The sequence below is a fragment of the Eubalaena glacialis genome, chromosome 2 (genome assembly GCF_028564815.1).
Source record: "Eubalaena glacialis isolate mEubGla1 chromosome 2, mEubGla1.1.hap2.+ XY, whole genome shotgun sequence".
Classification (NCBI taxonomy): Eukaryota; Metazoa; Chordata; class Mammalia; order Artiodactyla; family Balaenidae; genus Eubalaena; species Eubalaena glacialis.
In genome coordinates this window covers 63,976,227-64,232,917 of record NC_083717.1, presented here as the reverse complement: position 1 = coordinate 64,232,917, position 256,691 = coordinate 63,976,227, and the positions used below count along the sequence as shown (strand labels likewise).

The 256,691-nt window shown below is 39.0% G+C and overlaps 4 protein-coding genes and 1 pseudogene across 10 annotated transcripts; 3 read left to right on the top strand and 2 right to left on the bottom strand.

Moving 5' to 3' along the window:
- Positions 1-702: 702 nt before the first annotated feature.
- Positions 703-9,795, top strand: TMEM202 (transmembrane protein 202). The gene is made up of 5 exons (XM_061181946.1): positions 703-783; positions 1,034-1,289; positions 8,188-8,337; positions 8,684-8,815; positions 9,443-9,795. The coding sequence occupies exons 1-5, from the start codon at positions 703-705 to the stop codon at positions 9,637-9,639; spliced, it is 816 nt and encodes a 271-aa protein (XP_061037929.1). The 3' UTR covers positions 9,640-9,795.
- A 38,323-nt stretch (positions 9,796-48,118) lies between these two features.
- ARIH1 (ariadne RBR E3 ubiquitin protein ligase 1) lies at positions 48,119-162,508 on the top strand. 2 transcript variants are annotated; one of them, XM_061180102.1, is made up of 14 exons: positions 48,119-48,698; positions 91,227-91,294; positions 113,049-113,193; positions 123,115-123,207; positions 123,707-123,762; positions 141,544-141,610; positions 142,931-143,037; positions 145,214-145,256; positions 145,795-145,866; positions 148,608-148,738; positions 152,129-152,186; positions 156,178-156,438; positions 157,881-157,993; positions 159,154-162,508. In XM_061180102.1, exons 1-14 carry the CDS (start codon positions 48,330-48,332, stop codon positions 159,236-159,238), a joined length of 1,668 nt encoding a protein of 555 aa, XP_061036085.1. In that variant the 5' UTR covers positions 48,119-48,329; the 3' UTR covers positions 159,239-162,508. The 2 variants fall into 2 exon arrangements, with proteins under 2 accessions (XP_061036085.1, XP_061036084.1); XM_061180101.1 differs by lacking the exon at positions 156,178-156,438 and having other exon boundaries at positions 48,247-48,698.
- Positions 81,435-86,016, bottom strand: LOC133085754 (large ribosomal subunit protein uL1-like; annotated as a pseudogene).
- Positions 162,509-175,203: 12,695 nt separating the features above from the next.
- BBS4 (Bardet-Biedl syndrome 4) lies at positions 175,204-220,866 on the top strand. Of its 4 annotated transcripts, none has more exons than XR_009699359.1 (17): positions 175,204-175,371; positions 186,928-186,979; positions 199,049-199,122; positions 201,110-201,173; positions 202,761-202,872; positions 203,853-203,925; positions 209,071-209,124; positions 210,880-211,007; positions 213,331-213,385; positions 214,372-214,440; positions 215,420-215,572; positions 215,665-215,836; positions 217,469-217,538; positions 218,160-218,301; positions 218,585-218,824; positions 218,919-219,058; positions 219,204-219,278. XR_009699359.1 is itself a non-coding variant. In XM_061180095.1 (17 exons), exons 1-17 carry the CDS (start codon positions 175,348-175,350, stop codon positions 220,057-220,059), a joined length of 1,782 nt encoding a protein of 593 aa, XP_061036078.1. In that variant the 5' UTR covers positions 175,216-175,347; the 3' UTR covers positions 220,060-220,866. The 4 variants fall into 4 exon arrangements, 3 of the variants coding, with proteins under 3 accessions (XP_061036078.1, XP_061036077.1, XP_061036079.1); XM_061180095.1 differs by lacking the exon at positions 218,919-219,058 and adding an exon at positions 219,950-220,866 and having other exon boundaries at positions 175,216-175,371; positions 218,597-218,824; positions 219,204-219,405; XM_061180094.1 differs by lacking the exon at positions 218,919-219,058 and adding an exon at positions 219,950-220,866 and having other exon boundaries at positions 175,216-175,371; positions 219,204-219,405.
- An 8,008-nt stretch (positions 220,867-228,874) lies between these two features.
- Positions 228,875-256,420, bottom strand: ADPGK (ADP dependent glucokinase). Of its 3 annotated transcripts, none has more exons than XM_061180098.1 (7): positions 256,130-256,420; positions 249,083-249,308; positions 245,137-245,199; positions 238,451-238,571; positions 233,840-234,036; positions 233,123-233,221; positions 228,875-230,475 (listed from the first exon to the last, which is right to left on the bottom strand). In XM_061180098.1, the coding sequence occupies exons 1-7, from the start codon at positions 256,366-256,368 to the stop codon at positions 229,924-229,926; spliced, it is 1,497 nt and encodes a 498-aa protein (XP_061036081.1). In that variant the 5' UTR covers positions 256,369-256,420; the 3' UTR covers positions 228,875-229,923. The 3 variants fall into 3 exon arrangements, with proteins under 3 accessions (XP_061036081.1, XP_061036082.1, XP_061036083.1); XM_061180099.1 differs by having other exon boundaries at positions 228,875-230,472; XM_061180100.1 differs by lacking the exon at positions 256,130-256,420 and adding an exon at positions 255,854-256,015.
- Between the last annotated feature and the right edge of the window lie 271 nt (positions 256,421-256,691).

Genomic DNA, 256,691 nt, shown 5'->3' with positions numbered 1-256,691 from the left:
GGCTGGTAGCCCCCTGGGGTAGGGATACTGGCATCTTTACAGGCCCTGTGTCAGCAGTGGCCTTGGCAGAGGCTGTACCCTTGAATGGCTTCATGGGTAGAGGGCATTGAAGAAGGGGAGCCAGAGCAAAAAAGGAAAACAAAGGTGGATGCTGAATGAAGGCCTATGGCTCACAGACTGGTTCTTCCATCTATGAGACACACCTGGGGTCTTCCACTTAAAATTGGGGCAAGAACATGAATTCTGGGCTGCTGAGATATATCTATGTACATAAACATATTTATATTTATATATCTTGGTAGATTAAGATCATATAATCTTAAATTATAACCACAAACTATTGAGTCCTGGAGACATCAGAGTTATCCTTTTTTATTTGATTTTAGGGAACTATGTCTTATTTATCTTTATGTCCCAGGACCTATCACAAAGCCTGACTGACACACAGCAACTGGTGACAAAATATTTGTGGATTTATTTAATAAAGGAGTTAGGAGGAGTCAGAGAAGGAGGTTGAAGAGCATCACACATTCGTGCACATGCTTAGAACGTGATGATTACTTCCTGATCTGACCAGACCCAGAGTATGAAGCAGAAATGGGATCTATGCCACGGTTTCCAACCCCTTTGGATTCTGTCCGTGTGTATGAGGACATGCTGAGACAAGTTCCGTGGCAGTTAGAACGTGACCTGGCTGCCAAGATGGAGGGGAAGGAACAATTAATCTTTACCTTCTACTATCCCAAGGTTGCCAAAGTCAAGGGGTATCGGAAATACCAAAGGGTGAGGAGGTACCGAATTGTAGTTCAGATGGGAAGAAGAGGACTTGTTTAAAGGCGGGTCTAGACAGAGTGTCCTAAAGATAGGGAAAAGATGACCCAGAAATGTTTGTTTTTTATAGAAGGGGTAGGGAAAGCTATCCACCAATCAAACCCACATGGGGGTACTTGAGGCAGAGAAGAGCAGGAGACCCTGGGGGTCAAGGGTTATCTTTTTGGGTAGGCAATATCTCCCTCATCCCTCATCCTTGTAGCCTACCCTCCCCACCAACCAACATCCGAGTGCCTCGATGCCACCCCAGAGGCTGCAGCAACATGTGGATCAGACACACACCTACATCCGAATGTTCTGTGGCAGCCTCTGTGGTTTTAGCCTCCTAATGCTGATCTGCGTGTCCCCACTGAACTGGGTGCAGTTCCTGGTGATGAACAATGGCCTTGAGCTCTACGCAGGACTCTGGATCTCATGCAACCATGAGCTGTGCTGGAGCCACACACCCAAGCCACCCTGTGAGTGCCACTAAATTGAATGCCACAGGCCCCACGGTTCCAGAGTTTTCTGCCACAATGACCCTTCATCTTTCTTCCTCCAAGATCTTTTGCCCCTCACCTCTCCAAGTCTAGGAGGGATCTCAGCCAGATTGTGAACATGGCCGTTCTTCTCTTTGGTGTCCTTGGTGTACCCTTTCTCCCTCCTACCCCAGGTTGTTTCCTCTCCCAAATTATGAGTTGATAGTCTCTTTACCCTCTGGGAAGAACTCGTTTGTCATTTATGAGCTGTTCCTGTGATGCAAAGAGATTGTTATTCTAATGTGGTTCCCAGAAACAGAAGTGATATTGATCATATCTGGGAGATAGAGCAAAGTGTCTCAACCTCCATCAGATTTAACTTTCAAGGTCAGTTTGTTCTTATGCTAGCAATAGAAGAGAAGTTAAATGCATGTCAGATATGTAGTATAACAAATGCCAGCTATTTAGAGAATAAATTGTCAAATTTTATGTGAATTTAAGTAAATCTGAAGATGCAACACATAATATTTAAAAATAAATGTCTAGGGCTAGAAGATACCATATGCATGAGGTTTTTCAACCAGAACTAAGACTTAGAGGAAAGCTAAAACTACACTAAAGAGTTTCCCAACATCTGCAAGAGAAACATTTACACAAAGAACAGGTATGGTGAAAGAAAACATAAATGAGTAAAGTGTTTATTTCACTGCTTAGATAAACAGGAGTCCCAGATTTGTGGGGAGGGGGGACCTAGGCCCAACCCTGAAGTGAAGCATCACTTATTTGGCATGGGCTCATGCTTCATGCTTTGTATTTGAAACTAAGGAGCAGGATCCGTAAAGCGAGATCTTCGGAAGAAACTAAAATCAAAGGCAGTTAAAATTTGTATGGAGACACAAAAGACCCCGAATAGCCAAAGCAGTCTTGAGGGAAAAAAACGGAGCTGGAGGAATCAGACTCCCTGACTTCAGACTATACTACAAAGCTACAGTAATCAAGACAATATGGTACTGGCACAAAAACAGAAACATAGATCAATGGAACAAGATAGAAAGCCCAGAGATAAACCCATGCACCTATGGTCAACTAATCTATGACAAAGGAGGCAAAGATATACGATGGAGAAAAGACAGTCTCTTCAATAAGTCGTGCTGGGAAAACTGGACAGCTACATGTAAAAGAATGAAATTAGAATACTCCCTAACACCATTCACAAAAATAAACTCAAAATGGATTAGAGACCTAAATGTCAGACTGGACACTATAAAACTCTTAGAGGAAAACATAGGAAGAACACTCTTTGACATAAATCACAGCAAGATCTTTTTTGATCCACCTCCTAGAGTAATGGAAATAAAAACAAAAATAAACAAATGGGACCTAATGAAACTTCAAAGCTTTTGCACAGCAAAGGAAACCATAAACAAGACGAAAAGACAACCCTCAGAATGGGAGAAAATATTTGCAAACGAATCAACGGACAAAGGATTAATCTCCAAAATATATAAACAGCTCATTCAGCTCAATATTAAAGAAACAAACACCCCAATCCAAAAATGGGCAGAAGACCTAAATAGACATTTCTCCAAAGAAGACACACAGACAGCCACAAAGCACATGAAAAGATGCTCAACATCACTAATTATTAGAGAAATGCAAATCAAAACTACAATGAGGTATCACCTCACACCAATTAGAATGGGCACCATCAGAAAATCTACAAACAACAAATGCTGGAGAGGGTGTGGAGAAAAGGGAACCCTCTTGCACTGTTGGTGGGAATGTAAATTGATACAGCCACTATGGAGAACAATATGGAGGTTCCTTAAAAAACTAAAAATAGAATTACCATATGACCCAGCAATCCCACTACTGGGCATATACCCAGAGAAAACCGTAATTCAAAAAGACACATGCACCCGAATGTTCATTGCAGCACTATTTACAATAGCCAGGTCATGGAAGCAACCTAAATGCCCATCAACAGACGAATGGATAAAGAAGTTGTGGTACATATATACAATGGAATATTACTCAGCCATAAAAAGGAATGAAATTGAGTCATTTGTTGAGACGTGGATGGATCTAGAGACTGTCATACAGAGTGAAGTAAGTCAGAAAGAGAAAAACAAATATTGTATATTAACGCATGTATGTGGAACCTAGAAAAATGGTACAGATGAGCCGGTTTGCAGGGCAGAAGTTGAGACACAGATGTAGAGAACAGACATATGGACACCAAGGGGGGAAAACTGCGGTGGGGTGGGGATAGTGGTGTGCTGAATTGGGCGATTGGGATTGACATGTATACACTGATGTGTATAAAATTGATGACTAATAAAAAAAAAAAAAAAAATCAAAGGCAGGCAGAGAATTCAACTGCATCTTCAACTGAAAATAAAAACTAGAGAAAATAATTGCAACAAATATGAAAGATAAAAGGTTAATGGCCTTTATATATATATATATATATATATATATAAGGTATACAAATTATTATTACAAAAAAGACAAATCCCCCAATAAATAAATTTTTTGTAAACAATTCACAAAACAGAAACTACAGATGTCTAATAAACATGGGAAAAATGACTTTAACCTCAATCAGCCATTAAAGAATGGCAAATCAAATGAACGATGAGATAGGATTTTTCAGCCATGACATTAAAAGAGATTTGTAAATGGTAATACACAATGCTGCACACTCCCATACACACTGAGGACACATAAATAGGAACATCCAAAGCAATATGATTATGTGCATCCAGAGATTTACACTCACTAATTCCATTTCTAGAGAAATGGAGTGAGAGATATAGGCATAAAAATTAAGCTGCAATTATATTTATGTAACCCAGGCTAAACCTCAGGCCTTGAGATTATTATTTAAATCTTTAATGAGTCAGAATCTTGAAATGTTGTCACTTAAAGCAGTTTATTTCTTGGAGCCTTGAATTCACCTATGAGGCCAACTGTTAATCGTTTGGAGAATGTCAACTAAGTGAGTCCTTAAGTACACAATTGTAAGTCAAGTATCCACCCTATTTCCAGTGTTAACTAGTCCTAATTCTAGGGTCAGTAATCAGTCTGCAATACAGATCTCATAAGGAATTCCCCAAATATAATCAGTATGTCCAGGCCTCATCAGCCTGTAACAGTAATATGTTATTGTTGCCCAAATAGATTATTGCCCAAGTTCAAGAACTTCAAACTTTTACCTACTGGATTGCAAGAATTTAGCCCCCTCTCCCATGGTGTCCCCAGTCATTTCTTTTCTTTTCTTTTTTTTTAATAAATTTATTTATTGGCTGCATTGGGTCTTCATTCTTGCGTGGGGGCTTTCTCTATTTTCAGAGCGCGGGGGCTACTGTTTGTTGTGGTGCGCGGGCTTCTCATTGTGGTGGCTTCTCTTGTTGTGGAGCATGGGCTCTAGGCACGCAGGCTTCAGTAGTTGTGGCACGTGGGCTCAGTAACTGTGGCTCACGGGCTCTAGAGCGCAGGCTCAGTAATTGTGGCACAAGGGCTTAGTTGCTCCGTGGCATGTGGGATCTTCCCGGACCAGGGCTTGAACCCGTGTCCCCTGCATTGGCAGGTGGATCCTTAACCACTGCGCCGCCAGGGAAGCCCCCCAGTCATTTCTGAGACTTTCACTGGGGCTATCTCAAGTGGGCTCAAGTACATGTGTGCTCATGTTCCTCTGTCCTGGACTTACGTCAGGCCATTGTTCCTCTGCCTCTGTCTTCCCCTGGTTCTAGATAACTGATAGCCTCTGTGCCGTAGCTATTGGTAATGGGATGAAGAAAGGATGGGAGTAAAGGACACCATCCTTCACTTTTACTACTAGGTCTCAGCGTGGAACAGACCTTTCTGCTAATTTCCCCCATAGCATAGGTGAGATCAGACCATAATGTAAAAGAATGTGTTGCCACAGAGAGTAACTTGAACTGTCTTTTTTGCAGAGGGTGGGGAAGAAAGCATAGGTCTTTGGTCCAGAGCCAGGACCCCAGGAACCATCACACAATAAACACCCACAAGCTGTGTAGGGATGATTTATTCTGGTATACCAACTGGTTACAAGGGAATCTAAATACTAAGAAGATTTCAAAGCTTCCTCTCCAGGGTTCTGGGTATCCATCCAGGATCTTTTCTATTCTTACTAAGACATACAAGTAGGGCCTTTTATTGATGGGTAAGCTGCTATAAAAACTGCTGTTTAAAAGCTGAAATAGGATTTGCTCTTACAGGAGGTAGAGGCTTGAATTCACCTTTCAGACCTTTGTTTTGTTTTGTTACATGAATTTTAAAGGACTATGAAGTTAGCCAAATGCAGCTGTTTTAGGCTCTGAAGGTAAGTGTTTAGTTAGTTTGGTTAGATAATTTTTTGTGTATCATTATGACTGGTAGACTTGGTTCCTTTGAGGCGTTAGACTGTACTATGCTGCAGATATTTAGTTGTTCCTGTGGACTTGTGAGTGATCTTGTTTATGGAGTTTTCAGGAGGTGAGCAGCTAAGACTGAGAAGATTGTAAGAAGAACGTGAAGGTACATTCTTCCCCTCATGGTAGAAAAAAGACTGGACTGTAACATATCTTAGACAGGAGTTGGACTGGATATCTTAGTAGTCTTTTGTTTTTTAAATATCAGAACCCATTTGAAATAGCATAAGCTAAAGAGTGAACTTCTTTATAATGATTCAGAAGCATCTCATAGACTCCCAAAGGCAGGAAGTTCTCTGGACCTCAGGGAATTCCAGAAGAGGCTGTGATCTCAGGCAAAGAAAATCAAGCCAGCCAGTCACTCAGTCTCTCCAGAGCTCCTTTGTCACTCAACTTTGTTTATGCTTTATTTTATCTCTACAGCTCAGCTTTTCCTGTTTATTAGTATGTAAGTGCCTGAAAAAGGCGATATACCAGGCTAGCTTTATATCTTCTTGGTTCAAGCAAGCAAAAGAGGAAATTAGCATCAATCAGTCTCCAATCCAGATATCCAAGGATCAGAGTTAAATTGGTACCCTTCCTTGGTCCTACTACCTATAGTCAAGGGAGCTATAGGCAAGGATCCAGGGCTCTAGACAGGGACTTCTAAGGCCCATGGGGGACTGGGAGCTCAATACTGCAAAAGATGCCTATCACACTGGGCTTCATGCAGCTCAGTCTAGGCTGATGGTTCTGACTGGCTAATTCTGAATGACCCAGTTTTCAGAAAACGTGCTGCCCTTGGGTTATCATGTTTTAATGTGGCTAACTTGTTGGGGCCACATAGCACCTGACCTCTGTGGGTAGGAGTGTGGTTTCTCTTAATGGAAATTACTGTTATTGATCGTGTCAGCCAGTGATGTGTTCTAGAAAACAAAATAAAACTTAAGAGGCAGTTTGTCAACTGGGATAAGCTTGGTACTCCTCTCTCTGGGTTACTTGGAACTTGGATTCTTAGACATAGAAGTGCTTAGAGAACTTTCAGTGGTAGGGATGACCTGGCCCTTGTTACACTGAGACAGAAAATAAGCTAGACCAGGAGGCACCCTATAAAGCAGCGGTCCCCAACCTTTTTGACACCAGGGACCGGTTTCGTGGAAGACAGTTTTTCGAGGCGGGGATGGTTCAGGCGGTAATGTGAGCGATGGGGAGCAGCTATAAATACAGATGAAGCTTCGCTTGCTCGCCTACTGCTCACCTCCTGCTGTGCAGCCCGGTTCCTAACAGGTGCCCAGGGGTTGGGGACCCCTGCTATAAAGGATATTGAAGATATTGGCGGATCCGTGGTATCTCAGAAAGATACATCTACGTGTAATTGTAAGTTACTCTATTTCTTGAATCTTCTGTGAAACATTGCTGCGGAAGTCAAGGGAAGGATCTATTCCATGTTAGGGATGTGGTAGCCAAAAGTATGGGTTGGCATGCTCCCTCTTGTCTCTTACCAACATCCAATCTGAAGGGGCAGAGCCAAAGAGAGCAGAGCTCTGGAGCCAAGAGATAAGAGAGAGAAGGAGTGTTGTGGCACTAGGGTAAGGGCATTGGAGCAAAAGAACTTTAGCAGACCTGTCCTCAAACACATGTGAGATGGGACCTTGAGAGACTCTCAGGAAAAAAAGGAGATATTTGTGGGGTGTTAAATTCCTGCAGTCCAGTAAATTGGGGCTTGAAATCATTACAGTATGGGAGTTCAGGTAAATGTGGCTTCGTTTTATAGTCACAGGCTGACAGGGACGGTACATGCCAGATACGTTTGAAAGAGAAAAAACAAATAGAAACAAACCCCAACAACGATAAAATCATTAAGCAAAGTACGTTGATATGATAGACTATCTTGTAGCCATTAAATATGATGTTTACAGCAGGTGATCTGGGAAAAATCTTACCATATAATCCTCTTAAAAATCACAAAATTCAGTATCATATCCACTGTGTACAGAGGATAGAAAAATACCAGAAAGAAACCAAATAAAATGCTAACAATGGTTGTCTCTGGGTAGTGGGACTGTGGCTGATATTCTTGCTGCTTCTTGGTACTTTGCTAGTCTCTCCAATGCTTATATTGAACATGTATTACTTTTAGAATTAGAATTAGGAACAAGAAAAAGTTTAAATTTGTGTTGTGATGTCAGAGTCACACCTCTTATAAGCTAGTTTACATCTAAGTTAATGTGTTAATGTACCCAGAACTATTTGTATATTACCTTTAGTTCTACAGTGAAGGTTTTGCCTTCATAGTGAAAAATTCCAAGTATCAATGAAGAGCTGGGAAAGAAGATCCTTATTTGTGCCCTGGATGCCACATAGAAAGCTCAGATTCATCCTCTTTAGTCTTCACTCCCTTCTCTAAGACTCTGTCTGGTTTTCTTAAGGAGAGGTCCCCCATTGGACTAACCAGGCCTTTCCTTTCTCCATCTCCTTGGCAGATTACCTCCAATATTCCAGGGCCTTCTTTCTCATCTCTGTCCTCACCGTACTTGTTGGTCTTGGCTGGCTCTTCAGATCTTGCCTCCCTAGAAGAGGAAGAATGACTCCTAACTTGGATCTGAAGGTATCCATGCTCAGCTTCATCTCAGGTACAGACCTAGATGGCAGGGTAATACTATGGTAAAATTGTTGAGGGAACATAGTTCCTCTGTGTGGGCTTTCATCCTCTTTTTCTTGTCCCTTTTCTCTTCTTCATTATTACATCAAGTTGCCAACTACCTGCCTTGTCTTATTGTATAAAACATCCATTAGTTAACTTATGCCAGGGGAGAGGTAGAAGCCCCTTCTCTCTCCCACCTTGGTCAGTCCTTGGATTCTTATCTTCTTGATCCTTTCTATACAATATGGTGTCTGGAAGTAGAAGAAGAGTTGGGGGTGGCTGTCAAGGCAGATTGAAGACACTGAGGGATATGACGTATTTTCTTCTGGTCCTAGCCTCCTGCTTGCTCCTCTGCCTCATCCTATTTCTGGCACAGGTTCACTGGCATTCTAGGGATGCCATGGAGTCAGCTCTCCTATGGACCTATCGTATTAATTGGGGGAGTGACTTCTTATACATGTTTGCTGGTGAGTCAGTCCCCTCCCTGCTTTATGCTAGAAGGATGGAAGGGGAAATCACTTCTTGGAAGGGAGGTGGAATCTAAGAGAAATAGAAACACTAACTGTTCCTAATAAGAACACTTATACATCTAGAAGCAGAGTGGTATGGTAAAGAAAGCACGGATTGGGAATTCCCTGGCGGTCCAGTGGTTAAGACTCTGTGCTTCCACTGCAGGGGGCGCGGGTTGGATCACAGGTTGGGGAACTAAGATCCCGCATGCTGCGTGACGTGGCCAAAAAGCAAAAAAAAAAAAAAAAAAAAGCACGGATTTTGGAGTCTGAAAAGCTAGAATTAGTAAACTGTTCTACCACTAACTGAGGCACAGACCGGTTGAGTAACTTGCTTAAGACAACACAGAAAGTAGTGAAACTATGATTTGCATCCAGGAGGTTCTAGCTTTGTTCCAACTATGTAAGAAGTACCATAATGAAATGGAAGCACAGAAGGATAAAGGAAGCCTGCTGGGGGAAGGAGGGTTGGCTTCACTGAAAAGAGGCATTTTGAGCTGAGTATTTAAAGAATGAGTTAGAATTTTAAAAGCCAAAAGACCATCTGTCTCTTGAAACTCACCTCGAATTCTTCTCTTCCCCTAGGGATTATCTCCTTCCTCAACCACATAACTTCCAGATCTCCTCCCCTTGATCAAAATGTCACTGCAGTTCCCATAGACAAGTCAAGGCTGGGGATTGGTCCAGTGACTACAGTATTGCCTGCTGAAGATGCTGGGTCAGGGTCTCAGACAGAATCTACAAGTGAGAAAGAGAAAAAACTATCAAGCACAGAACTGTGATGGTGATAGGATAACCCAACTACTTCCTGTCTTAAAACAGGGGAGAAGCTAACTGAGTAGGGAATGATTGTGCAGATTCGAGGAAACTCTCCTAATACCATGGCCATATTACTGAAGGAGAGAGCATTAAAGCTGATGAAATGTCCTTTGTGTATGTTGCATCCAAAATATGTATGATAGTCATAAAGAAAATAATGAAAACTCACCCGAGAAAAAGTTTCTAAAAGAAAATATCAGTGTTTAGAGTCATGAATGAAAGAAACTAGCAATAGATGCAGTGCGTGAATCAGAGCTCTCTTTGGGCATCAGGGATTTCATAGACCAGGATGGTCAATGTAGAAAAATGTCACCAAATTTTGTTTGAAATTTTCTTTATCGTGTGTGGCTTTGGGAATACCCAGGATGGAAGGCATTTGAACAATATTGTTGAATCTAATTGGAGATCATTACCAGAAATGGAATGAACAACAATGGAGATAATACCTACCACCCAAAAGAGGTGAGAGGTGCTGGGTAGATTCTGGGGAATCCATGACATCCCACTTCTTACGAAGACTGGTAATTTGAAAACCTTACAGTCTATTAGGTAAACCAACTGCTTCTCCCTAAGCTAGAGGTTATGTTAACCAGGCATCCATAAACTCTCTGAAATTCTATGCAAAACTTGTGTATGCTCTTTTCTGTGAAGAGGGCCATACATTCAATCAGATTCTTGATAGGCCTATGACTCTTTTGATTCCTTAGATTATGTTTTACTGAGCCAAATGAGGCTAAAGGACTTTCTTCAGCCTAAGTATATACATGGACAAAGTTAAAATTTTTTCCATGTTTTATACAGTGTTTAAGACTGAGTAAGGGTGGGGGAATTCAGGCAATCACATGGATCTTTTGATGGCTAAAGATCCCTTTTAAACTTAGACCAGATTCCATGCAGAAGGTCCCTGACCTTCATCTTGTCCTTTATTCCTTTAGTAGCTGCCACTACTCTTTGTTTGTTGAGGTCCATTCTTCTTCTTCTCAAGCCTGGCAATGAAATGGACTATAGTGTCCAGTTCCACCCCTTGCTGCTCTTAAAGATAAGCCCAGGACTTCCCTGGTGGCGCAGTGGTTAAGAATCCGCCTGCCAATGCAGGGGACATGGTTTTGAGCCCTGGTCCAGGAAGATCCCACATGCCGCGGAGCAACTAAGCCCGTGTGCTACAACTACTGAGCCTGTGCTCTAGAACCCGCGAGCCACAACTACTGAGCCCACGCACCACACCTACTGAAGTCCACCTGCCTAGAGCCCGTGCTCCACAACAAGAGAAGCCACCGCAACGAGAAGGACGTGCACTGCAACGAAGAGTAGCCCCCGCTCACCGCAACTAGAGAAAGCCCGTGTGCAGCAACTAAGACCCAACACAGCCAAAAAATAAATAAAATTTAAAAAAAAAATAAAAGAAAAGAAGCTGAACAAAAGCTACTGCCAAGCACTGACTGGGGCTGTAGCTTATTTGGAAACACAGACCGAAAGAGGTAAAAGGACACAAGTACAACCTTGCTCAACCAACCAGTGCATTGGTTCATTAACTGGGTCAGAACAGAACAGGAAATCTGAAATACCATCTTATGAGATCTGACTCTGGACTGGGTCCTTTGGCCAAAGTAAGGAAACCCCAAAACTACCAGATGGGATGAGCATAGAAGGAGTGAAAGAAACAAAAAAGCCAGCAAAATTATTTTGGTACCTGCGAATAGGAATTCCAAACATGTAAAGAAATGTTCATTTCATTTCACTGATTATCTGCTCTAATTTTTATTAATTTTTTTCATTGATATCTACTCTAATTTTTTCCTTCGGCTTCCTTTGCATTTAATTTGCCCTTCTTTTTCTAGTTTCCTAAGGTGGGAGCATAGGTTATTGATTTTAGATATTTTTTCTTTACTAATACATGCATTCAATACTATAAATTTCCCTCTAAGCACTGCTTTCACTGCACCCCACAAATTTTGGCCAGTTGTATTTTCATTTAGTTCAAACTATTTTAAAATTTCTCTTGACGTTCCTTCTTTGATCCATGTGTTATTTAGAAGTGTGTTATTTAATCTCCAAGTGTTTGGGGATTTTCCAGCTATCTTTCTAATGTTGAATTTTAGTTTAATTCCATCATGATCTGAGAGCATACATAATATAATTTTAATATTTAAAATTTTTTAAGGTGTGTTTTATGGCCCAGAGTGTGGTCCATCTTAGTGAATGTTCCACATGAGCTTAAGAAAAATTCTCCTGCTGTTGGATGAAGTAGTCTAGGGTTGGCAGTTATATCCAGTTGATTGATGGTGTCCTCACTCATGTTCTGCCTGCTAGATCTGTCCATTTCTGAAGAGTGTTGTAGTCTCCAACTATGAAAATGGATTAATCTGTTTCTTCTTGCAGTTTTATCAGTATCTGCCTCATGTTCTTTTGTTAGGCACATACACATTAAGATTGGTGTCTTAAAATATTGACTCTTTTATCATTATGTAACACCCTTCTTTATCCCTTATAACTTTACTTTCTCTAAAGCCTGCTCTTTCTGAACTTAATAAAACGACTCCTGCTTTCATTTGATTAGTGTTAGCATGGTATATTTCTTCATCCCTTTACCTTTTATCTATGTGTATCTTTTTAGTTAAAGTGGGCTTCTTTTAGATAATATAGAGTTGGGTGCTGCTTTTTTATTCACTCTGAAAATCTCTGTTTTCTAATTGGTATATTTAGACCATTGATGTTTAAATTGATTTTTGATATGATTGGATTAATATCTACAATGTTTGTTACTATTTTCTATTTGTCACCCTTGTTTATTGTTCCTATCTTTGTCTTCCACTCTATTTTTGTCTTTTTTGGTTCTAATTGAGCATATTATATGATTCCATTTTCTGTCTTTTCATAGCATATTAGTTATACTTCTTGTTTTTATTGCTTTTTTTAGTGGCTATCCTTGAGTTTGCAAAATCCATTTACAACTAATCCAACTTCCACTTGCAAATAACACTCTACTGCTCACAGGTAATGCAGGTACCTAATAATAACAAAATAATCCTAACTCCTCTCTACTGTTACTTATATCATTGCTGTCATTAATTTCACTCAAACATAAGCATATGTGTGTATATACACATAAGCATATATAAGTGATACATTGTTGATGTTATTTTGAACAAACTGTTATCTGCTAGATCAATTAAGAATAAGAAAAATGAAAGTGTTTATTTTACCTTCACTTATTCCTTTTCTTATGCTCTTCCTTTCTTTATATAAAGTTTCTGACCTGTATCATTTTCCTTGTCTCTGAAGAACTTCATTTAAAATTTCTTGCAAGGCAGGTTTATTGGCAACAAATTCTGTCAATTTTAGTTTGGGAAAGCCCTTATTTCTCCTTCACTTTTTTTTTTTTAATTTATTTTTGGCTGCGTTGGGTCTTCGTTGCTGCACGAGGGCTTCCTCTAGTTGTGACGAGCGGGGGCTGTTCTTTGTTGCGGTGCGTGGGCTTCTCATTCCGGTGGCTTGTCTTTGTTGTGGAGCACGGGCTCTAGGCACGCGGGCTTCAGTAGTTGCAGCACGTGGGCTCAGTAGTTGTGGCTTGTGGGCTCTAGAGCACAGGCTCAGTAGTTGTGGCGCATGGGCTTATTTGCTCCATGGCATGTGGGATCTTCCCGGACCAGGGCTTGAACCCGTGTCCCCCACATTGGCAGACGGATTCTTAACCACTGCACCACCAGGGAAGTCCCTCTCCTTCGCTTTTGAAGGTAATTTCATAGGCTACAGAATTCTAGGTTAGGGTCTTTTCTCTCTTAACACTTTAAATATGTTACTCCACTCTCTTCTTGCTTGTATGGTTTCTGAGGAGAAGTCAGATGTAATTCTTTTCTTTGCTCCTTTATTGGTAAGGTGTCCCCCCCATCCCAGCTTCTTTCAGGATTCTTTATCTTTTTTTAAAAAATATTTAATTTAATTTATTTTATTTTTTGGCCGTGCTGCGCCGCATGTGGGATCTTAGTTCCCCGACCAGGGATCAAACCCATGCCCCTTGCATCGGAAGCGTGGAGTCTTAACCACTTGACAAGCAGGGAAGTCCAAGATTCTTTATCTTTGATTTTTTTCAGTTTAAATATCATATGCCTGTAGAGATGTGGATGGACCTAGAGTCTGTCATACAGAGTGAAGTAAGCCAGAAAGAGAAAAACAAATATCGTATATTAACGCATATATGTGGAATCTAGAAAAATGGTACAGATGAACCTATTTGCAGGGCAGGAATAGAGATGTAAACATAGAGAACAGACACGTGGATGGAGGGCGGGGAGGGGAGGGAGGGACAAACTGGGAGATTAGGATTGACATATATACACTACCATGCGTAAAATAGATAGCTAGCAGGAACATGCTATAAAGTACAGGAAGCTCAGCTTGGTGCTCTGTGACAACCTAGATGAGTGTGATGGGGGGTGGGGGGAGGTGGGAGGGAGGTCCAAGAGGGAGGGGATATAGGTATACATATAGCTGATTCACTTCATTGTACAAAAGAAACTAACACAACATTGTAAAGAAACTATACTCCAATAAAAAATAAATTTAAAAAAGAAAGAAAAAAAAACCCAAAAATATCATATGCCTAGGGACTTCCCTGGTGGTCCAGTGGTTAAGAATCTGCCTTCCAATGCAGGGAACGCGGGTTTGATCCCTGGTCGGAGAACTAAAATCCCACATGCCACAGGGCAAATAAGCCCACACGCCACAAGGAAAAGATCCCGAGAGCTGCAATTAAGACCCGAGGAAGCCAAAAATAAATAAATAAATAAACAAATATGATATGCCTAGGTGTAGTGTTTTTTGTTTGTTTTTTGCTTGTTTGTTTTGTTTTTTGGCATTTATCCTGCTTTTGATATTCTCTGAGATTCCTGGATCTGTGGTTTGGTGTCTGACATCAATTTGGGGGAAATTCTCAGTCTTATTACTTCAAATATTTCTTCTGTTCCTTTCTCTTTCTTCTCCTTCTGGCATCCTGACTTCATGTATGGTACAGCTTTGTAGGTGTCCCATAGTTCTTGGATATTCTGTTCCATATTTTCAGCCTTTTTTCTCTTTGCATTTCTTTTTGGAGGTGTCTATTGATATATTCTCATGTTCAGAGATTATTTCCTCAGCCATGTCCTGTCTACTAATAAGCCCATCAAAGATATTCTCTATTTCTATTACTGTATTTTTAATCTCTAGCATTTCTTTTTACATTTTTTCTTAGAATTTCCATCTCTCTGCTTATATTGCCCATCTATTCTTGCGTGCTGTCTACTTTACTCCTTAGAGCCCTTAGCATATTAATCATCATTGTTTTAATATCATCGTGTGATAATTCTAACATCCCTGTCATATCTGAGTCTAGTTCTGGTGCTTGCTCTGTCTCTTCAAACTGTGTTTTTTGCCTTTTAGTACAACTTGTGATATTTTCTTGATAGCTGGTCAGGATGCACTGGGTAAAAGGAACTGTGGTAAATTGCCTTTAGAAATGTAGTGATAACATGTTGGGGGAGGGGAAGCATTCTATAGTCCTGTGATTAGGTCTCAGCCCTGGGATTGAACCCATACCTTTGGCAGTGAAAGCACAGAGTCCTGACTGCTGGGCCGCCAGGGAAGTCCCAGGTCTCAGGCTTTGAGTGAACCTCTGCCTCTGGACTCTGAGCTTCACAAGTGCTTCTCAGTTCCCCCTTAGGTGCTATAGGACGGCTTGAATGGGCTGGAGTTGGGAATTTCCCTTCCCTCACAGGTTAGAGCAGGCTGGAGTTCGACATTTCCTTTCCTCGAGGTTGGTTAAGCTCTGATAAAACCTCAACAGTTTAGGCTCTGGTCAGATAGCTTCTCCTCAGAGAAGGCCTTGTTAAGAAGAACAGAATGCTCTGGTATACTTTTGAATGGTTCTTTTTCCCCTCCCCCGGGCCAGAAGTATGGGATTTTTCACTAATATTCACTGCAAGAACCTGGTCAAGCTGCTGGAGGTAAAATTCACTAAAGTGTGGGTACCTCTCTATGACTGGGTCCCACTGTCCTTTTTTTTTCTTTCTTTCTTTACTCACGGTTAACAATTTATTACAAAGGATATTAAAGGGTAGGAATGAACAGCTAGATGGAAAGATACCCTAAGACGAGGTCGCGAGCACAGGAGCTTCTGTCCCTGGGGAGTTCAGGGTGCACCACCCTCCCACTATGTTCTTTTTTTTAAATTGACATATAGCTGACTTAAAATATTATATAAATTTCAGATGTACAACATGGTGATTCACAATTTTTAAAGTTTGTAGCTATTATAAAATATTGGCTGTATTCCTTGTGCTGTACAATATATCCTTGTAGCTTACATAATAGTTTGTAAGGGACCTATAGTTTTTAATCTCTCAGTCTTGTTCACACTGAACCTTACGGTACAGATTTTCCTACTCTGGTACTAATTCCTGCAGAGGATTCTGCTCTAGTAAGTGTTTGTTTTTTTTTTTTTTTTTGGCTGCGTTGGGTCTTCGTTGCTGCGCGTGGGCTTTCTCTAGTTGCGGTGAGCGGGGGCTACTCTTCGTTGCGGTGCTCGGGCTTCTCATTGCCGTGGCTTCTCTTTTTGCGGACCACGGGCTCTAGGCGCACAGGCTTCTGTAGTTGTGGCTCGTGGGCTCTAGAGCGCAGGCTCAGTAGTTGTGGTGCACGGGCTTAGTTGCTCCCCGGCATGTGGGATCTTCCCGGACCAGGGCTTGAACCCGTGTTCCCTGAAATGGCAGGTGGATTCTTAACCACTGCGCCACCAGGGAAGTCCTCTAGAAAGTTTTGATTCTCTGTATTCGCCTTTCTGCCTCTCCAGTTCTATGGGGTCACAGTTTGCCTTGTGATCTAGAAGAGCTGTTGATTTTCAGTTTGTTTAGCTTTTTACTTGTTGTTACAATGGAGTGACAACTTCCAAGCTCCTTGCATGCCAGACTGGAAACCAGAAGTACAGTCTTCCTCTTTTTATATTTTTAATTTTCAGTCAATCAAGAAACATCACCTAGGGACTTCCCTGGTGGTCCAGTGGTTAAGACTCCATGCTTCCACTGCAGGGGCCACGGGTTCAGTCCCTGGTAGGGGAACAAAGACCCTGCATGCCCTGCAGTGCGGCCAAAAAATAATAAAAATTTTAAAAAAAGAAAAAAAGAAACATCACCTAATCGTTATGATATTCCAAGCACTGTGGTAGATGTTGAGGCTGTGTCCTTGCTGCTGAAGGAGGTTGCAGACCAGAAGGAGATACAGACAGACAAATTGCAAAACTATGTGATAAAGGTCATGAAAGGGCAAGTACTGTAGTGCTGTAGGAGCACAAATTCTGGGATCGAGGGTTGGTTTCAGAGAAAGCTCCTCCCAAAAGGTAAGACTAGAATGACTCTTGACTAAAGTTAACAAAGATGGGGTGGGAGGTGTGATAGGTACCATATGCAAGGTAGATAACATTTGTGCCATGTGCAAAAAGGACCATGCTGGGTTAGGAAACTGTATGAAGAATAAAATTGTTTGGAGCACAAGGTGAGAAGGAGGGAGAGAATGAGCCTAGATGTCACTAGGCTTTTTGCTTCATGACATTAAGGACCATGTCCAGCAGCAAACAGATGGCTTGGCTCAAACTGGTGAGTGTGGAAGACTTAAGGGACTATTTACAAGGTCCCCATAGAATCAAAAAAGATTTGGGGAAACCATCAGTGGGAAGAGTCATTATCACTCCTAAGCCTGATCACTTAAATGAAAGGAACAGTGACCAGAATAGAAAAGGGTGGCTCTACGGAGAGGGCTGCCTATAAGGAGCTCTATCTTAGGTAAAGGGACATGGACGAGGGTAAAGTACTTACCCTCAGTACTCTGGTAAGGAGAGAACCAGTGAATAAACACACTGATCTCTACACCTCTGATCTTCTGCCCATGCCTGCCATTGGTCAAACCTAATCAGAGTTTGGATAGCAAGAAAACCCATTGAATCGTCCAAATCTGTCAGCCTCCTTGAGCAAGGATGGAAAGTGGATCTGGAGGAGCACGTGGAAGATCTCCAACAAGTCACTGCACCCTCAGTACCTAACACAATACCTGGCACAGAGGAGGGACTGAATGACTGAATGAGGTTGGGTAGGGAGCAGAAACCCCATCTTGCTGGTTTTTACTGACTCATGCTAACATGATTTTACTTCATAGTAGTGGGGAACAATCAGAGTATTTTAAGCAAAGGAGAGACAATCAGATTTGCATTTTAGAGACATCAATCTTGGTAACTGTGGAGAATAAACTGAAGGAGAGCAAACCTGGTAGCAGAGAGACCAGGTACAAGGCTGTTGCAGCAATCCAGGACAGAGATGACAGATGTTCTAAAGAACTGGAAACAAAAATACAAGGTGGGCTTAAGAACATTAAAGAGGTGGAATTGGCAAGAACACATTGTGATTGACTGGTAGGAGATAAGAAAATAGTATGGGATGGGGGTGCAGGATGGAAAGAGGATGACTACATTTCTTTTTTCTTTCTTTTTTTTCCAATCTAACACAGTTTTAATTTTATTCACAGTGTATATACTTTTTACATCTTTATTGGAGTATAATTGCTTTACAGTGTTGTATTAGTTTCTGCTGTGTAACAAAGTGAATCAGCTATATGTATACATATATCCCCACATCCCCTCCCTCTTGAGCCTCCCTCCCACCCTCCCTATCCCACCCCTCTAGGTGGTCACAAAGCACCGAGATGATCTCCCTGTGCTATGCAGCTGCTTCCCACTAGCTATCTATTTTACATTTGGTAGTGTGTATACGTCAATGCTACTCTCTCACTTCATCCTAGCTTACCCTTCCCCCTCCCCACATCCTCAAGTCCATTCTCTATGTCTGCGTCTTTATTCCTGTCCTGCCCCTAGGTTCTTCAGAACCTTTTTTTTTAGATTCCATATATATGTGTTAGCATACGGTATTCGTTTTTCTCTTTCTGACTTACTTCACTCTGTATGACAGACTCTAGGTCCATCCACCTCACTACAAATAACTCAATTTCATTTCTTTTTATGGCTGAGTAATATTCCATTGTATATATGTGCCACATCTTCTTTATCCATTCATCTGTCGATGGGCATTTAGGTTGCTTCCATGTCCTGGCTCTTGTAAATAGTGCTGCAATGAACATTGTGGTACATGTCTCTTTTTGAATTATGGTTTTCTCAGGGTATATGCCCAGTAGTGCGATATCTGGGTCATATGGTAGTTCTATTTTTAGTTTTTTAAGGAACCTCCATACTGTTCTCCATAGTGGCTGTATCAATTTACATTCCCACCAACAGGGCAAGAGGGTTCCCTTTTCTCCACACCCTCTCCAACATTTATTGTTTGTAGATTTTTTGATGCTGGCCATTCTGACCGGTGTGAGATGATACCTCATTGTGGTTTTGATTTGCATTTCTCTAATGATTAGTGATGTTGAGCATCCTTTCATGTGTTTGTTGGCAATCTGTATATTTTCTTTAGAGAAATGTCTATTTTGGTGTTGCGACCATTTTTGGATTGGGTTGTTTGTTTTTTTTTGATATTGAGCTGCATGAGCTGCTTGACTATATTTTTTAAAGACCTCTTGGGTGTTGGTGTGTCTGTGAGAAATCTGAGTTCAGTAGGCAAGTTGCTGGAGGAGTCTGAAGTTCGACAGAGACCTGGGCAGGAGAAAGGAATTGGATCAGATCTGGCAGAGACGTTGTACCCATGCTTTGTGCTCTGACTCCTGTTGTTTGTGTTCCCCTGGGGTGGGGGAGGAGTACCAAAGGGTGTTTGTGAGGGCAGAGGGGGTTAGTTCTACGGCAGTTGTGAAGCAGTGAGCCAGAAGCTAGGATGGAGAGAAGAGAAGGAAATGAAAGGACCTTCCCGAATGTTTACAATACCAGCAGAATGAGCTACCCAACCTACAGGGTGAGGAAGCCTTTTGTAGGCCAGGTAGTAGTAGGGGTCCTTTTGGAGACAGCAGCTTGTCTGTGTCATGGGGAAAGTGTCGAGGTGGCAGAGGCATAGATCACTCCATTTTTTTTTTTAACTGGGGACAGGTGAAATGGAATGTTTTTTATTTCGTGGGAGGCTCTGGAGTCAGAGGAGAAAAAGACCCTGAAGTGTGGAGGGAGGAGGAGTTCCCCCGAGCACAAGATTCAGGGCTTGACTTTTCTGTGAATGGAGATGGAGACGCGTGGGGTGAGAGTCCTTTCATGATGTCCCCCTCCTTTCCCCACCACAGCCACTTCTCCCCCGCATGCACTGCTTGTCTTCCACGCCACCCTACCAGCGCCGGCTCCTGCAGAAAAGCCGCAGCTACATTCGCCTTCTCTGTGCTCGCTTCTCGGGCTTCAGCTGTGTCCTGCTGTTCTCCTTGTCCCCTTTACACTGGGTGCGGTTCATGGTGCTGAAGGACCGGCAGAGGCTCTTGGCGGGGCTCTGGACCGTGTGCCACCACGATCTCTGCTGGAACCACACACTGAAGGCACCCTGTGAGTGCTTTCCAGATCCCAGCCCCGTCTTTGGTGGATCCACTCAGATCCTCCACAGCTCCCCGCTCTCCTTTCTCCTCCCCACAACCCTGCCCCTTCCTTCCCCCAGTGATTCACAAGCGTGTAAGGACCGCTCCTCCAAACAGGGTACATGTGCCTAAGTTTGTCTCATCTAGGCTCCCCCAGTGACTTGAAAGCCAAAGCCCCTTTGTTATTGGAAGCTAATGCCTAGTGACCTTCGCACTCACGACTTCCCTCAGAAAAAGAAATATTAGTCATTTTACACCGTTATATGAAAGTTACTTCATAACATACCTCTAAAGGTCATGGTTACAATTTCAACTTTTCCCTCGTTGTGGAATAAATTATTTCTTTCCTTGTTAAAGGAATTCCCCACGTCAATGAGGAGATGGAAAGAGGGTCCTTACTGGTGCCTGTGAAGCCACCCACTTGGCGGCTCCTTGCTCTGACTGCATTGCATGTAATACAAGCCCTGATTCCAACTTCTTTTGTCCTTCATCCCTTCCCAAGAGCCTGTCCAGCCTTCTTTAAGGGCAGGTCACCTCTGCTGCAGCCAAGCTTCTCTTTTCGCCTTCCCCTGGCAGACTACCTCCAATACTCCAGGGTCTTCTTCCTCATGTCTGCCTTCAGCATCCTCATTGTTATTACATGGCTCAGCATCTCTCTCACCAAAGGGCCAGGAGACAAAACCTACATAGATCTGGGTATATGCATCTTCTGTTTCATCTCAGGTACAACATAATGAGGTTGGAAGTGTTTGTCCCTGGAGTCCTTGTATTTCTTCCCCTGCTGGTGCCATTTCCCCTTCTTTTTTTTTTTTTTTTAATTTTTATTTATTTATTTATTTATTTTTGGCTGTGTTGGGTCTTCGTTTCTGTGCGAGGGCTTTCTCTAGTTGCTGCAAGCGGGGGCCACTCTTCATTGCGATGCGCGGGCCTCTCACTATCGCAGCCTCTCCTGTTGCGGAGCACAGGCTCCAGACGCGCAGGCTCAGTAGTTGTGGCTCACGGGCCCAGTTGCTCCGCGGCACGTGGGATCTTCCCAGACCAGGGCTTGAACCCGTGTGCCCTGCATTGGCAGGCAGATTCTCAACCACTGCGCCACCAGGGAAACCCCATTTCCCCTTCTTTTATCAAGTCATTCCCAGCCTCACATGAATACTGCTGTCACAGGACCCTTGTCTCTTCCCAAAGGGAGGAAAGCTTTCAATAAACTTTCACTCCTGACAGGGCTATTGCCTCTTAAAGAGGGGACCTTGAAGAGATTATGCTTAATCCAATGGAAACATCTCTAAGAGTTGTTATCTGAGGGACTAATGGGGAGATATTATAGGCTGGAGGCCCTTCTGGCACCCAGAAAATTACCATGTAGCTACTAGCTACCTGTTCTGTCCATCGTATCCATAGGCTCCACCTTGACAACTTCATTCCAGTCAAAGCAGAAGGCCTCTGCCAAATGGTCTTCCCACAACCACTGCCATGTAATAGGCCTCCATGGCATGACATAGCTGAGGATGACAGGAAGTGCAAAGACTGGGAAGAGGGTGGAGGCAGAACGAGGGCTCTCATGGGTAGTAATTGCTTTCATTCTGATCCCAGGCACCTGCCTATGCTTCTGCCTCATCTTATTCCTGATGCAAGTGAAACTGTACAGTAGGAAAGTCTCAGAGCCCCGTTTCCTACTAGTCTACCGCATCAATTGGTGGGGCAGTATCTTCTACGTGATAGTTGGTGAGTTAAAGCTCCTGTTAGGTAGTGAAGGCACAGAAAAAGCAATTCTAGATGATTGGCCCTTCTCTCTATCTCTTTTTCCCTTTCTTTTGGTTGTTTGTTTAGTATATTAAAATCTCATAATTTGGAAGTGTCCTGCAAGTGTCATTGTCATGTCCATGAGCATTCTAAAGCAAGTGCTTCCAATTTATCTAAAACGTTTTTTCTATAATGATACCTGACCCTGAACAAACAGGAGAAAGATTCAGGAAATAGAAGAAGAAGGCAAAGGTATAACTGAGCTATTCATCGTTCTTCTGTTCTTCCAGAAGGCAGTTCCTTAATTCTCCTCTCCTTTTATCACATCAAATAAGCTTTCCACCTTTATGGATCTCCAGAATAAAGCAATAACATTGGAGTTTTGCCTGTGTAACACTTCTCCGATAATCTTTCTAAACCACATACTTATTTTTATTAACTACAGCAGTGGTCTCTAAACCATTGCATCACACACTCTATTAGTAAGACACTTTATAAAATTTATTTATAAAATATGTACATGTATTACATTACTAATATAGTCATTACATTGTAAAATATACTCAAAAATAGAATTTAAAACATTATTTGCTAAAAATATAAAAATAAATTATTATTTTCTTCTTGTGCCTCAATAAATTGGCTTGCATACCCCCTGGAAAACACTGTACTACAGAAAAGCTGGGACCAGTGTTTTGAATTTCAAGCTCCTAAAGATAATGAACAGGATATTCAGAAATGTATTATTAATCAAATTACATTATAATTAAGCCAGTGTTACTCTTCAGGGGTGTTTGATGACTTAAGATTTTATCTATTACTCATCCACAGTGCTGACCCTGACTTTTTCTTTTTCTCTAGGGTTCTTCTCTGGACTCAGTCACTTAAGTTCTCAGGTTTCTCTTCCAGATCAAAATCTCCTTGTGATCCCTATAACAAGGACAAGGTTAGGAAATATAGCCACAGTAGAATTGAGTCTATCTGAGGCAAATGTAGGTGTTTCTCCATGGGTGAGAAACACTTAACAGAAAAACAGTTAAGTTCAGCAGCACAATCAAGGACCCAGACAGAGGCAGGGACTGAGACAGAGCCAAAGCCAGAGACAGGGCCAGAGATAGGAAGTGAGTCAGTAATATGGGATGAGTTAATAACTCAGTTAATAACTCAAGGTCAGCTACTGAGGTAGAACCAGTAGACACAGCAGAGCCAAGGCCTGAAGCAGAGAAAACAGTAGGTATTGTGAATATGTCAAGCAATAGACCTGACGTTAATGAAAGGAAAATGACTGAAGACGGGGTGATGAAGACAGATTCAGCTGAGAAAAATGACGATAACAAGACAAAAAGATTAGTGTTAGATACAAGATAGTAGAGGGCAGAAAAAAAAAAAAAAGCCTATGAGAGAGATTTCCCTTCAGGGCTGAAGACATTTGTTGAGTCTGTATGAAGAGGAGTAAGAGTATCAGAGGTAATTCTGAGATGACAGTATAATGACTGCTGACCTCTCCCCTAAATTATGCCTCATTCACGGAATAGGTTGATATTACGGATGAAAGAGAGTCATTTGTATGGTTTAGGTCAAAGACACCAATAACCTACGAATCACAGATAAAGTGATGAAAAGCTAATTAAAAGAAGTTTCCATGTAGTGTTGTGTGCTGTGACTGGGAAAGGCTGCAAAAGATGGGGTGCCCAATCCACTAAGCCTTTCCAGATTCCCATGACCACACAATGGAACATTTCAGCAGAATGGAAAGAGCACTGGGTTTGGAAATACAGACTTTCATTTTGGGGCCTTACTCCCCTAATGAGCTAGGCTGACTTTTGGCAAACATTTAACTTTCTTGGACCTAAGCTCCTTCATTGACCAGCAAGGCTCTGAAATTTCTAGTGCTGACTGTTTTGGCCATATATGGTGAAAAATAGAGAAATTATTCCTGTTGGCCCATACAACCCCAGGTTATCTTAGTAGGTAACTTAGTCTAGTCAGAGTAATTAAATTCAGTTCTCTACCTCCAAGGCTACTTTTGGCAAGTCACTTCTTATTTTTTATTCAGATAGCTCATTTAAAAAATGTAGGTGATTCCCATGGTTTTCGACTATTTGCAGGAACTAGAAAGGAAGGAAAAAGGTAAAGACAAAAGGAACAGACTCTCTGAAAGAGAGTATACCATCTAGACTCAGGGAATTTCAGTGAGGATTTAAACGGTTTTGCACAAGGGGTTGTGGCCTTTAAAACCGGAAGCTAGTTTTTTGGTCGATATTTTACTATTTCTGCCTGCCTGTATCTCTTACTAGCTAAATTCTATGGCCCTTAATTTTATCATCTTTAAAAGTGGCCTCAACAAATAATATCATCCCCATTCCACATATTTTACTTTCTGGAACATTAGATAAGGGACCAGGATTGGGAATAAAGGATAGACAACGCAGGGCACATTAAAAGATATTCCTCCCAGTAAATATGAATTAACAGATGTCTGTATTAAAGTACAGATTCTGTATGGGGATAGTTAAAATTTTAGTCATACCTTAATTTAGGTTACTTAAATTGATTAGATAATTACATAGCCAAATACTACTAAGCAGATGATTTGATAGTTGAGGGACAAGGGAAGAAAAAGGAAACCTGCAAAGGGAAGGTCTAGATGGGAGGGAGAATTTTGAGAGCTTCCAGGCAAGATGAAAAGGCTGATTACCTGGAAAGCAGGAACACTGAAATAATAGAAACAAATGTGGGGGACTTCCCTGGTGGTCCAGTGGTTAAGAATCCACCTTCCAATGCAGGGGATGCAGGTTCGATTCCTGGTTGGGGAACTGAGATCCCACATGCCGCAGGGCAACTAAGCCCACGTGCCACAACTACTGAGCCCGCGCGCTCTGGAACCCACGAACCACACTAGAGAGAAGCCCACATGCCACAACGAAAATCCTGCATGCCACAGCTAAGACCTGACTCAGCCAAATAAATAAATAAATAAATAAATAAAATTTTTTAAAAAGGAAACAAATGTGGGAGATTGATAAACACAAACTTTATCTCCCTTATAATTTTGCCTAAAATCATGGCAGCATTAGATATTTGACTGGTTTGGAAACCTGTAACCTCCATTTTCTCTTATTCATAACCATCTTCCCATGCATCATCCAACCAGCAAAAATTTAACAAAGATTTATTAAACATTAACAGGTAGTTCGCTATGCAGTGGGGGGAAAAGGCAATAAGAGTAAAGGGTAAAATACAAGTTTCTGGAGCTCTAATAGCACAAAAGAGGCACTGCACACCCAGTTCAGTCCAGGGGCTTAAGGGAAAGGTGCTCAGAGTTGCTAAAACATGAATGAGCTCATTCCTGAAAAAGGCAAAAATGATGACATAGACTTCATCTGGGAGAAAAAAAATCACTCAACAAGTCATTAGTGTGAACCTGACTGTTCTAAAGGTTTTGGGAAATGGAATAATACTTTAGCAACACAGCAGCTTTAAATTGTATTTAAATAAACTTGTTCTTAAAAAGTAAAAAGCAAAATAAAAAATAAACTTCCTCAGCCATTTTTCTCCTTGGACTCTAGCTTCTTGTCATAAATGGATATTGCTCCAAAAAAGAATGTCTTTCCATTTGTTTTATAGTTTTCATTCATCAATGTCTTAGAGATTTCCAAGTACAGGTCTTTTACTTCCTTGGTTAGATTTACTCCTAGGAATTTTATTCTTTCTGATGCAATTATAAATGGGATTGTTTTCTTAATTTCTCTTTCTGATAGTTTGTTGTTGGTGTTTAGAAACTCAACAAAATTTCCGTATATTAGTTTTGTATCCTGAAACTTTACTGAATTCATTTATGAGTTCTAATAGTTTTTTGGTAGTTTCATGTCATCTGCAAACAATGACAGTTTTACTTCTTCCTTTCCAGTTTGGATTCCTTTTATTTATTTTTCTTATCTTATTGCTAGGACTAGGACTTCCTATGTTGAATAAAAGTGGTGAGAATGGGCATCCTTGCCTTGTTCCTGATCTTAGAGGAAATGCTTTCAGCTTTTGACCATTGAGTATGATGTTAGCAGCTTTATTCATAATAACCCCAACCTGGAAACAATCTAAATGTCTTTCAGTGGGTGAATGGTTAAGCTGTGCTATATAAATACCATGGAGTATTACTCAGCAATAAAAAGGAACAAACTATTGATACACACAACAATTTGGATGGGTCTCAAGGGAAGTATGAAAAAAAAAACCCAAAGAAAATTTACTCAGTGATTCCGTTTATATAACATCCTTGAAGTGCCAAATTTTAGAGATGGAGGAAAAATGAATGGTTGCCAAGGATTAGGGATGGAGGAAGGGAGCAAGATGAAATGGCATTGTGGTTATTAAATGACAACAAAAGGGATCCTTGTGTGGATTAAACTCTTCTGTATATTGACTGTGGTAGAGGATACATGAACCTAACTAAACATGTGGTAAAACCGAATAGAAGTAAATGCAATAAAGCTTCTAGAAGAAATTATAAGAGAATAACTCCATGAGATCAGGATAAGCAAAGATTTCTTAAACAGAACACACATGTATATAAAAATAACACTAATCACAAAAGAAAAATTTATATATTGTATTTCATTAAAATTAAGAACGGGGCTTTCCTGGTGGTGCAGTGATTAAGAATCCACCTGCCAATGCAGGGGACATGGGTTCAAGCCCTTGTCCAGGAAGATCCCACATGCCGCGGAGCAACTAAGCCCGTGCGCCGCAACTACTGAGCCTGTGCTCTAGAACCTGCGAGCCACAACTACTGAGCCCACGTGTCACAACTACTGAAGCCTGTGTGCCTAGAGCCCATGCTCTGCAACAAGAGAAGCCACCGCAATGAGAAGCATGTGCACCGCATTGAAGAGTAGCCCCTGCTCATCACAACTAGAGAAAGCCCACGCACAGCAACAAAGACCCAACGCAGCCAAAAATAAAATATATAAAATAAATTTATTTAAAAAATTAAATTAAATTAAGAACATCTGTTCATCAAAAGATACCATTAGGAAGGTGAAAAGCCAAGTCATGACTAGAAGAAGATACCTGAGAAAGAACTTGAACTATAATGAAGGAGATTGGTTTGTAATTTTTTCAGTATGTGCTGTACTCTGACTGAGTAATCCTATTCCTAGGATTTATTCTCGACAGAAATGCCTGTGTCTGTTCACTAAAGTTCATGTACAAGAATGTTTATAGCAGTTCTGCTCATAATAGCCGAAAACCAGACACAACTCAAGTGTCCAACAAGAGAAGAGTGGATAAATATATTGTAGTATATTCATACAGATGGAACATTATAAAGCAATTAAAAAGTAAGAACCACTGATGCATGCAACAAAATGGATAAATCTCACAGACACTATGTTGAGCAATAGAAGACAGACACAAAAGATTACTTAGGTATGATTACATTATATGAAGTTGAAAAACCATCAAATGAGTCAGTGGTGATAGAAGTAAGATGGCTGGTTACATTTTGCAAAGGTACAGTAATAATGGGGCTACTGGAAATGTACTATATTGTTATCTTCCTGGTGGTTATACGTATGCATTCATATGTATAATTCATCAGACTAATAAGTGAGTTCATCAAGGTTACAGAATGCAAGATCAATATACAAAAATCAAGTGTATTTCTATACACTAGCAATGAACATTATGAAAATGAAATTTAAAAAATATTCCATTTACAATAGCATCAAAAAGAAAATAAATATTTAGATATAAATTTAACAAAAGAAGTGCAATACTTGTATGCTGAAAACTACAAAACATCATTAAAGAAATTAAAGAACATCTAAATAAATGCAAGGACATCCCATGTTTGTGAATCGAAAGACTTAATATTGTTTAGATGGCAATCTTTGCCAAATTGATCTACAGATTTGTAATCCCTATCAAAAGACTGGCTTGCTTTTTCTGCAGAACTGTAAAGTTGATTCTAAAATTCATGTGGAAATATAAGGTACCTAGAACAGCCAAAATCAACTTGAAAAAGACGAATAAGATTCGAGGACTCACTGTTTCTAATTTCAAATCTTGCTAAAAAGTTACAGTAATCGAGATGGTACTGGCAGAAGAAAAGACATATAGATCAATAGAATAGGACCCAGAGTCCAGAAATAAACCCATATATATTATATCATGGAAAAAAAAACCTCAAAGTGTATCATAGACCTAAATATAAGAAGTAAAACTGTAAAACTCTCAGAACACATAGGAATAAATCTTTGTGACCTTGAGTTAGGCAATGGTTTCTTAGATATGACACCAAAAGCACAGTGACATAAGAAAAAATAAATTGGACTACCTCTAAATTAACAACTTTTATGTTGCAAACAGTACCATCAAGAAAGTAAAAAGAGGGACTTCCCTGGTGGTCCAGTGGGTAAGACTCCATGCTCCCACTGCAGCGGGCCCGGGTTTGATCCCTGGTCGGGGAACTAGATCCCACATGCATGCCACAACTAAGAAGTCCGTGTGCTGCCACTAAAGATCCCGCATGCCGCAACTAAGACCCGGCGCAGCCTAAATAAATAAATAAATAAATATTTTAAAAAAAATTATTTGAAGAAAAGAAAGTAAAAAGACAATCCACATAATTACAAATGGGTCACTGAAAATGAAACCCAAATAGCTCCTGAACATATTAAAAGATGTTCAACCTCATTAACACTGCACTACCATTTTTCATCCATCAGGCAAATGCTAAAAATTTTGACAGCACATTCTTATACTGGAGAATGTAAACTGGTACTACCTCTGTGGAGGGCAATTTTGCAGTAAGAATCAAAAAGTTTAAAATATACTTCTTTTTCTTTTTTTTTTTTGACCCAGCAATTCAATTTCTAGGAATTTAATTCTGCAGATATACTCACACATAGGGAAAGTGATTTCATATGCAGTCAGTCATTCACTATATTTTTATTGGTAAAAATAAATCAATAAACAAATATCTATCAGAGAGACTGAATAAATAACTGTTTATTCAGTCAGTGGAATACCATTGAGCTGTTAAAGAGAATGAGGAAGCTCTTTATGAATTAAGAGGGAATATTGTCCAAGAAAAAAATTTTTTTAAGGTGGAGAAAAATTGTATGGAAAATTATTATATATGTAGAATTATATGAGTATATATATAACATCTATATACACACATCTATAAAGCAATTAGATATAAATATATAAATGAGTTTTTAAGGTATAAAAGAATTATACATATATAATAAATTATATATATACATTTTTAAGGATGAAGAATAAATTGTATATATAAAGCAAATTATATATACAGTAAAATCTTCGGTTAAAAAATAGAAGTGGTAAAAAAAATCAAGCCTATCCCCTTATCTCAGACTCTGTTCTCTCCAATTCATACTGCATACCACTAGGTTCAATTCCTAAAATTCCAGGCTTCATCAGTTTATTAAAACATAAAACTTTGATTCAGTAGATTCTGGGTGATGTGAGGTTCTGCAATTCTAACAGCTGCTAGGTGACGCTTTTGTTACTGGTTCATGGACCACCATTTGAGAAGCAAGGCGCTAGGACCCACAGACTTCGACTTCACACAGCATTTGCCATTTGAAACTTTGTTTTATAGTGTGTGAATATCTTGCCTACTCAAATGCATTTTATATTCCAAGAGAGCTTTCAGCAACACTTGCACTGCTGATTATTTTTTCCTTCTCAAAACATTTTTCCCTCCTGCTTGTTGTCATTACCGTTCTCAAGTTTCGCTTGTATCTCAATGGCCTCACCTTTCAGTCTTTGCATAGTATGTGCTTAATAAATAAATAAATCTTCGATGCAGATCCATTACCTACTCTTGCGTATTAATGTAAACACCATGCCCTAACTCCTGAATGGGGTTAGAGAACCTTTCTCAGACTGGCTCAACAAGAGTTGAGCACAAGTTTACAGATTGTGTAGTTAGGACAACAGCCATATGAGTGAAGGCTTGGTGATAAAGCCAGGGACCCAGAGACTCCAGATCATATACTCATTGATTAGATTATCAAATATAATTTTGCTTTAGTTTGAGGGTTTAGAGCTGGTCACGTTTTATTTATTTTTTAATTTTTTATTTATTTATTTTTTGAATTTTATTTATTTTTTTATACAGCAGGTTCTTATTAGTTATCCATTTTATACATATCAGTGTATACATGTCCATCCCAATCTCCCAATTCATCCCACCACCACCACCCCCCACCCCGCCACTTTCCCTCCTTGGGAGCTGGTCACATTCTAAAACAAAGTATTTGTTAGGCTGAACCTCACAATGTTTTTTATGCATGGATAGTTAGGGTATTTTCAGCCGTATGTAATAAGGCCTAACTCACTCAGGCTCAAACAATATGAAATTTTATGATCTCACAAAACAGAAAATCCAGTGGTTAGAATGTCTCCAGGTAGGGTGCAACCACCTGCCGGCCCGATGTCTATGCTACCCTTTCAGCTCTGCCCTCCTCGGTCTGTTGGGTGGCTCAAATCTCTTCCCTCCAGTGGCTTCCCTCTTGGTCACATGATGGCTGCCAGTAGCGGTAGTGGTAATATGAATCCTACTCACTTACACATGGAGAGAGAAAGGACCTACTCACTTACTATGGAACCTAAGTCTTTCCCTTCAGTTTGTGGGGATCAGTTTTGGTTCACCCCCAGACCAATAAGAGTCACCATGAGAATACTGTGTGCTCACTGCCTTAAGCCTGGCTCTGGAGCAAATAGCTAACACAGACGTGGGGGTGGGATTACTAAATTTGCCCTAGTCAAAATAAAGCTCCTAGGACTAGGGATTAGGTCAGCTCCAAAGATACATATAGAATTCATGGGGGAGAAGGGGATAGTTGAATAAAAATCAAGGTTACTTAGGAAGGAGAAGGGGGAATTCTGAAATTATAAATTATGTTTATATAATATAATTATATTTTTATATTAATTGTAATAGTGTAATAGCTTTTATAATAAATTTTTTACTTGTTCTTTACACAGCTAGCCTCAGAATAATGTATACACTCATTTATTTGATAGTAAAACCTTAATTATAAGTGCCAAGAGGTAAGAGCTCAACTGATTCTGGACACGGAGTTAATTTAGGGAAAAGTATCATTAAACCCAGGATCCTGGGTTCTACTGTTGAGCTCAGCAGATCTTCTGCCTCTTTTCCTGTTTCTATTAATATAGCCCCAAATTATGTGAACTGATATCTGTGCCCAATTGACTGTTCATATATGGAGAATTCCTGTTTCTCTGCATAAACCTGAGTTGAGTTTTCTGAAGTTTAAAACAGAAGTTAAAACCCATCTTCATTCTCCTCTGCTTAGGTATCATGCTATCAAGGACTTGTTTATACAATAGACTTTATACTGGAGGTATTCAAGCAGAAGCTGTATGAATGTTATTGATGGGATTGGTGCATCTGATCAAAGGCTGGACCAGAGAATACTTGTTAGGCATGGATGATCAAGAGAATTAACTGGGTAGTTTTTAACCAATATAAATTCCATAACCTGACCATACTGAATCAGAATCTCTGGAAATGGAGCCCAAGATATGCATCTCTAAGAAGCACTACTTATAATTTTTTATAGCCAATCTATCACGAGTTCCCGGGCAAGTATTTAGGAACCCCTGGGTCAGATTTTTTTTTAAAGACTGGCTTAAATTTACAAGTTAATAATCTATCACAGTGGAAAGGCCATTGCACTAGAAATTAGGCAATTGCAGTTCTAGTGCCAGCTCTGCTATTGGTCGTTTTGGTAACGGGCAAGTCAGTTTACTCTGTTGAACCTCTGTTTCTCTTTCTGAAGAATGAGGGACTTCTAAAGTCCCTATCAGCTCTACACCCAGTGAATGCTACTTGTCTGGACATTCTGAGGAACCAAGAGCATATTTAAATATTCTAATTCCCAATACTCTCTGCTGTTTAAGAGAAATTATGCATATGAAGATTATGCATAACCCCATCATAGAAGAAAGGTTCTATCTAGATGAGGTCCATAGAACTCTTAGGAGTGCTATTATTGTTATGGTAACTTTGAACAAATCTCTCTGGAAAAAGTGGTGACAAAATGCCATAAATACTTGGAGAAAAGCCTCTTTGTTTACCAATGGTAAACAAGGATGCCTGCAACTACCACCTGAAATTGTTCTGGCTCTGACTCCAGGACCAAACTTTCTGGCCTTTAACTGTTTGGTAGGATGTTACAGATCACACCATGCTTAGGCCAGCTTTTTAAGAGTATAAAATGAGGTTTTTAAAATAAATAATCACTATAGGAAGATTTGTCTTAGAGTGTTTCGCAGTTCCATACACTTACTGCCCAATGTCCTGGCTCCATTCCTTCCCAGCACCTGTCAGTCTCTCTTTTGCCTAGTTTTCCCCAAAGAAGCCTCATACATCTTCTTAATCCCTTGCTATTTCTATGCACACTTCTGATTTCAGCTCTTTTCTTCAGTTGCCCTGGACAGATAAGTATGTAAAGGTGGCTCTCTTGCCTTGGCTCAGGGAACATGGTCTTTGAAGCCTATTCCTCCTAAGACTGTAAGGCTCACAATTCCACCGTAGCCCAGATCTCTACAGAGATTTGGGTCCATCATTTATTTAAAATTCTCCTATGATCCCATTTCCTTCTGGTTATCTTGCTCTAACTCACTCATACCTAGTTTGTTTCCCTCTCCAGCCCCTGCCCTCTTCTCTCTTCCCAGCCGCCACATATAAATTCAACTTCTTTGACCCCTCCTTCTACAATTCTTCAGTCACACCCCTGACTAGCATGTTTTCATTTTAAAACTCTATTTACACTGAATAATAAATAGCTAATGTTTATTAAATACTTACTATGTGTCAGGCAATGTAATAAGCAGTTTACATGTAATATCTCAATCTTTCCACACTTCAAGAAGTAAATTCTACCAGTGCCTCCATTTTACAGATGAGACCCAGAAAGATTAATTGACTTACGCAAAATCACATAGCTATGGGACTTCCCCGGTGGTCCAGTAGGTAAGACTCCGCGCTCCCAATGCAGGGGGCCCAGGATCGATCCCTGGTCGGGGAGCTAGATCTCCCACGCATACCTCAGCAAAGAAGCCCACATGCCGCAACTAGAGATCCCACCTGCCGCAACTAAGACCCGGCGCAGCCTAAATAAATAAATATTAAAAAAAAAAAAAAAAAAAAAGCGGAGCTAGTTAGGTGGCGACCCAGAATTTGAAACAAACACTTTGACTCCAGAGCTTCTACTATATTGCTTCCCATAAGAGCAAAGATTAAAGGTAAAAAGCAGTAGATTAAGAAGAAAGAGGTGAGAGTCTTAAGTTTTTCTTTTTTTTGTCACTAACTAGTTAGTAATATCACCATGGGCAAATCACAGTCTTTCTAATTTTCTTATTCATAAAGTAAAGAGATTGAAGTAGAGATAACTAGTACCTCATTTCATAATATTCTGTGGTCCTATGGTGTGAAAAACGTATTTTCAGATTTTTTTTCTGACATGATGGGCTTTGGAATTTCACCCTCCTCTCCCATATTTTCATATTTATTCCAGTACTGGCTTACATAATAACAATGAAATACAGGTATATGTTCTATTTCTGTAAAGCAAAATGAATAAAACTTTAGAAAATTTCACATCTCATCCCTATTTATCCGGCATTTTTAGATCTGATTTCTCAGTGATGGCATAAGATATTTAAACGTGGAAAATGATTGCAGTTTTGCCCAGGAAATCAGTGTTTATTTGGTATATACCATATAGTTTCCACGGCTGTAACAATTGTTTGTTACATGTTGATCTCTGAAAGAGCAATCTATTCCATTATCATTTTTTTCTGATTCCATGTTCCTATTTATTTCTTGAATTCGTTTTTCCTTATATTTATCACCCTAATTCCATTTACTTTTAAGAATTAAGGTTGAATTAGGAATTTTAACGACTCCAAAACTAAAACTTCTTATTCCTTTAAGCTGAAATATGTTAAGAGGATCACCAAGGTCAGGGAGAGAGAGAGAGAGAGCAGGCGGGGATAAAAGAGTAAAGCCCTTTTGCAAATAGGCATACTTAACACAAACTGAGAGCAGGTCCTTCAATCTCTGTGAGTCTTCAATCCTATAAGAATTAAAGTGTATTTTCTTGCTACTTTTTTCATTCTTTGGAAAACCTTTTAACTACCATTATAGTTATTTTGGCATTTTGCATCTTCTTTTTTTGGAGAAGTCAGTAGTAAAGGGGAAATTAAATTTAAAAAATTACCAGTTAAGCATACCTATTGTAGAAGTATAAGAAAATATAGGTAAATAAGAAAAGAAAAATCTCTTTAACTGAAATGAGATGGTTGCACAACTCTGTAAATGTATTTAAAATCCTTTGATTGTACATTTAAAATGGGTGGATCTTATGATTAGTAAATGAAAACTTAATAAAGTTTTACAAATTCCCTTAACTCGCTCATACAAATGCACATACACAACCTAGGACCATCCTTTAACACTGCTTTGCAGCTGCCTTTTCTTCCCTGTTTAACCACACAGTATGACCATCTTTCCAGATCAATTCATAGTTTTCTATCATATAGTATTTTTGTTTTGTTTTTGTTTTTTTTAAAATAAATTTATTTATTTATTTGGCTGTGTTGGGTCTTCGTTGCTGCGCGCAGGCTTTTCTCTAGTTGTGGCAAGTGTCGTTTTGGTGCACGGGCTTAGTTGCGGTAGCTCCTCTTGTTGTGGAGCATAGGCTGTAGGCACACGGGTTTCAGTAGTTGTGGCATGCAGTCTCAGTAGTTGTGGCTCGTGGGCTCTAGAGCGCAGGCTCAGTAGTTGTGGTGCACGGGCTTAGTTGCTCCCCGGCATGTGGGATCTTCCCGGACCAGGGCTCGAACCCGTGTCCCCTGCATTGGTAGGCGGATTCTTAACCACTGTGCCACCAGGGAAGTCCCTATCATATAGTTTTAAATGGTAGCATAGTTTTCAATTTTTGTATTATATTATATTATAATTTGTTTAACCAATCATTCCTTGAACATTTTGCAGCCAGATTCGGGTACAAATTTCCTTAGGTTAAGTTGCTAGAAGAATTATATGCTCATTTTAAGATTTTTCATACTTATAAATTGCCCTCTAGAAAAGCTGTACTCCTACAAAGTGTCATTCTATCCCTGTTTCTCTCCCATCAAATCAGTATTAGCATTTTATAAAATCTCTACCATTCTGACAGGTGAAAATGAAATATTGGTATTAATTTCCATTTCAATTACTAATAAAGTTAACCTTTTGGGGTCATTTATTGGACATTTGTATTTCAGCTTATGTCTTAGTCCATCCCTCAAACACACTAGTATGTGTATATATGAATGTTTCTTATTAATTCATGTGAGATTTGTATACATTAAATATAAGTAACACTGGGACTTCCCTGGTGGTGCAGTGCAGGGGTCCCCAACCCCCGGGCTGTGGACCTACCGGTCTGTGGCCTGTTAGGAACCAGGCTGCACAGCAGGGGGTGAGCAGCGGGAGAGTGAGCAAAGCTTCATCTGCCACTCCCCATCACTCCCCATAGCTTGCATTACCGCCTGGACCATCCCCCTCACCCCCCGCCCCCATTCGTGGAAAAATTGTCTTCCACAAAACCAGTCCCTGGTGCCAAAAAGGTTGTGGACCTCTGGTCCAGTGGGTAAGACTCCATGCTCCCAATGCAGGGGGCCTGGGTTCAATCCCTGGTTGGGAAACTAGATCCCGCATGCATGCCGCAACTAAGAGTCCACATGCCGCAACTAAAGATCCCGCGTGCCGCAACTAAGACCCGATGCAGCCTAAAAAATAATAATAAATAAATAAATTTTTAAAAAGATAAATAACTCTGTCATGTATGTCAAATATTTTTCCCAGTTTGTTTTTTATTTATGATGTTGCTTTTACAGAAGGAAGCTTCAAATTATGTAGTCAAAACTATTAATCTTTTGCTTTATAGATATTGTTGTTGGTACTACCCTTGTAAGGCCTTTCTCACTCTCAGATGATTAAATATTCACCAATATTTCTTCTACTAATAATGTTTTCTTTCCTTATACTTAAATATTTATCTGGATTTTATTTTGATATATGACACAGGGTAAAGATCTAATTTGAAAGATTAGAAAGAATGAATAAGGAAACAAGTTAGATCTTTACCTTATTTGTTGTATGCCTTCTCAGTATTGAAAACTTTGTTATATATGTAGTTTATAGTAATAAACATGACAAGAATAGTCTCTGACCAACTATGTAATTTACAAACTCAGAGAGAAGAAAGATATTATACAAGTTTGATGAATGCTATGAAAAAGTGCTAAGTTCTAAGGTAGTGTATAGTAGGTAGGCTAACCAATTATTCTGGCACCTATTGAACAGCTGATCATGGAAAAGGAGATATTTTCGTTGGAATGAAGGGAAGTTCAATTTAAAACAACAACAACAAACATTTATTATCTCAGAGTACCTGTGGGTCAAAATCTGGGTGTGGCTTAGCTGGGTCCTTGGTCTCAGGATCTCTTACAAGGATTAAACAAGGTGTTGGCCTTGAAACAGGGCTGCAATCTCACCTGAATGCTTCCCTGCAGAAAGATTCACTTCCAAGCTTCGCTCAGGTGATTGTTGGCAGGATTTAACTCCTCCTCAGCTTTTGAACCAAAGCTTTCAGTTCTTAATTAAGGATTCAATTCCCTACAGGCTGTGGGTTGGAGACTTCCCTCAGTTCGTTGGCATATAGGCCAGGAGAATTCAGTCTTACCCTGGAATGGGTACTTTAGCTTTGATACACTGATTTGTAAAGAATGTCCATATGAAGTAAAAATTAGCATAGCATTCGTGTTCTTAGTTCTAGATTGAGGACTAAAATGAATGTGTATACACTATGAATTTTCTGGTTGCTATACATTTCTGGCCTGTATATAAATTAATATGAGTGATTTAAGCATTCTCAGAGAATTAATTACATTTTGCATATAACAAACTTAATTCTGTACAGGATAGGAATGTCAGGAAACATTGACGATGATTAGAGTGGGCTGAAGTTGAAATAATTTATAAACTTGAGTTTCTCTTTCAACCACATCATGGCTATAGTTTCAAGTTGTTTTCCATTTTCTCCTTCCCTTCCCATCACACAGACTATATTGTGAATACACTCCCCTGGAGTTACGTAACGTGGCAGCCCTGAGCTGAGCCACACAAGAATATACACAATTATTTTATTTTTTAATCTAATTCTGTGGGTTTTATTTTTAACTCAGGAAATTTAATTTGTATATTATATTTATTCTTTGGTAGATATTTATCAAAATTCTGAAACTGGAACTTGACTGTCAATCTTAGACTTTGAAAGCAATAGCCTTAGCTAAGTGCATATGTTCTCAACATGGGCAATATTGCCTCCAAGGGGGCAAAAACTGGTTCTTGGGGGTGTGTGTGTGAAAAAAAAAAAGTACTCTTTATGGGACTTCCCTGGTGGCACGGTGGTTAAGAATCTGCCTGCCAATGCAGGGGACACGGGTTCAGTCCCTGGTCCAGGAAGATCCCACTGCCGCGGAGCAACTAAGCCTGTGTGCCACAACTACTGAGCCTGCACTCTAGAGCCCGTGAGCCACAACTACTGAGCCTGTGTGCCACAACTACTGAACCCGCATGCCTAGAGCCTATGCTCCACAGCAAGAGAAGCCACTGCAATGAGAAGCCTGCGCACCACAACAAAGAGTAGCCCCCGCTCACCACAACTAGAGAAAGCCTGTGGGCAGCAATGAAGACCCAATGCAGCCAAAAATAAATAAAATTTTTTTAAAAATTAAAAAAAAAATACAGGCATATTAGAAGAGCACAGCAACATTTTTCAACAATTTGACAAATGAATAATGGTCTGTACTCTTCAAAGGGCAACTGTTTTAAAATTGACTGAGTAATTATCTGTATATTCTCAGGTCTAAAACAAAACATTGTACATTTCCTGTGTCCAATAATGATAATGTAATGAGTCCGTTCCATTAAGTCAGGTAATCGTTACAATCCACTGAGGAAAATCCTATTTTTCTTCTTTTTTTTTTTTTTAAGATGGGAAGACAGACTCTTAAGAGGTTAAGTAACTTGCCTAAGGTCATATACTAAATTAGTGGGGCTTCTAGCTCTGGAGCCTATGGGCTGACTGCCACACAATAGTGCCTCTCAAAGTTAGCAGAGTAATATTCACTTTTTCAAAACATCCCTCTGTTTGACCCTCTGCACCTGCAACCTCCCACATACAATCACCTAGAAGAAAAAAAAGACTCATAGCTCATATATGCAGTTTGTTATCATTCACAGAAAATGTGTCTGCATATAACTTGCTTTGCTTTATGTAAAAATATACTAATCAATAACTTATAACTATACCATTTTAATAACATTTAGAGACAATGTAATGATTATAGTTATTTTTATTGACCTTTCAAACTCTTTAAAATGGGAACTCTGTTCAGTGCTTTGGAATTTGAGTATGTCAAAACATGCATCCAACAGGCTAAATTATCTTTTCATGAAAGCAAAATGTGAAGCAGCTTATAAAGAATTCTGGACTGTACAAGAAGTCATATATCACAAGCCCTCCATTATTACTATTACATTATTCTAACTATGAGGGTATAGTTAGAAGACAGAATTGAAAAACCAGTTCTTGCCACCTTACAAAATAACTATAAAGAGTGGCATCTGGTTCCTGGAGCTGGAAGAGGTGACTATGCTTTTTAAATCGTGGTATTGTCTCAAACAAAACAAATGGAAAAAAAAATAAGAGAGAAACAAAAAAAGAAGAAAAAAAAAAAGAAAAATGTTTTCATTTCTGAATGCTTTGGGGCTAGGTGGACCTGTCAGATGCTGCTGTTTCTGTGTTCCCTTGGTTACTGCAATCTTCAGGCCCTTAAGGCTTTTCCATTGTGTTCCTTGCTACAGTCTTTCACTCATTCACAAACAGGCTGCATTGTATCAGGTGTGTCCAATGTGTTGAATTCCAACATCAATCCTCTCTTGCCATGAACTATTCAAAGCTGGCGGACCACTGAGGATGTGAGAGGTGAGCTGGGCATTTACCCTAGAGAAACCCCAGATAAGGGGTGTGGTGGAGAACATGCACATCAGGTCCCCTCCTCCTCTTCCACACAACCTTCAAGTTTTCATGGTGACCTAGAAGAATTAACAGGTAAGAACACTAATGTTGATATAATGTCAGCAAGATTCAATCAACACACTGAGGTAAGAAGACAATGTCTATTGGCTTATAGCTTTAGGTTTATATTAATTCATTCCAACATTATCAAAAGCTTGGAAGTGTGTTGGTAATGGGAGATACATAGACAACTCATGTTCTAGGCATCAAGTGACGAGTTTGGAATGGCTTAGAAAACAGTAGTCTTGAAGTGTATGTATTAGTTGGGGGTAAAGAATGATTGGGAAGGATGTCAGGCAGAGGGAATAGCAGATGCAAAAGCACGGAGGTATGAGAAAGTCCAGCATATAATGCTTTCTTAGAACACCTCAGTTTAGTGACTTGTGTCTCTTGTAAACTCCTTAGCACGTACCATCTGTGCCATTCTTCTTGGTTTGTCACAGTTACCATTTTTATAACTAACCTTTCCATTAAATGTAAATCTCTTTCCCTTAAATAATGATTTCTTAGATGGCAGGGTTCTTCTTATTTAAATCTCTCCAGAATGCGTAGAAAGGTGCTTTGCACTGGGTAGTCACTAATAAGAAACTATTGATGGGTTGGCAAAAAAAAAATTGTGACATGTATTTTAAGTTTTCATTAAAACCAATAAGGTTGTATCTGCAAGATTAAAGCGGGACTACTTGGATTGAAGATAACACACTTGTTTATTCACTATTCTATTTTTATTACCTGTTTCCAAGAGGAACAAACATTGCATACAGTCAATGTTTATGCTGCCAATCGGGACAACAGTAGGCTTGATAGCAATTATTCAATTATAACAAATACAAAAACACATTTAAGGAATAATCTCTTATTACAATTACTGAGAATTGTATGGAAAAAACAGTGGGCTTGGACTCTGAAAACTTGGACTTGAATCAAAGCTCTGTCACCTGTGGTGAATTTTGGCAAATTACTTTTCGACTTTTCCTCACCCATAAAATTAAGCATCCCAACTTCTAAACAACGGACACTGAAGAAATACAAAGCATCATAAGAGACTACTACAAGCAACTCTATGCCAATAAAATGGACAACCTGGAAGAAATGGACAAATTCTTAGAAAGGTATAACCTTCCAAGACTGAACCAGGAAGAAATAGAAAATATGAACAGACCAATCACAAGTAATGAAATTGAAACTGGGATTAAAAATCTTCCAACAAAAATCCAGGGCCAGATGGCCTCACAGGTGAATTCTATCAAACATTTAGAGAAGAGCTAACACCCATCCTTCTCAGACTCTTCCAAAAAATTGCAGAGGAAGGAACACTCCCAAACTCATTCTATGAGGCCATCAACACCCTGATACCAAAACCAGACAAAGATACCACAAAAAAAGAAAATTACAGACCATATCACTGATGAATATAGATGTAAAAATCCTCAACAAAATACTAGCAAACAGAATCCAACAACACATTAAAAGGACCATACACCATGATCAAGTGGGATTTATCCCAGGGATGCAAGGATTCTTCAATATACGCAAATCAATCAATGTGATACACCATACTAACAAATTGAAGAATAAAAACCATACAATCATCTCAATAGATGCAGAAAAAGCTTTTGACAAAATTCAACACCCATTTATGATAAAAACTCTCCAGAAAGTGGGCATAGAGGGAACCTACCTCAACATAATAAAGGCCATATACGACAAACCCACAGCAAACATCATTCTTAATGGTGAAAAACTGAAAGCATTTCCTCTAAGATCAGGAACGAGACAAGGATGTCCACGCTCGCCACTATTATTCAACATAATTTTGGAAGTCCTAGCCACGGTAATCAGAGAAGAAAAAGAAATAAAGGGAATACTAATTGGAAAAGAAGAAGTAAAACTGTCACTGTTTGCAGATGACATGATACTACACATAGAGAATCCTAAAGATGCCACCAGAAAACTACTAGAGCTAATCAATGAATCTGGTAAAGTTGCAGGATACAAAATTAATGCACAGAAATCTCTTGCATTCCTATACACTAACAACGAAAGATCAGAAAGAAAAATTAAGGAAACAATCCCATTCAACAATCCCATTGCAACAAAAAGAATAAAATACCTAGGAATAAACCTACCTAAGGAGGTAAAAGACCTGTACTCAGAAAACTATAAGACACTGATGAAAGAAATCAAAGATGATACAAACAGATGGAGACATATACCATGTTCTTGGATGGGAAGAATCAATATTGTGAAAATGACTATTCTACCCAAAGCAATCTACAGATTCAATGCAATCCCTATCAAATTACCAATGGCATTTTTTACAGAACTAGAACAAAAAACTCTTAAAATTTGTATGGAGACACAAAAGACTCCGAATAGACAAAGCAGTCTTGAGGGAAAAAAACGGAGCTGGAGCAATCAGACTCCCTGACTTCAGACTATATTATAGCGCTACAGTAATCAAGACAATATGGTACTGGCACAAAAACAGAAATATAGATCAATGGAATAGGATAGAAAGCCCAGAGATAAACCCACGCACCTATGGTTGACTAATCTGTGACAAAGGAGGCAAGGATATACAATGGAGAAAAGACAGTCTCTTCAATAAGTGGTGCTGGGAAAACTGGACAGCTACATGTAAAAGAATGAAATTAGAACACTCCCTAACACCATGCACAAAAATAAAGTCGAAATGGATTAGAGACCTAAATGTAAGACCAGACACTATAAAATTCTTAAAGGAAAACACAGGAAGAACACCCTTTGACATAAATCACAGCAAGATCTTTTTTGATCCACCTCCTAGAGTAATGGAAATAAAAAAAAAATAAACAAATGGGACCTAATGAAACTTAAAAGCTTTTGCAAAGCAAAGGAAACTATAAACAAGACGAAAAGACAACCCTCAGAATGGGAGAAAATATTTGCAAATGAATCAACGGACAAAGGATTAATCTCCAAAATATATAAACAGCTCATGCAGCTCAATATTAAAAAAAAAACAACCCAATCCAAAAATGGGCAGAAGACCTAAAAAGACATTTCTCCAAAGAAGACATACAGATGGCCAAGAAGCACATGAAAAGCTGCTCAACATCACTAATTATTAGAGAAATGCAAATCAAAACTACAATGAGGTATCACCTCACACCAGTCAGAATGGACATCATCAGAAAATCTACAAACAACAAATGCTGGAGAGGGTGTGGAGAAAAGGGAACCCTCTTGCACTGTTGGTGGGAATGTAAATTGATACAGCCACTATGGAGAACAGTATGGAGGTTCCTTAAAAAACTAAAAATAGAATTACCATATGACCCAGCAATCCTACTGGGCATATACCCAGAGAAAACCATAATTCAAAAAGACACATGCACCCCAATGTTCATTGCAGCACTATTTACAATAGCCAGGTCATGGAAGCAACCTAAATGCCCATTGACAGACGAATGGATAAAGAAGAGGTGGTACATATATACAATGGAATATTACTCAGCAATAAAAAGGAACGAAATTGGGTCATTTGTAGACACGTGGATGGATTTAGAGACTGTCATACAGAGTGAAGTAAGTCAGAAAGAGAAAAACAAATATCGTATATTAATGCGTATATGTGGAACCTAGAAAAATGGTACAGATGAACCGGTTTGCAGGGCAGAAATTGAAACACAGATGTAGAGAACAAACGTATGGACACCAAGGGGGGAAAACGGCAGGGGGTGGGGGTGGTGGTGTGATGAATTGGGAGATTGGGATTGACATATATACACTAATATGTATCAAATAGATAACTAATAAGAACCTGCTGTATAAAAAAATAAAATTAAATTCAAAAATTCAAAAAAAAGAAAAAAAGAATCCCAACTTCTAGATGCAAACTATTACATTTAGAATGGGTAAACAACAAGGTCCTACTGTATAGTACAGGGAACTATATCCAATCTCCTGGGATAAACCATGATGGAAAAGAATATTAAAAAAATAATGTATATATGTGTAAAATTGAGCCACTTTCCTGCACAGCAGAGATTGGCATAACATTGTAAATCAACTATACTTCAGTTAAAAAAGAAAAAGAATCCCAATTTCATGAGATCATAAGGAGTAAATTTAAAAAGTGCATGCACCTACTCTAGCATATAGTAGACACTCAATAATATATTTGCTCACTTTTTGCCCATTCATACATCCATTCATTCAAATACATCCACAGGGCAACACAATAGAGATACGGTAAACCAGAGAAGCATTTCTCTTGCAAACTTTGTTATGAAAGTACTTTTTTGGACTTCCCTGGTGGTCCAATGGTTAAGACTCTGCGCTTCCACTGCAGGGGGCACGAGTTCCATCCCTGCTCATGGAAGTGCAGCATGCCTCACGGTGAGGCCAAAAAGAGAAAAAACAAAGAAACAAACAAAAAAACCTTTTTTCTTCAAATGATTAAGTCATTAGGACAAACATATGCTCACTTCTTGGTGGGGTGGGTGATCATTTGCTATTTTTTTGCTGTAATATAAGCACACTATTAGGCCAAATAAATGTGCCTTGCAATTATGGGGAACACAGACACTATGGTTTTGTACATTTGTCTAATTGTATGAGGGCGTGTATGTACTCTACTTCTAGATGCAGCATTATCTTAGCACACATTGTAGATAATTACTTGTTTAAAATCTCTGGTTCAATAATAAAGTCTATAATTCTGTATTCTAGAAGAAAGATAAGGTAGAGAGTGTATTTTAGACAGGCGGCTGCAGTCAGGATTCTCAGGTTCTATTTTTGGTTACTGTATTACTATTTCTACCAGACTTCTAATGAGGCATATAACCTCAGTTTCTCTAAGCCTTATTATTTACCACATAGAACTGGTATAAGATCTACCTCTCAACAATGGTATAACACTTAATTGTTACTTGTAACAAAATATGAAGTACACAGATGTTTTTAAAGAAATGCAAAGTATTCAATTAGCTTATTAGAATCTCTTTGCACATTTGCTAAAATTTAATTTTAAATTAAATTTATATTAAAATTAAAATTTCATTTTCTTACCTCCTACCTGGTAAAACACAGGAACAACTAAAGCATTAAAAAACAAACAAACCCCAAAAATGCTGCATTAAAAAAACTTTATAAGCAAAATGACAAAAAGCAATTTCCATTTAGGTTTGGAAATGGTGTTTTAATTAAATCATACACGAATTTTTGGTGAGGTGACCACATCCCAGTTTGTCTGAGATTTCCCAGTTTTAGCACTGAAAATTCCACATCCCAGGAAACCCCCGTTTTGTGCCAACTGGGACAGTTGGTCACCCTAGTGCCCTGCCATTACTAGAGGTTTTTTCATAGCTTACAGCACTATTATCTGCCCTTAGAAAAATTCCAGTGCTATTTTAATTTCTATTTATCTGAAAAGCACTTGCACATTTTTCCTGTTGGAATTTAGTTCATAACTATTTGGTGAGCATATAAATATTTATGGCGTTTTGCTCCATGAGTAGATATTTAATAAATATGTACTAATATTTTTGACCTTATTAGGACATGGGGAAAATGGGAGTACCTAATTACAAAACAATTATTCTTTTGGCACCAAGGAAATATTAACTTGCCTGTTCTTTTTCAAGGAACTTGTCCTGTTGTTGTTTACAGACTACTGTACGTCAACCCAGTAATCACTATAGCTGAGAAGGCAGTAACACAGGTAGTACCTTTAAGATCAAGTCACTTAAAAAAACATTGTATGTGGGTCATCCCTTTGCCAATTTGGGGCCAGAGTGGGGTTGTTATACTGGTTTTCTTTAATAGCACTATAAACTAACCTGATTCTAAGATATTTTTTAAAAATATCAATGGAATGAGTATTGCTGAAAATTTCATTATGATGGTTTACCCATGAATAGGAGACCCCAAAATTCAGAAGCACTATGATAATGACCAAAAAAGGAGTCATCAGACTATGGAAAAGATTTCTAAGAAAAAAGCAAGACAATTTTCTTCCCTGGAAAACAGGGATGACATCGGCCACGTACATACATGTATAATCAAAATAAAATCAATTAAAAGGTTATAAATCCAATTGGCTATTGTTCTTTTTCTGCAAGATGCAAGGTGACTTACGACACTTTTTAAAAGTTTTAATTTTGTGAACATATAACTATGTGCCAGGCACTGTGTCAAGTGCTTTAAATATATTATTCCATTTGCTCCTCACAAATAATCCTATGAGAATAGGAATTATAATCCTCCAAAGTGAAGTTCAGTAATTTGTTCAAAGTTATAGATAACAACTGGAGGGGCAGAGGTAAATTCTGCTCTGTTTCCTCCAGAGCCTAAGCTCTTAAATTTTAGCCTATGCTGCTTCTCAACATTGTTGACATAAACACTGGTGAAATTCTATATCTAGCCCTAACTTCTCTTGACCTTCAGTCTTGTATATTAGCATATGGAACTGCCCTCTCAACATCTCTACCTCGATGTCTAACAAGCATATCAAATTTAACCTATTTCAGTAAACAGCACCACCATTCACCCAGTTGCTCAAGCCCCAAATTTAAGAGGCATCCTTGATTCCTCCATCAACCCCACAGGCAAGCCATCAGCAAATCTGTTGCCTCTACTTTCAAATTATACATGAAACTGACCACTTCTCATCATCCCCACTGTCACAACCCTGGCCCAAGCCATTATCATTATTCACCTGGACTACTGAGACAGCCTCATAATTGGTCTCTGCTTTCATAGTCCATTCTCCACAAAGCACCCATAGTTATTAAAAAAATAAAACAACCCACAGATCATATGGTTGCATTCTTCTGCTTAAAATCCTTTAATGCTTCCCATTGTAATAATGTAAACTTAAGATGCCCTACAAGGTCCTACTTGCTCTCTGCCTTTATCTGCCCTCTCTGACTTTATCCCCTAACACTCTCTTTTTGCTCAGTATGCTTCAGTCACATTGGTCCTTATGATGTCAAATGTCTCTGTGATGTAAAGTCACGTACTTTGAGAGGATTTGGAAGGGCAGGATTGGGGATTTGAAAAAACTGGCAAAGGTTTGAAAGAGTTGCCTAGAGTGGGAGAATAATTTAGAAAAATTTAACAAGATTGCTGGGTGGTGTTGAGGGTTCAGGTGTGGTAGGTGATTGGAATTTAATAACAGAATGCATGTGATTATGAAAATTTCTCCAATAGTGGTCAGCTGCTCCAGTACCAAAGGGGAGGATGTGAATGGTAAGGTTCACTCAAGATAGGGGTAGAGTTTAGGGTACTGACAAGCATTGCTGATTTTTTCTGTAGGTATATAATAGTGGGGATGAGAAGGGTTACTAGTGTCCTTAACTTGCCCCAGGTGTGGCAACAACCTAGAATCGCTAAATAGAATCAAAGGACCAAGACCTACCAGCATTGATGTTAAAAGCTTTAATTTGCAAATCCTAAGATTGTTTTAGGAAATCTGATTATTAAAAAATTTACAAAATGGACAAATTAGTAGAGGCTTATGCACATTATAAAGGAATTTTTCACTTTTCAGAATCAGTTTCCAAAAGGAACCTGTAGGTTGAACGGTAAGGTTTATAAGTAAGTTAGGTATTCAGACTTTAAAAGATTTCCAGTCTGGCCAGTCCTTCAAGTTATCCCAAGAGGGAGTTTTCTCATGCCTCTTCTTCCTTCAGACCATTTCTCTGGTTCTCCTGTCCCACTTACAAAGATTTAAGCCTACTGTTAGAATGTCATAAAATACTCTTACTGTCCTGGTCACTAACTTGCTTAATATTTTGCCATTTACCCTGCTTGCACTTTAAGCTCTCCAAACTAAACTACTTTACACCTACTGTGCTATTGCTTTTGTTCTTTTCTCAGGCTAGACCATCTTCCCTACCTTCTCTGTTAAAACTCCTAGCCATCCATCAACACTCAGCTCACACAGCACATTTCCAGATAAGAGACAACCACTATCTCTGCTTTATTTGGTCTCTGTAGATATTTCTATTATTGTCTGTATTGTGTTGTCTTACAATGCATTTTATACAATGCAGTATATAATACATATTATGCATTATAAAGTATTTTTATGATTGATATTTAAGGTCACCTAGGCGCTAAAATAGAGCAAGTGTTCTGTGGTCTTGGTCAAGCCTCTTTCCCTTTGAGTCTCAGGTATAAAATGGGTACTGTGGCTCCGTGAAGATGAGAAATATATATGTAAACCCCTTACACGGTGCTCATTTAAGGCAAGCCATGACTGTAACATTGTTTAGGGCCTTGAATAGGTGCTTGATAAGCTGAGTTCAGGAAACGCTTCTTTTAAATGACGTCACTATAGGCGACTTAAAAATCACAGCACGTCTGTACAGAATCAAATGAATTACTTAAAACGAGGTTCACCTGCTACACAGTTTAGACTATCTGCATAAAACAGAATTCACTGAGTAGCCCAGGCAACAGGAAGTAGCCCAGGAATATTAGCTGAACAGCCGAGGTCTTCCTGAAATTACTCCAGGACGGGCGGGAAGGGTCTCCCCGGCCCGGTGGGAAGGCAACCTTCCCCCACGGACTGCGCGAGGGGCTGGATCCCCATGGCCTGCGGCAAAAACGACCACCTGGGTGGCCCAGGTGCCCACCCCCCCCCCCGCCACCCACCGTCCCCCTCGGTGACCAGGAGGCCACAGCCTCCTCCAGTACACCGTCCGCTGGTGTCGGCCCAAAGAGCGTCCGCAGCCGGAACCCAGCCGGCGATTCCCGCCGCGCTCCCTGGGCCAGCCCGGGCCGTGGGGTCTCCCCGCACTCCACGCAGGGGCGGCGGGGCGGGGCGCGATTACGTCAAGAGCAGTGACGCGAAGACGCAGCGCGACGCGGTGACGCACGCCCCTTTGTTGGCTCAGTAGCAGTAGCACTGGCCGTGGAGGTAGCGCTGGGGACTGTTTTCCTTCGGGGGCCAGAGCGGAGCCGCGTCTGACTGAGGCGGGCGGCAAGCAGCCCCCTCGCTCCCTCCCTCCCTCCCTCCTCCGCGCCCTCCCCGCCGCCGCCAGCCGCCAACCGCCAACAGCCGCGCCCGGGGAGGAGCCGCGGCCCGCGGGGCCGGAGCCAGGCCTGCGTCCGGACATCAGCCGGAGCCGGAGCGAGAGCCGGGGCCTCGGCGTCCCCGCCCTCTCCCCGCCTCAGGGGCCAGCGTCCGCCGGGCCCCCGCGCGTCGCGCCATGGACTCGGACGAGGGCTACAACTACGAGTTCGACGAGGACGAAGAGTGCAGTGAGGAGGACAGCGGCGCCGAAGAGGAGGAGGACGAGGACGACGACGAGCCGGACGATGATAACCTGGATCTGGGCGAGGTGGAGCTGGTGGAGCCCGGGCTGGGCGTCGGCGGGGAGCGGGACGGACTGCTGTGCGGGGAGACGGGTGGCGGCGGCGGCAGCGCTCTGGGGCCCGGCGGTGGTGGCGGTGGTGGCGGCGGCGGCGGCGGGCCGGGGCACGAGCAGGAGGAGGATTACCGCTACGAGGTGCTCACGGCCGAGCAGATTCTGCAACACATGGTGGAATGTATCCGGGAGGTCAACGAGGTCATCCAGGTGAGGGTGGCCCCGGCCCGGGCTGGACCGGGACGGACCCGGGAGCAGATTCGGGTGGTCCGCGCGGCCCCGAGGGGCAGGCCTGGGCCTGGTGCGCAGCCCAGCCCGGTGCCTCCCGGCCCTGTCTCCTCCGCTGTCTCTGCTGGGGATAGAGCAGACATTCGCCTGGTGTGGGGAGGTGCGCTGGGGGCGGTGCTTTCCAGGTCCTGCTATGGCGGAGGCCTCCGGCTGCCTAAGACTTCTCTTACGGGCAATTCCTGCCCGTCCCTGGGCCGGGTGTCCTTCCTCTGGCCCTAGGAGCGCCTATAGGGGCGGGGCGTAGGTGGGGTGGAGGAGAGCTGAAGAACTGGGCCCTTAAGACGGTTTCCCCGGCCTTCAGTCTCACTTGAGAACTTTTGGAAGGGGTTAGAGTAGGCCGAAGAGCTGCTTGGTGTACGGTTGCCCCAAGTGGGCACCAGTTAATAAAGAAATGGATCTGCTTGGCAGTCTTAAGTGCCTACTTAAAGGTGGGGGAAGGGAACTGTTTCTCGGAAGAGGTGCTGATGGGTCTTTTCTGATGGTGAGGCTTCTGCTTGCCTCTTTTTAAGCCTTTGCTGTTCTTTTGGGTCCTGACTACTACTTTTTTCAGTTGTAGCATACTTGAAGCTGTTGGAATAGTTGCTGCAGCTTGCACACCCAGCCTTGCAGCTAAACCACAGCAAAACGCAGTGTTATTGTGTAATATTGGACAGGACTCTGCTGTGAGTTAGCAAGTGGAGACTTTCTGCTTCTGGACTCCTTTTCTCTGATTTGTATTTCGTGGTCAGTAAGTTGGGCTCGGTTTAAGTTGATAACCATATCTCATTTAACCTTCTCGTGGGTCAGATTTTGCGTTTTTGAACTTTAGGAAACCAAAAGTTTACGTTTATTTGGAGAAAACAATTATGATGAGGGGTCAGGGGTATGACTGAAGAATAAAAATGGAGTCTTGATTCAGTGCAACTCTTAGAAAACACTAGTTACATGAAATGAAACTGTATACGTGAGCAGCAGGTTACTGTTGCCTTCTGGTATCTCATTATTTTTCCCCCTTAAAATTGGTTGGCCAATATTCACTGGCAAATTAGCAGTATGTCACTGCCTACTTGTTGAGTTTGCATGATTAATAGATTTTTACAGTACTGTTTAGTAAGCGACACTTTCTTTTGAAAGTGGAACCATCTATTTAGGCCTATTTGAAGAGAGTGTTTTGAATAATAGTAAAAAAAAAAAAATCTGAAAATCTAGTACTATTACTAAAGAGTGGAAATCTCAAATTTTCTATAGATGATGTAGTTTGAGGAGGAAATTGAAGGGTTGTAGAAGAAAGATAAGTTTTACTGCTCTTTCTGATCCTAAAAATATGACAGTTGAGTTCTTAGGTCGCTAAATTGAGAAATTTTCTTTTTTTGAGGAAACTGAATTTACAGTGAAACCCTGAATTCTCTTCATTTATTTACGATATAAAGTATATAGTAAATCTGTATAAAATCTGATGTTTTCAAACCTTGTACCTAGCTTATTGGCATTTTAATTAGCTTTAAAAATTCATGGATATTATTTAACTTTTTAACTTATAGTCTGTTTTCATGTAGGTAAATCTCATCCAGCTTTTTCAGCTCTTAGGTGTGTCCTTAATCACTGAGGCCAAACCTTACAAGTTCTTTATGTCACTTCTGGAACAGAGATGTAGCTAATGCATGTGACATCATTTTTTCTTTGTTAGTTTAGGGGAAAAGGAATAAAAGTGGATGAACTGAACTAAGGAGACCTACAAAATACTAGGGATTTTTTTACGTGTCCTACTTTAATCATGTTTTCATGCTGGATTTTTGATACAACTCTTTTTTTCCTCGTTTGCTTCATGTTAAGCATGCTTTTAAGTAGGATTGCTGAAATAAGTATCTTTCCTTTGTTAAAAGTTCATATTTAGAAATATCAGTAAATCAAAGGATAGGATTTATCCCAGACCGTTTTTTCTCCAAATGGTATACACTAGGCAAATGGTACACTAAACTAGGCTTTGGTTATGTTATAGGTTATTTATGTTAATAGATTTAAACTTAAAAAGTTACACAGGTAACACATTACATTGTAAGAAAAAACTGATGCGGTAAGGAGAAAAAAAAAGACAAAAGGATTATTTTGCCTGACACTGGGAGAGAAACACCAGGATTTGAACTGTAGTAATTGTTCCAGACCTGTGGATACACTGTACATATTCTTTTTTTAATAATAACACAAACTTTGTGTTCTCTTTATGTTTTCAGTAGAAAAAAGCAGGTTACAAAAACAGGAGTGTCAGTTTTCTCCTGCCAATAAGTAATTATTTTTCAAGTGCTTACACAATTACATATCTAAACTAATTTATTTAATCAATCTGTTTTTATTGGTCTTCCTTTTTATTGTCCAGTTTCCATTTTTTGTAAACCTCATTGGGAATATGCTTATAGATATATCTTTGAATGTTTTATTTTCTTAGGATAAATTGAATTGCTGAGTCAAAGAATTTGCTTATTTTCAACCATTTGATATATATTACCACATTGCTCTCAGAAAGGTTATCATTTTTTAAATTTGCTTTTTTTTTTTTAAACTGATGAGGTTGAACTTTTAATGTGTTTATTGGGCACTGGTATTTCTTTCATAAATTGCCCTTTGCTTTTGCTCACTTTACCCCCTTTTGGGATGTTTATCTTTTATTGATTTGTAAGTCCTGTTTATATTCATAGAGCCTTTAAGGTTTTCAATTAAAACTAATGTTGGTTTAATATGACAGTAAGTTTTAAGTAAGTTTAAAAACCATTGTTTTACTTAGTTCACATCAGGGAGCTTACTGTTAATTCTAGAAAATTTAAATCCCCTTCTTCCCAGTGCTACTTTTGAATCAGTTATGTTAGTGGATTTGAAAATAAATGTGCAGGAGAAAAAGATTGAATGTCAAAAGGATGCCAAGTTAATTTAATCTTTCCTGGGGGAATTTAATTACTATTTCTGGGCAACAACAGATTAATACTGTTATTTGTAGATATCTGTGGGTTAGTTCTAGTCTTAAATCAAGTAAGTTAACACTTTTTCTTTTAGAAAGCTCTTGGTTTTCTGGCTTTCTGTAACTCTTGTTATAGTTTGTCTAATTTGGTCTTGTTTTATTAAAACTCTTTGTGGCTACTTAGCTTACCTTTTGAACTTTTAAGAAAAGATCAGAGATGTTCTTTAACGTATAGTAATGATAGAGAAGTGCTTAAAGCCCCTAATTTACTTAGCTACATTTACTTAACTAGTATTGTTCATATTAAAGTGGTTAATAATAATACAGTGGTTATCTAACGTAATTGCCTAAATAGCTAAGTAATTTATTAAACTAACACTACGCAACTCTGCAGTTGAGGGATGTTTAAATTTGCTGTTTTGTGTTTCCACAGCAATCTTTAGCAGATGTTGGTTGTGCCTTGTGTCTGTGCTGGTCACTCTAGAGGACATGGTTCTTGCCTAAGAAGCATATGGAGGTGGGGAACGTAGAGGTCCTTGGACTCCATTCCCAGAGATTGTTATCCATTAGTCAGGTCTGAATTGGAGCCTAAGCATCTCTATATTTTTAGCCACTCTAGTGATAGTTCCGAACCACTGGAATAGTCATAGTTCATCCAGTGTCATGATTTTGACTCACTCAGGGAGAATGAGTAGAGTGAGAAGGTCAAGTAACCCTTAGGAATACTACGTTTAAAGGCTGTGCTGAGGAAGAGGCGCATGGGGCTGTTGGATGTGAGTGGTCAGAGAGGAGGCATAAAGAGAAGTGGGTGGGTGTCTTCCTATTATTTATTATTCTAAATAACCTGTTTTAAAGACAACAGGAATATGTAACCTTTATGAGGGAAATTTTCTGTTGGCTGTAGATTTGAAATCTTTAATATTATTTCACCCATTTATTTATTTAATTAAAATATTTAATTAAAGAGCTTCTAAGGTGAGGTTTCATGCATAAATTAGAGACAGTATAGTCCAGTGTATTGTGTATTGGTACAGGAGTCAGTTCTGGCCACTCCTTTTCCTAACTGGCAAGTTAATTTACATCTCAGAACCTTCAGGTTTTGTTTTCCTTTGCCTGTTTTTTGGATCTGGGAAGTTAAAACAGGAGTGATGAACTAACAATGGATTGGTCTTTTTTACATTAATGCTTTGTTTTTCTAACATCCTTTTAAAACCTCAGTGAGTTGGAGGTGCTCATTGTTTCCAAGAAATTGAATTCAAGTGGTTGTATGAAGATGAATTTAAATTGGTTAACTTTTGGGGTGGGAGAGGGGAAGTAGTGTGTTTGTATGTATTTTGAAGCTATTAAGGTGTTTGGTGTGGTTTATTCCTCTTGAACTTTTATCTTTTCCCAGCTGATCTCCTTGAGCTATAGGCTTTAAATTACATTAATTCTTTTTGAATCACTTATGGCATTAGACCTGTGAATCAGAAACTATGGGGGTGGGCTCCAGCAGTCTCTTTTAACAAGCATTCAAGGTGATGCTGATGCAAGCTAAAGTTTGAGAACCACTGATCTAGTTGAAATTTAACAGCAGTATTTCTCCATGTGTAATGACTAGTGATAAATTACTAGAGAGTGGGTTAGTGATGGAAGGCAGATTGTTTAAGAAACTAATAAAAGGAAAATTTGAAGAGCCTGCACAACACTTACTAGGCTAATCATAGAGGGGATTTGTTATCATTCCTGTTATCCTTCAGATTAGGGTGGTCTTTACCCAGTTATTGCAAACATGCAAGCCAAACTAGTGACATCTCACATTCTAGGTTGGAACACTTGGGTTTTCTTCCACCCTTCCTCACCCCCTGGGTTTTTTTTTTTTTTTTTAAACAAAAATAGTTGAGAGAGTTTCTTTAGTTGATACACTGGAAGGGATGTAAGGTCTTGGATACTGTAAATGCAACTGCTCAATACTGTATAACATGTTGAAAATATGAGACTTATTCTCAAGGAGTTCACGGTCTCTGAATTTAGACACAAAGCTATTAGGTCAGTGCCAAATGGATAGTAGTAGGTGTTCATGGAAGAGAGATCTGTGGGTGTTATCTGGAAGATGTCTAGGATTTAGATGGATAGAACAGATGGATAGGAGCCCTTCTAAGAAATTGAAGTAAGAATGAGGAAAGTGTGTCCCGGTGATGGTGAAGTCAGCTCAGGTAAAACAGAGTTTGTTAATTATGGGTGATACTGTTGTAGAACCTGGGAGGTTTGATACTATGAACAAAGGTAGGCAGAAGTCATCAGATTAGATTACTTTCTTCTGGATTTGACCTGTGGCAGCTGTATGTATTAGTTATCTTTAGCCCTATATTTCTACCAAAACTTAGTGGCTTAAAAACAACAAACATTTATCACATTTTCTGTGGGCCACGATTCTGGCTTCAGCTTAGTTGGGTGCCTCGTCTCAGGGTCCCTTATAAGGCTGCAACCAACATATCAGCTAGATTGCAGTTATCAAGATTTGACTAGGGGAAGATCCCATTCCAGGCTCACTTGTGTGGCTGTTGGGCAGGCCTCAGAGTTTTCACTGGCTGGTTTTTGGCCAGTTCCTGACATGTGGGCTTCTCCAGAAAGTGGCTTACAACACAGTAGCTTCTTTCCTGTGGGGCGTGGGCCGGGAGGGGGGTGTGTGATAGAGAGCCCCCAAGATGGAAGCCACAGTCTTTTATAACTTCATCTCAGAAGTGACATCCCATCCCTTCGCCATATTCTACTTGTTTTAAGTGAGTAAGTCCAGCTCACACTCAAGAGGAAGGGATTACACAGAAGTAGGAAGACGAGGAGGTGGATCCTGGGGGCCATTTTACAGGCTACCTACCATGATATATATAATCTGGTTCAGTCAAGAGGTGAATGAGAACTACTGTATAATGTTTATCCAATCAATTTATATACAAATGGGAGAGTATTACAGTAGTTTGGATTTTTTAGTTTTGAATAACCATAAATTATTTGTGTTTGGCTTTGCAAAGTATTATATCTTTAAATTATAAACATTCCTAATTACCTTTCAATGGCTGAGATTGAAAGAATAATTTGCAGCCTCTTAGACTTGGCAGGAATCTGAGATCCTCCAGTCGTTTGTTTTTAACTTTAGCTACATAGTGGAATCACCTGGGAATTTTTTCATCACATTTTTAATTTTGAGATAATTGTAGAGTCACATGCAGGTGCAAGAAATAATGCAGAGAGATCCTGTATACCCTTTTTACTGATTTTTCTACAGTGGTAACATCTTGCAGAAGTGTAGTATAATATAATCAGTATATTGACATCGATGCAGTCTACTCATTTTATTCAGATTTCTTTACTTGAGGATTTAAAAAAATGCTGGCACTCATAACCCAAAACTAAGCAAATGGGTCTCTGGGAGTTTGGACCAGGCATTGTCATTAAACAGAAGTTTTCCCTGGTTTATTTTAATGTACAACTAGGGTTGAAAGCCCCTGTTGTTGTCCAGTGTCTCTAAGAATCCTCTCTCTTTAACATTCCGGTCTGCTTAACTATGAGTAAATGACAGATATTTTGTGATGTAGCTCATTCTAAGTTTAACTCTTGATTTAGGAAAAAAAAATGGAATTAAAATCTGTTTCCATTTTAACTTTAACCTGTTGTTCCTAGGGTGGCCCTTTGGATGAAGGTTTTTATTGTTGTTTTCTTAACAATTATTGTTTGGAAGCATGAAGGAAAAACTTTTCTTCTTGAAGTTAATCAATCCCCTTTTCTTTGTTCCTTTTATGACAGTGAACCTATATCTTTGAATATGTATGTTGCCTACTTCTCTGTTTTTCCATTAGACACTTTTCATAGGTATAGAATCACAGGCCCATAACTTTGCTAAGATATTTTTTCTTTTTAAATAAATAAATAAATTTATTTATTTATTTAGGCTGCATTGGGTTTTTGTTGCTGCGCTTGGGCTTTCTCTAGTTGGCGGCGAGCGGGGGCTACTCTTCGTTGTGGTGTGCGGGCTTCTCATTGTGGTGGCTTCTCTTGTTGCGGCGCATGGGCTCTAGGTGCGAGGTCTTCAGTAGTTGTGGCACGCAGACTCAGTTGTGGCTTGCAGGCTCTGGAGCGCTGGCTCAGTAATTGTGGCGCATGGGCTTAGTTGCTCCGCGACATGTGGGATCTTCCCGGACTAAGGCTTGAACCCGTGTCCCCGGCATTGGTAGGTGGATTCTTAACCACTGCACCACCCGGGAAATCCCCTTTGCTAAGATCTTGACTATCTTGACACACTGTGTTACTATGTACCTTTACAAATAGCTTAATTATTCCCATTAAATGATGGGATAAATGGAAGAATGAGTAGTTAGGCTGACATTTGATGATCACTTACTAGGTGAGAGAATAATCTGTAATGCGAGGCTGCTTCTAACCTGGGATGACTGGATCCTTTGGAGCCCATGGAGATAGTAGTGGCAGTCCTTGCCTTATTTTATTTTCAGTGTTTAAAAAAGCGTACTGTATTTAAAACAAAGCAAATCAAAACTACCCAAGCTAATTAAAATGCGGGCCAGTGTTAGATCTTCAATTCCAAAAGAATGGCACATTTTATAGAATCAGTAGATTTCTACAATTGTGTAATTTAAGTTTCTTCCTAAATTTTAGCTTTCTTCCTAAATTTTTATTCACCCAGTGATAGGTAGTCATCTGGCTTGATCTTGAATAATATTTCTTGATGTATCTTCGTGCATAGTAGATGCCCACTTGGTATTTGAGTTAAATTAATGGGTAGTTTGGTATCTTAGAAGGCAGTTTTAAAAGGTCTTATTGAGCCAGCAGCTGCTCTGGCAGATTAACTTTCAGAGCCCTACTTTTTTTCAGTTTTAAAAATGAGAATGCTAGTATTAAGGCCAAATACTGCATTGGGAGTTTTTTCGTGTAGTTTTTTTTCCTGTAATGTAAACTTGCTGAATAGCATTTTTCCTTTTTCCTATGTTCCATTTAGAAGTGTCACAGTGACCTGACACTTAATACATTTTGGCAAAAACTACAGCAGATAATGAAGTATTAGGTAACATTTCCTTATTACTAAGACATTTGTTTAGACAATGCTAAGAATAGCTATAATCTCAGACACTTCTCCCCAGGCTTGCTTTGCTGTCTCCTTTGAAACTGTCATACTTCTAATTCAAATATTAAATGATTTCAATTATTTGGTAATATATCCTTTCTCAATCACAACTGTACATTTTTTAGGGGTTAAGTATAAGCTAGAGACTGAGAAGTATTTTCTGATTCTCTTAGCAAGTGTTTATAAGTAAAAACCTCTAATATGGACACATTGAAACTTGTGACATTTTGGACAGATATTTCTCTGAAACCCATTTGAAACACAAATTTACTGCCTTCTCTCCTTAAGGCTGTTCTTCCTTTGATTGACTTACTAGTTAACCATTCTTGGAATTTGAAAGTCATCATTGATTCTTTTTTGCCCCGCATTTCCCATATCTAATTAGCCCTGATCAAGTTACCTCTGAAATTTATGTTATTCCTCTCCTTTTTACTAAGCCTAATCTAAGGCCTCTTTTTTTTTTTTTTGTCTCCCCATGTGGCTTGTGGGATCTTAGTTCCCCAACCAGGGATTGAACCCCAGGCCAAGGCATTGAAATCGAAGAGTCCTAACTACTGGACCACCAGCAAACTCCCTAGGGCCTCTTTTTATTTTGCTTTTTTGTCTCTGGGCTTCCAGTCTGTCTATCATACTACCAAATACAAATATACTAGTCATTTTCCTGCTTAAAAAAAAAAGAGACTTCATTGTCCTCCCTGCTGCCACACACATTTCCTGTTATACCTCTGGTCTAGATTCTTTAATACGGTGTTCATGGCTTCCCCATCTTGATTTCAGCTAATTTTTTCAGTCTTACCTTCTGTTGTTCCCAATTCTCCCACCAACCCCAATTGCACTACTTATAATTTCTTAATATGTAATACACATTTATGTTTTCCTGTTTTTGCTCATGCTGGTCCCTCTTCTTGTGATGCTCTTTCTCTTTTTAACTGCCTGATATAGTCCTACTCATACCCTGCTCAGATATTACATATCTCTTACCAGGTCCCTCTTCTCTACCATCACTGCTTTCTTACCTGTGTTTGCATAGCACTTTGTAAGGATGTTTGGTGTGGCCTACATGAGGCTGTAATACAGCCATCCTAATACCTAAGTCACTAGCCAGCTATGAGGGTTTTGAGGGTGAGAGCTGAGTCTTCATCCATAGCATATGTCACACTAACAGTCTCTGACATAGTAGAAACTCAGTGAATACATACTGAAGTTTGTCCTTTTAGCAAATGCTTGCTTCTTTGGTTTCCTTATCTGTAAACCAAAGGGAGCCAGACACGATTTTCTTCTGGCACTAATAAATTATTTTATGATTTCTAGATAACACCACAGTAATAGTGTAAGAAGATGGCAAGAAAAAAGTGTTTAAATTCCAAGAGGGCAAGCTTTTTAAGGCCTCTGAATATATAGCGACTGTTGTAGATTAAACTTTATTATTTGCATGTAGTTCCCTGGCACTTTATATGAACTGAAAGTTATGTTAAAAACACCTGAGTCCTTCTAATACAGTAGTTCTCAAAGTATGGCCTATAAGAGGAAAACTTTTTAAGACATTACTTGCCTTTTTTAATGTGCTGGGATTTGTACTGATGGTGCAGAAGCAGTGGGTGGGTAACACCATGGGAACCTTAGCACAGGTCAAATCAGTGGCAACAACTATACCAGTAGTCATTTTATTTTTCACTGCCATACACTCAGTAAAATTGTCGGTTTCACTTATTGTCCTGGGTGAAGCAGTAAAAATTATTAGTGTTATATCTTATCCCTTAAGTACACACATTTTCTTAATAGCTTATGTGGCAAAGTTGGTGGTATGCATAAAGCACTTCTGCAAACTAAAGTACAGAGGTTGTCTTGAAAAACGTGCATTTGATTTGTGAGCTGAACAAGCTGCTTGTTTGATGGAACACCGTTTTTACTTGAAAAAATGACTGGCAAACTGGTTATTCAGACAAATGTTTGTAAATGTTTCTTCAAAATGAATGAAATACAACTGTTATTTTAAGAAAAACTGCTTACAGTATTTGTTGCCAATGATAAAATATTTAGTTTTTAAGTGAAAATTAGAATTTTGGAAAACTTATATCTGCCATTGTGAGGCTGAGAGCCTCCTGATGAAATACTGTATAATATGTCAACATTTAGAAGGTCTGTTTAACATAATGAACCAGTATTTTCCAAATGACCAATTTTCCAGCGACCAATTGTGATATTTCACAATCATGCATTGGTAAATGATCCATTCAGAGTTCAAGATAGATCATTGGATTTTAATATAGCAAGAATAAGAAAAGTTCTTTGATGTGGTTTCAGATTCTATTTTACAACTAGCCTTTAAGAAACGACCACTTTTTGAGTTTTGGTGTAATATCAAAAAGAATATCTGTACTTATCTGAAAAAGCTATAAAAGTTCTCCTGCTTCTTCCAACTACATATCTTTGAGAGGCTACATTTTCTTTATTCTTTAAACAAAACAACATACTTAAGGATTGAATACAGAAGCAGATATGAGAATCTGTTTTCTAGTTAGCCAGATATTAAAGAGACTTTAAAATAGTGCACTTTTCTCACTTTTTTGTTTTAGAACATATAATTTTCATAAAAATGATTTTTGTATTAACATATAATGGGGTTTATTACTGTTATTTTTTAATGAATTAATACATATTTTAAAAATTCTGTTTTGATATCTAACATCATAAATATTGATAGTTATAATTCACATAAGCAAAACTCTTTGGCACCTTCAATAATTTTTAAGATGAAAAGGGGTTCTGAGACCAAACAGGTTGAGAATCACTGCTCTGATATTCTGAAATATTTCTGAATCACTAAGGAAGCATAGTATTGGTGTGCAAACAGGAGATATGACTAACCACGTTATATGAGTTTACAATAAATTAGCAATGGGTTATATATGACAAGTTAGGAATTACTGCTGATTAGGAATTACTACTGATTAATCAGAAACATTTATATATAAGCTATGTTAGATGCCGTGGGGGGTATTAACAGAAATATTAGAAATGTGAATCATGAAATATTACTAGTTTGGGAAAGATGTTTGGAAATAGAATGGGATGCTTAATATTTCAAGGAAGAGCTAGCAGAGATACCACCTGACATATTCCATTTGTTAATCTGTTTATATTCTGACTTCTTACATTTCAGTGAAAGCTCTATGAGAGCAGTGACTTTGTTTTATTCATTGCTGTAGTCCCAGTGCCCAGAACAGTACCTAACACATAGTAGGCACTTAGTAAACATTTTTTGTGTAAATATTTTTATTTCACCCCCGTCCTTGAAGAATATTTTGCTATGTTTGTAATTTTAGGTTGGTAGTAGTTTTCTTTCAGCACTTTAAAGATTCCATTGTTTTCTGGCTTCCATTGTTTGCGGTAGGAGGAAGCTAAGGAACCTTTAATCTGGATGTTTGTAATATTTTTTACTTTGTGTCTAGTTGTGGTTTTCTTTGTGTTTATCTTGCTTTGTGTTTTCAGATCCTTTTGAATCTGTGATGTCTTACGAGTTTTGGAAATTCTCAGTTCTGCCTTTATCCCCTTTCCTTCTGAGAGTCCAGTTACACATACATTAGAGGTTTTTGTTATTTTCCATATGTGTCCAGTGCTCTTTTGTGTATCTTACATCCTTTTCTCTGTGCTTCAGTTTGGATGATTTCCATTGATTCATCATCTGGGTCCCTAAATCTGTCTTCTCCTTTGTCTGATTTGCTATTAAACGCCCCTCAATTAATTATTAATTTCAGATACTATATTCTAGAGTTTCCATTTGATTCTTTTTTTATAGATGCTAATTTTCTGGTGATTTCTTCTTTTTCATCTGTTTTCCATCTTTTGCTCTATTTTCTCTAGCATATTAAGAATTTATTCCTAAAAGTTTTGTCAGCTAACTCCAATATCCGAATTATCTGTTAGTCTTTTCATATTATCTTTATTTTCCTCCCAGTTTTCAGTCAGTTGTTCCTGTCAGTTGACATATTTTGATTGCATGCCGAACACTGTATATAAAGTATTTAGAGATTCTGGATGATGATGGATTCCTCCAGAGAGGATTTTTATTTTTCCTTCTGCTTGACAGGGAGAGTGATGAATGGTTGCCTTAATACAATAAGGTTGAGTTCTAGCCCTGTTCAGTTTCAGTTTATCTCTTATCTGCCATTGGCCTTTTAGAGCCTTCAACTAAGAACCTGGTGTTTTCCTCAGCAGTCCCTCCCCTAGGGGGTCCCAAACTTTAATCATTGCCCCTCTGCCTTTCAGAGGTTTTAGATTTTTAGTCTCGGCCCTGTGCAATCCCAGGATTCAGTAAATGTCCTGGGTGGAAGACCAAGTGTTCCTCCATTCATTGAGACACCCCTTCAAGTCTCAGTATTAGTTTCCTTTTGTTGTTGTAATAAGTTAACACAAAGTTTGTGACTTAAAACAACAGAAATTCATTATTTTACAGTTGAGAAAGTCAAGTTCAAAGTGAGTCTCACTGGGCTAAAATCAAGGAGTTGGCAGGCTGTGTTCCTTCTGGAGGCTCTAGAGGAGAATCTATTCCCTTGCCCTTTTCACTTCTACAGGCTGCCTGTATTCCTTGAACTAGAATTCCAGCTAGAAAGTATGACATTTTAAAGATTGGAGTAAGGAATATCTTAGATTTGGGAAAATAACAGGATGGAGGAAAAAAAGATCTAATTTACTCATTTTTATGTAAGGGGAGACTCACAAACATAGACAAATGTGGTAGTAATAGCTGATATTTATGAAACATGCTAGGGTGTTTTCACGTGTATTCGTTACAAAATCCCAAGAAAATAGCATTATCTCCATTATATAGATAAGTAAATTGAAGTTAGGGAAGCTGAGAAATGGGTTTCTCAGGGAAGCTCAAGAGTTTCTCTGTTAGAGACTGGTGGAGGTCATTGAAACTGGGTCTTTTTTTTTCTTAATTTATTTTTGGCTGCACTGGGTCTTCGTTGTTGTGCAGGGGCTTTCTCATTGCGGCGGGCGGGGGGCTACTCTTCATTGTGGTGCGCGGGCTTCTCATTGCAGTGGCTTCTCTTGTTGCGGAGCACAGGCTCTAGGCATGCGGGCTCAGTAGTTGTGGCTCACAGGCTCAGTAGTTGTGGCGCACGGGCTTAGTTGCTCTGCGGCATGTGGGATCTTCCCAGACCAGGGATCAAACCCTTGTCCCCTGCATTGGCAGGCGGATTCTTAACCACTGCGCCACTAGGGAAGTCCTGAAACTGGGGCTTTTTGACTTTTAAAACAGAAGTTCTTTCTGCTGTACCAAACTTTTTCAGACTTTAGTTGGACCTTTTGACTGAGCCAAATTCTTGTACTTAAGTTTTCTTTGTATTTGTATACTGAAAGCTTTACAGTCCTAAAAGAATCTTTCATTTTAGCTAATTGACTGATTTTAGATGAGTCTCTTGTATTAGTTATCTATTACTACATAAAAAATTACCCTAACATTTAGTGGTTTAAAACAGCAAACATTTACTGTATTATAGTTTTGAGTGGTTTAGCTGGGTAATTCTGGGTCAGGGTCTCTGATGAGGTTGTAGTCATCCTGTCAGCAGAGGATGCATTTATCTGAAGCCTTGGTTTGTGCTGAAGAACTGCTTTCAAGATGTACAAAGATGAGTGGAGAACATTCCTTCCTGTCCAGGGTTCCTAGTCTAGGAAGGGCAGACATGTAAATAAATCCTTGATTATAAAGTCAATAACTCAGGACCTATCATGCCCACTTTTATCCACATGTAGCCTGATCTCAGTTATATCCTGTTTCTTGACTTGCCCTGGCCTGGTTTTCATAGTTGAGTATCTTAGTGTACTGCCATTACCCAGAAATCCCACACTTACCAGTTTGTCTTTTGAGGTGTTATTTTTACATCAGGTCAACCCTGACATGTTTCACGTTTGTTGTGGTTTGACCCCTGTTTGCTGCTTGGTTAAGGAAAGCCCTGCCTTCCGAAGAGACTAGTTATCCTAGTAGTCCTAGTTATCCAAAGTAGTCCTTTGTGTGGATAAGTAGAGTCTTGTTAGAAGCTATTAGAAGTTATTAGAAGGGTCTCATTAGCAAAATCAGAAAAATTGAAAGAATGTGAAAAGGGTGATATTGATGGAAAATGGGGCCTTGTGAGTGTAGTGTGGTCGCCACAGATTTTTCAGGAAATGCTGAATGTCTCCTTTTTTTTCCTGAGTGGTCATCCTGTTCAGTTTATGACAGTGTCAAAAATGTTCATACTTGGTCTAAGTTTATGGCCTGCGAAAGAACACCAAATCTTTACCAATCATGATAAGCAGTAGGAATGGGACAGGAAATGGTGCTTATGAGGAACCTACTAAGCCTAGGGGTTCTGAGCCTAGGGGGTTCCAGTAACTAGGTTACCAGAGGATGCAGATTAGGAGAAAGGATTCTAAGCATGATAGATCAGGCTTTTCATAATTCGACCTTTATCTACCTTATCTGTCATTTCTTCACACTCATCTTGACATAGCAAAATAATGATAGTCCCTGTGAAATTTTTCTTTGTGCCTTTGTAAGGCTGTTTCCTTTGTTTCAAATGCTTTTCCCCTGATAAACTCATTAATACTTCATGACTCACCTTAAACATCATTTCTTCTTTGAATCTTTCCCTTTGAGTGGGTCTCAGGATTTTGTATAGACTTCTATTTAAAAAATAATCTCTATTATTCTCTTGCTAAATAGACTCTGAAAATCCTTGCAGGTAGGATCAGTGTATTAATTTTGGTATTCTCATTGACCAGCACAGTTCCTGGACCATAGCTGATAAACATTGATTTGAAGAGTCAAAATTGAATATGAATGAGTTTTCTTATTGATTTTATTATTGATAAAAATAAGTCTTGGTACTATCCCTATGTTTTTCATTTGTGAATTGTTCACATTCCTCTTCTGTTGACTTCACTGAATTAACTCTTCTCTCTTTCTCTGATACATTTTCCATTTTTTGTTCTTAACCAGTTATTTAAGGGAATGTTAGTCATCACAACTCTTCTCTGAAGTAGATGGTATTTTTACTATTTTATAGATAAGGAAATTGAGACTTAGAGGAATTGAGTAACTTGCCCAGGCTTTCATGGCTAGGTTCAGAACTCAGTATTTTATATCATTAAGTATAAATGAAACATATATGAATGTTATTGTCTTGTGTGCTGGGTATTTTCTGTTTGTCTCTCCAGACCTGTTCTACCTTTCTGTCTCCAGCTTTGTATGCACCAGGAGACTGACTTGTACAGAGAGAGTCAATGGGCTCCGTTTTGTGACTTCAGTGCTGTTGCTTATGAATCCAAATAAATAATAAACCAGGGTGATATAGAGGCAGAAGTCTACTATTTACAAGCTGCATTTAAACTTTCCAGCTTGCATATATACCACCTTCAAGAAAATTTCAAGCCAAAATTGCTATTTATAACATTTACTATTTTCTAATCCAAAGTAAGCATTTAAAAATGAAGTTTTGACATTAAATAATTCTACATACTTGATGGATGTTATAGAATGTATATATAATGTAAACTTTATTTGTGATTTATGTATGAAATTACAAACTGAGACCAGTGGTCCACAAAGTCAGTATTCTCCTGACAGGAGCACCAAGAGGTTCTGGGAGAATAGCATTGTGAAATTGTTATGGATGCGCTGGATAACAAACACTTTATATATTTAAAGGGAGATTAGCTGACTTGACTTATTTTGTTCAATAATGAGAAAATATTTCTTTTGTGATGTTCTTAGAGGAGTGTATTAACTGATAACTCACTATTTAACTCATTTAATATGGAAGTAATATTCCTTTGAAAAGAGAGTATATATATAATATTACTTACCAGTCTGACTTTTTAAATATAATAATTCCGTTTCATTGGCCCTAAGCATTTTGTCTGTTTTCTGTAATCATCTCAACTCACGTTGCATTAATGTAGTTAACACTGGGTCCTTGAAATATATGAGTACCTGAAGCTTGATTTATAATGTTGCATTCCATGCAACTGTAAAGCCAAAAGGGTGAAAATAGGACTTTAAAATTCACAAAAATCCTCTAGGCACCCTTAGGAATGAAAGCATAATACGTAAACAATAGCTAAAGAATGAAGGATGGCAGTAAACTTGCCTGATATTTGTTTCATGTCGAAGTCAACACAATTTTTGATTCACATAGAGTAAGATTAACAAGGATGAAAAGGATCTTTAAAGGTTATGCTGGCCAACAACTTACCAAGTATACCACCTCCCTGTTAAGTGATCCCTTTTAGGGTTAAGAGTAGGTTAAGCCTATTCTTGAACCTCCCCAGTGACTTAAACCCCCACAGCCACTCTAGAAGGGAGCGCATTTCATGTTTGAACAGCTCTGATTTTGAGTTTTTCCAGGTGTTAATATATGTCTCTCTGTAGCTTTTTACTTGAACCTACCTGGTTCTAACCCTTCCTCATGATAGCCTTTCTATAATTTTGAAAGAACTATTTATCATATTGGAGATTACCAATGTGTTAAACTATATCCAGGCTAACATTTTTTGTGTGTGCAGAATCCAGAATAAAGCTTCTGCTTCACTTCTTATGGATTGTTGATTGAAGATTATTATGAACTGGTATTTTGGATTCAGACCTGTGTATGGCTGCTCAGAGTTACAGAAGGTAGAACATTGTAGCAGCACATACGCGCCCTGTTCAGTTAAATAAATGCCAGGCAAGGCGGAGGCAGATGTTTGTTCATACCCTCATTGCAGACATTGGCAGGTTTTGCAGTAACAAGTGGATAGATAACTCATCTTGATGTGTCTCTACTATTAATAGTTTTGGGGTTTTGAGTTCTGCATATTTCCTCTGACTCTGCATTTATAAAAATAAAGGCAGTTGCTAGACAGTGTTAACAAGTCAACTCTGAATAAACTGTTTTCTACTGCCTTTTTTTAAGCTTCCGGATCAGTTTAAGTGAAGAATATTCTGAAATGGCAATGCAAATTTCATATCTTTGTGAATCAGGGTTTTCATTCTGTGTAACCAAAACAAAATACAGAAATACGTTGCATGCTGGGACCAATATGACTGAACTCTCCTCCATAACCTCTGATTAAAAAAAAATTGAAACAGCCTTAGTATTCTAAGACTTGATACTTTTTTTTTTTTTAGGATTAAAAAACTTTTGTTTGACTATGCATATGTTTTCTTGGCTCAAAATTCAAAAAGTACAGAAGATAAAAAAAGTAGAAAATCTCCCACCTTAATATCTTAACTACCTGATTCCCTCCCTCAGAGGTAATCACTAGTATTACTATCTTTATTCTTAATACTTTTCTCTTAAAAGTAGAACCTCCACAGTTCCCCTACCCTGATTTTTATGCTCCATTTAAGACCCTAAATATCATGATTATTTTATGAATTTCTGAGGTTAATGGGATCCTAAAAATAATGCTTCAGTTTAGTTAGAGAACAGTATATAAGTTGAGTATTTGATTTTTTTACCTAGTATTTTTTTAGTGGCTACACCGTGCTGGGGGAATACAGATACTGGACAACTCTTTAAGGAGGCTTGTATAAATAAATTATAATACAGTGATATGTACAACAGTAAAAATTACAAGGTCAGAGAAGGAATTTAGTGTTGTTTAGTGCTGTTTTCTGGGAAGGACTGACAGATCCTGGTGGAAGTGGGTCTGAAGCTAGGTTTTGAAAAATGAATAGTAACTCACTAGGCAGATGGGATTGGAGATGGCATTCCAGACAGAGGAGGAAGATTAATGGAATGTACAAAAGCCAGAAGCTATTAATGGTCTGAGTTGTTGAATGAACAATAAGGAATTGAAAAGATTGCTAAAATTATTGGAAAGTAGTGTGGTAGGAGCTGGGGCTAGACAGGTAGGCAGTTTGTGAAAGGCTTTAGCATAGTGCTAAATGAGATGGGGCCAGTTGAAACAACTAAAAACTTTTAATATAGGATTAGTGTTGAGAAGAACCACTTTGTTGGCAGTATAGGGAGTAAATGAGAACAGGATGATATTAGGAAGCAGGGAGAATAGTGAGAAAGGTATTACAATAATCTGAGCAAGAAATATATGATGAGGTTAGCAAGGCAGGAATGGAGAGGTGGGAGAGGTATTCAAGGTATTAGGAGGGTAGCATCAGTGAGAATTGGTGGATTATTTTATTAGGAGATAAAATAGTTTAGTGCTTAAGTCTTTGGCATCATATGGAACTAAGTTTAGTTCCAACTTTGCCTTTTATCAGCTCTGTGACTTTGTATCAGTTATTTAACTTTAATAAATTGTCTTTTCTCATCTGTTAAAATGTAGCTGAAGCTTTAAGCAGCCTTCATTTAACTAACCTTCTGAATTAATAGTTCCTCCATTCCCCCAGTAAAACAGACCTATTTGATGTCCATGGCAAGTTATCAGCTTGTTGGCCTTCCTAGATAAGTAAAACTAAATGACAGAATTAACCAGTCACAATAGACCTCATACTGTATGATGCTATTTATAGGACATGTCCAGAATAGGCAAATCCATAGAGACAAAAAAATAGAGGCTGGGTGGGGAAAGGGGAGAATGGGGAGGGACTGCAAATGGGTATGGGGTTTCTGGGGTGATGAAATGTTCTAAAATTAATGGTTAACACAACTATGTGTCACAACTCTGAATATAATCAAAACCACTGAATCACACATTTTGAAAGTGAGTTTTATGGTATATGAATTGTATCTGAATAAAGTTGTCAGAGAAAAAAATCTAGTATACATATCACATTCATTTTCCCAGTTGTCTTTCATAGCTTTTCTTCTTCTAGTCTAGAATTTAGTCAGAGATTATGCATTACATTTGATTATCATTACTCATTACCTGCTCATGTTTTTGAGGGGTTACAATAAGAAATGTGTAAATGGTTAGCTCCCCTGGAAATAGAAGGGGAAACATTTTCCCTCAGTGTTTCTTAAACATGTAGCTTGGCTCTGTATTATTTTAGATGCATGCAAAATAAAATATTTGATTAAATTAAAATGACATACATAGATATAAGTTTTTGATGAAGCTTAAGCCAAGCCAGCATTTTGAGATATAAAGGTACTTTTCAAAAAATAACTTTTAGAAGCTTCTTGAAGTGTGAATACTCATTTGAATGGATTTGAGCTAGCAGGAGGACTCTACATAGCTTTTAAAGATACTGTTGGTAGTTTTGTATATAAATGTTTTACTCTATCTTGGAAATTGGCCTAAATGGCACTAATACATTCTTTTAAGCCCCCAAATTAATCTAGATGTGGTGTGAGCAAACATTTTTACATAGAAAGACAGGAAAATACAGAATGATAAAATGCTGAAATGTGACTTTCATTCAGTGATTCCCAGGAGTATACTATAATCACATAGGCCTTGGCACTGCAGTAGAAATTTTCTGTGTGTAATAGTTGCCATTTTAATTTTGTCATTGAAAGTCTTCTTTGGATGCGATAGTTTCTTGTGTATTAAAGAGCAACCTCTATTTGAAGAAATCGTGTGGCATGGTTACAGAAATGCCTGCTGTATCTGTACCTGCTGATGGTATTAAAAATACTGATTATTTTGCCTATGGCAATGGTACTATTTCTAGTTGAAAGAAGAGAATAAAATGGAAATCAAGAATAATTTATTTGGTATGTGGATGAGAGGGTTGCAGATCTGAAGTTCAGGTATTTTACTATAGAATATAGGTAGATATGTTTTCTGGTTCCTCCCTCCCCTTTATATATCTTGATTTTAATTTTTGTCAAGTCTGTCTCTCTGGCCTTTGTCGCTGTGGCCCATTGATCTGTCCATCTGTCTGTTACAGTGCATATTGGGTACTTCCAGAAGTATGAATTCAGTGATGCAAAGGACAGGAGGGCTGCAGCAGCAAAGGTAGGACAGAATCATTCCAAAGACAAGTTATTAAAGGATCATTAAACACATATGTGTGAGCACGTATTGGCAGCAAATACCTAATTATTTAAGGGCATACTATTTATCCTGTGAATCTTTATGGAAAGCCTGTTCTGACATGACAAATTTGACATATCTATTTACAAAGGGCACAGTTTTATTGTTTAAACCAGAAGCTTACTTGGCACTCAGGCAACAAAGTAAATTGGTATTTGCCACTATCTTTTAAAAAAATGCTGAATAATAGAAGAAATGATTAAATGGAGGATATTTATGATATTGCTCTATTCATGGACCTGGTTGATTTTCAGAAACTATGATGACAGAGGATCACATTTATTTTATTATTATTTTTTAAAAAGATTTATTATTTATTTATTTTATTTATTTTTGGCTGCATAAGGATCACATTTATAAAACTGGGAGAAGAAGCAGGAAAGATAGATTGATCTGGCCATGTGTGTATATTTATGTATTAATGTTATATATCTGATTCTATTTTGATGGAAATAATCTAAATCTTCCAGGTTGTTCTTTAACTTACATAAGGAATCTTAAGGATCTTTATTTAAATATTCGTAGCATTTACTTAGCTATTTGGATCCATTTACTTGCTAAATGATAGCAGTTGTAATAGCAATTCCTGGCATTTTTTTTTTTTTTTTGTAAATACTGGGTTAGAATGAGAGAGCTGAATCCTAAGACCTAAATCACAGGCAAGTTTTAAGAACTTAGGCAGTACAATGCAAACATATGAAGAAAAAGAAATGAAAGCTTTATATGTAATATGGTAAAATGTTGGATTGCTTATTTATTACTCTAGTATTGGCTGTAAAGTGAGATTTTATAGGGGTAGCTGAATGATACAGATATTTGCATTATTTTCTTTGCTGTTGTGCTTCTAAAAGAAAGAGGTTTTGTTTTTCTAATAGGTAATACAGTGCTTCTCAAGGCTTCCCAAATGAAAAGGCAGATAAAAGTTGGTATTTGGTTTTCAGTGAAGATTGCTGGGTTTTCAAAATGACTGTAAAACCTAAAATCTTAGATACTTATAGCCTAAATTCTGGCCCCAAAAAGCTGATGATGATAGTTACTTTAATAAACTATATACTATATTGAAGAGATCTAGTCTACTGTCGCTTGAATGTGGAAATGTATTTTGAAATGAAGTTCCATGGTAAACCATAGTACAGATATTTTGAATCAATAGTGTTTAAGACAAGATGTTTTGGTGTATTTTAAGATGCCCTCCTCCCCGCCCCCCCTGTTTTTTTGGTCTTAGAAACCTTTTTGGTTAACTTTTTTAAACTTTCATATTTCATATTTAGCACCTTCTTTCAAAAGTATTTTAGGTATTTCATGGTCTAAATAAATCACAAATTATTTTTTATCTTATCGCATGGCATATTAAAATGAATATTAGTCATGAATCTATAGTTTCTTCAAAATGGTCAGATCGAGCAGTCCAACTCAGTATAAAGCAAAATAGTTCTGAATTTTAGAGACCTAGGTATGTTCTAATCCTGACTGCCACTATTGACATTTCAAAAGTAACTTCTGCTTTTTAGTTTTCACCTTCTTAAAATGCATGTTGGTGATATCTTTACAAAAATCTGGTTAATCTATGTCTTTATGAAAAGGAATTCTTAGTAAGAGGGTAAAGGTGGAAACTTTAACTGTATCTAAATCATGCTAAGATTTGATTTTTTTTAAAGTAGTGCTTTCTTATGCTTATGTCAATAAACTTTAATCTACAATTGAAATGTTTTATTTTAGAAGAAAAATAGCTGTATTTGTACTCTTTCCCACTTCCTTTTCCAATCTCACTTTATTCTGCAAGTTGCTATTTTTTCTTTCAATGGTATACTGTGGAATTAACGATTGTACAGTATTTTCTAATATGACCTTATTGTTGGACATTTTGTTCATTCTCTATTGTGTGTCTCCTTCCTTTCCTTTCCTTCCTTTTCCTTTCTTGACCTAACCTGACCTAACCTAACCTAACCTTGGATGTGAGCTTGCTGGCCTTTGGGTATAGACATTTACGGTTTTTATAAATACGACTGAATGTTTTCAAAAATGGTTACGGAGTTTATACCAACAGTGTGTGAACTATCATTTTCTCTATACTCTTGCTGACACTATTAAGAATCCTAAAATTTTCATTAGTCTGATAAAGAAAATATTACTTGGTTGTTTTAATTGAACATTTCTCTGAATTGCCTTTTCATATCCTTTGTGCCTATTCTTAGTTCTTAAACTTTTTTTAAAAAATTTTATTTATTTATTTTTAATTTTTGGTTGCATTGGGTCTTCGTTGCTGCACACGGGCTTTCTCTGGTTGCAGCGAGCGGGGGCTACTCTTCGTTGTGCTGCATGGGCTTCTCATTGCGGTGGCTTCTCTTGTTGCGGACCATGGGCTCTAGGCGCACGGGCTCAGTAGTTGTGGCTTGCGGGCTCTAGAGCACAGGCTCAGTAGTTGCGGCGCATGGGCTTAGTCTCTCTGCGGCATGTGGGATCTTCCCAGACCAGGGCTCGAACCCATGTCCCCGGCATTGGCAGGCGGATTCTTATGCACTGTGCCACCAGGGAAGCCACTTAGTTCTTAATATATGATAGTTATTGTAGCTCTTTTCTCCAATGTGTAATTTGTGATTTTAAAAAAAGAGTAATACTTAACATATGGTAACAAATAAAAAAGTAAAGACCTATTATGTCTTCAAATGATTACATTTATAATTTTAATTAATACACCTTTTTCTTTCCATCACCCTTTGGCATCATCTCTTTCCTCTTCCTTTTCGCACCTTTGAGGATCGCAGTTTATGCTACCTATACTTTTATGTTATCAAAGTTCCTTTGTCTTGTGATCATAACCAAGTCTTAGTTCGCGCATAGCTTGATTTTTAAAGTGACACCATTGAGTAATGTTTGTTTTTATGGTTATATCATTTAGTGACAGTCCGAGTAGTCCAGTTTACGCTTGGATTGTATTTGCACTTCTGCTGGAGTCCTCCATTTTGTTCTTCTAATCAGGATGCCCTTCCCACTAGGCCTCTTGTATAGCCATCAATCACGAACTTTTACATTACACTTCTGCCCCTGTTTCTTAAATCTATGTCTTATTTCTTGATTTAGTCTCATTTTGCTGGACTACATTCTTAATTTAACTCCCACATAACTTTTTTTAGGATGTTGCTCATTGTGACTCTGATAATATCTTCAGTTTGCCTTTAATCTTGGTTGCTAGATTGACTAGCCAGGGAACTTCTGGACTGGAATGCATATGAAAGATACTGCCTTCTGCATTCATTGTTGCTAATAAATCTAATACCAGTCTGCTTCCCATTTCTTGATAACTTTTTTAAAAAGTTTCAGCCTTTTCTCTTTATCCTTTGTGTTCTGAAGAGATGTATAAATGTGAATCCTCTGATCGTATTGGACTCTTTCAACTGGAAGACTTGTGTCCTTTTAAAGCTTTGGGAAGTAAACTTTTAATACTGCTTTGGTAATTCCCTTCCCTCTCCTCTCGGAGTTCCTATTAGTTGATTGTTAAAAACAATGGATAGTGGCTTGAATAAAAACTATGCTAAAATAATATAAGGATGATTTGGGAGTGGGTGCATGTAGGAGTGTTAAATCTTCAACTTTCACAGGGAAGGTGATAGATAATATCTAAAATGGAAAGATAGTAACTATCGGAGCATAAGCATATTATTTAGGATGAAAATAAATACCAGAAGAAACAGCTAAAAGAATTTAAAATGGTTTTCTCAAAGGATTGGAAATCATTAGCAACTGGGATGTGGCAAAGATGGTTGTTAAACCTTGAGGTTACCATTAGCTTCTAAAACTGTGTACATCCACTAAATTTTTAACAATTTAACAGTGATTCAGTGCAATCCCATCCTTAAAGGTCCACATTTAGTGATAACCTTCATTCTTTAAAATCCCCTCTGCAAATATATGTTCAAAGTGTTCTTAGTCCAAGCCTTCATGAAGAAAGATTCCAGTTGTATGTGCCACATGTTCCTTGTTCATTATTCTTAACCATTGAGCTGTGAATTTTGAGAATAATTGGCAAGAGAATGTACTGGGGATGTATGTGGCCTGTTACAACTTGGTTATAAAACTTACTTTAAATGATACAGGAGTATGTTTTTGTCTATTTGAAGATCATTTGGATTTATGACTACTTTTTGATCTTTAAAGACTTTTATAATCACTTTATTTTCAAGTAGTTTTTCTTAGAAAAGCATTTGTAAGATACAAATTTACTTAAATAAAACTTTCACACTTTTAAAATATAAACACTATGATTTTCTTTTTTTAATTTTTATTATTTTTTATAATTTTTATTGGAGTATAGTTACCTTACAATGTTGTGCTAGTTTCTACTGTGCAGCAGAGTGAATCAGCTATACGTATACATATATCCCCTCTTTTTTGGATTTCCTTCCCATTTAGGTCACCACAGAGCACTAAGTAGAGTTCCCTGAGCTATACAGTAGGTTCTCATTAGTTATCTATTTTATACATAGTATCAATAGTGTATATATGTCAATCCCAATCTCCCAATTCATCCCACCCCCACTGCCCCCCTTGGAGTCCATACGTTTGTTCTCTAAAGCACTATGATTTTCAAATAATCTCACTTATGTTTATATTGTACAAAATTTTGTGTACCACATATACATGTATAGAGTATGAATAAGTAAAGAGTGGTCAGTCAGTTGCTAATCAGAATCCTACCAGTTATCGATAGGTATTTCGAGTTGCCATGTTGGGAAAGGAAGGATATTAGTTAAAAGATACAGTTAAAAGTACTAGGTCAAACACTGTTTAAAAAAAAAAAAAGTAGTTGGGAATGTATAGGTATCTCTTTTTCTAAGTGCCTCCAGAAGAAGAAGTAACTACATACAAGACTTCTTAACAATATTCAGTTCACTTTACAGAACTAATTTTTGTATGCCATCTTTAGGTAGTTTGCAGATGGCTGGTGGTAGTGTTAAGGTGAAGTGACAGTACATGGAAGTCACTCAGATGTTTTGGTTGTGTGTTTGGTGGAACATTTGCAGTATGTGCCACAATAGCCATGTGGATTGCTAATACTTTGGGCTTGACCATTGGAATCCAGAGGTGAGAATGTGAGTAGATAACTCAAGGTTGCTAGATAACCTTAATTATTTCTCACAATTCTGAACTACCACAAAAATAGTAAAATAACATAAGGTGGTCTATATAGAATCTTCATTTGTGGTTTAGATTAGCTCCGTTATGCCAAGATAGTTTGGAATTGGAGTTACCTGATTCTTGGCCTTACCTTTTAGTTCTTACCCTTTTTATCTATAGGATTTTTTCCCTCCACTCAAGGAATAGCCAGTTAGGAGACTGAGACTCCACCCAGATTTTGCCTGAATGAGGCCTCATGTAACGGTGAAGGTTTAAAACTAGAGTTATGATTGTTGGAGGTGACTTGGCTCTTGTTCAACTAAATGCTAAAGTATATACTGCTATTTACATGAGTTTGTTTTTCTGTTGTAAAATAGAAGTTTTACATACTGTTTCTACTGTTTATGTAAATATATCCCTTCCATCACCCAACCCCTTTGGTTTGCAGTTGAATTTTTACAGAAAATTAAATGATTATAGACAGTTTAGTAACCTTCCTTCCATTTACAGAAGCATTTTATTTCTCTTATTCTGATTAAACTCTTGACATCCTCTAGAGGTGAGATCTTTGACCTTTCAAATTTGAGATGATATAGAAGGAAGTAATTTCCTTCATATAACGCCTACAAGGCATTTGAAGGGCAAGGTGAAGAAGAACAAAGCCAAATTTGAAGTGTCATTGATGGGTAGTTGGCTAGGTGCATTCATTAACAACTTTTGGTACATCAGGATTAAATTTATAGTTCAAATGCATATCTCAGCAAAATTTCAAGTTAAGTATCATGTATCTACAGAATTACAAATAGTTGGTCAAAACTTGTTGGTGTTAAATTTTATTTTAAATAACCTCCAAGGGTAGTGAGTAAAGTGTGAACTTCTTGCTAAAATAATATCCAGGAAGCATCTTCATTACATTCAACATTTCCCCCTTTTTTTCTTTTACCTTCCTTCTGCTGATGGTAGCTTAGAAGTAAATATTCAAAACTGGAAACTTTGAGGATTAGTGTTGTTTAGTTGTAAATTCTTTTTGTGAATATAGCTTTTAAGCCATCTGAGAATTCTGTGAGATGGTCTTCCTCAACCCTCCTAATTACCTCTCTGTATTGTTGGGCTAGAAAGCCAAAAACTTTATTTCTCAGACTATTTTGCGTTTAGGGTTTTAGATGTGAAATAGTTGCTGGCAATTAGATACGTATGTGAGGTGTGAAGGGGGTTCGTCTTTCTTCCCTTTTCTGTCCCCATCCCCCCCCACCCCTTTTTTTTCTGGGTTGTGAAAATGTGAGATTTTTCTGCAGTAGCGGAAATGCAGCATTGCATTGTTCATTCTTCACTTTCTGTGTTATCAAGAGGCATTTGTAGCAAAGGCAGCAACTAGACTCTTGTGTATATCACCTTTCTTCATGGTTATATAGTGGCAGTTGTGGCAGTGGCAGTGGTGACTTTCTGATTCCTTTGGATCACAGTTGTCTGCTGTTCTTGAATTTAGTGGTTCCATTGGTGGCATAAGGTGGGGCGAGTCCCTTGTGATTCAGTTGTGTAGTGTTGTGGTGTCATTCTTATAGACAGACGTAGCCTTACAGCCCCATTCCTCCAGTCCTTAAAACCATTAAGCACCCAATTGCTCTCTTATTAACTCCCCCTTTGCTTAGAATATCTAGTGGTTTCTATTCCTGGCACCTAATCCTGATTGATCAAAGTCAAGAGCATCTTTTGGTGACAAGATACCAGTCTTCCATTTTGTATGTCATTGACTGTTAATTATATTGCAGCCTTTTAATGACTCTTAGTATAAAGCTCTCAGCGTTCTTATATACCTTTAAAGGGAAGGCAAATTATACCTGAATTATACATGATCATTTCTTAGAAGGAAATCAAGTATTTAATTAAATCTGAGAGTTTGGAAATGAAACTTTTTACAGTTAGTGTGACCGGCTCAGATGTTGGTTCCTATAGTCTGTACCAGTGCTTCTCAAACTTTAATGTGCGTACACGTCACCTCAGGAACTTTTGAGGGTCTGGTTGAAATGAACATTCAGTAGATGTGGATTGGGATCTAGGATTCTGCATTCCTAACTAACCCTTTGAGATTAGGGTGATTGAGATTTTGTGGACCACATTTTGAAGTAGCAAGGCCTATACTACTGTTAATTATTGTAAAAGTAACATTTTAAATTTCTATTTATATGATTATAAAGTAGAAAAAATCTTTTACCCTATTCCCAAACCAGTCCCTGGAGATATAATTCTCAAGGACAGCTTTCTAAACCTTTTAAAGTGCACATTCAATATGTCATACAAATTTACTTTTTTTTAAACACAAAAATGGAATATTGTACATTGCTCAGTAACTTGCTTTTTTCACTCAGTGGTACAGTGGTATCTCAGTAGTATCCTTCCATTCCAGTGCACACAGATCTATTTTCTTTTTGTTTTTTAAATTGCTGCATAATATTTTAAGTATGGTTACAGCATAATTTATAGGCATTTTCCTCTTGGGAAAATGTAGGTTGTCTTTGCTTTATTGCTTTTCCAAATAATGTGCATGTGAAATTTCTTTTTCTTACCCTTTTACACTTGTAGATTTCTTTTGGCTAGGTTCCTAAAAGTGGAATTTCTAGGTCCTAGGTCAAGTGCATTTTAAGTTTTGATCAGTTCTGCTAAACTATTCTCACAAAGGTTTTAAGAGAGTTGCCATTTTGGGGCTTCCCTGGTGGCGCAGTGGTTGAGAATCCGCCTGCCAATGCAGGGAACACCAGTTCAAGCCCTTCCAGGAAGATCCCTTATGCCACGGAGCAACTAAGCCCGTGTGCCACAACTACTGAGCCTGTGCTCTAGAACCTGCGAGCCACAACTACTGAGCCCCCGTGCCACAACTACTGAAGCCCGCGCGCCTAGAGCCCGTGCTCCACAACAAGAGAAGCCACGGCAATGAGAAGCCCGCGCACCACAACGAAGAGTAGCACCTGCTATCCACAACTAGAGGAAGCCTGCGTGCAGCAACGAAGACCCAACACAGCCAAAAATAAATAAATTAAATAAATAAATTAAAAATCAAGACTTGAATGTCTGCAAAGCACTTAGAACTGAACATGTCCAAAATTAAAAACTCATTTAAAAAAAAAAAAAGAGTTGCCATCTCACTAACATGTTGTGGGCCAGTTCCCCACACCTTTGTTTCCGGATATTATCAGTTTTTAAGATCTTAGCCATTGTGGTAGATTAAAAATAGTTGTATTATGGAGGTTGAATATTTTCTTGTTTTTCAGCCAATTGTATTCTTTGGCTGAACTCATAAACTGCCCATTTCTGTTGGATTATTTGTCTTTTGTGGACGTGTATGTTTGCTTATTTACTTTTTATTGTAGGTGTTGCAAACACTTCTGTACAGAAGTTTTTGTACTTTACGGCTTTTGGGTTTCTAATATTGCTTTAAAAAGGCACATTAATAGTCTATAAAATTTGGATTGCCAGCAGTTCTCTTAAGGAGCTCACATTAAGCTAGATAGAAACATAATGTAGAAGCGTGAGCCCATTCTTTTAAAAAAAATTTTTAAATTTTTATTTATTTTTATTTTATATTTTTAAAATTTATTAAAAAATTTATTATTATTTTTTGGCCGTGTCGGGTCTTAGTTGCGGCGCGTGGGCTCCTCTTTAGTTGTGGTGTGAGGGTTCTCTCTCTAGTTGTGGCATGCAGGCTCTCTAGTTGAGGTGCATGGGCTCAGTAGTTGTGGCATGCAGGCTTAGTTGCTGCACAGTATGTGGGATCTTAGTTCCCCGACCAGGGATCAAACCTGCGTCCCCTGCATTGGAATGAGCCCATTCTTGTATAGGAAAATTGTCAAACTGAGTTTTGAGATGGAATCTATTTAATTCTATTTCAGATCAAATTCTGAGATAAATAAAATCTAGGCTTTGGAAGTCTTTCTGTGTATGTTAATTGGGTTAAAAATGTTTTTTTTTTTGCTGGTTCATCTTAGGCTACTCTTTAATATTATAAAACCCATTCATCTAATATTTAGCTTTCCCCTAAAATAAGAAGGTTGTCTGCTGAGACTTTTCAAAAAATAGTTGCCTCCCCACAGTACTAATCCTAGCAATGTCATTCAGCAGCTTGGTTGATCTACCAGGAGGGTCTGTCATACTCTTTTGAATTTGGGCCTGTCTGCATACGTGCATATATCTAGAACTGTGGTTCTCCACCTCGGCTGCATATTGGAATGCATATGGTAATGCCCAGGTTCTTCCCTTTCGTACCCAGTCCCCTCCTCCACCTCTCCTCCCCCACCTCACTTCTGATGTATTTGGCCTGGGATGTGGCCTGCACATCAGTTTGTTTTTTTTTTTTTTTAATTAATTAATTAATTTTATTTTTGGACGCGTTGGGTCTTCGTTGCTGTGCACGGGCTTTCTCTAGTTGTGGCGAGTGGGGGCTACTCTTTGCTGCGGTGCGCGAGCTTCTCATTGCAGTGGCTTCTCGTTGCGGAGCACGGGCTCTAGGCACGCGGGCTTCAGTAGTTGTGGCACGTGGGCTCTAGAGCGCAGGCTCGGTAGTTGTGGCACACGGGCTTAGTTGCTCCGCAGCATGTGGGATCTTCCTGGACCAGGGCTCGAACCCGTGTCCCCTGCATTGGCAGGCGGATTCTTAACCACTGTGCCACCAGGGAAGCCCGCACATCAGTATTTTAAAAGCTCAGGTGATTCTAATGTGCTACCAAAGTTGAGAATCATTTGATCAAACGATGGAGGACGACAGTGCATAAAGTCTCAGCTGGGACAGTTGGCATATTCAGACCCACTTTTTAAAAATGCAAAAATGGAACTTTGGAGATACTTTCAAAGCAAACACCACTGCTATAACCCTAAAATGTAATTTTCTTTAAATTACTAAAATATTACACTACTATATTCATATGAGAGTTCTACATATACACTTTACTTTTCCAGAGCCCCCATAGTGGGAAACTGTTTAGAGCATTAGTTCCTAATTCTGGCTGCATATTACTATCATCTGGGGAACTTGAGGTTAAAAGTTTGGGTGAAAAATACATGTATCCATGTCCCATTCCAGACCATTGAATCAGAATTGCTGGCAGTGAAGTCCATGTATTGGTATTTTAAAGTTCCACAGGAGATTCTAATATGTAGCCAGAATGGGGAAACAATTGTTTTAGAGTTTATAACTAGAGATGATGTGACATTTTAGATTGCCTTATTGTCCTGAAAGTTAAATGTATTGCTGCCAGTAGTATTAGTTTTCTAATTATAGTGATTTCTCTCATTAACTGATTTTGTTTTGTTTCTTTATATCCTTAAAAAAAAAAAGAGGAACACCAGTAAGAACACGATGAAGAGTTGTTTATTTCATCCAAGAGCTTGAGTTGACCTTCCACTAGAATAATGGATTAGTGAATTTTAATTATGAAATTTGGTAGCATACATAGGTGGATTTCTCTCCTTTGACCAGTCCCCAACCTAAAGCAATTAAATAAGAATGTTTAAGGGTGCCATAAGCATAAATTTTTATAAATGTCATCTAATATTCAGATCCAGTTAAAACTTGTTTTATCTTGGGTCAGGTCACTTAACCTCTCTACCCTCATCTGTAAAATGTATATGATGCTTACCTTACATAAAGTATTAATGTGAGGATTAAATGAAATAATAATGTATATAAAGTGCCTGGCACTAAATAATATCACATCTGTGTTCTTCTGTTTAGGATTGCCCTTTTGACGCCGCACTTTTTTAAAATACAATTTTTATTTATTTATTTTAAAAATTTATTTATTTTATTTATTTATTTTTGGCTACGTTGGGTCGTCGTTGCTGCGCGCGGGTGTTTCTCTAGTTGCGGCGAGTGGGGGCTACTCTTTGTTGTTGTGCCCGGGATTCTCATTGCAGTGGCTTCTCTTGTTGTGGAGCACTGGCTCTAGGCATGCGGGCTTCAGTAGTTGTGGCGCATGGGCTTAGTTGCTCCGTGGCATGTGGGATCTTCCCGGACCGGGGCTCAAACCTGTGTCCCCTGCATTGGCAGGTGGATTCTTAACCACTGTGCTACCAGGGAAGCCCTTTTATACAATTTTTAAAGGTTACACCCCATTTACAGTTATTACAAAAGATTGGCTATATTCCCTATGTTGTACAATACATCCTTTTAGCCTGTCCCAGTAGTTTGTACCTCCCGGCCCTATGTTGCCCCCTCCCCACCGGTAACCACTAGTTTGTTCTCTGTATCTGTGAGTCTGCTGCTATTTTGTTATATTCACTAGTTTGTTGTATTTTTTTAGGTTCCACATATAAGTGATATCACACAGTATTTGTCTTTGACTTATTTCACTTAGCATGATGCCCTCCAAGTACATCCATGTTGTGCTAATGGCAAAATTTCCATTGCATATATATACCACATCTTCTTTATCCATTCATCTGTTGATGGACACTTAGGTTGCTTCCATATTTTGGCAATTGCAAGTAATGCTGCGGTGAATATTGAGGTGCATGTATCTTTTTGAATTAGTGTTTTTGTGGGGGTTTTTTTGTTTGTTTTTCCAGATAAATACCCAGTAATTGATGGGTTATGAGGTATCATTGTACTTTTAACAGTCAGAATTCCATTATAGAGGATCAAGTGCAGGTTAGATTACTTTTATAATTTATATTTTAAATTTATATTTCAATTTGCATACACTGAATTTATACTTTTGGGTGTACAATTCCATGAGTTTCGACAAATGCCTAGAGAATGTAATGGCCACCACAGTGAACTTACAGAACAGTTCCATCGTCACCCTCTAAAAAAACTCCCGTCTTCTACCCCATTTGGTCAACCCCTCCCCCATTAATCCCTGGCAACCAGGGGATTTGTACACCATCCTTATAGTTTTGCCTTTCATACCTTGTCATATGAATGGAATCATGCAATATATAGCCTTTTGAGTCTAGCTTCTTTCACTTAGAATTTGCATTTGAGATTCATACATGTTGTTGTGTATATCAGTAGTTCTTTATTACTGAGTGGTATTCCATCCAGTGGATGTACCACGATTTGTTTATCCATTCCCTAGTTGCAGAACATTTAGATTGTTCCCAGTTTTTGCCAGGTACAAATAAAGCTGTTATAAATATCCTCATACAGGTTTTTGGGTGACCATAAGTTTTCATTTCACTTGGGTAAATTCCTAATAGTGAGATTTTGGGGTTGTGCTAAGTATATGTTTATCTTTGTAAGAAACTTTGAAACTTTTTCTTGTTGGCTGTATTATTTTGCATTCCCACCATCAGTGTATGAGAGTTCCAGTTGCACCACACACACTGCAGCACTTGGGATTGTCAGATTTCTCCCCCCACCCCAACATTCTAATTGGCATGTGGTGATAACATTGTGGCTTCCGTTTGTGTGTCCCAAATGACTAATGATGTTGAGCATCCTTTCATGTGCTTCTTCATGTCTCTGTATGGATTTTCTTTGGTGAAATGTCTGTTCAGATTTTTTGCCTGTTTTTATTTTATTTTATTTTATTTATTTATTTTTTTAATGGTGGGAGTATGGTTTATTAAGCTGTGCCTTAGTACAGGCGCTGGGGCTTGCCCATGGTGCTCTTAATGTACAAAGCCTGGACGTTCTGCCAATTTTTCTTGAGCAACAACACCAGGAAGTTGACAGCTAAGTGGATGTTGTACACAAGCTCATTCTGTCATTTTCACGTGGCCAACAGCCACTGCCAGACACAGCACCTTCTTCATTGGAACTTGATCGTGGACTTCACTTCATCAACTTTGGCCACCATGTTCTCGTTGTGGGTCAGCAAGGAAGGGAACTTGCCAGCCTTATTCAAGCCGGGGCCCAGGATTTGTGGGATGTGCTTGATCAGAGACTCTGAAGCCAAAAAGGCATCATACTTCTTGGCCAGCTTCTTGACCAGTTTCTTATTCTTGTTGAGTTTCTTCAGGGCCTCGATGTCCATGTGGGGGATATCCACAGCCTTGGCTTCATCACAGTGCTGCTGGTCCTGCAGAACACATACAGAAAACTTGGGGCAGGGAGTGGACTTAAGCCTGATGGTGCCTGAGAAGCGTTTGTTCTTCTGAGGGTCATAGTTCTTCAGGCTGATCTGAAGCTCCACCGTCTCCAGAAACTTCTGGCGCTTGCGCTGGTTCCCGTACAGGACTTCCCGCACCACCTCGTAGAGGGTGTCTCGCACCGGGATAACTAGAAAAGAGCTTTGCCTATTTTTAGAATTGGATTTTTGTTTTCTTGTTAGGCTTCAAGTGATTTTTGAAATATGTATTCTAGGTACAAATTCTTTGTCAGATGTGTGATTTGCAAATGTTTTCTCTCAGTCTGTGGCATGTCTTTCCCTTCTCTTAAGTGTCTTTTTTATTTTGATGAATTCCAGTTTATCTGTTTTTCTTATGGATTGTACTTCTGATACCTAAGAACTATTTGCCTAACTCAAGGTCCCAAAGATTTTTCTCCCAGAAGTTTTATACTCATATGTTTTACATTTACGTCTGATCCATTACGAATTTTGTATGAAGTCTGAGGTATAGGTCAGAGTTGATTTAAAATATATCTGTATGGATGTAGATGGATAGATGTCTTAATTCTTCTAGTACTGTTTGCTGAAAAGATTTTTTCCCCCATTGAATTGTTTTAGCACTGTTGTAAAAATCATTTTGCCATACTAGTATGAATCTATTTCTGGCTTCTCTTCTATTCCTTTGACCTGTGTATCTATTCTTTTGCCAGTACTATACCTTTGTAGTATGTTTTGAAGTCAGGTGGTGTTCCTTTCAAAATTATTTTGGCTATTCTAGTTTTCTTGCTAATCCATAAGTTTTAGAAACATCTTGTTGACATCTACCCCAAAATCCCACTGGGATTTTGATTGGTATTGAGTTGAATCTTGTAGATCAGTTTGGGAAGAATTAATGTTTTAACTACATTGAGTCTCCCAACCCATGAAGATGGCATATCTCCAGTTATTTAGGTCTTTTAAAATTTCCTTTACTAGTATTTTGCAGTTTTCAGCATATGTGTACTTTCACATAGTTTGTTAAATTTATACCTAAATATTTCATATTTTGGTGCTGCTGTAAATAGAACTTAAAATTTTTTTGGATTTCCATTTATTCGTTGCTAGTATGTAAAAAAAATACAGCTGTTTTTAAAAAAAATATTGGTCTGTAGATAACTGATAAGGACCCTACTGTATAGCACAGGGAGCTCTACTCAATACTCTGTAATGACCTATATGGGATAAGAATCTAAAAAAGAGTGGATATATGTATATGTATAACTGATTCACTTTGCTGTGCACTTGAAACTAACACAACATGGTAAATCAACTATATTCCAGTAAAAATTTAAAAAAATATATTGGTCTTATATTCTGAAACCTTGCTGAACTCATTTATTCTAGGAACTTTTTTGTAGGTCCATGGAATTTTCTACATAGATCATGTCATTTTCAACACGACAGCTGTAGTTTTTCTGTAATTTAGCTGTAATTTTTCTAATAGATTTTCTATTAGCTGTAATTTTTCTAATAGATTACCAAATTAAGGAAATTCCCTTCTGTTCCTAATTTGCTGAGAGTTTTTATGAGTACCGGATGTCAAATTTTGTCAGATGCTTTTTCTGCATCCTACTGTTATGATCTTGTAGTTTTTATTTAGGCTGTTAATATGATTATGTTTACTGATTTTTTTTTTTGAATGTTTAAATAGCTTTGCAATACTGGGATAAACCCCACTTTGTTGTGGTGTAATTATCTTTCTTTTAATATATTGCTAGATTTGATTTCCTAGTATTTTGTTGGGGAGTTTTACATCTTTGCTCATGTAGTAGTTTCTTATAATGTTTTTTGCCTGATTTTGATATCAGGGTGATGCTGGTCTTATAATAGCAATTGGGAAGTGTTTCCTCCTCATCTGTTTTCTGTAAGAGATTGTGTAGAATTGATATTTTTGGGTTCCTTAAACCAAAAATAGGAAAAATAGGTTCCCCAACCCCCAGGTCCGATACGGGTCTGTGACCTGTTAGGAACCAGGTCTCACAGCAGGAGGTGAGTGGCAGGTAAGCATTACCACCTGAACCATCCATAAATTGTCTTCCATGAAACTGGTCCCTAGTGCCAAAAAGGTTGGGGACCGCTGTATTAAACGGTTAGTAGAATTTACCAGTGAAACTATTTGGGTCTTGAGTTTTCTTTGTGCAGAGATTTTAATTACTCATTCAGTTTGTTTAATAGATATAGGGATGTTCATATTATCCATTTATTCTTCAGTGAATTTTAGTAGTTAGTGACTTTTAAGAAAATTGGTCTGTTTTATCTACGTTGTGAATTCCTGGTCATTTGGGTCTCTTTTCTCTTGGTTAGTCTTTGCTAGAGTTCTGTTGATCTTTAGTACTAGCTTTGGTTTCATTTATTTTCTCTTGTTTTTCTATCTTCAGTTTTATTGACTTCTCTTTGTATTATTTCTTCTGCTTGCTTTAGATATAGTTGGTTTTTTTTTTGAAAAAAAAATTTCTTATGTAAGCATTTAATACAATGCTGCATTTCTTATGTAAGCATTTAATACAATAAATTTCCTCCTAAACAGTGTTAGCTACATTTCACAAATTTTGATGTGTTGTATTTTCATTTTCTTCAGTTCAGGATGTTTTCTAATTTTCTTCAAGACTTCCTCGTTGACCCTTGGGTTATTTGATAGATGGTTTATTTTCCGAATAGTCTGTCTACTTGTTAAATGGATTACTGAGAGAGGAACATTGAAATCTCCAAGTATCATTGTGGATTTGTCTGTTTTTCTTTCATTTTTATCAGTTTTTGCTTTATTTATTATGAGGCTTTGTTGTTAAGTGCATGTTTTCTTAGTAACTTGACCTTTCCATTGTGAGGTTTTTCTGTATCACTGGTAAATTTTCTTGTTTTGAAGTTTACTTTGAGAAATATAGCCACTGCAGCTTTTGTCTGATTAGTGTTTTGCATGATACGTCTTTTTTCATCCTTTTACTTTTAGTCTCTATGTGTCATTGTATTGGAAAATGGGTTGTTATAAACAACATACAGTTTTGCCTTTAAAAAAAAAAACTAAGCTCTCTGTCTCTTATTTAGCAGCATAAAGATTTTTTTTAAAAAAATTAAGGTATAATTGACATATGACATCAGTTTCAGGTATACAGTGTAATAATTTGGTATTTGTATAGTTACCTCTCTCTTTTAAGTGGGTTTTTTTCCTTCACTTTTTACATTTAATGTAATTATTGATGTGGTTGAATTTTGGTCTTTTAAATTATTTTTCTCTTTGGTCCTCCTTTTCTGCTTTCTTTTGGATTGGAATTTTGAAAATATTCCACTTCATGTATCTATTGGTGTTTATTTTCCCCCCAAGAATGCAAGAATGGCTTATTATTAGAAATTATGTTAACATAATTTATCTCATTAATAGATTTTAAGAAGATCAACAATGTGATCATTTCCTTTGATATTGTAACAGCATTTGATAAAGGTCAACATCTGTTTCTGATTTTTAAGGTCTTAATTAAATGAAAATAGGTGGATATTTCATTGAACTTTTAATACATACATATACTTTAAACCAAAAGCTAGTATCACACAAAATGATCAATCTCTATTGGTGTTTTTAACCATCTCTCTCTCTTTTTTTTTTTTTCCCAGTGGTTGCTCTAAGGATTATAATATAAGTATTTCACTCTTCACATTCTACTTAGAGTTGAAACTTTACCACTCCAGGTGTAACATAGAAACCTTATAGCTATATAGATGACCTTTCTATCAGTCCCTTTATATTGTAGTTGTCATATGTGTTACATCTAACCCTTCACCTTACCATGACATGTTATAATTTTTGGTTTCAACAGTTTTGTATATTTTTCAGAAACATAAGAAGAGAAGAATAGTCTATAATAGTTACTCGTTTACCATTTCTGTTGCTCTTCCTTCTTTCTTGAAGTTCCAGGTTACCCTCTGGTACCATTTGCTTTCTGTCTGAAGAACTTCTTTTAGCATTTCCTTTAGAGCAGGTCTGCTGGCAATGAGTTCTCTTGGTTTTCTTTTGCCTGAGAGTATCCTTGTCTTCATTCCTGAACTGTACTTTCACTGAGTATAGAATTCTAGGCTGATAGCTTTTTATCCCACAGGGCCCTGAGACTTCTTTTATATATATATATATATATATATATATATATATATATATATATAAATACACACATACACAATTTTATTGTTATTGACATATCTTTAAGTTCACTGACTACTGTCATCTCCTTTCTGCTGTTGAGCCCATCGAGTGATCTTAGGGTTTTTTAGTTCTAAAATTTTCCATTTGGTTCTTTTTTATAATTTGAGCTTCTTTCCTAAGAATTTCTTTCATTCATTTTAAGGTGTTCACCCTTACCTAATGTATCATGTTTTTAACAGCTACTTGAAAAGTCTTTGATAATTCTAATATCTGGGTCATCTTGGGGTCAGAATCAAATAATTGTCTTCTCCGTTGATAACTGATCAGATTTTTGTTGTTCTTGCTTTGTCTGGTAATTTCGGATTCTGTCCTGGATGTTTGAAATGTTGTGTGAGATTCTGCGTTCTCTTAAAATCCTTTAGAGAGTGGTGAGGATCTTCTGTTTTAGTAAATAAGTCAACCCAGTTAGGTTCTACCTGAAAGTTCTTTCTCACTTTATGTACAGATTTGGTTCCATTATCTGTTGAGAAGTTTTCAAAGTCTTTGCTATATTGAGTTTGCCCCTCCCATTCCCACTTAGGTTGATCTAGGGTTTGGGCAGTGGTTTATATCATAGTTCTAGTTCTGGTTCTGGTTCTGGCAGCCTCTCCTATTCTTTGGCTGTGTTCCACACATGTATAGCTTACATGTGAGCCCAGGACTTGGTTCATACACAGAATTAGGAATCTACTTCTCCATCTCTCTCCTTTCAGTGATTTCCTCTACACTCTTATCTCCCAGGGGCCCTTTCCTTCATTCCTCTGGCCAGATGCGTGGAGTTCTCTCAGTTTTAGTTTCCTGCCTGTCATGCCTTGAGGTGAAGTGGCAAGAGAAAAAAAGAAAAGAAAATAATAGGGATTCTCCCACACTCTTCTTTTTTTTCACACCGGGGTTCATCTTCCTGGTTCCTCTGTTCAGAGCAGTTGGTTTTCTCTTGTGGTTTTCTTTGGTCTGCAGTAGTGTAGTTTCATGGCTGGGATTGGCCTCAGGGCAGGGCTGGGAGAAACAAAGGAAAAAGGAAAAAAGTATTCTCCCCACCTTCTCCAGGAGTCTTTTGCCTTAGTCCTCTGGCCAAGAAGATGCAGTTGTTTCAGCTTTTGCTGATTGTGCCTACTATACAGTATGCCTATTTGGCCTACCCTTGTGTCAAAGCCAGGAAATAAAGGAAAAAAAACAAACCGATACTCACCATCATCTTATTTGTTGTTTTTCACTGCTCTCCCCAATCTGCCTGCTGTTATTTAATTTTCAGAGTACTCTGTTAGTTGTATTTTGTATTTTGTCCAGAGTTTTTAGTTGTAATTGGTGGGAGAGAGTTGTGTTTATTACTCCATCTTGGTCAGGACCAGAAGACAGATTGTTCTGTTTTTAAATAAAAATAAACATTATTGATATGACTAAAGGTACCCATTTTTAAGTGTATAGTTTGAGTTTTGATAAATGTTTTCCCTCATATAACCAACCATCACATTCAAGAAGTAGAACATTTTTCAGTCCCTCAGAAAGCTTAGCTTTCTGCCATCCCCTCTTCATCCTGCTTTGAATTACCCTTTGGTGGAGGATATAAAGGATATTTAGACATATGACTAGTAGTTAAATGAGCTCTTTAATATTCCTTTGGATTATCCTATATAGAATAAATGAAGGAATATTAGATCCAGATTGTCCTAGGTGAGAATTCACAACTATTCCACTTAAATATCAGCTTTAAAAAAAACCATTTATTTATTTAATTTATTTTGGCTGCACTGGGTCTTACTTGTGGCATGCGGGATCTTCGTTGCCACACGTGGGATATTTAGTTGCGGCATGTGAACTCGTAGTTGCAGCATGCATGTGGGATCTAGTTCCCTGACCAGGGAATCAAACCCGGGCCCCCTGCATTGGGAGAGCGGGGTCTTACCCACTGGACCACCAGTGAAGTCCCAACAACTATTCCACTAAATTAGCTGCATGATATTGGGTAGTTTTTGTAACCTTTTGGAGCCTAGTCATAGTTTTCTCATATTTAAAATGGGAGGTAAGTATATTTACCTTACAGAGTGCTTTGAGAGTTAAACGAGATGTATAAAATACCTTGTACAGGGTCTGGAATACAGTAGATGCACAATAAATGTCATTCCCCCATCACCTTTCCATTTATGTGCAATGCACGTAAATGACTTGAGCCAGCTGCATTAAGATAGTGACCCAAATATATTTATTTATTTAGTATTGTGAAACAGCCTCTGCCCTATAGTGTAGAGCCCTGGCAGAATGTAGATATTCCGGCATCATCATGTGGTTTAGCCAGATTTTCCAGTAATATCCAATTGGGAAAAACTTTTGAACATGTACCTCCAATACAGTGTGTACATTATTAAACACATTACACCTACACAGAAAATTTTAAACAGCTAAAATCAGAAAAGGTGTCATGTTTTCTTCATCCTGGGGGATGAGTAGTCTAATGTTCTGAATCCCTTTGGCAATGAGCACATTTGGGGGTGGAACCTAGGAATCTGTTTTTTAACAGAACATTCCATAGTAATTTTTGAAGAACCAATAACAGGTTTGGGAACCTCTGGATGAGACCAGTTTTAATTAATTAATTAATTAATTTTTAATCTTTTGGCCGCTGCCATTCAGCATGTGGGATCTTAGTTCCCCAACCAGGGATTGAACCCACGCCCCCTGCATTGGCAGCACAGAGTCTTAACCACTGCACCACCAGGGAAGTCCCGAGACCAATTTTTGAACTCAAACACAGAAAAGGTATTTAGCAATATTAAGTCAAAGAGGGCATTTCCGCATCTCTCCCTTTTTTCTCTTTGCAAGTTGAGAATTAACAATTCCTGAAACATTTTCCCCCAAGTGTGCTGTCTAGTGGCAGAGATTATATCGTGCATTGGATGCCGCAAAGTTATATTTGCAAAATCCCAGTGGCTACGACTAGACTTAATTTTCCCAATTAATAGGATTATTGCCCTTATTTTACATATGACTAAATGAATAACTATTTCAATTGTAGGCAAATCCTATTGTAAAAACCTGTTGTATCATATTTCTGGACACTTGACAATGTCTATATTCTGTACAAATATTATAACTTAGGATCAGCTAATAGGTTTCTTTTCACATATTAATTCTTCTAGATTGGTAGTGTCTTTCTCAAGTGCTATGTTAAAGGAGGATTCTTAGGGGAGTCTGGGTTCAAGAAGTAAGGAATACCTAGATGGATTAGCAAAATGTGCCTGGAGTGTGGAGGGTTGGGACTTATAATGTCTGCATCTTTGACTTTTTTGCCAAAGGGGAAGTGGATGTATGTGAATTTTTCTGTGAAAAATGGTATTGAGAATAATTGATAGGGATTTCTTTCATGACATTTTTATACAGGATTACTTTTTAACTGAATCAATAGTTAACTAATACTGTTGTCTAACTATGGTGAAATAAAGGTAGTTTATATGCAGAGACCTTTTTTGTAATGTTATTTGATGTAATAAAATCATACCTGAAATACAAATAAGCAGACTCAGGTTTGAATTTCACTTCTGACATTGTAACTAGCTCTAGTATCTTTGAATGAGTTGGATTTCATCGATCTCTTAGGCCCTGTTGCCTTTTTTTTTTTTTTTAATTATTTATTTTTGGCTGCGTTGGGTCTTCGTTGCTGTGCGTGGGCTTTCTCTAGTTGCGGCGAGCAGCGGCTACTCTTCGTTGCGGTACGCGGGCTTCTCATTGCGGTGGCTTGTCTTGCTGCGGAGCACGGGCTCTAGGCGCGTGGGCTTCAGTAGTTGTGGCACATGGGCTCAGTAGTTGTGGCTCGCGGGCTCTAGAGCGCAGGCTCAGTAGTTATGGCACACGGGTTTAGTTGCTCCGTGGTATGTGGGATCTTCCTGGACCAGGGCTCGAACCCACGTTCCCTGCATTGGCAGGAGGATTCTTAACCACTGCGCCACCAGGGAAGTCCCTGGCCGCGGCCCACACCCCCCGTTGCCTTTTTTTTTTTTTTTTAATTTTATTTATTTATTTATGGCTGTGTTGGGTCTTCATTTCTGTGCAAGGGCTTTCTCTAGTTGCGGCAAGTGGGGGCCACTCTTCATCGCGGTGCGCGGGCCTCTCACTATCGCGGCCTCTCTTGTTGCAGAGCACAGGCTCCAGACGCGCAGGCTCAGTAATTGTGGCTCACGGGCTTAGTTGCTCCGCGGCATGTGGGATCTTCCCAGACCAGGGCTCGAACCCATGTCCCCTGCATTGGCAGGCAGATTCTCAACCACTGCGCCACCAGGGAAGCCCCCCCCCCCCCCGTTGCCTTTTGAGTTAAAATTCTGCTCTCTAGTTTCAAGGGAAATGGAAGTATTTGTGACATCATTGAATGATAAGGCAGTCAACTTTGGGCTTATTTCATGGTGGTAGCCTTTCCTTCTGCAAACGAAATAGCAGCTGAAGATTATATTCTATAAATTATTTCATAGTACAGGTATTTTGTTGTTTTCATTAAATATGTCTGAAGGACCTTCTGAATTAAAAATGGTTTGGATTCATTTGAACTATTCAGTACATAAAATGTTACAAATTTTATTGATTTACAATGTGCTGATGTGGCAGTCTGTTAAATCTAATTGCAAAAAGGTTCACTTTAATTAGTGCTTAATTATACAGTAGTTTTTCATTTAATTTTTTCTTGGCTTATTTTGAATTCTACTTTAGAATCCCATAGAAACCTGACCTGAGTTTGTGTGACAAACTATTTTTAAATAGTCTTGATCTTATAATTAAAACTTTGTATTTTCTTTTTTTTTAATTTAATTTTATTTATTTTTTGTACAGCAGGTCTTATTAGTTATCTGTTTTATACATATTAGTGTATATCTGTCAATCCCAATCTTCCAATTCATCCCCCCCCCCCCCCCCACCTTTTCCCCTTTGGTGTCCATAAAAAGTTGGTATTTTCTTAGGGGAATAAAGAAATATTTTAGGAAAGGAAATTTGGGTGGGGTGTTGTAGAACTTTAAATTCAACCTAAAAATTCACTAAATGTCAGTGAAGTGCTATTACCTTAAAATGACTTTTTTTCCCCCTTCTTTAGAATCCAGCAACTATCACAAGAATACTCCTTAGCCACTTCAATTGGGATAAAGAGAAGCTAATGGAAAGGTAAGGAACTATATTGTCAGCTTTATACTTCGAAGTAACACAGAAAGCCTGTTGAACTGAATTTATGAGACACAAGTAAGTATGTGAACAAACCAGTGTACAAGTGGTATTTGCTTTAATGTATTCACCATCTGTAAGTTTTGCAATAAACTTAGTGTTAAGGGATCTCAGCCTTAATATTTCTCCTTTTATTTTGGAGGTGAGGTGTGGGGGCTCTGCTTCAGTGTCTTCTAAAATGTATCCTCTTGAGTACTGAGAACTAAAAATACGTAAAGGGCTTGATATACTCTTGGAGCACACGAATAAGATCTTCCTTTAATTATTTAAAACCTTCGTGCCCATAAACCTTTAAATCTACCTTAGGTGTAATAATGACATTTCTTCAGTAAAAACAAAGAAGTTGCTCAGGGTATCCTTGCCACCAAAACAGCTGTTTGGACTGACTGGTTCGTTCTCTGGTTTCCATGCAGGATTAAATTCCATTGGGTATTTTCTCTCTGGAAATGTTTCTGGTTCCAAAAGGGAAGAAATTTCTGGGACTGGAGAATGATAATAATAGTGCCATTCTTTATCTTTTTCTCTTCCTTAAATTGGAAATTTGGGGCACTTTGTGGTAGGGTGAGAGCCTTTATTCTATCAGCCTTATTCTCTCAGTCTAAAATTAGCAATTCTAATTTTAATTTTTAAATTACAACTAATTTTTGTTATGAACTGAGAACCCAAATATTATGAGAAGTAAATGGAAAATATTTCCCATTTGATTTTTAAAATCAAAAGCACTTTGCAAAACAGATATTAAATACTACCAAGAATATTACCCAGTTTCTCACATCTTGCACCCCAGCTACAATTTAATAGAAACAACAATAATTCTTAATTATTCAGCCCTCTGTGCCAGGCATTATTTAGTTTTATCCAGGTGATAGCTTTATGGAGCTACAAATTATTATCCCACTTAATTGATATGGAAACTAAGACTTAGAGCTTGATGTGTTTATCTGTTTTGTAACGCAAGAAGTTAGCACTCAAACTCAGGTTTGTTGGACTCCAAAGCTTATGTTCTTAAACACATACTATACAGCTTTCCCAAGGTTCATGAAGAATAAAATCCTTGACTAGTGTGATTTTTCTTTTTTTTCTTTTTCCCATGGAGCTGACAGCCTTTTTTGAAGTCAGTGGTATTTCTTAGTTTTGCTCATATTTATTTTCAGACTTACTTTATGACACAAGAAAGTTTAGGAAAAAAGTAGTTTTCATTGTTTACATCTGATACTCTTCTACTGAACTAAACTTATTTACAGTTTGTTTCTTATTAATATATCTCTCCAAAGACATTCTCAAGTTTGTCCTACAACACTGTTGACACTGCTGAAAGCATTTTTCAGTTAAATATTGTAGAACTTAAGTGTGATGAGTATGAATTGAAAATTAGGCAGCTTCTGGGAACTTTTAGTGTGTATGAACTTTTCAGTTTCTCCTTGTAATTTCAGTTTCTGTTTTACATCTTCTGGAGATATGTTATTGGGTACTTTTAAATCTTTAAATAGTGTTTTTAAATCATTATGCAATATCTTTTTGTGTCATTTAATGAGTTTCACATTACTATATCCTATGTTGTCTGATAGTAGCACTGCTATACTTTATTTCGTAATTACTAATATGTTTATATTTCACTACTGATTTACCTTAATTTGTGCTTTATATTTACCATGTTTTCTGTTTGGTTAGTTTCTTGGCTACTTTCTTGGTTTGATCAAGTTTTCTTTCCCTTTTTCCCCCCCTTATAATTTCAAAGTTATATATTTTATTTCAGCTTTTCTAGGGGTCAGCCTTACAATTTATATGTGCATAGTTATATATATATGTATATGCAAAGTTTATAACAATATTTAGTCACACTATTTATATCCATGCTCTGCACAAGACAAAAACTGTAGCATACTTTTCTTCTCTATGCTCCACTCTTCCCCTCTCAGTTGGATAAGTTGATAATATTTGAATTTTCCATTTCATGTTAAGCATTTTTACTATCAGTGTATTTAACTTCTGTGTGTTTTTTTTTTTTTTTTGGCTAATTTGTTTCTTGCATCCTACTGTTTTCTCCAGATGTACTTTTTTCCCTCTAGAATAATACATCCTTTAGTCATTTAAGTCAGGTTTCATATGTGATCAGTTTTTGAGTGCTGTAAGAGAAATCCTTAATATTCTGAAATTTTGGAGTAGGTTTTGAAAACATAGCTAGTTGGGCACTTTAAGTCTGAGGACTCATGTTTTTGGTTTGGGAAATTCTTATCTGTTATTTCTTTAATATTATCTTTTCTCCATTCTCTTGGTGCTGCTTTCTAGAATTCCTGTTGGTTACATGTTGAAACTTCTGGATTTTTTTCACCTTTTTTCAAAATGCTTCATCTGCACTTGTCTTTCTACTTTGGTCTGTGAAAGTTCCTCAGGTTTACCTTTAATTCACTAACTTGCTTTTCTTTCTGCCTCCATTCTGCTATTTAGCCATCTTGAATTGTTTATTTCAACCGTATCCAACATATTCATTTTAGTAACTTTATTCTTGTTTTGTGGTTGCTGTCTCTCGACATATAACTGTGTTTACACTAGAGTTTTCTTCTAGACTGTTTATCAATAAATAAACATGGAGAGGATTTAAAATATGAATTGGTATTTGGTGTACCCTTCAGAGTATATTATTTTCAAATTGATCACATTCTGGGCTATAATAAATTCCAAGAAAAATTGATATGTGTTCTATTTTCACTCTTGCAAAAAACTCTTAGAATCCCAAAATGAAATTATTAAAATAATTAGAACTAAATAATGAGAGGACAAATGTGGAATGTAGCTGAAGAGGTACAGGGAGATTTACAGTCTTAGTATCTATAAGAAAAAGATAAATAGGTAGAAAACAAAGTGAGCCTTTGAAACAGGAAGTTAGAAAAATACAAAATAAAGCCAAAGAGAGTAGAATAGGTATTTAAGATGAAAGCAACATTAATGAATTCGAGAACAAAAATAAATAAAGCAGAAAGATGGATCTTTGAAATGGTTTTTTAAAAGGGAAATATCAAGAGAATGAGAAAACAAGCCACAGACAGGGAGAAAATATTTGCAAAAGATATCTGTTAGCCAAAATATACAAAGAATTCTTGGAACTCAACAGTAAGAAAAAGAACCAATTTTAAAATGAGCAAAAATCTTAATAGATACCTCACTAAAGAAGATACACAGAGGTCAAATAAGCATATGAAGATATGTTTAACATCATACATCATCATTAGGGCACTGCTAATTAAAATGAAATTGCTAGTTAAAATTACCACTAGACACTTATTAGAATGGCCAAAGTCCAAAACACAGGGACTTCACTGGCAGTCCAGTGGTTAAGACTCCGAGCTTCCACTGCAGGGGGCATGGGTTTGATCCCTGGTTGGGGAACTAAGATCCTACATGCCACGCAGTGCGGCCAAGGGGAAAAAAAAATTCAGAACACACCACCAAATACTGATGAGGATGTGGAGCAACAGGAACTCTCACTCATTGCTGGTGGGACTGCAAAATGGTACAGCCACTTTGCTTCCAATTTGGCAGTTTCTTACCATACAGTCCAGTCACGCATTTTGGTATTTACCCAAATGAGTTGAAAACTTATGCCCACCAAGACCTGCACATGGATATTAATAGCATCTTTAGTCATAATTGCTAAAACTTGGAAACAATCAAGATGTCCTTTAGTAGGTGAATGGGTGAATAAACTGTGGCACATCCAGACAATGGAATGTAATTCATTGCTAAAAAGAAATGAGCTATCAAGCCATGAAAAGACATGGAAGAACCTTAAATGCATATTACTAAGTGGAAGCAACCAATCTAAAAAGGTTGCATACTGTATGATTCCAACTATATGACATTCTGGAAAAGGCAAAATTATGGAAATAATGAAAAGATCATGGTTAAAGGGAGGGAAGGATGAGTATGTGGATCAAAAAGGATTTTTAGGGCAGTGAAAGTGTTCTGTATGAAACTGTTATGATGGGTATATGTCACTATACATTTGTCTAAACCCATAGAATGTACAACACCAAAACTGACCCCTAATGTAAACTATGGACTTGGGTGATTATGATGTGTCAGTGTAGGTTCATTGATTGCATCAAATGTACCACTCTTATGTGCGATGTTGATGGTGGAGGAGGTTGTGTTGTGTGTGTGTGGCGGCGGGGTATATGGGAAACCTCTGTAATTCCTGCTTAGTTTTGGTTTGCGCTTAAAACTGCTCTTAAAAATGTAGGACTTCCCTGGTGGCGCAGTGGTTAAGAATCCGCCTGCCAATGCAGGGGACACGGGTTTGAGCCCTAGTCCAGGAAGATCCCACATGCCGAGGAGCAGCTAAGCCCGTGCACCACAACTACTGAGCCTGCGCTCTAGATCCCGCGTGCCACAACTACTGAAGCCCACGTGCCTAGAGCCCGTTCTCCACAACAAGAGAAGCCACCACAATGAGAAGCCCGAGCACCGCAATGAAGAGTAGCCCCCGCTTGCCGCAACTAGAGAAAGCCCGCGCGTAGCAACGAAGACCCAGTGCAGCCCTAAATAAATGAATGAATGAATGAATGAATAAATGAATAAATAAATGAAAAGTCTATTTTGAGAAAAGGGAGGGAAATAAACCATTGGCAAATGTGATTCAGTAGGAGGAAAAGGCACAAATAAACAGCATTGGAAATAATGCATAATTATGGTTAGGAAAAATATTTCAAAATTTTAAATTAATACTGTGTATACCACTTTTACCATTAAGTTTGAAAGCTTAGAAATGGAAATTACTGCTCCCCCCCCAAAAAAAAATACGAAAACAACTGTGGAAAAATGTAATAAATATACTAAAAGATTCCTCTCCTTCCCCCAAAAGCACTAGATGATTTTATGGGCAAGTTCTGTCTTAATAAACCTTTAAGGAACTGCTAGTTTTTCTAGTTCTGAAAAACTATTTCAGAACATAGAAAAAGATAGGACATCATTAATTCATGTTAGCCAAATCAGAATAACCCTGGTTACAAAATTTGACAAAGACAGCATAAGAAAACCATCTTCATTATGAACATACCTTTTGAATTCATGGATAAATGGTCTAGTAGGATTTCTCCTAGGAATGTAAGAATGGGTCACCATTGGGGAAAAGACTTGTCTATAACATTTACTACTTTTAACAGGGTAATGAAGAGAAACCAAAAGGTAATTATAATGAATGCCAGCAATGTATTTAATAATATTGTGCATTTACCCCTGTGTTAGAAAAAACAATTTTTTGCAAACTAAAAAGGTAATTTCTTAGCTTAATAAAGGGTATCAACTAAAAATCTACAGCAAAATTATATTTAATTTTGAAACGTTAGTTACTGGCTGTCACCACCATTTAAATGTATTCGAAGTTCTGATAAATAAAGTAAAACATGGAAAATTAAATAAGTGGCATGAAGATTATTTTGGGGATAAGAGGATTATGGATTTTTTAAAAGATTCTTTATGCTTTTTTGTATTCTGTGAATTTTCCTTAATAATCACAGAAGAACTTTATAATAAAATAACTATTTCAGAAAGCAAGCACTCATTTGTAATGAAAACACTTTCTTTTTAGAAAAGGAAGAGAAATTCTATATAGACAATATAATCAATACCTAGGAGACTCAAGAGAATCAATTGATAAACTATGAAAGTGACTGTACATTAGAATCACCTGAGAATTTTTTTAAAATGCCAATGCCTAGGCCGCTTTCCATTCCTCCTTCTCCCCTCACCCCGTTAATACCCTTGGAAAATGAAAAGAAGCATGGAATGTAAGGAGGTTTAGCTTCAGTGACACTGTGCGCCTCCCAATTCGTGAGTATAAAAATGAAGGTTACTTGTATGATAATCTTGTAACTATTTAGGATCCCAGGAATTACAAAGTTAGACAATATGGCCAATAAATTTTGTTACATAACATTAAAAAAAGATCTTCCTTCCCAGTGGGTAACACAGAATGTATTCAAGTATTATTTCGATTCATTTGACATATTTAAAGATGATTCTTAGTCAAAATTGTGAAATGTTTTAAATTTAGTCCTCTCTACTCTCCTTTCTTATTTCCATATACTAGGCATATAAATATTTCTTTTATTTTATTCATTAGTGAGCCATAGTCCCAGCCCTGGAGGGAGGAATTCATGGTCCAATGAGGGCAATAAAAGTATAAATAGATTCTTGCCAATAATTCTTCTTACTTGCCCCCCCGGCCTTCTAGTCTGCAGTTTAAACAGATCTGTCCTGATCCTAAAAACGAGCGATTTGTTCTTTTTAAAAATACGTTTTGGTGCAGGTGGGGAAGGGGCCATTTTAACTTTTTGGTCTCTTTTGTCTCTAGTAGCCGTTTTCCAGACCTTTGCTGTTTTCTTTCTTACCCAGCCTTCTGCTTTTTAACTCTATAGATTTATTTCATTTCTGTTTTACAAATTAAATAGAATTTTCTCTATTCACTAGGTTTCTTCCCATGCTTCTCCAGGTGAAGCAAAACAGAGAAAATCGGAGAATCAGAAGCACAGCAATAACAAATCTGTCCTTCTTCTTTAAGGCCAACCTTTCCATCTGGGCTTTGATTCTATCATACTTTTTGTGGGATGTTCCTTCCATTATTTCATTTGTCATATCTTGAACCGTCTCCTTTTCTGGTGTTATCAGTTAGGGATTTTAGTTGTAAACAAACTTTAAGAGGTTAAGTGGAAAAGACATTACGTATTGAGAATCAGCCACGAAGTATGTGAGTCCAAAAAAATGCCAGAAATCAGAGTCAGACTATTCTAATGGAAGAGCTGTTGCTGTTGCCATTGGGCACAGGCATCATAGCTCGTAGCATCAAATATTGGGCATGTGACACCATGACTAGTACTTCTGCTATTGCAGCCTTTGAAAGCTGGGTATCTCCTTTCCTCTTTGGTAGAATGAATATCTCATTGACCCTTCTTCAGTACTATACATAAACTAAAGATCACCCTGCTCCTGCCAGGCATTTATCCTCCCAGCAGGAGAGACTGAGAAAGTGAGTTGTCCTTCTCTTTCTTTTTATGACAATTCCAGCTTCTGTCTGCCTTTCTGAATCTTCTCTTTATTTATTTCTTTTTTTTAAATTAATTAATATATTTTTGGCTACGTCTTCGTTGCTGCGCATGGGCTTTTCTCTAGTTGTGGAGAGTAGGGGCTACTCTTCGTTGCGGTGCGTGGGCTTCTCATTGCGGTAGCTTCTCTTGTTGCGGAGCACGGGCTCTAGGCACGTGGGCTTCAGTAGTTGTGGCATGTGGGCTTCAGTAGTTGTGGCACGTGGGCTTAGTTGCTCCGCGGCACGTGGGATCTTCCTGGACCAGGGCTCGAACCCGTGTCCCCTGCATTGGCAGGCGGATTCTTAACCACTGCAGCACCAGGGAAGTCCCCTCTTTATTTCTTATACTACACATTAGTAGTACAGAACTTTTAAGGTGGTCACCAAATTCATTTTTGTGTTGCCTCAACTTTGGAAATGTTTCCTTTATCTGACCACAGGGTTTCTGTGGGTGTCAATGTAGCCTATTAGCTCCACAGCTCTAGGGAGCACCTTTGGAATTATACTGTCATTGACCCTCTCCTAGCATGCCTTTCTTATTGTCCTGTGTCCTAATTGTTCTTCAAAACCCAACTTAAGGTTTACGTCTAAGATACTTTTCTTATTTCTCAAGGCAGTTAATTACTCTTTCCTTTGTGCTTTAATATGTATTTGGTTTAATATTTCACCACTTCTGTTAGAGTTCCTTGTGTAGAAAATACCTCACTAGTCTTTCATTCCTAGCACCTAACACAACTCCTAATATACATAGTTAGTGTTTAGTAAATATTTTAATTAAATTCAGCCCGTTCTAGGTTTTGTTTTCTACAATAGAACTTTTATTTAACTTACTACGTGCATGTAAATCAGATTTTCGTTTGGCAGGAGTTAGAGCCAAAACGCCCCCACCACAGCCACCCTGTGCCAAATTAAGCTCCTTTAAAGTTGGTAACAAGTAAAAAGTCAGTTATCTTCTTTCCTGCAGCTGAGATTTCTTCTCTTACAGGTATTTTAAGACTCATTTTAGTTGACAGTATATAAGGTGAGTGTTAATGAGTTAACTGGCCTGTCTGAGGTGAGGGGAAATACAGGTGGCTGATGACTCACTACTTTAAATGGACTGGCATGATCAAAGAATCTTAAAAACTGATGTCAGTCTTTTCCAGACTATGTTACAAATAGCTTTTCACTTTTCATTCTGAAGCATTAACACCCATTTAGTGATTAGGTACTAGAGTTAGCCCTTGTATGTTATTATGATAGTATGGAGCTTTCCTTAAACACATTAATAATAGTATATCGTTTCACAGTTAACTGCTGCAATGTGAAAGTAAATTTGGTTTGTCAGATGCCTGGCTTTTGTGATAGCATTCATTACTATTCTACAGTATAGTGAGGTCTTTCCTCTTTAAACAACTCAGGTATTATTGGGGAGCAGTGTGTGGAAAGCAGCAAATAAATGTACTATCTTATTATACTGTAGTGGTTAAGAACATGGGATCTTTGCTCCACCACCTAGTAGCTGTATGAACTTGGAGCAGTTTTCTCCTTTAGTTACCTCATGTGAACTTATTTCCTTTTTTTTTTTTTAAATCCATTCTGTTTTCCCTAGTCTCCCTGCTATCTTGCTGCTTTATAAATTTCAAGAATGTGTTTGACTCTTAGTTATGTGTAAGACATTGAGCAGAAGTTTAGTGATGAATAGGTACATGCAACAATGTATCATACGTAGTTTCTATCCCCAAGGTACTTAGATGTAAAGTTTTATGGGAATACATAAAAGGTTATTTGTTTCTCTTTTTTTTCCCACTGCTGAATATGGTTGTCTTTATTTTTTTCCTTGCCTAGCCCTATCTAAACAAAATAAAACTACAGGACTGAAATTAACAACCCATTAAAATCAGTAATAAGGTATGAAAATTATGAAGGTTTTTTTTTCTTTTGCAAGTAATTAAGGGTAGTTAAATTATTTAAAGTATGCAAAGTCCAGAGAGCCAGGGTAAGGTTTCCAAGGCTTCCTGGGGTAAGGGATAGGGTCAAGGGGAACCTTGAAATTTGAAAGATAGAGGGAACACATGACATCAAAGTGTAGGTGAGAAATTTCACTTAAAAGAAAATAACATTTCTGAAAATATTGACAGGAGCAACAGTAGTACCTGCACAGTAGGATTGTGAGGAAGGAGAGAGACTGCCTGTAGGAAAAAGGAAGCATATCTTTACATTAAAATAAGACAAGTTTCAAACTTAACTGTGTTAACTATGATAGTGTTTCTACTATAGAGATCAGATGGTTAAAAGATGGTAGAAGGTAATGATTCTAAAAGAAAACAAAAACAGCATTGACCTTCTTTTCTACTTAGCCCAGAACTCATTCATTTTGTGCACTATAGAGAGTGATGTGTGAGGCGTTTTATCATTATCAAAGGGTACATCAAAATAGATGATTTTTTTCCCCTGTGTTTTTCACTGTAAAAGACGTCTGTTTTTTATGACAAGCTTTAAAAACTTGTTTAAAAGGTTTGGTTTTCAACACATACAAAAGGTTATTAAAATCTGAAATAAAAATGCTGCTGTGGCTCAGATCTTGGCCTGCTAGTCTGCATGCAGAACTCTTCTGGCCCACACAGACACAGAGGCATGTGGAGCTTTTCCCTTCTGGCTCCATAAAAGGCTATTTCTGACTTAGGTGAGAAAGAATTTATTGATGAGATGGCATTTGATTGGACCTGGAAGGGCAGAGGGTGGAAGGGCAATGTGGGAATCTGGGCATTTCAGGTTCAGAAAACAAGTTGGCATGGAGGAAGTTTAAGGAACATGTATTGAATGGTAATGAGATTTAGAGTGGCTAGAGTACATGAAGAATAGAGGGGAAATGATTGGATGTGTTTAGTGGGAAGTACATTATGGAGGACCTTGAATGCTTAGCAAATAAATTTGGACTTCTTTCCTATTGAGTAAGTTGTTTTATGCAGAAATGTAATATAAGAGCATTATTGTAGAAAAAAATCTTACAGTAGCAGTATGAGCTGATTGGAGGCAGGAAGACGAATTGGAAGACTATTTCAATAATACAGATAAAAGGAAAATGTTGGCTTGACTTAGGTTGGTGACAGTTAATTGAAAGCAGAGTGTTGATGTAAGAGATGTGAAGGAGTTTTAACTGAGACAGAAAATACAGGAGACTGGGAAACTTCTGGTAATTTGGACCATTCCATCCACTAAATACAATAATACAAGCTAGATGAAATATTGAAACATCTTTTAAAAAATCAAGAACATCAAAGAATGGACTTCCCTGGTGACGCAGTGGTTAAGAATCCTCCTGCCAGTGCAGGGGACACGGGTTCGAGCCCTGGTCCGGGAAGATCCCACATGCCGCGGAGCAACTCAGCCCTTGAGCTACAACTACTGAGCTGGCGCTCTAGAGCCCGCGAGCCACAACTACTGAGCGCATGTGCCACAACTACTGAAGCCCGCATGCCTAGAGCCTGTGCTCCGCAACAAGAGAAGCCACCGCAATGAGAAGCCCGTGCACCACAACGAAGAGTAGCCCCCACTCGCCGCAACTAGAGGAAGCCTGCGCACAGCAACAAAGATCCAAAACAGCCAAAAATAAATAAATGAATAAATAAATTTAAAAAAAAAGAACATCAAAGAATTAGAAAAATAGGAATTACAGTGTTAAGGCCCAAGAGAATGTGGAAATCTAGACAAATGAGCCAAGCACCGCAGTCTGCTTTGCCCTAGAAGTATGTGCTGATCCAGAAGAGGTGGCTAAGAGACTGAGATGTGATTTTTGTTGGCCTTTGGTTAGTGGGAAAAAAGTTGGAGTTCTCGGCCCACAGGGAGTGGGGATTAGGTAAACCAGCTCCTCTAAAGACTGAAGATACATTCAGGTCATCTGGGTGGCCCAGAAAACCTTAAGCCTTGAACTTAGATTAAGATGGTCCCAGGCTGTTAATGTACCCAGGCACTTGACAGAAGCAAGGGTAAATCTTTTCTAGGGAAAGAACAGTAAGGCCTCAGACTATTTCCTCAAATTATTTTTGTAATGAAAACATACTAATTTGGGACTCCAGATGTTAGAATTAGTCAGACATAGACTAAAATAAGTATGCTATCATAAGGGAACTAGGAAGTATGAGCTGTTGTACAGATTTGAAAAAAAAAACTTACTAAACAAAATAAGCAAAATTAACTCAGTGGATTAGTTTAACAGCAGGTTGGACAAAGCTAAAGAGAGGTTTAGTGTACTAGAAGATCAAAACACTTCAGAATTAAGCACACACACTAAAAGGTGGAAAATACACGAGAGAAGTTAAGAAAATAGAAGTTAGAACAAGAAGGTCTCCATTGAGTTTAGAAAAAGAGGAGAAAATGGGGCAGAGATGATATTTGAAGGTAAAATGGCTAATTTTCCAGATTGGTAAGAGACAAAATTGCCCTAAGAAGCTTGACAGTTCCCATGCATAATAAAATACTGTTTCATTGATTCTAAGATGTAGTTTTTCACATCTTAGAAATCTGTCTGAAATCTGAATGCATCTTTCAATTGACGGCACCTTATAGTCCTACAAGATTGAAAATTTGACTTACGTGAAAATTTCCCCATTTCACTTTCTGATAAGATCATGAGATTTTGGTACCAAAACATTTTATTTTTTAAAATTAATTAATTAATTAATTTTTGGCTGCGCGGGGTCTTTGTTGCTGCTCGCGGGCTTTCTCTAGTTGCCCTGAGCGGGATCTACTCCTCATGGCGGTGCGCGGGCCTCTCATTGCGGTGGCCTCTCTCGTTGAGGAGCACAGGCTTCAGACACCCGGGCTTCAGTAGTTGTGGCTCGTAGGCTCTAGAGCGCAGGCTCAGTAGCTGCAGCGCACGGGCTTAGTTGTTCCGCGGCATGTGGGATCCTCCTGACCCAGGGCTCGAACCCGTGTCCCCTGCATTGGCAGGCGGATTCCCAACCACTGCGCCACCAGGGAAGCCCCCCCAAAGCATTTTAGATTTTATGAAATATGGTAAAAAGAAATCCACATTTTAAAACATAGTGAAACTATAAAAATAAAGAGAAAATCATAAAAGCAATAAAGATGCAAGAAAGATTACTTTTAAAAAGTGTAAGAGTGTGCGTATATGTAATGTATATAGAGGGAAAAATAGATATAGAAAGTGTATATTATACTTACATTCTTCTAGAGAACAGCTGACTTCTCAATAGCAAAAGGGGAAGTGATGGTAGGATGATACCTCAGTAGGTGAAAGAAAATAAGTGCTATGGTAGAATACTGTAATCATGGAAAATGTATTTAGAAACAGTGCTATCTTTTAATTAATATAGATGGCTTTATGTTGTACCTAGCCTTTGTATTTTTTTAAGCCAATATTTAAAATTCTATCAGTGTTGATTAAAGTCTCAAATATTCATAATTGCTATTTAAGCAACTATTTGAATGTTAAGGGGAAAAAAATTGTGGAATGCAGCCTAATTTGTGCTAAAAAGTGTATAAATGAATGTTAAGTGCATGTATCAGGATAGTAATGAGCTAAGCATTCATCTTAAGCCTCAAGTTAATGAGCTAGATGTGTCAAGATAGAAAAAGAGCAACAGAATTTGCTGTTCAGAGAAAATAGAAGAAGAAATAACAGAGCAGACTTTAATAAAATGGAAAAGAAACATACAGTAAAGGGGATGAGATTAATGTCACTTTGAATCCTGCAGATATTAAAAAAAAAAAACAAAACCCAACCTCATAAGATATTGTGAATAACTGTGTTGAAATTTGAAATTTTACATGAAATGGATAAGTTCTTAGACATTTGCAATTCATAAAAATTTACATAAGAAATAAAAAACCCATATGGGACTATAACTATAAAGTGAAATTTTCTATAAAGTCCAAGTCCAGATGGATATACTAGAAATTTCTACCAACATTTAATGAGACAGTAACTCTAACCTTATAATATATAACTTTATATTAGAAAACAGAAAAAGAGGATCCTTCACCTTCTTAAGTCTATCACAATCTTAATACTAAAACCCAAAGAAAAATTAGAGGTTCTATCATGTAAATAGATGCAAACAAAGGGAAACAAAAACCCAAAGTATTTGCAAATTGAATTCAGCAATACATAAAAAGGATAATATTCCAGCATGGCCAGCTGAGATTTATCCCAGGAATGCTAGGTTGATTTAACCTGAAACAATTAAATATGGTTGGTCAGTTAACAAATTAATGAGAATAGTATTTCAGTAGATGCAGAGGAGCAGCTGCTAAAAATTAGTAGTCATTAATGATTTTAAAAAGAAACCATTAGCAAACTGGGCATTAAAGGGAACTTTCTTAATCTAATAAATCTGTAAAAACATCTGTAGGAGATATAGTTCATGCTGAGATGTTGAAAATATTTCTCTTTTAGATGGAGTTCAAGACATGGGTGTCTGTTGTCTTCACTTATGTTCAACATTCACTTCATACTGAAGGAGATCCTAGCCAGTAGTATACCGAAAATAATAATAAAGTATAATGGTTGTAAGGCAGATGCTAAATAGTTAATATTCACTGATGATATGAATTGTTTACATTGAAAATCCAAAGGAGTCTACAGATAAGTTGTTAAATGATTTTAGAAAGAAATATAGAATTTTTATTTTTTTCTCTTAGCATTTACATGCATATCTTTGACCCAGTAATTCCACTCACAGGTATATATACCTAACAGAAAGAAATATGCATGTCTAAACTGAAAGTTGTATATAAGCATGTTCATAGCAGCATTATCCATACCAGCTCCAAACTACAAACAACCCAAATGTCTATAGATAGATACACAATTGTGGTATGTTTATATAACTGTTCAGCAATGAAAAATAAATGAACTAGAGCTACGAGTGACTACATAGATGAATCTTAAAAACTGTTATATAGAGTGAAAGGAAAACAAATTCGACAGAATACTTATCCCCTGTATGGTTCTGTTTATATGAAATTCAAAAGCAGGCAAAAATAAGTTATATTCTTTAAGGGTGCATATTTAGGTGGTAAAACTACAGAGAAAAATGGGGTAGTGATTATCTCTGGGGGAAGGAGGAGCTTGTTACTGAGAAAGGGATGTTTGGAGGGTTTCTGAAGTACTGGCAGTTTTCTAGTTCTTGTCCTGGGTTGTATGATGCCCCCTGGATCTCCTTATTCCCTGAATTCTTATCACATTTACTGTTAAGTCATTTTGACTTCCTGAAGTTAGGTACTATTTTCTATACTTCCCTAAGCATTCTCCTCCTACCTCTTGCATACTTAGAATGACATACTGCAAATAGCTGTAGGTCTCTTTCCTTCAAAGCAATTAACATTGCCGCTAACTAGCACAGTTCCCACATATGGTTGGTTAATCTGCGAGGGAACTATGTAAAAATGATCTTAATTATATACTGTCTCATATTTTGATAGCTTATTCTTGGTTTTAGCGTAGCGAGATTTTTAAACATACTTTGGTTTATAGGCTCTTAACATTGACAACCTGTGGGCTTCTGTTAAATATATTGAAACACCGTTATCAGAATAAAAAAGGGTATTTCTTCTTGTACTCAAATCATTTTTGTCTTTCATTGGAATCAGACCCATTATTGCATAAATCACAAGTAGTTTATTTCATTTTATTTACTGAGTTGTGCTGTTCATGTATAGCAGGAGGAAAAGACCATTGAGCAGAGCAGAGGGTATAGACTTCCCTTGCATGCACATATCTGGACAGAGGGCACAGAAACCACTGTCTTTGTTTTCTTTGAAGTAAAACATAGTTTTAAAAAACAGTATTGATTCTTGTCGTTTTGGGGGCCGTGGTCTCTTGAGAGCCATGGTCTCTTTTGAGAAAGTAATAAAAGCTTTGGATCCTCAGGGGAGGGGAATGAGCATGTGTAAATAAGTTAGAATGTTTTGGGTACTTACAGTTGTTGAAGTGCCAGGGGTTTCAGGTTAGCAGAACTTGGTAAATTGGAATAATCATAATCAAGCCAAAGAACATGGACAGCTACCAGTGAAGATGACACATGCGTATTTAAGTGTGGCTGGAATACCCAGTGAAACCAGCATATGTGTCTTCTGAGGCCTGTAGTGTAGAGTTTTCTCTTCTCTGTTATGAAGGGAATTGTTATTAGCTTCTTCTTACAATGTCCGGCGTAGTTTCAGATCTACCTTGAAAGTTCATATGAGAATGAAGTCTTATTCTTCCAAAAAATCTTTTAATTAGCAAAATATTGGTAATAGATAAAGCTGGGTGGTGGGTATGTGGGAGTTCAAGTTATTTTTCTTTTGCCTTTTGTGTATTTAAATTGTTCTGTAATAAATGGGAATGGGAGCCTTTTTGGAAGATGGCATAGTTATTGTGTTTCTGTTATGATTTTGCTAATTCAAGCCTAGATGGAGTTATCTTAGATCTGTTTCACTGTGGTTAGTTTTCTTAATACACTTGCCTTCATCAAGGCTTAGAACCAAAAGGATAAAGTATGGAAGAACACAGAAAGGTTCTTAAAAATTATGCAATCAGATTTTTGTACTGCAACTTGAAAGTAATATTATCAGTATTTAGTGACTTTTTTGTCAGGTGGTCTTTTGTTTAGCAGTAAGCAAGCTCAGGAGATTTTTTTTAGTATCCTGCTGGGTTTTTGGTTTTGTTTTGTTTTAGGTTGCATTTTCCCCTATAGGGGAAAAAAATCTATCAGAATCTCAAAAAGTATTTCTTTCTTAAAAATACATAATCGGTACATTTATTTAGCTATAAACCATGTATAATAATATTAAAATATGAGCTAAATTTATCTTTTAGACTAGCATAAAAAACCCAAAACTTTGAAAGCAAGTTTTTATAGACTTGTATATGTCCTCATTAGATCTTTTTTCTTACGAGGGCCAAAAGTCTTCCTTAGAAAAAAAAGATTTTCTATCCCTGAATCCTTAGACAGTTAACTAGTTCTCTGGAATTCTGAACTTCACTTAGTAGAGGTTCATATGTTTGCTAGTTAACCTTACATTCTAATTTTAGTCCTTTTGAAAGAACACCTTTAAAAACCACAAAGAATGTGGTAAATCTTTTAATTTGTTTGAAGTTTACCTTCTACTTCAGGAGCCCTTTTTAAATTTAAATTTTTATCTAAGTAACACAATTAAAGTTATTGAAAGGTTTTAAGTTTTATTTTAAGGTTTTAAGGGGGTTATAAATGAAAAATAGTGCTCAAATCATCAGTTCTAATCTCATTCCCCCAAAGAAAAAGAACTCTTCAGTAATTCTTAATGACTTACTTATACTACCATACAATATTAGATCTACTGGCTTCTTTCTATAGAAGATGAGGAATAAGCTCTGAAAATAATGTTTATATGTAAAGACTGGAGAAAGCCTTATCTCCTGGTGTGTCTACTCTCTTGTTCCGTTTTGCTGGTTTAAGATGCGTTTTCATGCATTATCTATTATTTTTGCTTTTTATAAATATGGCAGTTTTTATTCATCCATAAGATATAAATGAAAATCTTTTCCTTTGCACCTTTGATATTTTTCCTTAAATATACCTTTTCTAAAAGTGGAAAGAATTACACCGTTTAGAATCAGGTTAATGGGGCAAAGGATGGTTGAAATGGCAATTCCTAGAAGAGATGTTGATGTCACAGATCTTTTTTAGTGCTTTGTCAGAACATAGAGTATAGAATAATTGTAACTGTTTTGTTAACTTTTGAAATTGAAGTCTGGTACCCATAAAATGCCACATGAGAATGTGAAACAAAAATTATTTGGTTATTTAGAAGTAAAAGTTCATTTACTTCTATACATGTTTATTTGTGGAGATATATATATATATATAAAATAATGTATTTTTATAAATTTTCATATATATGTTTGTGTGTTTTAGCTGTCTCTCAGGCTTATAGTAGTAGATAAGTGATGTATAAAAATGTATGGGAGCATTAAAGACCTATAAGGAGAATTGAACTCTGGTAACCCAAAAATAAATAGTAGAAAAGCCCAGTATATAACTTTAAATTAGCTTAACAGTTTTGCTTTTCCGATTTTGTTGTGAAAATAAGTACAACTTCAACAGTGATCTTTTTATGAAGTATGAAGCCCTAGTGGCTTTTAAAATAAACTCATAATGACAAAATTAAATATTGACATGGCAAACAGTGATGCTAGTCATTCAGAATTCAAGAAGAAACTTTAGCCAGTGATATACCCCACCTGCCATGTCTCCCCTCTCCATAACCATAATTCTTGTTATGTGGTATATTTCTGTCTAATAGTAAAGGAAAATGAAAAATTAAGATCTAGATTTTCTGGAAGGTTGGCTGATTCAGTGCCAGTTTGCTTAACTATATTTATATAAACATACTGAATGAACAGAAGGAACCCTAGAGAGAGAAGAGGATTTATAATCTCTACTGAAGAACCTCTCAAATCGCCCTTCTAACAATCTTTTTGGTGGCGGGTCTTGCAGGATCTTAGTTCCCTGATCAGAGATCGAACCCAGGGCCCTGGCAGTGAGAGCACAGAGTCCTAACCACTGGACCTCCAGGGAATTCCCAGCCATTCTAACAATCTTTAATCTAGGCCATGTGAGAGATGGGGTGGGGATACTCTAATCATGCCCTTGCCCCACCGAGGAAAGGCTGGGCTGAAGGAAAAACCACTGCTCTTCTGTTTTTCTTTTCATCAATATGATTTTCTTAAAAGGATGGGCAAATTTTGCAGGAAAGGAGGGCAGTAGTGTCCTAGCATAATCTTTGCAGCTGTTGACCAAAGTCAGTGAAGCAGAGGGAAATATGTGTGTTAACTCATTAAATAAGGTACCTGAACTTCAGTGCTTCACATTGAATTAGTCTCTCTCCATTTTGGTCTGTTTTTCACAGGCAAGGGTGTATCTAAGAGCCAGCAAACTGAAGGAACTTTCAAATATATAGTGACCAGGTATACGAACTGTGGGGAGTTAAGAATCCACCTGTATTCTTGAGCATAGTAGTAGTCCTTAAGAAAACTATCATAATTAGCAGGCTGAAAAAACCTTCTTTGTTCTTTTAAGAAGATTAAAGTAAGCATAGACTCTATGAGATAAGGGATCAAAGATAAACTGATGAAACAACAGAACAAGACGAAAAGGAAGCTGACAGAACTAAGAAAAAAAATAAAGGGACAAGCAGTAATCTTGCAGAAGTTAAAACCACATTGGCAACAGCAAGAAATAGAGCAGATACTATGGAAAATGGAGATATGTAAGAGAAGAAAAGGACAAAGAAGGAATTAGTAGATGGTAGACAAGGAGGAAAATTAGCAAAGGCTGGGTACAAATCAAGCAGGTCTTAATAACTAAAAGCTCTTGAAGTAATTACTACCTGAATGGCATTTCAAAAGAGAAAGTTAAATGCTAAGATAAACCCTACAGAACTAAACTTAAAGAATGAAGAAACCTTGTATATATGTCAGTTGAAAAATGATTTGAATTATAAAATGAGAATTATTTTGATCACAGACTTCAATAACAACGGGTACCAGAAGAAAATGGAGGCTGTCAATGTAGAGAATATTGGGGATGGGGTGGGTAGGATTTTGGCCAAAGTGAGCATTTGAATACAATTAAACATTTTAATTATGTCTAAGTAATTAGGGCTGTCAAGCTTAGGAAACAAAAAGCAGTTTTTACTATTCTTGAAAGAAAAGCTATATAATGTCAAAACAGTGTAATTAGTGAAAAAATTATGTAAAATGATAATCAACTGGGAAAAGCTCCAGGAAGTTCCAACCAAAACTATAGAGTTAAGTGTAGGGTCATATAATACAAGGACAATCGATGTATTATTGAAAGTTGGCGAAATAGGTTTAAGTACCCATTTTAAGTTATGTTTAGTAAAAATAAATTAGACTTCAGTATCTTCCAGAAAACCATAGCAGAGTCACTGATGGACAAAGCAAGTAATAAATAAAAATAAAGAACAAATTTTAAAATGTTACATTTCTGTAAAATGGAACTTAATAAATGAAAAAAATTTCTAGGCCTGCCTGCTGTGATCTGCAATACGAGTGGATTCTTCAACTCCCCATTCTGTTTACCTGGGCTGTATTTGAAAGCTATTTGCCTTCTATAATGGACCAAAAACTATAAACTCTAATATATTGCTATCTTTAAGAAATATTCCTAAATAAAGGAATTCAGATTTATTATCAGGTATCATTAAGAAGTCACTCTTTTCTTTAAAAAGAAATTGAACACTTATAGTAAGATTCTTCTAGGTACTAGGGCTACCTCAGTAATAAAATAGTCCTCATAGGGTTTACATTCTAGCAGGAAAAACATAAAATGGCGATTACAGAGTTAGTAATGTGATGTGTTGTACGGGAGTACAAAGTACTGTGAGGATGTAATACAAGAGAACCTTACCTAATTGGAGGGGGAGGAGCTGTCGAAGATTTGTTTGAGGAAGTGCAGTTTAAGCTGAGACCTAAAGTAAATGGTTAGACATTTGGCTTAAAATAAAATGGAATCCCTACTTTCCCCCTTACTACACAAAAATAATTTCCATGTGAATCAACAGTTTTAATGGAAACAGTTTAAAGGAATGACCTAAATCATGAATGAATTTTTATAGTCTTTGGGTATAGAGATCTTTTTAAAAACTTCATATGAAATCCATAAATCACAACAGTGTTGCATGGTAAATTTGCCTACATAAAAATTAGAAGTGGCAATTAAACACCATTAAGCAAGATTCAAAGGCAAGTTAGAAGCTGTGGGAAGAAAGCAATCCATAAAACAAAGGGTTACTCTTCCTGTTTACATACTGAACTCATAAAATAATAGCAAAATCTTCACAGAAAAATTAGTGAAGTTCAGCTTCACTAATAAAGAAATGCAAGTTAGGTCTAATTATTTTCCCCCCTTCAGATGGGACAAGATTTTAATCTAGGATTGTTATATGTGGAACATCTCTAAATGTCTTTCAGTATAAGATTGGTTAAGTAAATTATAGTATATACCTACAGGGAAATATTATGCAACAATGAAAAATAATGTAGACCCACCCATGCTCATGACAAAGATGTTACATATTGTTCAGTGAAGAAAGCAGGTAATAAGCCTGGAATATGAGATTATATGAAATATGCACATGTCTGTCTGTCTGTATTTGCATAGAATGCTGTCTAGTCTGTTCACCAAAGTATTAGGAGTTGCTAATTTTGTGTAGTTAAGTTTTAGATGCCAAGAGTTTGTCTTTTCTTGTGAGCATGAATATTTTTTTATAAAAACAAGGGGTTTAGTTGGTTTACCTATTCATACTAAGTGCTAGCTTCATACGTTTTCTATTTTTCAGATAAAACTTACATCTTAGGTTTTTTTCAGAGATAACCTTTGTAGGAGAGCATTTGATTTATCTGCTCTATATATTTTGATCAGGGACAACTTCATATGAGTTCCCCTTTTATAATATGTTGACATTTTGATTGATAACTTGACCAGTTCATTGACACATAACTGTAGTCAAAGTATTTATAAAAAGATATTTATCAGTCTTAGGAGAGTGATGTGGATTGTTCTCATGAGTGATTTTCCGGAGATATAGCACATGCTTTGAACAAAGCCTGAACAAGACTTCCACTAAAAATATTGAGAATCTCTTGAGTATTGATTATTTTTAACTTGAGAACCTCCTGTTTATATATAAAGAACATTGTAGTTATTTAAACCTAGACTTAACAAGCTAAAAAGTAAATTGATCAGATTCCATGTTAATATTTTTGCTGGTTATATTGATTCACAAATTGAAAGTTTTTCTAGCTATTGCTTTTCCATTTAGAATATTAAGATATTTCAGGAGGCCAAAGACCATGTCTTAACTGCACTAATGGGAGATATTGTGCTATTTACCACTGTCTTCTGTCAAGAAGTTTACAGTTCAGTTGAAACTCTGTAGCTAGTACTTGCCATACCATGCTGTTGACATATTAGATGGTGAACTACTTCTATATATTTAGATACGTATTTTATGAAAAAGCTAATGTATAGATTATTTGATATAAAAACTTTTGAAGATACATTTTTTTGTTTCCTCCTTCCCTTTTCCTATTAAAAACTATTTTAAAAGAATATTTAGAAAGCAAGTCTTTTGTAGAATGAGACACATGTAATAGTTTCATTTTTTAAATGATTTGTGGGATAAGGTATGCTTTATAGGTGGTTTACTTGCTAATATGTTTAAACTGGTATAACTAAAATTATTAATAAAATGAATTCATTGGTATAAAATATAGCCTAGCCTTCTGAAATACCATTACTCTTCATAAGGTCCCACTTAGAGATAGTACAACTTTCATCCTTAGGTTTTACTTGTAGTGTTGTTAATATACTAATAGCTTAACCTCTCATGATAGAAACAAAGTAAAAAGTGTCAAAATAGCAACAAAAATTCAATCTGCTTTCATACACATATGCTTCTATTTGCTGCAGTTTGTAGCCATACAGCTTATTTCTTCTGAGCAAAAAAGGTTATGGTCTTGGTTTAATTTACTTCATTGACTTTCCCTATAGAAAATCAGGTTTTTGGAGAGCTCTAACAGTGTGCTATTGCTGGGCTCTCATCCTTTCTGTTTAAATAATGCAGGTACTTTGATGGAAACCTGGAGAAGCTCTTTGCTGAGTGTCATGTAATTAATCCAAGTAAAAAGTCTCGAACACGCCAGATGAATACAAGGTCATCAGCACAGGATATGCCTTGTCAGATCTGCTACTTGAACTACCCTAACTCGGTGAGTATCTGGTAGTTTAAGGCTAGCACTGACTCTGTATTTCAGAGGGTAAATCAACTTTTCATTATTTAAATAAAGGAAGATCTGGGAGTCTGGGATTGTAGCAAAGCAGTAACCTATCAATATATTAAGGATAAAGAAAGGAAAAGAAAGAGTAAGAGCTTGTTCTCTCTCAGTCCTCCCCCATTTGCTGTGTGTGTGTGTGTGTGTGTGTGTGTGTGTGTCTGCGTTGGGTCTTCGTTGCTGCTGCTTGTGGGCCTTCTCTAGTTGCAGTGAGCGGGGGCTACTCTTTGTTGCGGTGCGCGGGCTTCTCATTGCGGTGGCTTCTCTTGTTGCGGAGCACGGGCTCTAGGCACTCGGGCTCAGTAGTTGTGGCGCACGGGCTTAGTTGCTCCGCGGCATGTGGGAGCTTCCCGAACCAGGACTCGAACCCATGTCTCCTGCATTGACAGGATTCTTAACCACTGCGCCACCAGGGGAGGCCCCCATTTGCTTTTTAAAGCAGCAACTTGCGCAAGTTTTCATTACACACTTAAATCTTTTCCATTTTTATATTACCACCGTGAGAGAATTGTGTAATAGGTAGGCAGCGAACAGAATTATTTTCCATCCAAATTAAAATAGATTTAAAACTAAGTTTTTAGAATAAATACCCAAAACACTTATAAAATGTCTTTAATGCTATTTCACTAGGGAGCTTTCAGGGTTTTCAGGATTTTCACACAGATCCATTCGAATGGAGATTCTTTTTTTATGGCTTTTTAAAAAAAATTTATTTATTTATTTATTTTTATTTTTGGCTATGTTGGGTCTTCGTTTCTGTGCGAGGGCTTTCTCTAGTTGTGGCAAGCGGGGGCCACTCTTCATCGCCGTGCGCGGGCCTCTCACTATCGTGGCCTCTCTTGTTGTGGCGCACAGGCTCCAGACGCGCAGGCTCAGTAGTTGTGGCTCACGGGCCTAGTTGCTCTGCGGCATGTGGGATCTTCCCAGACCAGGGCTCGAACCCGTGTCCCCTGCATTAGCAGGCAGATTCTCAACCACTGCGCCACCAGGGAAGCCCTAATGGAGATTATTTAGTACAAGTATCACTCTTAAAAACCTATTGAATTTAGATGATTAACTTTGGGGTATCTAGTGAACAAATTTTAGGCTTAAATAAACATAGTCTTCCTATGAAGGTACGTTATTAATAACCATAGGAAAATTACATTTGTGGCAAAAAAAAGGGGTTTAGTTACTTGGAATTCACCTCTTAAGATGTTTCAATATATCTAAGAATAATTTAATTATACAACAATTATAACTACCTTGTTCATATTCTCTAATAGTTAAGCAGCTTTTTCTAATAATTAGTGTATACCAGGTCATTGTCACCCATGTTATATATTTTAACATGTTGAAGGTTTTTCATTGTTAATCTTAGAGTTTAACATGTGTACCTCTAAAGGTTCCCATTTGAAGGAAATTAATTTGTTTACACATACAGGTGCTTAGAAAAGAAGTTTTAAAAGGAAGTTAATTATATTCTCTTAGAGAAATGGAAAATCAGAGTTAAAATAATTTAGTAGGTAAAATGCTGAATTGAATTTCCAAATTCTCAAGTTTTGATCACAGCTCTAACACTAGCTTTTTGGCTTTGGGTAGTAAATCATCTAATCTTGCTGGGTCTCAGTGTTTTTAATCTTTCAAATAAATTGAGTAAGATATTCTTTCAAATCTCTATCAGCCTGAAACTACTATTTATTCATTTCCCTCTCCTTAAATCACAGTTCTAACAAGTATTTAAAAGGAGCAATCAGCACTGCTATTAAAAATACGTTAATTTCATGTTTTGAGCATTTTATCATCTTTCTTTAATAGTTGACATTTGTGTAGTGTTTACAGTTTATAAATGTTTCTGTGAGGTAATACTGAGACCCAAATAATTTGTCCCAGCTTATACAAGGTTTCCTTATTCCTTGGCATTTCTCTTCGTGTTCTATTATAGCAGCTCCTCCTTAGTTTAAATCTTAAATGTAATTCGAGTACTGAAGCTAGCTGCTTGCAAATAACCCCTGTAACTTCCTCAGTGCCCTTGGTATTGGCAGTCTGAACAAATTAGAATTGAAAATCATGAGTAGATATTCACAGTGTAAATTGTGCTTGCACTTGTAACTGATGATGGAGAAACCACTATTTATTCATTCAGTCATTCAACATACCAGGCACAATTCTAAGCGTTAGAAACAACGGAGAACAAAGGCATATTGCCTGCCTTAGATAATTTACAGGTTAGCTGGGCAGATAAGTAAAATGACATAGTCAGAAAAAATGGTAAGTGCTTTGATAGGGCATGATACTGTGAGAACATGTTGGAGAGACACCTAACCCAGTTTTGGATCAGGGAGAACTTCCCACAGACACTGACATTTGAACTAACCTCTGAAGGTGTGGTAGTTAGGTAAACTAGGAAATACAGAAGCCAAAGGAAGAGAATGCAGTTCCAAGAATGGTAAACAGTGCTAGCTTCAGAGAAAAGAATTGAAAGGTGAGTTTGGAATTAACAACAAGAAGTTGACTGATGATCCTGGAAAGTTATCAATATTTTCAGTATTGTGGTGGGAAACCAAACTGCATGGGCCGAAGAGTTATTGACTTGAAGGTAGTAAAGGAAGAGGAGGCAATAAATTTACAGATTACTCTTTTTTTTTTTAAAAAAATTTATTTATTATTTATTTTTGGCTGTGTTGGGTCTTCGTTTCTGTGCGAGGGCTTTCTCTAGTTGCGGCAAGCAGGGGCCACTCTTCATTGCGATGCGCGGGCCTCTCACTATCGCGGCCTCTCTTGTTGCGGAGCACAGGCTCCAGACGCGCAGGCTCAGTAGTTGTGGCTCACGGGCCTAGTTGCTCCGCGGCATGTGGGATCTTCCCAGACCAGGGCTCGAACCCATGTCCCCTGCATTGGCAGGCAGATTCTCAACCACTGTGCCACCAGGGAAGACCCACGTTACTCTTTTAAAGGAAGTTTGGCTGTGTAAATGACAGGAAAAGCAAACAGCAGCATGGGTTGGAAAGTAAGTTAAAGTGTTAAGGAAACCGTGTTAGGAAAAAGTAATCATGGTGAAACTAGGACTTCTTTTCTCACAGTTTTTAGGCTAATGAAGAAGGATAATTTTAACCTCTTCAGTTTTGCAAGTAAATGTCACCTGAGATTTTTCATTCATGCTTTATTAATTGGATGGATGATTTCTTTACTTACATTACTTAAATAACTCCCATGTTTCAGTTTCCACTACTCTCTTCAAACACTGATACTAGCCTTTTATTATTGTGTATCTTTGATACCTTTCTCCGAGAAAGCAACTTTGCTTTATTACAGTGCCACATGAAAACAGATTTTAAGTAAATGCTTCTGACAGCTTAGTTTATAATACTTTGGAGTTAACTATTTTGGGTGGTCTCTTCTTTAAAAACAATTTCCTGAGATTTTGGAACACTCTTTATGTTCAGAGATTCCTCCCCCATCTCTCTGCCCCCTTGTGTTGTGGCCAGTTCAGGGGGTTCCTGGTCCTGGCAACAGTTACTCACTTTATAATAATGTTCTTTTGAATCAAAGCATAAGATTTAGCTCTACTAGGAAATATAGCTTGGGCTACCATATCATTTTTATGACATAAATAATTTGTATTTTCTAAGAATAAGGTATGTTAAATAGATAAAAGCAAAGTTGAAGATTGTGACGGTCGTCCAACCTCTGCTTCCCCATCCCTGGGGCACTTCTGAATCTTTGTGCTCTATCTTCCTTTTTAACTCATTCCATTTTACAGATGAGGGAACTGGTGCCCTGATTATTTGCTCAGTTTTTATGAACAAAATGGCTTCAAGTTTAGAGATTATATGGGCAACTTCTGATAGAAGAAAGATAATTCTTAATATTCTTTTCTTTGACATTAGTTGCTATCTGTGTAAATAGTGGAGGTAAATGAAACTTTTAAGAGTATGTATTCTTTTTTCAGTTCTTTTTCTTCAGCACCATTAATTTCTGTTGTAGATAATATTTTATGTATTTTTAGTGTATTCTTGGTCAGATATATTTATGATATAAACAGGGGTAAGTTTAACAAATAGATAATCTGATACCCTGTATCAGGGAAAGACTCAGGGAGCCAAGTAGGTAAACACAAGGTAGTAAGGGAACAAATATATCAGAGGAGGAGGAAGGAAAGGGAACTAAGACAGACAGGATGATACCCTGATATATCTATGATGATGAAACTCTTTTTTTAAAAAAATTATTTTACTTTTGGCTGTGTTGGGTCTTTGTTGCTGCACGCGGGCTGTCTCTAGTTGCGGTGAGCGGGGGCTACTCTTCATTGCGGTGGCTTTTCTTGTTGCAGAGTATAGGCTCTAGGCGTGTGAGCTTCAGTAGTTGTGGCTCACGGGCTCAGTAGTTGTGGCGCACGGGCTTAGTAGCTCCGTGGCATGTGGGATCTTCCTGGACCAGGGCTCGAACCCATGTCCCTTGCATTGGCAGACGGATTCTTAACCACTGTGCCACCAGGGAAGCCTGATGACAAAACTCTTGAGCACAATGAATATGTCTTTATACTACAGGTTAGTTTTTGCTTTATCTTTGGACATGCGTGTGTGATTTATTTTTCTAATTTATCTTGTTTAGTCTTGTTATCTATTTAATTAGAAAAGTTATTGGGGGACTTCCTGGTGGTCCAGTGGTAAGACTTTGCCTTCCAATGCAGGGGTTGTGGGTTCGAGCCCTGGTCAGGGAGCTAAGATCCCACATGCCTCCCAGCAAAAAAAAGCCAAAACATAAAACAGAAGCAATATTGTAACAAATTCAGTAAAGACTTCAAAAAATGGTCCACATCAAAAAAAAAAAAAAAGTTATTGGAAAGGGAGGGGAAAAAAAGCTTTCTTTTTGTCCTTTTATCTTATCTTATAATGAGCCCTGGTGTAGAAGTCCCAGAAGTAAAGGTGTTACTTATAGTGGTCACTTACTAACCATTGTGACCTTTAATCTCTCAGTCTTTGAAAAACGAATAAAGCACATGAGGATGTGTATGTGTTCTTTTTTTTTTAAGGCCATTTTCTTTTTATTTATTTATTTATTTATTTAATTTTATTATTTATTTATTTATTTTCGGCTGCGTTGGGTCTTTGTTGCTGCACACGGGCTTTTCTCTGGTTGTGGCGAGCGGGGGCTACTCTTCGTTGTGGTGCGCAGGCTTCTCATTGTGGTGGCTTCTCTTGTTGCGGAGCACAGGCTCTAGGTGCACGGGCTTCAGTAGTTGTGGCACATGGGCTCTAGAGTGCAGGCTCAGTGGTTGTGGTGCACAGGCTTAGTTGCTCCGCGGCATGTGGGATCTTCCCAGACCAGGGCTCGAACCCGTGTCCCCTGCATTGGCAGGCAGATTCTCAGCCACTGCGCCACCAGGGAAGCCCTGTGTATGTGTTTTTAAGTCACCAGTAAAACATGTTAGAATTGCTGATACATGACTCTACTGTATTTGTCCTTTACAGAATGCCCCTTCTCATTATAGTCTCAGAAATCAAATACTCTCCTTTAGTAATCTGACAACAGGTTAGTGCCAGATCTCCTTCACTACTGGGGAGTAATGAGAATAGATTCTTTTATTGATTTCCCATATCTTTTTTTTAATGGATGAGAATATTGATTTCCCTAATATTTGTCTTCACTCATTTTGTGAATGAGTTAGAATCATTGTCAATCTCTGAATAGCACCATATTTTTTAAAATTAATTTATTATTTTTTTTTGGCTCCGTTGGGTCTTCGTTGCATGCAGGCTTTCTCTAGTTGCAGTGAGTGGGGTCTATGCTTCATTGCGGTGCGTGGGCTTCTCATTGCGTTGGCTTCTCTTTTTGTGCGGCGCGGGCTCTAGGCACGCGGGCTTCAGTAGTTGCAGCACATGGGCTCAGTAGTTGTGGCACATGGGCTTAGTTGCTCCGTGGCATGTGGGATCTTCCTGGACCAGGGATCGAACCCATGTCCCTTGCATTGGCAGGTGGATTCTTAACCACTGCGCTACCAGGGAAGTCCCCATATTTTTTTTTGTTTTAAAGATTTATTTATTGTTTCTTTTTAATTTATTTTTGGCTGTGTTGGGTCTTAGTTGCGGCACGCGGGATCTTTCGTTGCAGAGCGCAGGCTTCTCTCTAGTTGTGGTGTGCAGATTTTCTCGTCTCTAGTTGTGGTGCGCAGGCTCCAGCGTGTGTGGGCTATGTAGTTGTGGCATGCGGGTTCCAGAGCACATGGGCTCTGTAGTTTGCGGTACGCAGGCTCTCTAGTTGAGACTCACGAGCTCAGTAGTTGCGGCACGTGTGCTTAGTTCCCCGACGAGGGATCGAACCCACGTCCCCTGCATTGTAAGGCGAATTCTTTACCACTGGAACCACCAGGGAAGTCCCTGAATAGAACCATATTTTAACCTTGATATTTTCCATGATTTGTTCTGTAAAACCGGTCTCAGGGCTCTGAAACATTTTCTTCCCCGGCTACTTTCCAGGTATTTTTTATATAGTTGATATGCTGTAATACTGTATCCTGACTATTTTCATCTATATCATAAGCAACATGAGAAATTTTGTAAGGATATTTCAAATAACAGCTAATTAGAAAATGTTATAGAATTTAAAATGTCACTATAAGAGCCACAGAATGAATAAAAGAGCTGGGAATAAACTTGGCAAGAAATATGAAAGATCTGTATGAAGAAAAGGGGAGATAAATGAATGCCAAGTATTTGGAAAGATGAATAATAATGAAATAAAGAAAAAGAAGAATAGATTGATGGCGGTAGGGGGGGAACTAGTCCTACCAAATTCAGGAATAGGCAGTGCAGTGATTTCCCTGGTGGCGCAGTTGATAGGGCTTTGCACTCCCAGTGCAGGGGCCCCGGGTTTGATCCCTGGTCAGGGAACTAGATCGCACATGCATGCCCCAGCTAAGAGTTCTCATGCCACAACTAAGGAGCGTGCAAGCCGCAACTAGGATCTGGGGCAACCGAAAAAAAAGGAATAGGCAGTGCGGTAGAACAGGAGAGTCAAGTATACATGAGGAGAATTTAGTATATAATAGAGGAGGCATTTCAGATAAGGTGGGTTATTTAATAAATGGGTGATGGAACAACTTGGTAGCCATCTGGAAACTTCGATTCTTACCTAACTGCTTATATCTAAATTAATTTAGAAGCCATAGATTCTAAACCTAATACATTTTGCCTCATATGAATAAAGAGCTTCTGCATAGCAGCAAAATGTAAACATTGAAACTGGGAGAAAATATTTTCTACACTTATAAACAGCCAATTTTCTACATAAGTAGAAAACCCCAGTAAATCATTTAGAAAAAAAGCCCAGAGGAAAAATGGGCAAAATAGGAGAAGAAATTTCACAGAAAAAGAAATATACAGCCTTAAATCTTTTTTCAAATGTTTAAACTTCACTCATAAAAAGAAATTAAAATGAAAACTAATGGTAGTTACTTCATTTTCACCTGTTAGATTGGCAGAGATCAAGGAGTTGGATAATATACTGTTTTGACATGGGTCATCAAGGTTTTGACATGTGTCACCAAGGTTTTGACATGGGTCACCAAGGTTTTGACATGGGTCACCAAGGGTCACCAAGGTCATATTCCCACCAAGGTTCTCTTCTGTAGTGTAAATTGCAACAGCCCCTATGAACAAAGCTTTGTAATAATCAAACTGTAAGTTTATACTGTTACAGTTTCACTTGTACAAATTTTTCCTGATACACATTCATTTAATCACAAAGGTAATAATAATAATAATAAAACCAAGATGCAGAAGAAAGTTTGTCGTACTTTTACTGTGTGTGTACCTGTGTACATTAGAACACCTCTGGAAGAATATAATATGTAAGATATTGGAAATAGTGATTACTTCTGGGTAGAGAGGTAGAGGACGAGGTTGAGAAGGATGGGGATGAGGGAGACTTATTTTTCCAACATAAACTCATATTGTTAAATAATTGTCTTTAACATCAGCCTATATTACTTATTCATTTAAAAATAATTTGGTAGTAAATATTGTAAAATATTCTTAAACTAAAATATGATAACCATTGGACTTCCCTGGTGGCACAGTGGTTAAGAATCCGCCTGCCAATGCAGGGGACACGGGTTTAAGCCGTGGTCCGGGCAGATCCCACATGCTGCGGAGCAACTAAGCCCGGGTGCCACAACTACTGAGCCTGCGTGCTTCAACTACTGAAGCCCGTGCTCTGCAACAAGAGATGTCACCACAAGGAGAAGCCCGCACACCGCAGTGAAGAGTAGCCCCAGCTCACTGCAACTAGAGAAAGCCCGCGCGCAGCAGCGAAGACCCAACGCAGCCAAAAAAAAAAAAATTCTTAAAAAAAAAAAATAAATAAAAAAAAATAAAGTATGATAACCATTATTTGTCTTTTGAAAATACAGTCCTCTAGACTCTCTTAATATTATTTAAAGTACCTGCTTTTAATATCTCATTATAGAAGATAGTATCCTTCTTTTAACCAGCCGTCAAACTGATAGTATTTCAAATCATGTAACTAGTATAAGATTAGACCAAAATGTTACTATTATTCTTATTATTCAAATGTTACTATTTTTCTGAGTAAATATATTGGTTTCCATAACATTTTATTTTCTAGGTTAGCCATGTTCCATGCAGCTCCATGAAGTGCTGTATTTGTGTCACATTTGAAAAATAACAGCTTTGGGAGCTCCCTGGTGGTCCAGTGGTTAGGACTTGGTGCTTTCACTGCCGTGGGCCGGGTTCAGTCCCTGGTTGGGGAACTAAGATTCCACAAGCCGCGTGGCATGGCCAAAAAATAAAAATAAAAAATAAAGTAAAATAACAGCTTTATTAAGATGAATTCACATACCATACAACTTGCCTATTTAAAGTGGTCTTAAGTATAGTCACAGAGTTGTGCAGCCATTACCACAATTAATTTTGGAACATTTTAGTAACCCCCCAAAGACCTGTTCCTTTTATAGTCACTTCTCATTCCTTCCCAAGCTTCCCAGCCCTGAGCAACCACAAATCTACTTTCTTTCTCTATGAATTTGCATATTATAGACATTTCATATAAGTGGAATCAAACAGTATGTGCTCTTTTGTGATTGGCTTATTTCACTTAGCATGTTTTCAAGGTTCGTCCACATTATAGTATGTACCAATACTTTGCTCCCTTTTATGGCTGAATTATATTCTGTTATTATTGATATTTCACATTTTGCTTATTTGTAAGTTGATGGACATTCGAGTTGTTTCCACTTTTGGGTTATTGTTGATAATGCTGCTGTGAACATTTGTGTACAAGTTTTTATGTGGGATGTATGTTTTCATTTCTGTTGGGTATATACCTAGGAGTGGAGTTGCTGGATCATATGGTAATAACTCTGTTTAATTTTTTGAGAAACTGCCAGAGTGTTTTCCAAAGTTCCTGTAGCATTTTACATTCCCACCAGCAGTGTATGAGAGTTCTGATTTCTCTACATGCTTGTCAACGCTTTTATTATGTCTTTTTGATGATAGCTGTCCTAGTGGGTGTGAAGTGATGTCTCACTGTGGCTTTGATTTACATTTCCCTGATGACTAAGGATACTGAGCATCTTTTCATATGCTTATTGGTACAAACTTGTTGTGTGCCTTTCCTAAAAATTATAAATATCTACTGCAGATGCATTTCTCATTAATTAGGTGTTTTGTGTTCAATGAATTTGCGTGTATAGATCTCACCACCTAGAAGTTCATTTTAGGAGTCCATCTAGTCATGTCAAATTGGACATTTTAGCCACTGCGAGAAATGTGACCTAATAGAGCCTTATTGAGTCACTATGTATAGTGATTCTCCTGATAATGTCTTTTCAAAGTCCATGTATTATTTTTGTTGCAGTATTTCACTGGCCTTGAATGTGGACATAAGTTTTGTATGCAGTGCTGGAGCGAATATTTAACTACCAAAATAATGGAAGAAGGCATGGGACAGGTAAAAATGCTAATTTGTTTCTGAGTTTTTCTTGAATTTCTTATAGTGTTTAGACCCTTACACAGATATAAACAGGTGAAGCATTCTGGGTTGTGAATTGCATGTGGACTTTTTTTTCTAGATTAAAACAAGTAAAAGATAATTGAGACTTTTTTCTGTTTACAATGAGGCATTCCAGTTAAAGATCCAGTCCAGGTAATATTTTCTCAGCAGGCATTAACATTTGTATTTATCAGGCTAAACTGGTTGAGAATTTTTGTCATATCTCTTGCTTTTGCCAGTCAAGTTTTATATTGAAAAACCAGTTGTTTGGGTTAGCAGTTTTACTTACTTTATGGTGATACACATACACACACACGTTTCCTTTAATAGAAAGGGAATGATTAAGGTCCTATAAATGTTAAGGTATCCTCAGAACCTAGCAAAGTTCCTGGCAATGGTAAACATTCAGTAAATATTTGTTGAATGAAGACATAGTTTAAATTTTGATCTTTTTCAGACTATTTCGTGTCCTGCTCATGGTTGTGATATCTTAGTGGATGACAACACAGTTATGTAAGTACTTTTGATAGATTCTGCATGTTGAATATTGATTTAGTTGGTTAAACCAAGTTAATTTTCGCTCAACACCATAGAGGAGGTGAAATTTTTAGAGTCTGAAGAGACTTGCTAATCTATATTCCTTTGTAGTACACAAGCCTGTTTGTAACCTGGTTAAATGCCCAGTCAGTATTCTGGTAAAGTTGGCAATACATGATAGCTAGATTTCAGTAAACCTTGTAGTTGGAGAATAGGATATGTCAGTGTGTCAGTTGATGTCCTCTGGGAAGCAGATGCCAAGACAAAGTTAAAAGGGAAGGCGATTTATTGTGGGAGAGCATCTATGTAGGATAAAGAGGAGGAGGAGCACTAGACAGACCATGATACAGTTCTGACACTTGTTAAAGGAGAGAAAGAAGGAAGGAGAATTCAATAGGAAGAGACTCAGACTATGTTGCAGCTGTGAGAGTCTCTGTCAGCCCCGTGCAGACAACTCCAGTGCATAGGTTTCCCACAGAGGAATTCCTCAGTAAGCAGAAATGGCCAGGCCCTGGTACCATTGTCATGCTCAGTCTCTCACTGGGAGCTAACCAGGGGGAATGTGGCCTCAGCTGGAACACTGCTACGGATCCCAAAGACACTGCAGCTGGAGGCTGTTGGCTATCTACTGGCCTCGCGGAAGGTTCCTTTTTGAAGGAGAGAAAGAAACTTGAAGAAACAAGCATAGTTAGCTCCTGTACATGGGGTAAAATCCCAGGTTGTTTAATTCCTGAGTCAGTGCTGTTTTCATGACCTCAGGCTACCTAATTGATTTCAGTCTAGGAAGATAAACATATCAAGGGCCTGAATGATCCACAGACAAATTGTATAATTAGTCCTGGATAATTGCCTATATAAAGGTATGTCTGTGTTTAAGCACTGGGATTTGAAGGTAATAAAAGTAAAAGCAGCCATGTGCTTTAGTGAGCAAATTCCTTAATCTAATGAAGCCATAAATTGACTTAACCAGTACAGTTTATAAAGCCACTGATTCCACTTTGTTAATCCCAACCTACTTTGGTTTACTAAAATATATTTACTGTTGTTGTCAGCTTGTGTTAATACTGTTTCTATCTTTCAGTAAATCTTATTTCCATTATTGTTTTAAGCTAACAAACATAAACCATGTATCATCTTAAAGTACTGCCATCCTTCCAGCCTTCTTTATCTTGTCCCCTGATACTTTAATTCTTTGTATTCTTTCATCAGTACATTTCATCAGCATAGGTCACTGTATCTTTTCATTCATTCCGCAAACATTTACTGGGAACCTACTCATTAGCACATATACACAGGAGAACAACAAAAAAATTACGATACATTTCCTTTCTCCAAGAGAGTCATAATAATAAATAAATAAAATGCATAGTATAAGTTTTATGTATAAATGTATATATAAAGTACATTTACAAAGAAGCAAATTATTCTACCTGAAGAATTTAGGGAAGCTTTCCTTAGGGAGTAATATCAAAGAGTAAAATTTTGGGTTGAGGGAGTGGAGGGTAGTATTAAAGAAGGGATGCCAATATTTTTTAAATAGTCCATGAACTTCTCTGTTATGTATTCTGTAGTAGCTAGAGCACAGAGTAGCAGATTACTAGAGATGAGGATGGAAAGAGTTTGACAGTTTATGATGAGTTTCATCATAGAAGGTTATTAGGACTGATAATAAGAAAGAATTTGGTAATATCTAATATGAGTGAGCATATAGTACAATGGGGAGTATACTGTTAGAACCTTTTTGTAACGCAGTTTGGTGATTTCTACAAATGTATATGCTCTTTGGCTTTTTGTTTAATAGGTTCATCACTTTGAATATGTCATTGTACTGTCTTCTTGCCTCCATTGTTTCTGATAAGTCAGCTATTAATAATATTTTTGTCCCCTGTTTGCTGCTTTCAAGATTTGCTGTGTCTTTGGCTTAAAACAGTTTTGACTATGATATATCTAGATGTGGTTCTCCTTGTGTTTTTCCTCTTTGGGGTTTCTTGAGCTCTTTGGATGTGCATGCTGGTGCACATCCACATTTTACCTTAAATCGTTGTATGCTGTATCTTCCATATTCTTTCTTTCAAATAAATAATTTCTTTCTTTTAGAATTTAAAAAGTTAAATAAGTGAGAGAATGTGTAGTTTTTCACGTTTAATCTTAAGATCCGGACTTCTCTGGTGGTGCAGTGGTTAAGAATCTGCCTGCCAATGCAGGGGACACGGATTCGAGCCCTTGTCTGGGAAGATCCCACATGCTGCAGAGCAGCTAAGCCCTTGCGCCACAGCTACTGAGCCTGCGCTCTAGAGCCTGTGAGCCACAACTATGGAGCCTGCGTGCCACAGCTACTGAAGCCATCGTGCCTAGAACCCGTGCTCCACAACAAGAGAATCCACTGCAATGAGAAGCCCGCACACTGCAACGAAGAGTAGCCCCCGCTCGCTGCAGCTAGAGAAAGCCTGCGTGCAGCAACGCAGACCCAACATAACCAAAAATAAATAACAAATAAATAAATTTATTTAAAAAAAAAAATCTTAAGATCCATAACTGAAATACGCTTTTTTTTTCTTAGTATGAAAGAAACTGAATCCTTCCCAGTGATGGATTATCAGTTTTTTAAAAATTTCCAACTTGATAGATTTAAAAAATGGTTTCTTGTTTTAATTCGAATTAAACTCATTTGGAACTTGAAACTGAAACCTGATTCTTCCTGAAGACATATTACCCTTTAGCCCTCTCAATTTGAAGCTAGCGTTTTTTCCCCTGTGTATTTTATGGTCAAGAGGTAAAGTCATTGTTCCCCTTGGTCCCAAATGCTGTTTTCAGACCATTTCACTTCTTCGGTTTAAAATCCATAAATCCTTTGAGTCTTGTCCAGCTGTATCATGGTCCTTTGTGCTTTTCTCTGCTTGACATCTTGGTCTGTCCCATTTAATTATTTGTAGTGCTGTCACCTCACGCACAATCTTTTCTTTCTCCCAAGGCTTGCTGTCATCCAATGTGATTTCAGTGCCCATACGTGTAGTTCATTCTACACCCTAGCCCTGTAGTTCTACAAGTGTAGTCCCCCGACCAGCAGCATCAATATCACCTAGGAGCTTGTTAAGAGAATGCATATTCTCAGGCCCAGCTCCAGACTTACTGAATCAGAAACTCTGGGGACAGGGCCCAGCAATATGAACGACAAGCTGTCTTAGTATGGTTCTGATGCATACTTATGTTTGAAAACTCCTGCCATAGCCTTCCATTTCTGTGATCTACTCATTTCCAGGAAAATCCCCTTCACCTCAGCCATGTACTCCTAAGGCCACCACCCTAGGCCTACTCTAGTTCTACTCTTACTGACTTTACAAAATCATCTTTATTTACCTCTTCCTAAAAGAGTGCTCCTCGGGGTTCTGTCCATCCCACTATCCTCACTCTATGCACTTTATACACTCTACCTAGGCTTACATTGGAAGTTCCCAATTTTTTTTTTTTTAATTTAATTTTTTTTTTTTGGCTGCATTGGGTCTTCTTTGCTGTGTGCGGGCTTTCTCTAGTTGCGGTGAGCAGGGGCTACTTTTTGTTGCTGTGCGCGGGCTTCTCATTGCAGTGGCTTCTCTTGTGTGCAGAGCACAGGCTCTGGGCGCAGGCTTCAGTAGTTGTGGCACGCAGACTCAGTAGTTGTGGCTCGTGGGCTCTAGAGCACAGGCTCAGTAGTTGTGGCACATGGGCTCAGTTGCTCCGCGGCATGTGGGATCTTCCCAGACCAGGGCTCGAACCTGTGTCCCCTGCGTTGGCAGGCAGATTCTTAACCACTGTGCCACCAGGGAAGCCCCGGAAGTTCCCAAATTCATATCTCCAGATTAACACTCTTTTTGAGCTTGGGACCCATATATCCTAGTGCCTGTCAGGCATCTTCATTGTACATTCCTCTGGCTTTATCTTGTCCAGCCCTCCTACTACCTTTACCACTACCAGACTTATTCTTCTTGCTTCTCAGTATCAAATAATGGCATCACTTGGTGTTAAAGATTTGCTTGAATGAGAAACCTTGGTGATATCCCTGATTGACTTTTCTCCTGCATTTCTCAGAGTCATCCTTGCACGAAATTCTGTAAATTCCACATCCTAATTACCCTTAAATCCATCCATTTCTCTCTGTTTCTACTGCCATTAACCTGATTCACGCCATCATCTTGTCTTAGCTGGGAATCTGCAACTGGCTCCTAAGTGATTCCCTTATACCCAGTGTTACCACCTTCCAGTTCTTCTTCACAAATGGCTTTCGTTGTCCTATATTGCTTACCTATGCAACTTTATCTTTTGCCTCACCTTTTCTCATATTATTCTCGCCACGTAGAGCTTGGTTTCTTGAAAGTACTGTGCATTTTATTTGCATTTGGTTTGGTAGGATTTTTTTAACTTTTTTTTCCTACTGTCTCCTGACTTTGTTTCTTACAAGCAGTACTCGCTTTCTGTTTTACTCTTCAGTTCTCTTAACCTACTCATCATCTTAGTCATTCTTAACACCTCAGTTTAATTCATTTTCATTTTGGTTTGGATAGACATCCTATGTGTTCCTTAGCTCCTCCATATTTCCCTTACCCTGCACTTTTGTAATTGCCTATATCCTTGTCTGTATTCTTTCTTAGGCTGTAAGTTGACTCCAGGTACCCTATTTATGTTGACTGAATTCTTTTCATATTTCCATTCAGGATGTGTGACTCTAACCTTGGTAAAATACTACACAGAAATTATTCACTGATCTTTCAGTGCTTCTTAGATTCACTTCTTAAGATTAGTGATTCATTGGATTCACCTTTTTACTCCTTCACAATGGGTGTGTAATAGGCACGTATCCTTGAATAAGTAACTGGAAATTTATTATTCTCCCTGCTTTCATAAGCGTATGTTATCATTGCTAACTCCAGTGATTGATTTGTGCTATGATACCATTAGGGCTATTTGGCTAAGTGGGGCTCCCCTTCTTTGATGCTTTCATGAGATTAATGAAAACTATTTATCTAAATTATTTATCACTTGAGACTGAATAAATGTTTATCTCTTTCTGTTCATACCAGTAGTTGGTTAGTGGTTTGTGTTTTTTTGTTTTTGTTTTTTTTGGCTGCGCCGTGCGGCTTGTGGGATCTTAGTTCCCTGACCAGGGATTGGACCCGTGCCACGGTAGGGACAGCCTATAATCCTAACCACTAGGCCACCAGGAAACTCACAGTAGGTTAGTTTTTCTATGTAGTTGTTTGGGGCCTAAATTTCTTTTTCTATGTATAGCTTCTCTAGTAATCTTAGGGATGATAAAGGTAAACTTGTATCTGTTTAATCTTTAAAGACCTGCAAGTAATGTATTTAGTCACACCTTGACTAATCATTGTTATCATGAACACATATCTGGAATTGTGATGTTCTGATTCAACGTCCTGCAAGGTGTGTCTAAAAAATGGAATGGTTTATTTTCATGTATGGGGGTTTCTAGAAACAGATAAGCAGAGATGATGACAGCAACTCATTGCCACTCACTTCTAGCAAAATTATGCCAGATGATTTTTTTTTAAAGCTTTAACTGATACATAAGATTTTTAAAAAATGAACTAAAAATAGAGTTACCATATGATTCAACAATCCCACTCCTGGGCATATGTCCAGACAGAACTGTAATTCAAAAAGATACATGAACCCCTGTGTTCATAGCAGCACTATTTACAATAGCCAAGACATGGAAACAACCTCAATGTCTGTCAACAGATGAATGGATAAAGAAGATGTGGTACATATATACAGTGGAATACTACTCAGCCATAAAACAGAATGAAATAATGCCATTTCAAGCAACATGGATGGACCTAGAGATTACCATACTAAGTGAAGTAAGTCAGAGAAAGACAAATACCATATGATATCACTTATATGTGGAATCTAAAATATGACACAAATAAATTTATCTACCAAAGAGAAACAGACTCACAGACTTAGAGAACAGACTTGTGGTTGCCAAGGGGAGGGGGCATGGGGGAGGGATGGATTGGGAGTTTGGGGTTAGCAGATGCAAACTATTATGTATAGAATGGATAAACAACAAGGTCCTACTATATAACACAGGGAACTATATTCAATATCCTGTGATAAACCGTAATGGAAAGAATATAAAAAAGAATGTATATATAACTGAATCACTTTGCTAAGTCAAGTATACTTCAATTATAAAAAAAGATTTTTTTAAAATGGATCTTAGGATCTTGATATAGATAATCCATACCTCTATTGACTAATTCCCCACTTGTCTGAAAAGGGCAGAAATGTTCTTTTAAAAATAGGTTGTCTTAAATTAGATAATATAACTTAAAAGCTATTTTTTGATAGTTATTTCCTGTTCCATCAACTTTAAGCAGTAAATCTTAACTACTTACTATGTAAGGTGAGGAAATTGCTGCCTCTGTGCTGTCATTCACCTTTAGTCTCTTCTACCCCCTAATTTCTGTTAGATACATAATTACTTTATATTGTCAACTTTATAGTTAAATCTATTCTGGAACAGTTTCTTTTATGTTTTGTCAGTAGGTTTAGTCACAAAATGGTAAGCCAGTGCTTTTATAATATTATAATTGTAGATATTACATAAAGCCAAGTAATTGAATGGATCCAGAGCAAAGTAAATGTAGTCCTGTAAGTCTGTGCTGCTCCAAGAAGAATGAATATTCCAAACATCCAAGTCAGACGATTATTTTTTACATTCTATCACGTAGGCTTGTGAAGCTGCGTAGACCCTCAGATGGTTTGTACCATCTGAGGCAAGAGACAAACTAAACTTTGATATGTGTATTAATCACATTATAGTAGAGCGTCTCATCTTTTACAGTGGAAATACATCATTTTTATTTAATTATAATCAGTTCAATTTGCTGTGCATTGGTTTTTGTTTTTACTTTTTGAATTAAGTTCTAAAATAAATTCAGTAAAGTGTGTAAAGTACATTTACTTTAGAAGTATGTTTTACTAACCACACAGATCAAGGTACAGAATTTTTCCAGTACCCAGAATATTCATCCTTGTGACCCTTCCCAGACGGTATACATCTCACCCCCACTACCTATTCTGACTTCTGTCACCACCAGTTAATTTTACCTGTTTTTGAACCTCATTTAAATGGAATTATGTAGCATGTTCTTTTTCTGAGTGTGTATCGGCTTCAGTTAATGTAATGTGTTTCTTTGAGGTATGTGCATGTTGTTAAGTATATGTGTATGTTTTTAGGTTTGTTTTGTTTTTTCTATGTAGTATTTCATTCTCCTGATAATAGATACTTGGAGTTTTTTTGGTTTGTTTGTTTGGTTTTGACTACTGTGAAAAAACTACAAAGAATATTCCTAAAAGTGTCTGGGTAGATATGCACTGATTTCTTTTGGGTATATACTGAAGAGTGAGATTTTTAGCCTTACAATAGATACTGCCAGAGTATCTGTCTACTTTTCCAAAGTAGTTGTACCTCCACTTCTCCTAGTTATGTGTGACTGCTCTAGTCCTTGTTCACACTTGTATCACTAATCTTTTCTAATTTTAGCCATTTTGGTGGGTATGTAGGGATATCTCATGGTGGTTTTAATTTGCATTTCCTTGGTGGGTAATGATGTCAGACACCTTTCCTTGGATATCACTTTTTACGAAGCGCCCATTCAAGTCACTTTCTCATTCTTAAAATTATGTTGTTTTGTCTATTTGTTAATTACTTTCTAAGAATCCTTAAAATATTCTGATATGAGTCTTTTGTTAGATATATGTATTACAACTATTTTCCCCAGCGTGTGGCTTACCTTTTTTTCTCTCTAAATGATTTCTGGTGAACAAAAGTTTTTATTTTAATGGCATCTGATTCCTCATTTTCCCTCATTTATGATTATTGCTACTTATGAAATCTTTGCTTACCCCAAGATTGTATTTATTTTTACGGCAGTCTACAGAGAGTTTATGGAGAATGCTTTGAAAACATGTGACTTTAAAGTTGTACGTCTCATAGTGGAGTAAATTAATGCCCCCCCCCATCATTTCTCTACGATGAAACAGAAAAGCACTACTTCAGTATTCTAAGTAGGAAATTTGTCACAAATGTATAGAATACTGTCCGTTTTAACATATATGCTTAAGGGATCAGAACTCAAGTTCACACTGAAAATAATTTCCTCGTCTTATTGAAATGCAAAATGAAATAATTTGTCAAGCTTTGGTAATTATTAAGGTAAAGTGTATATAGATAGGGATTAAATTACTGATAATTATTAAACTTTTAAAAATGTTTTTGAACTATAAATGTAAAGTTACAGATTGAAGGGAAGCAGAGAAGGGTGTTGGAGGGCTGCGTGAAGCTGATTATGTCAGGCCTAATAGGCCATTAAGGTTTTTGGCTTTTATTCTAAGATAGAGCCATGAGAGGATTTTGAGCAGAGGAATGACTTGGTCATAGAGGATTGCTCTGACTGCTCGTATTAAAAAGAGACTAAGTGGGAGCAAGGAGATTGCGAGACTATTAAAACAGTCCAGAAGAGAAATGATGTTGGTTTGATCCAAGACTGTAGCCGAGGAGGTAGTGAGAAATGGTTGGATTTTGGATGTGTTTTCAAGGTAGAGTTAGACTCAGACTCTGATAAAAGAAGGAGATGAGCCAGAGATGATTGTAAGATCATTTTGACCTTTGATTGTGATTACATGAATTCAGATGATAGAATGTTACATTTCTTTTTAATGACCAGAAATTTGAGCAGAGATTTTTTATAAAGTTGTTAATCATCACATTGTCATAATCCTACAACCCAAAAAGCCCACCAGTAGGGGAAGATGGAACGTAATACAGCTTTTAAAAAGATTTATGAATTATTTTAATACATTGGAAAATACCTATAATGTTAGTTTTAAAAAACTAAGATATAAAATAATACATAGTAAATTTTCTGTTTAAAATTATATATCATACATTTATAGAAAAAAAGAGGAAAGGGTCTAGATTCATAAAAATCCTGAGTGGTTATTCCTCCTGAGCAATAGGGTTAAAGGTGATTTTTATTTCATTCTTTATACTTACCTATAATTGGTTTGTCAGGGGGAGGAAAAAACCCTTTTTAAAGAAAAATATTTCATCATTAGTCCTAAATTGAAGCATAATATTGTTGACTTATTCAGGGTGCTATATAAGTATAAGGCATATAAGTATTATATGTTTAGTGTAAGTATACTAAAGTACTTGGCATACTAAAAAAAAATCCTGTGTTTAAAGTTAACTGGTTTCAGAGCACAGCTCTCCAGTTATCTCATTTGTAAAAGCGTAGAATTATCCCAAAACTCAAGGGCGTTTAAATGCTTTTGACCCTGTGCTCAGAATGTATATATAGATGGCATTCAGTAAAAGTCATTTTTTTTTACCTTGATAAAGAGCTGCCTTCTGCGGTGAGAATTGGCATAATAGCTATTTTCAACATAAGTGATGGCAGCAGGACCTTGTGAAGAGAATTAGCTTATTAATGGCCAGGTTGACACTTGCCTTCTTGAGAATGCTTATTCTCAAAGATGGGAGATCACTTTCTTTTTCTTCCCTATCACCAACTTAAGGCTTAGTCATCTTGGCCTAATAGCTATGGCTGACCTTTATTCTCACCAGTTATGCTTAGGCTAGAATCATCTGTAAGAAATCATTAGGGTTTGTCACATCAGAGAAGCATTATGGGTAATAGAAGGAGTAAGATGTATTTGGAAATCAGGGATTCTGACTTTGAGTCTGTTTCTTTTTTTTTTTTTTAAACATCTTTATTGAAGTATAATTGCTTTACAGTGGTGTGTTAGTTTCTGCTTTATAACAAAGTGAATCAGTTATACATATACACATGTTCCCATATCTCCTCCCTCTTGCATCTCCCTCCCTCCCACCCTCCCTATCTCACCCCTCTAGGTGGTCACAAAGCACCGAGCTGATCTCCCTGTGCTATGCGGCTGCTTCCCACTAGCTATCTATTTTACATTTGGTAGTGTATATATGTCCATGACACTCTCTCACCCTGTCACATCTCACCCCTCCCCCTCCCCATATCCTCAAGTCCATTCTCTAGTAGGTCTGTGTCTTTATTCCCGTCTTGCCACTAGGTTCTTCATGACCTTTTTTTTTTCCCCTTAGATTCCATATATATGTGTTAGCATACTGTATTTGTTTTTCTTTTTCTGACTTACCTCACTCTGTATGACAGACTCTAACTCCATCCACCTCATTACAAATACCTCCATTTCATTTCTTTTTATGGCTGAGTAATATTCCATCGTATATATGTGCCGCATCTTCTTTATCCATTCATCTGTCGATGGACACATAGGTTGCTTCCATGTCCTGGCGATTGTAAATAGAGCTGCAGTGAACATTGTGGTACATGACGCTTTTTGAATTATGGTTTTCTCAGGGTATATGCCCAGTAGTGGGATTGCTGGGTCGTATGGTAGTTCTATTTTTAGTTTTTTAAGGAAACTCCATACTGTTCTCCATAGTGGCTGCATCAATTTGCATTCCCACCAACAGTGCAAGAGGGTTCCCTTTTCTCCACACCCTCTCCAGCATTTATTGTTTGTAGATTTTTTGATGCTGGCCATTCTGACTGGTGTGAGGTGATACCTCATTGTAGTTTTGATTTGCATTTCTCTAATGATTAGTGATGTTGAGCATCCTTTCATGTGTTCATTGGCAATCTGTATATCTTCTTTGGAGAAATGTCTATTTAGGTCTTCTGCCCATTTTTGGATTGGGTTGTTTGGTTTTTTGATATTGAGCTGCATGAGCTGCTTGTATATTTTGGAGATTAACCCTTTGTTAGTTGCTTCATTTGCAAATATTTTCTCCCACTCTGAGGGTTATCTTTTCATCTTGTTTATGGTTTCCTTTGCTGTGCAAAAGCTTTTAAGTTTCATTAGGTCCCATTTGTTTATTTCTGTTTTTATTTCCATTTCTCTAGGAGGTGGGTCAAAAAGGATCTTGCTGTGATTTATGTCATAGAGTGTTCTGCCTATGTTTTCCTCTAAGAGTTTTATAGTGTCTGGCCTTACACTTAGGTCTTTAATCTATTTTGAGTTTATTTTTGTGTATGGTGTTAGGGAGTGTTCTAATTTCATTCTTTTACATGTAGCTGTCCGGTTTTCCCAGCACCACTTACTGAAGAGGCTGTCTTTTCTCCATTGTATATTCTTGCCTCCTGTATCAAAAATAAGGTGACCATATGTGCGTGGGTTTATCTCTGGGCTTACTGTTCTGTTCCATTGATCTATATTTCTGTTTTTGTGCCAGTACCATACTGTCTTGATTACTGTAGCTTTGTAGTATAGCTTGAGGTCTGGGAGCCTGATTCCTCCAGCTCCATTTTTCTTTCTCAAGATTGCTTTGACTATTTGGGGTCTTTTGTGTTTCCATACAAATTGTGAAATTTTTTTGTTCTAGTTCTGTGAAAAATGCCATTGTTAGTTTGATAGGGATTGCATTGAATCTGTAGATTGCTTTGGGTAGTATAGTCATTTTCACAGTGTTGATTGTTCCAATCCAAGAGCATGGTATATCTCTCCATCTGTTTGTATCATCTTTAATTTCTTTCATCAGTGTCTTACAGTTTTCTGCGTACAGGTCTTTTGTCTCCTTACGTAGGTTTATTCTTTACGTAGGTATTTTATTCTTTTTGTTGTAATGGTAAATGGGAGTGTTTCCTTAATTTATCTTTCAGATTTTTCATCAGGAAAAATGATGTATAGGAATGCAAGAGATTTCTGTGCATTAATTTTGTATCCTGCTACTTTGCCAAATTCATTGATGAGCTCTAGTAGTTTTCTGGTAGCGTCTTTAGGATTCTCTATGTATAGTATCATGTCATCTGCAAACAGTGACAGCCTTTACTTCTTCTTTTCCGATTTGGATTCCTTTTATTTCTTTTTCTTCTCTGATTGCTGTGGCTAAAACTTCCAAAACTGTGTTGAATAATAGTGGTGAGAGTGGGCAACCTTGTCTTGTTCCTGATCTTAGAGGAAATGCTTTCAATTTTTCACCATTGAGAATGATGTTGGCTGTGGGTTTGTCATATATGGCCTTTATTATGTTGAGGTAAGTTCCCTCTGTGCCTACTTTCTGGAGAGTTTTTTTTTATCATAAATGGGTGTTGCATTTTGTCAAAAGCTTTTTCTGCATCTATTGAGATGATTATATGGTTTTTCTCCTTCAGTTTGTTAATATGGTTTATCACATTGACTGATATGCATATATTGAAGAATCCTTGCATTCCTGGGATAAACCCCACTTGATTATGGTGTTTGATCCTTTTAATGTGCTGTTGGATTCTGTTTGCTAGTATTTTGTTGAGAATTTTTGCATGTATGTTCATCGGTGATATTGGTCTGTAGTTTTCTTTCTTTGTGACATCTTTGGTTTTGGTATCGGGGTGATGGTGGCCTCGTAGAATGAGTTTGGGAGTGTTCCTCCGTCTGCTATATTTTGGAAGAGTTTGAGAAGGATAGGTGTTAGCTCTTTTCTAAATGTTTGATATAATTCGCCTGTGAAGCTGTCTGTTCCTGGGCTTTTGTTTGTTGGAAGATTTTTAATCACAGTCTCAATTTCAGTGCTTGTGATTGGTCTGTTTATATTTTCTATTCCTTCCTCCTTCAGTCTTGGAAGGTTGTGGTTTTCTAAGAATTAGTCCATTTCTTCCAGGTTGTTGGAATATAGTTGCTTGTAGTAATCTCTCATGATCCTTCATATTTCTGCAGTGTCAGTTGTTACTTCTCCTTTTTCATTTCTAATTCTGTTGATTTGAGTCTTCTCCCTTTTTTTTCTTGATGAGTCTGGCTAATGGTTTATCAATTTTATCTTCCCAAAGAACCAGCTTTATTTTTATTAATCTTTGCTATTGTTTCCTTAATTGCTTTTTCATTTATTTCTGATCTGATCTTTATGATTTCTTTCCTTCTGCTAACTTTGGAGTGTTTTTTTGTTCTTCTTTCTCTAATTGCTTTAGGTGTAAGGTTAGGTTGTTTATTTGAGATTTTTCTTGTTTCTTGAGGTAGGATTGTATTGCTGTAAACTTCCCTCTTAGAACTGCTTTTGCTGCATCCCATAGGTTTTGGGTCATTGTGTTTTCATTGTTATTTGTTTGTAGGTATTTTTTGATTTCCTCTTTGATTTCTTCAGTGATCTCTTGGTTATTTAGTAGTGTATTGTTTAGCCTCCATGTGTTTGTATTTTTTTTACAGATTTTTTCCTGTAATTGATATCTAGTCTCATAGCGTTGTGGTCGGAAAAGATACTTGATACGATTTCAGTTTTCTTAAATTTACCGAGGCTTGATTTCTGACCCAAGATATGATCTATCCTGGAGAATGTTCCATGAGCACTTGAGAAGAAAATGTGTTCTGTAGTTTTTGGATGGAATGTCCTATAACTATCAGTTAAGTCCATATTGTTTAATGTGTCATGTAAAGCTTGTGTCTCCTTATTTATTTTCATTTTGGATGATCTGTCCTTTGGTGAAAGCGGGGTGTTAAAGTCCCCTACTATGATTGTGTTACTGTCGATTTCCCCTTTTATGGCTGTTAGTATTTGCCTTATGTATTGAGGTGCTCCTATGTTGGGTGCATAAATATTTACAATTGTTATATCTTCTTCTTGGATTGATCCCTTGATCATTATGTAGTGTCCTTCTTTGTGTCTTGTAATAGTCTTTATTTTAAAATCTATTTTGTCTGATATGAGAATTGCTACTTCAGCTTTCTTTTGATTTCCATTTGCATGGAATATGTTTTTCATCCCCTCCCTTTCAGTCTGTATATATCCCTAGGTCTGAAGTGGGTGTCTTGTAGACAGCATATATACGGGTCTTGTTTTTGTATCCATTCAGCCAGTCTATGTCTTTTGGTTGGAGCATTTAATCCATTTACATTCAAGGTAGTTATCGATATGTATGTTTCTATTACCAGTTTCTTAATTGTTCTGGGTTTGTTATTGTAGGTCTTTTCCTTCTCTTGTGTTTCCTGCCTAGAGAAGTTCCTTTAGCATTTGTTGTAAAGCTGGTTTGGTGGTGCTGAATTCTCTTAGCTTTAGCTTGTCTGTAAAGGTTTTAATTTTTCCGTCGAATCTGAATGAGATCCTTGCTGGGTAAAGTAATCTTGGTTGTAGGTTTTTCCCTTTCATCACTTTAAATATGTCCTGCCACTCTCTTCTGGCTTGCAGAGTTTCTGCTGAAATATTAGCTGTTAACCTTATGGGGATTCCCTTGTATGTTATTTATTGTTTTTGCCTTGCTGCTTTTAATATTTTTTCTTTGTATTTAATTTTTGAGAGTTTGATTAAGATGTGTCTTGGCATGTTTCTCTTTGGATTTATCCTGTACGGGACTCTGCGCTTCCTGGACTTGATTGACTACTTCTTTTCCCATATTAGGGAAGTTTTGAAGTGTAATCTCTTTAAATATTTTCTCAGTCCCTTTCTTTTTCTCTTCTTCTTCTGGGACCCCTATAATTCGAATGTTGGTGCGTTTAATGTTGTCCCAGAGGTCTCTGAGACTGTCATCAATTCTTTTCGTTCTTCTTTATTCTGCTCTGTGGTAGTTATTTCCACTATTTTATCTTCCAGGTCACTTATCTGTTCTTCTGCCTCAGTTATTCTGCTGTTGATTCCTTCTAGAGAATTTTTAATTTAATGTATTGTGTTGTTCATCATTGTTTGCTCTTTAGTTCTCCTAGGTCCTTGTTAAACATTTCTTGTATTTTCCCCATTCTCTTTCCAAGATTTTGGATCATCTTTACTATCATTACTCTGAATTCTTTTTCAGCTAGACTGCCTATTTCCTCTTCATTTGTTTGGTCTGGTGGGTTTTTACCTTGCTCCTTCATCTGCTGTGTGTTTCTCTGTCTTCTCATTTTGCTTAACTTACTGTGTTTGGGATCTCGGTTTCGCAGGCTGCATCTTCGTAGTTCCCGTTTTTTTTTTGGTGTCTTCCCCCAGTGGCTAAGGTTGGTTCAGTGGGTTGTGTAGGCTTCCTGGTGGAGAGGACTGGTGCCTGTGTTCTGGTGGATGAGGCTGGATCTTATCTTTCTGGTGGGCATGACCGCGTCCAGTGGCGTGTTTTGGGGTGTCTATGATCTTATTATGATTTTAGGCAGCCCCTGTGCTAATGGGTGGTGTTGTGTTTCTGTCTTGCTAGTTGTTTGGCATGGGGTGTCCAGCTCTGTAGCTTGCTGGTCGTTGAGTGGAGCTGTGTCTTAGCGTTGAGATGCAGATCTCTGGGAGAGCTTTCCCCGTTTGATATTATGTGGAGCCAGGAGGCCTCTGGTGGACCAGTGTCCTGAACTCGGCTCTCCCACCTCAGAGGCAGAGGCCTGACACCCGCCGGAGCACCAAGACCCTGTTAGGCACACGGCTCAGAAGAAAAGGGAGAAAAAAATAAAGTAAATTAATGTTACTAAAATAAAAAATAAATTATTAAAAATTAAAAAATTAAAAAGTAGTTTAAAGAAAGAATAAAAAAAAAAAGAAAGTAGAGAGCAACCAAACCAAAAAACAAATCCACCAATGATAACCAGCGCTAAAAAGTATACTTAGAAAAACAACAACAACAAAAAAAAGGAGAGACAGAACCCTAGGACAAATGGTAAAAGCAAAGCCATACAGACAAAATCACACAAAGAAGCATACACATACACACTCACAAAAAGTGAAAAAGTAAAAAAAAAAAAAAAAGGAAGAGAGCAACCAAATGAATAAACAAATCTACCAATGATAATAAACTCTAAACACTTAGATAAACATAAAACCAAAAACAAATTAGATGTAGAAAGCAAACCCCAAGTCTACAGTTGCTCCCAAATTCTACCACCTCAATTTTGGGATGATTCATTGTCTATTCAGGTATTCCACAGATGCAGGGTACATCAAGTTGATTGCGGGGATTTAATCTGCTGCTACTGAGGTTGCTGGGAGAAATTTCCCTTTCTCTTCTTTGTTCGCACAGCTTCCGGGGTTCAGCTTTGGATTTGGACCCGCCTCTGCGTTTAGGTCACCTGCGGGCGTCTGTTCTTCACTCAGACAGGACAGGGTTAAAGGAGCAGCTGATTCGGGGGCTCTGGCTCACTCAGACTGGGGGGAGGGAGGGGTACGGATGCGGGGTGAGCCTGCTGCGGCAGCGGCCAGCGTGATGTTGCACCAGCCTGAGGCTCGCCGTGCGTTCTTCTGGGGAAGTTGTCCCTGGTTCATGGGACCCTGGCAGTGGTGGCCTGCACAGGCTCCCAGGAGGGGAGGTGTGGATAGTGACCTGTGCTTGCACACAGGCTTCTTGGTAGCTGTAGCAGCAGCCTTAACGTCTCATGCCCGTCTCTGGTGTCCGCGCTGATAGCCATGGCTCGCGCCCATCTCTGGAGCTTGTCTAGGCGGTGCTCTGAATCCCCTCTCCTCGTGCACCCCGAAACAATGGTCTCTTGCCTCTTAGGCAGTTCCAGACTTTTTCCCGGACTCCCTCCTGGCTAGCTGTGGCGCACTAGCCCCCTTCAGGCTGTGTTCAAGCAGCCAACCCCAGTCCTCTCCCTGGGGTCTGACCTCTGAAGAAGCCGGAGCCTCAGCTCCCAGCCCCCGCCCGCCCCGGTGGGTGAGCAGACAAGCTTCTCAGGCTGGTGTGTGCTGGTCGGCACCAATCCTCTGTGCGGGAATCTCTCCGCTTTGCCCTCTGCACCCCTGTTGCTGCTCTCTCCTCCGTGGCGCCGAAGCTTCCCCTCCTCCGCCACCCCCCGTCTCTGCCAGTGAAAGGGCTTCGTAGTGTGTGGAAACTTTTCCTCCTTCACAGTTCCCTCCCACTGGTGTAGGTCCCGTCCCTATTCTTTTGTCTCTGTTTTTTCTTTTTCTTTTTCCCTACCCAGGTACGTGGAGTTTTTTGCCTTTTGGGAAGTCTGAGGTCTTCTGCCAGCGTTCAGTAGGTGTTCTATAGGAGTTGTTCCACGTGTAGATGTATTTCTGATGTATTTGTGGGGAGGAAGGTGATGTCTATGTCTTACTCCTCCGCCATCTTGAAGGTCTCTCTCTGGACTGTGCATTTTTGATATCTTTCTTGCTGACTTTGTGAGTTACTCTTTTTCTGCTTTAACACCATTTTCTTATAATACTCACAGGAATGTTTACTATTAAAATTAATGGAACTTAAGCTTCAGGGTTCTTCACTTTCATGGGTTCCTGTGAATTCAAGAAATTCTTGTGAATTAAGGTGTTCTAGGTGGATAAAGGAAGCCAGGTTGCAGTTAATAGGCATTTCTGATAAATTACCAAAGATTTCAGAAGAAGGAGGCTATCAAAATTATATCTAGCAAAACCTGGATCCATTTCTGAAAATTCCTACCAACATCCCTTATTTCACACACAGATTTTTGGGAGGGGATCTTAGAAAAGGTGGCTGAGAATTGCTGTCTTAAGGCAAGATATCAGAGTCAGAAAACTCTGAAAGGGGCCTAAATTTGACAATATTGGTAAGTCATTAGACTACAATACAAACTGGGTAAAAATAGAATATTTAGGGTATAACAAATGGGGAAATGTCTACCAAAATAAAACTATAGAAACTTTGAAATTATTGTTTTGATTCCTACAGTTCTATTTGTTGACAGTTTATGCGTATTTTAGTATTTTCAATTTAAGGCAGTTTTTATAGCACAGAGCATTGAGATTTTATTTTATAAATGAGGAAAATATTCTTAGCTGAAAACTTCCTAATAAACTTTTATTCTCGCTTTCAGGCGCCTGATCACAGATTCAAAAGTTAAATTAAAGTATCAGCATTTAATAACAAATAGCTTTGTAGAGGTAAGTGATCGCATAAGTTTTCCTTCTTTAAATAAAAGGAATTCTGTTTATTAATAGAAATATCAGTTTGTCTTATATAAGAAACACCTTTACAGTAACTTCAATTTTTGTGTTCATTTATGAAGCATACCAAAATACCTTTATTCTCAAAGGAATGTGATAAACCAATGAGTAGATGTCTTTTCATCTATCTTGAGCTTTGAGAATAAAATAATTTTATAGTCTTCCTTTATCCCTAGCAGAGAATTTTAGCTGATTATTAGTGATGTCATGTTTAATCATGTTGGGCACTCTAACCCTGCTATATCTCTGCTTGTTTTACCTTCCATTACCAGTAAACTTCATTTAAAAAGAATTATGTAGTGTTTTTTTGTTTGTTTTTATCAAATATGTCTTAACAGAAGTTGGCAAACTATGGCCTGCCTGTTTTTGTAAATAAAGATTTATTTGAACATGCAGTTTTATTCTGTGACTGCTTTTGTGCTGCAGTGGTAGTGTTGAGTCGTTGCTAAAGAGGCCATATGGCCCATGGAGCCAAATATCTCTACTTTCTGGCTCTAAGTGAAAGAAGTTTGCCAGCCCCTGTACAAGAGCACCAGTGTAACTTGGTATTTCAGTTCTAGAATGTAATTTTAATTTTTATTAGAGATTAAACTGAAGGTCAGATCTTGTAGAAAATAGCATTTTTTAGGAATAGTATATTTTTTGAAATGGTCAATAAACTTGAGTTCTGATGGAGTGTTCCTTGAGCCATGTTTTGTCTCATAATAAAAATACTTCAAAAGTTATATTTCTTTTGATGAACTAAAATGGAATCTTTGCTGTGGTTTAGGCACTGGCTTTTGTTCTTAGAATAGCTTTCTATGGTCAAAGGGAGAAATTCCATGTGTATCCCTCAGCTTGTTTCATACTATTCTATAGCATGTAAACGCCTTCCCTAAGTAGAAGCGTATCTTGTTTTCTTGTATCTTTTAAAATTGCCCTGAAATAGAACCATAGACAAATTGATGCTTGTTAATGATCACATAATGGTGATCATTTATTTTAAAGTTCTCAGTGGGATTTTGAAGATAGAACAAGAGATAGGTTATATATTTTATAATACCAGGTCTTCAAGGGATCTATAATCTTAGAAGAACAGTACGTCCAAAAGCATTGCTGTAGGAGACTAAGTATTGCTGGCAGGTTTTTATGTGTCGGTGACACCATCCCCACTTTGTGATAGTGAGGAAGTAGTATAAATAATTGCATGGTGTACTGGAAAATCTTGCATCATGATTTAATTTGCTGTCATTTTTTATGTTCCAACTTGTATTTCAGTGCAATCGACTGTTAAAGTGGTGTCCTGCCCCAGATTGCCACCATGTTGTTAAAGTCCAATATCCTGATGCTAAACCTGTTCGCTGCAAATGTGGGCGCCAGTTTTGGTAAGCAAGTGATTTCCTAAATTGGAGTAGTGCACATAGCTTTTCTATTTATTTTTATCAGTAAAATAGTAGAAAAAAAGCAACTATACCCCAATTTTTAAAAAAGAAAAAGAAAAGAAATAGTAGAAAATATTCTTTATTTGAGGTAGGTGGGTGATGTTGACTTTAAATAGTTTGTATTTCTTTTAAATAAAAATTAGATTAAAAAGTCACATCTTAAGATAGTTTTTCCTCTTTCTTTGTTGCTCTAACTTTTGGATTTATTTTCTTATGGGAAAAAAAATGCGGCGGTAATCACATTCTCTTGTGTGCTCCACTGGAACGTATATGGCAGCAAATTTAAAGATCTGGGACAAAAACTCAGTTCTTCTCATTTCTTTTTTTTTCAAGTTTATCCGTTTTATATTTATTATTACATTATTTATTGTAAATTTAAAAAGTTCTTCTCATTTCTGATTGACTGCTTATTTTGTCAAATTATGTTTGGCTCCCTTATGGCTCTTGATCTGTTTTCAGGTTCTCTCTTAGGAAATAAAATACACAGTTAGGTATTTTGTTTTGTTTTTAATTTCCTTTATTCTGACAAGTTTAATCTTACTCCTAAAAATATGCAGGTAAATTTGGAAAGATAAAACTTAGTTGATAGATGTGCTTTCTTTAACTAAGAGTTCTTCTATGGGGCCCCTGGCCACAGCTTTCTTGGTAACCTGGATTCCTGGGAGTGCTATAGCATACTCTTTAGCCTTTGAATTTTAGGTTCAATTTAGCAGGGAATTTCCAATATCACGTATTAGAGAGTTAAGATGATCTTCCATTCCCTTATGGCTCTTTTAGGAATGAGAAGCCAGTCAAGCCAGGGGGCTCTGTAACTAACAAACATTTTATTGGTATTCCGTATCATTCTTCTTTTTCTCCAAACATCTATAGAATTAGACTTACACATCATTAATACTAAATATTTCCCAAAAGAGTAGGTAAACTCATAGAGATTAAATTTATGTAAAATACATGCTATTTTGGTAAAGATTTAATATGCATTATTGTTTCAGAGTTTACCCTGTAGACAGAGGGTAGAGTCTGATTCCTTACCTACTTTCAAATATACTTTTAGTATGAAATATTTCAAATACAGACTTAAGTATAGAGAATAACGAGTACTTACATAGTTAAAACCCAGCTTAATCAGAATCAGTATTTTGTTTGTTTTTGTCAAGAAATAAAACATGACAGATACATTTGAAGCTTCTTGATGTTCCCTTCTCCATTCCATTCCCCATGTTCATCTCCAGAAGTAACCATTATCCTGACTTCATTTAAACTGCTGTAGCACTTTATTCTTCTAATTTGCAAGGGATTTTTGGCATTCCCAGATTACTTGATTAGCTGATTAATCAGCCATACCATGGTTACTTTTTCACAAGCATTTGTGTTTATTCTTAATTTATACTTTTTAAACAAATGTATGTACCATGTGCCTAGAAAACAGAAAGGGATTAGCAATTAATATAGTCTTAGAGAATATGTAGACATAGTCTTTTGCTGTATACCTTGTTTGGTACAATTTATCTCTACTGGTTGAGGTTCATTTGTTTGGATCATGCAGAGATGTGACTTGTTTGCTTCCACACATATTGCTTACTGTGCATTAGTACTAAAGTATAGAATTACCCTACAAAGTCATTCTTTAACTCTTCATTTGGAGTGTTAAATAAAATATTTAATATATGCCTATGAAGCATTGGTTGAAATTTAAGTTCAAATTATTGAACATGATTTCATTTTGGTTTCAGTTAGATAATGGTCGCAGCAAGGAATTATACATATTAAAAACTATCAGAAAAATACAAATCTAACTAAACTGATCTTATTGTCTTAACGGTTTGGTAGCTATTTAAATAGTCATGTATTATGAAATTGTCATCATAGCATGTCTTCATGCTTACAAGTCATTCCTCATTTCACACACACACACCCACGCAAATATGTGTTGGTCCCAATACTAAATGCTAAATAATTTACTGTAGAATAAAATAGACATGGTTCCTGTCCTTGTATTTTGCAGTCACTAGAAACTGGTGAAAGTATTGAGGAACTGTAAAGCATGAAGTTGTTTGTTTGTTTACTTTACTTACAGTAGGTAGGACTTAATTCTTTTAACTCTTGTGTCACTTAACAGCTTTAACTGTGGAGAAAATTGGCATGACCCTGTTAAATGTAAGGTGAGTTTGCCTGGCATTTTCATTTTTAAATAAGGTAGTAGAGTACTTCTAAGACTTGATGACTGAAAGCCACAGCCCACAAGTTTGTTATTTATTCATTAGTAAATGGAAGATAGTATTTTACCCTTTTTATTTCAGGTGATCTTTGCAAGTATTCAGGGAACATTCCTTAGGAATAAAATCATCTCCTGATTATTATCAAGATAATGGAAAAAAAAAAAGATATTGAGGGTTAAGGCACCTCCCTTGGAAGGCTTTGTAATTAGCTGAGGGGAATGACACACCTTGCAGCTGGGCCTCTCCTTGGGCTCTAGGTTCCCCACTTAGCTTCAGCCAGAGAAAGTCCTCCTTTGGTTGATTTTTGTGTACCTGGACTGGATATGAGAATCACAGGATTTCTTGGTTTAAAAGGTAGTAAACCCAGTGATAATCTTATCCTTTGGTTTTTACATTTAAGCTTGACTGTATTTAAGTGTTGGTGTAATTTGCTATCCTTGAGTCTTCTGTTGTACTGAAAAGGGTTCCTGTTTTCAAACAGTGGTTGAAGAAGTGGATTAAAAAGTGTGATGATGACAGTGAAACCTCTAATTGGATTGCAGCCAACACAAAGGTTAGTATTTTCCTTCAGTAAACTCTTGGTATTGAAACTGATAAGGATAGGTGTATCAGCATTAGCAAAAGTAGTAAGTTTACCTAATAAAGGGCCTTGTTTTACCTTTTTCTTGATTAAGGTTTACTTTTTATTTTCAGAATTATTGCCTATTAATAATTTGCCTTTGTTTTACTGTTTGAGTTTATTTTATTGATTACTGTAGTGCAATATGCACGGTACTCTGCTGTAGAAGTTTTCTTCTATCAGGAAAGCAGTAGTTGATAATTTTTCTACTCTGGGGTTTGATAATATATTTTCATACTGTTCTTGGCTGCCTTTTAGTATACAAATGTATTACAGAGTTTTTTCCACCTAGCTTTCTTTTCTTTTTTTTTTTTTTTAAACTAAGCTATATTTCTGCCTTTTAAAATCCCCAGGGTTTAACTTCTAAGGAGTCATTCTTTAGGGCAGTGTTCAGTCAGAATAACCGAGTAACTTATTATTATGTAACGGAATTGGGCTTAACAAGTTTAACATTTTTAACATGTTAAACTTCCAAAATATGATTTATTAAGAGACTTGAATCCTGAGAAATAGAAGCTTTGGGGTAATATGAGTATCCTTGTTTTTTTGGTTTTTATTTTTTGAATAACATTGGTCATGATACTAGTTTCAAAATTCAGTATCTTTATGCCATGAACCACTTCTTTAACCCTAGATGAATGTCTTACAAATGCAGATAATCTTGAGCACTCTTCTTTTCTATCACTAAGTAATAAGTAAGCATTTGAATCTGAACTGTGTACCCAGCTAATTTCTTAGTAGAACATTGTGTAAACATTCAATCTTACATCCTATTCGTATAGGAAGTGACTTGGGTGATGGATAATAAGGTTATTCATGGGCTATTCATTTTTATTATTGTCTTTCACATATGAAGATGATGTTTTAAAGAATATTGAGTTGTTTGACCAGAGTTTAGTTACAGCTTTGCACTCTTCCATCACTCAGTCTCAGGATAGTGATAAGAATGAGTGCTTAAATGATGAAGGCCAGCACATGATTTTATACCATTAGTACCCTGCTCTACCCAAAAAGATTAAAATATATGTATACATTTCTATCTCCCAGAAAGCATTAGCAGTAAAACAGTGAGTCCTGTCGCGTAAAACAAATGCCCACATCTTTGAGGAATGTAGTTTTGAAGTTGATATTTCTGTGCTCTCTAAAACCATCATGATAAACATACCTTATGGCACTCAAAAAAACCTAACTATAATGTCAGGAAGTGGTTGCTTTTGTTATTTTTTAAAACTTTCCTGGTAGCCAAGCATTCTTTTTCAAAAATTGAAGATTTCTCCACCAGAAATGTTCATTAAAATCCCAGAATCTGCTTTCAAACCAGTATTTAGAATAGGGCAGTTATATTTTCCCTAAGTAGTTTGATTAAACTGTAGCCCTCTTTCTGTATCTAGAAAAATCCCCAAATACTCTGAATCCCCAAGATGTTTAAAATAGGGAGTATAGGCTTGAATATGTTTTGAGTTTGTTTAGAAGGTAGATTATTAAGCAAGAATGGCAATTTGTAATAACAGATTTATCTCCTTGGCAGTTTTGAGATGAAACTGAGGAGTTTTTCTTCTGAGACATTTCAGAAGCTTATTTTTGTTATTAGCTTTTTTAAAGGATTTGCAGATTGTTGGTATATTAAGAAATTAATACTAATTAGTTAATTATAGCTAAGAAATATAGAATGAAACAGATATATTAGGCCTGGAATTTGCTTCTTTGGGAAAATGTAGTATTTTTTTATGTGAGTGACTTCAAAAATTTGATTGAAAATGTATAATTAAATATTGCTGTATTGACCTATTGAATTACTATAGTTTATGGGTAGTGTTGTCTGTTCGCAATAGCTGAATTGCAAGTAATATAATGGGTGATCCTCTCCCCCCGTTATGGGAGTAACAGATGTCAGATACAAAAATGTACAACAAAATCCAAGCTTTACATCTTATGGTTTTATTAAAAATAATGAGTAAGTTTAATTTTCTAGATTTTTCAAGAGAAAAAAAAACATGCCTGCAGGGTAATAACTTTGGCTCATTAGCAACCGAGAAAATGATACGGTCTTGGAAAAAAGAAAAGTGATCTCTGTAGCACAATTGTAAATGGACCACAAGAAAGTTGGGAAATTCAGTAGCCACAAAAAGAATTTACCCATCTTGCTTGCCTGATTCCTGAGGCCAAATTGCTTGGGTTTGTATCCTGACTCTACCATTTGCTACCTGTGTGACCTTGGACTAGTTTCTTTAAAATTTTCTTAGTTTATTCATCTGACAAATGGAAATAAGAGTAGGGCCACTATAAAGATTATGAGTTAATGCATATAAAACACTGAGAACAGTGTATGGGATACAGGAAGTACTCAATGATTATTTCTAGATGACACTAGAAGAATATATTTACATGAAGAAAATGTTTAACCTCCCATAAAACTATTATTACTATGTGTTTGGTTAAAAGTACTTAAAATGTTTTTGTCTCCCAACCCCACTAAAAGAAATCCTTAAGTTGTTATACATCTTAATAGCCAGTAATAATAACAACTCATTTTCAATGGTACTTATTAAGTGTTTGACACTGAGTGCTTTACATGTATTAATCACAATAACTGTGGTATTTAAAAATAAACCAAATCTAAAACTGGCTTCTCCTCAGTGTAGCATTGACACCAACTTTATAGTTTCTCTTCATAGGAATGTCCCAAATGCCATGTCACAATTGAGAAGGATGGCGGTTGTAATCACATGGTCTGTCGTAACCAGAACTGTAAAGCAGAGTTTTGCTGGGTGTGTCTTGGCCCTTGGGAACCACATGGATCTGCCTGGTAGGTTGGGGAAATGAAGGGAAGAACATGTTCACATAAGTATGTGATATATCTGCCACATATTATGAATAAGATTTCTACCTCATGGAAATCACCATCTAACTTGGGAGCTAGATAAATGAATACAGGGTGTGAACATTGTTAAAAGTACATGCAAGATATCCAGAGAGAGGGATTAATTAGGCTTATCTCACAGATAATGTAACAGTTGAGTTGAACTTCAAGGAGGACTAAGGGTTCATTTGTTTAAAAAGTGGTAGGAATAACATTCAGGGCAAAAAGAGCCGCATGAACAATGGTAGAATGATGTGAAAGTACATGACTTATCCAGAAAAGAGTTGCATTGTCTAATATGTCTTTCTAGATAATAGTTGAAAACTAAGAGACTTGGCAAAACCCCTTCCACAGTTGTGTTTTAGTTACCCTGCACCGCCATTAGACAAAAAATTTGTTCCAACTTTAAAAATTGGAAAAATTGCCCAATGCAATCCAGATTTTTAGCCTCTCTTTGAAACATAGGAACAGGCCTGCATTTCTGTTTGGCAGAAACCACCTGGAATTGATTAGTAGCCCTTTAGATGGAGCCTTTACTTTGCAGTTTGTTTTCCCAAGACCGAAGCTTATTGGCATTTTCATATATCATGATGGCACTAGTCACATTTGGTAGCAATACATACCTTTGTTCCAAGTACATTTCTTATCAATTTGGGAAAAATGCAAGTTAGATTGAGGATGCCTTGATGCATTTTTCTCAAAATGAGAAAAATGGGAGCTAGCACATCTCCTGGTAAAAGTGGAAATATTTCTGGGTGTTATAGTATGCAAATCGCCTGTTTCGCTCATTTGTGTTACTTGCCTGTCTCCTATTGGTGTTGAGTGTGTGGCCGCTCAAATTGTGGGGAATAGGAAAAGAGAAAGTAGGCTGGGACCTAAAGTAGTTTGGACATTATCAGAAGGATTTTAACTGGGAGTGACTAGATCTGTAGTTCAGATGAGAAGGTTCTGTATTATGTGCTTTACATACGTTATCTGGACATTGTGACTGCTTTGTAGAGCATGGGTGGGAGGGGAAGAAATTGCAAGTTCAAGACAAGATGAGGAGGATCTGAACTTAAGACAGTGGCAAGTCTTCCCTTTTAGATTCATTAATTAGAGGAATAGTAAGAGGGATTATTTGTCTGACATTAATTCTGAACCAGGTAAAAACTAATTGCTTAGATAGAAGGAAAGAAAGTGATTTTACCACTGTTAGAGCCAAGGAAAGGTATTTGGGGTATAGGTACTCTAGGTTTTAGGAAGTCAAACTGGAGGATTAGAGTGTTCCTGGAAACTAAATTCACTCGAATGTATTTAAACAAGCCTAGTGAAGGGGAGAGGGAATAGGAAAGAAGAGATATTAAAGAGACTTTGTGTATGTGTAAGGAAATCTCTGATCACAACTCAAATTTTCAATGAGCTGTATTGAAAAATGGAAAGGGTACAAAACAAATGATGGATACAGAAGAATGAAGAATGGCCTGGACCAGGGGTGTCAGAATTGTTGCCTGTGTCTTTAACATTGCAGATAAATCATGCTGTGCTTTCTTGTTTAAATCTGAAAATGCCTCAGAAATCTTCAAAAAAGCATTCCAAGTAGCACTATCAGTTATCTGAGTTAGAAGTATAGATGGGCCCTGCTTGCTTTCTTGGCCTTAAAATTCTTTTGGCAGATTAAAGCCCAGAATGAGTTGAGGCTTAAAAGTTATCTAAAAATATCAAAAGGAAAGTATAAAAGGATGTGTCAGATAGAAAGAAGAGGTGTTAATAGTTGACCAGTAGAGGGCAAGAAGAGGCAGTCTTTGGGCTAACTTGAGTGGAGTAATTATTGGTAAAAGAGGATTATAACCCAGGCTGGGGGAAAATTAGTAAGTCTCCTGACTCAGGTGATTTGTGGTCTGGGTTACTTTAAAAACTTCAAGATGAGATCAGTAAGCCATTGTTGGTTATTTCTGAGTACTTACGGAAAATGGAAAGGTACCAGAGATTGGGAGCAGACAGAACGTAATCCCAAATTTCCAAAATCTGTGATTCCACAAGCTGCATATGAACTGTATAACTTAGTTTTTCTCTTATGTGAAATTCCAGAATCAAATGGTATTATTAGGTTGATGGATTAGGGAATGTTTGGTAGATTTCAGCAAGGTATTTCACTGTGGACTGAGAGGTTTGTGGCCTAGGCTGTGAATACAGACAGGGAGGTTTGGGATTAACTGAATGACCATTTCTTGGAGTACAGATAATAGGTTTGTGTCTTCTAGTGAAATGCTTTAAAGGTTTGCTGAAAGGCTTTGTCCTCATCTTTTTTATTCACATCAACTATATACTGCTTTTCTGGTCAGTTGTACTGATGATTTTCTTGAACTAGTATAAGAATCTTGTATACATTTTGGGGTAACATCAAAGAGGGATATTGAATATATAAACCATTATAATCCTGAAGGACTTGGCAAGCTGGAATAATGAATCCAGTTTAACAAGATTTACATTAAATTCAAAATTCTTCTAAGAAGATTACTGTTAAAAGACTCTGAAGACATGAACTCACTAGTTAAGAGCATGGGCCTCAGTTGCCAGATGGGCATAAGTTTAATTTCCATCTCTGAAGCTCTATTTTTGTGACCTTAAATATGTTGCTTATCTTCTCTTCATCTGCTCAATGAGGATAATATTTCATAAGGTGCTTGAGGGGATTAAATGTGATAGTACAGTTGAAGTCCTTAGTAAGTGGATGGTATGTAGTTAACACTCAGTAAACATCAGCTGCTCCTGTAATGTAGGTTCCCGTAAAAGAAAACAGAGGAACAAGGGAAGTGCCAGTTTTATACATCTCCACTCTGAGCTGACCTCTCTAGGAAGATTCAGTGATTCTTGTAAACTGTAATAGCATATAAAGCACATAACGGTCTGTCAGCTATTGGTTTTCTTTGGTGTATACAAGTGAAGATAAGAAGGTGAGTAATTCTGGAAAAACTGGGAATATTTGGCTAAATAACAGACAACCTAGGAGGTGAGGTGATCTCTTTCTTCAAAAATTGAATTAGAAGTTCAAACTACAGTTGGTAAGTGGAAGTTCTAGAATAGCAGTGTTTTCTAATGATTATCGGTAAGCTGATTTGAATGGACTGCCTCAGGAGGTGGAGAACTAACTGCCTATTACTAGTAGAGAACTGACACACTATTATGGAAAGGATTCAAACACTAGGGGTGTTTGTTTGTTTTTTTGCACCTCAGTTTATCTGTGTAAAGGAGAGTATTGGTTCTAGGTAATCTCTAAATCCAGGCTAAAATTCTGTGATTTGTTCCCTTTTCATTGATTTATGGCTTTATGGAATCCTCTTCACTTACTTTAAGGTACAACTGTAACCGCTATAATGAGGATGATGCAAAGGCAGCAAGAGATGCACAGGAGGTAAGTACATTTATTTTCAAACAGTTGAACAGGAATGTGCATTTTATGTTGATTAGGGAATGATTTAGCTGGAGTGTTCAGTTCTGAAAGATTTGTTGAAATGACATTCCAGTAAATACTGGGTATCTGTGTACCTGTAGAGAGGGGATCTTATGCAAAATGGATATCAGGAGTACTCCTACTTATAAGTTTGTTTGCATTTTTTAAAATTAATCTAGCACACTTTCAGGTTTCAGTAGTCTTCAGTATCAAGATTTTCCCTTCCCAGCAAGGAGACTAAAGAATAGTATTTGTTAAATGGCACTGCTGCAATTTATATGCAGTCTTACTTCTTTTAATTAATTAATTATCTCATTGTTCATCAGGAAGCTCTAATGATTTTAGGTGAGCTGATTTGGAATGAACTGTCTCAGGAGGTAGGGATTTCCCTCTTACTGGATAGGGAAATAACCCACTATTATAGTAGATGGGATTCAAACCCTAGGTGTGGATTAGATTCGGTAACACTTTTATTTCCTTTTAGCCTGATAATTCTGTCATAATTGTAGAATCCTGGAATTTAATCATTCCTTACATTCATCCATTCTGTGTTGAAATTCCCCAGTTGTCCCCCAAAAGTCTTTTTAAATGGCTTGCCTTGCCAGGATGCAATCCAAAACAAAACCTGTTTGTTATTGTTTCACTTTTTAAATGCTTCTTTAAAATTTATTATAATTTAAATTACCATAAATACAAAGGAATATATTTATATAACCTAAGGGGCAGTCATATTACAGACTTTCACAATATTTGTGATCCTTTTAAAGGAGGAAAAACAACCCCCACAAATTCCAATGTTGATTTAAATTATATTTATTATAATACGACTTAACTATGTTTAAACATAAAACAGCTGTAAACTCTTAAGCAACTATACAACCAAACCAAGAAGACCACAAAACCAGTGGAACTCAAGTTAAAACTAATTTGACAGATAAGTTATTTGCTGAAATTAAATTACTGTTGATAGACTGTTGTCAGACCAGGTTTTTTAAATTTAGGGTTACCCATACTACTAAATGCCATGTGATAATTTGTTCTCCCACCAGTTTTCTATATCTCACCTATTGCACATTCACCCCTACAGTGCATCAAAATTTGATTTGATCAGAATTTATCATTAATATATTCTTTTATCACTTATTATTCTCAACTCTGGTGCAGTTAAAGTAATCTTGCTTGATGCCAATTTTAGACATTTCACAAATGTAAGACCTGAAAATGTTGATTCTCATAAGTTCATTCATATGTGTTTTCTTTAGGTTATTATTCTTTAGGTTATTATCAGATTTTTAATATTTAGACATTCCATGGTCTGTTTAAACCAGATCATTTGGCACCCCTACTCCAGTTTTGTCTAGCATCCTTAGACTCCAGTTTGAGAAACATCACCCCATGTAATCTTTATATACAAAACTCTGCAATGACAGTCATGCTTTTCCTACCTCCCATTTGGAATCGATTCTACTGTTACATTTTTATTTAGCTCAGTTTGTCATTGCATCTCCTTCTGTTTTGGGTTTGTTTGTTTGTTTGTTTTTAAATCTTAGCCCTCATGGCTTTCTGCTTCTGTTTTAAGCAGTCACAATTGTCTTAAATTCTGCTGAAGAGACCATAAATTTTCCTAAAATTTTCTTCTAATTTTGATAATATTTTTTTTTGAGTCCATAGAGAACTGTTCTTTTTCTCTTATGCTGCATTACATTTTTCCTAATAACCATGGTAGGCTTTTAGTTTTTACTTATCCTGAATGAAGAGTAGTCTAGTTAGATCTAGCGACAATATGGTATTTGCTGACAACAAAAAGTATATGGGTTATCCTTGGCCTTACCTGGTCTGCATTTGGGTGCTGGTAGAATCCCTTTCTGAGGTCCACAGGGAGGGTGGATTATTGGGCATAGCTTCTAAGCCCTGCTAATGTGTAGATTGTAGATGCTAGAATGCATTATTTTTCTAGCTCATTTCTTTTGGACTAAACTAGAATCTTCTGATCCTGTGGGTGTACAGGGAAAAATTTCATGAGTGCCTGTATTTATTTGTTTATTTAAGTGGGAGCCATACCTCCCAGAATGGAGCACACCATTGCACACATCTAGCATATTCTTTCCTCACTTCCCCTACTTCCATACTCAGGCCTAGTGTTTTCTGGGAGTTGTAGTTCTTAAAAAGTACTAGAAAGTTGGCACACAATACAGAAAGAACATAGATGGTACTTTGAGTGCCTTGGAAGGATGTTACCTGTGTTGTAGAAAGTTGTTGACTTAATATACTATGCCACAGTTATGACAGGGGTGGACATTTGAATTTTCTTTTCTTTCTTTTTTTAATTTTAATTTTTATTTATTTTTTTGGCTGCACTGTGCAGCTTGCAGGATCTTAGTTTCCTAACCAGGGATCGAACCCAGGCCCCTGGCAGTGATAGTCCTTATCACTGGACCGCCAGGGAATTCCCTGAATTTTCTTATCTACTAGACTTTCTTTCTTTTCATATTAGGTGCTAGAGATAACAAGATTACTTTTTTTTTTTTTTTTGGCCAGCTGGGCCTCAAGGCTTTTGGGATCTTAGTTCCCCGACCAGGGAATTCCCTGAATTTTCTTATCTACTAGACCTGTGAGTTGCCAGATAGTAAATATTTTCAGCTTTGCAGACTATATAGTCTCTGTTACAATTACTCAATTCTGTCCCTGCTCTTGAAATGCTGACTCAGCCATAGACTTAAAAGAGTGGGCATGGCAGTGTTCCAAGTTAACTTTGTTTACAAAAAATAGGCAGCAGCTGGATTTCACTCACAGGCCAGAGTTTGCCTACCCCTGTTCTAAGCAGTCAGGTTGTTGTTTTGTTTGTTTTTCCAAAGTGTTTTTAGGATACTGATTGCATTTCTCAATCCAGATTCTGACATTTGATTAAAAATGGGTCTTATTTGCAGTGTTGGTGTGGGTTTTCTTTCATGTTGAATTTTAAAGGTATTTAAAGGTATTTTAGACCTGATATTTTATATATATATATATATATATATATTTTTTTTGTAATAGTTCATGTACTTTAAAAGACTCTTCATAAAACTGTAGTACCATAATTATGTTTGTATATATATTTATTATATATTATTTTATAATTATATACTTAAAGCAGTACTTTGTTAATATCATCAACTATCCAGTGTTCAAATGTCCCCATTTATCTCATAAACTTTCTTTTATAGTTGGTTTAAATCAGGATCCATACAGGTGCACAAGTTGGATGTGATCCTCTAATCTATAGGTCCTTTCATTTTTTTGTTTTTTTGGGGGGTTTTTTTTCTTCCCTTGCCATTTGTTTGTTGAGGAAACTAAGTCATTTTTCTTGTAGAATTTAACACATTCTGGATTTGCTGATTGCAACTCCCTGGTTTTATTTAATAGGTTCTTCTATCACTGAATTTCCTGAAACTGGTGGTTAATTCTAGATAATTGAATTCAGACTCGATTTGGGGAGGGGTGTGGAAAGAACACAGAACACTTAACTGGTGGTACTGTATAGTTTCTGTTGCATTATATTAGGTGTTATATGATGTCTGGTTGCCTCTCTTTTGTTTTCTACTTTAAAATATTGATGTACCTTATTACATACCGCAGAACAGAGCTATCCAGTAGAACATTCTGTAATGATGGAAATATTCTTTATTACCACTATCTGATGTGGTAGGCACTGACTGCGATATGGCTGTTGAACACTGAGGAACTGATTGTTTTACTTTAATAGCCACCTGTGACTAGTGGCTGCTGTATTGGAAAGTACAGCTATAGGACATACAAAAAATATTAAATAACAAAGGTAGCAGTAGATGTCTCTTTGTTCCCGATTTTAGCCTAAATTCCTATACCGTTTCATCAGTAAATATGATATCAGCTTTTGTGTATATATAATACATTTGTTATAATTATGTGACCTTAATTTTTCTTAATGGGACAGCGATCTAGGGCAGCCCTTCAGAGGTACCTGTTCTACTGTAATCGCTATATGAACCACATGCAGAGTCTACGCTTTGAGCACAAACTATATGCTCAGGTGAAGCAGAAAATGGAAGAGATGCAACAGCACAACATGTCCTGGATTGAGGTGCAGTTCCTGAAGAAAGCAGTTGATGTCCTCTGCCAGTGTCGTGCCACACTCATGTACACTTATGTCTTCGCTTTCTACCTCAAAAAGAATAACCAGTCCATTATCTTTGAGGTAGGAATAGTTACTGAGTGGGGGATAAAACCACCTGTGTGTCATAGGACTACTTGCCTTTCATAGATAAGATATATAGAGTTTTAAAGCTTACTCTCTGCCCAAAAATGTGGATTAAAAGTTTAGTGTTAAGGGCTTCCCTGGTGGCGCAGTGGATAGGAATCTGCCTGCCAGTGCAGGGGACACGGGTTTGATCCCTGGTCTGGGAGGATCCCACATGCCGCGGAGCAACTGGGCCCGTGCGCCACAACTACTGAGCCTGCACTCTAGAGCCCACGAGCCACAGCTACTGAGCCCGTGTGCCACAACTGCTGAAGCCCGCGGGCCTAGAGCCCGTGCTCCGCAACCAGAGAGGCCACTGCAATGAGGAGCCTGCGCACCGTGGCGAGGAGTGGCCCCCGCTCGCCGCAACTGGAGAAAGCCCACGCGCAGCAACGAAGACCCAACACAGCCAAAGATAAATAAAATGAATAAAAATTAAAAAAATTAAAAAAGAAAAGTTTCGTGTTTATTAGGAAGATACAAGAAATTTAGATTTCTTGCTGTGAACTACGTTCAAATTGATGTGGTTTAGCCAGCTAGCGATGTAGTGTGCAGGCTCTGGAATTAGCCCTGAATTTGAATCTTGACTTCATCACTTTTTAGCTCTGTTGACTTGAAGCAAATTACTTAACCTCGTCTATATCTCTATTTTAGCATGGGGATAAGTTTTCTATAAATGTTAAGAGGTTTAAGTGAGACAATCCATGTATAATGCTTATGTAACACCTGGCACGTCATAAGTTCTTTCAAAAGTCTTTATTCAGGCAAAACTAATACATGGTATTAGAAGTTAATACGGTGCTTGCCTTTTGTGGAGAAGTAATGACTAAAAGGGGGCCTTTTAGCAGTAGAGGTTTTTCAAGTAGAGATGCTCATTTAAAATTGATGCATGCAACATTGATGTTGATAGATAGCTGGGTAATAACAGTGACTAGCAGATGGGAATTTATATGGGTAAATATATAGAACTAGCCATAGTAGTAAAGGATAACAAAATTTTAATCTTCCATACAGTGTTCTCTTATAAGAAGTAGATATCTAGCTAGATATAAAGAATAATGGGTTTCTAATTTTTCCTCAAGCTTTAGCCAATAGCAGTTTTCAGAACTGGAAGATTCCAAAAACTTTTTCTTATGTCCTTTCAGATTGTCCTTAATATTCTTCCAGAGGTAATGGATAAATCTTTAGTTCTTTTAATATTTAAAAAATTGTCCTGGAAAAGAAAAAACAAGTTGTTAGGGGTGAAAGTGATGAAGGGCTTTACAGGTGCAATTAAACCACCTGTGAAAATTACAAAATTGGTGTTGAGCCACAGTCTATGAAGGAAGCAGCTAAGATGGTTTATCTTTTAGCTTTCTTTTGAAGGCAAAATTTACTATATATTCTTCTTCCTCTTACAGAATAACCAAGCAGATCTAGAGAATGCCACAGAGGTGCTCTCGGGCTACCTTGAACGAGATATTTCCCAAGACTCTCTGCAGGATATAAAGCAGAAAGTACAAGATAAGTACAGGTAAGGTTTTCTCCAGTAGTTGTTGAACAAAAATGTCTGCCACCGGTGGTCTGGTATGCCTTAGTGGTGAAGTTAGATGATGGTGAAACTTGGGTTTAGCATATTCAATAACTGAGCTGCTGCCATGTTTCTCACAGATTGCTTCTGTCCTTTGGGCAACAGATTCCAGATAGTGCTAGTCAAGCATAGGGAGGAAATCAGCCGTTTATCCCACTGGCTGATTCTGCTTCTTCCATGAAGTTTTATCTATGTAGTTGCTGCCCTGACAGGAAGAAGGAGCCCCAAAAGGGCAAGTGGCTATTAGGATGAGGGGTGAGATTAGGATGCTGGCCCTAGCCTAGGGATCCTGTGGATCATGGCTGTTGACAAGTGAGCTACCCAAACTTTTCAAAGAGTTTTTCTAAGATTTGTTTTTTCTAAGGAGAGATTTACTTTGTCCTAGAGATAGATGATACTTTAAGATATGTTACCACTTAAGTGAAAGATGCAGAATGTTTGCTTTCTCAACATGGAGCTCTTTCTCCCACAGTTGTTTTCTGGCAAATACTAATATCTTTTTAATAGTAGTAGAAACCTTTGGGAATTTGGAAGACTTGGAGATTTAGTCCTAAGTAATATTTTCACTTCCCTTAGCCAGCTATAGCTGCCACTAGTACTTTAAGATTTTACAGGTGTGAATAAATAACCCCTGAAACTACTTCTTCCTAAAACTGTTTACTTACCTGTAGAATGACAAGATTGAGTCAGATGATTTCTAAGGCCTTTATTTTATCGCTCTAGAATTAATTTCCCAAAACTGGGAACTTCAAAAAATACCTTTTTAAAATGAGAAATAGTCATGTCTTTACATCTAGACCTGAAAATGTGCCTCTTAAAAACAAAAACAGGTGCTTGGGGGAATTCCCTGGTGGTCCAGTAGTTAGGACTCCCAGCTCTCACTGCTGAGGGCCTGGGTTCAATCCCTGGTCGGGGAACTAAATCCCACAAGACATGCGGAACAGCCAAAAAAAAAAAAAAAAGAAAACAACAACAGAAAACAGGTGCTTGGCTCTAAGTCTGGATAAACTGTAGGGAACCTTAAAAAATAAGTAAATGCCTCTTTTTTTTAATTATTGGAGGCTGACAACGGGTTGTTTTTTTTTTTTTCTCTTTGATTACAGATACTGTGAGAGTCGACGAAGGGTTTTGTTACAGCATGTGCATGAAGGCTATGAAAAAGATCTGTGGGAGTACATTGAGGACTGAGAATGGCCCTGCATAAAATGAACTCTGAAAACTTTACCATCTAGAGTGCTCATGCAATTAAAACAAACAAAACAAAACAAATACAAACAAGGAGGCACTAAGCCTATTCTGACACCGCTGGTCTATAGTACCAGAATTCTGTTTTGTTAATGGAAAGTTTAAGTAAATTATATTGTAATAAAAAAAGGTAGATAAACCATTGTACAACAGTATTCTAGGCCGCCAACAAAAGTGTGACAGACACACTAAAAGCCCTCCAACTTTAACTTGTAACGTAGCTTCATTCTCAAAGCTGACTCCTTTTTTTCATTTTCTTTTTCCTGAGTGTAGTACAGTTAAAATTTAAAATAGCTCCTTGACACTGCTTTTCGTGTCCAAACCAGCCATTTTGTTGTACTTTGGTAAAGGACCTCTTCCCCTTCCTCCCATGCACATACCGATACACCCAAACACGCAGACTGTCTCTCTCTCATACCCCAAGGTCATGAGTGAATGATGATTAGTTCCTTGTAAAGAAAATTCTTGGGGCGGGGAAGAGGGTAGGCAGAAAGAGGGGTTAAACAAACAAACAAAAAAAAACAAAAAAACTTTGTATATGACTTTTAAAACAAGAGGACAACACAGTATTTTTCAAAATTGTATATAGCGCATATGCATGGACAAAGCAAGCGTGGCACGTGTTTGCATAATGTTTAATTACAAAAAATATTTATTCTTTGAAAATCTTCAAGATTATGTCTTTTGCTGTGCATTTTCTTTCAGTTTGCTTTATCTTTCCAGGGTTGAGGGTTGGGCTAAAAGGTGTGTTGGTTTAGCACCTCTGGAAGACCTATCTAGAGCTCTTTGATTTCCCTTTCCTGAGATTACTTTGCCCTCTCTGGTTTGATATGTTTGTTGCTGGCCATGGGCCTCATGCCCTGAATTCCCAGCTCCTGGTTGGGTATAGAGAAGTCAAGTTCTGACTGAATGCCATGGCCTGATAAGGGCTGCAACAGGGAGCTTTGCTGCTGCAATTCAAGAATCACCCAGTCCCCAACCTCATCCCTCTCCACGGCCTCATGCATCTACGTAAGCCTTTGTGTGCCCGTGTCATATAGCTGAAGGCTTCCTGCCACATCCAGAGGAAACATTTCAAAAAACTTTCCCTTTAATTGCTGCTTTGAGCCTTTTAAGATTTTAGTTATGGCTCTTCTCTCACCCCTTCTTTACGTTAGGGTGTCAGATAGAATGTTTTTCCTTTAAATATAAATAAATAGCCATTCACTTAGTTTCAGATTGTGAATTAAAAATGGCAGATACTGAAATTGCTTATGTGTGTTGCTGTGGGTTCAGTTTGAAGGCAAACACCCTAGAACTTGATATTCCCATCTAGTGCATTTAAATAGAAACCACTGTTTGCTTCTTTTCTATTGTCAGCAAATAGGAGAATTAATAATGTGTTTTAGCTGTGATGTCCATTTTTATGAAATTTCTACTAAGAGCTATGTTAAAAGTAAAGGGTGGTGGTGGTTTTATTAACTATGTATCTGTTTAGGCCATTCTTGCTGTGGTATTTTTCAACAGATTAGCATCCCTAAATCTGTCAGTTTTATACAGGAGTACAGAGTGAACTAGGCAACTAGATTGAGGTCTTAATACTAAATACCACTTGTGGCTGAAGGACCTCTTCGTCTTCCTCTAAATGTCTTGCGCCTAGGGAGTGTTTACCGTTTGTGAGGCAGCTTTGTCTGCTCTTGCATTGTACATCTTATTACATCATTGGGAAGTAGGTTCACTTTCCTCTGGCCTTTTGCCTAAGTTAGGCTTTGCTAAATCAACCCTACTTTTCCTTTTAGAAAAGGTTGTTACATGAGATGTACTTGCAACTATTCTTTTCCCATCAAAAATCAGTGAATGTTTGCTGAATATATTATGCTGCTTCCTTAAACCACTTGTTGCTTTAGGATCAACTTTACCTGTACCTTTTATCCTCCCTTCTCTTGCCACCTTAGGTGCAAATCTGAGCTCAGTGTCTGCTTCCGTATTCTCTTCTCCTCCCCTTTCCCTGTCAACCATTTGACTTTATTTTAAATGACTGCATCAATCTTAAAAGACATTTATCAAAACTAAGGATTTTTTTTTTTTTAAAAGAAAGCTTGAATAAGTTCCTTTCCCTGGTAACTTTGAAAAGCAGCCAGAGTTGCTATCTAGATATATGTGGTTCCATTAAAATGTTTTGTGTATGTGTGGTGTTTTTAAAAAACCTTACCAGTTAACTGCAGTATCTAAGTTTGAGTGTCATAAATCCTTTTTACATGCTCCCCTTACAACAAGTATCCAAAAACAATGTGTGCACTTCATAATATCAGCCCCCACCCATGGAGGAACAGTGCTTTTTAGAGCTGCTTTCTAGTTTCAGTGTTGGCATATTACCTGAGGGTATAGCACATGTGGGTGCATTCCCTAATTTGTATGGATCAAGATGAATTGGCATTTTCCACTTCCAAGCTTTTAACAGCTGTCTCCATATTTGACAGAATTCCCTGAGTTAATTGCTTTCATTGTTAGTAACTTCAGTGACCCCAGCTGGGATAGGCAAGCCATATTGTATGACAGCTTCCCTGTTTCACCTACCTAAGTCTTTCTGTCAGAGGGCTCTACTCATGGTCAGCACCAGGGTCTCCCTGTCTTCTTGAGGTCTTCTGAAAAGTGCATGCTTCATTTGAACAATTCATTGAGCAGTAGATGGACTTTAAATGATTTACAATAAAATGTCGATCCAAAGCGCAGGATACAAACCACAGTGGTAAAATTGAGTAGTATATAATATCATCAGACTCTAAATTCTGTGTAATCTGCTGCGACCCAGATTGTATGTGTTTTATGTGTGTTTAAATAAATATATTAAATACACAGGTGTATACATACACACAAATATAACAGATCCAAGACTGACTGACTTGATTTGAAATGGTTGAATCTGCAGTGTAAAATGTGGATCAACCATGATTAGGAACTGAAATTTAGTATAAGAGAGAAAAGGACTTGATGTAACAAAATCTTTTAGCTACAAATCCCAGTATAGAGCACTTGGGGGATGGGAGGGGGCGGGTTGGTGAGACAATCAGATCGGTAAATTGATTAAATGCTCCTAACCCTGTAATTTTGTGCATAGAGCACCCTGTGCTGTGGAAATAACTGTTCTTAGATTTTCATTGTAACTGGACTGTTCAGGTTGCCCAGAGAGAAAGAACATTCCTAATTCTAATAAAATAAACTTTTATTTTGTTATTCCATTAGTTACTTATGTTTATTTTTATAGTTTAAAAAAAAAGACGGTGGCCTAACAGTCACCTGTATTATGTGCCTTATTCACTGTTCCTACTTAACATGAAATGTCAAGGTTTGGTTCAGTTTCTTTTCAGGGAACTGTGAATGAGACTATCCCCAACAATTATCTTGGTTAATGAAGCCTTCAGAGCATTTTCTGGAAGACTTCCAATTTCTGTGTCTTGAACATTGAATTTAGATTGCTATTCATGTTGTAACAGTGATATTAAATGCTCAGTAGATCTTTGTCAATTTATAAAGAAAATATTTAAAAAGTCATTCTCATGCTAAAAACTCCTTCACATTACTTCCACTTAGCTCACTTTTAGAAGCTGTTATCTCCCATAGGAATGGAGGGAGAGTTGTCTTAAAGAAGGTCCCAAAGTTGAGATCTTTGTTATTGATATTCTAGCCAAGTCCAGATTTTAGGACAGTTTAATTTGGTCTTACTTGGATCTGTAATTATGAGAGTTCATTTATCACTTGTATCTTCAAAGCACTTTAACTTGTATCGTTGTCTAAAGCAAGTGGGGTAGAAATTACTCTGTTTTATAAAAGAAAATAAGGCTCAACAAGGTTAAGTAACTTGCCCAAGATTTCACAATTTCTCCTATCTGGGACTCAAGCTTTCTTCTATCTGATGAACATCATACTACCTCTTTGTATCATATTTTCTTAATCTGGTCTCAGAATGACCTAGCATTCAATACCAAGAAAGGTGGTTCTTATCTACGGTGTTGTACTTTTAAACCACATCAAAGACTGTATAAATGCCTGTCACTGCTACTGTTAGAGGAATGCTATGTACTATCTCTGATCTTCAATTTGCTATTGCAGAGTTTGCAACTAATGTGGCTCTGTGTTTTGCCTCATCAAATAAATCAGCCATGGATAGAAGAATAGCTCTTGCCATCTTGGTGATTAGGACAGGCATCATGAGAAGACTGCGTGATAGTTGACAGTGAACAGTTCAGCGTCATTTGATTTGATAAACAGGGGCCAAGTAATTTGCAGTTGTAGGTCTAGTTATTTCAAATGAATTTCCAATGTGAAGAATTTTGGGTAGTCTATTGGAACTTGTTACAGAAGTTGTTTTGTAACTGAAAATGCACAGAATAGCTCATTTCCCTTTGTTTCTCAGCATTTCTTCTTGGAACTGGATGGCCTGTGGGACTTTCAGAAGATACGTAGTGAGCATTAGGGGGAAATCTTGGCTCCTTCAGAAACAGGAAAAAGTGTGAACCCCTCATTTTTTCAGATTTCTTTGGGGATAAAGTTGGTGTATTTCTGGTTCATTTTAAGGAATTTGTTTCTCCACTTAATTACCCAAGATGAAATAGCTGACTCGGAAATGCTCAACTGGAAGTAATCAAATACTGCCTACTGCAGGAGTGGAGGCAACTGTGGTTGATGTTTCTCTAAGCAATAGCATTTAGGCTGGGGAAAATAATATGAGATTCTTTTGAAAAGCAGTTTTCAGACTACGATTAAACTATAGATATGCTTGTTTAGGGCCATTTTCAGAGTAGGAGACAATTAGTATATAAATCAGTCACACATTGATAGCTAGCAGCTCTAACAATGCCCAAAGCACAACTTGACTACCACAGTAATCCAGGGGTTTCAAGTAATACCAAGAGTCTCAAACTCAGATGGCTACAAGAACTAGGTAAATATTTTAATAGACTACCCTGGGCTAAGTGGGCTCTCAGAGGAGCCTGTGAAATACACTTTACGTGAATTCTCTCAATTTTGAAATGTTGGTCATTAATTTTAAATATTCTTAAATGTGAGTCAAAGAACTGCACATGGGCCTTGTCATTTTCCAACTTGTGTTCCAAGTTAATGTCCATTTTACACATTGAAATCACTGAGAAACTTCAAAAGTACAAACCAAAAAACACTATGCTTGAGTTCCACCCCATAGGAATTATGATTTAATTGCTTTGGGTTGTGTCCTGAACATCAATAATTTTTAAAGTCCTATCCCCATCCCCAACCCTGATGAGTGTGCAGTGCAGTCTGAGACCTGTAGGCAAGGTTCTAGATACTTACATAGTTTCAAAGAGGAATGTAGTTGAGCACTCTAGTCCTAAGGGACAATAGGACGTGGGGCGAATTTACAAGCTCAGGAAAGGGGCATACTGTAGGCCCTAGCTGAATGGGTTTTGTGGAATGGTGCCTCCTCGGGTATAGTGTGAAGCGCCCAATTTGTTTTTTTGTTGGTTTTTTGGTAAGTGGTCCACCTTGGAGAAAATAAAATTCACAAAACCAAAAGAACTGTAGAACTGACAAGCTCAGTAGAATATTCACGTCAACTGGCAATATATTTTCTTATCAAGGGAGAGAACCCTATCTGCAAGTAAATTAGTGTGGAGTCTGAGCACGTTGTTGAGTGGTTAAGCTATCTGTTTCAAGTCAATGCGCAATTCCATTTAATCACTTAAATTCAGAGCACTTGAAAGTCACAAGTTTCTTGCTGTCACTTTCATTCTTTTGATGAACTTGTATGTTAGAAGACAGTGGATTTTCCTATTTTTATTCCCAGTGTAGTTGGCGTAGTAGAAAGAATATCAGTATTTCTCAGCCATAATTTTCCCTTTGTAAAATGGGGATACTAATAGGAGCTATAATTTGTTGAGTGCTTCTTGCCAGATGCCTTACTTATGTTATTTGTATCTTCTAAGCAGCCCTAAAACAAAGTAGGCATTGCTATCCTATTTTATAAATGAGAAGAAAGGTGTATAGACTATTAACTCGAACTTAACAGAGTTTATGGCAGCGTTGTGCTTGTCTAATTCCATGTGTTCATTCTATCATGTTATATTGTCTTTTATAGGAATATTGTGAGGGTCAAAGAAAATTAATGGGAAAACAAATCCTAGTTACAAATAATGAGCTTACTAGTACTAACTTAGGCAAAAAATAAGGATACAGAGCTGTCTCATAGACTCCCAAAGGCAGAATGAGATCGGATCCAGGAACTAGAAAGCCATTTTGGACTCCTAAACTGGCATTGTCTGCAGTCTGTACATCCACATCGTTCTAAAGGCTTCTGCTTTTCCTGTCAGCCACCCCCATAGCTCTAGGTGTTACATGTTAACTGTCCCAGACACATGTAGACAACCAGACAGAGCCATGGAACAAGATCATTGGTACAAATGTGGCTTTGGGGGGTTACCCCTGTGGATTGGGAGGCAGATTCTGGAGATCATGGCTCACTGGCTGTACGTCACAGGTGTCCTTGACAATACCAAAATGCCCTGAAAGTTTTCTCTTTTAAATAAATGTAAAGAGTTTGTATGTAATAGATAATTATGGCTAACTTATTTAGTGTTTACTAAATGCTTCATGGCCATCTTTTTAAAATTGCACATCATATGAGATAGTTGCCATCTCCATTTTATAAATAAGAAAATAAAAGCGCAAAGAAGGTGGGTTATTTCTTTGAGGTCATCCTTTTGTAAGTGGCAGAATGAAGATTCAAGCCTGAGTTCCTTCTGTCAGCACCCACGGTGTTGGGCACTGTTTTAGGCACTGGAGGTACAGCAGTGAACAAAGGGGTCTGTTTGTCTGAAGCATTTAATCCTGATTCTACATAGAGACTCAGTGGGTTGCCCAAGGTCACCTAGCCAGTTAATGGCAGATCTGCAGGCACATTTTGACCACTACACTAAATTCTTTTCACTACTATAGCTGCTTCTCAAACAACCTTGCCAAAAGTATCTGCTAAAATTACATAAACTAGTTAGGGGATTTCCAACCTCAGGAGACTCAGTGACTAATTCTTATTTTTGGCTCCTCTCTGTTCAAAACATGTCTTTTTGTTGTTAACCTCAGATACTCTACTAAGAAGGACCCAAAGTATGCCTTTTTCTTCTCCCTCACATTTCAGAGCCACCCTGGCATTTTAATGAGAGTTTAAAAAAGCAAGTCTCATATTTCCAAACCCTTTCCAGAAGGCAGTCTTGCCGATACTGAGCTGATGATATGGCTTCCTGTGCACAAAATAACATTTCCTGATCTGGTGTTTTATTTAGCACCTGTATATCCTTCCTCACTACTCCACCTATATAAAAGTTTGGTTTTTAATTTTCAAGCTGCCTCCTTTTTGCCACGGAGTATTCAAGTTTCTTTCAGAGTGAGAATTCGGAAGGTGATTATAGAAATGAATTCTCTATTGTAGATAGATAATTCTCCAGAAAGCTGTCTAGGATGAAAACTTGCTTCTCTAGATTTTAGATTTCCTTCTGATGGTTAAAATTGGTTTCTGTGTGGGTAACAACAAAGCAGTGCCCTAGAAACCACTTCAGTGTATGTTAAATGACGATTTCTTAGAATTGTGAATCAGGGCTTTTGCAGTGAGGATCTGGTTCTCTGGAATCAGTTGGCCAAGTTGGGATTCCTAAGGAGTGAGCAAACACACTGTCCTGAGTTTTCTGAGGGACCCTATCCAAAAACATCACTACTTATTGAATTTTCCACCTTCCTCTCACAGGGAGACTCCCTGTGTGTACTCCCACCTCTGCAGGTCACATCATTTTCTCAAAGGGAGTGCCATGTAAAATGATAATCAGAATTCATGGAGCATCTCTTATGGGTCTACTTAGGCAGTAGACATTCTAATAGAATGCTCTAGAATTGTAAGTTCTTGCACCTGCTCTCAAGTTATTTATAACCTAATTGCTGGTCTTCCTGGTATGAACAAAGTTGTTGGTTTGTTAATAAATTCCTACCGTATGACCCTGACTTGTGGTTCATTTCTGCATAACTAGGGCAAATACTATAGTGTTTTCTAACAAAGGAGGAAGCATGATCTGAGTGTCCACCTGCTTTGGATAGGAAATAAATTTGTATCCAAAATCCTGTGACTGGTTTAGAGCATTGTAAATGTCATGGCAGCAAATACCAGAGGATGGTTTTTATGAAGAATAATAGTGTTCTACATACCTTTGAAGAATTAATTTTTACTCCATTGTTTTGACTACCTTGCAATAGAGTAAGTTAAGTATTAATACCATCGATTCATGTTAAAATCACATTAGTATAAGTCAGTGCCTTACAATGGTCAAATGGTTGCTCACTAACCAATGGAAATGAACTGTTGGTTCCACAGAATTGCTTCACAGATTCTAAATGCTACTTCTTAGGGGCACTGGATTGTGTGCCCTTTAAGATAAATTCTATAATCAAGGGCCTAGCCCTGAACAGATTAGAGCCCAAAGATCATACTTAGGAGAACAAATCAGACAGTTCAGTAAAGGGTCGGGGACATGCTCCTGGAGTAGGTATCCTCAACTCACCTTTATTTTAAGTTGATATATAGAAATCAATGTATTATAAAATGCACACATGTTAAGTGTTCAGATTGATGTTTCGGCGATTGTATACCTCTGTGAGATAACCATCCAAAAGAAGATATAGTTACCATTAACCCAGAAAGTTCCCTTGTGCATCTTTCAAATCATCCCTGCTCCCCTCCCTACTCCAATGATCATTTGCCGATTTTTCTCACTAAAGATTTATTTTGCCTGCTTGTGGACTTTATATAACTGAATCATATAATATGTACTCTTACATCTGGCTTCTTTCATTTATAATGCTTTAAAGACTTATCCATATTGTTGTATGTATTGATAAATTATTCTTTATTGCTGAGTAGCATTTCATTCTATAAATATACCACAATTTGTTTATCCATTCTCCTATTGATGGACTTTTAGGTTGTTTCATTTGGGGCAATTATGAATAAGGATATTATATATATATTCTTAAGTTATATTTTTTTGTTTTGTGGGTACATGTTTTCATTTCTCTTGGATAAATACCTAAGAGTAGAAAATTGCTGAGTCATAACTTTTTGAGAAACTGCCTCCTGTTTTCTGAAGTGATTTATCATTTTGTACTCTTATCAGTGATGTATGGGAGTTTCAGTTACTTCGTATTATCAGTGTTTTTTATATTAGCCATTTTAGTGGGTATGAAATAACTATGATTTTAATTTACATTGCATTTCCCTGATGATTAGTGATGTTGAGCACTTTTCATATGCTTGTTTTATATTTGTATATCTTTCGTGAAATGTCTTTCATGTCTTTTCCCATTTTAAAATTGAATTGTCTTTTTATTGTGGTTATTCTGTGAATTCTGGATACAAGTCCTTTGATGGGTATATGTGCTGTGATTTTTTTTTTGTAGACTATGGTTTGTTCACTTTCTTACTGGGATCTTTTGATGAACAGAAATTTTTATTTTGATAAAGTCCACCTTATTAAGTTTTTCTTTTATGATTTTATGACCCCCAAGCTCACAAAGAATGTATTTTCTTCTAGAAGTTTTATGGTTTGGGGTTTTATGGCTATCTATTATCCATCTCACTGGTTTTAGGTTTTAAATCTATGGTTTGGAGTTTTACATTTAAGTATATGATCCATCTCCAATTAATTATTTGTACAGAACGAGGTTTATTTCAACATAGATACCCAGTTGTTCCAGCAACATTTGTTTAAAAAGATTTTCCTTCACTCATTAGATTGACTTGGCATCTTGGTTGAAAATCAACTGACCATATGTGTGTGTAGTTATTTCTAGACTCTCTGTTTCCCACAGAATACTTCATTTCCCACAATACTTCATTATTATTTCTGTTCATGTTTTCCAGCAAGTCTAGGGTTCCATGTGTTATAAATTCCCTTTAATCTGAAGAACTTTCTTTTTAACATTTGTTCTATTGCAGTTTTTCTAAAGATGAATTCTCTCAGCTTTTATCTGTCAGAGAATATCTTTATTTTTCAGGGGTATTTTAGTTGAATATTAAATTCTATGTTGACCTTTTATTCTTTTAGTATTTTAAAGTCATTTATTTGTCCTCAGGTCTCATTTGTTTCTGGTAAGAAATCATCCATCATTTTTACGTGTCTCCCTGTCCATAATGTGATTCCCCCCCATGGTTACATCTGCTCTTTATCTTTGGTTTTCAGCAGACTGACTATGATATGTCTAGGTATGTTTTTCTTTGTATGGAGTTTACTGAACCTCTTGTATCTGTGTTGCTGTCTTTCATTAATATTGGGTATTTCTTGGCTATTATCTCTTCAAATATTTCTTCTGTTCCATACTCTCCCGCCTTGCCTCTCCTTCTGAGACTCCAATTATACCTACATTAGATGATTTGACATTATCCTACGGATCTCAGATGATTTTCCCTCATTCTTTTCTCTTTTTGTTTTTAGTTTGAATACTTTACACTTAGCTGTCGTCAAGTACCCTGATGCTTTTCTCTTAAACCTATCTGATGAAATCTTTCTGCTACTGTATTTTTTATTTCTAGCATTTCATTATGTTTGTATAGTTACCATGTTTCTGCTTAAACTTTCCGTTTTTCATGTATGTTGTCCACATTTTCCACTAGAGTTTTTAAAGCATTTTCATCATAGTTATTTCAAAAACCCTATCTATTGATTGTAATATTTTAGCCTCCACTAGATTTTTAAGCATTTTACTTTCAGCCAGAGTTATTTTAAAGATCCCACTGATAATTCAACATCTGGGTCATTTCTCATTCTGCTTCTCTTGAACCTTTCCTCTGTGACCATGGATCTTATTTTCTTGCTTTTGCACATATCTTGTATATTTGATTGTATGCTGGACGTTTTGTATAAAAAACAGGAGAGACTGAAGTAAGTATTACTTCAAATTGGGGCATGCCCATTTTTCTTTCAGCCATTTGAGTAATGGCTCAGTCAATCTGATGTATATTTGACCTAGATCTGGGCACTATTGCAGCCTTAGTTTGATTCAGTTCACCCTGACTTTGCTTCGTAGCTAAGGTGTCAGCTTTTGGAAATGTAGGAGATCTCTTCTAGTGGAAAATGTGGACAAACCAGCCCAGCTGCCAGGTTTTCTTGGGCACTGGGATAGGGGGGTAGAGAGGTATTTCTCTCAGCTCTTGTGTGTGCCCTACCCTTAGTCTTTTCAGGAAGAATGCCCACAATGCCTGGGGGATGGGTCTCTCAGTCCTCCTGCCTCACTCTCAGCCTTCAAGAGTATCTGTGGTGGATTTCTCAGCATTCCTGCTTTGCCTTCTCATTTTAAGGTTATCTTGCACTTGGGAAAGTCTCCACTTACCTCAAGGGAAGGAGTAATCTGTCTCAACTTTTCTGTTATACACACCCCCTTCCCACTTTTGGTTACTACCTACCTGTACTTTTTTAAGATCCAAGAGGTAAGATTGGTGGGTGGTTGCAGGTTTTCTCTGTGGATTTGGGTCCTCTAGATTCTAATGTCATGCCAGCCTCCATGAGACTGACATTTTTGTTAAATTTCAACTGGCTTCTCTTTATTCCCCTATGGTGGATTTCTCTTCTTAGCATAGTTCAGCCAGGAATATGAGCAGCCATGTATCTCTCCTCTCCTATGAAGGACTTAGCATTTTCTGGAGGTTAGTCCACTTAGGGTTTCTTTATGTCCTTAGCTTTCTGATGAGTTAAAAATATTTTTGATTTTCTAGCTAATCTAGCCTTTGTTTGCTAGGGTGGGAGATATATTCTCCTGTGGTTTTCTACATCCAAGTGAGAAGTGAATTCTAGGAATGGGAGTTTAAAAAGTCATTTACATATTTTAAAAATAATTTTAAAAATTATATATACATGGATAATAAAATGTTAAATTTTACAGAGTGGTGAACAATGAAAAGCGAATTACCTTCCCATTATAGGTTCCCAAGTCCTCTCTACTCCCTCTACAGAGACAAACATCATTACCAGTTTCTTGATTGTTTCTCAAAATTCTGTATACAAAAAGTGTGCATTATCTTCCCCCCCCCCTTTTTTTTTTTTTTAAATAAATATTCCATCCAATATATATCCAGGGTTACAAATATCTTCTGAACTTTTATTTTTTTTAATTAATAGACTTTTTTTTTTTTTTAAGTATTTGTTTATTTATTTATTTGGGTCTTCGTTTCTGTGCGAGGGCTTTCTCCAATCGTGGCAAGCGGGGGCCACTCACCATCGCGGCCTCTCTCGCTGCGGAGCACAGGCTCCAGACGCGCAGGCTCAGCAATTGTGGCTCACGGGCCCAGCTGCTCCGCGGCACGTGGGATCTTCCCAGACCAGGGCTCGAACCCGTGTCCCCTGCATTGGCAGGCAGATTCTCAACCACTGCGCCACCAGGGAAGCCCCCCCCCCCCTTATTTTTTTAATACAAATAGAACTATACTATATCTTCTATACTTTGTTTTTCTCATTTAACTATTTCACCATCTTGAAGTCCTTTACAGACTGCATAATATGTCTTCGTATGGTTGTACCGTGGTTTATTTGAACCTTTCCTTGGGATGGACATTTGGGTTGTTACCAGTTTTTTTTTTTTCTCACAAACATTGCAGTATATATGCCTTTGCCCACATTTGTGGTTGAGTAACTGTAGTATCAGGAATGGGCATATTTAAAATGCTTCATAAAGGCCCCTGGAGCTTCATATTAATTCAAAGTGTTTCTCAAGGTGTTGGCTGGGCTCTCAGCAGTTGGTGGTATGGGTTTGGGGAAGACTGGATACCGCAAAAGACTCATGAGGTGCTGGAGAGTTGCCTGGCAGGTGCTGTCAGAACAAAGCTGGTAGACCCTGCCAGAGTAGGAGTGACATATTAAAGTATTTCAAATGTAGAAACTCAACTGTAATTCCTTCTTTATACATATATTGGGGATGTTAAAAAGTTACTGATGTCAGATTGCTCTCTTGCCTCCTCAGCCCCTACCATGGGGTAAAAAAGATAAATACCATTTTGTTTGGAATGTCTTACCCAGCTATATGACTTGAATGATCCTGATAAACAAGATTACATCCAAGGAGGTTTTCTAAGGGAAATGAAGACTTATATGTTATACAAGAAACATTATCTATGTGTTTCTGGGATCTTCCTGTGAAGATGTTATGTTTTTTGAGATTTTTTTTCTAATTACCTATCTAATTAGCACATTAAGTTTGGTTATTGACATTTGAGAAACCAACGTGCTTTCTCATGAAAAGGGCCCTTGCACAGAAAGTGCTCTTTTTTCTAAGCTCTGGGGTCAAAGGAGAGATTTTTAAGCATATAATAATGGCTTCTACTTATTTAATAACATAGGCACAAAAAATGTCATTTACTTCTCACAGGACCCCTTTCAGGGAGATTTTATATATTAGGAAGTATGCTCATGAGCTTTCTACCAACATCATCTTCCCTAAGGCTCCCCATCTCAGTAACTGACTATACTATTCACTCAGTTGCTTTTAAAGTTAGAAACGTAGTAATCTTTCTGTGACATCTATATCCCTTTCCTTCATTCTCCCATATCCAATTCTACACCTTAGGAAATTTGTTTTACCTCCTAAAATTCTTGAGAATCCATTCACTTTTTCTCCTTTTCCCATCACTCTAGTCCAAGTGAACTGTTTTATCATTTCATTTGCAGTATCCTTTTAGTCACCCCTAGATGATCAATTCTTGTCCCCCTCTCAATTCATTCTCCACTCATTAGCTAACATGAACACATTCATTCATTTAACATGAATTAAATGTTAATTTTGACTATGTCACTCCTTGCTCAAAACTCTCTAGTGCCTTCCCAATGTCCTTAGAATAAAATCCCTCGCATGGCCTCTGTGGATCTGCACCACTAGTCTCTCCTACCTCTCCACCTGTTGCAACCAACTCTTTTCCCCTTCCTCTTTCCAGCCATGCTGGTCTTTCTGTGCTGCAAACTGGCCAAGCTGCTTCCATCCTCAGGGCCTTTGCACAAGCTTTTCCTTTGCCTTAGAATTTTTCCCCAGCCTGCCCACTTCCTCATCCCCCTTCCCCAAGCTAATGCCTTATCCTTTAGGTCTCATTTTAAACATATCTTACCCAGGGAAACTTCCCTGTCCAAACAAGTCTAGATTGGATCTCCCTGTTATTTGCTTTTACTACTCTGTATTTTTCCTCAGCATTTATCACAATTATAATTATATAGTTATGTTGTTCTTTTAATTTTCTCTGTTATTGGAATAGGTAATACATCCATTTCATACAGAATTCAAATTGTAACAGGGTATAGAGTCTCTTCCCTTCCCCGTCCCTCTGCTACCCAGTTTTCTTTCTCAAGTAACTACTTTTAGCATTTTGAATATCCTTTCAGAGATTTTGAGTATATAAGCAATTATGTACATAATTTTCATCTTTATTTTTGCCTTCTCTTTTATTAACACAGATCCTATGTACATTTTTCTGCACTTTGTTTTTATCTGTTAATATATCTTGACAGTTCTTCTATATTGCTATGTAAATGGTTTCTTTTTCATGTACCATACAGTATGGGCTCATCATTATTTCTTTAACCTTAATTATTGGGCATTTAGGTTGTTTTCAGGCTTTGGTTATTACGAACAATGCTGCATTGAATAACTCTGTATTTAAAGTCATTTTCCACATTTATACCTATAGAATATATTCCTAGAATTAAAATAAAGAAGTTAAAGGTTATGTACATTTTAAATTTGGGTAGTAATTTCCAAACTGCTATCAATGGAGGTTGTACCAATTCACATTCCCTCTAGCCACAGATGAAGAATGCATGTTTACTCACAACTCAATGAAAATTTTTGTTCTCTGACAATGTAAGAGGTGGAAAATATCTCTTGGAAACTTTAATTTGCATGTTTTCTCTTCCTTGCAAAGTTATATTTTCGTATGTTCAAGAGGCATTTGTATTTCTTCTTTAGTGAACTGTTTCTTCATAAACTTTGCTTACGTTATTTAATGTGTGACTTCCTCGCTACACTCGAAGGTCAGGGATCCCGCGTATTTCGCTCATCGCATAGCTCCTGGTACTGGAATGAATGAAACTCAAAGAAATGACTGGCTCACGTCATGCAGTAGTCAAATACGGAACTCATGTTTGACTCGAAAGCCCACGTATTTCCACGGTCACCCAGTGGAAAGCCTGAGCATTTAATTCACCACAGCAGGGGCTAGAAAGGTAACGTAAAACGGCTGAAGTGTGCTGGGAAGACAGGACTGTGGCAAAAAGGCCAACAAATGCCTAAGTACAGTAGCAGCTGTTTTCAGATCTATTTTACCGCCAAGCAGGAATGCAGGCCCACTGTCGGATCATTATTTATTCCAAGGCCGGATTTCTGGCTTTCTTGCGAGATCTCCTGATTTTTAAGTATTTCCAGTCGAAACAGGACTGCCATCAAATGCAGCCCACCGGCAGCGGATTTGCAAACTCTAGCGTAAACAAAAGTGGGAGGCTGATGAGGCGGGTAATACCTTAGCTGGACAAAGACAGCCGAGAAACAAGGAATTTTTATGTAAGGCGAGAATGAGGTTCTCCGCCGTAGGGTTTGGGCTTGAGGGCCGGGACTCCCGGAAAGACGCTGGAAATAAATGCTGGGTGGCGTCAAAGCAGAGCAGGGCCAGGCGGCGGGAGGGCGCGCTGCCGTCCCAGTTGTGGCTGGCCACTCCACCCAGCGCTGTTGGGGGTTTCTCAAGCAGCGTCCACACAATGGTGTAGGGCGGTAGGGGCTGGCCGGGATGAAGGGGACGACTGGCTGCGCATTCCCTCACCAGCTCCTTTAGAGCCAAGTGGACCGCAGGAAATCACCCAACCCTTTCCCCGCTTCCAGAAGCCCCTCCTCCTCCCAGGCAAAGCTTCCCGCTCGGCGATCTACTTCTTTCCCTACTCAGGCCCCTCCCCGCTTCCCCAGTCCTACGACTTCCGTTTGCCTGGTCTTTTGGGAAACAGCCGACTTCCGGCTTCGCAGCGGTGGGCGGAGCTAAGATGGCTGAGCAGAGACTCGAGACGGTGAGCGTTGAGGTTGTGCTTGGTGTCCCAGCTGCCAGGCGGGGTTGGGCCGGGCCAGGCGGAGCGGAGATGGGGGGCTGTGGCCTGTGTCCCACGCAGCTGCCGCTGGGGAAATGCGTGGCCGGGGCTGGAGCGCCTCGGGGTGGCCGGGGCGACACGGTCCGACTCCCGGGAACTGCTCCGTCTGGGGCCCTGCTGAGTTCTTTGCAGTTCTGGGCCTGTGCTAGGACTGGGGTCTCTCTTGGGGTGCTCTAGGAGATTTTCATCGGAAATGGCTCTTTTCCTAGCTCCATGTTTTCTGTCTCATGAGGTTTGGAAAGGAAGCACTACCTACCACCCGTGCAGAGACAGTTTCTGTTAATCCCCTGGATTAGGCATTGAATGAGACAAATCCTGGAAGCTTTCAGCGTCATTACCTTCTGCGGATGGGGCGAGAGCATGTTTTCGCAAATTTAGGAATTCAGCTGGCCTGAGTTAGTCGTTGATTTAAACTCCACAGAACTGCTAATACAGAGTAACTCAGGTGAATTCGGGATGACCCAGTAGTAGTTATTTTTGAGGCGTAAATTCATAATTGGATCTAATTTCTGTAAATTTCCAAGTGTGAAACCTTGTCTGCCGTGTTTTAATATTGAATTTCAAAGCATGTTCTGCACGTTTACTAGAATGACTTTAGTTATTTATTCGGGATTTATTGCCCTTTGAAACCCCCCCTGGAAAACTTAGGAGACAAAATAGCAGCTTTTGACAGACTTCTATAACTTAGTTTTGGCTGCTAGGGAGCAAGGCCAGTATCACCTTGTCAGGGGGCCTGTTTGATTTCTAGTCTCTCTTCATTTGCAGCGAAATCAAATTATTTTAGTGTAATTAGAAAACTCTGAATACAGACCAGGAGGCCCAAAGCAAAGATTTTTGTTAAGCTACGAATTAAAAAAAAATTAAAAGCATGATTAATGTTTCTAGATTTTAGACACTGAAAACATACTAAAGAAAATACTTCAGCTACATAGTCTTAAATGTAAGGTATAAGGGTAACATGACATTGTTGCAAATATAGCTTATCCTCTAGTGCTTACTGCAGGTATAGGTAGGTGTTCATGAACGGAATAGGAACGTGATGGCAGAATTGTTCTATACTTTTGAATCCCTGGTAGCGTATTAAAGAGGATGACGTTTTTTTTTTTTTTTTTTTTAATTTATTTTTGGCTGCGTTGGGTCTTCGTTGCTGCATGCAGGCTTTCTCTAGTTGCCGTGAGCAGGGTCTACTCATCCTTGCGGTGCGCGGGCTTCTCATTGAGGTGGCTTCTCTTGTTGTGGAGCTCGGGCTCTAAGCCCGTGGGCTTCAGTAGTTGTGGCTCATGGGCTCTAGAGCGCAGGCTCAGTAGTTGTGGCGCACGAGCTTAGTTGCTCCGCGGCATGTGGGATCTTACTGGACCAGGGATCGAACCCGTGTCCCCTGCGTTGGCAGGTGGATTCTTTTTTTTTTCTTTATAAATTTATTTATTTTTGGCTGTGTTGGGTCTTTGTTGCCGCAGGCAGGCTTTCTCTAGTTGGGGCGAACGGGGGCTTCTCTTCGTTTTGTTGCGCGGGCTTGTCATTGCGGTGGCTTCTCTTGTTGCGGAGCACGGGCTCTAGGCGTGTGAGCTTCAGTAGTTGTGGCACGTGGGCTCAATAGTTGTGGCTCGCGAGCTCTAGAGTGCAGGCTCAGTAGTTGTGGCGCAAGGGCTTAGTTGCTCCGCAGCATGTGGGATCTTCCCGGACGAGGGCTCGAACCCATGTCCCCTGCATTGGCAGACGTGGCAGACGGATTCTTAACTACTGTGCCACCAGGGAAGCCTAACAGGCGGGTTCTTAGTAACTGTGCCACCAGCGAAGTCTGGCTTTTTTTTTTTTTGATATGACTTTAGCACTTCAGCTGCAAGTTAACTAATCATTTCCATTATTATCAAGTTTAATGCTAGCAGTGTTATATTTATAGTAACTCATCTTTCAGGTTACCACTGCATGGAAATTTGAATTTTATCCTTTTTGGAAGTGATATGGCATCTTGTAATAGAATTAAAAGGACTTAGCAGTGCCACTCCTAGACCTGTATCCCATTGAAATAAAAGCAAAACATAAGCACCCAGTCCAAGGTACTCATTGCAGTACTGTTTATAATGGCAAAAAGCTGGAAACAAAGTGAATGCCCGTTAGTAGGGTAATGGATGACTTCTGATATGCCCATACTGAGGAATATTATGCAGCCATTAAAAAGAATGTGAGAACTATATACGTTGATGTGGAGAGATTTCCATGGTTTACATTTAAATAAAAGCTAGTTGTGGAGTGGGGTGTTAAAAAAAGAAAGTTCAACTTGGCTTTATTCAGTGATTCACGAATCAGTCAGCATCCAGTCTAGCAGATAGAAAGGAGCTCTGAGGAGCTGTACAAAATAGAATACTTTTATAGGCAACAAGGAGCAGGAACAAGGAAGTTACAGACAAAGAGTGAGTTGGTTATTGCAAGGTCACTTTCCTTTAGGGGATGGCAGAGGTTTATCAGTCATATTATATAACTAGGGCTGATCAGATGACTCCTGATTGACTGGTTTAAAATTCCATTTCTGGGAGAGCTGAAACTGTAATTAAGTCTCTGTTTGGTGACATGAGGCTTAGCAAATATGATTCCATGTTGGGCCTGTTGTCTTGTTTTTAACAAGGGTATATTGTTTGATCTGTTTGTGACACAAAGGAAAAACATGTAGATCTATAGATATGGATATACATAGATGTGGATGAGAGAAGACTAAAAGACTTAAAACTCAGAGAATTTTGAACAAATTCATAAGTAAAAATCTAAGAATTCTGCAGCAAAGGCCTTGAGACTAGGAGACATCCCAGCAAAAAGGAGTAAAACTAGTCCAAGGTGGGACACACAGAAATTCTAATATGCTACCAAACTACTGAGGATTATTACCTATTCCTTAGGAAAACTAGGGACTGATATTTATGTTTTATTTAAGAATATATAATAAATAGTTTAGAGATCTTAAAAAAAACCAAGCAAATAACTCTGGTTTCTATGCTTTATACTTATAAACATTTTTATAACTCCCTAATTACTATTTTTTGGTGTATTTGTATAAATACCCATCAATCTTCCTGTAAATTAAAAGATTAAACCTTTCAGAGCAGAAAGCAAAAATTACTGCTGCACTAGTTGATTTGGCTCAGATATAGCGCCTAGCACATATTAAGTGCTACATGAATATTTGTTAGATGAATAAATCATCACAGAACTACTTAAAAATGAAGAAAGAACCAAAAAAAGTAAAGAACTTATTCTATATATATCCCAGTTATGAATGAGATTGAGTGGGCTAATAGAATCCTTTGTATCTCAGAATGTCCTGCAAGATCTTTTGAGAAAGAGACTCATCAAAAAATTATAATTTATTTTAATTCCACTTTGTGCAGAAGAAAACATTGCTGACTCATGAAAATGCTTTTTGACCCTTTAAGATTCTTACTTTTCCCCAAAGTAAAAAAAAAATCCCAGTTAGATTAAAAAAAAAAAAAAATTGGCTTCTTTTGCATTATAAAAATAGCTATGGGACTTCCCTGGTGGTCCAGTGGCTAAGACTCTGCGCTTGCAATGCACGGGGCCCAGGTTGGATCCCTGGTAAGGGAACTAGATCCCGCATGCCGTAGCTAAAAGATTCCACATGCTGCAACTGAAGATCCCGCATGCAGCAACGAAAATCCCGCATGCCACAACTAAGACCTGGCACAGCCAAATAAATAAATAAATATTAGAAAAAAACAGCTTTGTTGAGGTATAATACACATACCATAAAATTTACCTATTTTAAGTATGCAGTTTGATCAGTTTTAGTAAATTTATATAGTTGCACAATTGTCACCATGATCCACTTAACGTCTGTCCGTCAGTCCAGAAAGTTCCCTTGTAACCACTTGCAGCCTATCTCTAATCCTAACCCCAGCCCATGGCTGATCTGCTTTCTGTCTGCATAGTTTTGCCTTTTCTACAATTTCATATAATGGAATCACTTAGCATGTGTTTTAAGGTTCATTCATATTGTCGTATGTAGCAGTAGTTTGTAACTTTTTATCTAAGCAGAATTCCACTATATGAACATACACATTTTGTTTATCCACAAATTGATGGACATTTGGAACTTTTCCTGTTTTTGGTTATTTGAATAATGTCACTATTGTTACTGGCATGCAGATCTTTGCATGCATATGTTTTCATTTCTCTAGGAGAGTAATTGCTGGGTTGTATGGTAAATTTATGTTTAAAAAAAAAAACCTGCTAAACTGTTTTCTAAAGTGGCTATACTCTACCGTTTTACATTCCCATGAGTGTATGAAGGATTCAGTTTTTCCACACCCTTGTCAACACTTGGTATTGTGAGTCTTTTTGATTTTAGCCATTCTAGTGGATGTGTAGTAGTGGTTATTGTGATTTTAATTTGTATCTCCCTAATGAATAATGATATTCAATATTTTTTAATGTGCTTATCCATCTCTATCTCTTTGAAGTGTCTCTACAGATCTTTTGCCCATTTAAAAATGGGTTATTTCTTTTATTATTAAGATTTCTGTATATGTTAAATCAAGGTAATAAAATAGCTAAAAGAACAAATTATGTATTCTCTTTTATTTTGAGGATTTTTTGGTTGTTATGAAATATATCATACATCGAAAAGAATGAATAAAAGGTTATTTGTAAGTTTTAAAGAACAATGCTGTTGACCTAGGAACAACATGGGGATTAGGGGCACTGATCCTCTGCACAGTTGAAAATCTAAGTAAAACTTACAGTGACCCGCCCTATCCCCAGTTCCCTTGCATCTGTGGATTCAACCAACCTTAGAATATAGCACTGTAGTATTTACTATTGAAAAAAATCCGTATATAAGTGGACCCTCAAGGTTCAAACCCCTGTTGTTCAAGCATCAACTCTATAATGAAAGCTTGTGTTCCTACCTCACATGTTAAGAAATGAGTCATTAAAAATAACTTTGGGGCTTCCCTGGTGGCACAGTGGTTAAGAATCCGCCTGCCAATGCAGGGGACACGGGTTTGAGCCCTGGTCCAGGAAAATCCCACATGCTGCAGAGCAGCTAAGCCCGTGCGCCACAACTACTGAGCCTGCACTCTAGAGCCCACAAGCCACAACTACTGAAGCCCGCGCGCCTAGAGCCCGTGCTCCGCAACAAGAGAAGCCACTGCAATGAGAAGCCCGGGCACCTCAACGAAGAGTAGCCCCCGCTCGCCGCAACTAGAGAAAGCCTGTGCGCAACAATGAAGATCCAAAGCAGCCAAAAATAAATAAATAAATACATAAAAAACACACAAAAAACTTTGAAACCTAAATGTCTCCCCTACCTCATTTTCCTCCTTCTCCGTCAGAAATGATCTCTTTCCTCAATTTTATGTTAATTATTCTTTTGGTTTTCTTTTTTAAAAAGTTATTTATTTATTTATTATTATTTTTTTTTGGCTGCGCCGGGTCTTAGTTGTGGCATGCGGGATCTTCATTGTGGCATGCGTACTTCTTAGTTGTGGCATGCGTGCGGGATCTAGTTCCCCAACCAGGGATCGAACCTGGGCACCCTGCATTGTAAGTGTGGAGTCTTACCCACTGGACCACCAGGGAAGTCCCTCTTTTGGTTTTCTTTATAGCTTTTAACATACTTAATACCCTTAAACAATATATTGATTTTTAAAAAATTAATGTTTAGTTTTTTCATTTTTTAATGCTGTGAAGTATCTCATTATAGGGAAATGCTACAGTATGTCCATTCTATTAGATAGAGATTTGGGTTATTTCTGATTTTTTTCCAGCTTTAGTGAGGTATAATTGACAAATAAAGTTAGTATACAACATGAGGATTTTATACACACACACACACACACACACACAGTGAAAGGATTCCCACCACTGAGTTAATTAAATACACTGATCACCTCATATGTATAACTATTTTGTGTGTGTGAGAACAGTTAAATTCTATTCTCTTAAATTTCAATTATACAGTACAGTGTTATCAACTATAGTCACCATGTTATACATTAGATCCTTAGACCATATTCATCCTTAACCCTGGAAAGCACTTTTCTACTCTCTGTTTCTGTAAGTTCAACTTTTTTTTCCTTCTGGTTTTTAATTAAAAAAAAAGAATGCTGCTATGAACAGGGCCAGGACTAGGGTAAGGCAACTGAAGCGCTTAGGGTACAAAATTTAAGGAGTAAGAGTATCTCAGACCTGGCTATGAACACTCATATATGTCTCCTGATCTAAGAATTTCCCCAGGGTATTCCTCGAAGTGGATTGCTGGTTTCTGGGCTATGTACATCTTCAACTTTATAACTTATGGGAGATTCTGCAGTGATTGTAACAATTTATGCTTCTACCACCAGTTCCTCTTGCTCACATCCTTGATATAGCTTTAAATTTTGTCAACATGGTGGATATGAAATGAAGTCTTAATGTGATAGTAATTTACATTTCCCTGATTAGTAATTAGGTAGAGCATCACTGGTTGTCTCCATTTCCTTTTCTGTTCAATGCCTGGTTCTTATGTTTTGCTTATTTTTCTACCTCACTATTTGTTTTCCTTATTGATTTATAGTTATTTATAGTTGCGGGCTGTTAATTCTTTGTCTTTTTTTGGTTTTGTTTTGTATTGCAAATATCTTCTCTTAGTCTTCTGTCTTTATTTCTTCTTTGGAACAGAAGTTATTAATTTTTTTTTTTTTTTTTTGCCGAGCTGCGCAGCTTATGGGGTCTTAGTTCCCCAACCAGGGGTTGAACCCAGGGACACTGGCAGTGAAAGCACCAAGTCCTCACCACTGGACTGCCAGGGAAGTCCCCAGAAGTTATTAATTTTAATGTAGTTGAATGTTTAGATCTTTTCTTAATTCGTTTGTGCTTTTATATCTTGTTGGAAGTAATCCTTCCCTACCTTATGTATTTTTTTAACATCTTTATTGAAGTATAATTGCTTTACAATGGTGTATTAGTTTCTGCTTTATAACAAAGTGAATCAGCTATACATATACATGTATCCCCATATCTCCTCCCTCTTGTGTCTCCCTCCCACCCTCCCTACCCCACCCCTCAAGGTGGTCACAAAGCACCGAGCTGATCTCCCTGTGCTATGTGGCTGCTTCCCACTAGCTTTTTTACATTTGGTAGTGTATATATGTCCATGCCACTCTCTCACTTCGTCCCAACTTCCCCTTCCCCCTCCCCATGTCCTCAGTCCATTCTCTACGTCTGCGTCTTTATTCCTGTCCTGCCCGTAGGTTCTTCAGAACCATTTTTTTTTTCTTTTTTAGATTCCATATATATGTGTTAGCATACGGTATTTGTTTTTCTCTTTCTGACTTACTTCACTCTGTATGACAGACTCTAGGTCCATCCACCTTACTACAAATAACTCAATTTTGCTTCTTTTTATGGCTGAGTAATATTCCATTGTATATATGTGCCACATCTTCTTTACCCATTCATCTGTCGATGGACACTTAGGTTGCTTCCATGTCCTGGCAATTGTAAATAGTGCTGCAATGAACATTGTGGTACATGTCTCTTTTTGAATTATGGTTTTCTCAGGGTATATGCCCAGTAGTGGGATTGCTGGGTCGTATGGTAGTTCTATTTTTAGTTTTTTAAGGAACCTCCATACTGTTCTCCATAGTGGCTGTATCAATTTACATTCTCACCAACAGTGCAAGAGGGTTCCCTTTTCTCCACACCCTCTCCAGCATTTATTGTTTGTAGATTTTTTGATGATGGCCATTCTGACTGGTGTGAAGTGATACCTCATTGTAGTTTTGATTTGCATTTCTCTAATGATTAGTGATGTTGAGCATCCTTTCATGTGTTTGTTGGCAATCTGTATATCTTCTTTGGAGAAATGTCTATTTAGGTCTTCTGCCCATTTTTGCATTGGGTTGTTTGTTTTTTTTTGATATTGATGTGCATGAGCTGCTTGTATATTTTGGAGATTAATCCTTTGTCAGTTGCTTTGATTGCAAATATTTTCTCCCATTCTGAGGGTTGTCTTTTCGTCTTGCTTAAGGTTTCCTTTGCTGTGCAAAAGCTTTTAAGTTTCATTAGGTCCCATTTGTTTATTTTTGTTTTTATTTCCATTTCTCTAGGAGGTGGGTCAAAAAGGATCTTGCTGTGATTTATGTCATAGAGCGTTCTGCCTATGTTTTCCTCTAAGAGTTTTATAGTGTCTGGCCTTATATTTAGGTCTTTAATCCATTTTGAGTTTGTTTTTGTGTATGGTGTTAGGGAGTGTTCTAATTTCATTCTTTTACATGTAGCTGTCCAGTTTTCCCAGCACCACTTATTGAAGAGACTGTCTTTTCTCCATTGTATACTCTTGCCTCCTTTATCAAAAAATAAGGTGACCATATGTGCGTGGGTTTATCTCTGGGCTTTCTGTCCTGTTCCATTGATCTATATTTCTGTTTTTGTGCTAGTACCATACAGTCTTGATTGCTGTAGGTTTGTAGTATAGTCTGAAGTCTGGGAGCCTGATTCCTCCAGCTCCGTTTTTCTTTCTCAAGATTGCTTTGGCTATTCGGGGTCTTTTGTGTTTCCATACAAATTGTGAAATTTTTTGTTCTAGTTCTGTGAAAAATGCCATTGTTAGTTTGATAGGGATTGCATTGAATCTGTAGATTGCTTTGGGTAGTTTAGTCATTTTCACAATGTTGATTCTTCCAATCCAAGAATATGGTATATCTCTCCATCTGTTGGTATCATCTTTAATTTCTTTCATCAGTGTCTTATAGTTTTCTGCATACAGGTCTTTTGTCTCCTTAGGTAGGTTTATTCCTAGGTATTTTATTCTTTTTGTTGCAGTGGTAAATGGGAATGTTTCCTTAATTTCTCTTTCAGATTTTTCATCATTAGTGTATGGGAATGCAAGAGGTTTCTGTGCATTAATTTTGTATCCTGCTACTTTACCAAATTCATTGATTAGCTGTAGTAGTTTTCTGGTGGCATCTTTAGGATTCTCTATGTATAGTGTATTTTTTAAAGTTTTTAAAATTTGCTCTTTCCATTTTAATCTTCAGTCTAATTTGTTTTCATTTTCCTGATGAAACTTTTTTTCTTGAAGTCTATTTTGTCTCAATGCTAATACTGCTACTTTTTCTTTTTGCTTCTGTTTTCCTGCTGTATCTGTTCTCATCCTTTTACTTTGTTTTCCTTTGCCCTTATGTTTTAGATGTTTCTTTATACAGATAGCATATATCTAGATTTTTTAAAAAAATCCTTTCTGATAATTTTTAACTCGAGAATTTCATTTTTTCTCCTTCTTTTCTTACTTTAATCTTCCTTAAGTGAGTACCCAGATTTTTTTTGTTAATAAATTTATTCATTTATTTATTTATTTTTGGCTGCATTGGGTGTTGGTTGCTGCGCACAGGCTTTTTCTAGCTGTGGAGAGCGGGGGCTACTCTTCGTTGCGGTGTGCGGGCTTCTTATTGCGGTGGCTTCTCTTGTTGCGGAGCATGGGCTCTAGGCACACGGGCTTCAGTAGTTGTGGCTCGAGGGTTCTAGAGCGCAGGCTCAGTAGTTGTGGTGCACGGGCTTAGTTCCTCCGTGGCATGTGGGATCTTCCCGGACCAGGGATCGAACCCGTGTCCCCTGCTTTGGCAGGTGGATTCTTAACGACTGCGCCACCAGGGAAGTTCCTTAGCTATTCTTAACATTAGAAGTCTTTTTTTCCCCACAGCCCTCTTTCTCACCCCAGATACGTTCTAGAAAGCTTGTCAACACACCTGCTAATCAGCAGCATGAACCTGCCAGCCCAGCATCTTCAGAGGGTCAGAGCTTTCTCCGCATTCTGATATCCGCATACAGATAGCATATATCTAGATTTTTAAAAAAATCCCTTCTGATAATCTGTCTTTTAGAGAATTTCATTTTTTTCTCCTTTTCTTACTTTGATCTTCCTTAAGTGAGTGTCCAGATTTTTAAAAATAATACATATTTAACTTAAAGTTCAAATGTAAACCTGAATAATACAAGGATCATCGAATGTTTTGTTACCCTTTGCTTTCTGCCAATTCATGCCATTGTTGTTCAGTTTTTTAGTTTTTGTGTTTCTCAGTTCAGCACTACAAATTGTACTTTGTTTTATTCAGTAAGTAGATGCTTATAATATATGTCCGTATTTTACCAATTCCTTTGCTTGTTCCACTCCTTCATTCTGGGGTTGTTTTCCTTTCTCCTAATGTAAATATGTCCATTAAAAGTTTATTTAGGGATTCTAAAAACTCTCAAATTTTATTTGTCTGAAAGCTTTATAAAATTTGCCATTTTTCGTGAACGTTAGTTTTGATTCGTGTAAGAGTTCAGATTGGGGGTTGGCAAACTGTTTTTTAAGGGGCCGATAGTAAATAGTTTGAGCTTCATGGGCCATAAATTCTCTGTCACAAGTAAATCAACTATGCAGTTGTAGGAAGCAACTATAGGCAATATGTAAACACGTGAGTGTGACTGTTCTGATAAAATTTTGGTTGTAGACACTGAAGTTTGAATTTATATAATTTTCATGTGTTATAAAATATTGTTAAACTTTTTTTTAACCATGAAAAATATAAAAATTATTCTTAGCTTGTGGACCACATAAACATAGGCTGTATCTGATCTGTGAGCCATAGTTTGCTGATCTCATGTCTAGGTTAATATTCATTTTACTTAGTACTTTATACTCTTGGGGATAGTTATTCTTATAATGTCATATGATATTATCTTCCATTTTTAATTGTTGAGAAGTCAGCTGTCAATCTAACTGTCCTTTCGTTGCAGGTAATCTGGTGATATTATTTTTCTTTGGTTATTTTTAAGAACTTATTATTGTCCCTGTGCAGGTCCCTATGATGGATCTAAAGTGTGGCTTTATTTTCATTTAACTTGGTTAGAATTGGTTGAGCATCCAGAATCTAAAGATTAGTGTGTCTCATTACTTCTGGAAATGTTCAGCCATTATTTTTGCTTATATCATACCTTATATAACATGGGAGGTAAATAAAAGAAAAATTCATTTGAAGATTTTCTGCGAAGTTATAGTACAGTATAGTATCTATGATATTAAATAATGCCCCTTTTAAAATACTCCCTCCTAGAACTGAGTGCTAGACCATCTCTGTGTAGATGACCTCATAAGCTTCCTCTTATCAAAATTATCACTTTTTTGGTTGGCTGCTAAGAAGTATAGCATTAAGTATAATACTAATATGTTGACATTAATTTGTATACATTATATCATGCATTATAATTATAATAAATATATATTGTAAGTAATTATAAATATGCATTATACATTATGAATAGTTTGGACAGCAAAAGTATGACCTGACATTTGTTTTTTAAACCATATTCAAAATAATTCTTTGTACGTGTATGCAGGTAATGGATTACTTGCATGATTGGAGAGCTATTGATGACTGTTATTTGAATGCTTCTTTAAGCTAGCAAGATTTATGGTGGTGTTTTAACAGACTTCTTTCATTTCAGAGAACTCAGTTTCCTGCATCTGCTGAATCTCTAAAACCCCGGCTGAAAAAAGGTCTGTATATAATTTCATTTTGTGTGTATATTTGTACAATTTCTCTGTCTTATTGATTCTTCTATCCTGTATCCACTAGAGCTTTTAAAAATATGATTGTTGGGAAAAGCAGTAGTCTGAACGTTCTGCCAAATCTAGCTTTTATTTTGTGAAGTTGTTAGATATTATGGGATTGATTTTACCTATAAATATGTTTATTTATTTATTTATTTGCTTATGCTGGGTCTTAGTTGCGGCAGGCGGGCTCCTTAGTTGTGGCATGTGAACTCTTAGTTGCGGCATGCATGTGGGATCTAGTTCCATGACCGGGGATGGAACCAGGGCCCCTGCATTGGGAGCGTGAAGTCTTACCCACTGTGCCACCAGGGAAGTCCCTACCTGTAAATATGTTTAAATGGGGTTTTATTATTATATAAATGTGTACTAATTTTCTACTTGTGGAAAAACCACTCTAAAGTTCCTATAGTACATATCAGGCCTCAAATAATCTCATATATACATATGTTAAATAAGTGTGAGGTTTTATAAAAATTGAGTCTGGGAAGCCTAACTAGGTGAGGACCTATATTGTAAAGAACTGCCTTTAAAAATATGATAGAGAGATAATTCCCTGGCAGTCTGGTTAGGACTCGGTGCTTTCACTGCTGGGGGCCCGGGTTTGATTCCTGATCGGGGAACTAAGATGCCATGCGGCTCAGCCAAAAAAAATTTTTTTAAATAAAATAAAATCCAATAGAGATATATATTTTATATAGAGGAATAGGATTTCTTCAGTTGTTAACCTATGAAGTCTTAGGAGGGTTTGCATCAAGTTGTCAGTGACTATACTGGATGTTCTTCCATGTCTAAAGGACTGGATGTCCTAGCTACTTGCCAGGCATTGGAAAATACCTGAACTTTTTGTTTAACAGGAGAGACCATCTGTTTTATTATTTATTCATTTATTTATTATTTGCTAGATGAGGAAACCATGGAAGGGGCATGACTTGCCCAGGGTCCTGTGTGTTGCTCTTGTTTGCATACCTGAGCACCAGGCTATATGCCCTTTTTCAGCCTGTGTTTTCCTGTTGTATGCTAAGAGTTTTAAAGTTGATTTTGTCAATAAAGTGTTTATTTGGGACATTTCAGTTACACTTTGAAATTATAATACAAGTTGTTGGAAATTATTAACTTTCAGGAATATACTTTCAAAGAGTTTTTTAGGAAAACACTGTAAAGAGCAGTACATGTACCATTTAGATTATTTGTGAAATTTGGATGAATTCTGCCAATGTCTAACATCATCGCTAATAATTTAAACACCATTTCTGGACATGAGAATCATCTCGCTGTGGTATCTGTCATTTCATTTCATCACCAGAGTGATTTGGCTAGTCCGGTGGTGGGGCTTGTGGGTATTGTAATCATCTCTCCAGTGTTCTTTCCATAATTCCTCCAGGGTCAAACCCTGTGGTTCATTTGACTCCCAGTCCAGGAGAGTTGTAATTAGTATACACCAATCAAGAATTGGCCCATGCCCAATTCAGGCTAATGAGATAAAAAATGCCAGATGTTCCCTGGGGGTACAAAATTGTTCCTGATTGAGAACCACTGCTGTGGTTAAGTAGTATGATACTTTAAAGTAGAAGGTAGGAAGTTGGTAAGTTTAATGTGAGGAATTCACACAGAAGTTGGATTAGCAGGCAGAGAGACTTTATTTGAACAAGCAGCAGTCGTGGCATTTTGACTGAGAAGTTCTGAGCCTAGATTTGGATGTTGTCCCCCATCCTGCCCCCTTCCCTCCTCAGCTTGAGAGGCCCATATCCTAGCTTGACTCTAGTCTTGAGGGTAGTGAGTACCAGCTGTGGAAGGGATAAACAACTTTCTGTTTGGGATTTTTGTCCAAATATATTAGGACTTTTTCAAGAACAAGCAACTTATTTGGAATTGTTTATCAGAACTACTTGATGCTTCTGAAAAAATAATATCCTACATGGGGCTACTTAAGTCCTCTTCATTTTTCCTCATGATATGACCTCAGATAACTTTCTTCTGGCTTTCAGTTGAGGACCTTATCCATAATTGAGGTGAGTTCATTGATTTACTTCATGGGCATATTTCCTTCTTTAAAGGAGTCTTCATTGAAGACCTTACCCATTTTGGGGTGGCTATATAGCCCAGAATGAGTTTTATCTACAACCTGAGACAGTGTTTACTATGTGATAAACTTGATCTCAGCTTGTGGTTTGTTTTCAGAGTATTTTTTTTTTAATTAATTTATTTATTTATTTTTGTTGGGTCTTCATTGCTGTGCATGGGCTTTCTCTAGTGGCAGAGAGCAGGGGCTACTCTTTGTTGCAGTGTGCAGGCTTCTCATTGCGGTGGCTTCTCTTGTTGCGGAGCACGGGCTGTAGGCGTGCGGGCTTCAGTAGTTGTGGCACGCGGCCTCAGTAGTTGTGGCTCACGAGCTCTAGAGCGCAGGCTCAGTAGTTGTGGCGCACAGGCTTAGTTTCTCCACGGCATGTGGGATCTTCCTGGACCCGGGCTCGAACCTGTGTCCGCTGCATTGGCAGGCAGATTCTTAACCACTGCACCACCAGGAAAGTCCCCAGAGTAGTTTTTAATAGAAGATTCTTTTTTAAATTGTGGCAAAATATACATAAAATTTACTTCTTTAACCATTTAAAAGTACAGTTCAGTGGCATTAATTATGTTCACCATGTTGTGCAACCATCACCACTATCTATTTACAAAACTTTTTCAGCACCCCAAACAAATTCTGTACCCATTAAATAATAACTCCCCATTTCCCCTCCCCTCTAGCCCCTGGTAACCTCTATTCTGCTTTCTGTCTCTATGAATTTGCCTATTCTGGATATTTCATATATGCAGAATCATACAATATTTATCCTTTTGTGTCTGACTTATTTCACTTAGCATAATATTTTCAAGGTTTATATGTGTTATAGAATGTTAGACAGAATTTCATTCCTTTTTAAGGCTGAATAATATTCCATTGTATGTATATGCAGTACATATTTTGTGTACCCATTCATCTGTTGATGGACATATGGGTTGTTTCAGCCTTTTGGCTATTGTCAACATCACTGCTATGGACGTTGGTGTATAAATACCTGTTTGAGTACCTGCTTGCTTGCTTTTTTTTTTTTTTTAATCGGACTTCAGCTTTTTATTGAATATGTTACAAAAGAGATTTAGTCAAAAAGCTCATGTTGTCATTGGACTCCTCATGTTCTTCTTTCTTTGCCTTCCACTTTCTTCTTAGCTGGAGAACAGTGGTGGAGGCGGTGGGACCTCCTGCTGGGGCAGGTCCACCAGCCCCCCCCCTACATTGCAGATGAGGCTTCCCAGGTTGGTGATGGCCAGAGCCTTTGCAAACAAGCCTTGCCAGAAGGGTTCAGCATTTACATTGGCTGCTTTAATGAGAACATTGATCTATCCTCTGTGACTGTCACCTATTGTAGTGCAGAATGAGGCCAAGTAGATGAAGGTGAAAGTGCCCAGCTGGCGGCTGCCAGGCTCGGTGCTATTCAGGGCCTCACCGCAATGTGACCTTAGCTTCCTTGGAAACATCTTAGCAGCAACTGTAGAAAGAGGCTCTCTGCTTTCAGCTCTTTTGGGTGTACACTCAGAAGTGGAATTGCTGGTTCATGTGGTAATTCTGTTTGTTTGTTTTTTTTTTTTTGAGGAACAGTGTTAACTTTTAATTTAAATAAAAAATTAAATTTAACTTTTATTTTTTTCCCAATGCTAGTAAAATCTACAAATTTAAGTGCCCAACTTTTGAATTTTGATAACTATATGTACTTATGTAATCATCACTCAGGTCGAGTTAACCATTTTTATCACCCAGAAAGTTTCCTCACAGTCAGTCCTTCCTTCATTTCTGTCCTAGAGGGAACCATTGTTCTGATTTCTGTCCCTGAAAGTTAATTTTGTCTGTGCTTGAACTTCCTGCCGTGAAGTCATACAGTATGTACTATTTAGCTTTTGGCATCTTTTACTCAGCATAATGTTTATGAGATTCATCCATGTTGAGATATATATATATATATCAGTAGTTCTTTTATTTTTTGAAAGTGCTGTCTAGTATTCTGTTGTAAGACTATACCACAATTTGTTTATCCGTTTTCCTGTTGATGAACATTTGTGTTGTTTCCAGTTTTCAAAAGTTATGTAAAAGCTTCTATGAACATTTATACATCTTTTTGTGGGTGTGGGGCATGTGTTTCCATTTTTGTAAGGTAAGTACCTAGGGAGTGGAATTGCTGGGTCATATGTAAAGTGTATGTTTTAACTTTATAAGAGATTGCAAAACTGTTTTCCAAAGTGGTTGTACTATTTTACTCTCCCACCAGCAATTATGAGAGTTCTGCTTGCTGTAAATTCAAACCAGCATTTGATGCTGTCCATCTTTTTCATATTAGACATGATGGTGGGTATGTTGTAGTACCTTATTGTGACTTCAATTTGCATTATCCTGATGACTAGTGTTGTTGAACACCTTTTCATGTACTTATTGGTCACTCATTTCTTTTGTGAAGGAAACGTTTAAGTCTTTTGCTTATTTTTAAATTGGATTGTTTGTTTTCTTATTATTGATTTGTAAGAATTCTTTAATATATTTGGGGTCCAAGCCCTTTGCCTATTATATGTATTGTGAATTTTGTCTCCACCCCTCAGCCTGTGTCTTATCTTTTCACTTCCTTAATGTGTCTTTTGATGGTCAGAAGTTTTAATTTTGATAGAAGGCTGATTTATTAATTTTTTTCCTTTATGGTTAATGCCTTTTGTGTCTTGTCTAGGAAGTCTTGACCCTTACCCGCAGACTGAGTTGTATGTCCCCCCCCGCCTCTTCTGCATTGGTATTGCAGAAATTAAATTTTTTTAAAAAATAAATTTATTTATTTATTTTTGGCTGTGTTGGGTCTTCGTTGCGGCGAGCTTGGGCTACTCTTCATTGCGGTGCACGGGCTTCTCATTGCTGTGGCTTCTCTTGTTGTGGAGCACGGGCTCTAGGCACGCGGGCTCAGTAGTTGTGGCTTGCGGGCTCTAGAGCGCAGGCTCAGTAGTTGTGGCGCACGGGCTTAGTTTCTCCGCGGCATGTGGGATCTTCCTGGGCCAGGGCTCGAACCCGTATCCCCTGCTTTGGCAGGCAGATTCTTAACCAATGCACCGCCAGGGAAGTCCCGCAGAAATTAATTGTTTTGGTTGAGGAGGTGTTTAGTTTGATTCTTGACACTTTTTTATTGACATATACCATACATACGGAAAAGTGCATAAATTATAATTGTACAGCTCAGTAAATTTTTACGAAGTGAACATATTCAGGTACTAACGATCCTGATTAAGTTATAGAACATCATCAGCATCCCAGAGGCCTCCATCATGCCCCCTACCAGTCATTAACCACTCCTCTCAAAGGTGGTTACTTGTATCTAACGTCTACCATGTAGATCAGTTTTGCCTGCTTTTCAACTTAATATAAATGGATGGAATCATTCAGTATGTACTTTGCAATATCTGGCTTCTTTGCTCAAAATTATCTTTGTGGTATTCATCTATATTGTTGCATGTCGTAGTGGCTGTTTTTTTTCATTATAATCTAGTATTATCAATACATTGTGGGGTGATACTCCAGTTTGTTCATTTTACTCTGAATGAACATTTGGGATACTTTAATTTTGAGATGTTATACATAATGCCACCATGAAGTATCAATATATGTTTTTTGGGTACACATGCATCTAGGAGCAGGATTGCTGGGTCACTGGAAAGGATGTACTTAGATTCAGTAGATATAAGCAAACAGTTTCCAAATATGTTTAATATAATCCCCTTTGTGTACATGTACATGTGTACATTTGCCCATATGCTTATATAGGCATAGAAATTCCTTAGAAAATACTAACTGTTCACCTCTAGTGAGGAGGAGGAATGGAGAGAATCTTTAATACTCTCTGTGTCCTTTCAGCTTTGTCTTACCATAAGTATGTATTTAAAAAAAAAAAAAAACCAACCAATTTTTTCAAAAATTTGAAAATCTTGCTACCTTAATATGTTAAAAGTCCTGTTCTGCTTTTTTTTTTTCCATAAATTTATTTATTTTTGGCTGCATTGGGTGTTGGTTGCTGCCCGTGGACTTTCTCTAGTTGTGGTGAGCAGGGGCTACTCTTCGTTGCGGTGTGTGGGCTTCTCATCACAGTGGCTTCTCTTGTTGCGGAGCATGGGCTGTAGGCACGCGGGCTTCAGTAGTTGTGGCTTGTGGGCTCTGGAGCGCAGGCTCAGTAGTTGTGGTGCACGGGCTTAGTTTCTCCGCGGCATGTGGGATCTTCCCGGACCAGGTCTTGAACCCGTGTCCCCTGCGTTGGCAGGCGGATTCTTAACCGCTGAGCCACCAGGGAAGCCCTGCTTTTTTTTAATAATAGAAAAACTTTAAAATCATTATAATTTTGTATTGCTAAGTTATGTCTAGTTGATAGCCCAGACACTTATATTTTAAAATTAGAAAGTCATTTACAATTGGGGCAGAAACTTGGTATAGTTTAACGAGTAACTTTGGGGACCTGGGCTATAGTCCTGCCTCTTCCATTAATTAGTTGTTGAGTATGGGCAAATCACTTAAACTCTGGAGTCTTAATTTCTTCATCTGTAATGTTGGAATAGTCCCTGAATTGCATGACTCACTAGCCTCATGGGAACATTCAGTGTTATAATAGGGGAGAAAACACTTTGATATAGATATATATCAAATACATATATATATAAATTACATATCAATATTATATAATTATAGATATAAGTAAATCATATAAATATATAAAAATATCATATATAAATACACATGGGGGATACACACACCCATGCACCCCTAAGAAGGATAAAATATAATTAAGTTTTGATTTGAGAAAGTAAAATAAAATAATCTAGGGTATGTAGTAAAACCATAATTGATCTTTTATATGACCTTTTCCTTTCTTCCTCATCCCATTTTAAGCTCATGAGAAGCAAACAAGTTGGATAGGTAGCAGTTTAATATTTTTTTAAAAAGTTACCTTCTAACGTGGATCCTTGGGTGACTACTGATTCAGTCCAGTTTCCTCCTCCTCCTCCATCATCATCTATGTTCCTGAGCAGAGGTAGTATTTCTGCTGATTCTGGGCCTGTTTGTCCTCAGATCCATTCCTCACCCTTCCCTTCTCCGCTGAGTATTGTGAGCAGCTGACCCTTGTGGGCTTCATTCCTTCCCAGGCTCTGGTGTCAGCAGTTTCTGGCTGGGTTAGCAAGTGAGAGGAACTGGCAAGAGATTGGAGGGTAGGAAGTAGGAAAAGCCAGGGCTTTCCCCTCTTTGTCTGCTTTGGAAAGTTGGAGGAGTGGGGTGGTTTCTGGAAGCGTCTCTTTTGTTGCTTCTGCCAGTCAGGCCATTCTGCTTTCAGCTTCCTCCCGGTAACTTCAGCCTTGGATACTGGTAGCAATACATTCCCTCCCTTTTTCCTTCAGCCTAGAGGTGGTAGTGACTTGTTCCCATGCTAACCTCTGATTTGCATCACTGTTCCCTGTTGGGCCTCTCATTTCTTCCCTCACCTGTTCACTGCATTGAAGTCCTTCTGTTCTAAATCCTCAAGTGGTTTCTGGGTTTCCTTGTTAGACCCTGTCTGATATAGAGCTCAAATTGATACTAATAAAAATGTCTTCCATTTACATTCTTTTCAAGATTTGTTGTATCTTTTGATGTCTCAAATAATATATTGAGGTGGAAAAGTGTTATAATTCCTATTATACATGAGGAAATTAACATTTTATTGAATGATCACTTTCAGATTTTTTGTAATTTTCCAGTGAAAATTATAGGCATGAAAATGGAGGCCCAGAGACTTAAATAACTTGCTCTAAGTCCCATAGAAGTCTGGTACTGAATCAAGATTGGACTTTTACATATAAAAATTTGATGTGCTGCCTGTCTTCTGGTCCTGGAACAGATCCTTTACCAAAGAAGAGTTCATTTACAATGTACTTACAAAAGCCTTAGTCATTTTAGAAAATTTTTCAACTAAAAATTCAAAGCACAATAATTTTCTGCTCAACATTCATATATCCAGGATGCTGTTCACTACCATTAATCAGTTTTATGTAAAGTTTTGAGTTTTGGTTATTTCTATGAGAATTTCGCACCTAGGGCAAATTACAGGGAAGAAGAATTCTTGTGATGTCATGTTTGTTCAGTTATGGAATTAAGATATGTCTTGTGCATCCTTAGAGGAGGAAAGAAAGAGATGTCACAAAAGAGTGGAATGGGGGCAGGAGAAGAGAAGGGCAAGGGAATATTGTTGCCAGGTTGCCAGCCTTCTGCCCCCACTGCCTTGGTGATGACTGAAAGGCTTTACCTTGTCTCATCAGCTGGCCACCTGACTTCCATGGTAATACAGACTCCTACTAAAGTGTAACATGGGAGATGACCACCTTGCTCTGCTGTAAAAAAGAGGGGCTCTACTTTGCACTTACATGCCTATCTTTTTTAGAGGACCTTTCAAATAGGTAATTCTCATAATACTTGCGAAAGCATATAAGAACCAGTATCCCTGTTTGTAGGGGGAATTGGAGTGAGCAATGATTTGGAATACAAGAAATTCACCTTACACATTTACAGGTAAAATTCTAACTGTAAATTCAGAATTCATAGGGATTTCTGTGGTATCCAGAATTTCCTCATTTTTGAAAATGATTAATAATAATGATGATAAAAATAACAGCAACAACAGTTAACACTTCTTTAGGGGTTAGCGTGTACCAGACAGTACTTGAACCTCTTTATATGTGTTGTCATTCAATCTTCACGTCTCTGTGGGGTATTTTATCCTCTGACTCTCCTATTTAAATGTGAGAAGAATATAACTAATAATGGAGATTTTATTATCATCTATCCCTCTGCCAGCACTCTCCGAGCCCGCACCCCCCACCCCTGCCCCGATTATAAGCTCCCTGAAAGCTTATAACCAGTTTTGTTTGCTCTTGTATCCCCAGTGCCTGGCATGTGGTTGGTACTCAGTGAATATTTATTGAATGAATGAATGAGTCTCTATTTTATAGATGAAGAAACTGTAAATTTCCCAAGACTACACAGTTAATAGGACAGTTATGGGGCACTGAAATGATTTATAAAGTCTTTGATGAGCCTAAAGTTCTTTTAGCTTTTAGACAAACTGTATCGTCAGGAGTGTGAAATGACTGTTAGGCACTTGAATTTGGTGGTGCTTTCCCTTCTTCTCATCCCTAGTACTCCATTTCATGAGTCTCTGGGCCCTTGAGATACCTTACAAATTAAACATTTTTTTCCTCCATTCTTCACCCATGGAACACAAAAAATGCCTCATCTTTTATTGTAAGATTGTAATAATAAGCAAGACTCAAATTTGCATTTTATAAATTTTCTTTTAGGTTATGGAAGCAGTGATACTTAGTGATATTGTAAACTCAAAGGATTCAGTTGTCTCCTTCCCTTTACAGCAGGGGTCCCCAACCATTGGGCCATGGACCGGTAGCAGACTGTGGCCCATTAGGAACTGGGCCTCGCAGCAGGAGGTGAGCCGTGGGCGAGCGAGCGAAGCTTCACCTGTATTTACAGCCTCTCCCCATCACTCGCATTACCACCTGAGCTCCGCCTCCTGTCAGATCAGCGGCAGCATTAGATTCTCATAGAAGCGGGAACCGCACTGTGAACGGCACATGCAAGGGATCTAGGTTGCGCGCTCCTTGGGAGAATCTAATGCCTGATGATGATCTGAGGTGGAGCTGAGGCGGTGATGCCAGTGCTGGGGAGTGGCTGCAAATACAGATTATCATTAGCAGAGAGGTTTGACTGCACAGAGACCATAATAAATCAATTGCTTGCACACTCATATTAAAACCCTATCAGTGAGTGGCAAGTGAAAACAAGCTCAGGGCTCCCACTGATTTCTGCGTTATGCCGAGTTGTATGATTATTTCATTATGTATTACAATGTAGTAATAATAGAAATAAAGTGCACAATAAACGTAATGTGCTTGAATCATCCCGAAACCACCCCCGCACCCCATCCCCCTGGTCCCTGGAAAAATTGTCTTCCATGAAACTGGTCCCTGGTGCCAAAAAGGTTGGGGACTGCTGCTTTAGAGGGTAGGTAACATTGAGGTAGGCCATACAATTGAGACTTGATCCAAGATTACATGCACACCCACTCACATCCGTCTTATTGTTTTTTTGTTTTTGTTTTTAATATTTATGTAGTTAGTTATTTAATTTTGGCTGTGCTGGGTTTTAGTTGCGACACGTGGAATCTTCTTTGCAGCATGAGGGATCTTTTAGTTGTGGTATGTGGGATCTTTAGTTGCGGCATGTGGACTTCTTAGTTGCAGCATGTGGACTCTTAGTTGAGGCATGCATGCAGGATCTAGTTCCCTGACCAGGGATCGAACCTGGGCCCCCTGCATTGGGAGCGTGGAGTCTTGCCCATTGGACCACCAGGGGAAGTCCCTCACATCCATCTTTAAGCTTGGTGATTTGTGTGGTCTTTAGTAGGAAATTTAATTCTGGAAGTGGTTAGGCAGAACATGAATGGCTAATATCTGATGATTGTTGGGGCTTGGGGGAAGAGAAGGAAGGAGACAAAAGTCATTGAAGAATCTCACATAGGCCCTTGCTGACTAGAAGAAGGGTGGTCTCAGTCAGAGAATGTGGGTAATCAGAAGATGAAGAGTTAGTTGCTTAACATTTTATCTTTTTTTTCTTTCTTCCGGTATATACAATCATATCCATACTTTCTGTCATAATTTCACTTCACAGATTCTGTTGCTGTTCCCTGTTCTTGGGAAAGAGTAAGCAGCATTCTTAATTTTTGTGTTCCTGCAATGTTAATTCTGGGTCATAGTAAGCTTTTTTTCCTTCCCGTCATACTATGGACATATAAGTCTTGGGTTTTCCGTTGATATATCGCCTGAGGTTCTGGAACAGAGTGATTACAAATGATTACAAATCATTTCCCTTTCTTCCCCTGCTATACCCTTTCTTTTACATTTTTAAAAATCAGGGAGTACCCTGGTGGTCCAGTGGTTAAGACTCCACGCTGCCACTGCAGGGGGTGCGGGGTTCCATCCCTGGTCGGGGACTAAGATCCAACGTGCTGCGTGGTGTGGCCAACAAAAACAACAAAAAGAAAATGATCATTGAAACAAAACAAAACAAAACAGGGATTACCTCAAGCATGTATTAAAATGCATAAAAAAATACAAACACCTGTGTACTTACAGGCCAGATTTAATAAATAAATACACTTAGCCATGTATACTTTAGAGCTTTTAATTTTTTTGATAAATAAAGCATTTAACAGCTGAAATCTCCTTTTTATTGCTTCCTAATTCTACTCTTCCCTCTTCCTTCCTTGAGGTCACCACTGTTCTGAGGTTGGTGTGAATACTTGTCCTCCTTTTTACCATAGAAAAATAATTTCTTAATTTTTTACCTGTATTTTAATTGAATTCAAAGGGATAGTAACTCAGGGTTTCTGTATCATGAATCAGTGGCTCAAATATTTTTCTTCTTGTTGACTTCTCATTCCTGGGCAACAGTATAATGTTTCACATTTGAGCTATTGCTAAGCCTGTGTTTAGCTATTTTTGGTCCTCTGATCTATCAGATGTGATATTAACTATGGTATGTATATTTTGTTAGTAACACTCCTGAAATATCCTTTGGAAAGTCATCTTATTCACGTTCTAAAACCAGGGAGAGAGAGAGAGGAAAAGAGGGAAAGAATGATTCTGTTTTTCTCTTCAGGCAAGTTATCAGTTGAGAAACTGACATTATAAACAACCAAAACTGAACAGAAGTATATATTCAATGTGTAATAGTAGGACAAGTATCTCTTAATTTAATAATCCACACATTTTTGATGCACTGCATTCTTATGGTCAGCAGCATGAAGAATTTAACATGGTATTACAGTATGCTTGTGGTTAGTTGAGGACAATGCTCAAGGAGAAAACCTAACAATGACTGTGTTGTTTGTTTTGTCAAAATATGCTACCCTGCTCCAGAGTTTCCTATTTTGGAGAAGCAGAACTGGTTGATACATCTCCACTATATCCGGAAGGATTATGAAGCATGCAAGGTGAGAGGCCAATGATAGAGAACATGAGAGGCAGGCTTTGGTTAGGCAACTAACTGTGTCTGTCACTCAGAGTTTGTGTGACAGTTTAGCTCTCACTAAAAATGTATGAAATCTTATTTCTCTGCATTTTGTGTATTGGTTAGCTTTTGCTATGATAATGCTGCTTAAGAAACAACCTCAAAATGTCAGTGGCCTCTAACAACAGATACTTATTACTCATGGGCCTTCAGATTGGCTGTAGGTTGGCTGGGTTTGACCACAGCCTGTGGGTCAGGTTCAAGTGTGCTCCATGTGTCTTCTCATTTCAAGACCAGGCTGAAGGAGCAGCCACTCTCTGGGACTTGTTGGTCTCATGGTGGAGAGCAGATGTTCAATATGGCATAGTATTTAACTGTTTGATCTCTGGATAGGTGAAAAATGGTATTTCATTGAGTTTTATAATTCTCTTATTATGGTGAGCTTGGTCCTTTATATATTTTAAAACCATTTGTATTTTCTCTAAACTGTATCTTTGGTAACTTACTATATACGTTACATACTTGCTGGCAGAGAAGAGTATCATCATGCAAAATATATCCCTGGTATTCTCGTTTTTTGGCATTCGGAGCTTTGTAATGCTTTTAAGGTTGTAGTTTTTATACCTGTGACATTTGTACCTATGACAATGTAAAGAACTAGCAATGTTCCAGTATGGATCTTGAAAGATTTTTTTTTCATCTGTGATTTTATCCTTTTCTTATTTCCCTTTTCCTTTATTGACCACTTTCTCTGTTTCCTTTTTTTTGGCTTCTCTTCTTTTGCTTTTTTCTTAAGAGTTGGGGCTATTTCTAGGTTCTGTCCTTGACTCCTTTCTCTGCTCATTCCACACACTTCTTCCTGATCTTAGAGATACATACTGAATGCTTCCCAGGCATTTCAAATTCATCTTTTCTGTAGCTGAATTTATCTTCTTCTTTCCAAACTTATTCCTTCTCCTGTTCCCTGCCTCGGGGATAGGTACCATCATTCACCCAGCTGTCTGTGTCAGAATCCTCTGACCCACTTTCCCTAATATAATATAGATAATCATCAAGTTCTGGAGATCCTTCTCTTACTATCTCAAGACATTGTCCACTTCCCCCCCCACCCCACGCCTTAGTTAATCCCTGTCATTTTTATTTAAATTAACCACAAGAGTTCTTATGCCAACATTGCCTCTAATCTTGCCTCCTTTCCATCTATTTCCACAATATTCCAAAAATGGAGCAAATAGAATCTGGTTACTTCCCACTTAAAATTTATCACGATTTTCCCATTGCTCTCGACCTTTTTTAGCATGGCATTTGAAGCCCTTCTCTCTCTGACTCTCTGGGCCACCTCAGCTTTTCCTCCATCCCTTGCTAACATAAGATTTGAAACGGTTTACCCTGGAAAAGCCTTCCCTGATTCTCCAGGTTAGAATCAGGTGATTGCCCTCTGAGCTGTATAGCTCCCTGGTCTTAGCCCATCATAGGACAAAGGTAGAGCCTGTACTTTGCTCATCAGAGAGCTCCTAGCATCTATAATGGTGCATGGAAATCTTTTCATAGTTTTCTTAGCCTGCCTAGTTAGAGTGTAGATAGGAGTTGGTGAACTTTTTCTGTAAGGGGCCAGATGGTAAATATTTTAGGCTTTGCAGGCCACAGATAGTCTCTGTCTCATATACTTCATCTTCTCTTATTTTTTAATAACCTTTAAAAATAAAAAAACCACTCTTAGCTTGAGACCTGTACAAAAATAGGCTATGTGGGTCGGATTTGGCCTGTGGGCTGTACTTTGCTGACCCCTGTTCTAGAATAAGCAATCATAACAAGTTGAAATTTTTTAAAAAATCCGAATGAACTACTTTATTAGTCATCATTAGTATCATAGACTTCTTACATGTACTCCTTGTCCATGTTTACCTTTTCTTAAAAACACTTGAAGACACTTAACCACTACTCAGAAGTATTGTTTCTTTCTTTTTCAGGATGTTATCAAAGAACAGCTTCAGGAGACTCAGGGGTTATGTGAATATGCTATCTATGTCCAAGGTAAGACATATATTTCTTCTCTTCTTGCCAGAGAAGTGCACGCTCTGCCTACGTTCTGGAAAAGGAGCAAACAACTTACGAAATACTTAAATTCAAGTAAATGTTCCACAAATCTCTTATTCAGTATTACTGTTTTTTGAAATCAGAACATGATTATTGTGCTGGATTTGACCTCAGAAATGACTAGTTCTCTTAAAAAAACTTGCTACTATCCTTCACCCCTATTCTAGTTTCCGGCTAGTGTTTTTCAGAACAGTTGTTAGGGTCCCTGCCTCATGCAGCAGTTTCAGGTCCAGAAGAAGCTTTTGGAAGGGTTCCTTGTAGTCAAGCTAAAAGAGATGAGGAAAAGCTTGAGGATTTTTTGTAAGGTGAGTCAGGATGAAGGGAAGAAGCCTAGAGGTATACAGGATAAAACAGAGAATAAATGAAATTCATCAGAAATCAAGTATAGGAACCACTGACTGGAATTTTACTCTGTAGTGCCCAAAGTAGCATCCTTAGTTTTCCCAGGAACTATCTTTTTGACTCTTTGATGTAAATGAATGGTTTTGTTTACCACTCATTGCATTTGTAGTCTTCAGATTAATATATAATTTTCTGACATAATTGGTAAGATATTGACATATCTAGGATATCATGGCAAATAATGCTTTTTTTGAAAATAAATTATTTATTTGTTTTTATTTTTGGCTATGTTGGGTCATTGTTGCTGTGTGCAGGCTTTCTCTAGTTGTGGCGAGCAGGGGCTACTCTTCGTTGTGGTGTGCGGGCTTCCCATTGCAGTGGCTTCTCTTGTTGCAGAGCACGGGCTCTAGGTGCGCGGGCTTCAGTCGTTGTGGCACATGGGCTCAGTAGTTGTGGCTTGCAGGCTCTTGAGCGCAGGCTCAGTAGTTGTGGCGCATGGGCATAGTTGCTCCGTGGCGGCATGTGGGATCTTCCCGGGCCAAGGCTCGAACCCGTGTCCCTTGCATTGGCAGGTAGATTCTTAACTACTGCACCACCAGGGAAGCCCAAATAATGCTCTTTTATTTCCAATATCACAAGTTCCAGACTTATAGTGCCTGATAGTAGTTAAGCATGTAAATTCTTCTGAAAAATGATTGATTCTGATTGGTTGCTATACTGAAAACCAAGTCTGAAATATTACTGCATTCTTTGCCAGCATCTCCTTGTTGGACTTGAGTTATTGATTGCACTTGCCCCATTTGAGTGTACTCTCTGAAAACTATCAGGTGGATGTCGGCATTATCATGATAAATAAAGCATCTGATGAGGAGCTATAAGAATGTTCTTATAGTGAAGAGTTTGTGGGATAATTTACAAGGTACCCAATTATCTGCGTGGTGGAAGCTGGGAGTGGAGGAATAGGTAGATTCCAGATACCTTTAAAAAAGGTTTTAACTCATCAACAACTTTGCTGCTTGTTTCAATCCATCTGAAGTCATATCTGATTGTATTAGAGACACAATTATCCAAAGGATTTCTTTGATATGATTTCCTACCTCCCTCTTCTCCAATTTTTCAGATGTCAGGCTCCATTCTTCCTAGAACATGATTTTATTTTCTGTGTTTTCTCTTTCTTGGCAGCATTGATATTTCGCCTGGAAGGAAATATCCAAGAATCCCTAGAACTCTTTCAGACGTGTACTGTTCTCAGCCCTCAGTCTGCTGATAACCTCAAGCAGGTGGCCAGATCTTTGTGAGTATTGGCAGCCTGGAGGCCCTAGGGCACTGACAGAGAACAACGTAAAGTGCATTCTCAGGCTGGAGCTGCTTCTGGCAGCCGGATACATAGAGGGAGGGTTGCTTAATGGGTATAATAGATTCACTTTGAAGAGTGTGGATTAATTTTGAAATTTGAGAAAATGAGATAACTAGTATAAAGGAACTGAGTATTTCAAACACTGTATATTCTAGTTTGATGGGGGAACACTGATAATGTTTCTCATATAAATAGGAACATTTTGTGCCTCAAGTACCCTAATCGTATTGGCAGCCCATGGAATTTTTCTCACCTACTGTTCCAACACTTAGCATAATACTGGATACACAGTAGGTTTTTAGTAAGTGTTTGTTGAGTGAATGCCCTGAAGGTTCCTGGATGCAGGCAACCTCCATTATCTTTATAAGCTGTTAAGTACTAATAGCTTTACTACTCCAGAATAGTAAAGTGTTCTGTGGAGTTCCCACTCTCACTTTCTTACCTACGTTGTCATTCATAACCTGCACTGTCTTTGCATAGAGGCTGATTTTCCCCTGTGTCTCCAGAATGATGATCCAGTATCAAGGAAAGAGACTTAGTTTGGGAGAGAAGGGCCTGTCCCTAATAGATCATGATGAAAAATTGTGGCAGTTTTTGTTTAACATGGTAATTAGTTTGGCTTGTTTCTTTTTTGGTCTACATTTGTAGTACACTGTAGAAAATAAATTACAGAAGACTTTCACTAAAATTGGTGTAGAATGGGCCCAAGGCCTTGGAACCAATTCTGTCCCTACCAAGAGAGCTTCTGCTGTTGGTGTACAGCAGCCTCACTGGCTAAACCAGCACAGCCAGCTTACAGGGAACAGGCTTCCCGAATTCTCTGCTGGCTGGAACATGAGTCAGATGTGGGACTAGTGGGGTTGTAGTCTTGTAAAAGCTTTGCGTTAATAATCACAGAAAATGTGTTTCTTCCCCAGATTTCTTTTGGGAAAACATAAAGCTGCCACTGAAGTATATAATGAAGCAGCTAAACTTAACCAGAAAGATTGGGTAAGTAGGGAACTTTGTTATTAGTGACATGCTAATGGTTCCATTTATCATATGGCTATCTTTTGTTATTATTACTGAATTCTTACATGCCGAAACTGTCTTTATTTTATCCTCACACTTGATCGATGATTTGGCTGGGTATAAGATCAAAAATCATGTTTCCTCATAACTCAGCAGACATTGCTGCCTAGTTTTCTGGCTGTCAGTGTTGTTGATGAGCAGTCTGTTACCAGTCTGATTCTTGTTGATAACCCCACTTTCCTCTCTAGAAGCTTTGAGGATTTTCTATCATTGGAGTTCTGAAATGTCAGTAATAGTTGTCTAGATGTGTTTCTTTTCTCTTTTATTCCCCTTATCTGTGGACATTCAGTTGGCTCTTTCACTTTGAAGACCCTTGCCTTTCTTTGGGTCAGCAAGGTTTTTGTTTTTGAGTAGTTCTTTGATTATTTTTTCCTCTCTATTGTCTCTTTGTATCAGTTAGGGATTGTGTGTAACTGCAACAAAACATTTTATTAAACATTGGCTTTATAAATTAGGATTTGTTTATTTTTTTCTTATGAAACAAGAAATCCAGGTAAGTAGTTGCCAACATTGATTTGGTGGGCCAACGATGTCAATGCTGAGGCTTTTTCTTCATGGTTACAAGATGGCTGCTGCAGCTCTAACATCACATCATCATTCTAGGTAGGGAGAAAGAGGAAGCAACAAAGAGAAAAGGACATAACCTTCATCAAGAAAGTATAATTTTCCTAGAAATCCCCAACAGACTTTCACTTACATCACATCAACTACCCCTTTTGTAAGGAAGGTTGGGAAATATATTGTCACTCTAAACAAAATTAGGGTTCTGTTGGTAAGGTAAACAGAGAGAATGAATGTTAGGTAAATAACTAGCAGCATTTGCCACACTGTTTTCTACTCTATCAGACGTGTTCTGTACCTGTTCTACTTGTCTCCTAACTTGCTTCTCATATTTTCTACCTCCTTGTCTTTGCTGTACATTCAGAGACATTTCCTCAGTCTTATCTTCCAGATCATCACTTCTGTTTTTAGCTATATTCACATTCTGTTATTTAGCCTACCTGTTCAATATTTTTTATTTCAGTAATTATATCTTTAATTTCTAAGAACTTTGTCTTTTCTTGCAGTAGCCTCTCCATGTCTCTGACCCTTTGAAGTTCTGTTCTGCTTTCCACAATTATCTTTTTCTTCCCCTGTTTTGGTTCTTCTTTTTCATGCTATTGGTTTTTTCAAACTATCTGATGATTCTTAGAAAGACATATCTAAGAGTGAAGGATTAGATTGATTAGTAGAAAGAGCTAGCATGGGTTTTCCCTGCAGTTCTTATGGCACTATCATTATTATTATTTTTAAAAAATATTTATTTATTCATTTGGTTGCACTGGGTCTTAGTTGCGGCAGGCGGGCTCCTTAGTTGCAGCTCACCAGCTCCTTGGTTGCGGCACGTGGCCTCCTTAGTTGTGGCATGTGAACTCTTAGTTGCGGCATGCACATGGGATCTAGTTCCCTGACCAGGGATCAAACCCCAGCCCCCTGCATTGGGAGTGTGGAGTCTTAACCATTGTGTCACCAGGGAAGTCCCACAGCACTATTATTTTTGTCAGTCACTTTTCTTCTGCAGGTCTGAAGACTGAGATGTTTAAGTCTTTATGCCATTGAGTATTTTATAGCCAAAGGCCAAAGTACAGCTACAGATAAAGGAAAATTGAGTTGCTGTTTCATTCACTTAGTCCTTCTTTCAACAAATGAACGTCTATGTGCCAGGCACTGGGCTGCAGATGCAAAGATGGATTGGTGGTTTATGGGACAATCAACTAGAATAGGAAATACAGGAAGGAAGAGGAGCAAGTTTTGGGAGAGGGTGATGATAACAAATCAGAGTTAAGTCCTATCTTTTAGAAGATTATGGACATGATGAATTGTACCTTCTGGTAGGATATCTAAATTGAGATGTATCCAATACATGGCCCGATATAGAAATCTGAAACTCAGGTGTTCTGGGCTAGAGATACACATTTTGGAGTCAACAGTTTAAAGGTGATCATTAAAACCATGAAATTGGATGAGCTCACTCTGCAGTGAGCTGAGGATGGAGTCCTGGAAAAAACAGTTTGAAGGGCTGAGCTGAAGAGAAAATGAGCCCATAGATGGAGACAGAGAGGAAGTGAGACAGGAGAGCTCAGGGACAGGACAGGGGGAATGGAGAATGTCTTTCAGTTTGTCCAGTTGGTTGAAAGAGCTCATTTGGTATTACTGACTCATCTGGGATAACCAGTCCATTGGTGCCAGTAGAGGTGGTCATTCCCCAAACAGCCACTCTCTGCCCTACATGCTTCATGAGTGCCTGTGGCCTGTAGCAAACCTTGTAGCCCTACTTCCTTTGACTCATCAGGGTATTCCACAGTCTGGCCGCAGCAGGGGAATAGTAATTCCTCCCGCCATGATCTCATTTGACTTGTGGAACAGCTGTTAAGTAGGGAGAATTTCCCGTATTGATAGATGAGGAAGCTGAGGCTTTGGGAGATGGAGTGACTTGCTGAAGGGCACACAGTGAGGTAGTGGCAGAACCAGAGCCAGAATTCAGGCCTAGAATCTAGGATTCCTCACTTAAGGCCTGTGATCTTTCCACTGTACCAATTGCCCTTGCAGGATGTCTGCTGCATCTTCTCACCCCATGAAAGACAGGAGTTAACTCTGATTTGTTCTAGTTTCCTTTTCAAATTTCAAAAATTTTCTTGGTTGTCAGTTTGTTTAAGGCATATTGCTACTGCTTTCTCAAATAATATCTATGAGAAATGATTTAAAAAGGTTATGGGTTAGTTACCTTCCAGTACATTTAAAGGACAAGTAGGGCTACATTTCTCCTCTCCAGCTCCCTGTGTATATTCTTATAGGGTGATGAAGTGGAAGGTATACAAGTTTTATTTAAAAAAATTTTTTTTTTGGCCGAGCTGGGTCTTTGTTGCTGTGTGTGGGCTTTCTCTAGTTGTGGCGAGCGGGGGCTACTCTTTGTTGCGGTGCGCGGGCTTCTCATTGCAGTGGCTTCTTTTGTTGTGGAGCTCGGGCTCTAGGCGTGCAGGTGTCAGTAATTGCAGCATGTGGGCTCAGTAGTTGCGGCACATGGGCTCAGTAGTTGCGGCTTGTGGGCTCTAGAATACAGGCTCAGTGGTTGTGGCGCACGGGCTTAGCTGCCCTGTGGCATGTGGGATCTTTCCGGACCAGGGATCGAACCCCTGTCCCCTGCATTGGCAGGCGGATTCTTAACCACTGGACCACCAGGGAAGTCTGGTATACAAGTTTTAGAGACAGGCCTGAGTTCAAATCCCAGTGCTTTGCAATGTGTGGAAATTATTTGGATTATGATTTTTTTCCCAATAAATTTATGTATGTATGCATGCATGCATGCTGCACCGGGTCTTAGTTGCGGCATGTGGAATCTTCATTGCAGCATGCGGACTCTTAGTTGCAGCATGCATGTGGGATCTAGTTCCCTGACCAGGGATTGAACCCTGGCCCCCTGCATTGGGAGTGCCGAGTCTTACCCACTGGACCACCAGGGAAGTCCCTGGATTGTGATTTAAGAAAAAAAAATTTTTTTTGTAATGTGAGACATTCATCAGAAATTTGAACATGATTAAGTATCAGCAGTTACTAATTTTTTTTCAAGTCTGATAATGGTATTGTGGGTAGCTTAAAAAAAAAGAGATCTTATCCTTTAGAAATACATACTGAAATATTTGTGGATAAAATGTGATACTATCTGGTATTTGCTTACAAAAGTAGTGGGAGAGATGGGGGGGTATGGATTGGATGATTGTTGGAGCGGGATGATGAGTACATGGTGATTCTGTCTACATTTATATATGGTTGAAATTCTTTAAGATTTAGAACTAAGAAAAAAACATCCCAGTGCTGATACTTTTTGTCGTAAGTTAGGCAAACTGCTTAACTTCTCTGAGCTTCCATTTTCTTACCTCTGAAATCAGAATTGTTATACTTATGTTGCAGATTTGCTGGGAAAATTAAAGTAATGTATATGAAAAACATCTGGCATAGAATCACTGATTGCTATTTTGTTGTTGTTATGTTAGGGAACTTGGAAAACATTAAACCGGTTGTTGTCTCTGAGCCGTGTAAGGTTCATGTTTCTTCTGAGAGGGACACTTCTGGGTCTGAATGTGCTTCTACACCTCCCCACTACTAACAAGATGGTCCTTACTGTTTCCCAGGAGCAGGCTTCTCACCCTTGCCTTTTCCTTTCTCTAAAGCTGCCTTAAATAAAGGGAGGTTTAATATAAGGGAGTTCGGGAGATTTTACAGAACACAAGGTCAGGAGATACAGATTGGTTTTGCGGTGAACTAGAACTGGAAAGATGTCAGCAACCAAGGTAGCTTCTCTGCATTTCTGCTTGATTTATTTTCTTTCTGTAGATCAGAGGTTGGCAATTTATTTTTGTAAAGGGCAGGTTAGTAAATATTTTAAGCTTTGTGGATTTATACAGTCTTTGTTGCAACTACTTGACTCTGAAGTTCTAGTGTGAAAGAACTGTAGACGATACATAACAAGAGGTCGTGGCTGTGTTCCAATACAACCTGATTTGCAGAAAAAGGCAGAGGATGGATTTGGCCCGTGGGCCAGAGTTTGCTGACCTGTGCTGTAGTCTTCTGAAGATCGGCTCCAATTACATCTGTGTATTCCATCCTAGTGGCCTCCGGATGGCGCTGTCAGTCCCCAAGTCCATCCCACCTAGTGAATTCCTAGATTCCTAGGAAAAGGGCTGACTGACACACACACACACCTCCTTAGGGTTGGAGAAGGGGCTGTGGTAGTCTCTTCTGAGAGGAGGGGACAAAGGGTTTGTTCAGTGAGCAGCTCTTAGAGGAAAAATGGTGTAGGAATGGGCTGGGCATGCACCCCAAGGTACTAAATAGACCCAGGAAGATCACTGGTTTATTCTGCTTTTATCTCTTATAATCTGTTTAAGATTCAAGTAAAAAATTAACCATAGTGCATGTTTTAAAGTTTACATTTTGCCAAGCAATAATAGTCTCTAGACGCCTGTTGTTTCACTGTAATAGTTACTGTGGAACTTAGTAAGTTGTTTTCCTTTCTTTTGTGTGTAGGAGATCTGTCATAACCTAGGAGTTTGCTACATTTACCTGAAACAGTTGGACAAGGTAATTTATAGAAATGGTGGTGGTGGCTGAGCGGCGGGCTGGGGATTTCACTGAGGGTACACTTGTTACAGAGGTGCCATTGCTCATTTTGTATTATCCCTACTGCTTGCTGAGATTTTTAGAAGTAAAAATTGAAACTGCCATATACATTTATCCCCATTTTTATTCTCGTTTGTCACTATTCATCTGTTTGTTTTTTTTTTTTCCTGCTTTTAACAAGAAAGTGACAAATTCTAGAAATATTATTAGGGAATGGCAATCTAATTGCTTTCTTCCTCTCTTCTTATTTTCCACCCCCTAGTTTAATTTTCCAGAATGGAAACACAAGTGTTCAATAAAACTTAGATATCAAAAAGTGGACCTGTAAGTCTTAAAAGTGTAATTATGACCATGTGAGCTATATTATGCTCCAGTGGCAACTGATTTTAGTTCTTAAGGTCATTGGAAATGAATTTTTAATCTTAAATAGATTTGATTTCTGAAAGTTTCAGTTTTTAAGGTTATTTTCCATGTGAGATTTTTATGTTTCATTTTTATATTTCATTGTGATTAGGCTGTAGTGCCTAAGGCTCTTACATCAGATAAAACATTTGCGCTTACCCTGTTACTCAGATAAGGGAAAAAATGTATATCTTAATTGAGGGATAGACCAAATTATAGAGAACTCTAAAAGTTAATGATAGTGGGGCTGGGTAGAGTTTCCTTCATAAAGCTCCCACTTAGTGATTATGAAGTTTTATTCTCCTTTTTCCAGTGCTGGCAGGACTGAGAATCTGAATTAGTTGATACCCATTTGACAGTGTTTAATATATATCAATTTGTAAACTGATGCAACCTAATCAATCCCTCAGGGGTATGCAAAAAAAAACTGTACATCAGCAGTTGAGGTATGAGAATAACTTTTGCTCCTGTGAGATTTATAAAAATAAATAATACCTATATCTGTGTAAATAAAATATACATATTTAGTGGGTCCCTTAGGTTTTCTGGGCAGATCTAGATCTTCAGTGTTACATACTTGGTTAGGAGCTTTCTCTCTTCAGAGGATATTTCAAGTAAGTACATATCTATTCACAGGATTATTCTGAGCCCAGGGAGAGGTGGAATTGGTTTTTGGTCAGACCTGTATGGAGGAGAAGCATTATATTTAGATTTTACTATAAAGCCTACAAGCTAAGCAAATACAGTACCTGGCATTTATAGAAATACTTGTTGAATCAGTGAAGGACTAAACGAAGCCCTTTTCATCATCTACGAGGACATAAGCTCTTGCGTTAGCTCTGGTGTACTAGTACCTAGAGCAACAGGCACTCGATGAATACATGTTGAATGAATAAATGAGGATTCATTCATTCATCAAAATATTGGTGAGGAAAATGAGGTCCACCCTGGGGAAGGGTGTGCAGTTGGTCAGCGGTGCAGCTGGGGTCGAGTTTGGGGCAGACCATGATATCCCTTTTGACTTATGAAATATGAGTCATGGGTGTGAATATCAAAAAGCAGAAAACACTCAAGAAGTTTAATCATCTGTACAAGCCTCCCAAGTGGCTCTAGAGGCAGACACTCCATGTTGCCAGCTGTCCTATGAGCAAGCACGGTTTGGGTATGTTTTAGTTTTTTGGGTAGTGGGGCATTTGCTGAAATGTGATATTCCTACATGAGTATAGCAGGAGCTCTGTCTTTACATTAGCCATACAAGGTCATTGTCCTTTCATGGTAGTGATCTGGTTCTCTTTACTCTGTCAATCTTGTTAGGCACAAGACCAGTTGCACAATGCCCTACATCTTAACAGGCATGATCTGACTTACATAATGCTGGGCAAGATCCACTTGCTGGAGGGAGACTTGGACAAGGCCATCGAAATCTACAAGAAAGCAGTGGAGTAAGTGTGTCTGTTCCTTTAGAGCAGCGAGAAACTAAAACAAAAATGGGAGCAGACGTGAACTCCCAAGTCTAAGAGAGAACATGTGTGACTGGTTACACATTGTGAGTTGTAGGAGCCAGAGTAACTGTTAAGCTAAGGTTTAGAGCTCCCGATTGCTTAAATAAGGAAGACAGACCTGTTTCTTTCTCACACATCAGTGTGGCTGGTCTAGCCTAGCTGGCCAGCTTTGCTCCACAAGATCAGTCTGGGATCCAGGTTCCTCCCATGTTCCTTCCTCATCATTCCTTAGGTTGTTGCCTTCACCTGCATGGCTGCAGCTGACTTACTGTAGCATCTGTGCTCCAGGCTGTGGTCGGGGGAGGTGGTATAGGAAGCTAAGTACTGAATAAATAGGAAGTGGCACACATCATTCCTGCTGACATTCTGTGGTTCGAAATTAGTGAGGTGGCCACATCTAGCTGCAAGGGAGGTGGGCAGATGTGCCTAGGAGGAAGGAGAGAGCAGATCTTGGAGTCAGCTGGCAGTCTGCCATTGTGGTTTTAAACTTTATAAAAGATCTTGTGTTTCAGGATATTAGGGAGAGAAATCTCCTGATTGAGTAATACAGATCTGGCCTCATTAGCCTGAGACCAGTATCATGCTTTTGAAAAATATCATTAGGGTCAGCCAAATCCCCCTTGAAAACGTAACTGACTGGCTTTCCCAGTGTGGTGTTCTGCGTTTCTTTTCTAGGGACACATGCTATCTTGTCTTTTCTGTCTGGGGTCTTGTCGTGTTTGTTTTAAGTGGGATAGCTGTAGCAAAATGCTTTAGTGTCTCATTTGTTTGGTCAGTTAATAGAATGCCTCATCTGTGGTTTAAGGCCACAAAGTCTATTATTCCTGATAATTAGACTTTGAACTAAACTTAGATTTCTATTAATTTGTTAATTACCTTTGTCTTCTACCATGATAGTAACTTTTCTGGTTATATTAGTCACAACACTGCTTTTGGAATTTTCTTCAACCATATTTTATATCTGAAAAGACATAAAAATCCTTTGGTTTGTTAAGCTACAAAAGAGACTTCTGTCATCAAGAGGCTACGTTTATATGGACAAGTAGGAAGGAGGCCATGTAGCGTATGTTAAAGTCTCTTTGGTACTGGGTGGAAGCTTTGATCCCTGACCCCTGCATTCTGTAAGTTGGCTCTTTGAGCTTATTAGCTCACATAAATTACATTAGCTCACACATTCTTCTAGTGGCTGGTCAAGGACTTAAGTCACTGAAATTCTCAAAGGAGAAAAGAGGTCAGCTGAGCATTTGGAGCCTCACTGAGATTATAGAAACCATTGTTTATGACCCACAGCTTTGGAGAGAGTAGTCATTTTTGGTGGGGGGATGGACACCCACCAGAATCATGTAAGTTACTTACTTGCTTTGGGGGAGGAAGTGATCAGGATGGGTATTTATGGCAGAAAGTGAAGGGCGAATACTCAGTTGAACTGAGTAAGCTCTGTCTGGCCAGCTCAGGCCTCCCCGGGCTGGGGCTTTGGCCCCTGTGGTTCTGGTCTCCCCGTAGGTAACCGGCACCCTACCTCATTGCTTAGAAACAGGAGACACTGTTCTTCACCTTCTGTCACTCTCACTGGTGCAGCTGTCTGCTGATCCTGTAGTCAGATCATGTGAGCGCAGTGTTGCTTTCGCTTTGTGACAAAGACAAATATCATCGAGGGATTGGAAAGGCAGATACTCTTTTACTTAAGCCTGTGTTTACTCCACAAAGCCAACAGCTAATTCTTTCCTAGAGCGGGTATGTGTCTTCCTTCTTTAGTTTGGCTGTTTAGTATGGCTTTTTGTTTAATGTGGAGAGCAGAGCATGAGGGGCCTTGGGATCCTAAATTACACGGGAAATTATGCTGGCTGGCATTGAGTGCAGTGAGAACAGGAAAAAAAAAATCTCACAAGAGGGAAAGGGCTAAAACCGTGTGTGTTCTAGACTGACTTGGTTTATAGGGCATTATTCTTGAATTCTATCAGTGTAATCAAGACAGTGGCACAAAATATTCCATAGGTTCTTTCTAAGGACTTTGGCCCTAAGAAAAGGTCCTGCGAAAGGAGTCTGGGTTCCAAGTCCCATTCTTTCTTGCTGAGCTATCCTCCCTGTAGCTAGGGTTGAGGTGACCTACTTTGGAAGGAAATTCCCAAATCCCTTTGAGAGTTCCTACGGGGAGTGGGAGGCGCAGTGGTGTCTCAGGTAGTGCACAAGGGTGAGTTACTATGTGTTTATCTTAGTGTCTCTCATACACATCTGTTTCCCTCTGAGCATCTCTGTGTTGCAGGTTCTCACCAGAAAATACAGAACTTCTCACAACTTTAGGATTACTCTACCTCCAGGTAAGAGGAATTCTTTACTCATCCATGCATTGACGTTAGAAGTGCTTTTGGGTTTGTGTGTGTTGTGGTTTTCCTGCATTTTTACTTTAACACAGCTTACTAAAGGTCATAAGAAGGACATGAACTTTACTCTCTGCATTTGATATTCTTTGTCTGCTAAAGGAATTAATTTTCAGCATTCAAATCAGAAGCAAATAAATCTGTTTGAGCCTAGTGCAATTATAATTCTTACCAACCAAGGCAAGAACACATACGAGAAACAACTGGGGTCAGAGGGGCTGGCATTTTGTGGTGGGAGGAGAAGCTGTGGTACCGCTAGGGTTTTGGGGCAAAGGCCATTTCTGTTGTTCCTTCTTCCCAGCCACGTCCTCTAGAAAAGAAAGGTGGCAAAGCATTGTCTAGAATAAAAAGTCTCCTCTCCCCTCCACATTCCTGAGTGTGGGTGGGATTCTCTTGGCCCCATCACTGTTCCGTGTCTGCCTGAGGCCCCGGGACCCAGGGATCCCTCAGGGCTTCTCCCTGCCCCACACACCCTGTCGACGCCCCAGGTTGCCCGCTTAGCTGATCCTGCCTCCAGCCCTGCCTCTGTGGTGACCTTTTCGTCTGTTTCATTTTTCTTTCAAAGGAGCTTAACCCTGGGCCTTCCCGGGCTTTGGCTTGGGAGGCTGGCCCCAGGGGAGATGCTGGGAAACAGCCCATTTCCTGCCAAGAGGCCTTGGCGTGGAACAGCGCTAGTGTGGCAGAGGCGGTTCCTGGCAAACAGCTACTTTGACCTTATCAGGGGACAAATAACAAAATAGGAGGGAAAACAAACGTGGGGATCTTAATTTTCTTTTTTAAGAATCCGGTATCTGTAGTTCTTTTTCTGTCAGAAGAACCCGGAAAAGTCAGGGTGTGTCTGATGAGGGGGTGGTTGGCCAGTCTCCTTAACTACCGTTCCCCCACCACACCCCGATGTAATTCTCTGGCTTTTGCTTTTTCCCAAGCTCGGCATTTACCAGAAGGCATTTGAACATCTTGGAAATGCACTGACTTACGACCCCACCAACTACAAGGTACTGCAGGCTGTCAAACCCCAGAGCCTTCACACAGACGGTCCCACCACTCCTAGAGGTGATCTGGCCCTAGAAAGCGTTCTGTATATCTGAGAAAGTACTTTTTCCTTAGAAAAGTTATAAATAAATGTGGCTCTCATTTGAAAATACTGTCAAGTGTCAGTGCTCTGCTTCTTATCTTCTAAAAGAGCACATTTGTTATATTGGGCCTGTTAACTTATGCAGAAAGCAAAACTGTAGTGCTGGTAAAGTTTTATATGTTACTTAGGAAATTGGCAGAGCCTCTATAACTACTGTCAGAAATAAATCTGCTGAAATGACTTGATTCCTGATGAATCTGAGATTACAGCTCTTGTCCAGATACGACTTCGGGGAGGAGGAGATCATCATGTGGATATGTATCATTGAGGGAGATGCAGCAAAACTAGCTGTTTGTTAACAGTACAGACTCAGTCCTACCTTGGAAGTCGTATTAGCCTGACTTAGCACCCCACCTTAACCCTTTTCCTTAGAGACATGAAAAGCTTGACCAGTGAAGCCTAAGGCTGACTCACCCTCTGCCCTGTGGCAGAAGGAGCTGCACCTTTAGTGGCCAAAGACAGGTGCACCTGAGTTGTCTAGAGCACTTGGTGTACCAAGTAGGGGCTGTAGGGAACAGGTTAAAGGTGCTTTTTACTTACAGGGCCCTGATACTCTGAAATAGTGGCTTCCCTGGCCACCAGTAGGAAAAAAAATAAGCTGGGTAAAGTCAGTGACTTTTCTGTATTATGCCAAAGAGAGCCCGTGTGGGGTGCGGGAGTGTTCCTCATGAGCGTTCGTTCCAATAGCTTGGATACAGTATATGGGTCCCTGGGAGAAGCTTTTCAGTCCCACCAGTGCTGATGCGCCTGCGGAGTATCTAGACTCAGGAAGCCTACTTCACCGCGACAGCCTTTTGGGAATGACTGAATTACCAACTTTCCACATCCCATGTTTTCAGGCCATCTTGGCAGCAGGCAGCATGATGCAGACCCATGGGGACTTTGATGTTGCCCTCACCAAATACAGAGTTGTAGCTTGTGCTGTTCCAGAAAGTCCTCCACTCTGGAATAACATTGGAATGTGTTTCTTTGGCAAGAAGAAATACGTGGCAGTGAGTGTCTCCTCATTTTCCTGGTTTGTGTTCAGTTACTGGTTCTGCCAGCTTGCCCCAGCCTCTCACCGAGTGCCCGCTCTCTCCTCTAGGCTATCAGCTGCCTGAAACGAGCCAACTACTTGGCACCCTTCGATTGGAAGATTCTGTATAATTTGGGCCTTGTCCACTTGACTATGCAGCAGTATGCATCAGCCTTCCATTTTCTCAGTGCAGCCATCAACTTCCAGCCAAAGATGGGGGAGCTCTACATGCTCTTGGCTGGTAAGATGCATTTGTGTGAAGAACCCCTTTCGCAGTCTGTACTCAGGGAAAAATGAATTAGAATCATAGGAGGCCAGTGGTTAAATGTCCCATAGAAGCCATTCCCTTGCAGATCCCATAGGAATCTGGATTACTGTCCTAGAGTTTGAAGAAATATGAAAGAAAAAGATGACAAAGCATGTTGTTGCTTCTCACTTAGGGGAATTTCACTCAGAGACCAGCAGGTTCAGTCAGGTTCGTCTCTAGTTCATCTTTTAACAGTGGTTTTCCCGTGACAGTTCATATATTGAATCCAGCCAAGCTCCAGTTATCATCAGGTGTTAAGATCTTGGGCTTTAGGTAGGGTCCTGCCTCTACTACTTACTAGCTATATCTCATAGGGTTGATGAGAGGATTACATGATTAGACACAATGAATGTTAACAACTGGTTTTGTTGTCATTATATAATTAGTCTATTATTGTTGTTGCTAGTACAATATAAAAGTACTGACTAAATATTCTTTCTGGGGGTATTTCTCCTTATACTAAAGTTACAAAATGTATACCTAAAAGCAGTTTCCATGTTCTCATTGACAGTAGTCTTCAGGTGTCTTTTTGGTTTTTTTTGTTTGTTTGTTTGTTTGGTGTTTTTGGTCATTACTGTGAGGTTCTGATTTATAAGAGAAAGGTTGCAAAAGCAAATTGAGTGGTGGCTATTTGGGGGCTGTCTGACTACAAAGATAGCGCAGTCATAATGGGATACAGGGATGTAAACAAATAGCTGTACCGTAGGGCGTAAGGAGCAATTCTAACTTCACAAAGCAGAGATGGTCTTCGCACTGAGTTGTGAAAGGTAAGCTGGAATTCAGTAGTACAGAATGGCTGAGAAGTCCCTGAGTAAAGGCATGCAGCCATGAAACTGCAGGAGGTACCGGGCAATAGTGTTGTAGAACGTGGTGGGAAATGAGTCAGGAGAGGTAGTCTGGCGTCAGAGTATGGAGGACCATTGAGTACAGCACAGGGACTGAACACTTGATCCCAGAGGCTCTGTTTTTCCCAACTGTGTTCCTAGATCTCCTCTTGTGTCTGGTAGAAGTAGATGAACAGTTGGGGAGGTGGAGCGGGCAGGGCTTCCAGAGCAGCTCTGCTGTTGTTTGTGTTATAGGTCAGGCTTTCAGAAAATGCTGATTTAAAAAGGGAGAGTGTTCTGTTGCTAAACAAAAGTTTAAAGGTCCGGTTATGGGTGCTGGAGAGAGTGAGCATGTGAGCATTCCTGAGTAGGCCGGTGACGCGGTCAGATTCGTCTCAGTCAGCGAGATACCTGGCAGCCTGCGCTGTGGCAAGCGGGACAGTGCCCTTGGGGAACAAAACGGAAGGCCTGAAACGACTAAACCAGGGCAGTGTCAGCAAAGAAGCTGTAAAAAATGGAATTCACGGAACCCGGCCGCTGACTGACTGTGGAGAGGGGACCATTGAACAAGATGATACCCGGAATCCAAGCTGAGTGGCTGCGCAGACGGTGGTGCCAGGAGCTGGGCGGGCACAGCAGGAGTTAGTTAGGTTTGGCGGCTGAACGAACTGCCGTCTTGAAACATTCCCTGTGTTTTCTCCGCTGGGCTCTTCAGCCACCGCACTCACTTTCTTTGTTGCAGTGGCCCTGACCAATCTGGAAGATACAGAGAACGCCAGGAGAGCCTACGCAGAAGCAGTCCGCCTGGATAAGTAAGCCGCCCTGTTGGGAACGCTGCTGGGAGGGCTGGACGCCGCAGAGCCGCGAGGTGGCGCCACGGCCCCGGCGTTGCTGAGCCCACCCAGCTGCTTGCTCCCCGTGCCTCTGTGCACAGCGGGCCTCCGTGCGAAGGATGTGGCTCCTGAGGACAAAGTGGCTCAGCAGGACCCAACGCTGACTCTGAGAAAACGTTTCCAGCCCTTAGTAGTCAGGAGGCCAGAGGAAGTGAGAGCTGTCAGTGGACTTGGGTTGTTGATAGCTGTGGGCTCGCTGGAATGTCACATGGGACTCTGGGCTCAGTTTAATTTAAGATACACTTGACTCTTCTGGGATTTATTCCACTGGCCTCTGTTAGGCAGCAGGGTAGGGACCTGTTTTTCGTCTCTTTTGAGGGCCGAGATGTCAGGCTTGGTCCCAGTACCTGCTTTGCTGGTTGGGCAGTTAATTCCCTGATTCTTCTCCAAAGGTCCACACAACACGTGTGTACCCCACCTTGCTGTGGAGTGGAGCTGTCTGTACTTAGCCAGTTTTGTTTTTGTGCAGTGAGAAGGATCTCTGAACGACCATGTGTTGCAAAGCCCCAGCTCCATAAGAATCCCTGTCTGTTTGCACAGGTGTAACCCTTTGGTAAACCTGAACTATGCTGTGCTGCTGTACAACCAGGGAGAGGAGAGGGGCGCCCTGGCCCAGTACCAGGAGATGGAGAAGAAAGTCAACCTACTCAAGGACAGTAGCTCTCTGGAATTTGACCCAGAGGTAAGTCTTAGCTCCTAGGAGTCATAAGCTGTCACGAGACTTTTGCATCAAGCCCAAATAACCCAAATATAAGGTATTATATAGGCTCATGCCTGTTTTGGCTCTGACGTTCCTAGTGGTATGAATTCTTCAATTAAGAACAGCTTGAGAAACTTTCCTGGAGGAAAATAATAAGAGGAAATTCAGGCTTACTGAGTTATATCTATTATTATTATTATTTTTTTAATTTATTTTATTTTATTTATTTATTTTTGGCTGTGTTGGGTCTTCGTTTCTGTGCGAGGGCTTTCTCCAGTTATGGCGAGCGGGGGCCACTCTTCATCGCGGTGTGCGGGCCTCTCACTGTCGCGGCCTCTCGTTGCGGAGCACAGACTCCAGACGCGCAGGCTCAGTAGTTGTGGCGCACGGGCTTAGTTGCTCCATGGCATGTGGTATCTTCCCGGACCAGGGCTTGAACCCGTGTCCCCTGCATCGGCAGGCAGACTCTCAACCACTGCGCCACCAGGGAAGCCCTGAATCACGGGTAGGTTCAGTCCCCTGCCCCATCCCGATCGCGGCAGTTATATCTATTATTGATAAACCTCAGTTCAAATGAGTTGTATTATGTCTCTTTGTAGCTTCCTCCCATAGGAAAGGCAGGAATTTAGTCCAACAGTGCACCAAACTTGAATTGTTGGGTTTGAGAGCCTTTAAAGAACTCCCTTGCCATCCACTCAGGGCAATGTGGTCTCTGCTGTTTGAGAATGATTTCTTTGCAGTAAGTGTTTCCTCCTTCAAATGCTAGTACAGCAGACACTATTTCAGCTAATCCCCACCTGCCTGCTGAAGACCTGGGATGAGGCTTGTCTCTGCCGGTCAGACCTGACTCTTTTTTTTTTTTTTCCTTCCCACTTGGGCACAAGATGGTGGAGATGGCCCAGAAATTGGGAGCTGCTCTCCAGGTCGGGGAGGCACTGGTCTGGACTAAACCAGTTAAAGATCCCAAATCAAAGCAGCGGACCACTTCAACCAGTAAAGCCGCCAGTTTCCAGCAGCCTCTGGGTTCTAATCAAGCTCTAGGACAGGCAATGTCTTCAGCAGCCGCACACAGGAAGCTCCCCTCAGGTAGGAAGCTACACACAGCTCTATGAAGACCTATGGGTACAAGCCACGTGTGCCTGCAAAGAGATTACAGCTTTGAATGAGGCTTATGCTTTTCAGACTCAGGACACATCCAATGTAGTGCTGCCTAGGGGAAAAAAGCCCAAGGGTGGCCAAACTGTCACTTGTTTCCTTAAGGCAATTTGTGTAAAAGGTAACAGCTACTGGCAGGCTTAGCTGGATGTCGGTACACTGGGTCTTTACAATATTCAGGTTTAGAAATACATTGCAGCACCTTTCGTATTGTAGTCTCGCTTTAATTCTCACTGCCTTATCATAAGTCAGCATGGTGCAAGTAATTAAACATTTCTTTTATAAGGTCATTGAAGGCAGACTTGACTGTTACTTTGTTTCTTCAGTTGTGGACTTCCTTCACAGCTGCCCAGATATGCCACAGTCCCACTAGTCTCAGAAGATATGGGGTTTCTTCTTGAAACTTGACAGTGAAAATATTGATTTCTTCTGGAACCATGGAACTGAGAATTCAAGCTGTTTGTTTTGTTACTAGGTGCTGGAGGAACATCCCAGCTCACAAAGCCACCATCTCTTCCTCTGGAGCCAGAGCCCACTGTGGAAGCACAACCAACTGAAGCATCAGCACAAATAACAGAAAAATAGGTGTAGGATGAACCCAGAGTTGGGGTTTCTTTGGCGAGGATGTTCCAGATTAGGAAAGGTCCCATGACACAGGCAGCATGGAGGCCAGCACGTTCCCTGCGCATCATGAACTAGAACGCAGAACGTGTTATGATGATCACGAGGAGCCTGAGGCCTACGCAGTCCCCTGCTGCCCCATCAGCTAGGAAAGAGAGAGAAGATGGCCCACACAGGTTCCCTAAGAATTGAGAGCAAGGCTTCGGCTCTATGTATGTAGTTCCAAGAGCCAGCAGGGCATGTGATGCTATCTGCGTTGGAAAGGACTTTATCTCCTGGCTGGCTGACCCCTTCCTTTGTGGAAGGAAAGTCTGAGACAGACCTCTGCGCAGTAGTCCTGTCATGACAAAGCCTTGTCTGTCTTAGCTGAGCTGATCCTTGGGCTGTGTGGTATATCAGCCACTGAAGCAAACACAAATCTTGGATTAATAATCCAGCTCTAATAGTCTAAATTTAAAAGAAAAAAAAAATAATGATGAAACAAGCTCTTTAAATTGAGGCCCAGCCTATTGAGTATCCCAGCTGCACTTGCCCAAGAGCATCCAGAACAAGTCCCTATATCTTGTTCTTGAGAGGTCAGAGTGTAGAGCCAGATCATGTCAGTATGAAAAGAAGTAGAGATGAAGGGCTGGTCTGGTATCAGCACCAAGGATTTAAAAAAAAGGAAGAGCTGCTTAACTGAGGAATTTTTATTTGACAATCAATGATACCACTGACCAGATGTTATCAATACATTATATATACTTTTCAGAATAAAGATTATGTATCATCCCTTTGGAGAAAGTTGTTATTCAGGTATAAAAATGAGGGATCACAATGAAAACTTTTTAAAAGAACCTTGTACCTGCCCAGTCTTTGGGGTTTGTGGATTTGCAGTCTCTCATTCACTCTGTTGAGAAAGGAGCTATTCTAATTCCTAGTATGGGAGTTGCTCATGTCATCACAGAAAAATTACATGACAATTAGAAAAATGAGACGAAGTACACAGTTACAGATACAGACATGGTTTTAGATGGCTCAAATTAGAGGCAAGAAAGTGGAAGTATGAACTAGCAACGGGAAAAGTGGTCTTCTTAATAATATTAGTACAAAATGAAGTAAAATTTTGGAGTGTATGATTACAATGATCATTTTGTTCTTAAGGAAAAATCCCTATTGTCTGATAACAGAGAGTAGCTCACAATGGACCAGTCCTCCCACAGACAACAAATATAAACCAGTGGGTAAATGTAAAATATCTTGGTTTAATTAAAAAAAAATACACATAAAACTGTTCCAAGTAAAAATTATAACATTATATGTGAGGTTTAATATGTATAACTAAAGGACAAGGGGGTATATGGAAACTTATGGTTGAAAGGTTTTTATATTTCACATGATATGGTAAAAAACTAATCCTAGATAGTTTGTGAAAAGTTAAGGCTGTATATTATAATCCCTAGAGTAACCATTAAAAAGATGCAAAGAAGCATAGCTGTTGGGTTGGCCAAGAAGTTTTTTTCCTGTAAGATGGCTCTAGTAGCCCTTAGTTGTCTTTAACTTCATTCAAAACAATTTTGTTAGATTGTATTGTGACAGCTGTCATATCAGTGCGCAAGTAAAAAAACCTTATCATCAAAATTGAATTTTCTGTGTAGCCATTTTAATGTAGAAGATGGAAGAAAAAAAGCATTTTTGGCATATTATGCTTGTTATTTCGAGAAAGGTAAAAACGCAACTGAAACTCAAAAAAAAAGGTTTGTGCAGAGTATGGAGAAGGTGCTGTGACTGATCAAACGTGTCAAAAGTGGTTTGCAAAGTTTCGTGCTGGAGATTTCTTGCTGGAGGATGCTCCATGGTCGGGTAGACCAGTTGAAGTTGATGATAGCGAACAAATTGAGACATTCATTGAGAACAATCAACATTATACCATGCAGGAGATAGCCGACATACTCAAAATATCCAAATCAAGCATTGAAAATCATTTGCACCAGCTTGGTTATGTTCATTGCTTTGATGTTTGGGTTCTACGTAAATTAAGCAGAAAAAACCTTGACCGTATTTCTGCATGCAATTCTCTATGTAAACATAATGAAAACGTTCCGCTTTTAAAACAAGTCGTGACAGGGTGATGATGAAAAGTGGATATTGTACAATGTGGAATGGAAGAGATCGTGAGGCAAGCAAAATGAACCACCACCAACCACACCAAAGGCTGGTCTTCATCCAAAGAAGGTGATGTTGTGTATATGGTGGGATTGGAAGGGAGTCCTCTATTACGAACGAGCTCCTTCCGGAAAACCCAAGTGATTAATCCCAAGTACTGCTCCCAATTAGACCAACTGAAAGCAGCACTCAACGAAAAGCGTCCAGAATTAGTGAACAGAAAATGCATAATCTTCCATCAGGATAACGCAAGACTGCATGTTTCTTTGATGACCAGGCAAAAACTGTTACAGCTTGGCTGGGAAGTTCTGATTCATCTGCCGTGTTCACCAGACATTGCACCTTCAGCTTTCCATTTACTTCAGTCTTTACAAAATTCTCTTAATGGAAGAAATTTCAATTCCCTGGAAGACTGTAAAAGGCACCTGGAACAGTTCTTTACTCAAAAAGATAAAAAGTTTTGGGAAGATGGAATTATGAACTTGCCTGAAAAATGGCAGAAGGTAGTGGAAGAAAACGGTGACTACGTTGTTCAATAAAGTTCTTGGTGAAAATGAAAAATGCATCTTTTTACTTAAAAACCAAAGGAACTTTTTGGCCAACCCAATAAAAAGACAGTGGGGGGGGGGAACAGATGGAATGAGGAGAAAATAAATAGCAAAATGTTAAATGTAAATCCAGTCATGTCAATAATTACATTAAAATGTAATTAGACTTAAAAATGTAAGTGGACGAAACATTTCAGTTAAAAAGCACAGAAAGGGTTAAAAAAAAGCCTAGTACTATATTAATGTTAGATAAAGGAGACTTCAAAACAAGGGGTGTTACCAGAAATAAAGGGCATTTCATAATGATAAACAGTCAATTCAGTAGAAAATCATAAATATGTACGCAACTAACATTACTTCACAGTACATCAAGTAAAAATTGATAGAATTAAATTCACGATCATAGTTGGATATGTTACCACTTTTTCTTTCAGCAACTGATAGAATTAATTAGACAAAAAGTGTAAAAGGACATATGGGCCAGCTTGTCAATTTCTGTTGACATTTATAGAACACTACAAGCAGTAACTGCAGAAAATACATTCTTTGCAAGTGCACATAATACATTTAGCAAGACAGACCAAATACTGGGCCATAAAATAAGTCTCAGGGGCTTCCCTGGTGGTGCAGTGGTTGAGAATCTGCCTGCCAATGCAGGGGCCACAGGTTCGAGCCCTGGTCTGGGAGGATCCTGTGTGCTGCGGAGCAACTAGGCCTGTGAGCCACAATTACTGAGCCTGCGCATCTGGAGCCTGTGCTCCGCGACGAGAGAGGCCGCGATAGTGAGAGGCCCGCGCACCGTGATGAAGAGTGGCCCCCCCACTTGCCGCAACTAGAGGAAGCCCTCGCACAGAAACAAAGACCCAACAGAGCCATAAATAAATAAATAAAATTTTTTTAAAAAGTCTCAAAAGTCAACAGATTGAAATTTACAGAATATGTTCTCTATACACAATGAAATTGTATTAGAAATTAATAATGATATCTAGAAGACCTACATATTTGGAAATTAAACACACATACTTGTAATAAGGAAGAAATCAAAAGAGAAATTAGAAAATACTTTGAACAGAATAATGAAAACAAAATTTGTAGGATTCAGTTAAGAGCTGTGCTTACAAGGAAACTTAGAGCTATAAATGCTTCTATTAGAACAAATGAAAGGTAGAAAATCACTGATAAAGGTTTCTACCTTAAGCTAAAACGAGCAAAAATAAACCCAAAGTACAGAAAATATTAAAGAAAAAAATCTAAGAAGCCAAAAGTTCTATGAAAAAACACACACGCACAAAAACTGACAAATCCCTAGCTAAACTGATGAAGGGAAAAAAGAGACAAATTACCAATATCAGGAATGAAAGAGGGGATAGCATTACAGGTCCTATACAACATGGAAAAGATAAAGGAATGTTATGAAAAATTTTATGAAAATAAAACAACTTGAATGCAATAGACAAAATCTTTGAAAAATGCAACATACCCAAACTGAAACAAGATGAAATATAAAGCTTCATAGGTCCTGTCAAAGGAATTGAATCTATAAATCAAAAGCTACCCTAAGCAAACTCTTGGCTCAGATGATTTCACCAGTGAATTCTATTAAATCCAGTCTTACAAAAATTTTTAAAAAACAGGAGCAAGAACTTCCCATTATGCCATGAAGAAAATGAAAATCAATCTACAGATTGAGAATATATTCAAGGAGAATATATTCACAAAATACATCTGACAAAGGACTTATATCCAGAAAATATAAAAAACTCCTACAACTCAATAATAAAAAAACTAATAACCCAAACAACAACATACACAAACCAAATAAAAAAAAAACGGGCAAAAAATTTGGACTCCTCATGAAGATATATGAATGGCCAGTAAGCATGTGAAAACGTTCTTTGTCCATCGTCAAGGAAATGCAAAATAAAACCACAATGAAATACCACTATGTACACATCAAAATGGCTAAAATTAAACACTGACAACTCTAAATACTGGCAAGAACAAGAAGCAACCAGAACTGTCATGCATCATTGGTGGGAGTGTAAAATGGGCCATCCACTTTGGAGAAAGGTCTGTCACTTATCTCATGATATACATTCATCCCAGCAATTCTACTCCCATGTATTTTTACCCAAGAGGAAGGAAAATGCCCACACAGACTTGTCGATAACAACATTATTCATAAAAGCCCCAAACGGAAACACCGTATTCACAGTGGAATACTATTTAGCCACAAAAAGCAACAAACTACATGCAACAACATAATCTCAAAAACATTATGCTGAACGAAAAGGGTTTTTACAGCTACAGTAATTAAAACAGTATGGTACTGGCACAAAAACATAAATATAGATCAATGGACCAGGATAGAAGGCCCAGAAATAAACCCATGCACTTATGGTCAATTAATCTACAACAAAGGAGGCAAGAATATACAATGGAGAAAAGACAGTCTCTTCGATAAGTGGTGCTGGGAAAACTGGACAGCTACATGTGAAAGAGTGAAATTAGAACATTCTCTAACACAAAAATAAACTCAAAATGGGTAAAGACCTAAATGTAAGACTGGATACTATAAAACTCCAAGAGGAAAACATAAGCAGAACACTCTTCGACATAAATTGCAGCAACATCTTTTTGGATCTGTCTCCTAGAGTAATGGAAATAAAAATAAACAAATGGGACCTAATTAAACTTAAAAGCTTCAGCACAGCAAAGAAAACCATAAACAAAACGAAAAGACAACCTACAGAATGGGAGAAAGTATTTGCAAATGATGCAACTGACAAGGGGTTAATTTCCAAAATATACAAACATCTCATAACAGCTCAATATCAAAAAAAAACCCCAAACAACCCAATCAAAAAATGGGCAGAAGATCTAAAAAAGACATTTTTCCAAACAAGACATACAGATGGCCAAAAGGCATGTGAAAAAATGCTCAACATCGCTAATTAGAGAAATTCAAATCAAAACTACAATGAGGTATCACCTCACAACAGTCAGAATGGCCAACATCAAAAAGTCTACAAATGACACATGCTGGAGAGGGTGTGCAGAAAAAGGAACCCTCCTACACTGTTGGTGGGAATGTAAATTGGTACAGCCACTATGGAGAACAGTATGGAGGTTCCTTAAAAAACTAAAAGTAGAGCTACCATATGATCCTGCAATCCCACTCCTGGGCATATATATCCAGAGAAAACCATAATTTGAAAAGGTACATGCACCTCAGTGTTCATTGCAGCATGATTTACAATAGCCAAGATATGGAAGCAACCTAAATGTCCACTGACAGATAAATGGATAATGAAGATGTGGTACATATACACAATGGAATATTACTCAGCCATTAAAAAGAATAAAATAATGCCATTTGCAGCAACATGGATGGACCTAGAGATTATCATACTAAGTGAAGCAAGCCAGACAAAGACAAATACATGATACCGCTTATATGGGGAATCTAAAAAAATGATACAAATGAACTTATTTACAAAACAGAAAGACTCACAGACATAGAAAACAAACTTATGGTTACCAAAGGGGAAGGGGGGGGAGATAGGAGTTTGGGATTAAAATATACACACTACTAAATATAAAATAGATAATCAACAAGGACCTACTGTATAGCACAGGGAACTCTACTCAGTATTCTGTAATAACCTATAATGGAAGAGAATGTATCACTCTGCTGTATACCTGAAACGAACACAACATTGTAAATTTCAACAAAAATTTTAAAAAAAATCAGTGAGGAAACATAAAAAAATAAAGAAAAAAGCTTTATACAAAAGGACTAAATACTGTATGATTCCATTTCTATGAAGTTCCAGAACAGGCAAAACTAATTTATGGTGAAAAAGAGTATAGTGGGTGCTTCAGGGGGCTGGGGTTGAGGGTGAGGCTGAGGATAACTTGGAAGTGGCCTGAGGGACCTTTCTGAGATGATGGAAACATTCTGTATCTGGATAGGCACTTGGGTTAGATTAGGTATATACATTTCTCAAAACTTACCAAATGGACTTAAAATTTGTAGTTTCACTGTTTGAAAATCTTTACCTAAAAAAAGACCCAAAAATAAAATGTTAAATTATCATTGTGGTAGCTTTTCAATGATTTTCAGTAGTCCTAAAGAGACCCAGAAAATTGCCTGTTCAGTTTAGTAATAGTAACTGACAATTATTAAACTTTTATATACATGCCACATACTGTGCTAATACTTTGCTCCGCATTCCTCTTTCATTAAGAACCCTATGAAGGGGACTTCCCTGGCAGTCCAGTGGCTAGGACTCTGCCTTCCAATGCAGGAGGCGTGGGTTCAATCCCTGGTTGGGGAACTAAGATCCCACATGCCGTGGGGTATGGCCAAAAACTTAAAAAAAAAAAAAAAAAAAAGAACCCTACGAAGGTAAGGACCATTACTAGCCCTGTTTTAGGGATGAGGAAAAATGAGGCTCAGGAAAGGTACCTTGTCCAATGTCATACAATACTCACCACCTCAAACCCTGTACAGAATTTGGATTTCTTCTGCTGATGAATAATTACCTCTGCCCCACTCAAACTTGACAGAGTAAGAGAATAAAATGCAAACTGAATCTGCGCAATAAATATTACTGAGTTTTGGCTGAATTCTTATCTTCTGACAGTGTTTTGTGTGCTGCAGCTTTTCCCTGGGTGTTAAATCAATTTCAAGGGAATGCAAGAGTGTTAGAACATTTTTAGGAAGGATCCTTTTTCACCGGGCACCCTTTCCAGGCCAGGGGATTTTCAAGCTTTTCTTCTTCATATAAAATCATACAAGGAAATCTCTGTAAAATATAGTTCAAAGCAAAGGGGCCTGAAGCTCCACCTCTTGTTTCTCCTGCCTTTCCAACTCACTTCTGGCTCCACCTGTCTGTCCTGGGTGATACAGCCCAGTTAATCTTACTTCCAAAGCTTAGCCTATTTCTCAACAAGGTGAGACGTTCACAGAGGGGTGCATGTATATTCATATCTACACACACACATTCAGGAATACAGAAAGTTTTACAAAACAATACTTAAAATAATTATTCCCATAATGTATGATGCACTTTGATACTTTCTATAAACACCAAGTTGATTTAGTAATGATTAATCGTTCAAAACCCACCTTTTGAAAAACAATGCTCTGAGGTACATGCTGCCCATGTCTCCTGAACGTCTTCCTCGACATCACCAGTGAAAACTGGAGAAATGTTGAGAATATGCTAAGGACGGGGGCTGCCTGTAAGAAAAAGGTCACATGGAGAACACTGCTGCTTAGGTTTAGAACGTAAGTGATGAGTTATTCTAACTCTTCTTGGGAAAATAGAAATCTCTTCTCACTTAAGCTTTTCTAAAAATAGATTAGAAGGCGGTTTAATTACTTTTAATTGAGCTTCAAGGCAGACTGATGAGGTAGCAGCCAGAGATTTTAATAAGCTACTTGCTTTGAATTTCAAGCTGCATAATTCTCTAGGCTTAAGTTGTCTTTGAAGGAGTAATCAAGCCTTTCCTTCTCATGCAAGGCAGGGGGGAAGGTCATAAATGGAGAACTTGAGGTAGCTTTGAGATTCCAGAAGCTGCTGCTGTGAGCCCAGCATGAATGATTACCTGTGACCTAAGCTGGCCTGCCACCAGCTGACACGTGTCTATACTGCTCTTTGAACACACTGAGAAGGCTCACCACACTCTTTCCAACTGCTGGGTCATACTGGCTTGACTACTTGATACTAGTATCTTCTGTCACTTTATTTAATTTTAATTTTTTTGGCCGCACCGCACAGCATGTGGGATCTTAGTTCCCAGACCAGGGATCAAACCCGTGCCTCCTGCATTGGAAGCATGGAGTCTTAACCACTGGACTGCCAGCGAAGTCCCTCTTCTGTCACTTATAAACCAGAGGACAAACCTACAGCTCAGACTCAGTGTGAGGGGCTGCCTAACCTAGTGATGGGGAAGACAAGATAATCAAACACCTCAAGAGCAGAGGAACATGTAAGTCACAAGTCAAGATCAAAATGATTTACATTTTATATGGCTCCAGAGTCGTGGTAGAAATGAAATCAATCACAGACTTAGGATTCCTGAAATGTAAATTGTTTTTAATATTTAAAAGCACACTGAAGTCTCCTTGCTTTATAAAAAATAAATACATAACATGACATTTATTCATGATCCTGGGACTCTTATGAGGTCAAACTCTTTAATGGATGTGATGTGTCAATGTAAAACACACATGATCTGTTATACACCCAGAAGCATATTCCAGTTGTAAAATGCCTTCAAGGATCAGAAAGAACATAGATCAGTCTTCTACTGCAGAAAGCACGTCCAGAGCTGGGCAATGAGGTTGGGCCCAGGCACAGGAGCCTCTGACCAGCCAGCCTACAGTTAAGGAGCCAGGGCAGGAAGGCGCAGCCCTTCAGCTCAGAGCGCCACCCTGCAAGCCAGCCAGGCTCCTGAACTGCAGAGTGACTGGCTCCCTCAAGGGAACCACAAGGCTCCCAGCCTCTGCTGTGTCTCTGAAGCACAGGAGGGCCTGTTTTGTCCTTACTTGTGGCTCTGCCCTAAGTTTGATGGCAGAAGACTGAGAAGGTGTGCTCATTAAATTTTTCCATTAGAACACTGAATGGAAATCATGATCCTGCCATGGGCGCTGAGCTGAGAGAATGCGAGAACTCACACTGCACTTTACCAGACACAGGGGAGCGGGTGAGTGAGCATGCGCTTCCGAGGTGGGCAAGGAGGAGTGCTTTCTCCAAACCGACATGCTCTCGAGGGTAAAGAGGTCAGGCCTAAAATACTTGAAGAGGGGATCTGGGAATCAAGTTTTTACCCCTGTAACACACAACATAAAAAAAAAAACAAACAAAAAACAAGAAGAAAAATCCAGTCTTGTTAGTAAATAGCTGAATTTTGATTAAAACCTGAAATGTTTCTGTGTAATCGTCAACTGGCTGGAATGTATCTGGTACAGTTTAATCTGCTGTTGTTTCTTTGGCTGTCTTTCAATTAGATCTAGAAACGGTTTTGACACTCTCAATCCTGTTTCCCAAACCACTTAATTCCTGTCATTCTTAGGTTGGCTAGTTTTCCTCCTTCAGAAAAATGACCCACAACAATCTTCCTACTAGTGAGGGTGTACTTCTGAATAAAAGAGTCCTTCGGCTGAAATGGCATCTCCGAGGCCCACAGTTCGAACAGGATCTTTACACACCAACACTGGTGTGAAGTGGAAGGACACTCCCTCCCTGTGCCATTTGACCACTGGCTCGTTTGGGTTTAACATGACCCTGGAGCCGGCCTCCGAACGGGAGGTCATGAACTCGCGGGGTGCCTTCAGAGACACTCGGCGGGTGTCTATGGTTTCTGTCGCGCAGGCCTGCGTCCCGGCCACGCGAGCTCCTGCAGCCACAGCCGCCAGCTGGTTGGCCCAGTGTCCATCCACAGTTGCCAGGATGTGGTAGGCCAGCGTGTGGAAGTGGATCCTGGTGAGGTCTGAGGCTCTGCTTTCACTCTTCCCATGTTCCTTCAAGATCCAAAAGAGGATGTCGCTGACCACGCCCACATCAGGAACACCGGTCCAGGAAGAGAGGGAAGAGTGAGGTCCAGATGCCGACTGGCTGAGAAATAACAGCTCCTGTTCATTCAGCCCAAGGGAAGTCACGGCAGAAAAGACCTGCTAACAAAAACAAAATGCGGGTCTTTTTCTGATGGACATCTAGCTCCGAAGTATCCTAGGACACAGCCAACGACTAATGTCAGGGAAGGCAGGTAGGGCCGGCATCTTTCTTCTTTACCACAAGACTCCCTGCCCCTGAAGTCTGCGGGGGGAAGTGACAGATCAAGGTCCCTGTTTTGGCTATTACACCTCTATCTCCACGCTCATCATCACTTGCGGTAAACTGGAAAGTTGCAGTAACTCTGTATTAGAGCCAGTCTTCTCTTTATATGCTGGGAGACAAAGGCAGAGGTGTACGCTCTGTATTGCTTTCCATGGTGCCCAGTTTTTGCCTCTGCACACAGAGCAGAGGCTCTCACCACTGATGGAGCCTGACTCTCGGTTCCTGAATGTCAGCAGGTGTCACACCAGTACAGTGGAGAAGCCCACAGGCAGGGTTGTAAGGGTTCCTCGCACACAACACCAAGAAGCAAGGAGAGTGGCTTCACATCTGATCTAAGCTTTCTAGGCAGGTGTGGGTTAGGAAGACTGAATTTAGTAATAACACTGTGTGTAAAAGGGCACCAAACAAGAGCCATGGTTTTCTATCTTGAGGGGTACTACTATGTCCACCTTACTATCTTTCTTACTTAGCACTTCCTTCCTTAGAGCCAGGGACCTGCATATGGTGAATGTTTGTGCAAGAGAGATGAGCCCTGTGGGTATGTAAGGGTGTGTGTGCACGTGCATATATTTTTTAAAAAATCAAGGGCCTGGGAATTCCCTGGCGGTCCAGTGTTTAGGACCCCACACTTTCACTGCTGAGGGCGTGGGTTCAATCCCTGGTCGGGGAACCAAGATCCGGCAAGCTGCACGGTGTGGCAAAAAAAAAACAAAAAACAAAAAACAAGGGCCTGTCCCTTTGCTAATGTAACACCACTTCCGTTTACTGCATGTTCTGTGTTAGACATTAAGCTACTGGCTCTATTTCATTCACTTCTTACTGTAACGCTCTGAGGGAAGGAGGTATTGCCTCCATCTTACAGATAAGGGTACCAAGGCTTAGAAAGGTTAAGTAGACAGTTACACAGAAAATGAAATAAAAATGGCTTTTTAAAGAAGTGAAAAAATAACCTCAAAAAGAGAAATACGAGAATAAAAATTATACCGAATGGGACTTCCCTGGCAGTCCAGGAGTTAAGACTCCGCGTTTCCACTGCAGGGGGTGCGGGTTCGATCCCTGGTCAGGGAACTAAAACCCCGCATGCCGCAAGTTGCGGCCAAAAAGTAAAAAAAAAAAAGATACTGAAAAACACCAGGAGTGAACCCTAATGTAAACGATGGACTCTGCGTGATGATGACATGTGAATGTAGGCTCACTGACTGTTGCAAACGCCCCACTCTGGGGCAGGGGATGTTGATGGGGGAGGCTCTGGGTGTGGAGGGCAGGGGCTACATGGGGCTCTACATTCTGCTCACCTGTGCTGTGAGCCTAAAACTGCCCTAAAAAGTAGTCTATTAAAAAAAAGTATTCTGAAATACCACTTTTTACCTGTCAGATTGGCAAGAAAGCATGTTTTTAATCACATTCCAGTGGCAAGGATATGAGGAAACAAGCACCTGTAGAGAATTCTAGTGGAAGTAAACCGGTACAGTGCTCATGGACGAGAATTCTGCAATATCAAACTTACAAATGCTTTTTGTGCCCCAATCTAGCAATTCTACTTCTGAGAACTTATCATACACATGTACCTGCTCGTGGGCAAAATGAACTCATGTACAAAGTTACTTGCTGCAGCGCTGTAAGGGACAGCAAAGGGCAGAGAGCCAAATGCCCAGCTTTGGTTGGAGTTAAAGACACTGGATGCACCACACGCTTCTTCTAACCACGTGATGACAAAGAGGAGATCTCCAAAACGCATCCAGTGAAAAAAAGCAAAGTGTACAACAGTGTATGCAGTATGCTATGCTATCTTTGGGGGTAAAAAGGGATGAAAAAATAAGGCTATATTCCCATATTTGCTTATATACGTACACAGTAACTCTGGAGGGATCAGGTGAAACTAGTAAAGAGGTTACTAACAGTGGATACAGGGGGCAGGAGGAAGCAAGACTTCACTGTATATCTTTTAATATTCTTTGAGTTTTGAACCACATGAATGTATTACCCATTAAAGAGGTTAAATAACAATAAAATGAAAGGTTAACTAACCTGCCTAAGTTCACAAAGCTAGCGAGCGGCAAAGCTGGCATTCCAACCCTGGTTTCCAAAGTCCGTGCTCTTAAGCGTCACACTCTTGGATTTATCTGATCATTGCTACTGTCCAAAGGCTGAACACCTCAGGGCCTGATGGTGAGGGAGTGAAGCGTCCCCCCAAACTTCCTTTCTCTGAACTTCTTGAAGTTCAACTGAAAGCACCCAAGTTGGGCTTTCAGTTTTCTCCTTTGAGTTCTGCTGCAAAAGGCATTCACTTCCAACTTCCAACTTCCCCATTCCAGAAGGAGAAACACACCCCAAGAACCCATCAGTAACACCGCCATATTCCTAATCTAGTAGGAGATCCTGTTCCAGCACAGTCCTGGCTCCTGGACTTGGATCTCATGGACCCAGGTCTGAGTGAGACAACACCCACACCTCAGTGACCCCCGCGTGCTGCCCGTGGGTTACCTGATGCACGATGCTGCTCATGAGCTCCCTGTTGGTCATGCTGGCCAGCTCCAGGTGAACTGGAATACCCGTGGGGATGTCAGAAATGGAGGTCATGACCTGCAGAGACAAGAGGAGAGCACTGCCATCAGAAACAGAAGGAAGTCAGGCAAGAGGGAAGGAACAGGTCCCAAGAGGCAGTGCATCCTCAAGAAAGCTCCCGGCCACGTGGGCGGCCACAGACACTGTGGACAAGGGAGGCTTTTCCCAACAGGGAAAACCAGGCTCTGCAGAGAGGCACTGGGGTTAAGGACTCAGAGCGCACAAGGAACCGCCCCTGTTCACACAGCCAGCCTCTTCCTGGGGACCTAAACCGAGCAGTCAGCTTCAACTGCTGTGTGAATCTGCAGCACAGCTGATGTGAATGAGATGATACAGAAAACACAAAGGACACAAACTACAAACACTGCAGTTTGCAGCCACGTTCAGTTTAGCACGGGAAGCAGAGGCTCAGGCAAGACGATGTTCTGATCTGTCCTACGCAAGATGCTGCTCGTGCCTGAGAGAACCCCATGAGGAGCCTCGCTGGAGCGGGAGGCAGGCTTCTCGGCTGCCACGACACGTCCCGGGAGGCCAGGACCCAGGGCAAGGCAGCGCAAGCTGCAGAGGCCGAGGGAGGCAGGGATCTGAAGGAAAACACTAGCTGCGATCTGTGAAATTCCGTAACAGTGCTATTACCTCCAAGAGTCTCTTCCTCTGGAACTCCTTGCTTTGTCCCTCCATCATGTGCAATCCAGAGAGGACCACCAGGTCTGGCTGAAACTCCTCCAGGCTAGACACAAACACCTCCAGCATATTCATGGCCCCGTTGGAGAGGTCGTGGGAGAAGATGAATCGGTTGGCATGGGGAGCTTTTAACTGGCCCCACTCCTCCCCTAGAAAAGCCCAGTCAACACAATGGGAAGAAAAGGAAGAGGCTTTAAGTCTCCTAGCTGTGTGGGGGCTGGCAGGGGCCTCACTGGAGCCTTGGCTCTGGGCAGGCTGGCCTCTGTCTGAGGGGACCCCGGCTGCCATGGCCTAAGGGAAGCACGGTGCCGCAGCCAGGAGGATGGTGGTCAGAAAGAAACAAACCCAAAACCCCAACCCCAGCCCCACAAAAACACAGAAACACAGCACGGGTGCTGTGTGCCTTTGTCAAGGAGCTGGCAAGTAGCTCCCCTCGAGTCCCAGGGAAGCTCTCCTGTCCAAACACAGGGTGCCCGTGTCCCTCCCAGTCGCAGAGCACAACTTCCAAACACCGGTGCACAGTGGGCACCATGCGGGTCCCCGAACGTAGGACATGCTGCCTTTCCCAAAGCACCTTCCACCTCACAATAACGCCCCAGCACCTGTCATTTAGCTGGGACCTAAGGAGGCTGGAATGACTGTACCTCCTCCTCCCTGCCGCCCACTGGTGGTTCCTGGGCACTTGATCCGGAAGCTAAGAGTATCTGGCTGCTCTAGCCTCCCGTGAGCGAGCTGCTTTGGAATAATGAATAATGAATAAAAGACTAAGTTCAAGTGTTACTACCTCCCGAAAGGGTTGCCAACTGCTCCAGCCTGAGGTGCGCTCTCACTGCTTTGAGGATCCACAGAGATTTTCCTTCACATGGTTTGGTGATTCATCACTTTGCTTTGAGTCCTCTCTTCTACTATGTTAACTAGTACTCAAACCTGTGTCATTACTTCACTTTTCGCAGGTTTGTGCCCCATCCCCCCCAACGCCGTACGTCCCTGATTCCCACAGCCCGGACACAGTCCCCTGCACAGAGTGCCCACTCAGCGTTCACTAATCTGATTCAAGCAGGGGGAGGCCAGACCCTCCCCGCTGGGGTCTTGGGCGGGGGGAGGAGCTGGGAGTCTGTGTACAGCTACAGGAGTGCCCCTCAGCACCGGCCAGGAGGCCGCATCTCCGGTGGAACCTAGTTTTTAATGTGCAGGTGGCAGCGCCCCACCCCTGGAGACCCGGCTGTGCAGTCAGGTGGGGAACTACCAACTGAGAGCCCCCAGCTGCCAAGCACTTGAGGGGAGTGCGCTCGTGCCCGAGTCCTAGGGGAGGGGGGCAGTGGGGAGCGGAGAGGCCTCCCCAAGCTCACTCAGTGCCATCCCATGCGCATCCCACATTCCTCTCCTTAAAGTCTTAAAAATCTCAAAACTCAGCCTGAGGCAGTGCCTTAGAGGCCATGTCCCCCAAGCACCAGGAGGAGCAGTCACCCCCAGCCTGGCGCGCTGCCCGAGACTGGGGGGCAAGGATTTGTGACCTAAGGTTACACAGCTCTCCCTCCACGCAAAGGACCAGTCCCATTTACAAAATCAAAGTCCATATGCTGAAACCTAGTCTTTCATTGGTTTTATCATTTACTGGCTATTCCTTCAGAAAGTTTTTCCCCACGGCAGCCACCCCAGCAGAGGGTCTCCTCACGCTGCCGGCTGATGTGCACCCGGGTCAGCGCCCTGCTTCCTGCTTCCTCCGCTGGGCCTCTGCCAACAGCAGCCCCACCTCCCTGCAGAGTGTGCGTGGGGGGAGGGGTGGGGCTGACTCTAGAGCAGGTGTCAAGGCGGGGAAAACCCATCCTTCCTTTGCTCTGAGTTAGTTCACCTTTACCGAACCCATTCCTCTGGAAAACGTTTCATACATGGGTCATTTGTGTAACAGGAGAGAAAACACCTATTTCCTAAAACGTGATGCAATGGTTATACTTGTTAAAACACCATGTTCCTTTCTTAACTCCTGGCCCATGCCTTATTATTTGTCCAAAGAAAATACCCAATGGTGATCCACACAGCTGACAGCAGCATTCCAACTCTGCTTCATCTCTGAAGACCCAACGCAGGGATGGCCTCCCCTAGGAAGCCTTTCCGAACTCTGCCACCTCCAAGCAGACTCGATTACAGTACCTCCTTCCCTGGGCCACCACTGGGCCTTATTATAGGACTTGGCACGTAACTGTGCAACCATTTATTCAAGAGTCCACCTCCTGTAGGGAAATGTGGACTGAGGGTAGGGCCTGTGTCTTCTTCTATCATCATATTTCTACTGCTTCACACTGCACGCAGCATATAGCCACGGGACCGAATCAGCAAAAGAACACACGAGGAAGAGAACAGAACGATGACTCCAATGTCCATGACACAAAAGATGCGGGTATGAATTCTAAACGAACACTTCCCCAACTAACAAGACGCTGTACAATGGGAAAAACACACAACATGAGTGTTCTCCACGAGGAGAGACCTGGAACTGCCACTCAGAGTGAAACTGCGAAGAAGCACTATCTAACTCAACCTAGGAGAGAAGAGCCACATGGCATTCAAAACAAATTAATTTCCTCAGGGAAAAAGTGAGAGAGGCAAAAATAAACAGGCTTCCACAAGGCAAAGACAAGGAGGGATGTGAGAGCTGTTCGCTGGCAGCTTCCACAGGACACAGGACTGACTGACGGAGTGGCCCGAAAAGCAAAATGACTGAAACGTAGACAGGGTGAGCCCGTAATAATATTCAACGCCCCTCTTTTCTCACTAAGCTTTGAATTTATTCCATTAAGTGATCCCTTCTCTCAATTTATGATCTTGCCCTTCAGTCAGTAAGTCAGCAAAACCTATGCAGTGACTCACTGGATCCCCAGCCCAAAGCCTGAAAATAAGCTTCTCTGGAAAGGTCTGGTAGGAGAGAAGGAAAAAAAAGTTGACAAATCCCCTCTGGGAATTTATTCATTTAGGTTAGAGAGAAGCAGGGGATGGATTTCTGTTAAGAGAGTTGACCTGAGGGCTGCTAGACTAGGTTTCCTCCAGGGGCCGATGAAAATGTAACTTTACCTAAAGTTGAGTGGAAGGCCACTGCTTTGTACTAAGAAATAAGGCATTGAAAAGAAAAACTGAAATGGGAAGCTTGTAAACCCAAGGATGGAGACAATCTCCTTTCAAGATAAGCTGTGCTGTCTTCTGAACCACACACAAGGCACAGCTGTCAAATACAACAGCAAAGTCTTGGTGAAGAAACTAGTCTCTCTACTCTGTAGTCACCAGGGAAAATGACAGGCACAGGGACCAGAAAGGTCCCAAGTTCATGATGTGAGCGCCAGCAGAGCGGATGTGAGATGAATCTGGAACTGGCAGCGGCAGCGGCGCCTCAAAGGCATACCTTCAGCTCTTCTAGATCCTTCCAGTCAACAGACTTGCTCACACCTTTCATTTGAGCAGCTCGCTCCATACCACTACCTTCAGGCAGTAAGAGCCATCATTCTGATTTCCCACTGAGAGAAACTCAAAAACTGTGCAAATGGGAACTGCCCACTCCAACATCTTGTCTCTAATTTTCTGACCCTGCCCTTCCTAACTCCCTCATTCTAGTAAGCACCCAAAAGAGAACCAGAAACAATTCTTTTTTTTTTTGTACTTGGCGGAAGGCATAATTTTTAAGATACACTATATTTTGTGTCTTATATTAAAGTCAATTACTCTAGTAGGTGAGGTTCTCTTAATCGTCTGACTTGGAAGCAGTTCACTGATGCATATTAAGCAAGTACTGCTTTAAGGTACCAATTAGTCTGTTTAGATGCTTGAATCTTTAACGTGAATTAATAATGTGTTGAATCAAATTCAAGAGTCTGAGTTCTGAGCAGGGAAAATACACAGAATCAAATAAACAAAATTAGAATACGTTCAGGTATTTAGGATTCTCTCAGAAATCAGATCTGTAGTCTGTATAACACACAAAATCTACTGGGGGGGGGGTAGGGTGGGATGGGGTGGATTTGGAGTTATAAACATTGGAACATTATGTAATGGGAAATAATATGTGTTGTTATATACAAAACACTTCCACTTACGCACCCAAGGGAAAATAAAATGCTTCAAAGGAAGTTTGCCAGAGGCCTGGTATTAACCCTAAGCAGCTTGGAACAGCTGGCCAGAAAGGCCTAGGGCAGAACCCAGCACAGAGCTCAGCAGATGTTACCTGCCCTTCTCTCTTCTTAGTAATTAAAAAAAAACTTTATATATATGTGTTTAACACATTTTCATTTTTATTCAAGATGCTTGCTTTCCTACAGCCTGATATCTCTTGGGTTCAGATCAATTACATTTGCAGACCTGGGAATTTTCTTCAGTGCTGTAATACTCTATATCACTCTCCCTTGAGACAATGGTCAGTACCAACTCAGTAGAACCAGGGGCCAGGAAGCTTTTGGTAAGGCAAGAACAGGATCCTGCCAATTTACAAAGATAAATGTCTAGCACAGTGATACCCCCATCTGACAACACACAGCCCTCTGACCAGGTTTACACCATTACTTACTCATTTCTTCTTACCTGCCTGATACTCTAAAATGAGGTGGAACTCATCCACTTCCTGCAGTGACTCTGGTGGAACAAATACATTGTCATCAAGAAGTTCATGCAGCTTTGGACCAACCGGACCACAAAGAAGAACCTGGAGACAAGCAATACGAAGTCTATCAGGAGATCTGTCCCTTGTCCCATGGAATCTGTTCAGTAAGGTACATCCAGCACTTCAATGCATTTCAACAAAACACTGGATTCCAAATCCAATTTTGAAAGCTTTTGGTTTGGAGGTACGGACTAGAGGGGCTACTACCAGGGCCTGGGGGCTATAGACACAACGTACCCAGAAATGAGAGGCTGACAAAAGACCCACGTCACACATGTTACACAGGTACCTAGGCTGCTGCTGAATCCCATGCACCCTGTTAGGGACTGAATGTTTGTGGCCTCCCCACCCCCACCCCAAGTTCCCATGTCGAAGTCTAATTGCCAATGTGATGATATCTGGATAGGGTTTTCAGGAGGTAAATGAGGTCATATGGGTGGGTTCCTAATTCAATAGGATTGGTGGCCTTATAGGAAAAGGAAGAGAGAGAGAGATCTCTCTCCACCACACCTGTTAAAGAAAGGCCATGTGAGGACACACAAGTAGGTGGCTGTCTGCAAGCCAGAAAGAGAGCTCTCATCAGAAACCAAACCCTGCTGCAACTGTGATCTTGGGTTTTCCAGCCTCCAGAACTGTGAGAAAATAAATTTCTGTTGTTTAAGCAACCCAGTCTATGGCATTTTGTCATCAGGGCAGCCTGAGCAGACTCAGACACACTGTACCTCACTTTCTCTCTTTTCTTAACTGACTCACATCTTGTGTAGGCAAACAGATACAGGATGTTGTCTGCTCAAAACTGCCAGATGAAAACAACTGTTTGAATTTACACAGTATAGAAAAGAACCACAATAATCAATCAGGTGACCTAATTTGTGGGATCAGGCTCCCTACTATACTTAGCTGCTTTGTGAACAAGATAGCCTTCCAAATAGAAGAATTAAAGAGCACCTCGACTCAGAAAGTATGCGGGGAGGTGCGCTGCAACTTTTTAAAAACCTTTTCTTCAACTCCAACCTGGGCCTCTTCCTGGCTTTTCCTTCTAGAAGCCACTTCACACCTGCTGCTGTTTCTGCCATGCCGGCTCTGGCCCCACTCATGACCAGGTTAACAGACTCAAAGCCCCTAAACCATGAGGGCCTGGACCAGGATTCGAAGGAAAGTCCTCGAAGATGATTGTCACCATTTCAGATTTGATATGCCCCATCCAGAAGCTTCCAAAGGCATTTTTATTTGCTAATTAGCTGCTTGTTTGTACAGCGGCATTTTCATGCATCTAAGAAATCCCAGCTTCTGGGTGAAAATACACTTCCCTCTCGACACATGCTCGCTATTTGCCAATTCTGAAAAGTCTTGCCCCTATAATTTTATTTCTTTTCTCTAATTCTTGGCTAGAACTTCAGCTTCCAAGATGAGATAACAAGGGCCAGATTTACCCTCCTGCCTGAAACAACAACAAAACAGATAAAATTTATGAAATAATGGTTTTCAAAACATTTGGGCACTGGGCAACAAAGGACAGTGATCCCTAAGAAACAGAAAAAAACTGAGTAAGCCCTACAGATCCTGCTGCAATTTAGCCTGAAAGAGTTTCCAGATATACAAAATCTGAAAGAATTAATCACCAGCAGATCTGCACTACAGGAAATAGGAAATCCTTTAGGCAGAAGGAAAATGATACCAGATGGAAATACTGATCTAAACAAAGGAATGAAGAACGCCAGGAATGGTAACTCTGGATAAGTATATAAGATCTTTTTCTTATTATTTAAATGTCTTTAAAAGATAATTAACTGTTTGAAGAAAAATATTAACAGCATAGAATGAGATTTATAGCCTATCTAGAAATAAAGTATATGGCAGTAATAGTATAAAGACTGGAGGGGAGAAATGGAAGTACACTATTTTAAAGTTCTTACATTCTATCTGGTGGTTTAATAATATCACTTGAAAACAGACTGTGATAAGCTAAAAATGTACATTATAAACCCTAAAGCAACCACTAAAGAAAACAAGGAGCAAGGTGTCAGATTTAAACCTATCTGATATAGCAACAATCATATTAAATGTAAATGGTCTAAACACCCCAAATAAAAGACAGAGAATGTCAAAGTGTATTAAAAAGCAAGCCCCAACTATATGCTGCCTACAAGAAACACATTTTAAATATAAAGACGCAAATAGGTAAAAAGCAGAAGGATGGAAAAAGATATATCATAACACGATTCAAAGCTGGAATGGCTATTTTAATCAAAATAAATTACACAGCAAAGAATACTATGAAATTATTTTCTTTGTCCCTGGTAATGATAAAAGGGTCAATTCGTGGCGGGATGTAACAATTCTAAAGAGTTATGCATCTAATAACAGCTTAAAAATACATGAAGCAAAAAGTTATAGAACTGCAAGGGAAATAGACAAGTCCATAAGTATAGCTGAAGATGTCAATACCCCTCTCTCAATAGGTATTAGATAAATCAAGTGGACTGAAAATCATTAAGAATATAGAAGACTTGAACAACATTATCAACCAACTTGGCCTAACTGACATTTATATATAGAACACTCCACTCCAAAACAGAAAAATATGTACTTTTCAAGTGTACATTGAACTTCACCAAGATAGACTATATTCTAGGTCATAAAAAAGTCTCAATAAATTTAATAGGAATCAGAGAAGCACATTCTCTGATCACAATGGAATTAAAATAGAAATCAATAACAGAAAGATATCTGGAAACCCTCCCAATATTTAGAAACTAAATAACACACTTCTAAGTAGTCCATAGATGGGCCATTAAATACCTCATCTCAAGAAATCAAAGGGAAATCAGAAAGCATTTGAACTGAATGAAAATAAAAACAAAAAGTATCAAAATCTGTGGGATACAGCTAAAATAGTACTTAAGGGGAAGTTTATAGCACTAAACACCCTGTACCAGAAAACAAAGGTCTCAAATCCGTGACCTCAGCTACTACCTTAATAAACCAGAAAAAGAAAGTTAAATTCAAAGCAAACAGAAACCAATGAAATAGAAAAGAGAAAAATACAGAAAAAGAAAAAATCAGTAGAACTGAAAGCTCATTGTTTATTGAAAAGATCAATAAAATTGATAAACCTATAGCCAAACTTATCAAGGAAAAGAAAAAAAGAAAAAGACATAAATTACCAGTATCAGGAAAGAGAGAGAGAACATCACTACAGATTCTACAGACCTTAAAGGAATAAGGGAACATTATGACTACCTTTATGCCAATAAATTCAATAACTTAGATGAAATGGACAAATTTCTTGAAAGGTAAAACTACCAAAGCTCACTCATGAAGTAAAAAATCAGAATTTCTCTTTATCTATTAAATCGAAATTGTTAAAAACCTTCCCGTATCAAAAACTTCAGGCCTAGAGGGCTTCACTGGTGAACTGTACAAACATGTAAGGAGGATGTGATACCAATTCTACACAAACTCTTTTTTAAAAAAATTGAAATACTTCCCGATTCATTCTATAAGGTCAGTATTACTCTGATACTAAAACCAGACAGATATACAAGAAAAGAAAAATACAGACCAATATCCCTCAGGGAAATTGATATAAAAATTTTAAACAAAATTTTAGTAAATTGAATCCAATGATATATAAAAAGGGTAATATATCAGAAGCAAGTGAGGTTTATTCTGGGGATACATGGTTGGTTTAACATTTGAAAATCAATGTAATAACCACATACCAAAGTAAAAAAAAAAACCACACAATCGTCTCAATAGATGGAGAAGCAGCATTTGACAAAATCCAACATCTACTTCTAATTCTTGGCTAAATTCCAAAATATATTCCGTAAAGACACTGCTCTCTTCTGCAATCTGGCTTCTATTTCACCATTTCACTGAATTTACCTTTACTATATTCACCAGGGTCTATTTCTGAGACAACATAGCTTGGTTGTAAAGAGCATGGACGCTGGAGCTAGACTACTTGGGTTCAAATCCCAGCTCTACTTCTTACTAGGTATGTGACCTTGAACAGTTTTAACTTCTCCATGCCTCAGTTTTTCTATCCACAAAATGGGGATAATAATAGACTTCCCTTATGGGGCACTGTGAGGATCAAATGAGTTAATTTAATGTAAAGCACTTAAGACAGTGCCTGGCATACAGTAAGAACTATGAAAGTGTTAATGATTATTTTTGCCTTTGGAAAATACCTAATCCTTAATCTGCGGTCGTTCTCAGATGATCACTTGGTCCATGTTGAGAAGCATTTCAGCAAGTTAAATTGAATCTCTCTGAGAGAGCAGTATAGGGTGGTGAGGTCATGGCAGAGCCTAGTGTTTGAATCTTGGCTCCATCATTTACTAGCTAGGTGACCCTATGCACATTACTTAATCTCTTACATTACTTAACCTCTCTGGATCTCCTATCTTTAAAACGGTGATAATACCTTAACTTCATCAGATTGTTGTGAGGACTGGGTAACAGATATCCCTTTTCTTTCCTCAATCTTTTACCAAGGCCAGACTTTTTTTTTTTTTTTTTTCTTTTTTTAAAAATCAGAATGCTTTCCAGTCGGGCTGGTCTCAGGCCCAGCTTCTCCAGAGACCAACAGCAAATACTGGTCCCAGACGAGGGCAATATTGAAAGGTCAATCTAACCCAGGACTTCCAGGGCCAGAATTACTTCTCAGGGTCAAGAGAGTGGCCTTTTATGGACCCACACAAATGCCCAGGATTCTGATGGGAAGGGCCTGGGTTCTAATTAGTTTATGACTGATCTTTTCTTCTCTTCCATCCATTAGCTGGTAATACTTCTGAAGGTCAGCCCTGTAATTTCTAATTTTCTCTGTTTGGGAGTTAATTACTATCTATAAAGATAATGACTATTTAAAAAAAATTTCCCACACCCTAATATTTTATGAAAACTTTAATTCTTACTAAAATGTGAATGTTCACACTTTAATATGCTCTCCACATCTAAGGACATCCATCCCTTGGTGTACAGTGTGGCTCCATATGAATTTTTCCCCCTCAAACTGTTGAACATTTATCTGAATTTTTGGGTCCATCTCTGGGCTTCTGATTCTGTGCCCCTGAGAACTGTTTATGGTTTCCTTTCTCTGTCGTCAGTAGCCACGTCTATTCTGGACTTCTCAAGTTCACTTACTCTAGAATCATCTTTGTTAAACCTATCTTCTTTGTCCCCATATATGATCTAGCACCAAGTGATTCCATTTTAGTAGGCTTTATTTATTTTTTTAATTTAATTAATTAATTAATTTATTTATGGCTGTGTTGGGTCTTCGTTTCTTTGCGAGGGCTTTCTCTCTAGTTGTGGCAAGTGGGGGCCACTCTTCATCGCAGTGCGCGGGCCTCTCACTATCGCGGCCTCTCTTGTTGCGGAGCACAGGCTCCAGACGCGCAGGCTCAGTAATTGTGGTTCACGGGCCCAGTTGCTCCGCGGCATGTGGGATCTTCCCAGACCAGGGATCGAACCCATGTCCCCTGCATTGGCAGGCAGATTCTCAACCACTGCGCCACCAGGGAAGCCCTTTAGTAGGCTTTAGATAGGCTTCTCCTCTTCTGGCTACCCTATCCAAACCTCAATCATTTTACAGCAAGACAGCAGCAATAACCTCCTTGCTGTCTTTCCCCCTCAGACCTATTCCACTTGTAGCAAAAGAACTTCTTACTCAGATGTTATTTTGAACATAGCAGTAATTTTTAATTCTACTTAAACCAAATGGCTTAAGACTTTAAGACATGTCCCTACTGACCCCCATCTAGTGGCCTTCATTTTTCAACACTCTGGATCCAGGCTCACAGAACAGCCAATTAAGTCTTCTCTCATCACTGTACAATTCCCAGCCTCAGGAACTGACTCCAGAGCCCACATGATAAGGTACTCAAGAACATGGACTCTGGGGTCCTAGGTTAGAACTGTTCTATTTTTTTTCTTTCTTTCTTTTTTTAAATATTAATTAATTAATTTATTTTTGGCTGCACTGGGTCTTTGTTGCTGTGCGCAGGCTCTCTCTAGTTGTGGCAAGCGGGGGCTACTCTTCGTTGCGGTGTGCGGGCTTCTCATCGCGGTGGCTTCTGTTGTTGCGGAGCACAGGCTCTAGGCGTATGGGCTTCACTAGTTGTGGCGTGCGGGCTCAGTAATTGTGGTTCACGGGCCCAGTTGCTCCGCGGCACGTGGGATCTTCCCAAACCAGGGATTGAACCCATGTCCCCTGCATTGGCAGGCGGATTCTTAACCACTGCGCCACCAGGGAAGTCCCTGTTCTATTTCTTATTAGCTATGAACCTCCCTATGCCTCAAGCTTCATGTGGAGAGCAAGACAATAGCAGTACCAGCACGAGTACCAACTAGCCTTACAGGTTGTTGCAGGGATTAAATGAGGTAATCCACATCAAACACTAGAAACAACGTCAGGCACACAGTAAGCACTCAGAAAGCATTAGCTACCACTCCTCTCCTTCCACTACTATATTCCTAACAAGAGCCCCAGGGTCTGGCACAAGTTGAATCAAGGAACAGAGAGACTCATTCTTACTCCTAAAATTACTTAAACACTAGTGAAGGACACAGGTTTTAATCTGGGAATTTGACTTACCTTTAAATCTGCGTTGGCTGCAAATTTCTGTCCAATTAAAGCTGCATTTCCTCCTACATAGTGCTATAAGACAGTTCAAGGTTATTAGACAGTATTTTAGCATAACTATGTTACCCAAGCTTAATAATGTTTTGATTTATTGAATTAATTTACAGTCCATTTTTTTCCAAAAAAAATTCGTGGTGACTTTATAAGTACACACAGATGAGGTTAATAAAAACATTAACCCCATAGGTTAATAGACAATGAGTTATAAGGAAAGGTGGAAAAAACAAATTGCTACCCTTAGAAATTAGTATAATTGCCTTAACTGTAGATCAAATTTGGCCTTGAGCTTCCAGGCAACCGGAACAGATAAGGAAACAAAAGGAAATATGACAAGCATGGATAGAGCTTATCTTCAGCACTGTAACCCTTCTAAAATGAGTATATGACTATGACAGTCTCCTCCTGAAAATCAATCAATAAATACTACAGTGAACTAAAATCCAACTCAATTTTTTTTATAAAAGCATAGTTGATATATAATATTATTTAAATTACAAGTGTACAATATAGTGGTTCACAATTTTTGGACGTTATACCCCATTTATAGTTATTATAAAATATTTTCTATATTCCCCATGTTGTACAATGTATCCTTGCAGCCTATTTTATACTTAATAGTTTGTACCTATTAATCCCTTACCCCTTTATTGCCCCTTCCCCATTTCCCTCTCCCCACTGGTAACCACTAGTTTGTTGTCTTTATCTGTGAGCCTGTTTTTTTTTGTTATATTCACTAGTTTGGTGTATTTTTTGATTCCACATATAAGTGATATCATACAGTATTTGTCTTTCTCTGCCTGACTTTATTTCATTTAGCATAATACCCTCCAAGTCCATTCATGTTTCTGCAAATGGCAAAACTGCATTCTTTTTTATGGCTGAGTAATATTCCATCTCTCTCTCTCACACTCACACACACACTATATCTTCATCTGTTCATCTACTGATGGACACTAAGGTTGCTTCCTTATCTTCGCCATTGTAAATAATGCTGCTATGAACACTGGGGTGCATGTATCTTTCCGAATCAGTTTTAAAATCCAACTCTTAAGTGAGGCACACAGGCCTTTCTTTATCTGTCCCCTGCTTTCCTTTCTACTTGCATCTCCCGCCCTCCCTTCCGTACCATGCCTGCAGCTCTCCAAGTCTGCCTTCCTCCCTGTCTCTGTGCCTTTGGCACATGCTGCTTTCTTTGACTAGGATGCCTCCCCATACTCATTCATTGGTAAGTCCCTGATCACTTTTCAAGTATCAGCTGCAGCATCACCTCTTCTGCAATGCCTTCTGTCTCCCTTTTCCCATGGCCACCTCCACCTCCACAACCCCCCTTCCAGACAGGATTACAGATCCCTTGCTACTCGCCACCCCTATACTCAGAACAAACCTCCATTACAGCCCTTGTCTGCTTGGGCTAATGTCATCTGGGGACATGTCTAGCTCTTTCAGGGCACGGACTGTCTTCTTATGATAAGTGCTCAGTAAATGTCTGTTGCTAGATTTTGAGAAAAGAAGAAGCACACTGATGCATCAGGAAACATAAGAGCTTTCCTGGGAGTAAATTCTAAAGGTAACAGACTCTAATAGAGGACAATGTTTTCTCCTAAACACCACATCTCTCAGCTGAGGACCTAGAGCAGGAGAGCAGATAATTCAAGGCTAGTATTCCATTGTGCTGAGGACGGATTCACGTGTTTTGGAAACCTGACAAGTAGGAGATATGGCGGATGCTCTATTATGAAAGTTGAGAAACCTCATCAACAGCCTTGCCTGGGAGGAATGCTACCACCTCACCTTCCTAGTCCCCAGTCCCATGCAGAGGCACAGAATAAGTAACTCAACTCTGGATGCCAGACATCACTTTCAGCCCAACCAAGGTTTGTGTTGACCGATCACTGGATTCAGGTGGGACAGTAATGGCTTACTATAAATTTAAAACTTTCTGTGATATACAGGCTGAAATTTGGCCTTTTAACATGTTAACCTTAATTTTTTATTTACTATGGTGGCTAGAAGAATTTACTAAAAATCTTGGGTGAAACATTAAGATTCCATGAAGTGGATTTTAGAGTTTTCATATAATAGTTATTATTAACTGCTGTTTATCAGTCAATCTGCCTTACAGTTTAAGGGAGTTTGACAAGGCACCAAATGAAGTGTCACACTAGTGGAAGATAAATAACACATTTTAGGTTTTACAATGTTAAGAAATAATTTAGATGATGTAAAAGCTAGATAAAATTTCTGTAGAAAAAAATGTTTGCATTATGAAACAAAAGGCAGAAGAAACTAGAATAGAAAGCAAATCGGTGGTTTAAATACTACAATCTCAAAGACTTTTAAGCAGTAGACTTGCCATCTTTTTAGAACTATCAATATTCTTTCATAAAAGATAAGAATCTCGGGAGTTCCCTGGTGGTCTAGTGGTTAGGATTCGGTTGGGGAATACTGAGATCCCCCAAGCTGCGCTGCGCAGACAGAAAGGAAAAAAAAAAAAAAAGATCAGACTCTCACTACCAAACTCAGCTGTCAAAATGATTGTAACTGAAGTTTTAATAGCTTGCTGTTTTCTTTAGAAACTCAGCTGGGTAATGCCCATGCCCATTTCTAATGTTCAAATGGGTGGCTTCAAAGGGAAAAAAAACTTTAAAATCTTAATAGTTATCAAAATAAGTGGTCATAAAGAATGGTCTATGAAAGGTACCAATCAAAAATGGCATTAAGAGCTCCCCCTGTGAGAAGTACACCCAGACTGGGGTGATGGGCCAAAGGAAGATTCTAGGTAAGAAAATTTGGGCGTGAGACACGGTGGGGTGGAGAGATGCTTAAACAAACAACCAACCAACCAAAACTTGCCAGTAAGAGGTGTGAGGGCAGGTGTAGCGGCAGGTGTGCGAGCCTTGAGGAAGTGTCTGGACCATGCAGGCCCCAGGGCTTTGTTTATGATCACCAGGTGGGCTTGGGGAGCTCTAAGTTCTATCTCTGAGAGGCTCTACCCTGTAGAACAATGGTTCTCAGAACAAGGTGTTCAGAACCACAGCATCAACATAACTAGGAAACTAGCTGGAAGGGTAAATTCTTGGGTCCACCCCACAGACACTGAATCAGAACTCTGGAAGTGCGGCCCAGGAATCTGTGTTTCAATATCCCTCCAAGTGATTCTGATGCACACTCAGGTTGGAGAGCCACCGAACTAGGCCAGTGGTTTATCAAACAGGGTGATTTTGCATCCCTCCTCTCCCTGGCCCTGGAAACATTTGACCATGTCAGGAGACATTTTTAACTGTCACAACTGGGGAAGAGGAGGAGTGAGACTGTCATCTACTGGGTGGAGGCCAGAGATGCTGTTAAACACCTTACAATGTGCAGGACAAACCCCACAAGGGAGAATTCTCTAGCCCTAAACGTCAACAGTGCTGAGGATGAGAAAACTTGCTCTGGACCAGCAGAGCAGAGGTAAGGACCCAGCTCCCTCGTTCCCAGGCAAAGGCTAGAACTCTTTCTCTGTGGGTTTGGCCTTGTTTTGCTTAGGAAGGACTCAGCCATATTAAGATTACTGCAAGTTATCAGCCAAGCGATACCCAAACAAGTTTGGAGTAGATATCTTTCCTACCTTAAACCTGAATAACACGAAAAAAGAGCAATTTAATGGATAACCCAGAACCAAAATTTTAGTAAATATGCTTCATAAACGCTGGCTGAATTGAACTGACTAGAAACAGCAGAGTTAAAGGAAGGTCAGATACAGTTTTCAAAAAAGAGAAAAACATTGTACAACTGGATTCCTAACAATTACCCTCTCAGGGCAAACTGGAGAAAAAAGTTGCTTGGTTGCTTTTAGAAACCATACAAACAAGGTGTCTTTCCCCACCCTATCTTAATTTACCACTGGCAAACAGACCTGGGCTCCTGGGAACTCTGATGCAACCTGGGCGATGTTATGGAAAGTTTCCTTATCACTGAAGAAGCGTTCAGCAGCTGCTCCCTTCCCCATGAAGTGAACGAAGGCTTCTTCTAGATCATTCCTCGAACGCAGCTCAGTGTGATCTTTCCCATTCCCAGGATTCAGGCCAAGTGCCTGCAAGAGCTTCACCCCTGACAGCACTACATCCACACATGCATTGACTCTGGAAGGAAGGAAGGAAGCAAGAGACAGTGTGAAAGAAACAGAAGCACTGGGGCAACTACTTTGCATTTAACAACAGGGAAATGTTTCAGAGGCCTGTATTCAAACAAAAAAACAGATGAAGTGGATTTGAAACCTGAATTGGAAAGTAAATAGCATATGGCAGAAGGAGGATTACTTTATCTGGATGTATGTCTTAGGATCAGAACACAGGACTCTTGCCAACAGTTTGGCAAACTTTTACACTAGTTACAAAGAGAGAAGACAGGTGCTCAGCATTTCAGAACAAAGTATCATGATAACACCAATTTAGCATTTTTGAGAAAATGGTGGCAGAACCAAACTGTCTGGATTCACCTTGGCTGTGTGATATGGGCAAGTCACTTTTAATTTCTCTTTGTCTCAGTTTCCTCATTTATAAAATGGTGTAATATGAGTATTTAACTCATAGAGCTGTTGTGAAGATTAAGTTAATAAATGCTTAGGAACACTGCTTGCTGCAGAGTAAGCAAAATAAAAGTTTTGGTCAAAATCCACCTTCCCCCGAAAGATATATTAGGATGGTGGTAAAATACACTAAATATCTAAATGTCTAAATACTCCCAGTTGAAATTCTTAGAGCTGAGTGGTGCCTTAAAGACTGAAGTGCACCTGCAGCCTGTAACAAATCATCACTTGGCAGGTGTTCACTGGACCCATCCATGAACTTTAAAGGCTGATAAGAAGCCAGTGCGACATCACTTGATTGGTGCTACAGAAATTATAAAGTACATATAAGGCTGTCTGGCATGGTCCCTCCTATGTGTGCATGGAAAAGTTCTGGCTTACATTTTCAGTGTTTCTTTGCTAAAAGTCATCCCTTAAAAGAGAAGTTCCAAACACTTTGGGTAGCTAAATGAGGTCTTCCTGCCCCACCACAGGCACCTTTATTCCTGCCTCTGCCATCCCTGCCAGTGGGGCTGGATGACCAACTGAAACAGCTTCTGGTGACAAGGCTGTGCTTCCAGGTTAATTCCGAGTAGCTTTGAAACCAGAAGGTAAACTCATCACTAAAGAAGGCCCGATGGATTGGATTTTAGTGTATAATATATAACTACAGTGTTTCCCTTCCAGTCTCCTTTAAAAATCTGTTGATCAAATCATTAATGGTGGCCAACTCTAAGATGAGGAACGAGATGGTGGTAAGGGAGAGGAATTTTCTTTTTCATCAGATATATTTCTAATTTTTACAAGCATACATTACTTTTAGAACCTAATAACAATTTTTAAAAGGTTCTCATGTGGGCTAGATATTATTTACATCACTCAAGGAAGGTTTACAAGGGCAAGGAAGAAACACATCCGTCCTCACGACGCAAAACTGATTGCATACTCATCATAAAGATTCTTTTATTAATTCTTCCCCTATGAATCCCATGTTTTTGAAAAGGTTTTTGCCTACCGCACAGCATTTAAATACTCAAATGTTTTTATTCCTTTAAAGTCAAACACACATATAATTACTCTGTTCAACTGGAAAAGCATAATCTAAAAGTGAGTATACTTTTCAGCACATAAAACACATTGACATGCATGTGGCAGGTTCTTAATGATACATTTAAAACATAATCCTTTCACAGCCTTACATAATAATGAACCAACACACCTTGTAAACTGGTCTCAACCCCACCTCACACGAAGTGTCCTTTATTTCTACTGGATGCAACGTTAGATGTCTGAAGGGTAGAATCTTAACAGGAATACAGGCATCCCTGGCTCTCAGACTCCAATAGGCTCCCAACGTTCAGACAGTGAGAGTTTGGATAGCGTGAGACACCCATTCCCACCAAGCAGCCCTACCTAGAAAATGTATCCAAATGGATTTGGGTCCTGAGTCTGGACAGCAAAAGTTCAGATACTGAGGGATATACCCATATTTGGAAATAACGACTTCAAAATCGACTTCAATAAACACATCACCTCCATATCTAGTTGTGCTGAGACTTTAGAGTTTGATTCTTTAAAGATGAGAATGGAGGAAGCTGCACTTACAGAAAAACAAAACTGAAAGTAACAATGTTCAGCACATTTTACAGCACAAGACAAAACCCAACTGAACAAATTTTGAGTTAAAACAATGTAACTATCATAGGAACATTTTCTATCCCCCACCTAATCATGTCATGAATACTAAACGAAAGAATCTTAGAGAGGAAAAAATTTACTTGGTAGCTTTTTAAAATAAAAAAATCACTGAACACTACTATGTGCCAGATAGTAAACAAAGTACTTTTAGGTGTGCTTTCTAGTTATAGTTTATAATACTTCAACCAGAACAAGAATCTTTCTCTGCACTTCAACAGCATACTAAAACGTAAACAAGCACATTACCTAAGGTGCTTTCTTATCAGGGAAAATTAAAGGGCGGGGGGGTGGGGGGGGGAGGTAAAAAAAACCAGAAGACAAAATTATGCTCATTTGACACTTAGGCAGAATTTCACAGCTCAATAAGAAATGTATAAAAGATTACAATGTGAGTTTTGAGAAAACACAGACACAGATGAAACAACTGGAAGATAAAGTGAGGCAACAGATGCTGAATGCCTGAACAAGTGGCTGTGCTAGCAGAGAGGATGCTGGGAGCCAGGGCTGCCAGGCATAGTATCAGAGACTTGGCGGTCGGGTGGGAATGAGGGACAGTTTCTTCTGGATCATAAATTCCTTAAAGACGAGGATGGTGGTCCTTATCACCTCTCTTCTGTTTTACTGTCTGTAAATCGTTTCCTTAGGTTCTTTCTAGCTTTCACACTCTACCTGAGATATTATGAGAGCTAATCATAATCGCTGTAAGATACAGAACCGTAGAGAAGAGAAATTCAAGAGGCAGGAACAGTGGTCCTTGGGCCACACCCTAGATGGTGCTCTGGACAGAGAAAGAAGGCAGGCATTTTCAGACAGACCACACCAATCCGCAAAACGTTCTAAGATAGGGAAGTAGTCATCACTGCTTGCAGCTGAGAAAAGCGAGGCTGGGGGTCAACTAACATTCCAAAGGCCATGACTGGAGAAGCCTAATTTCAAACCCAGACTTATCTGATACTGAAACCCACAGGGAGCACACACAAGCAAAGATGTAGACAAAGGGATTAACCTTGTGTCTGGACACAATAGGAATGCTGATCCAGTTAGGAGAGTTTCAACAGGGGAGAAGAGCTAGACAGGTTTCAAAGGTCAGGGTGAAGCCAGGTAAGGGAGAATGTATGCTAGGATGAGGGGTTCATCATTCACCCAATGAACCTTAGGACCAGGGCCCGATTCTGAAGCAGGGGAGGGAGCACATGCTTTAGAAAGATGTGGCAGTGGGCTCGCCATTGGCCATCTTCTTGAAACCTCTCCTATCCTTTATTTCCCTGGTCCCTTCCCACCTGCCCCTTACATGGATGGCAGTGCCTCCCCGAATCCCACCCTTGCCATTTACCTTCCCTTCTTTCTCTTCCTGGGTGATGTTGTCCAGTCTCTGGCCTCAGCCTAAATGCTGGAGTCTCCAAGGTCTGCAACCCTGCTCCTCAACTACAGCCTCTGGCTGTCAGCAGCTGAGGGCCCAGCTTCCTCTAAAATTCCACAGGAATGTACATTTCCCCTCCTCTGAAATCAAAATGGTTACCTTCCACCACAAACTTGTTCCTTTTTCTTAATCTCTTCATGGCAACAACGTGGCACGAATGTGGAGCCAGGAATGGGTTTAGGCTGCACCTCGGGCATTCGACAGTTGTGTGATCCTGGGCAAATCAGTATTTCCAAGCCCCAGTTTACTCCCTGTGAAAGCTGGATGACAGTCTCTGTATCTGCCTGCATAAGGTTGTTTTAAGATCCCCAGTATTAAGATCCTGTCATTTTTGATGCCTCTATTTACTGTACAACTCCCAACCTCTTCTCAAATCTCACCTGTTGAAAACCATTGCCAAACAAGAAAAAGCTCTATGGACTCTTAACTAGCGTCAGAGTCTCAAGACTTTCCTTTTTATGAATCATATCAAATTGTGTGTTTTGACTGAGTATGTGAAAGAGAGTGAATGTGTGTGTGTGTGTGTGTGTGTGTGTGTGTGTGTGTGTGTATTCTCCTGAAAGATCAAACTACAACACACACACACCTGCCAAATGAGATTCTGGTACCAGTACTGCACCCACCTACTCCTTGTACATTCTCATCTTTAGGCTGAAAATCTGGGTAATGAGAAATGTTGGTAACAATGGATGCCTGTTACCCACAAAAATAACGTGAAGCAGTCAGATAGGTTACAACCACAGCTCAAATTTCACATTCCACTGGTTAGTCTCTGCAAAGAACTTAGCATCATTTACCTGCTTATAAACCTTTATGGCTTTCCCATCACCTACCCTGATACAAAAGGCTCCTTTCAGCATCATCACTTGACATCCCTCTACCATAAGGTCCTTGCCCTAAATACAGGGCCAACTTGCTGTTCACAAACAAGCCAAATACCTTTTCACATTTGGTCCTCTCTGCCTAGGTGGGCTTATTCCATCTTTTTGTGGAGAAATTCCATTTCTTCTCCGGGGCCTGGCCCTTGCAAGTCACTGTAGCAGAATATATTTTCCAAGATGGCCACAAGATGTCCCATCCCACATGTTCTTTTTACAATGTGACGCTCACATTCCCCCCATCCAGGTGTGTTCTATGTCCCCTCCCCTTAAAACCATTTGGACCTGAGACTATGATAGAAGCAACACTATGTGCTTCTAAGATTAGGTCACAAAAGGCATTAATGCTTCTGCCTGGTCCTCTTGGGGAATTCCCTCCCCTAACCCAGTCACCCTGCTGTAAAAAAGCTAAACAGCTAAATAGAGAAACCACCTGTAGGTGTTCAGGTGAAACCACAGCTGAGGTTGTAGCCGACAACAACAATCAACCCTTGAGATGATCCCAGTCCCAGCCATCATCTGCCTGAAACTACACAAAACCCCAAATGAGAATTGCCTAGCCGAACCCAATCAAACCTCAGAATCATGAGAATAAAATGACCACTGTTTTAAGCTACTAAGTTTTGGGGTGATTTGTGATGTAGCAATAGTAAATGGATTGTCACCTTCTCAGATGGAGCTTTTCCTGAAACCTCATCCTGGGAAGAATCAGTAATTCTTCTTTGGGACACAAGACTACCTTGTTTCCACCACTAGTTCAACAAAGCACTTTTCGTAATCATTACAAACAGCATTGTGTCACCTCACCGCCCCCCGCCCCCCATTCATATTGAAGCCCTAACCACAGATCGGACTGTATTTGGAGGCAGGAACTATTTAAGGAGGTAACTGAGGTTAAATGAGGCCATTATCCAATAGAACTAGTGTCTGTTGAAAAAGAGGAAGAGACACCAGAAGTGCTCATGAATGGAGCAAAGGTCTAATGAGTACACAGTGAGAAGGCAGCCATCTGCAAGTCCTTAAGAGAGGACTCGCTCTTGGGCTATCAGCCTCTAGCACTGTGAGAAAATAAATGTCTGTTGTTTAAGCTACCCAGTCTGTGGTATCCTGTTATGGTAGCCCGAGCAGACTAACACAATAACGAATATATTTGTTTCCAACAAACGAGGCTGGGACCTTGCCTCATTCATCCCTGTATCCTCAGAACCTAGCACAGACCTGACATATACCATGCAGTTGACAAATATTTGTTGAATGAATGCTCACAAAACCAGGGAGGACAATTAAGAAGCTGAAAAGGATGCAGGTGAAAGGGCCTGAACTTGAAAGAAGAGGTAAAAGAGGAAACATCTGAAGAAACGATAAATATGCTGATATAAAAAAATAGTAGCAAAAAAAAAAAATAGTAGCTAACGTTAGGTGTCTGCTCGTTAAAGCAGACACTATGCTAAATAACATGGATTATTTAATTGAATCTTCAGGTTAACTCTGCTTTACCTTAACCTTTCTGGTCCCAATACTCACAGGAACTAGTAGAGCACTAGAAGGCCTGTTTTTGTGGTGAGGGCAAGATACTAAAGTCGAACTGAGACAAGAACTAAAATTCGTGTAAAGGGAATAATTACTTACACGCGGGAGGGGAATACAAAGAAAGGAGGCACTGTGATTTGCGAGAACCCTAAATATGCAGTGTCACTGAAATCAGGGGAAGAAAAGAGTTTCAAGAAGAAGGGTGTGCTTAACGCGTGGAAGGCTGCAAACAGTTGACAGAGAAGGCTAAAAGAAGCAGTTGAATGTGAAAATCAACACGGTTCCGGTGAGCTTTGAGAGAGAAGTTTCAGTAGAATGGTGGTCTCCAGACTACAGCATTTAAGGAAGCAGAAACAAGGCGTAAAGAAATAAACTCGGTAGCTAATGGCAGCGACCACACCTTCAAGTAGTTCAGAAGCAAGAGGGTGCCGCCAAAGTGCTAAGACCAACCATTGCTAACTACCAAAGAGCAGCTGCCAGAGAAGGAGGGCTTGGAATGAAGGAGGCTCGAATTATAAGGAGTCAGGCTGAGCGGGATTTGCAAGAGGCTATTAGGCTGGTTCTATGGAGATGAGAGAAGGGGGTTGGTCCTACCGAGACGAGAAGGGCGCAGGGGCCAGCCGACAGGAAAAAGCAGTCTGGTGAGTCCCTGCAGCAGTGACGAACGGGGCTCGTCCCAGACGTCCGACGCTTCTCGCCAAGGAGGCAGCGTGGACACCAGTGCCGAAGGGCCTCCCGGGGACCTCTGGGAACCCGTTTCCGCGCCGGCTCTACCTCCCAGCTCCCAAGCCGGCTGACCTCCGCCAAGGCGGCCCTCGGAGGCCCGGAGCGCCCGCACCTCCTGGAGAGGCAGGCTCCGCAGGCACTCACCCCACAGCCACGCGGCGCCAACGCCGGGCCGGCCGCACGATGAGCGCGTCCCAGGCAGCAGACAACCGGCCTTCAGGGGAGCCGGGTCCTGGGGGTGCGGGCGCGGGCGCAGGCCCCAGCTGCAGCGAGCTCCACAGCGAGCGCAGCGCCGACCCCGGCAGCTGCGGCTCCAGCAGGAAGACGCAGCCCACCGCTAGCGCCAGGAAGCCAGCGTACGCGGAGCCGCGCCACAGCGCCATACACAGAGATGTGCGAGCTGCTGAGCACAACTCCTTTCCCGGACCGCGCCTCTTCCGGGCTTAGCTCGTGCCGACGTCGACACGCGCGCCACGTCACGCCGGCGCGCCGCGGTCCCCCGGAGGGGCGGGGCGATGGACGTGGGAGAGGGGCGGAGAGCCCTCTTGCTTTGTCCAAGTCCTGGCTCTTGGGGGCGCTCGCGGTTCGGAGGCCCTGAGGGAGGTTGGACAAAGGCCGTAGGGCCTGTCCAGGCGCTGTACCCCTTCCGGGAACTCCATCCGTACCCCGAAATAGAGCGGCACGGATACGTTTGTTTTCCCAGTAG

Bases quoted from the DNA above. Each gene is read 5' to 3' on its own strand.
- TMEM202 (XM_061181946.1), top strand. From the start codon at position 703: ATGGAGGGGAAGGAACAATTAATCTTTACCTTCTACTATCCCAAGGTT. The intron at 784-1,033 runs GTGAGGAGGTAC...TCATCCTTGTAG, and splicing joins GGTATCGGAAATACCAAAGG to CCTACCCTCCCCACCAACCA. The intron at 8,338-8,683 runs GTACAGACCTAG...TTCTGGTCCTAG, and splicing joins CATGCTCAGCTTCATCTCAG to CCTCCTGCTTGCTCCTCTGC.
- ARIH1 (XM_061180102.1), top strand. From the start codon at position 48,330: ATGGACTCGGACGAGGGCTACAACTACGAGTTCGACGAGGACGAAGAG. The intron at 113,194-123,114 runs GTGAGTATCTGG...TTTTTGTTGCAG, and splicing joins ACTTGAACTACCCTAACTCG to TATTTCACTGGCCTTGAATG. The intron at 143,038-145,213 runs GTAAGCAAGTGA...GTCACTTAACAG, and splicing joins AAATGTGGGCGCCAGTTTTG to CTTTAACTGTGGAGAAAATT.
- BBS4 (XM_061180094.1), top strand. From the start codon at position 175,348: ATGGCTGAGCAGAGACTCGAGACG. The intron at 175,372-186,927 runs GTGAGCGTTGAG...CTTTCATTTCAG, and splicing joins CTGAGCAGAGACTCGAGACG to AGAACTCAGTTTCCTGCATC. The intron at 218,302-218,584 runs GTAAGTCTTAGC...TTTCTGTGCGAG, and splicing joins CTCTGGAATTTGACCCAGAG to GGCTTTCTCCAGTTATGGCG.
- ADPGK (XM_061180098.1), bottom strand. From the start codon at position 256,368: ATGGCGCTGTGGCGCGGCTCCGCGTACGCTGGCTTCCTGGCGCTAGCG. The intron at 245,200-249,082 runs GTCTGTTTGCCA...ACTGTCTTATAG, and splicing joins CAGAGTTCCCAGGAGCCCAG to CACTATGTAGGAGGAAATGC. The intron at 234,037-238,450 runs GTAAGAAGAAAT...GGGCTTTTCTAG, and splicing joins CATTTTAGAGTATCAGGCAG to GGGAGGAGTGGGGCCAGTTA.